A 288,358-nucleotide genomic window follows, 5' to 3' on the forward strand; every position below is an offset into this window, starting at 1 on the left:
GGCTTTGCCATTTGAGTGTGTTTTTGAGTTGTCATGTGTTTTTTTTTACATCACTAAGTTTGTTGTAGAAATCAGTATGACAATACAGGTAGTATGCCCGTGTATCATTTCCAATAAACAGCTTCAACCAGCCATGGATTCAGGGTTTGATTCCCACTCCTTTCTGTATTTTTGAGTGTACAGTTTAGACTGAGACATGATGAGCTAGATGTTTAGCTTATGTCACAGAGAGGCACACACAGTGGACAAGGTGAGTAGTGACTGAGGCTCTGTGGGTCAAATGCAGTGATTTATTTTTGTGCAGTGATTTATTTTAGACAAAGAACATTTTACATTTACATCCTGCCCTGAATGTAAGCCAGGGTGGGATCAGCCAGTGGAGGCTTCCCGCATGCGCGATTCTTTTGCAGTCAAGACGCGGAGGGGTGAACATCTCCTGCTCTGACTGCAGCTGGGAGGGACTGCTGCGTGAGGACTGGGCCGCCTGTGAGTGCTTTGGGACTGCTGCTTCTTCTTATTCTCCTTCTTCTATGATATCATGGCGGTCCGCAAACAATTGTTTAAGTGCATGCTTACACCTACTGAGCTGGAATGTACGATCAATCATGATCTGCCCAATTCTGTACTACCATAAAAATACAATTCTAAACCAAATAAATTCAAAACCTCTACTACACCCTCCTGCAAAACTCCTCCCCAACCCCATTCAACTTGATCTATATCATGCTGAAACACTCCACACTTAGGATTGTTCAGCATGTCAACAACCATTTCAAGAGAAACATCTGTCACCCCTAATATCTATTTTGCCATCTCCACAATAACCTTCAACCTGGCATTTCTGCTTTCCACAGCCCAAGTCGTATTAATAACCTTATCAATAAAAGCTATGAAGTCAACTTTATTCATTGTCAAAGTGTCATTTGACACTGCACATTCATGAGCACAACATTTCTGAAAAGGCCTTGAAACCCTGCCAAGACAAGCACCAACCCTGACAGTAGGTGCACTTACTACAGGTACATCCATGTAAGCTCCATCAGTCCGCAATGTATTTCTACCAATCTGTTTTACAGCCTCTGCATATGATACATCATGACTGATCCTATATCTCTGAGCCTCTCTCTGTAGCTAACGTCCACCAAATGCTGCACTGTGTTCTCCCCCACAATTACAGCGCTTAACCTTCACATTGTTTCCACATTCACCGTAATCATGTTCCTCTCCACACTTGGCACATCTTTTCTTTCCTTTACACTGAGCAGTTACATGTCCCATTCTTTGGCATTTAAAACACTGCAGTGCATATGAGACTCATTCTCTAACATTAAAACTAAGGAATCCTATCTGTACTTTTCTCAGCATCAATAATAAGCTTTCACTTCTTTGACACTCTTTCCTACTGATGAACCTTTTGGCCTCCCTTCACATTTTCTTTAATATTATCTGTGGACATAGATATTGGGAACCCAGTGATGACTCCCCTCAACCTCTCATAAGCAGCACGGACATGGCTTTTAATCTTCTTCCCCATTAAGCTTTTCCATTTTCAAAATCTTCTCTTGCTTAGCCTGAGATGCAAACAGATCCACCTGCACTCTCCAAAACCTTTCCCACAGCTGTAGCACCACCTGGGGGTGTAGACTCCAGTCCACTTCCGGCGGGCCATTTCTCTAAAGCATGTCCGTTGCCCGGTTTAGGACCCCGGGGATGTGTGCTGACCACAGTGCCACTAAGCGGGTCTGAGGCCACAGCAAGCGAGCTCAGTCCCCCCTGGTGATTGATTGTCTGATCTGACCAGGACATACTTCCCCTCTAAGTAGGGCAGGAACTGTTGGAGTGCTGCCCTGAGCTCCAGCACATTGAGCCTCGCCACTCCATGCGAGGCTCCAGCGTCCGCTCTCAGCCATTCCTTTGAACAATATCCCCTAACCTGCTAGCGAGGCATCAGTGCACACTAGCTCCCTGTGGTGGACTCTGTTCAGTGTCACTCCCTCCAACAGGAAGGAGTGAGAGCGCCATTTTGACAGAGTCCTCACACATGTATTCGTCACCGATAGCTGATGATGTCTGTGTTATCTATGGTGCCACATGGTGAGAGTTGAACCATCTCTGGAGTGGCGGCCTGAGGTGAAGAAGGCCCAGCGAATCAACAGAGAAGCCAACGTGAGTAGGCCGAGTAACTTCTGACACTGTAATACGGACACGGCTCGTCCTGTATCTTCCCCAATCTTACCTAAGGGAGACGTGCTCTCATAAGAGTTGAGTCGATCAACATCCCCAGGACCACCATCTGTGAGGGAGTCAGGTTGCTCTTCTCCCTGTTTAGGGTGAGGCCCAGGTCTTGAATGTGCTTAAAGATTATCCTTGTGTCTGCTGTGGCTTGCTCTCTTGATTGAGCACACACCAGACAGTCGTCCAGGTTGTTCAGCACTAGAATGCCCTGGGACATGGTAGGCGCTAGGACTGTGTCCATGCACTTTGTGAATGTACGTGGCGCCAGTGAGAGGCCGAACGAGAGGACTTTGAATTCAATGGAGAGAGAGCATTTTGAGGACTTTGGCTTCAAAGATGGCGGTGTGAAGTCACCATTGAAGCCAAAGCCTTGCCTTTAGCATGTATAATGTCCATCTGGAGCATAGTGAGCAGCCTTGACACCTCTGTGGCCTCCTTAAGAAGCTCAACACCACCCCCTGGTAGGCAAGGGATCAACAAGACATGGTAGGATTGCAGCATTGTAGCCGCATTTACGAGATGTGCCATGATGGTAAGGGTCTCGAAAGTGCTTTGCATCCATTCGTCGCTTACTCTTTCAGGTCCTGGTTCGAGTTGAGGCACCTTGCCAATGATCTCCTTGTCAAGGAGGATCATGGCAGCCACCATGTCATCAATCACCGGATAGTGGTCTAGCCCCAAGGACTCTGCATTCCTTAGGAGAGTCCACAGCCTAATCTGGTTGTCGCAACAGAATTACCCTCTAGGACAGGACAGGTCATGCAGGCAGGCTGAGTCTGCATCCCCCGTGGGCAGGGGTACCCTGCATCTCTCACAATGAAACGTAAATGTACTTCCTCTGTGAAAGTGAAGCCAACAGTGTAATTGTAACGGTATCCCTCGTCATCTGAGGAAGAGTAGTCTAGATCGGACCAAAAGAAACAACGATTGACAGCTGCCTCTGATTGGGAACCATACCAGGCCAAAAGCAGAAATACAAAACATAGAACATAAACATAGAATGCCCACCCCAACTCACGCCCTGACCAAACTAAAATAGAGACATAAAAAGGGAACTAAGGTCAGGACGTGACAGTGATATTACTATGTGTCTATATTATACACTGTGCAATACTGGAATAGGGAAAATACTACAGACCTACAGTACCAGCCTTAGTCTTATACTTATTTTTTTATTTCACCTTTATTTAACCAGGTAGGCCAGTTGAGAACAAGTTCTCATTTACAGCTGCGACCTGGCCAAGATAAAGCAAAGCAGTACGACAACAACACAGAGTTACACATAAACAAACGTACAGTCAATAACACAATAGAAAAATCTATGTACAGTGTGTGCAAATGTAGAAGAATAGGGAGGTTCCGCAATAAATAGGCCATAGAGGCAAAATAATTACAAATTTAGCATTAACACTGGAGTGATAGATGTGCAGATGATGATGTGCAAGTAGAGATACTGGGGTACAAAAGAGAAAAAGGATAAATAACAATATGGGGATGAGGAAGTTGGGTGTGCTATTTACTGATTGTCTGTGTACAGGTACAGTGATTGGAAAGCTGCTCTGACAGCTGATGCTTAAAGTTAGAGAGGGAGATATAAGACTCCAGCTTCAGTCATTTTTGCAATTCGTTCCAGTCATTGGCAGCAGAGAACTGGAAGGAAAGTCGGCCGAAGGAAGTGTTGGCTTTGGGGATGACCAGTGAAATATACCTGCTGGAGCACGTGCTACGGGTGGGTGTTGCTATGGTAACCAGTGACCTGAGATAAGGTGGGGCTTTACCTAGCAAAGACTTATAGATGACCTGGAGCCATACACTATCTGAAGGAGAGGAGATGTGAACGGGGTGTGAACTGCCTGATCCAGGGGGAGGGGAAGAGCACACAAACTCACACGTTAGCTTGATCCTAGCGTGTGGGTCGGCTGTAACTCACGCCACGTTATAGTTTATTCTACCATACATGGGGGTGTTGGCAGGTTGTAAGGTGTGAGCTTAGTCCTGCAGTGGTCTGCTCTCGTTTAGCTAGCTACTGCATAGCTCGTTCACTGTGGAACAAACAAGAGTTTTGACAAGATGTAAACTGCCCTGTGAAATACCAGCGTGGCACGCCTAGCGACATGTGACTGACTCTCCAGGAGAACTCCAAGCCTGCCGGAGCAAAACATACACAGACTCCCTATCTTGCGGGGTTAGGCTAACCGGGAGGATTCCGGTGGACAGACAAGACACAGACAACTAGGACAAACTCTCAGTGCCGTAATAGTAGTAATTAAAACGAGATGGCACAAGCCAAACTGAGTGGGGGGACAGCAGAGCACCCCGATGGAGAGGCTAGCTGCTCCAAGCTATTGAATAGCTGCAGGTATACTTCTGAGCTTTTACACCCAAACATAGAGCTCTTACCAAGTGAATCCTCTCTGGAATGAGCAGAGAAAAGAGAGAAGTGGGAGTAGTAAGACAGGGGCTATTTTAGGGGGTCAGCCGCTGCACTACCCAGTACACAGGATTCATCTAAAATTCTTACTCGGAATGCATCCTGATGAGGGGAAGAATACCATATTGGAGAGATCCAATATAATGCTACATAACAAAGACAGTATTTGTAATTATTATGGATCCCCATGCCTTGACAGCAGCTACTCTTCCTGGAGTCCAGCAAAATTAAGGCAGTTTATATAGTTTTAAAAACATTAAACTACATTCACAGATTTCACAACACACTGTGTGCCCTCAAGCCCATACTCCACCAGTACCACATATCTACTGCACAAAATCCATGTGTAAGTGTTTGTATAGTGTGTATGTTATCGTGTGTGTGTGTATGCATGTGTCTGTGTTTGTGTTGCTTCACAGTCCCCGCTGTTCCATAAGGTGTATTTTGATCTGTTTTTTTTATCTAATTTTACTGCTTGCATTAGTTGCTTCATGTGGAATAGAGTTCCATGTAGTCATGGCTCTATATAATACTGTGCGCCTCCCATAGTGTGTTCTGGACATGGGGACTGTGAAGAGACCTCTTGTGCCATGTCTTGTGGGGTATGCATGGGTGTCCGACATGCATATCATTAATATTAGCTCTCTGTGTACATCCAAGGGCCAGCCATGCTGCCCTGTTCTGAGCCAATTGCAAAGTCCCTTTTTGTGGTACCTGACCTCATGACTGAACAGTAGTCCAGGTGCGACAAAACTAGGGCCTGTAGGACCTGCCTTGTTGATAGTGCGGTTAAGAAGGAAGAGCAGTGCTTTATTATGGACAGATTTCTTCCTATCTTAGCTACTGTTGTATCAATATGTTTTGACCATGACAGTTTACAGGGTTACTCCAAGCAGTTTAGTCACCTCAACTTGCTAAATTTCCAACTTGCTCAATTTAGTTGAGGTTTAGGATTTAGTGAATGATTTGTCCCAAATACAATGCTTTTAGTTTTTCAAATATTTAGGAGTAACATATTCCTTGCCACCCATTCTGAAACTAATTGCAGCCTTTTGTTAAGTGTTGCAGTCATTGCAGTCGCCATAGTAGCTGACATGTATAGTGTTGAATCATCCATACATAGACACATTGGCTTTACTCAAAGCCAGTGGCAAGTCGTTAGTAAAGATTGAAAATAGTAGGGGGCCTAGACAGCTGCCCTGGGGAATTCCTGATTCTACCTTGATTACGTTGGAGGGGCATCCATTAAAGAACACTGTTCTGTTAGACAGGTAACTCTTTATCCACAATATATCAGGGGGGTGTAAAGCCATAACATACGTTTTTCCAGCAACAGACTATGATCGATAACGTCAAAAGCCACACTGAAGTCTAACAAAACAACCCCCACAATCTTTTTTCATCAATTTCTCTCAGCCATTCATCAGTGCTGTGCTTGTTGAATGTCCTTCCCTATAAGCGTGCTGAAAGTCTGTTGTCATTTTGTTTACTGTAAAATAGCATTGTATCTGGTCAAATACAATTTTTTCCCAACAAAAATGTACTATGGTTTGGTAAAATGCTGATTGGTCAGCTATTTGAGCCAGTAAAGTGGGCTTTACTATTCTTAGGTAGCGGAATGACTTATGCGTCCCTCCGAGCCTGGGGGCACACACTTTCTAGTAGGCTTAAATTGAAAATATGGCAAATAGGACTGGAAATATTGTCTGTTATTATCCTCAGTAATTCTCCATCCAAGTTGTCAGACCCTGGTGGCTTGTCATTATTGATAGACAACAATAATTGTTTCACCCCTTCCCCCACTCACTTTACGGAACTCAAAATTACAATGCTTGTCTTTCATAATTTGGTCAGCTATACTTGGATGTGTCAGTGTTTGCTAATGCCTAAATTTGCTAATCTTGTCAATGAAAAAATCCTTAAAATTGTTGGCAATATCAGTTGGTTTTGTGATGAATGAGCCATCTGATTCAATGAATGATTGGTTGTGCAGCCAGGCTTTTTTTGCCATTCCTTTTGCCTCATCCCCCTCAACCATACAATTGTTCAATTCCTCATCAATCCATGGGGATTTAACAGTTTTTACAGTCATTTTCTTAATGGGTGCATGCTTATTATTAACTGGAATAAGCAATTTCAGAAATGTGTCAAGTGCAGCCAAATATTCTTTACATCAACAACATAGAAATCACTACAAAACGTATTGTATGACCTCTTATACACTATATTACGCCCAGCCTTTGGAACTTCGGTGTTCCTTGATATGGCTACTATATTGTGATCACTACTTCTGCAGCATTAGTGAAGATGTGATCAATACATGTTGTTGATTTTATTCCTGTGCTGTTTGTAACTACCCTGGTAGGTTGACTGATAGCCTAAACCTGATTGCAGACACTGGTTACAGTTTGAATCTTTTTCTTGAGTGGGCAGCTTGATGTAAGCCTGTCAATATTTAAATCACCCAGAAAATATACCTCTCTGTTGATACCACATACATTATCTAGCATTTCACACATGTTATCCAGATACTGACTGTTAGCACTTGGTGGTCTATAGAAGCTTCCCACAAGAATGGGATTTAGGTGAGGCAGATGAACCTGTAGCCATATTACTTCAACAGTATTTACCATGAGATCCTCTCTAAGCTTTACAGGAATGTGGTTCTGAAAATAAACAGCAACACCTCCACTATTGTCATTTCTGTCTTTTCTGTAAATGTTCTAACCTTGTATTGCTACCACTAAATCATCAAAGGTATTATCTAAGTGAGTTTCAGTGATAGTCAAAATATGAATGTCATCTATTACTAGCAAATTATTCATTTCATGAACCTTGTTTCTTCAGCTACATATGTTAACGTGGGTTATTTTGAGCACTTTTCTTCTGGGATGCTTACTTGTTTCCATTGCTTTACTGGGAAGCTTAGCAGAAGTAGATATGCTCATGTTATTTATGTTAGTGCAGGGTGAGCTGCACACAGTGGATTTCCTCCTAGGGCACACTGCCTCAGTGCTAACAGTATAAATCTGGTTCATAGGTACATGATTACTGCATACAATAGCTGTAGCATCAGCAGAGGCATTCAGGGCAGTTAGAAGTACATAAATTAGGTTACTTACATTGTGTCTACCAACGCCCCTGGTATAATGTACATTTGGTAGGGATTATCTGAGATAGGCTTGGGTCAGTGGTAAGTCATTGTCTCAACGCAGCCTTATAATGATTTGGGTGTGTCCCATCCTCCTTATAAAACGTGTTTTGTTTCCAAAGGGTATCGAAATAGTCAACAAAAGTTACACCCATTGAGCTGCAATAATCACGTAGCCAGTTGCGAAGAGAAATAATCGTGCTAAATCATTCAATGCCATGATTCAGAGGGCACAGGGCCAGATATGATGGGTCTTTAGTTAGTGTCTTGCAGAGAGTCAATCAGCGCTTTAAAATCAAGTTTCAACTGTTCAGAGCTGCCCTTCATAATGTCATTAAAACCCACATGGACTACGATAGAATTTATTTCTATGTCCTGACGTAGTAAATTCGGGAACAGCTTAGTAATGTCATTTACTCAAGCTCCGGGATAGGACATTGTTTTTGCACCAGGAACTGTCACATTTCTTACCATGGAGCTGCCCAAAATCACAGCTGGCGAGAAGGACAGGGAAATCAGCCAACTCCCACGCTTCACACGATTCGCAGAACCCTTTATGGACGGGCGAGAGGCAGGATAACTTGAGCCCATTGCTCCCATTGCCTGGTGCAGGCCTCTGACAGATGGAGAAGCCCCGCTCGATCCAGAGCAGGGACGGAAGGTTGCCAACGTTGACTTCGAAATCGTAGGAGTAGGCACTGCAGCCGCAGACACAGACACAGGCACCCCCAGCGACGAAGGTTCAGGAAGATCCAGGACAGCAAAACTATTTGTTGTTTGTATCCACTCCGGGCCTCTCGTTAGGAGTGTAGACTGCTTTGCGGGAGTCCACTGTCTTCTTCAATTGTCATTGATTGTCTTGCTCCTCTTGTTGTGCTCCTTCAACTCCGCTATCAGATGGGGGAGCTCTGTGCAACACCGGCCAGTTGGATAACAACAAACAACAAGGCAGAGATGCATCCAACAAGCGCAAACTCCGTCCAGGCACCTGGGTAGAAAAGGTAAACATTCCATTCTGCGTTTTCCCCAGTTTCTTACGTAGGCTGTCGACCTGTGTGATCAAGGAAGCCACCTCAAGCCTATAATCCTCAGCAAGGAAACAATTGCAGCATTGAATCTCTGACTGATCTGGTTTATCCCGAAACAAAGCGTAGTAGATACAGCTCCTACAGCGTTGGAACTCTGAGTGATCCGGTTGGTCCAGAAACAAAGCGTAGTAGATACAGCTCCTACAGCGCTGGAACGGTTAATTTATTTCTCCAGACAAAGAGGCTCCATTGCAAAACTCATCTGGTACCAACTTCTTTAGCTTGAAGGCTAGCAGCTAAGCATCTCTGTCAAGCAGGCTTCAACGTGTCTGTTAAGCGGGATTCTGGGACAAAAAATAGCATTCCTGGCTGTTAAAAGCTAACTGCGTCGTGGAATCCACACAAAAACAAGTTTGGTATACATATTTAATGAATATTCCTTATGTTTTAGTCAAAAATAACAAACGGACTGTTTCCATCAGACAGTGTTCAACCGCTTACTCTGAAGATGGGAGAAGCAACTATAGCCAATCGAAATCCCGATCACACTTCTAGGCGATTCTAGGCGATGGCGAGTTGCCTAGCTAGGCTCAATCTAGCCTAGCTAGGCTCAAGTCTCGCACCGAACTGCGCATGTGCAGGCCATCAAATCAAAGGCACTCTTTCGATATAAAGTTGTTTTTGACTAAATTGAAAACGTGTCAGTTTGTCACTTTCATGAGGTTGGAGTAATAACATATTCAACTACTTTAGACATTGGCTATAATCTAGGTTGTGCCTTTAATTTTTCATTTCTCTCATTGACTTCTCAAACCCGAGGCCTGGTCTGTTTGATCTGTTTCGCAAGGGTTCCTGGAAGCCTCGCAATGTTGCGCCTCTGGGTTTAGAAACTTTGTGAAAAGAACATGTAGCCAACCATTGATCGCGTTTCCATGCATCAACCATGCATCAACCATTTATCGACTATATCATCAAGTTAGATATTCACTTTTGTTTATTATCTATTTCACTTGCTTTGACAATGTAAGCATATCTTTCCCATCCAATAAAGCCCCTTACATTGGATTGCTTTAACGATTTGCACATCGTTACAACACTGTATAGACATAATATGACATTTAAAATGTCTTTATTATTTTGGAACTTGTGTTAGTAATAATTTCTGTTCACTTTTTATTGGAGGAGCAGGAGAACGTTGTAATATTTCTACAAACGTAAACATATGTTTCCCATGCCAATAAAGCCCCTTGCATTGAATTGAATGCTATAACATATGATGTGGTTAGCTGATACTGAAAATGCCTTTCCAGGTGTTGTAAGATCTGGCATCCGTCAGCAACACCAGAGGAACACTTCCGTTGCATGGACAGAGTGTACGTCATTCATGTGCGACGGTGAAACGCCCCTACCTAGAAGTAGAAGATGGACGTCGAACGGATGTTGGCATTGCGACTGGCATAGCTCTCAATTAGATTACAGTGCAAGTTTACTCCAAACACGCTGTTAATATAAAGCAAAAACAAACTTCTGTTACTGAATTTTGACAGACCATTTTCATTCATCACCGTCAGTGTCTTTGATCAACTAGCTAGCTGATGTTAGCTTGCTTGGTAGCTAACAGTAACGTTAGCTTATTTTTACGGGTTTAGCTAGTGAGCTAAACTTGTCAAGAAATTACATTATTTATTGGCATAGTGAACGGTACCTTGTTGGATTTGCTTACAGCGAAATAGTTATATTTCACGTTTGAACTATTAACTAGTCTCAGGCGGCCTTTGCAGTCGGCGCAAGCTGGCCAGCGCAGTAACGTTAGCTACTGTAGTTAGCTATGGCTTCCAGGCGAGGAAATTGTAACAGCGGCATGGATTCTCCGTTGAATAGCAATAGCACAGCCGGTGGTGCTAATCGTAAACAAAGTATAATCAACGCACCAAACCGAGCTGGGACTGAGTCTTGTGATCGTAAAGTAGAGAAAGCTGAGTATGCGCACCAAGCATGCCAGGGCAACATGACTATATCCTCACTCAAGACACGGTTAGCCCCGACCATTCGAACCACGTTATCCGCTGCTGTAGATACCCTCTTGGGCGAGGTAGTACTTGTGCTCAACGAGACCCAACAAGAGCTGGTTAACAAGGAGCAGGAGAACGAAAGGCTCAAAGTGGAATTGAGGACGTTGCAGGAATGTCTTAGCAGCGCCCAAAAGTTAATTGACCAGTTGCAAATTCCTTTCCCTGGTGCACAGACCATGGGTCAGTCAGTTTTCGCCCCCTCTCTCACATCTATTGGCTCTATGAACACAAGTATGGACAGGGACCGCCAGAGCCACCGTAATGTCAATGGCGCGGACGGACGGTGTGTTTCCGGAGTCGACCTAGAGATGAGTGGCTCTCTCAATGAGTCTCTGCATGGGTACGACTCCAGGGATGACTATAAAATGTGTCAGCTCTCTATCCAACCAGACGGCTCTGTGACCAACCATTCTATGGACTCTTATGCTGCCAACACACCTAACATCTGCTCTGACCACAGCCGGCCAGGTAAATTATTCCTATTTGTCATAAGGCAATCCTATGTAGATATAACAATTTAGAATATCACTTCCTACACTACATATACAAAAAAGTATGTGGACACCCATTCAAATCAGTCGATTCGGCTATTTCAGCCACACCCGTTGCTGACTGGTGTATAAAATCGAGCACACATCCATGCAGTCTCCATAGACAAACGGGCAGTAGAATGGCCTTACTGAAGAGCTCAGTGACTTGCAACATGGCACTGTCATAGGATGCCACCTTTCCATCAAGACAGCCCTGCTAGAGCTGCCCCAGTCAACTGTAAGTGCTGTTATTGTGAAATGGAAACGTCTAGGAGCAACAACGGCTCAATCACGAAGTGGTAGGCCACACAAGCTCACAGAATGGGACCGCTGAAGCGCATATCTCGTAAAAATCATCAGGCCTCGGTTGCAACACTATCGCGTTCCAAACTGCCTCTGGAAGCAACGTCAGCACAATAACTGTTCTTCGGGAGCTTCATGGAATGGGTTTCTATGGCTGAGCAGCTGCACACAAGCCTAAGATCACCATGCGCAATGCCAAGCGTTGGCTAGAGAGGTATAAAGCTTTTGGACTCTGGAGCAGTGGAAACGTGTTCTCTGGAGTGATGAATCACACTTCGTATTCTGGCAGTCCAACAGACCAATCTGGGTTTGGGGGATGCCAGGAGAATGATACCTGCCCCAATGCCTAGTGCCAACTGTAATGTTTTGTGGAGGAGGAATGGTCTGGGGCTGGTTTCAATGGTTTGAGCTTGGCCCCTTAGATCCAGTGAAGGGAAATCTTAACCCTATGACATTCTAGATTATTCTGTGCTTCCAACTTTATGGCAACAGTTCGGGAAGGCCTTTTTCTGTTTCAGCACAACGATGCCCTTGTGCACAAAGGGAGGTCCATACAGGAATGGTTTGTCGAGATCGGTGTGGAAGAACTTGACTGGCCTGCACAGAACCCTGACCTCAACCCAATCGAACACCTTTAGGATGAATTGAAACGCTGACTGCGAGCCAGGCCTAATCGTCCAACATCAGTGCCCAACCTCACTAGTGCTCTTATGGCTGAATGGAAGCAAGTCCCCACAGCAATGTTCTAACATCTATTGGAAAGCCTTCCCAGAAGAGGGTAGGCTGTTATCGCAGCAAAAGGGGGACAAACTCCATATTAATGCCCATGATTTTTCACGAGCTGCTGTCCACATAAATTTTCTCATGTATGTGTTGTGGTTAATGCCATTCATTTGGAATGATTTGAAACATTTGAATATATGTGTGCTTACAGCCCTTTCTGTTATTTTGTACTAAACAGATGAGAGAAGGCAGCAGCAGGGGACACGAGCAGGAGGAACAAGATTTGAGATCAAAGAAGAGCAGGGGCCTGGTACAAGTTCAGGTCCAGAGCAGGCTTGCAGGAGAGGGCCAGGGCCGAGGAGCGCCGGGGGTGCTGGCGGCAGTGAGCAGACGGCCCAGAATGTGGGTGATCTGGGATATATCCATGTGGTGGAGCAGGAGGGGTCATTGCGCTCCGGCAGCTACTCTCTTCGACACCCAAAACCCACGAGGCCACGTACTGCCACTGGTGGTCCGACTCAGGGTGGACTGGCAGGACAGAAAGTGGTGTTGAGTTCTCCTGGAACAGTGGGAAGCGACAGCATATCCCCAGGGAGGGCGGGAGAGACAGCAGGACCATCCACCTCTCCAGGAGATCCAGATGCAGATCGGCCCCACCACTGTCTAGAGTGTGGGAAGACCTTCCGCCTCATCTCCAGCCTGAAGAAGCACATCCGCATCCACACAGGAGAGAAGCCCTACCCGTGTGGGGTGTGTGGCCGCCGCTTCCGTGAGTCAGGGGCCCTGAAAACCCATCTTCGCATTCACACCGGCGAGAAGCCCTACTCCTGCTCTGAATGTCCTAAAATCTTCCGCCATTTAGACGGCCTGCGCAAGCACCAGCGCACCCACACGGGTGACAAGCCCTATGTGTGTGCCATCTGTGGCAAGCGTCTGAGCCGACTGCAGCACCTGAAGCACCACCAGCGCATCCATACTGGAGAGAAGCCCTGCATCTGCCCCTTCTGCAACCGCACCTTCAAGGAGCCAGCGGCGCTGCGCAAGCATGTCCGCACTCACCGTGAGGAGTCTGGCAACATGGAGGCAGGCCTGGGAGAGGAGCCGGACCCAGACGCCCTGGACAACATCAACAGCCTCCATCCTGCTGCCCCCTCCCCTCAGATGAGGTTTGATGAGTGGGGAGCTGAAGGGGACGATGTGGACTGTGTGTAGGATGGCCACATCTTTCTGCCTAGTGCATTAGGAATATGACAGTAAAGAGTCTTCCTATTCCATTACTGTACTGTGTGAGGAAGTCTAAAATTCCATCCCTGAGAAACAGGCTATCTACATCCTTAGTATTGTCACTTGACCAGGGTAGCCTATTCATTTCAGAGACACTTCATGTGCCTGTCTGACCCCCTGACATATACTTTAGTGCATTATAATCTTAGAAATGTGAAAGTAGTTTATAGAATATGAAATGTACCCATGTCTCATGTCCCCCTTCTCCCATGCAACTCCACAAACTACCTGGTGTGTATCATCATTGTCTGCTGGAGATACTCATCCTTTAAGGTGCTCGTCATGTGTATTTTCATATGTAATGGAGTTATATGCAACCATGTCCAAAGACCATTTTATAGAATTGTAACAATAGTTAGTTTGCTACTATTAATGCCACCGCCATGGTGACATTAAACGGAGACTCAGCGATGTGACGTTACCATGAAGTGCAATAACTTCAAAAAGAGCGCAATGCCTTGTTAGCAGTGTTGGGGGAAAAGTACCCAATTGTAAACGTAAACATACCTTAACAGACAATGACTCAAGTGAAAGTCACCCAGTAAAATACTGGAGTAAAAGTCTAAAAGTATTCGGTTTTAAATATACTTAAGTATCAACAGTAAATGTAATTGCTAAAATATACTTACGTATCAATTGTAAAAGTATAAATTGTCAAATTCCGTATATTAAGCAAACCAGATGGCACCATTTTCATGTTCTATTAATTTATGGATTACCAGGGGCACACTCCAACACTCAGACATAATTTACAAATGAATCATTTGTGTTTAGTGAGTCCGCCAGGTCAGAGGCAGTAGAGATGACCAGGGATGTTCTCCCTGGTCCATTTTCCTGTCCTGCTAAGCATTCAAAATGTAACGAGTACTTTTGGGTGTCAGGGAAAATGTATGGAGTAAAAAAATACATTATTTTCTTTAGGAATGTAGTGAAGTAAAAGTGGTCCAGAATATGAATAGTAAAGTACAGCTACCCAACAAAAACCTACTTAGGTAAAAAATACTTTAAAGTAAAACTTAAGTACTTTACACCACTGCTTGTTAGAACCCACCCACACAGATATACTGATAAACAGCTGCATATATTTGTACCAGCCGGGAGTGTGATAGCTGTGTGGTAATGCTGCCCAGATTAGCTTCTTCCTACTCTCTTCGTCAGAAGTCGATATTTGTAGTCACGTCATATTGCTGAATGTACTTTTAACGATTAATGCCACCATGAAATGTAAATATGTAATCACTTGCAATTGTTCTAATTCTTCCTGTTATTGATCGGCCCATTCAGAGAGAAAATGGAAACCATCTCTATCTGAGGGAGTGTTTGTCTGATGTTTGTCTGATTAGAACAGAGCACATTTAGTTTCAGCCTTTTAGCTGTCAATCTCTGTCCCAGTGTATTATCCTAGTAAACTGGTCCATCTGCAATTATGGAAAATGTCCATTACTAATTTAAATCCCATCTAAATAGGTTGACAATACTGAGAATATACAGTAGCAGTCAAAAGTTTGGACACACCTATTCATTCAAGGGTTTTTCTATATTTTTACTATTTTCTACATTGTAGAATAATAGTAAAGACAAACTATGAAATAACACATGGAATCATGTAGTAACCAAAAAAGTGTTAAACAAATCAAAAAATATTTTATTTTAGATTTTTTGAAGTAGCCACCCTTTGTCTTAATGACAGCCTTGCACACTCTTGGCATTCTCTCAACCATGAGGTAGTGACCTGGAATGCATTTCAATTAACAGGTGTGCCTTGTTTAAAGTTCATTTGTGAAATTTCTATCCTTCTGAATGCATTTGAGCCACTCAGTTGTGTTGTGACAAGGTAGGGGTGGTATACAAAAGACAGCCCTATTTGGTAAAAGACCAAGTCCATATTATGGCAAGAACAGCTCAAATAAGCAAAGAGAAATGACAGTCCATCTGACTGACCTTCATGTCTTAATCTGGAAAATTTCACGAACTTTCAAAGTTTCTTCAAGTGCAGTCGCAAAAACCATCAAGCACTAAAATGAAACTGGCTCTCATGGGGACCGCCACAGGAAAGGAAGACCCAGAGTTACCTCTGCTGCAGAGGATAAGTTCAATAGATTTACCAGCCTCAGGAATTGCAGCCCAAATGCTTCAGAGTTCAAGTAACAGACACATCTCAACATCAACTGTTCAGAGGTTATGGTTGAATTGCTGCACAGAAGCAACTACTAAAGGACACCAATAATAGGAAGAGACTTGCTTGGGCCAAGAAACACAAGCAAATGACAGAGTCCAAATTTGAGATTTTTGGTTCCAACTGCCATGTCTTTTGTGAGACGCGGAGTAGGTGAACAGATGATCTCCGCATGTGTGGTTCCCACCGTGAAGCATGGAGGAGGTGTGATGGTGTGTGGGTGCTTTGCTGGTGACACTGTCTGTGATTTATTTAGAATTCAAGGCACACTTAACCAGCATGGCTACCACAGCATTCTGCAGCAGTCCCACTAAGCGAAAACCAAATGGGATAATCATTTGTTTTTCAACAGGACAATGACCCAACACACCTCCAGGCTGTGTAAGTGCTATTTGACCAAGAAGGGGAGTGATGGAGTGCTGCATCAGATGACCTGGCCTCCACAATCACCAGACCTCAACCCAATTGAGGTGGTTTGGGATGAGTTGGACCGCAGCGTGAAGCAAAGCAGCCAACAAGTGGTCAGCGTATGTGGGAACTCTTTCAAGACAGTTGGAAAAGCATTCCAGGTGAAGCTGGTTGAGAGAATGCCAAGAGTGTGCAAAGCTGTCATCAAGAAGGCAAAGGATGGCTACTTTGAAGAATATAAAATAAATGTAGTTTTGTTTAACACTTTTTTGGTTACTTTGTGATTCCATATGTGTTATTTCATAGTTTTGATGTCTTCACTATTATTCTACAATGTAGAAAATAGTAAAAATAAAGAAAAACCCTTGAATGTGTAGGTGTGTCCAAACTTTCGACTGGTACTAAACTTTCAAATGCACAGCTGGAGTTACATCCATCATGCGTAGTGGGTTCTCTGCACCCAAGGCAACAGGGTCATGTACTGCATTCAGTGGTTATTTTTGCACGTCAATTTTTAACAAAATGTCCAATTTTAAAGAACAGGATTTTGCTATGACCTGTCCTGTGTTTAAAATGTATTTTTGACCCATGATGCATCGTTACTTTGTCTTAATGTTATACTATACTTATTAAAGGGTCTTTGTTCATATTGTGTTCTCTTAGTTATGCTTATTATTGTGCAGTGTATTCAGTACCCTTGACTTCGTCCATATTTTGTTATGTTACAGCCTTATTCTAAAATGGTTTGAAATGGGGGGGTTTTCTCATCAATCTACACACAATACCCCTTAATGAGCTATTTTCAACGTCTTTCCAGAGATGTTAGATCGGAAAGACTCAAGGACATTCAGAGCCTTGTCCCGAAGCAGCACCTGCGTTGTCTTGGCTGTGTGCTTAGGGATGTTGTCCTGTTGGAAGGTGAACCTTCACTGCAGTCTGATGTCCTGAGCGCTCTGGAGCAGGTTTTCATCAAACATCTCTCTGTATTTTGCTCTGTTCATCTTTCCCTCTCCTGACTAATCTCCCTGCCCCTGAAAAACATCCCCACAGCATGATGCCAGGTTTCTTCCAGACGTGATGCTTGGCATTCAGGTCAAAGAGTGCAATCTTAGTTTTCTCAGACCAGAAAATCTTGTTTCTCATGGTCTGAGAGTCCTTTAGGTGCCTTTTGGCAAACTCCAAGTGGGCTGTCATGTGCCTTTTACTGAGGAGTAGCTTCCGTCTGGCCACTTTATCGTAAAGGCCTGATTGGTGGAGTGCTGCAGAGATGGTTGTCCTTTTGGAAGGTTCTCTCCTCTCCACAGAGGGACTCTATAGCTCTGTCAGCGCGACCATCGGGTTTTTGGTGACCTCCCTGACCGAGGCCCTTCTTCCCTGATTGCTCACTTTTGCCAGGCAGACAGCTCTAGGAAGAGTCTTGGTGGTGCCAAACTTCTTCCATTTAAGAATGATGGAGGCCACTGTGTTCTTCGGGACCTTCAATGCTGCAGAAATGTTTAGGTACCGTTCCCCAGATCTGTGCCTCGACACAGTCTTGTCTCGGAGCTCTACGGATAATTCCTTCAACATCAGGGCTAGGTTTTTGCTCTGACATGCCCGGTCAACTGCACTTTATGTAATCAATAGCGCTATATTTCTTGATCTTGCTATGAGGGCTTGAGCTTGCACTATTTTTCACAAGGTTTATGAGGCTTAGTGGCAGTACAATTTCAAGTCAACAATGGAGTGCAGGCATATTAAATGTAAGATGTTCTTGGTTGAGGCGGAGTTGAAAACAGTGTCCTCTGTGGTCAGACTGGTGTTGTGGCTGGCGGCCCTGTGCTTTTGATTCACACTCAATTTCTAGCCATGCAACCAGAGTAGTGAGCCTGCTTCCTTCCGTGACGGATATGGCCCTGCGGACACCCTCACCCAAAGACCACTCACAAACAATGACACACACAACCACCCTGGATTAATTATAATGACAGCCTTGTGTAAATGCGCACAGAAAAACAGACACCCATTCCCAATTCTTTCCACAGGGCCCTCGTCATAAATGTTGATGACATGCTAGTAGACTAAGTCACAGGATATGACTGGAGAAGCACCATATTTAACAATCAGGCTCATGGAAAACCAGTAGCATACGAAGGTTAGATAAATAGGACAACCCTGCCAACCACAGCCAAACACTTCCATCCCTTGTCAAACTTGCACACAGCAGTCTCCTTGTTTGCCCAGTCCCACTGAAATGTGAGGGCTGATCTCTGTGATGTCTAGGCCCACAGCCTCCACCCTTCCCTGGCCCTGTGGTCTCACCGTCTGTCCCACTGGTACCACTGACCCAGTCTGGTGGAGTTCTGGCTTTCACAGTTATCCCACGTGACAATTGTCTTGATATGGAAGATGAATATGTGTTACTACTTGGTTTGTAAGTAATAACAATTGAGTTTACAAAGGGGGGCAATTTCACACAATTTCGCAACAGAAGTAACTGGAATCCCTTTGTCCCCTCTGCGACTATAGAAATTAGGAAGTGATGTAGCCCCCTCCCCCTTTTATATTGCTGTGACTCCCTGACATTCCTGTCATGTGGATGAGTGGCAGTCAGTGATCAGACCTTTGATAGCTCTGTGTGCAGGTGGTGGTGCCCCGAGTGTGTATTTCCAACTCTCCATTTCTCATCCGTTTAGTCTTGAGGACCGCTCTCCTGTTCTAATGTTAAAAGCTGGACTGGGCTCTTGACTCAGTTGTGTGTTTTGTTGGGGTGTGAGTGAAGGTGCTTGAGTAGGTGTTGTTATGTGTTACAGCTCCACTGGGTTCTATTTTTGTGCTCTCCTGTGAGTTAAAAAAAATAATGATTGTGAGTTTGCATGTGAATGTTTTGTGCAAGTGTGTCTTGGCAAGGCATGTCGCTGTGAGGGGGAGAAGTGGAGGCAGAGAAATGTGAGAGCAGCCTGTGAACTCTCTCCAGGCCCAATGCAGTCATTTCCTTAGCGACTGAAAGCAAACATTCTTACTTTTTGGAGAGGAAGTGACTCAACCCCTCTCCCCAACTCTTACTTTCTCCTCCTGGCCAATCACATGACCCAACCGGATGATATTCCTGACCCCAACTGTACATTATTAACTGATTGTGAAGGTCAACCTATCATCATGGTGTGTGGTCTGTAAAAGGCACTGAATGGTCAATCCGAGGTCTGCATTGGCCGTGCAGCATTTACAGTGATATGGCTTCTGGAGAAGTCAGGGCATTCATATTTCTTGTGCTTCGAGAGCAGTGCAGAGCTGTTGTGAAGGAAGTTGTCAAGGAAGTGAGTTTGTGTTTATATAGGACCTCTCGCCCTCACCTACCGTCAACCAATCATGTAAATGTGGATACTGTGAAGTATGAAGTAACAACAGAGCAAACATACGGAGCCCAAATTTTGTGACAATGGGTCAACCTATCATCATGGTGTGTGGTCTGTAAAAGGCCCTGAATTGTCAATCCGAGGTCTGCATTGGCCGTGCAGCATTTACAGTGATATGGCTTCTGGAGAAGTCACACAAACTCACTTCCTTGACAACTTCCTTCACAACAGATTGTCTCTTAGCCTACTCCCCTTTCCGTATGTGGCATTGCTCTGTTGTTACTTCATACTTCACAGTATCCAATTGTTTAGTAGCTACTATCTTGTCTCATCGTACGGCTCAGGAGAGACGAAAGTTGAAAGTCATGCGTCCTCCGATACACAACCCAACCAAGCTTCTTAACACAGCGCGTATCCAACCCGGAAGCCAGCCACACCAATGTGTTAGCGCGCACTGCGCCCAGCCCGCCACAGAAGTCGCGGCCAAGCCCCCCCTAACCCGGACGACACTAGGCCAATTGTGCGTCGCCCCACAGACCTCCCGGTCGTGGCCGGTTACGACAGGGCGCGAACCCAGAGTCTCTGGTGGCACAGCTGGCGCTGCTGTACCGCGCCCTTAACCACTGCGCCACTCGGGAGGCCCTCTTTCATACTTTCTTTATATTTAATTTCACTACTAAATAAAAATCCAGTATACTTTGATCTGATAGCAAGATTTGGCACTGTTACTGTCTCATCCAGTCGTTGTGCTGTCTCACATACACTACCATTCAAAAGTTTGAGGTCACTTAGAAATTTCCTTGTTTTTGAAAGAAAAGCATATTTTTTGTCCATTAAAATAACATCGAATTGATCAGAAATACAGTGTAGACATTGTTCATGTTGTAAACGACTATTGTAGCTGGAAACGGCAGATTTGTAATGGAATAACTACATAGGCGTACATAGGCCCATTATCAGCAACCATCACTCCTGTGTTCCAATGGCACGTTGTGTTAGCTAATCCAAGTGTTCCAATGGCACGTTGTGTTAGCTAATCCAAAAGGCTAATTGATCATTAGAAAACCCTTTTGCAATTATGTTAGCACAGCTGAAAACTGTTGTTCTTATTAAAGAAGCAATAAAACTGGCCTTCTTTAGACACTTAGAGTATCTGGAGCATCAGCATTTGTGGGTTCTGTTACAGGCTCAAAATGGCCAGAAACAATTAACTTTCTTCTGAAACTAGTCAGTATATTATTGTTCTGAGAAATTAAGGCTATTCCATGTTCGAAATTGCCAAGAAACTGAAGATCTCATACAACGATGTGTACTACTACCTTCACAGAACAGCCGAAATTGGCTCTGGCCAGAATAGAAAGAGGAGTGGGAGGCACCAGGCCACAACAGAGCAAGGGGACAAGTACATTAGAGTGTCTAGTTTTATGAACAGACACCACACAAGTCTTCGACTGGCAGCTTCATTAAATAGTCCCCCCAATACATCAGTCTCAACGTCAACAGTGAAGAGGCAACTCCGGGATGCTGACCTTCTAGGCAGAGTTCCTCTGTCCAGTGTCTGTGTTCTTTTGCCCATCTTAATCTTTTCTTTTTATTGGCCAGTCTGAGATATGGCTTTTTTTTGCAACTCTGCCTAGAAGGCCAGCATCCTCTTCACTGTTGATGTTGAGACTGGTGTTTTGCGGTTTTCAGCTACAATAGTAATTTACCACATTAGCAATGTCTACACTGTATTTCTGATCAATTTGATGTTATTTTATTAGACAAAAAAATGTGATTTTCTTTCAAAAACAAAGACATTTCTAAGTGACTCCAAACTTTGGAAAGGTAGTGTATGTACAAATTTTGGTAATCCATTTTTCATTTGTCCAGATATGAGATAGGCCTGAATTATGAGGGCTAATTATTCATGTTTTTGGGGGGAAACTATTTTCTCAACAGGTACCTCTTTTCCTCCCACAACTGTAACTGTAAACTAGATTTTTGTGAATGAGGAGCTGCTACGCACTGTTGGCAGTTCAGACTTTTTTGATAAGGAGTTTTCCAGAGCGACTCGTACAGTTGTGCGGTTATCTTTCGCTGGATGGGAGGATAGGGGGCGTTAGCGAAATGACCAACATGCCTGGCCTGCTGCCAGCCCTCTCTGGAGTTGATTGGCTCCCTCTCCCTCTCTCCTCCCCTTCTTTCCCAAACCCAGATACGCACACGCCAACCATCCAAGCAACATCAGGGAGAAAAGAGAGCGAGAAAGCGGGTAGGAAAAGGGGAAAGTTATCTCGGTAACTTTTGGGTTGTTAACGGCGTCCTGTATTTTAGCAACAAAAAAGGCATATATTTTACTGTTCTGAATGAATAATTGTTATATGCAGGGTGACTGAAATGAGCTGTTTTGAAAGGAAAGGAAGGAAGAAGTACACCACTGGAGTTTTCTCCATACTTTTGTCGTTGTATGAGGCACCTTTATAATCAACATTTTGGATTATCTACGGAAGTTAGTCGGCTGTTTTCAGGGTTCGATTGAAAGGAATACCGACTCCATTGGTGGTTTGTTCCGGGCTAAACAGTCTTTAGGAGCATTGCATTTTGCCACCGTGAATGCCCTCATCTCTTCGTGCACGGCAGTGAAGGATGCCAGGATGCCTTCTCTGATCATTTCCCATCTGCTCGTCATCTGGCTGGGTGTCCAGAGGCTGGCCTGGTGCGCAGAGCGCACATCCACCCGGGAGCGCTTCAAAGTGGTCATCGCCCCTCTCATCTGCAAGAGAATTTGTTTGAAAGGCCAGTGCCAGGACACCTGTGAGCAGGGCAACAATACCACACTGATAGGCGAGAACGGACAGTCAGCGGATACTCTCACAGGTCCTGGATTCAGAGTGGGTGAGTGGTTAGTTTGATGCCCATTTTGGCGACATATTTCTGAACAATATCAGTCCTACTAGGGAAGAAATTGCACATAGGCCCCTAGGCCTAAATCATCAAAATCAAAAGAAACAATTACATCTCAGTGGAAACTTTATTACCTTGCATTTCTCAGGCATGGCTCATTGGCATATTTCAGCTTTGCCCCTCCTCTAACCACATCTCCACATTGTCTGGCTGGCATGTGTTAAGTTTATCTGCACAGTATCAGATAAACTGTGGTAAGGCATGGAGCCTTATACTAGTTTACACTCTTGAGGCTACACTGGAGTTGACTTTCCACTCCCACTGCCCTGTAAAGGAGGTGGCCGGTAACAGGTCAGTCACTCACAACACACTCACAATCAGGGGCGTAGGAGCTACTCTGACATTGGTGGGGACACATTTTGCTTCTGGGTTCCAGGGGCATGCCCCCTGATTTAATAAATAAATAAATAAAAACAGGTTTTAAATGCTAATTTATAGTGACTTTTGAGAAGATTATACAGACAAATCTTATTAACTTACAAATAGGCACATATACAAGTCTAAGAGGGACCTTGCATAGGGGCACTTACTCTGGTACAGTCCAATTAGTCTTGGGGCCATGGCCATTCATACCGCACTGAATATCAGTGTGACTGTTAATGGGGACATATTCAATTCAACAAACATTGTGTACTCTTTTTCTGCTACTGTATGATTTTCCTAGTATGTCAGGTTGTTACTACTGCTGCTCTACATACTGTATGGTTTGAACCTTAACATAATATTTTAAATGCATAATACAGTTATTAAACTGTAATAATAACCAGCAACATACACAGTTGACTGTTAATGTTATTTTTAAAGGTACAAATGAAATGTCAAACTGAAATGAATCAATATCTCCACTCAATTATCAAAAATAAAATATCATGGTTGCCTCTCTCCTGCATAAAGTTAAAGGGATACTTTGGGATTTTGGCAATGAGACCATTTATCTACTTCCCCAGAGTCAGATGAACCCGTGGATACCATTTTTATGTCTCCACATGCCAGTGGAGGCTCATCAGGGGAGGAAGTGGAGGGCCATCTGCCTCAGTGAATTTCATAAAAAATGTAAATAGTTTAAACATTAAAAAAGTTATCATTTTTAGATAAAACTATACTAAATATATCCACGTCACCAAATAATTTATTAAAACACTGTTTTACAACAAAGGTCTCAACAGCACTCTCTGGGGTAGCAACATGATTTAGCCATAAGACAGCTAGTTTCTGTCCTTCTCTGGGTACATTGACTTCAATACAAAACTTAGGAGGCTCATGGTTCTCAATAGTGGAACAGTTTTGAGCAAATTAATTTCTTGAAAAATAAAGGAAAAGCAAGAAAGAGTGAGCCATCTATATTTCGTTGTATTTTTTTCACTTTCACATACTTAGCTAGCAAATGCAGCTAGCTAGTTTAGCCTACTCAAACACACAGCTCAAACAGAGAGGGATGCTATGTTTGCTAGCTGGCTATAGCTATCCAACACTGGAAGTCTTCCAAGTCAAGGTAAGCTTGGGGTTTTATTAGTTTATTGCTACCGAGCCCACCGTTGTAACTGCTAAAGTGTTTGCTGTACTCTGTACTGCATGACTTTAGCGGGTTTACTAATGCATTAGTTCTAGTAGCTATGTTGACTATGATGTTAGCTAATATGGTGACACAACAATGTAGGCTGTGTGTAGCAGTTAGCGATTATGGTATGAAGGTTTGGCTTGGAATGTTTTTTTTGCCTGGTCTCGGACAGCTGTTGTGTTGTGCAATGAAGTCCACAAGCGAAGGGAAAAGGTGAGAGGAGGAGAGCGCATAGATGTTAGAAGGAATTATACAATGAGCAAAGTGATCATGCGGTTCGTATGTGGCTGTTATGAAATTGAACTGTGTTTGCGGCCAGGTGATCAGTGATTCATTACGGCGATTCTGTTGAAAAACATTTCTTAAATGAATGCAAACGAAACAGGAATAAACATACCTGAATTTGTCCAATAGAATAGCATTTCTATCCCCAAAGTAATACACATTGTCACTAACCTTGCTATTACAGTGTGGTTAACCAAAGCCAGAGTCTGCATAGCTAGGTAAATACCCATCTTTCTGATGTGTTTAGGGAAATATTAAGTACAACACTCTTGCAACTCTTGCAACTGTTTGGAGTGGACTAATGATTGCACCCTTGATCAGCTAGATGCAGGCAAGAGTGTGCAAGGCGGTATTGAATGTGTCACTTTCTGTGACCGTGTTTACTATTTTTCTCTCGATCTGTGAACCTACGTTGTAAACTTTCATTCACAGGCTAGGTTGTAGCAACCTCATGGTGGGTATAGGGAAAATTTGAGTATCATGTAGTAGCCTAAACCTAGTGATGTTACATAGAGCTGGGTGAATGGAATATGAATGACAGTCATCCAATATGCTGTAATAGAAATAAGGCCATGCTCATAAAAAAAATCACCCTGCCTCATTTTAAAGGGCAGTTTGAAGGAAGTTTCTAACTAGTGTCCTTTGAGTGGTGGACCATTCTTGATACACACAGGAAACTGTTGACCGTGTGAAACCCAGCAACGTTGCAGTTCTTGACACAAACTTGTTCGCCTGGCGCCTACTACCATACCCTGTTCAAAGGCACTTACAATTTTTGTCTTGTCCATTCACCCTCTGAATGGTACACATACACAATTAATGTCTCAATTGTCTCAAGGCTTAACAAGTATTCTTTAACCTGTCTCCTGTCCTTTACCAACACTGTTTGAAGTTGATTTAACCTTTTACGACTAGGGGGCAGTATTTTAATTTTTGGATAAAAAACGTTCCCGTTTTAAACAAGATATTTTGTCACGAAAAGATGCTCGACTATGCATATAATTGACAGCTTTGTATAGAAAACACTCTGACGTTTCCAAAACTGCAAAGATATTGTCTGTGAGTGCAACAGAACTGATGTTACAGGCGAAACCCAGATAAAAATCCAATCAGGAAGTGCCGCATTTTTTGAAACCGCCTCATGTGACATCAATAAGGGACCATAGCTTTTACCTGGATTCACCTGGTCAGTCTATGTCATGGAAAGAGCATTATGTTTTGTATACACAGTGTATATGATCATTCAGATTGGTTCACAGTATTTATTTTATCTTTATTTAACCAGGCAAGTCAGTTAAGAACACATTCTTATTTTCAATGACGGCCTGGGAACTGCCTGTTCAGGGGCAGAACGACAGATTTGTACCTTGTCAGCTTGGGGGTTTGAACTCACAACCTTCCGGTTACTAGTCCAACACTCTAACCACTAGGCTACCCTGCCGCCCCAGTATGACAGATCATCAGTCTATGAACATTATGGCCTTGGAGTGGCACTTCTAACTATCTTACCTGTTGGTTTGAGAGAGCACTGTTATTATTTGCCCAGCTTTTCATTAGTCGTGATTAGGGGGTATCCCTTTCTGTGATGAGGGTTGTCCCTTTCTGTGTTGATCCGTGTGGGGCCCAAGGTTATTTTAGGTTGACTTACACCCCAACCCCACAATTAAGGTAAACTACGAATGCGAACAGGAGCCCAAAATAAACTGGAGTGGTAAAACTAAACGAAGACACTGATTCAGTCACTATGAAAGCTACATTTATGCAAATACAGCAGAGGTCATCCTTGAAGTGTTGGCTGTGGGGCATCGTGGTCAAGAGGGTCAGAGCAATATTCACATTCACTTATGCCCACACATTTCCTATACATTTACACAATGTTTTTATTTAAGAAAAATACAACTAATGACTGTAATTTCAGTTGACCCTGTCATTGTGTTTTCAAACAGATTTTGTTTTGGAAATATTGTAGTGAAATGTGAAGTTGCTAAGCTTTTTCACCCACCAGCCCTTCATTACAGAACTACAGCATATTTGTAAATGACAAAAAGGGGTTTTGTCATAATAAGCTATATTTTTCTGCACTGTAAATGAATTGTTCAAAACAACATCAGAATGGCCCTGTATTTATTCTATAGTTGTAATTACAGTACAATACTGGATTATTCATTCAGTGTCATCTGAATATTTGGTCCAGAGAATCAAACTAGTGTTCAATCGGGCCTGTGTCTAGTATTGTACAGGTACTGTAAGCTGCATTTATCCAGGCTTGTGTCCAGTTGTGTGGGTTTGTCTGGCTGGGGCTACAGAGTGCAACCTAAGGCAGCGTAACTTTTGGCAGACCAAAGGTGTGTGTGTACTGTGCACTCAATGGACATGCAGAATTTTCTCTTTAGCATGTTGCAATGGTCGCTGGTCAATGACAACAACAACGCTTTTCCATATGTGAGTGGTTGTGACTTCAGCACCACAGCGAAACTGAGGCCTAGACTGAGCAAACCTGTAAGAACCTTGCCGTGATGCAGTTTGCTTCCAAATGCAGTCATTTTCTGCCTAATGATTCAAGATTGCCTTTCTTAAAAGAACAATGTTGTTAAAGCTGTTGTAGAACATGATGAAAAAAAGGATGCATAAGGCTTTGTGAGTTTCAGGTAAGTCTGTTAAGCCTCAGTCTACCGGGCTGGTTTTGTGTAGCTATTACTATATTTTACAGTAATTACATTTCCATCCTAGGTTCTGAGAGTTCATTTCAAGTAAATGTCCAGTGAAAATCTCACTTTTAAAATGTCATATTCTGTTAACTTACCCATACGCAAATAAGGTTGTTGACTTGTCCTATACTCATATTTGTGTCCAAAGCATAAATTGGAGAGGGGAAAAAACACTTCAAAAATCCCACCTCAAACTTGCATCTCCAACAGACTTGCTTGCTATTTCCTCATAATCATGGCTGAACTGGCCAATCAGTGGTCTATTCGCATGAATATTTTCAATGACTGGTATACGCCCAAACCATTCTATTGTTGGGGTACGCCCACACCATTCTGTTGTTGGGGTACGCCCACACCATTCTGTTGTTGGGGTACGCCCACACCATTCTGTTGTTGGGGTACGCCCACACCATTCTGTTGTTGGGGTACGCCCACACCATTCTGTTGTTGGGGTACGCCCACACCATTCTGTTGTTGGGGTACGCCCACACCATTCTGTTGTTGGGGTACGCCCACACCATTCTGTTGTTGGGGTACGCCCACACCATTCTGTTGTTGGGGTACGCCCACACCATTCTGTTGTTGGGGTACACCACACCATTCTGTTGTTGGGGTACACCACACCATTCCAACACAGAAAAGCTGCTTTTTAACATACTAAAATGGACATTGCAGTCAAAAACGTGATTTTTCTGTTTTTGTTCTATTTCGACACTATGAGAATGAAATAATACTCTGAAATTGTGCTAATGATCATAATGCCCTTTTTGTGTGAGAAGTGTTTGAAAAGAATTCCTGGCATTTCAGCCTATTTCAGTGGGATGGAGTTTTTGGCCCAGATAATAACATCACAATCTGATCTACTTTGAAGGGGTAAGCGGGGTAGACTCGAGTCTAGATGATTCTATCCGCCAATCAGGGCTGTGTATGTAAATATATACACTTTTTTTTTTATCAACACGCCCACTCGATCAGACTGAGCATTTCAATGGCAAAAGGCGAAATAAATGCTAAAATATATATTTGAAGTTATTTTCATGAAATAAACACACACAGTGATTTATTAGACATAGAGGGATGATTTAAAAAGACAATTTAAAAGATGGCATGGGGCTTTAATAAAAAAAGATGGAAGGAAAACTATTTCATTTATATTGTAATTAATTATAGGTAACATTTCATAGAAATATGGAAACACTGTATACTTACTTAAAAGATTTGTAATAGATTCTGACATGGTTAATAATGCCCAAAAAAACTGGTAAATGAGAATTGACACAAATCAGTCAACCTCTACTCTAACAGTGAAATGATATGTGACCCTTTTCCATGCTCATTCTGTGCTCATTCTCTTCACATTTCTCTTATGCTACTGTCAGAAGTGTATGGCACAGGTCTCCTAATATATCATGTTAAGGAATCCCAGGGGTGTGGGGAGTCCAGCAGGGTCAGAGAAGGATTAGTTACTGCTTACTCAAAATGAATAACGTAAGCTGATTACTTTTGGATTACTTTAACTTGCAACCTAAACCAGTCATTGTCATGAATTTGAAGCTCGACAACTATGCAATTGTTGTTATTATGTTAATATAAAATAGGGTTCCAGAATTTTCCGTTTTTTTCGTTCAATAGAGATGCATTTGTCTAAATATCACATATCACATAATTCATTTGGGGCTAATTCACCACCTGAGTAAGTGGTTAATTAGATCGCTAACTCTTAAGTATAGCCTACTATTACTGATAGTTGATATCTAACAGTACATTTAACGTATAGGCCTATGCACCCACCTTGAATGGCCGACGTGAGTGTCCTTTGTTCAATAATAAACACAATTCAGACCAGAAAACTGGGACCCATTTATCTTCAACAGTAACAACACTGGTTGCTTTCAATACAGTGTTTTACCGCAATTACATGTGGAATTATTGTGCAATCAAAAAGCATTTTTACAAAGGAGAGCGAGAGCGTGAAACTGCACTGCTTCAAAGCAGAAAGCAGGAACTCTGTAGTCCAGAACAGGGTTTCACAAACTCAGAATGGCAGTATTGCCAGAGAATAGGTAATGAAGTAGCTAAATAAACAATAAACATAGTTATATTTTTCTGCATTTTTTTCTTGTCATACTCAAATATAACATACTGTATCAGAGATGAATCCCATAATAATATCAGATATGGCATGTGCTGTGTATGTTGACATACTTTTACACGTTTCATTTCCAGCAGGTTCTATAGATTAAAAGAGTCAGTCAGCGGTTGATCTTTGAATCAGGCTCGTATTGTTCTGTGTTATGTCTCCTCCACACAGTCATAGAGGTTGAGCTGGGTTGTGCAGGTCAGAGTGAAGCAGCACTGTATGACCAAAGAGGCTGAGAATGGGAATCCAGTGAGGTTACTGACAGATACTCCTCCCACTGCCCCCTCCCACCCTCCCTGCAATATTTACCTACAGTAGCTCTGAATCTGGGTTTTCCTGCTCACAGCTCTGTTTGGGCGAGGGACGCTGGACGCTGCCTTTCTTCTCCTGCTACCACACAGGCATTCCATCCATCAATCTCAGTTGCCTGGTAGCTGTTGCTCCCCATCTCAACTAGACCTGTTTCTGCTCTCCCCACCCAATCGTTCTCCCTCTGTCCTTAACCAGACCTGCTGTGCTCAGCCCAGTCACTCTCCCTCTGTATCCTTAACCAGACCTGCTGTGCTCAGCCCAGTCACTCTCCCTCTGTATCCTTAACCAGACCTGCCCAGCTCAGCCCAGTCACTCTCCCTCTGTATCCTTAACCAGACCTGCTGTGCTCAGCCCAGTCACTCTCCCTCTGTGTCCTTAACCAGACATGCTGTGATCAGCCCAGTCACTCTCCCTCTGTGTCCTTAACCAGACCTGCTGTGCTCAGCCCAGTCACTCTCCCTCTGTGTCCTTAACCAGACCTGCCCAGCTCAGCCCAGTCACTCTCCCTCTGTGTCCTTAACCAGACCTGCTGTGCTCAGCCCAGTCACTCTCCCTCTGTATCCTTAACTAGACCTGCTGTGCTCAGCCCAGTCACTCTGTAACCATCTGTATCCTAAACCAGACTTCCTGCTTCATTCAGCCCAGTCACTCTTTAACCATCTGTATCCTAAACCAGACTTCCTGCTTCATTCAGCCCAGTCACTCTGTAACCATCTGTATCCTAAACCAGACTTCCTGCTTCATTCAGCCCAGTCACTCTGTAACTATCTGTATCCTAAACCAGACTTCCTGCTTCATTCAGCCCAGTCACTCTTTAACCATCTGTATCCTAAACCAGACTTCCTGCTTCATTCAGCCCAGTCCACAGGAGGTTGGTGGCACCTTAATGGAGAAGGAAGGACTGGTGGTAATGTCTGTAGCGGAATAGGTGGAATGATTTCCAGGTGTTTGATGCCATTCCATTTACCCTGTTCCGGCCGTTATTATGAGCCGTCCTCCCCTCAGCAGCCTCCTGTGGCCCAGTCACTCTGGCTCTGTTTCTTTGTAGATCTATCCATATCGTAAACTCAGGTTTTCTCCAGAACTTTGATATGCTGGGTAGTGCTGGACCTAAACAATATTCCCGTCCTTACTATTAAGGCTGAGCTGACCTCTGTCTCTACAGAATGTCCTATATCAGTCCTGTATTGCGTGCCTAAAGGTTCATCTCTCTCCATCCGTGACACAGGTTGGAGGTCATGTGAGGATGTGAAATGGCCAATGTGGTCATGCACAAAATATGACTTTAATGGGTCATTCAATACCAATCATGTATTTCATTCTGAATGCTCAGCTTCTGTCCCACATTTTATTGCAGTGATTTATTTAGGTTTTCCCTCTGTATGGGTCAGAGGTAAAGGTCAGAGATCCATGGGAGAAAGAAAGGTCAAAGGGAAATCAGCAGAACAAGCAGAACTGGACCAGCCCAAGGCTAGCTGTCAGTGTTTAGAGACACACTTTTTTCCCCCTCTGAGAGCCCTCTACTCTTCCCCACACTCACTCACTTCCTCCTCTGATGCCAAGTTATGGGTGCTGTGGTAAACATGGGAAACCCAGAAACCTGCACCACTCCACAGTGTGCCACGGGCCTGGCTGTGCACTGAGATGGGGCTCAGCATGGCTTCACTCACACACTCTGTCAGTCTCTCCCTGGGGCATAGAGAGGGGGATTCATTCAGCCATTTTAGAACTGTGTGTGTGATGACTGCCTGATGACTGCTTGATGAGTGCTTGAGGACTGCCTGTCATCTGAATCATTGCTCCTCATGAGCCTCGCCCCTCTGTGAACTCTACATTAAGGGTGTGTGTGTGTTTTTGGTGCCATGTCACAGCCTCCCCTCAAAGTTGTGTTTTAGTGTTTATGGGTTGCCTCTCTCTCTTATTTAGGCTACTCTCATATGGAGGGAAAATATCTCAGGTTATTTGAGGTCAGGAGCGATGTCGATCTACAGTCCAATCCCAGTGTTTGTTGATATCTGTTCAGCCTTTACTGCGCCAGGGTAACCCTCCAGGTCACATGGTTATTTGGTGATCTTAACAGGGATTTCTCATAGAATTCGATTCCTCCTCTCAGGGCTATTCCCATTCTGTCACTGGCTCTATTCAAGTCAACACTTTGGCGCAGGTTGAGAAAAAAGTGGCAAATTGTTTTTGGCAGCTGAAGCTCCAAAAAAAACACAAATTAAAGGTAATTTCTTAAGTGATGAGGGAACACAGTGTGTGTGTCATGGAGGAGGCTATCTCGCATTTGAGGAAAATATAGGAGCTAGCTCAAAACAACATCCCCATCTTTATCCCGCTTTCCTCCCATTTGCTTAGTGAGGGGCAGAAAAGGAGCAGTTATTTAACGCTGGCCAACCAATGGAATGTGAGACTGTGTGACTGCACCCTGCCAAACCTCTAAAGCTGCACAGCCATTAGCCAGGGTAAATACAGAATAACAGTGCTGCTGCCAGGCCAGGCCGGGGGGAGAGGGCCCTAAGACACCCCAGCCACTACAGCTCCCCTGAGGGGTGTGCCACCACACTGCAGCCGGGCCTGGGCAGATATCTGAAGTCAGCTCTGCTGGGTACACTGTCAGCGCTCCTCTCTCTACCTGCCTGGTCTGCTATTATACTGTAGGCCCAATGACAGTGGGATTAGACCAGCGATTATATGACAACATTCACACTGTTGCCAACATATTATCTCTCTCTCTCTCTCTCTTTCTTTCTCTCACACACACACATACACACACACCGCTGGGCCATGTAAACAATCTCACATACCTCCATGACATGTTATGTCCATTGAGAAATCAGGGATTGGAATGATGGGTTGGGCAATTACACAGTGCAGTATAATGGTCTCACACCAGATTTATTGTAATTTTAGAAATGATATAGAATCAAAATAAGTGTTGTAGATAATTCTGCTTTAAAATAGGGGGTGGGTGGGTTTAATGAAAGTGGACTAAGTAGTCAAATGGTTAACAGTGGCGGGTTGTGCTGTTTAAGATGAGGAAAGACAACAAAAAAAAAAATGAGCGTGGCCTTATTTCTATTACAGCATATTGGATGACTGTGATTCATATTCCATTCACCCAGCTCAATGTAACATCAAATAGGTTTAGGCTGCTACATAATACTCAAATTTGACATATACCGATCATGAGGTTGCTACAACCTAGCCTATGAATGAAAGTTTACAACGTATGTGCACGTAGGTGTTTTCCAACAGAATCATCGGAATGAACACACCCCTGATCAAACGCAAACAAATCCCTTTCATAGCCACATACAAACAGCATGTTGCATTACTTCTCGCATCTACGCACTCTCCTCCTCTCATCTTTTCCTTTCGCTTGTGGACTTGCACAACATATCAGCTGTCTGCAAAAAAATCTTTCCAAGCCAAACCTTCATATCATAACCACTACACACAGCCTACATTTTAGTCACAGCATTAGCTAAAGTAACGTCATAGTCAACATAGCCAATAGAACTAAGAGGTGAGTAAACCCGCTATAATCATGCAGTACAGTGTACAGTCAATAAGCTGTTTAGCACTTACAACGGCAGGCCCCTGTGGCAATAAATTTGTAAAAACCAAATCTTACCTTGACTTGGAAGAGTTCCAGTGTTGGATAGTTATAGCCAACTAGCTAACATAGCATCCCTCTGAGCCAGGTGTTTGAGTAGGCTAAACTAGCTATCTGCATTTGCTCCACCATTTTTGAAGAAATTAAGTGCTAGCTAGCTCTAGTTTATGCCTTCAGTACTATATTCATTCTCTGATCCTTTGATTGGTTGGACAACATGTCAGTTCATGCTGCAAGAGGTCTGAGAGGTTGGTGGATGTTCTCCCGGAAGTTGTCATAATTACTGTGTAAGTGTATGGAAAAGCGGGAGAACCGTAAGTGTCCTAGGTTTTGTATTGAAGTCCCAGAAGAAGACGGAAGCTAGCTGTCATCTGGCTATTTCATTGTGCTACCCCAGAGAATGCTGTTGAGGCTACTGTAGACCTTCATTGTGAAACAGTGTGTTTTAATCAATTATTTGGTGACGTGTGAATATATTTTCTGTAGTTTTTTCTAAAAAGTACTTAAAAAAAAAACTTTTTAAATGTTTCACTATTTTTATTTTTATGAAATTCACTGAGGAGGATGGTCCTCCTCTTCCCCCTCTGAGGAGCAGAAATAGCACTCCAAAATATATTGACAAAACAAAGGTTATTACCCAGTTTAGTTGATAAAAGTGTTTTCTACAAAGGGGTGTGGTCTTCTTTAGATTTTGGCTCAGTCATTTTTGCCAATCGTCTTTTAAAGACAGCAGTCATTTTAGTTACCCTTCAAATGTTCTACACATTGTGTGTAAGTGTTAAAAATAGGAAAATAACAAAGTACCCTGTTTAGGACAAATCTCCTCGCACCCCTCTGTCTCTGTTCAAATCAAATCAAATTGTATTTGTCACATGCGCCAAATACAACTTACAGTGAAATTCCTACTCACCCTTAACCAACAATGCCGTTTTAAGAAAAATACCAACAAAAAATAAATAAAAGTAACAAATAATTAAAGAGCAGCAGTAAAATAAAAATAGAGAGGCTATATACAGGGGGTACCAGTACAGAGCCAATTTGCGGGGGAACCAGTTAGTCGAGGTAATTGAGGTAATATGTACATGTAGGTAGAGTTATTAAAATGACTATGCATAGATAATAACAGAGTAGCAGCAGCGTAAATGGGGAGGGGGGGGGGGGGGTGCAAATAGTCTGGGTAGCCATTTGATTAGATATTCAAGAGTCTTATGGCTTGGGGGTAGAGCTGTTTTAGAAACCTCTTGGACCTAGACGTGGCGCTCCGGTACCGCTTGCCGCGCGGTAGCAGAGAGAACAGTCTATGACTAGGGTGGCTGAAGTCTTTGACAATTTTTAGGGCCTTCCTCTGGGCTGGAATGGTGGGTTCTTCTGCCCTCTGAATTGGGATTGAGGCTTAATATGGTGACACAAGAAACAGACCCATAAAGAACGACTGTACAAATAATGAAAAATACAAAAAGTATTCCTTGGGTAATCACGAAGAGTAAAAGTACATGGAATGGTTAGCAAAAATGTTTTTCATACAAAAACATATATGTCATAAGTAAATTGAAAATATGATTCTACATATTGGAAGAACAGTGATCTAGGCCAACATGAATTTACATAAGACAGAGTAGGTTCTCACAGCAGGTTTCCACAGCTCCCTGAAGCTCATTTGAGTACTAATTTGAATGTTTCTTAAAGATGCACTCTGAAACTTTTGTAAAATTTCAGCCAGCAGTGTTAAAAGTGGTGCTCACGAGCCAAAAGTGGCTCCTGTTTTTTGTGTACTATGTCATCAAATTGTGTACCAGGTCATCCATTTCGTATGATATGTTACGTCCTGCGAATATACAGTACAAGTCAAAAGTTTGGATACACCGACTCATTCCAGGATTTGTCTTTATTTTTTACTATTTTCTACATTGTAGAATAATAGTGAAGACATCAAAACTATGAAGTAACACATATGGAATCATGATGTAACCAAAAAAGTGTTAAACAAATTAAAATATATTTTATATTTGGGATTATTCAAAGTAACTACCCTTTGCCTTGATGACAGCTTTGCACACTCTTGGCATTCTCTTAACCAGCTTCATGAGGTAGTCACCTGGAATGCATTTCAGTTAACAGGTGTGCCTTGTTAAAAGTTCATTTGTGGAATTTTGTTCCTTCTTAATGCGTTTGAGCCAATCAGTTGTGTTGTGACAAGTTAGAGGTGATATACAGAAGATAGCCCTATTTGGAAAAAAGTCCATATTATGTCAAGAACAGCTCAAATAAGCAAAGAGAAATGACAGTATATCAATTCTTGTTGGTGTCCTTTAGAAAAAACCCTGGAATGAGTACGTGTGTCCAAACGTTTGACTGGTACTGTATATATATGTTACGGCTTTCTTCCGTCGAAGGAGAGTCGGACCAAAATGCAGCGTGGTTAAATCGAGACATCTTTAATGACGATAAATACGAAACATACAAAAACAACAACCGGAAATGTGAAAACCTATACAGCCTGTCTGGTGAACACTAACACAGAGACAGGAACAATCACCCACAAACACACAGTGAAGCCTACACACAATACCCCATAATGTCAAAGTGTAATTATGTCTTCAGAACATTTTACAAATGAATTAAAAATAAAAAGCTGAAAAGTCTTGAGTCAATAAGTATTCAACCCCTTTGTTATGGCAAGCCTAAATAAGTTCAGGAGTAAACATTTGCTTAACAAGTCACATAATAAGTTGCATGGACTCACTCTGTGTGCAATAATAGTGTTTAACATGATTTTTGAATGACTACCTCATCTCTGTATCCCACACATACAATTATCTGTAAGGTCCCTCAGCCGAGCAGTGAATTTCAAACACAGATTCAACCAAAAAGAACAAGTTTTCCAATGTCTAGCAAAAAGGGTGTTTATTTGTAGAATGTTTTAAAAGCATACATTGAATATCCCTTTGAGCGTGGTGAAGTGATTAATTACACTTTGGATGGTATATCAATAGACCCAGTTTCCACAAAGACACAGGCGTCCTTCCTAACTCGGTTGCCGGAGAGGAAGGAAACCTCTCAGGGGTTTCACCATGAGACCAAGGTGACTTTAAAACAGTTACAGAGTTTATTAGCTGTGATATGAAAAAACTGAGGATGGAACAACAACATTGTAGTTACTCCACAATATTAACCTAATTGACAGAGTGAAAAGAAGGAAGCCTGCACAGAATACAAATAGTCCTAAACATGCATCCTGTTTGCAACAAGGCACTAAAGTAATACTGCAAAAAAATGTGTCAAAGCAAATCACTTTTTGTCCTGAATGCAAAGTGTTATGTTTGGGCAAATCCAATACAACACATTAATGAGTACCACTCTCCATATTTTCAAGCATAGTGGTGGCTGCATTATGTTATGGGTATGCTTGTAATCAATAAGGACTGGGGAATTTTTCAGGATAAAAATAAACGGAACGGCGTTAAGCACAGGCAAAATCCTAGAGGAAAGTCTGGTTCAGTATGCTTTCCACCAGACACTTGGAGATGAATTCACCTCTCAGCAGGACAATGACCTAAAACTCATTTTGACAGAGCTTGAAGAATTTTGAAAAGAATAATGGGCAAATATTGTATAATCGAAGTGTGCAAAGCTCTTACCCAGAAAGACTTACAGATGTAATCACTGCCAAAGGTGATTCTACTATGTATTGATTCAGGGGTATGAATACTTATGTGAATGAGATACTGTTTTTCTGTATTTCATTTTCAAAACATTTGCAAACATTTCTAAAAACATGTTTTCACTTTGTCATTATGGGCTACTGTGTGGAGATGGGTGAGAGAAAAAAAGACGTAATCAATTTTGAAGTCAATACTTTCTGAAGGCAATGTATGTGTGTTTAGCGTTGAAGCAGGCACTGTTTGGAAAGCTTTGGGCTGCAGCTCTCCTTGCCAAGCAATCTGGGGCAGATGCGCAGGGTTGAGAGGATGCAGGAGTGCAGTATAGGTAGTAGAGGTCGACCGATTAATCGGAATGGCCGATTAATTAGGGCCGATTTCAAGTTTTCATAACAATCGGAAATCTGTATTTTTGGACACCGATTTGGCGTTTTTTCTACACCTTTACACCTTTCTTTAATCTTTATTTAACCAGGCAAGTCAGTTAAGAACAAATTCTTATTTTCAATGACGGCCTAGGAACAGTGGGTTAACTGCCTCATTCAGGGGCAGAACGACAGATTTTCACCTTGTCAGCTCGGGGGATTCAATCTTGCAACCTTACAGTTAACTAGTCCAATGCTCTAACCACCTGCCTCTCATTGCACTCCACGAGGAGACTGCCTGCTACGCGAATGCAGTAAGTCAAGGTAAGTTTCTAGCTAGCATTAAACGTATCTTATAAAAAACAATCAATCATAATCACTAGTTAACTACACATGGTTGATGATATTACTAGTTTATTTTGCGTGTCTTGCTTTTGCTTATAATCGATGTGGTGCGTATCTTTGCTCCAATGTGTACCTAACCATGAACATCAATGCCTTTCTTAAAATCAATACACAGAAGTATATATTTTTAAACCTGCATTTTAAGCTAAAAGAAATCCAGGTTAGCAAGCATTATTAACCAGGTGAAATTGTGTCACTTCTCTTGCATTCATTGCACGCAGAGTTAGTGTATGTGCAACAGTTTGCCAGAATTTTATGTAATTATGACATAACATTGAAGGTTGTGCAATGTAACAGGAATATTTATACTAATGCAGCTCTTCGTTGTGCATCAAGCATTGTACTGTTTATGACTTCAAGCCTATCAACTCCTGAGATTAGACTGGTGTAACCGATGTGAAATGGCTAGCTAGTTTGCAGGGTGCGTGCTAATAGCGTTTCAAATGTCATTCGCTCTGAGACTTGGAGTGGTTGTTCCCCTTGCTCAGCAAGGGCCGTGGATTTTGTGGAGCGATGGGTAACGCTGCTTCGAGGGTGGCTGTTGTCATTGTGTTCCTGGTTCGAGCCCAGGGAGGAGCGATGAGAGGGACGGAAGCTATACTGTTACACTGGCAATACTAAAGTGCCTATAAGAACATCCAATAGTCAAAGGTTAATGAAATACAAATGGTATAGAGAGAAATAGTCCTATAATTCCTATAATAACTACAACCTAAATCTTCTTACCTGGGAATATTGAAGACTCATGTTAAAGGAGCCACCAGCTTTCATATGTTCTCATGTTCTGAGCAAGGAACTTAAACGTTAACTTTCTTACATGGCACATATTGCAGTTTTACTTTCTTCTCCAACACTTTATTTTTGCATTATTTAAACCAAATTGAACATGTTTCATTATTTATTTGAGGTTAAATTGATTTTATTGATGTATTATATTAAGTTAAAATAAGTGTTAATTCAGTATTGTTGTAATTGTCATTATTACAAATACATTAACAAAATCGACCGATTAATCGGTATCGGACTTTTTTGGTCCTCCAATAATCGATATCGTTATCGGCGTTGAAAAAAATCATAATCGGTCGACCTCTAATAGGTAGGCCTATCTAGTTCCCAGTTAGTCAACAGAGTCCCTTACTCCCAGGCAGCCTGCTAGCCGGCAGGAGGAAGTGGAGGAGACTTTCTCAGGCCTGTGTTTTAAAAACCCAGTGATTATGTCATTTACTCTGGGCTATGGGCACAGCTACAGAAGTCCAGAGTCCACTCTGTGAATGTGGTATGTGGTCTCACAGCACCAGTTTAAAGCAGGCATATTTGGGGATGTGGCTTCTTGCTATTCTACTGACGGTAAAGACAAGAGCATCATAAGACCTTGTGCCTCCCATTATTGTAATCATGCCCTTTTAATAGTGATAGTAGTGGTAGTGGTGGAGATCGTTATTGTGGTGTAATGTTGTTTTTGTCGTTGTCCTTTTGATGGTATTTCTGCAGGGGGTGTGAAGAAATTAAAATGGAGTTATTTGATGTGGGTTGTGGTGGTTATTGGCCAATAATGCCAATAACCTCCAATAATCATACATTGATTGCTAGTGACCCATAATGTGTTATTCTCTTATCATTATATTATTATATATTATTATTATTATATTATTATCATCTATTTTATCTGTTACCACTAGTACAATATTTGTAATGCTGAGTTGTACTAACAATGAGAACTTTCCTGTGGTTACAGATAGAGGGTTTCACCTAATAATAGTATTTTCTGATGGTTTGGCAAATACTCTCTCCTCTTTAACACCATACATTTTTAGGCATATAATCATACTCTCATAATCACTGACTCAGGGATGGAGTTCTTTGATGGGGTGGTCGCCACAAAAAAGAATTGAACTCATCGTGAGGGGCAGCCGTGACTCGTGGGTCTGCGTACCCACATCCATACCCACACGTGCAGTCAATGCCTGCCCTAGCCTAAGTAAAATTGACCCAAAAAATGTTAAAAGTTCATTTCCTGAAATGTACACATTTTGCCATGGGGCATAGAGAAAATGTTCCAGTTTGGAATGAAGTTTGCTGCAATGCTCCACTTTTTGCCATGGGGGCGGAGAAAATATGTTGCAATTGTATAACTCATTTCATGCAATTCTACTCACGTTTTCATGGAACAGACAGAAAAAATTTAGTTTTACAGGACATTTCCTGCAATTTTACTCATTTTGCCATGGGGTGGAGCAAGATGTTTGCAGTTTTTAATATATCTGAGATTGACTAACCATGACTACTACAAGTTTAGATAACTGGCTAGACAAACTTGCCTAACTTAAACATGTTAGCTGACATGGGCTAATTAAGTGACTGTCAGTGAATGACATACTGTAATGAGAAAAATTCAAAATTTGGAAATTGAACCTTGTGTATTCTACTATTCTACCTCTCAACATTAAGTTGAGACCCCGACTGAGTTTAGTTTTTGGAAATTGATCCACGGGCCTACAAAAGGGGGGCTGCCAGTTGCCTATCCCTGCTTTAAAGAATGATAAATATGTGTTAAGCCATGAGAAGCTGGCCAGCCTTACTAACCCACTGACATATTTCAGATTGTCTTCTAAGAAACATAAGCTTTCAGATGTACACCGGGATTCATCCCTTTTGCAGCTCACTGTACGTAGACTAGCTGTTGAACTGGAGCGTTAAACTATCATTTGTTCATTTTGAGCTGGGAATATTTGAGACGGGAGAGAGGCTGTGGTTGGATGTGAGGCTGAAGTGGGAGGCGGTCAGGCTGCTGCGTCATCTCCAGACAGACAGAAGTGCATGGGTGGGAGGCCACACTCCGAGCCAAACCCCAAACACACAAACAGCGTACAGACAGGCAGGAGATCCCCTCTACTAAAGCTCATGCTGAGGTCTGGGGGAAGTACGAGTTTTTCTGGTTTTACATGCTCTGTATGAACTGTGATGCAGTGATGTGAGAGAGCTCTGAGCTTTCATCTCTTCAGCTAGGTTTCATTTGAATGGGCATTTAGTTGAACCTATTGTTGCTCCTGGGGCTATTTTCACTGAAAAGAAAAGTGAATGGTCCTTGCTCAATCTGGAGTGTAGAAACGTCCAAGTCTTGAGTTAGTAAAGTAATTGTTGAAATATTTTCCTCGGCTAAAACTCTTCCCCCCTATTGTCCTCAAACCTGGTTGATTGGAATGAAAACCTAGCAACCAGTAATTGGTCTGAAATAACATAATTAAACATTCCAAAATGTGTCAGTATTTCTGTGTATGTACAGTATGGTACATATCGGTCTACGTTAGTGCAACCTGGACTCAGGGGTAGACATAACATAGAAATGTAAATCCAGGACACTCCAATTGTGCTTCTACACCTGCATTGCTTGCTGTTTGGGGTTTTAGGCTGGGTTTCTGTACAGCACTTTGAGATATCAGCTGATGTACGAAGGGCTATATAAATACATTTGATTTGATTTGATTTGATTTGGTATATGTTACGTTTCGTATGGTATGTATTAATTTGTGGATGACCATCATCCATTTCATATGAAATGTTATGAATTACAATTTCTATGATATGTTAAGTATTGCAATTTGTACAATATGTTACAAATTGCAATTCGTTCTATATGTTGCGAATTACAATTTGTTGTGGCTAATGTTAGCTAGGTGACTAGGTGGCGGGTTAAGGATAAGATTTAAGGTTAGGTTTAAGGTTAGGATTAAGGTTAAGAGTTAGGTTGAAGGGTTAAGGTTAGGAGAAGGGTAAGCTAGCATGCTAAGTAGTTGCAAAGTAGCTAGTAAGTACACTGAACAAAAATATAAACGCACATGCAACAATTTCAAAGATTTTACTAAGTTACAGTTCAAAGAAGTAAATCAGCCTCCCAAGTGGCACAGAACTCTGAGGCACTGCATCGCCGTGCTTGAGGTGTCACTACAGACCCAGGTTCGATCCCAGGCTGTGTCACAACTGGCCATGACCAGGAGTCCCTTATGGCGGCGCACCATTGGCCCAGCTTCATCTGGGTTAGGGGAGTGTTTGGCCAGGGGTGGCTTTACTTGGCTCATCGCTCTCTAGCAACCTCTTGTGGCAGGCTGGGCGCCTGCAGGCTAACTTCAGTTGTCAGTTTAACGCTGTTTCCTCCAGGACATTGGTGAAGCTGGCTTCTGGGTTAAGCGAGCATGTGTTAAGAAGTGCAGTTTGGCGGGTAATTTTTCAGAGGAAAAATTACCCGCCAAGGCGAAGGTCGAGTCGACCTTCGCCTCTCCCGAGCCCGTTGGGGAGTTGCAGCGATGAGACAAGATCGCAATAGGATATCACGAAATTTGGGAGATATCAGTCAATTGGCCCTAATCTATGGATTTCACATCTGGGAAAACAGAAATACATATTTTGGTGACAGATACCCTAACAAAAGGTAGGGGGGTGGATCGGAAAGCCAGTCAGTATGTGGTGGGACCACCATTTGCCCCATGCAGCGCGACACATCTCCTTCACATTTTGTTGATCAGCCTGTGGAAGAGTGTTGTCCCACTCTTCTTCAATGACTGTGTGAAGTTGCTGGATATTGGCGGGAACTGGAACACACTGCCGTACACGTCGATCCAGAGCATCCCAGACAGCTCAGTGGGTGACATGTCTGATGTACGCAGGCTGTACACAGTTTACAGAAACTGTGTACAGATCCTTGTGACATGGTGCCGTGCATTATCATGCTGAAACGGTGATGGTGGAATATGAATGGCACGACAATGGGCCTCAGGATCTTGTCACGTTATCTCTGTGCATTCAAATTGCTATCGATAAAATGCAATTGTGTTTGTTGTCTGTAGCTTATGCCTGCCCATACCATAACCCCACCTCCACCATGGGGCACTCTGTTCACAACGTTGACATCAGCAAACCACTCACCCACACGACTCCATACAAGCTCTCTGTCATCTGCCCGGTACAGTTGAAACTGGGATTCATCCGTGAAAAGCACATTTCTCCAGCGTGCCAGTGGCCATCCAAGGTGAGCATTTGGCCACTGAAGTCGGTTGCGACGCCGAACTGCAGTCAGGTCAAGACCCTGGTGAGGATGGTGAGCACGGAGATGAGCTTCCCTGAGAAGCTTTCTGACAGTTTTTGCAGAAATGTTTCGGTTGTGTAAACCCACAGTTATATCAGCTGTCTGGGTGGCTCGTCTCAGACCATCCTGCAGGTAAAGAAGCCGGATGTGGAGGTCCTGGGCTGGCATGGTTACATGCCTGTGGTTGTGGAACCACATGTCTGTGGTTGTGGAACATTTTTGGGTTCTTTTATTTCAGGGCATGAAACATGGGACCAAGACTTGACATGTTGCATTTATATTTTTGTTCAGTATAGTTGCAAAGTTGCTAAAATGCTAAGGTTGTCCGTGATGACATTCAAACACCAACCTTTGGATTGCTAGATGTTTCGTTTTATTTGCCCAGCCATCCCCTCCGACCAACCACTGTACTTTAGTTTTTGCCATAAGTAACCTTCTGTCTTATGAAACCATACCAAACGTAACATGTCATACTAATTTGAGTGTCCCAGATTAACATTTACTATGTTACGTCTAGTATATGAAACCAGGCTGGTTAGTGTGCCAAATCTGTGGTAATGCATCAGTGGCACACTTTGTGTATGTGTGTGTGTGTGTGTGTGTACATTCGTATCTATGTGTGTATCGTTGTCTCAGCTTGCTCACACTACAGTTTAAGAATGACAGGTATGTATTTATGAAAAAGTCTCTCTGCATCTGGAGAAGCGATAACAGCAGATTCATTTGGATCCCTCTGATGGTTCTTCCATCGCACTTTTTCTATTTTACTTCTCTTTCTTTCTCTCTCTCTCTCTTTCACACACACTCTCCCTCCTTCTTCCCCTCTCTCCACTCTCCCTTTTCTTCCTTCTCTCTCTCTCTCTCTCTCTCTCTCTCTCTCTCTCTCTCTCTTTCACACACACTCTCCCTCCTTCTTCCCCTCTCTCCACTCTCCCTTTTCTTCCTTCTCTCTCTCTCTCTCTCTTTCTCTTCCTATCCCTCTTTCTTTCTCTCTCTCTCTCTTTCACACACACTCTCCCTCCTTCTTCCCCTCTCTCCACTCTCCCTTTTCTTCCTTCTCTCTCTCTCTTTCTCTTCCTATCCCTCTTTCTTTCTCTCCCTCTATTTCCTGCAGTTTCCTGCAGTTCCTCCCCTACACACTGTCTGTCTCAGTCTAAATCATGGCATTATGAGAAAGGAGCTCTCACTCCTCTGTCACATAAAACACTATGTCGAGAACAGCTTTGAAACACACAAAAAAGTCAGTTCTCCCTCCTCTCCCCCCGTCTTTTCTCTCTTTCGCATCCAGCAGATGCTGGATAGGAAAAAGATTTCCCCTTTAAATGCGGTTTGGAACATACCTGTGAGCCAATTTTGAGTATGAAATCTATTTCCAAAGACATGGCATTAAAATTGTATAATGTGAAAGTGACATGTGAGGATAATTTAATACACATCCCCTGAGGATTTGGGCCTCGTTATTAATGGGGGGGGGCCGAGAATTTATATCCATATTGGGTTATGGGTTTCATAGAAGTGCTTTATAATATATAGTGCTGTATAATATAGCCTAGATAGCACCACCCACTGGGCACAGACGTGAGTTCAACATATAGTTTTGTATTACAATTGGTTGAGTTGTAAACTAACGTGAATTCAATGTGAAATCAACAACAAATGTCACCATGTCATTGGATTTCGTTTTTTTTTTTTAAATGCCCTTACTTACGTTGATGACTTTTTGCAAATACAATCAGTTTTCCATGGAGATTCAGCGTCATCGAATAGACATTTTGTGTTAAAATTACGTGGAAACAACTTTGCCCATTTGTTGGCATGGTAATAGTTAAAGCTGGGTGGCTCTAGTGTTTCAGATGATCTACGCTAGGTCATTCTGACACTGTCTGCTACCCACTAAACAGAGTGGGACATTTTCACCTCTGCAGACATTCTGTGCCCAGTTGGGTTTCATAATTCAGGGATGCAGTGGAACACATGTTATCATGACTGGATCATAACAGTGTCACGACTTCCCCTGAAGTCGGTCCCTCTCCTTGTTCGGGTGGCGTTCGGCGGTCGACGTCACCAGCCTTCTAGCCATCGCCGATCCACTTTTCATTTTCCATTTGTTTTGTCTTTATTTTACACACCTGGTTTCAATTCCTCAATTACATGTTCATTATTTAACCCTCTGTTTAACCCATGTTTTTTGTGCGTGATTGTTTTATTTATGTTCGGTTCGTTATTGTGGGCTCGGTATTACGACATGTTATTGGAATATTTGAGTAAAGTTACTTGTGTTACTCATCTCTGATGTCCATTACAGACCATTACAGAATCACGCACCACAAAAATGGAGTCAGTAGGAGCAGACAACCCCCCTTGGGCGGTCGAGGAGCGCGTCCAGCAGCATGCGACCATGTTGCAATGTCTCTGCACCGCCATGGATCGTGTGCTGCAGACGATGGACCAATACAACAGGCACCACTGTTCACCCCTCCTTCACCCGGTCCCAGTGGGATTCGGCTCGCACACCCGAGGGAGTATGATGGGACGGATGCCAGTTGCCAGGGGTTCCTACTCCAGCTGGAACTCTACCTGGCGACCGTCCACCCGGCTCCTTCGGGACGTCAGAGCATGTCTGCCCTCGTCTCCTGTCTCTCAGGGAAAGCCCTGGAGTGGGCCAACGCCGAATGGAGGGAAGGAGAAGCGGTGTTGGACCATTATGGGTTTCATAATTCAGGGATGCAGTGGAACACATGTTATCATGACTGGATCATAACAGTGTCACGACTTCCCCTGAAGTCAGTCCCTCTCCCTGTTCGGAAGTCTGTTCCATCTGAGGCAGGGGACGAGGAGCGCACAGGAGTTCGCCTTGGACTTCCGGACCCTGGCCGCCAGCGCAGGATGGAGCGACAGGGCCCTGATCAATCACTACCAGTGCAGTCTGCGCGAGGACGTCTGTCGGGGGTTGGCCTGCAGGGACACCACTCTCACGTTTAACCAGCTGGTGGACCTGTACATCCGGCTGGATAACCTGCTGGCTACCCGCGGACGTCAGGATTGGGGCCTGTCAGTTCCATCCCCCAGCACCACCGCTCCGACGACCTTGGAGCTGGGAGGTGCTGCGCTTAGGGCGACCGGAGGAGGGGCCGTTTCCTGTACCATCTGTGGCCGCAGAGGGCACACTGCTGGTCGGTGCTGGGGAGGTTCCTCTGGGAGTTGAGACGGGGCACTCTTGTGTCACCCCAGGTGATTCTGCACCAGGCTCACTCAGAGCCCCCTGTTGATCACATGTTTTTGTTTATACATTTTCCTGAGTTTTCCCCGCATTCCCAGCATAAATCGCTCGTAGATTCAGGCGCAGCTGGGAATTTTATTGACAGAGCATTTGCCCATAGTTTAGGGATCCCCATTGTTCCTGTGGACATGCCGTGCATTGACTATCGAGGTATCAACCAAATCACTGTGAGGTACAGCTACCCGCAGCCTCTCATAGCCAGTGCGATAGAGTCAATTGGATCTCAGGAGCGCTTACAACCTGGTGCGTATCCGGGAGGGGGACGAGTGGAAGACTACATTTAGCATCACCTCAGGGCACTATGAGTACCTCGTTAATGCCGTATGGGTTAATGAATGCTCCATTAGTCTTCCAGGCCTTTGTAGATTAGATTTTCCGGGACCTGCACGGGCAGGGTGTAGTGGTATATATCGACGACATTCGGATATACTCCTCTGCACGCGCCGAGCATGTGTCCCTGGTGTGCAGGGGGCTTGGTCGACTGTTGGAGCATGACCTGTACGTCAAGGCTGAGAAATGTCTGTTCTTCCAACAGTCCGTCTCCTTCTTAGGGTACCGCATTTCCACTTCAGGGGTGCAGATGGAGAGTGACTGCATTTCAGCAGTGAGTAATTGGCCAACTCCCACCACAGTAAAGGAAGTGCAGCGGTTTCTAGGGTTTGCCAACTACTACCGGAGGTTTATCTAGGGCTTTGGTCAGGTAGCGGCTTCCATTACCTCACTGCTGAAGGTGGGACCAGTGCGACTGCAGTGGTCGGCTGAGGCGGACAGGGCTTTTGGTCACCTGAGGGCTCTGTTTACCTCGGCTCCCGTGCTGGCTCATCCAGATCCCTCTTTGGAGTTCATAGTGGAGGTGGATGCATCCGATGCTGGGATAGGAGCCGTGCTCTCTCAACGCTCGGGTACACCACCACAGCTCAGCCCCTGTGCTTTCTTTTCGAAGAAGCTCAACCTGGCGGAGCGAAACTATGATGTGGGGGATCGGGAGCTGTTGGCTGTTGTCAAGGCTCTGAAGGCGTGGAGACATTGGCTTGAGGGGTCTAAACACCCTTTTCTCATCTGGACTGACCACCGCAATCTGGAGTACATCCATGCAGCGAGGAGACTGATCCCTCGCCAGGCAAGGTGGGCCATGTTCTTTACCCTTTTTGTTTTCACCCTGTCTTACAGACCAGGTTCCCAGACCGCTAAGGCAGACGCACTGTCCCGGATGTATGACACAGAGGAGCGGTCCATAGATCACACTCCCATACTTCCGGCCTCGTGCCTGGTGGAACCGGGGGTGTGGGAGCTGGACACGGACATCGAGCGGGCGTTACGTACAGAGCCCACTCCCCTCCAGTGTCCAGCTGGGCGTCTGTACGTTCCGTCTGCCGTCCGCGACCGGTTGATCTATTGGGCCCACACGTCGCCCTCCTCTGGTCATCCTGGCATCGGTCGGACAGTGCATCTTAGTGGGAAGTACTGGTGGTCCACCTTGGCCAAGGACATGAGGGTTTGTGTTTCCTCCTGCTCGGTGTTCACCCAGTGCAAGGTCCCTAGGCACCTGCCCAGAGGGAAGTTACAGCCCTTACCCGTTCCACAACAGCTGTGGTCGCACCTATCGGTGGACTTCCTCACGGATCTTCCTCCCTCACAGGGTAACACCATGATCCTGGTCGTTGTGGATCGGTTCTCTAAGTCCTGCCATCTCCTTCCTTTGCCCGGTCTCCCTACGGCTCTACAGACTGCGGAGGCTCTGTTCACACACGTCTTCTGGCACTACGGGGTGCCTGAGGATATAGTGTCTGATCGAGGTCCCCAGTTCACGTCAATGGTCTGGAGGGAGTTCATGGAATATTTGGGGGTCTCGTCAGCCTTACCTCTGATTTTCACCCCGAGAGTAACGGGCAGGTGGAGAGAGTAAGCCAGGATGTGGGTAGGTTTCTGCAGTCTTATTGCCAGGACCGGCCGGGGGAGTTGGCGGCCACTCCTCCACTAACCTCTCCTCCTTCCAGTGAGTACTGGGGTATCAGCCGGTTCTGGCACCTTGGCATTAGAGCCAGATCGAGGCTCCTGCGGTGGACGACTGGTTTAAGCGCTCGGAGGAGACCTGGGACTCCGCTCATGTGCACCTGCAACGGGCCGTGAGGCGTCAGAAGGTGAGCGCCGACCGCCACCGCAGTGAGGCCTGGTGTTCGCACCGGGAGACCGGGTCTGGCTCTTGACCCGAAACATGCCCCTCCGCCTGTCCTGCTGTAAGCTGGGCCCGCGGTTTGTGGGTCCTGAGGAGACTGAACGAGGTTTGCTACAGGTTAGAGCTTCCCCCCGATTACCGTATTAACCTCTCGTTCCATGTGTCTCTCCTCAGACCGGTGGTGGCTGGTCCACTTCAGGAGTCTGAGGTGCGAGAGGTTCCTCCACCCCCTCTGGACATCGAGGGGGCCCCGGCGTATGCTTTGTGAGCCATACTGGACTCGAGGTGTCGGGCGAGGTGCTTTCAGTATCTCGTAGAGTGGGAGGGGTACGGTCCAGAGGAGAGATGCTGGGTGCCGGTGGAGGACGTTTTGGACCCTTCGTTGCACCGTCTCCACCGTGTTCCACCGTCTCCATCCGGATCGCCCTGCGCCTCGCCCTCCGGGTCGTCCCAGAGGTCGGTGTCGACACACTGCTGGAGCCACGTGTCAAGGTTCCGCCGAAGTCGGTCCCTCTCCTTGTTCGGGCGGCGTTCAGCGGTCGACGTCACCGGCCTTCTAGCCATCGCCGATCCACTTTTCATTTTCCATTTGTTTTGTCTTTGTTTACACACCTGTTTTCAATTCCCCAATTACATGTTCATTATTTAACCCTCTGTTTTCCCCATGGTTTTTGTGCGTGATTGTTTTATGTATGTTCGGTCCGTTATTGTGGGCTCGGTATTATGACATGTTATTGGAATATTTGAGTAAAGTTACTTGTGTTACTCATCTCTGCTGTCCTGCGCCTGACTCCTCTGCACCAGCTACACTCAGACCATTACAAACAGTCCCACATCGTCTCACTCACTCAGACAGTCTGCAGAAAGCATTAACTGCCCTGGGTTGGTTTAGATAGACGAAGCAGATGTGGGAGAGAGTCTAGTTTAAACCCCTCCTGTATACTGTAAGGGGACCAGTTTGAGTCCTGGCCTCCTGATCCATTCAGTGTGGTGTAGACTGATTAGTGGACTTGGAGGTCCACTCTCTCTACCTGATTAGTTACTGTATTTGGTGAGTCACCAGTCCTCCACCCAACTACTGTAGCTAATCTGTGGGGAAGGGAATACCATTCCAAATACAAGCACACATCAAGAGATGTGCTTGAAATGGCAGACAGCCCTGTGCTGCAGTGCCTGTTACTTCTAAACATCAAAAATAATGATTCGTTCACCTGATTTTTTTTAACCACCGTGAAGTACAGTCTGCTTAATGGCAGGTGCACAACATTTTCTTGGAGACAAAAATACATGTTGATGTACCGATACCTAAGGGCTGTGTTATTTTTTCAAAGGAGCCCTTCCTTGCTGTTTGTCATGGAGGGACCTAAGTATTGCTTGAGTGTGTGTGTGTGTGTGTGTGTGTGTGTGTGTGTGTGTGTGTGTGTGTGTGTGTGTGTGTGTGTGTGTGTGTGTGTGTGTGTGTGTGTGTGTGTGTGTGTGTGTGTGTGTATGTGTGTGTCAGAGGGTCTACTCTGAGACCGGCCTTCTCCCCAAGCCTTACCAGACTTTTCCTATGTTGTCTCTCCAGTCTCTGTGGGTTTTAGTTGTGGGTTTGGATGGAGGTTACACCCCTGTCTTTCTTTCTCTCTCTCTTTCTCTTTCTTCCCAATAGTATCTTGTATTTGTATTTATTATGGATCATTAGCTGCTGCCTTGCTCTTCCTGGGGTCCAGCAAAATTAAGGCAGTTATACATTTGAAAAACATTACAACACATTCACAACAGATTTCACAACATGTTAAGTGTGTGCCCTCAGGCCTCTACTCTACCACATATCTATAATACAAAATCCATGTGTACATGTGTGTATAGTCCGTATGTTATTGTGTGTTTGTCTGCATGTGTCTATGTTTGTGTTGCTTTACAGACCCTGCTGTTCCATAACGTGTATTTTATCTGTTTTTTAAATTTAATTTTACTGCTTTGATCAGTTACTTGATATGGAATAGAGTTCCATGTAGTCAAGGCTTTATGTAGTATTGTGGAATAGAGTTCCATGTAGTCAAGGCTTTATGTAGTATTGTGGAATAGAGTTCCATGTAGTCAAGGCTTTATGTAGTATGGTGGAATAGAGTTCCATGTAGTCAAGGCTTTATGTAGTATTGTGGAATAGAGTTCCATGTAGTCAAGGCTTTATGTAGTATTGTGGAATAGAGTTCCATGTAGTCAAGGCTTTATGTAGTATTGTGGAATAGAGTTCCATGTAGTCAAGGCTTTATGTAGTATTGTGCGCCTCCCATAGTCTCTCTCTCTCTCTCTCGCTCTCTCTCTTTCCAGCTTTCTATACTGAGACAAAAAGTCAGCCAGACACACATCTGGAGAGCTCTGCTCTCCACTCTCCCTTTTAGGGAAGTCCTTCTCCAGCTGGATTACTCTCCATGTTTCCCCTGCTATCTGTGAGCCTCCCCAGTAACCGACTGCTGCATGTAGCACACTTTTAGAGAAGTCCTTCTCCAGCTGGATTACTCTCCATGTTTTCCCTGCTATCTGTGAGCCTCCCCAGTAACCGACTGCTGCATGTAGCTGCCTGCTCTGGGTTAAAGACCACTGTCACGGGTAATTATGGTGCAGGCTGCGTCAGAACAGCCCACCCCGCTGCACATTTAAACATTAGAGGGATTTCTCCAGTTGCTATTTTCCTTGACTTTCATAAATTTCCCCGTTGTGTTTGAGGGCATCTAGTCCCGTTATTACACAGCGGCCTAGACTCCGAGGCAGTCCAGGCCTAATTGCTCCAGTGTGTGGAGCTTTGCTCTGCCGGGCGGGTAACACGAACAGGCCTCCTCTCAACCACTGGGTGTGTCCCCGTCAGACATGATGAGCCGTATCTCTCTCTCTGCCTGCCTGCCCAGGAACTCATGCTGCCTGCATCCCTGTGATTCTGTTATGTTAGACTGCAGGATAAGACATCCAAACAACTGAGCTTCAGCTTCTGATTTCTTTCATGAACACAACAAGGGACATAGAGAAATTACAACATTTTGGGAATGATAAATTGTAAAAATGTCAATTTGTTACTGTTAATATTATTTAGTGCAATTTGTGGTATGTCTATTCTAATATGTGCATTATTAATGCACCAGTCTTCACCATTAATTCTGCTGATGGTCTCAGTCTGGTGTGTACTCTGCCCCCACTGTTTCATCTGATTGTCCTTTAGGGAGAAAAGGAGCTGCTTGAAAAGTAAACACAAAGGGAAACCTACCAGGCAGTGTATATGGCATAGCAGGGCTCCTGTGGTTTCAAGTGTTTTCCATAAACCAGGAAAAAGCGGTCATTCGTATCAATATTCAGCTCTGCCCTAACCTAGCGCAGCAGGCGTATGAGATACGCCTGAAACTACATCCCCTAAATCAGGGTCATTCAAATCTTACCCTACGAGGTCTCCGGAGACTGCTGGTTTTAAGCTCATCCTGATAATTAATTGCATACACCTGGTGTTCCAGGCCTAATTCAGTCCCTGATTAGAGGGGAACAATTAAAAAATGCTTTGAGGTCCAGAGTTGAGTTTGAAGGCCCTACATACTGGGCTTGATGAGGAGAAGAAAAAAACATGTTGGGGGAGGTGGTCTTCTGCACTTTTCAACCAATCGAGTAAATGTGGAGGAGGAGTTAAGATGGAGTGTCGCCTTGTTAACGGCTTAGTGGAATTTAGTGGAAAACCGGAACATCTAGCTCTCAACTTTTGCTCTCTGCTGCTGATTGGCTGAGGCAGTTTATTTGCGAATGGAGCTGATGTGATTTGACCGTGGCATTTAGTCCCGAAATCCAAAGTGACTCATACCGGAAGCTGCAGACATCAGGGTTTTGTTTTGGATCTATGTTCCTGCTATTGTAGAAGTCCCAACTGTTCCCTGTTTAAAATAATGCTCCAAATGAAAAAGGGCTGACATTACATGATGTTGATGGATGATGTTTAACATGTGCTCTGTTTCTCCTTTCCTATACTACTCATGGCTTGGTGATGCGTTTGAGATTTTGTTCAATAGCAACACCTTTTTCTCTCTTCCTGTCTTTCTAGTTGTGTGTCCACTGACCTGTATGAATGGAGGGGTGTGCAGCTCGCGGACCCACTGCCTGTGCCCGCCAGGTTTCACTGGTCGGCTGTGCCAGTTCCCGCTACGGCAGATGCCCGAGGCCCAGGCGGCGCGGGGCAACAAGCAGCCCGTATACACCCTGTCGGTGCTGTCAGACGGCCAGAGCCAGGTAGAGCAGGCGGCCATGGGGCGACCACAGCTGACACAGACCCACTCTGTGTTCACCCTGCCCCTGGCACAGGGGGCAGGTCACCACTCATCAGAAGGTACCCATCATGTCAAACTGTTGTCACTGAAACCACAGCCACATTTCTGTATATTTTAATTCCTGTGCCCATATATAGTGGCAAGAAAAAGAATGTGAACCCTTTGTTTTAATAACAGAAATAACCTCAACCAACCATTTTCTGTAGTTGCGGATCAGAACGGCACAACGGTCAGGAGGAATTTTGGACCGTTCCTCTTTACAAAACTGTTTCAGTTCAGCAATATTCTGAGATGTCTGGTGTGAACCACTCTCTTGAGGTCATGCCACAGCATCTCAATCGGGTTGAGGTCAGGACTCGGCCTTTCCAAAAAACATATTTTTTTCTGTTGAAGCCATTCTGTTGTTGATTCACTTCTGTGTTTTGTGTCGTTGTTCTGTTGCATCACCCAACGTCTGTTGAGCTTCAATTGGCAGACAGATAGCCTTACATTCTCTTGCAAAATGTCTTGATAAACTTGGGAATTCATTTTTACGTCGATGATAGCAAGCTGTCCAGGCCCTGAGGCAGCAAAGCAGCTCCAAACCATGATGCTCCCTTCACCATACTTTACAGTTGGGATGAGGTTTAGATGTTGGTGTGCTGTGCCTTTTTTTCTCCACACATAGTGTTGTGTGTTCCTTCCAAACAACTCAACTTTAGTTTCATCTGTCCACAGAATATTTTGCCATCTGGAACATCCAGATGCTCTTTTGCGAACTTCAGACGTGCAGCAATGTTGTTTTTGGACAGCAGTGGATTCTTCCGTGGTGTTCTCCCATGAACACCATTATTGTTTAGTGTTTGACGTATCATACACTCATCAACAGAGATGTTAGCATGTTCCATTGTCTTTAGCTAACACTCTAAGATTATTCTTAACCTCATTGAGCATTCTGCACTGTGCTCTTGCAGTCATCTTTGCAGGACGGCCACTCCTAGGGAGAGTAGCAACCGTGCTTAACTTTTTCCATTTATAGACAATGTGTCTTACCGTGGACACCATGTGCTTCAGTGTAGCAGTACCCCTCTCCCTGAGATACTTTTCTAACCCTTTCCAGCTTTATGCAAGTCATCAATTCATCATCTTGGGTCTTCTGAGATCTCTTTTGTTCGAGGCATGGTTCGCATCAGGCAATGCTTCTTGTGAATAGCAAACAAAAATGTTGTGAGTGTTTTTTATAGGGCAGGCAGCTCTAACCAACATCTCCAATCTCATCTCAATGATTGTACTTCAGGTTAGCTGACTCCTGACTCCAGCTGACTCCAATGACTTTGGAGAAGTCATTAGCCTAGGGTGTAATGTCCTTCATTAAATGAAGACCAAGGTGCAGCGTGGTAGACGTACATTTTCTTTAATTTTAAAGGTTCCACCAAAAACACATGCAACACATACAACACACAAAGACAAGATCACACAACAGAAGGTGGGAAAAAGGGCTGCCTAAGTATGATCCCCAATCAGAGACAACGATACACAATTGCCTCTGATTGGGAACCATACTCGGCCAACAAAGAAATATAAACATAGATTTCCCACCCTAGTCACATCCTGACCTACCAAATAGAGAATTTAAAGGATCTCTAAGGTCAGGGTGTGGCAGTACCCCCCCCCCCCCCCCCCCCCCCAAAGGTGCGGACTCCCGGCCGCAAACCTGAACCTATAGGGGAGGGTCCGGGCGGGCATCTACCCTCGGTGGCGGCTCCGGTTCGGGATGTAGCCCCCGCTCCCTACGCTGATCACTCCGCTTCTGTGGAACCGGACCGTGGATCGTCGCCGGAGGCTCTGAACTGGGAACCCCTGGTGGAGGCTCTGGACGGCAGCTCGTCGCTGAAGACTCTGGACTGCAGGTCGTCGCTGGAGGCTCTGGACTGCAGATTGTCTCTGGAGGCTCTGGACGGCAGCTCATCGCTGAAGACTCTGGACTGCAGGTCGTCGCTGGAGGCTCTGGACTGCAGATTGTCTCTGGAGGCTCTGGACTGCATACCGCCGCTGGAGGCACTGGACTGCAGATTGTCGCTGGAGGCTCTGGACTACAGACCGTCGCTGGAGACTCTGGACTGCAGATCGTCGCTGGAGGCTCTGGACTACAGACCGTCGCTGGAGGGCATGACATAGGGGTTCACATACATTTTCCAATGTACACTGTGAATGTTTAAATGATGTGTTCAATATAGACAAGAAAAATACAATAACTTGTGTGCTATAAGTTAAGCAGACTGTGCTTGTCTGTTGTTGTGACTTAGATGAAGATCAAATTTTATGATCAATTTATGCAGAAATCCAGATAATTCCAAAGGGCTCACATACTTTTTCTTGCCACTGTAGAAGTTTATTCTGGGTGACATTATATAGAACTGTAGTTATATTCATGTTATCTCCCATGTGTCCCCCCCCCCCCCCTCATTGTCACTCTCTTTTCAGTGCAGTTTAATGTGCGTGTCCACCATACACACGACACGTCCGTTGTCATCCGTCCTCTCGACCAATCTAATTCCAAGCCCCCTCATAAAACTGTGACACGCTTGACCCCTCAGACGCAGAAACCCAGGGGGCGGTGCTTCCAGGAGACCACACCCAAACAAGCTGTGAGTTACACCGCCCATCAACACAGTGATTAACACATCACATTCAATAAATGTATTGTGGTTTTTTCAAATGCCATTTTGTGCATTTCCCTCTCTCACACCATGTGCTTCAGTGTAGCAGTACCCCTCTCCCTGTACTGACCAATCAGGAGGACTGCTGTGGAAGTGTGGGGAACTCCTGGGGACAAAACAAATGTTATAAATGTCCCAAGCTACCATGTGAGTACCAAATGCCTCAGAATGGACTTCTTGCTTAAGTGTGTGTGTGTGTGTGTGTGTGTGTGTGTGTGTGTGTGTGTGTGTGTGTGTGTGTGTGTGTGTGTGTGTGTGTGTGTGTGTGTGTGTGTGTGTGTGTGTGTGTGTGTGTGTGCGCGTGTGCGCGTGCGCGTGCGCGTGTGTGTGCGTCCTTTCTGTGTGCGTCCTTTTCTGCCATTCTTTAATTTGTGATCTTCTGTCCTACATCTCTAACTGTATATCTGCCATGTATCTTGAGTTTGAGTTTATTTGTATTTTTACAGGGACAGTGCACATTAATCAACATTTCAGTAAAAGTGCCGGTTTTAGCCAACCGGCTAATTTTCAACCGCAGTCCCTGGGCAGGTTATTAAAAACAATTACAATATAGACAATAGCAACATAGAACAAGCAAGACATAGCAACATAGGACAAGCAAGACATAGCATACAGACAGAGCAACATAGGACAAGCAAGACGTAGCATACAGACAGAGCAGCATAAAACAAAAAGCAGCAAGACAAAATTCATAAAAGCAACAAAGTGTTTCCACACCTCACAAGCTACAGACAACAGACAACATGGAGAGTGGCAACACACAGCTAGGGACCATGTTCACAAATCTGATTGACCTTTAGCCATGTCTTCAAGCATTTTGTGAAAGTGTGATATGTGGTGCAGTTATGTGTGTCTGATGGCAGTGTATTCCAGACATGGGAAGCTCTCACAGAGAATGCAGATTTACTAAAGGTGCTTTTCCTTAGGGGAACTATACAGTCACCTCTCATGGCAGACCTTGTGGATCTGCTGCCATATGTCTGGGTTTTCTGTTTAACAAAAATATTGAGTGGAGGGGGAGCCAGGCCATTGAGGATCTTGAATACAAGACATGCGTCGGTGTATTGCACAAGATTTTCCCAACTCAAGAGCTCATGCTTTCTAAGGATGTGACAATGATGATGGCTATTGGGCTTCCTATCAAGCACTTTGAGAGCCTGTTTGTAGACAGACTGAATAGGTTTTAATGTTGTACAGCAAGCTTGGGCCCAACTAGTCAAGCAGTATGTTAAGTGGGGGAGTATCATAGATTTGAAGTACAGTTTTGCTACCTCTGTAGTCAAACAATTTTGTATAAATAGGAAATTAGCTAGGTTGAATTTGGTTATTTGAATTACCCTTTTCACATGCTTTTTAAAAGAGAGGTTGGAATCAAGTATGATGCCAAGGTACTTAAAATCGGATACCACCTGGAGCTTCTCCCCTGACACATAGACATCTGGCTCAGTAGCATCTGTTGCCCTCTTTGTGAAGAACATGCAAACAGTTTTTTTCACATTGAGATGCAAACACGAGTCACTTTGTAACCTGGACCATTACAGTAGTGAGTTCTTGTGCAGCTTGTTGTTTGCTCTTTGCATGCACATATATCACTGTATCATCTGCATACATTTGAACTTCAGACCCAGTACAGACAGAAGGCAGATCATTAATGTACAGGCTGAACAGGAGGGGCCCCAGTATTGACCCTTGGGGCACGCCCACATCATAGCTACGAGTGGGCGACAGCTCATTGCTCACTCTGACACACTGAGTTCTGCCTTCAAGGTATGATTTCATCCATCTCAAGGCATCAGGGGAAAAGTTGAACTTGGACAATTTTGTGATGAGAATCTCATGGTTAACAGTATCAAAAGCCTTCCTTAGGTCCAGAAAGGACCTTGAATCTTGATTATTATCTGTCAATGTGTGATAACTGACTTTCCATTGTTTATAATCTGGGCATTAAGTCATTTGTTCACCGAGCAAAAAGCGTTAAGCGTCCCCACAAATCATTCATTCCCAGCTCATGTCATTTTTTCCCTGTGTTAACACAATAAATGTATGTGTATGTCTGTGTTTTTATAAGTGTGTGTGTGAGCTCAAGTGAGAGAGAGAAGGAGAGAAAGGGAGAGAGAGAGAGAGAGAGAAAGTGAGAGCGAGAGAGAGAGGAAGAGAGAGAGAGAGAGAGAGAGAGAGAAAGAGTGAGCGAGAGAGTGGGGGAGAGAGAGGGAGAGAGGGGGAGAGAGAGAGGGGGAATAGAGAGAGAGAGGGGGAAGAGAGAGAGAGAGGGAGAGAGAGAGAGGTAGAGAGAGAGAGAGGGAGAGAGGGGGGGGGAGAGAGGGAGAGAGAGAAAGGGAGAGAGAGAGAGGGGGGAAGAGAGAGAGAGAGAGAGGAGAGAGAGAGAGAGGGGGGGGAAGAGAGAGAGAGGGAGAGGGAGAGGGCGAGAGAGAGAAGTACCCTGTAGTTACGTGTCTTCCCATGTGCCAGGCCAGTGGAATACTGTCATCAAATTTCCGAAGATTGAATTTCAAGCTGCGCCCCACAAATCTTGTCCACTTCATTTTTCTATTACTCCATTCCTCAGTTGTGAGTCAGACTAAGAAACCTTTGTAAGAAAATTATAGTTCTGGTTATTCTTTGAATTTGGGGCAGTGGGATCCCTGTCTGGCTTCTCGTCTATTTTCTAGTAACGTTGTAGGAACGTTGTATTGTTTGTATCACACAGCTTCTGTGAATGAACAGACAAAGGGGAGAAGCGGAAAATATGATTCTGGGCCTTTCTTAGGAAGCATTGAACTTTTTCAAGTTGTACTTTTTTTAAAAGGTATTCTGGGGGAAATGTTCCCACAGTTTTCTTGACATATTTCTGCCTGGTGGAAAATGCACTCATCGATCACTGTTTTCTATATTCTTCTATCTTCATTTGATTCCTTTCTCTTTATTCATCTCTATTTCCCAGATGAGGTGGAGTTTGGTGTGGTTGTTTTACCCCTCTTTTGTTTTCCTCCTCGTAGTACTCCTTGGTTCTCTTGCTCAGACTTGGGATTCCCAGAATCCAGAGTAGGCTGGCAGGAGGAGCTATAGGAGGACGGGCTCATTGTAGTGGCTCAAATTGAACGAATGGAACGAGAGCAAACACATCAAACATATGGAAACCACATTTATTCCATTCCAGCCATTACAATGAGCCTGTCCTCCTATAGCTCCTCCCACCAGCCTCCTCTGCCGTAATCTCTCAAATCTAGGCTCTGATCAATCATTTGTCCCATGGAATTACACACACTTACTGTCATGTTGCCTATGTTGACACTGTGTCCAGACAAAACCAGGAATAGCTGAATGAGCTAGCTGCTTAGTGTATGACTAACTGGAAAAAATGATCTCAGACCCTACTCCTATTAGAAACAGAGTAGGAGAGTTCTGACGTAGGATGATGCCATTACTGGATTAGTCTTTGTTCTCAGATTTCTAGAATGTTCTACCCAGTGTTTGATGAATAGTATTTATTTTTGTTGATGAGCTCTGTGTAGTGTGTCTCCTTCCCCTCGCATTCCTACATTTTGTCCTTCCTTTTTTCACCCCCCATTTCCTGCTTTACCCTCAGATGCTGGAGTGAAGCTGCAGACCATCATAGAGGACTATGGTTCCACCTGCCCTCTGGGCTACAAGAGACTCAACAGCACCCACTGTCAAGGTAACATGAACAAAGTTTTGTTTGGTACACATTTGGTATGAGTGTAAATCTTTGCCCATGTCCTATAGCTACTGCTTCTCTGACAAGCCAATCCTCACTTTCTCTTTCACTCTCTCTCCCCCCACTCTCTCTCCCCCCACTCTGTCCCCCAATCCCCCCCCCACTCTCTCTCCCCCCACTCTGTCCCCTACTCTCTCTCCCCCCATTCTCTCTTCCCTCACTCTGTCCCCCACTCTCTCTGTCCCCACTCTGTCCCCCCTCACTCTGTCCCCCACTCTCTCTCCCCGCACTCTCTCTCCCCCCACTCTCTCTCCCCTCACTCTGTCCCCCACTCTCTCTCCCCCCACTCTGTCCCCCACTCTCTCTCCCCCTACGCTGTCCCCCACTCTCTCTTCCCTCACTCTGTCCCCCACTCTCTCTTCCCTCACTCTGTCCCCCACTCTCTCTCCCCCCACTCTGTCCCCCACTCTCTCTCCCCGCACTCTCTCCCCCCATTCTCTCTCCCCTCACTCTGTCCCCACTCTCTCTCCCCCCACTCTGTCCCCTACTCTCTCTCCCCCCATTCTCTCTTCCCTCACTCTGTCCCCCACTCTCTCTGTCCCCACTCTGTCCCCCCTCACTCTGTCCCCCACTCTCTCTCCCCGCACTCTCTCTCCCCCCACTCTCTCTCCCCTCACTCTGTCCCCCACTCTCTCTCCCCCCACTCTGTCCCCCACTCTCTCTCCCCCTACGCTGTCCCCCACTCTCTCTCCCCCCACTCTCTCTCCTCTCACTCTGTCCCCCACTCTCTCTCCCCCCACTCTGTCCCCCACTCTCTCTCCCCGCACTCTCTCCCCCCATTCTCTCTCCCCTCACTCTGTCCCCACTGTCTCTCCCCCCACTCTGTCCCCCACTCTCGTTTTCTTTGCCACTCACCTGTAAGACATCAACGAGTGCACCATGCAGGGGGTGTGTCAGAACGGGGACTGCCTGAACACCCAGGGTAGTTTCCTGTGTGCCTGTAAGCCTGGCTTCACCCTGGACAGGACCAGATGTGTGGGTGAGACTCAGAACCTTTTCCAGACAGACCTGGGCCCAGATTCACAAAACACTTCTTATGCAAAACCTGAAGAAGCTTCCTAAGAAAAAAACTAAGAAGTTCATCAATGCAATTCCTCCAACATTTCTTAATAATTCATGATTTTCTGATGAAATTCTCAAATATGCACTTTAGCTTGTATCGGGAATTAAGGTAAGACCCAGATGCAGACTGTCAAAGTAAAAATGTTTATTATATCAACAGGGGCAGGCAACGACAGGTCAAGGCAGGCAGGGGTCGATAATACAGAGTATAGGGGCAAAGATACAGGACGGCAGGCAGGCTCAGGGTCAGAACAGGCAGAGTAGTCGGGCAGGGGGCTCAGAGATAGGACAGGCAAGGGTCAAAACCAGGGTGGCGAGTTAAGAGAGACTGGGACAAAGCAGGAGCTGAGAAAAACGCGTGGTGACTTGACAAAAAAGACAAACTGGCAACGGACAAACAGAGAACACAGGTATAAATACACAGGGGATAATGGGGAAGATGGGCGACACCTGGAGGGGGTGGAGACAATCACAAGGACAGGTGAAACAGATCAGTGTATGACAGCTAGCTATCTAGCTAGCAATGGCAATCACGTTAGCATATTTCGTCCCGAGATTATTGTTCTAAAACATGTTCTTGGGTTTAAAATGTTCCGATTAAGTTAAAAAACATTAGCATATTCTCTCACTGCCCTGAGTTTAAGACAATGGTTTAGTTGTCTTGGGATTCATATTTTTTTCAAGAACAAATTCAATAACTTTATTTTCAAGAATCTAACTTTTTTATTTGTTTTGCGTAAGGAGAAACATAAGAAATAATGCAAGAACATTTCCAAGAACCTTTAAGAGGAACAGCAACTTTGCTTAACTTTCTTCATAAGTCTATAGTTAAGGAAAAAACATTTTCTTAAGGTTTTGTGAATCTGTGCCCTGCCCAACACAGGACTCTGCATTCACTAAGCACAGACATGTCATTTTCAGTAGCAGCAGCCCTATTCACTTTATTCTCCTGTCTCCTCTCCTCCCATCTGGGGCTGGTTTAGAGACTGTGAGGTGTTAAATTGTTTTTTTTATTTGTTGGCAATCGAGAGGCTGAAATGTGTTTCACATCCACAAAGCTGTCACCAAAGCAGACAGCTTTGATGTCCCAATATTTTGCTTGTATGTTTTTACAGATCCATTATTTCCATGATTTAAAATGCCACTCATCTGAAATGATAGAAATTGCATATGATTTTACTCTCAATAAATAGCACTACACCGATTTACGTCTTTTGTCAGCCTAAAGTCTTAGCTCAGACCTCTGTTGGGTTTTGCTCTGTTCTGATTGGTCCTGGCTGTCAGAATCTCCATCTCCGGTGGAGCAGGCTCAGTGTTTCCTCATGGCAACGGATGCGGGTCGCTGTGAGCACGCCCTACCCACCCGCCTGTCCCAGGAGATGTGCTGCTGCACCGTGGGCAAGGCATGGGGCTCCAGCTGTGAGAGGTGTCCCCAAGACGGCACAGGTCAGTAGAATGCAAGAGGAGGAGAGCGGGGTACATTTTCCAATATTTGACAGGTGATATGCTGTATGATTAGTGCTCATCGGATCCCCTGTTTTTCCTTCTCTTGTCTTCTCTCCCTGGTCCCCCAGCCTCCTTCAGCAAGATCTGTCCAGCAGGGAAGGGCTACTTCCTCCACAGTGTCCGGGAGACGGTGGCGTTCCCTCCTCAGATCCACACCAGCCTGGAGCAGGAGGGTGAGTACGTCACCGTGGCTTTCCCAAGGCGTAGATGAAGGCTTGGCACGATTACCTTTGCCTGCCTGCCAACAGATGTACTACATTCTGGAGTCTCTTAGTCACTTAGAAAGATGATATTGCTAAGCTTGTGAGAGCATTCTGTCAGGTTATTGGGGATGCCTTCATATTATTGTTATTTAATAGTTCCTACAATTCATAATCAGTGAATTACAATTCGTAATTATTCTGCATTTTGACCTGTTTTTCTCTGTGGGTTCTCTTTTCAGAAGTCAAGCCCCCGGTAAGAATCTATTTTCCTTTAGACACCAGTCATTGTGTGAGAGACTGTGTATGTGCAGCTCCTCTTACATTTGACGTTCTTGTCCAGAGCACTTACAGTAGTGAGGGCATACATTTTCGTAGGGGCGCAACTTTGGTTTTAGAAGTGGGGGGGGGGGCATATTTTTTACTTTTATCCAGTTGGATAAACACTCCAAACAGCCTACCCGACCGCTCTGAGGCTTCCGCATGGTCCTAAAGCAAACCATTGCCTCGTTTTGTATCACATTCCAGTGATAAAACTGGAGGGAACAAAAATGCAATTTCAGAATGTCCACCGTGAAAGTTGTGTCCCCTGCATTTTCATACTGGCCTGTGTCTCTATGTCCTGTCCTGTAGGAGGAGCCTCCAGAGATGACCACACCCATGCAGCTCTCCACCCATGCCCCCCGCGGCCCCGGTACGCCCTCTCATTCCTTTAGTCTTTATTTCACATGAATTCATCCAGAAAGTCCTGTTGAGGTCAAGAGAGACCTTTTACTAGGAAAGCCTGATGATATTCAGGGAGACATGGGGCATTGAGTGGGTCTGTGTGTTTCTCTGGTTGATCCTACAGAGATCGTCACAAAGCCCACCCCTCCACCCATCATCAGGTTGAACCCAGACAGTGACCCCCTGGAGGTGGCACAGACGCAGGTCTCACGTGAGTTCCACTACACAGTCCAATCAAAACGACCATCTCATGTTCACATTAAGAGCTGCAACGTTGTCGTCTCCATGATGGGATGCACAGTCCAGAGATCAACCGTCTTATGTAGATTGATGTGTGCCCCCCTCCCCACAGCAGAGACAGACGAGTGCAGGCTGAACAGAAACCTCTGTGGCCATGGGGAGTGTGTCAACGTGCACACTGGCTACAAGTGTGAGTGCTACGCTGGCTACCGGCTCCACCCTCAGAGGAACGCCTGTGTGGGTGAGTCAAGGGACTGACAGAGACATGTCCAAAATAATGGGAGGTATTTACTGGGCAAAATATTTTGACCAGAGCCATATAACAAACCATATATCAGAATAGTTTCATTGAACTTGCATGTCAATTCTCAAAAGGAGTTGTAATTGTCCCAATTCCCTAAACCTCCAAGTTACCCCTCTCTACCAGATGATGATGAGTGTGATGCTGAGCCATGTGGCCATGGAAGAGGCATCTGCATCAACACAGAAGGCTCCTACCGCTGCCGTTGTCTCCATGGCTACAAGCTCTTGGTGTATCATGGGAAACTCAGATGTCTAGGTGAGTGGTGTGTGGGTTTATATGTTTTCTGTTCTCTGTTTCTCCCTGTCTTGTCTTTACATTGTCACTTGTGATTTCTCATTAGTGTGTTTTGGACTTATCTTTAGATGTGAATGAGTGCTCCAAGCCGGACGTCTGTGGGCAGGGGGGTCAGTGTGTTAACCTGCCAGGGTCTTACAAGTGTGATTGTCACAAAGGCTTCAGGAGCAAGTCCCAACGCCAGCCAGCCTGTGAAGGTATACACTGACTGCTGCTGTCCTCGTTTCTCTATTCATAGGGTGTTTGTCTCTACACTTGTGTGTGTTCTATGTGTACGTACACTGAGTGCATAAAACATTAAGAATGCTCATTCCATGACATAGACCGACCAGGTGAATCCAGGTGAAAGCTATGGTCCCTTATTGATGTCAGTTGTTAAATCTACTTCAATCAGTGTAGATGAAGGGGAGGAGACATGTAAAATAAGGATTTTTAAGCCTTGGGTCAGCGTCCATGTGGAATGCTTTTTACACCTTGTAGTTTATGCCCCGACGAATTGAGGCTGTTCTGTGGTCATAAAGGCGGGGGGGGTTTATGTGTTTATGAATGGCTGTGTTTGTCTGGTGTATTCTCTTGTCTCAGATATAAATGAGTGTCTGGACCCCAGCAGCTGTCCCAATGAGCAGTGTGAGAACACTCCGGGCTCCTATGAGTGTGTTCCCTGCTTCTCTGGTCACCAGGCCCAGGGTGGTGTCTGCTACGGTGAGACCTACGTCTTCATACACATGGATAAACACATACTAAAGAGAACACACACACCAATCAACTCCCTTCGTTACCTTTAACTGTCTATCTCGCTGTTGTTCTAAGGTTTCTAACTATCATTACGTTTGGTGATGTATTGCCACCTAGTGGCCATGTCACCGTAGTCGGCGTTACTGAATGGTGAATAGGATAGTCTTATGGAAAAACTATGAAGGCCAGTCAAATCAGAAAGTAGAATACTGATTCTGAAAATTTAATATGTTGATCTTCCCCAGTGTGTTTTGTCTGAACCATGACATGGAAGCTATTCACTATTCAGAGCTGTGTGATGTAGAGAATGGTCTTGATCAGTCATAGTCAGTAAATCAGCCAGAGGGAGTCTGACCCAGACACACAGCAGCAGGCAGGATTCCAACGGGCACCAAGCGAACCCAGTCAGTCAGGGCTGTGTAGAGCTGGTGTTCCTCTGACGGTGTTTCTATCAGCCATACTCCACCCCTACCTCCTGCAATCTGCAACCAATTGTTTATATAAACACTAGATGACTGATAGGGATCACTGTGCTGAAGCCACCATGCTCCCATCTTGATACCCCCACCATTGTAAAAAATATTTAGGAAGCTATATAAATGCATGCATTAATGTCTACATTCTTTTTTTGGTCACATTTATTATATTCCAGACACCTTGATGCATACGTTTAAATTATATTATGTGAGCTAAACATACAAATACAAAATGAAAGAATAAATAAAGCATTTCCTACAGTTTCATATCAGTTTTAGATGACTAATGTTACTGTCCCCACTACAACAACCAAAATACTTAAATACATGTCATTTTGTCCTTGAAACATTTCATGTAAATACTGTAGAATTCCATGAATTCCTGTGGTGGACTGTTCCTACTGGGGAGTGCCAATATGGCTGACCGATGGCTTCAAAGTCTCTCAATGATCAACACATAGCATCAATAATCTAGGGTTTATATACAATAAGTATACCAAACATTAGAAACACCTTCCTAATAGTGAGTCGTCGTCTCCACCCCCCCACACTTTTGCACTCAGAACAGCCTCAATTCATCAGTGCATGGACTCAACAAGGTGTCAAAATCATTTCACAGGGATGCTGGCCCATGTTGACTCCAAGGATTCTCACAGTTGTGTCAAGTTGTCTGATGTCCTTTTGGTGGTGGACCTTTCTTGATACACACGGGAAACTGTTGAGCGTGAAAAACCCAGCAGCGTTGCAGTTCTTGACACAAACCGATGCGTCTGGCACCTACTACCATACCCTGTTCAAAAGCACTTAAATCTTTTGTCTTGCCCATTCACCCTCTGAATGGCACACATACACAATCCATGTCTCAATTGTCTCAAGGTTTAAAATGACCTGTCTCCTCCCCTTCAGCTATATTGATTTAAGTGGATTTAACAAGTCACATCAATGAGGGATGTGTTGTATACTCAGTGTAAATCACTGCCTGCAACCCCTCTACCTTTCCACTAGATGTCAATGAGTGCCAGAAGCGCGGGGTGTGTCCCAACGGGCGCTGTGAGAACCTGCCAGGAACCTACCGCTGCCTCTGTAATGAAGGCTTCCTCCCAGCTGCAGACAGCCAAGGCTGCAGAGGTCAGTGTACTCATTAACATTGAGTAGAATATCTCTTAGTTCTACACACACACCATTATATGCTTGCAGACTTGCAGTGGTATAGTGTTTACCACTATTTCTTCATAATATTGAACAAAGAAAACCAATGGGTGTACAGGTTTTATTGACAGACTGCATGTGTCTCCTTCTCTCCCCTCCAGACATTGACGAGTGTGAGGATGAAAGACTGTGTGCCAACGGGCGCTGTGTCAACACAGAAGGCTCCTTCCAGTGCCAGTGCTACCCAGGATACCAGCGCACTCAGGAGGGCAGCCATTGTGAAGGCAGGAACTACTTCCTATGAATCACATCACTATAGCTTCATGGACATGTTAACAATGTTTTTACACTACTAGTGAAGTATGAGTAACATGTCCACTGTATAGAGCTGGTGATCAAACACACAGTTGCCGTTTGATTGTGGTCTTCTCCTCCCTCAGATATAAATGAATGTGAGCGTCCCTCTAACTGCCAGAGGGGGCGCTGTATCAACAGCATGGGCTCCTATCGCTGTGAATGTCAGAAGGGCTACATGCTTGTCGGAGGGAGGCGGTGCCAAGGTCAGTCAGTCTCCGCCCTCTCTATGAGTTCAGGGAAATAAAATATGTACTGTCAACCAACTTGGCAGTGGAGCTCTGTAATTATTTGAAATGATCATAAGTCAAGCTTAAAGGGCCAATGCAGTCGTTTTTATTTCCATATCAAATCATTTCTGGGTAACAATTAAGTACCTTACTGTGATTGTTTTAAATTCTTGAGAGCAATTTCTCAAGCAATAATTTTGAGAGTGGTTTAAGTGGGGAGGGGGAACCTGGCATTTAGCTGTTATTAGCAGAGAGGTTTTGGACACCACTTTCTTATTGGTCTATTAACTAATTTACTGCATGGTGATGTCACCATGGAAGGCCAAAAGTCCCTCCCACCAAAACAGGCTGATATTTCATGCAGTCTTTTCAAACAGCTCTTACACTAAAAGGGCATTATCATTATTTTCACAATTTCACAGTATTATTCAAACCTCCTATTGTGAAAATATTTATGAAACACAGAAAAATTATGTTTTTGACTGCACTGGGCCTTTAATGGAAGTCATGATGATAGTAACACATTCTCCTTCCCTCTCTCTCTCTCCCTTCCACCCACCCACGCAGACATGGATGAGTGTGCGATAGACAGGGGTCTGTGCCAGCCTCATGGTGTGTGTGAGAACAGACAGGGCTCCTATGTGTGTGTGTGCAAAGACGGCTTCATTCTGTCTGAGGACAAGCACAGCTGTGAGGGTAAGATTACTGATATCCTCTCAGCCCTCTCTCTATATAGCTGTATTCTGCATGCAAACACACACACACACACACACACACACACACACACACACACACACACACACACACACACACACACACACACACACACACACACACACACACACACACACACACACACACACACACACACACCAATCTATTTCCTGTCTTCCCTCTCCATCCAGAGATTGAGGTGGACATGGAGGATAAGAAGGAGTGTTACCTGAACCTGGATGACACAGTGTTCTGTGACAGTGTCCTGGCCACCAACGTCACCAAGCAGGAGTGCTGCTGCTCCATTGGCGTGGGCTGGGGGGACCACTGTGAGATCTACCCCTGCCCCGTCTACCACTCATGTACGTACCTCAGGCCCAACAACATCAATTCAAATCAAATTGTATTGGTCGCATACACATGTTTAGCAGATGTTATTGCCGGTGTAGCGAAATGCTTGTGTTTCTAGCAACAAGAGTGCACTAATATCTAACAAGTAATATCTAACAATTTCACAACAATACACACAATACACACAAATCTAAAGTAGAGGAATAGAATTAAGAATATATAAATAAAGAATATAAATAAATATATACATACACACACACAATAGTCTACCAAGCCTCTGACCCATCAGGTGGGCTGGGTATCTGTTCAGTTAATTGCACTGTTCAATGCCACTCTAAAGTACTAAAGTAAGCTGGTTGTTTTTCCTCCAACCAGCTGAGTTCCATTCCCTGTGTCCGGTGGGCCGAGGTTTCTACCAGGAGGAGGGAGTAACTGATTACGGCCTGTCTGTCCATATTGGTGAGTAGCTACACAACCTCAGCCCAACCACGGTAGGTTTTCTGTTGTCAGATTTACAGCATTCATTTACATGGCAGGATTTGTTTTCAGGAGTTTGTTTGTGTTGAGATCGTTGCTCCTGTTTCCTGTTACAGATATCGATGAGTGTGTGCTCTTCTCCAATGAGATCTGTAAGGAGGGCCGCTGTATGAACACACAGCCTGGCTATGAATGTTACTGCCAACAGGGCTTCTATTACGACAGCAACCTACTGGAGTGCATTGGTAACTACTGAGCCCCACCTCACTCAGGCCTGCACCAAAACACACCGATGTATTATTACACGTTATAAACTGGGTGGTTCGAGCCTTGAATGTTGATTGGCTGACAGCCGTGGTATATGAAACCGTATACCACGGGTATGACAAAACATGTATTTTTACTGCTCTAATTACATTGGTTACCAGTTTATAATAGCAATAAGGGATTTCAGGTGTTTGTGTTATATAGCCAATATACCACGGCTAAGCACTGTATCCAGGCACTCCGCATTGCGTTGTGTCTTAGCTGCGGTATATTCGCCGTATACCACACCCCCTCGGACATTATTGCTTAATTAATACACATCAGATGATCCCATTTAGTCACAGATTCTGTATGTTAATGTCTCCTCAGATGAACCCATTTAGTCACAGATCCTGTACGTTAATGTCTCCTCAGATGATCCCATTTAGTCACAGATCCTGTATGTTAATGTCTCCTCAGATGAACCCATTTAGTCACAGATCCTGTACGTTAATGTCTCCTCAGATGATCCCATTTAGTCACAGATCCTGTATGTTAATGTCTCCTCAGATGTGAATGAGTGCCACGATGAGTCTCTGTGTACCAACGGTCAGTGTAAGAACACCAGAGGCTCCTTCTACTGTACCTGTAACTCTCCCTGGACCCCAGATGCTTCCAATAAGAAGTGTGTCATTCCCACTGTGGCAGGTGAGGTCTGGCTAGAGGCCCTCTACTGTACATGCTGTATCCACACACACAGGGAGGTACAGGCCAGGCCAGGCCAGAGAGGAGGACGTGTGTTAAGTCAGCAGTGGGTTTTTGTTGCTGCAGGTGTGGATGAGTGCCAGGATCCATTGAACTGTAAGAGTGGCCACTGTGTGGACACCCCTGGGTCCTACTACTGCATCTGCTCTCCCCCCTGGATCCTGGCCACTGACCGCAACAGCTGTGTGACCTTAGAGGAGCAGGCTGGTGAGTGGAGGAGAGGAGACTAAGAGGGGAGGAGGTGGGCTCAGGATTCTCAGGATGGATGATTTGGAGGTGGTGGTGTGAGGTGGCTGGGTAGTGTAGTTCACAGTGGGTTGGTTCTCAGTGGTGAATCTCTGTGTATGGGCGAGGAAGGATGAATGAGAGAATGTTTTTTAATGTTAGTTCCGGTCTAACACTACTAATCAGCCAGGCCTGCCCCTCCAGCCTCACACGCTCTTACATTCACATACCTCATATCTGTCACATAGATAAGTGGTTCACCAGCTGGACACCTGGGGTTCGCGGAGGCACTGCAGGGCGTCCATGGACAGATTTTTAAAAACTTAAACTGATTTGTCCAAGGGGTCTGTGGAAGAAGTTTGGAAAGTGCAATGCAAACTAATATTTTGTATCTATCATATACCCTCGGATGCACAACAGGGCCTGGGAAGCTCACAGGGATCCACAGTACTCACAAAAATCTAGTTTTTAAATAATTCTTGTATTCCCTAAAAATGTTGTTTTGAACATAAATGCACTGTCATTTAAGCTTTAAAACTGCAAAATTGTCTGTCTGCCCCATGTGGAAATGTGAAGAGTTGCAGGAAATTAGCTTTTAAACTGCAACATTTTCTCTCTGCCTATGGCAAAATGTGTAAAATTGCAGAAAATTTGCTTTAAAATGTTGTCGCCGATGCAAAGAGTGGTGCCTTTAAAATGTTGTCTCCGATGCAAAGAGTGGGGCCTTTAAAATGTTGTCGTCGATGCAAAGAGTGGGGCCTTTAAAATGTTGTCACCGATGCAAAGAGTGGTGCCTTTAAAATGTTGTCTCCGATGCAAAGAGTGGGGCCTTTAAAATGTTGTCTCCGATGCAAAGAGTGGGGCCTTTAAAATGTTGTCGTCGATGCAAAGAGTGGTGCCTTTAAAATGTTATTTCCCAGGGCCTGAGACTTGGTTAGTCTGGCCATGCACTGCAGCTGTCACAGTAAACTCCTTGTATGCTATTTTTATCGCACGCCAAAGTCAGAGTTGTGTTCTGCTTTTGTGGGGGGGTCCCTGATGAATTTTATATCACAAAATGGGTCCCTGGATCCAAAAGATTTGTCAACTCCTGACATACTGTAGATAGATAAGAAATAAATTCAAACACAACCCTGGTCCTATACTATGGCCACTGCTGGGCCGTGTTAATTGTGAAGATCCTCAACCCATCAATAGACACCCAAACACTCTGGTGCTCTCAGGAAGCAGTGTAACATAGTGATCTGCCAGCAGGCCTGTTCAACGTCACATCACATTAAGAGCTGGCCCCAGGCTGGGGTCTGTCCCTCCATCCGTAGGTTGTGTAACCCATGTCTGTGGTGTCTGTGGTGCCCCTTGCAGATATCAATGAGTGCCAGGACCCCTCGTACTGTAAGAATGGGAGGTGTGTGAACACGCCCGGCTCCTTTCACTGTATATGTACCCAGCCCCTCACCTTCAGCGCAGCGCTCAAACAGTGCGTCTATGACGGTGGGTATAACCAATCGGCACTCAACTCACCTGAGCCTAACCAATCAGTGCTCAGCTCACCTGAGTTTTGGCTTACCTGTACACCTGCCACTCCTGCTACTCTTTTAACTCCTCCCCCTTTGAGCCCCCGTTCCCCAATACTGACTCCATGCACAGGCTCAGCACTCCCCCTCTTGCTTGTTTCTATAGAAACACACTCTCAGTTTAGTGAGGGAGATCATGAGACTTGAGATGGTCAATGTGATCTCAGTTCTATAGGTCCAGTGTGATCCTGTTGCACATTTCTCAGTTTCCGTTTATGTGGTTGCCCCACTAAGCTTGCATAGTCACAGGAAAACACTTCATTACTTCATCCTTCATTGTGTGCATGTGCTTGTGCGTCTGAGACGCAGTGAGAGAGTATAAGTAAAATGGGAGAGTATAAGTAAAATGGGAGAGTACAAGTAAAATGGGAGAGTATAAGTAAAATGGGAGAGTATAAGTAAAATGGGAGAGTATAAGTAAAATGGGAGAGTATAAGTAAAAGTGATAGTGCTTGTGGAATTTTCTGCACCTTTCTCCAAAGCATTGTTTTTCCTTTTAACCAAACTGTTGACTGTTGCGATACATGTGATGCTGTAACACTTGGATATGATGTTGTGACATTACTCTTCCGATTGTGTTACTTTCTTTGCATATTCTTGTTGTAAAGTCTCACAAGTTTGTATTGACAATCCAGCTTTTACTTTATTGTGTCTGTGTGGTTTTTATGGGGCCATCCTTGTGTGTGATGTGTGACTGTAAATGAATGTCCAGAAGAGGGGTCTGGTATAGCACTGACCCCTACCACCTCAAGCTAGGCCTCATCACTTATTCATATCTATCTGCCGGCTATTAACATGCTGAGTAATGACTTGGTTAATCATAAAGGTCATTATAAGTGGCAGGATCTGGCCTGCTCTATAATGTAGAAGCAAAGATTGGCTTTTTGATTTGATGGAATAATCCTTAATATTTCTCTCTCTCTCTCTCTTTCTCTCTTGCTCTCTCTTGCTCTCTCTCTCTCTATCTGTCTCTCCCTTTCCCCCCTCTCTCCCTACCTTAGACCGCACGGCGGCCCATAAGGACGTGTGTTTCCTGCAGGTGGATGAGGATCTGATCTGCAGCCACCCCAGAAACGGCCCGGTGTTCACCTACTCTGAGTGCTGCTGTCACTATGGCCGTGGCTGGGGCCCTGAGTGTAGGACCTGCCCCCAAAGAAACTCGGGTGGGCACCAGCACTCAGTCATTATTTTACTGGTTTTTAGTGTCTAGTCTGCTGGTCATTACAGTTTTAGCCCGTATCAACATAAATAGTCTAATACTAATAACTTAATTAAGTTCATCTTAATTCTTCCTCTCGTTCAGTGATCTTTAACCGGCTGTGTGACATGCACTTGGAGACAGAGTCTGATGGTGAGGGAGATTTCCTGGCAGCTTTCGCCAACTACAACCCAGGTACTGGTAATGCCTGTAATATATTTTATTATTCTCTGAATTTGGTTATAAAATCACCTCAGAGCACAAAGTCTACCACTTGAATAACATTTTCTCTCCCTCTCTCCTGTATCTCTCTCTCTTTCTCTCTTTCTCTCTTTCTCTCTCTCTCTCTCTTTCTCTCTTTCTTTCTATCTCTCTGTCTCTCTCTGTCTCTCTTTCTTTCTCTATCTTTCGTTCTCTCTCTCTCGCGCTCTCTTTCTGTTTTGGCTCAGAAGGTGACAGTTCAGAAGAGGACTCAGATGAGTGTAGTTGTGCCAATGGCCGTTGTGTGCGTTCCTACTTGAGCACTATGTGTGATTGTAACACAGGTTTTAGACTGGACCACTCCCACACCCGCTGCACAGGTATGTTAACAACCCACATATTCTTCCTGGCTTGTCAATTGGATGCTTATGAATTCTGTGAACAGAAGTGTCTCTGTATAATTTGTAGCTGTTGTCCTTTGTTCAAGTGTTTTGACCGACAATGCCTGAAATCTAATTTAGAATTTAAAGGAACATCTGGTTGTTGATTTCATATGTAAATAGATGTACAGGCAGAGATGGCGAGCTCTCTGTTTTGTTTCAAACCTTCTCCCTCTCTCTCTCCCTCCCTCTCTCTCTCTTTTCAGATATTGATGAGTGTGCTGAACCAGGGGTCCGAGTTAATCCATGCAAGAATGCCCGCTGTGTCAACACCATAGGCTCGTTCAAGTGCTACTGCAAAAATGGCTTTGTCCCTGCACGAAGGCCCAACATGTGTGTACCAGGCACCAAGGCCCAACATATCCGTTCCAGGGCTCTATAACAGCTTTATCTCTGTCAAACACACACAAATACACACATGTAACCCCTCTGTCTTATAAGTTCAGTATTCAGTGTGTACCTGTCTCTCCTTGAAGTGTCCCTCGAAAACATTGTGGTGTCTTCAATAGGCTCATTTGAAATGTTTGAAATGGACTAAATGTGTTGCTGTTGTTGTCGGCTTCTCCTTCACTGAAATGAGATGCACCATAGGCTTCCAGTTTGGCTCAACTATTTTTCCCTCATCCCTAGATCAGTTAATGATTTGGGGGAAAAAATACAGACCAAGGGAACATATTAGTTAGTTTATGTATTTTTGTAATTATTCTTCTTTTTTTAACGTTTGTTTCCATTGACTGTTAAACTTGTGTTTTGTTTAGTTGTTGAGTTTTGTCCTTGTTGCATTGATCTTATACAGTGCCTTGCGAAAGTATTCGGCCCCCTTGAACTTTGCGACCTTTTGCCACATTTCAGGCTTCAAACATAAAGATATAAAACTGTATTTTTTTGTGAAGAATCAACAACAAGTGGGACAAAATCATGAAGTGGAACGACATTTATTGGATATTTCAAACTTTTTTAACAAATCAAAAACTGAAAAATTGGGCATGCAAAATTATTCAGCCCCCTTAAGTTAATACTTTGTAGCGCCACCTTTTGCTGCGATTACAGCTGTAAGTCGCTTGGGGTATGTCTCTATCAGTTTTGCACATCGAGAGACTGAAATTTTTTCCCATTCCTCCTTGCAAAACAGCTCGAGCTCAGTGAGGTTGGATGGAGAGCATTTGTGAACAGCAGTTTTCAGTTCTTTCCACAGATTCTCGATTGGATTCAGGTCTGGACTTTGACTTGGCCATTCTAACACCTGGATATGTTTATTTTTGAACCATTCCATTGTAGATTTTGCTTTATGTTTTGGATCATTGTCTTGTTGGAAGACAAATCTCCATCCCAGTCTCAGGTCTTTTGCAGACTCCATCAGGTTTTCTTCCAGAATGGTCCTGTATTTGGCTCCATCCATCTTCCCATCAATTTGAACCATCTTCCCTGTCCCTGCTGAAGAAAAGCAGGCCCAAACCATGATGCTGCCACCACCATGTTTGACAGTGGGGATGGTGTGTTCAGTGTGATGAGCTGTGTTGCTTTTACGCCAAACATAACGTTTTGCATTGTTGCCAAAAAGTTCATCTGACCAGAGCACCTTCTTCCACATGTTTGGTGTGTCTCCCAGGTGGCTTGTGGCAAACTTTAAACGACACTTTTTATGGATATCTTTAAGAAATGGCTTTCTTCTTGCCACTCTTCCATAAAGGCCCGATTTGTGCAATATACGACTGATTGTTGTCCTATGGACAGAGTCTCCCACCTCAGCTGTAGATCACTGCAGTTCATCCAGAGTGATCATGGGCCTCTTGGCTGCATCTCTGATCAGTCTTCTCCTTGTATGAGCTGAAAGTTTAGCGGGACGGCCAGGTCTTGGTAGATTTGCATTGGTCTGATACTCCTTCCATTTCAATATTATCGCTTGCACAGTGCTCCTTGGGATGTTTAAAGCTTGGGAAATATTTTTGTATCCAAATCCGGCTTTAAACTTCTTCACAACAGTATCTCAAACCTGCCTGGTGTGTTCCTTGTTCTTCATGATGCTCTCTGCGCTTTTAACGGACCTCTGAGACTATCACAGTGCAGGTGCATTTATACGGAGACTTGATTACACACAGGTGGATTGTATTTATCATCATTAGTCATTTAGGTCAACATTGGATCATTCAGAGATCCTCACTGAACTTCTGGAGAGAGTTTGCTGCACTGAAAGTAAAGGGGCTGAATAATTTTGCACGCCCAATTTTTCAGTTTTTGATTTGTTAAAAAAGTTTGAAATATCCAATAAATGTCGTTCCACTTCATGATTGTGTCCCACTTGTTGTTGATTCTTCACAAAAAAATACAGTTTTATATCTTTATGTTTGAAGCCTGAAATGTGGCAAAAGGTCGCAAAGTTCAAGGGGGCCGAATACTTTCGCAAGACACTGTACATCCATGAATCTTAAGCTCTCCTGCAGTTTGATGAGGAGGTTTCTCGCTTCCTGTATGTCTGAATGCCTGTATGAGTAGCAGACCATTATCGTAAATGTTTTTATCGTCCTCTGTCTCTGCCCTCCTCCATTGTCCAGTTTTGTACAGTATGTAAAGTGGAGATTACTTTGTTGACTGTTAGCTCAGTACCTATCATGCTCCTGTAATCGTTTTGTGGGATGTTTTATGATTATACTTCATTGTAAAGCCATTAAACACCTTTTACATTTTTGACATGTGCACATTGAATACAATTGAAGCTGACCAAAGGTAAAGGGGTAAGAGGTCGTATTCAGACCTAACTCGTGGATTCAGAGGGAATCCTCAGGAGTACGGTGGTAAATCGACCTCAAAGTAAATGGAATGGCATGTTTAGTGACTTCTCTTAACAAAATGTCTGTTTGTTTGTCTATGCATTGTAAAAGAACGAAAGAGGCTTTTGAGCAGAAAAATAAATGAACGGCAGAAGTCAACCACCCAAATATGTGTTTGTGAGTGTATTTTTTATAAAGCAGGTTTGTTCTTTCTTTGGGATTAGAGGTCTTTCCCATCCATATCGTGTTCTGTCCACGAGAAGAAAATCAACAGAGACTAACACAATATAGAACAGGTTGCTTCATAAATGAATAACATATTAAATGTACACTTAGTGAGACGATTAAGATAAGAGCTTCTGGCAAGCAAAGAAATTATAATCAAAATATAAATACAATCCGTTTTAAATATTCCTTGTCATTGATTGGTGTGAAATTCTCCCTCTATTAAGACCTCTGGCTGTGAAACTCTGATACAGAGTATACCATCAAACGGAATATCTGACAGAGATGTATTCAACTAGTGAAGAAAGCAGTGGTGTAAAATACTTAGGTAAAAATACTTTAAAGTACTACTTAAGTAGTTTTTTGGGGGTATCTGTACTTTACTATTTAGATTTTTCACAACTTTTACTTCACTACATTCCTAAAGAATATAATGAACATTTTACTCCATACACTTTCCCTGAGACCCAAAAGTACTGGTTACATTTTTGAATGCTTAGCAGAACAGGAAAATGGTCCAATTCACGCACTTATCAAGAGAACATCCCAGGATGACCCCCACTGCCTCTGATCTGGCAGACTCACTAAATACACATGCTTCATTTTTAAATTATGTGTTGAGTATCCGTAAAAATAAAATAAAAACATTTAAATATAAAAATAGGTGCCTGTCTGGTTTGCTTAATATTAAGGAATTTTAAATGATTTATACTTGTACTTTTGATACTTAAGTATATTTTAGAAATTAGATGTACTTTTGAAACCAAATACTTTTATTGGGTGACTTTCACTTTTACTTGAGTCATTTTCTATTCAGGTATCTTTACTTTTACTCAAGTAAGACAATTGGGTACATTTTCACCACTGGAAGAAAGGAGTTTGTTTTCTGCCTCTGTCAGAAAGAAGCTTTCAAAGTACTTCAACGTGACTGGCTGAGGGTAAACTCTACTGTGATCCACATATAAACTGTGTGAAGAAATACACACTTCAGAATGTGCCAGTCAGAGTTCAGGGTCCCTGCTCTCCCTGTCTGTAATTTGTATGTATTTATGTATGTACAGTTGAAGTCGGAAGTTTACATACAACTTAGCCAAATACGTTTCAACTCAGTTATTCAAAATTCTTGACATTTAATCCCAGTAAAAATCCCCTGTTTTAGGTCAGTTAGGATCACCACTTTATTTTAAGAATGTGAAATGTCAGAATAATAGTGGAGAGAATGATTTGTTTCAGCTTTTCTTTCTTTCATCACATTCCCAGTGGGGCAGAAGTTTACATACACTCAGTTAGTATTTGGTAGCATTGCCTTTAAATTGTTTAACTTGGGTCAAACGTTTAGGGTAGCCTTCCACAAGCTTCCCACAATAAGTTGGGTGAATTTTGGCCCATTGCTCCTGACAAAGCTGGTGTAACTGAGTCAGGTTTGTAGGCCTCCTTGCTCGCACACACTTTTTCAGTTCTGCCCACACATTTTCTATAGGATTGAGGTCAGGGCTTTTTGATGGCCACTCCAATACCTTGACTTTGTTGTCCTTAAGCCATTTTGCCACAACTTTGGAAGTACGCTTGAGGTTATTGTCCATTTGGAAGACCCATTTGCAACCAAGCTTTAACTTCCTGACTGATGTCTTGAGATGTTGCTTCAATATATCCACATAATTTTCCAACCTCATGATGCCATCTATTTTGTGAAGTGCACCAGTCCCTTCTGCAACAAAGCACCCTCACAACATGATGTTGCCACCCCCGTGCTTCATGATGGGGATGGTGTTCTTCGGCTTGCAAGTGTCCACCTTTTTCCTCCAAACATAACAATGGTCCAAACAGTTCTATTTTCATTTCATCAGACCAGAGGACATTTCTCCAAAAAGTACAATCTTTCTCCCCATGTGCAGTTGCAAACCGTAGTCTGGCTTTTTTATGGCGGTTTTGGAGCAGTGGCTTCTTCCTTGCTGAGCTGCCTTTCAGGTTATATCGACATAGGACTCGTTTTACTGTGGATATAGATACTTTGTACCTGTTTCCTCCAGCATCTTCACAAGGGCCTTTGCTGTTGTTCTGGGATTGATTTGCACTTTTCGCACCAAAGTGCGTTCATCTCTGAGAGACAGAACGTGTCTCCTTCCTAAGCGGTATGACGGCTGCATGGTCCCATGGTGTTTATACTTGCGTACTATTATTTCTACAGATGAACGTGGTACCTTCAGGCATTTGTTAATTGCTCCCAAGGATGAACCAGACTTGTGGAGGTCTACAATATTTTTTCAGAGTTCTTGGCTGATTTATTTTTATTTTCCCATGATGTCAAGTGGAGGCAATGAGTTCTCCAGTTGACTCAAATTATGTAAATTACCCTGTCAGAAGCTTCTAAAGCCATGACATCATTTTCTGGAATATTCCAAGCTGTTTAAAGGCACAGTCAACTTAGTATATGTACACTTCTGACCCACTGGAATTCTGATACAGTGAATTATTGTGATAACATGCGTCTTGGTGAGAGGTGTAGGAGTCAGGCGCAGGAGAGAGCGCGCAGGAGAGAGCAGGGATGTCTGAGAAGCGTGTTTAATAATATAGTCCAGCAATACAAAAACGGCACAGACAAAAACAAAAAAAACTACGTTCCGACACTTTACATACACGTGCGTAATAGCGAAAAAACAACAAACATCAAATACAATCGAGCGCAATGCACACAAGTCTAATCCTGCACAAATTACGGCAGGTAACAGGTGCCCTATATACCCACAGAAATCAAAGCAATGAAAACCAGGTGTGAAAAGGAACACAGATAAAACAACCAGAAAATGAAAAAGGGATCGGTAGCGGCTAGTAGACCAGCGACGCCGAGCGCCGCCGAACAGGGAGAGGAGTTACCTTCAGTAGAAGTCGTGACAGTACCCCCCCCCCCCCCCTGACGCCGGCCTCGAGGATGACCCGGAGGACGAGGCGCAGGGCGATCCGGATGGAGGCGGTGAAACTCCCGGCGCCCCCCCGATGTCCAGGGGGGGCGGAGGGACCTCCCGCACCTCATCTTCTTGAAGCGGACCAGCCACCACCGGCCTGAGGAGAGACACATGAAACGAGGGGTTAATACGGTAATACGGGGGAGCTGTAACCTATAACACACCTCGTTTATTCTCCTCAGGACTTTGAATGGCCCCACAAACCTCGGCCCAGAACTCACCGGGGCCTCGCTGCGGTGGCGGTCAGCACTGGCCTTCTGCCGCCCTTCGGCCCGTTTAAGGTACCCGTGGGCGGCCTCCCAGGTTTCCCTTGAGCGTTTCACCCAATTGTCCACCGCAGGAGCCTCGGTCTGGCTCTGATGCCATGGTACCAGGACCGGCTGATAGCCCAACACACATTGGAAGGGCGACAGGTTCGTAGAGGAGTGGGGGAGTGAGTTCTGGGCCATCTCCGCCCAGGGGATGTACTTCGCCCACTCCCCTGGCCGGTCCTGGCAATACGACCGCAGAAACCTACCCACATCCTGGTTCACTCTTTCCACCTGCCCATTACTCTCGGGTGAAACCCAGAGGTCAGGCTGACCGAGACCCCCAAACGTTCCATGAACACCTTCCACACCCTGGACGTGAACTGGGGACCCCGATCAGAAACAATATCCTCAGGCACCCCGTAGTGCCGGAAGACGTGAGTAAACAGGGCCTCCGCCGTCTGTAGGGCCGTAGGGAGACCAGGCAAAGGGAGGAGACGACAGGACTTAGAAAACCGATCCACAACGACCAGGATTGTGGTGTTGCCCTGTGACGGTGGCAGATCGGTCAAGAAGTCAACCGACAGGTGTGACCAAGGCCGCTGTGGAACGGGAAGGGGTTGTAACTTCCCTCTGGGCAGGTGCCTAGGAGCCTTGCACTGAGCGCACACTGAGCAGGAGGACACATAAACCCTCACATCCTTGGCTAAAGTGGGCCACCAGTACTTCCCACTAAGACATCGCACCGTCCTCCCGATCCCCGGGTGACCAGAGGAGGGGGATGTGTGAGCCCACCAAATTAACCTGTCTCTAACCACCAGCGGAACATACACCCGTCCCTCTGGACACTGTGGTGGAGTGGGCTCAACACGCGATGCTTGCTCAATGTCTGCGTCCACCTCCCACCTCACAGGTGCCACTAGACAAGAAGCCGGGAGGATGGGCGCAGGATCAATGGCCCGCTCCTCCGTATCATATAGTCGGGACAGTGCGTCTGCCTTAGTGTTCTGGGAGCCTGGTCTATAGGAGATGGTAAACCTAAATCGGGTGAAAAACATGGCCCACCTTGCCTGACGAGGGTTCAGTCTCCTCGCTGCCCGAATGTACTCTAGATTACGGTGGTCAGTCCAGATGAGGAAAGGGTGTTGGGCCCCCTCAAGCCAATGTCTCCACACCTTGACCGTGCAGGTCCCTGAGAATCTCATCCACAAAAGATTGGAAGACTGCTGGAGCAGTCTTCAACCCGTACGGCATGACGAGGTACTCATAATGGCCGGGTGTGGTACTAAACGCCGTCTTCCACTCATCTCCCTTCCGGATACGCACCAAGTTATATGCACTCCTGAGATCCAGTTTTGTGAAAAACCGTGCTCCGGGAAATTACTCAATCGCCGTGACAATGAGAGGTAGCGGGTAACTATACCCCACCGTGATGGAATTTAGACCTCTATAGTCAATGCACGGACGCAGACCACCCTCCTTCTTCTTCACAAAAAATAAACTTGAGGAGGCAGGTTGAGATGGAGGGCCGAATGTACCCCTGCCCCAGAGATTCCGATATGTATGTCTCCATAGCCACCATCTCCTCCTGTGACAGGGGATACACGTGACTCCTGGGAAGTGCAGCGCCTACCAGGAGATTTATCGCACAATCCCCTCGTCGATGAGGTGGTAATTGGGTCGCCTTCTTTTTACAGAATATTAATAATATTCTGAGGGAATGCGCACGGTGGAGAGTCGTTGTAGCACCGATGGAAACTCCTACACACCTGCCTGAGCACTCCTCCGACCACCCCTGTAGAGCCCTCTGTTGCCACGAAATCCTGGGGTTGTGACGGGCCAACCAGGGGATCCCCAACACCACCGGAAACGCAGGAGAATCATTGAGGAAGAGACTAATTCTCTCCTCATGACCCTCCTGCGTAACCATACCCAGTGGAGCCGTGGCCTCCCTGACTAGCCCTGACCCTAATGGTCGGCTATCTAAGGCGTGCACTGGGAAGGGTTTGTCCAGCTGAATAAGGGGAATCCCTAACCTGTTCGCTAAACCGCGGTCAATAAAATTCCCCGCCGCGCCTGAATCTACTAGCGCCTTATGCCGGGAAAGAGGGGAAAATTCAGGAAAAACAATCCATACATACATGTGACCAACAGGGGGCTCACCTGAGGTGTCCGGGCAGTGCTCGTTCTGGCGTCTCGACTCCCGGGGGGACCCCCCCAGCACCGGTCAGCAGTGTGCCAGCAATGGTTGAAGAGCCACTTGTAGTTATAGTTGATGTATCAGTTTCAGATCGTTGAATGTATGCTGTTAGTTTAGTTTTTCTAATGAAATAATGGGTATGGTTCCATCTGTTGTAAAGGTTTAAGAATCAAAACTGACTTTCACCGATTTTTCAAGTGCAGTTGATGGGAGTGTGCAAAGCTGTCATCAAGGCAAAGAGTGGCTACTTTGAAGAATCTCAAATATATTTTGAGTTGTTTAACACTTTTTTGGTTTCTACATCTATATGTGTTATTTCATAGTTTTGATGTCTTCGCTATTATTCTACAATGTAGAAAGTAGAAAAATAAAGAAAACCCCTAGAATGAGTAGGTGTGTCCAAACTTTTGACGGGTACTGTAAGTATTCAGACACTTTACTCAGTACTTTGTTGAAGCAACTTTGGCAACAATTACAGCCTCGAGTCTTCTTGGGTATGACGCTTTAAGCTTTGCACACCTGTATTTGGGGAGTTTCTCCCATTCATCTCTGCAGATCCTCTCAAGCTGTGTCAGGTTGGTCGGGGAGCGTTGCTGCACAGCTATTTTCAGGTCTCTCCAGAGATGTTTGATCAGGTAACTCTGGCTGGGCCACTCAAGGACATTCAGAGACTACATGTAGTCCCAAAGCTACTCCTGCATTGTCTTTGCTGTGTGCTTAGGGTCATTGTCCTGTTGGAAGGTGAACCTTCACCCCCAGTCTGAGGCCCTGAGCGATCTAGAGCAGGTTTTTTTCATCAAGGATCCATCTGTACTTTGCTCCGTTCATCTTTTCCTCGATCCTGACTAGTCTCCCAGTTCCTGCCAATGAAAAACATCCCCACAGCATGATGCTGCTACCACCATGCTTCACCGTAGGGATGTTGCCAGGTTTCCTCCAGACGTGACTCTTGGCATTCAGGCCAAAGAGTTCAATCTTGGTTTCATCAGACCAGAGAATCTTGTTTCTCATGGTGTGAGAGTCTTTCAGGTGCCTTTTGGCAAACTCCAAGCGGGTTGTCATAGGCCTTTTACTGAGGAGTGGCTTCCGTCTGGCCGCTCTACCATAAAGGCCTGATTGGTGGAGTGCTGCAGAGATGGTTGTCCTTCTGGGAGGTTCTCCCATCTCCACAGAGGAAATCTTGAGCACTGTTAGAGTGAACATCGCGTTCTTGGTCACCTCCCTGACCAAGGCCCTTCTCCCCCAATTGCTCAGTTTGGCCGGGTGGTGAAATCTAGGAAGTCTTGGTGGTTCCAAACGTATTCCATTTAAGAATGATGGAGGCCACTGTGTTCTTGTGGACCTTCAATGCTGCAGAAATGTTTTGGTACCTTTCCCCAGATCTGTGCCTTGACACAATCCTGTCTCGGATCTCTACGGACAATTACTTCGACTTCATGGCTTGGATTTTGGTCTGACATGCACTGTCAACAGTGGGGCCTTATAGAGGCAAGTGTGTGCCTTTCCAAATCATGTCCAATGATTTGAATTTACCACAGGTGGACTCCAATCAAGGATGATCAATGGAAACAGTATGCACCTGAGCTCAATTATGAGTTTTATTTCAAAAGGTCTTAGTACTTATGTAAATAAGGTATTTCTGTTTTTAATTTTTTATACATTTGCAAACATTTCTAAAAAACTGTTTTCACTTTGTCATTATGGGGTATTGTGTATAGATTGCTGTTTTATTTAATACATTTTAGAATAAGGCTGTAACGTAATAAAATGTGGAAAAAGTCAAGGGTCTGTATACTTTCCAGAATGCACCGCACAGGCAAATTGCAGCAGGTTACTTGAAACCAACCTGGCCTAAAAGCTTTCATAAGCATACCCAGATCTGAGGTCAAATGCAGGACAACATTCTCACATGCCAAAATGTAGGATTATGTTAATACTTTCAGCAGCATCTGATTGTTACTTTGGCCAAACCAGAAAGAACAACATGGTTTTGAACAATTCTCATCTTAGTAGTGAAAATGCCAAACACAAGATGTCAAGCACAGTGAATTAACTATGCAAAGTACAACTAAGACATCCTTATTCCTAATCTTTATACATTGTACAAATTAGAATGCACGTCTCAAAATAAGCTCATTCAATTATGAGACTGCTGCAGTTGTAGATGTTTTATTGATTGTCCATCCACTAGGTGGAACCCTTGCTTGAAAATGCCAAGAGCTTCAGGGAATATGTCTGTATCACAGGCGGCTGGTGGTACCTTCATTGGGACGGAATAAATAGAATGATAGTAAACACATCAAACATGTGGTTTCTATGTAGTTGATACAATTCAATTTACTCAATTCCAGACATTATTATGAGTCGTCCTCTCCTCAGCAGCCTCCTCCATTTATAATTAAGTCAGATATGTTAGTTATAGATATGTCATACTGTTAGTGACTGTAACATTAAGAAGTACCCCACCCCCAACACACCTCACCACCACCACCCCACCCAGACACACGTCACCATCACCACCCCACCCAGACACACCTCACCACCCCCACCCAGACACACCTCACCACCACCACCCCACCCAGACACACGTCACCACCACCACCCCACCCAGACACACCTCACCACCCCCACCCAGACACACCTCACCACCACCCCACCCAGACACACCTCACCACCACCCCACCCAGACACACCTCACCACCACCACCCCACCCAGACACACCTCACCACCACCCCACCCAGACACACCTCACCACCACCACCCCACCCAGACACACCTCACCACCACCCCACCCAGACACACCTCACACCTGAAGTTCAAGGATTGCCTATCCACTCTCAGATCTCCCTCCAGCTCAGTCTAAAGGTCTGGGAACCTGAGATTATCGCTAATCGCCTGGCCCTGGAGGTCAGATGAGGTGGAAGTGTGAAGCAGTTATTTCAGTGGCCTCCTGTGATAGAACATTCTGGATCACTCCGGTTTAGGTGACGGTGAAGAGGGTGAGGATGGGGGGAGTCATAGGTCAGTGCTTGGCTGGGCGGAGTCAATGAAAGGCAAGACTATTCTAGGAGGATCAAGTTTAGAGTCCGCCGTCCTATTTACTAACTAAATACTTACAATAATATTGTGGTAGTAATTGGCTACTCAAAGCGTAACCTTTTTCTGTGTGTCACTCAAACCGACGAGCAGCAAATCAAATCAAATCTAATTTATAAATGTTGTATCAATTTGCTTTCTCATATGATCTGTTATGAGCTCCATGTTCTATTGGCACACTGGTAAAAACAAGAATGATACTGTCGTTGCATAGCAACCGGATCCATATTTGACTGGATCCGGTCAAACTGCAGGGATGAAAGTAATGTTGGACGGTAATGACCAACTGGGTACACACTGTTGAATCAACGTTGTTTCCACATCATTTCAATAAAAATAAGTTGAACCAATGTGGAATGGACGTTGAATTGACATCTGTGCCCAGTGGGGAGTGAGAAAGACTATTCCTAACAGTATGGAGACCAGGCCAGAGGTAGTGGGTTTGCCTCCATACTGTCTCGCTTCTTGTCTTCCATCCCACCTTCCTGTCTTCCATCTCATGGACCAAATAAAGGGTGCGTTCCTCTGCCCAGGCGTGGCTGATGCCTGCCAGATCTTACAACGCCTGGATAGGTATTTTAAGTATCAGGTAACCACATCATATCTTATAGCAATCTGTCAGTTGATGACACAATCGATGACGTGGCACGCAACCATTGGTTGATGCATGCAACGTCTGAGCAGGGGAACGCAGCCGTAGAAATAAGCCACGGAGACTACTTTCTTTAAATATTGAAGTGATCAAGGCCCCACAGGCACGGCACCTCGTTAGGGTATAATTAGTGAGGTTTGCTAATGAGGAGGAGGTAGCAGATCCCAGTCCGCAGGGCCGAGGGAGGGAGGGAGGGAGGGAGGCGTTAAATATGTGGGGCGGTACTTTTGTCACACTATTATACACTCTTTACACGGGGTCACACTTACAGTACACTAATACTCAGCTACACCCACCACTCCTACACAAACACAGTGAATGTACTCAGCTATACCCACCACTCCTACACAAACACACTGTCTGTACTCGGCTACACCCACCACTCCTACACAAACACAGTGAATGTACTCAGCTACACCCACCACTCCTACACAAACACACTGTCTGCTACCCAATAGAACACCAACACTAGCTAGCACACCTGCTGTTCACACACATCTTCCCTATACAGTACACGGTTGAGTATTCTAACTTACCCTCTAACATTACATGCTCAGTGCACATCCTAAGGCCAGTACCCAAAACCCTCAGCAAGACCACTTACATAAACAAAACAAGCCGACACACAATAGACACTACGTGACAGAAGTCGCAGTTCCTGGCTTTCATCAGTTTGAGCATTGTATTGCAGAGGAACACTAAGCACTAAAGTTCTGAGGAACATACACAAAGGTGCAGTGAATAGTGATGAATGGTTGGGATGGTGAACTTCAGACTGGAAGATAACATAGTAAGGCAGTGCTGCAGCAACAAGTTGTTACGCTCAATTCTACTGTATCTCAAAAACATGCCCTGGCATAAGAACACATCAGATGTTCATTGTGGGAGTTGTCCTGGAAACAAGAGCTTGCAGAGGGTGTGTGGAGATTAATGTATCGTTTTAGTTTATCAGGTTCTATTCTACAACAGGCTGATTCTCCTGTGGCCTGATTTAATCATTGCCTCCCTCCACCCACAAGTGTAACAATGCTCTCAAATCAGATCATATCCTGGCGAGATCTCTACTACATCCTCACTCTGAAACGGGATCTCTCTCCGGGCACTTTATTTCACTGCTGAGCCCAAAAGGGAGAGCAATCAGGTTAATTATGTGATGGCAACCGGTATATGGACTAAAATGAGAGCATGCAGTGTTTGTTGGAAAGCTTGCTTAGTCATCTCAGTTCTTGGTCAAATGTAATTGTATCATGGCACAGGAAACTAGGATTCAGGCAAATTTGGGGCCCTGTATCTTTTTTTATTTTAAACGTTTATATTTAAATGTTCTGGTCCTGGAGCTAAAGTTCTTAGTTCTGTCATAAACCAGGATGAAATCTCACTGGCCTCAAAAGGTAAACTGAGAGTAAAGGTCTGCTCTGTCCCCTTCATTTGTCAGCTATACACATGCACCTGACTGATTACATGATTGCACCCAAATACCCATCATGCACCTCTCAGATTAAGCTGCCAATTGAGCCATATTGGCAATTAAATTAAGTTTAAAAATTGTTTACCTTTATTTAACTAGGCAAGTCAGTTAAGAACACCATTTTATTTTCAATGATGGCCTAAGAACAGTGGGTTAACTGCCTTGTTCAGGTGGCAGAATGACAGATGATTTACCTTGTCAGCTCAGGGATTTGATCTTGAAACCTTTTGGTTTTAAGTCCAACACTCTAACCACTAGGCTACCTGCCACCCCAATGAGGTGAAGGTTAAGTGTTTGTTGAAATTTTTTGTGTACTATATAAAGAAAGTATCTGTGACATATCCACATCAGATCACTGAAGATGGTAAACAAGCAGCTGAATCCTGCCCACACAGCCCAGACCCCATTGAAGGTGACCTAGTTGCAGTCTATGCAGGGAGGGGTCATAAGAGATGTCGGGAGGAGAACCTTCCGAAATAATGTCCATGTATGTCTCTATTTCTCCTACATTCTGTCTTGTATTTTTAGCCACCACCTCCATTTATCAACTTCTTTGACCCCACACAACCCCTCCCTCTTCTGCCTCACTAGCAAACACATAGGGTAAGATAGTGAGGATGCACATCCTGAAACTCACTGACTGTTTGATGTTTAGCCAATCATGAAACAGATGCGTGGTGTGTATAAGTGTCGTCGCCCACTGAGCTTCAGGATGTCTTCCTTCCTTAGGAACGTTGATACGTAACCGACCTGCGGCCCTCCTCCCCTGATCTCACTGAGTCACGTTGCCGTAGCGACAGTTCTCCTCCTCACTGTCCTGGTTTCATTCCGTCTAATTATTCTCAAAGTTCAAACTAGAACAGCAGGGTGACCTTCACCAACTAGTTTGGGGAGGCAGGGAGATGTGGTGAGGGGAGGGCAAGAGGGAAGATGAGCAAGAAAGACACCAGAAATAGGCTGGCCGTCCAAGGGAGATGACTCCAAAAAGCAATGGGAGGAATATAAATATCTTTAAGTAGGTCGTATCAACCAGAGAGCAACCCGTTGGATACTGTTTCATAGGGTTTTGCTGGAGACTGCAATTTTGCAAGTTTCTCCTTTTTGGTCAGAGGTATGGGGATTTGGGGGTGACAGATGACAGTGCGTTACTCAGCTCTATCTATACCAATAGCACTGCAGTAGCATTTCAACCTCAATTGGTATGAGTAGCCCTTTTTTGTTATATTTCAGTTTAACGTGATGTATAAAAACTGTAATATTGTGATGCAAACTTAAAATTGAATATTTCAACTCTATATCTGACATGGTACAGGTGTCCTCTTTTTGTTAAGCCCATAACCATGTGAGTGAGGTGTACACTTTTGTTTCAAAGTAGATTTGTTTAAGACCCCCAAGAAACACTCTGTGGGACCCTGACTTAGCAAACTGCAGTAAAAGGTTCATATATGTAACTGACACTGACACATACTGTAAGTCACCTGGAGTTGATAAAATAAGTAATGCTAACGTAACTGGAATACTTACAGTACCCTCTACCTGCTCAGTTGGATTACATAGTTCTGTAACTGGAAAACTTACAGTACCCTCTACCTGCTCAGTTGGATTACATAGTTCTGTAACTGGAAAACTTACAGTACCCTCTACCTGCTCAGTTGGATTACATAGTTCTGTAACTGGAAAATTTACAGTACCCTCCACCTGCTCAGTTGGATTACATAGTTCTGTAACTGGAAAACTTACAGTACCCTCTACCTGCTCAGTTGGATTACATAGTTCTGTAACTGGAAAACTTACAGTACCCTCCACCTGCTCAGTTGGATTACATAGTTCTGTAACTGGAAAACTTACCGTACCCTCTACCTGCTCAGTTGGATTACATAGTTCTGTAACCTGAACAAACATGCATTCTTTGATTGGAGGACATTAAAGACCTCCATCTTGTGCTGGGCTAACACAATGACAAATTGTGTTCCTAGGATCTACAGTATATAATGATATAGCTGATGAATACATGTATAACAACAATAATATTTTCACATTCTGTGGTTGCCATTGCCTTGCCATTCAACTGTAGAATTTCAACCACAGAATCCCATTCTGTGAGAGCCCTCATTTTGAGGAAGTTTATTCTTCTGGAGTGAATCCTGTGAGTGAATCACACATCTGAGGTAAGAGCTGTGAGAAAAGGCCAGATAAGGTGGGCCTGATGTTGGGAATTGAAGTAGAGGGCTGTATGCTTTCTGCCACAGCCTCTCTAGGGTATAATCCCACCCACCCTCCCTCCCTCCCTGTCTCCTCCTGTGTCTCACTCTCTTTATATACTGTACATCCATTTCCTCCCCCTCTCCTGGGGTTAGCTGTAGCAGTTAGGCCCACAGGTGATTGAGGGGCCTAAGCAGCGTGGTGGGCCCTGCAACGGTCAGGGCTGGAGTCACATGCTTCAAATGCCCTGCCTGAGGATGGGATTATCAACTGCACACACACATACACACAAAAACATAGACACACTAATATTGAGAGCAAACCATGTGCTGTGATCATGGACAGCAAAATGAAAATGGTGTGTAAAACAAACCGTCTATGTAACAAACAACAATGATTGATTTTGACTACCCAGACCCCACCCCATCCCTAACACGCATGATGCCTTTCTCCTCCCGCTCCCCCTCTAGGTCCTGTCCATAGTGAGTGGACAGAGGGGGGTTTAGCTCAAACTGCTGCAATCTGCAGAAAGCACCCCTGTGTAAGCACTGTGCCGACCAGTGTCTGGCTGCCAGTTGCACCCTGATATCCTGCACTCAGCTCTTTCCCTTTGTCACAGTGGATTGTGGATGGGCCCTCTGGTAAAAAGGGGGGGGGGGACCAGGTAGGGGTGGGACAGAGGCAGGAATGGACTGGGGTGGCTATGAAAGGTTGGGAGGCTCTACTGAATACTTGTAAAATGCAAGGATTTGTTTCAGTCTATAGCACCTTGGAGGTAGAACAGCATGGTTGTCTAAGGTTTGGACAGGCCCATGCCCATCTTCTGAAAACATCTGAAACCCCTATTCCAGCTTCAGATAGATGAGTGGTGGGTCACTCTCTCTGACTGTGTCAGTCCTGTTGATGTAGAGGGAGAGTCCAGATGGGGAATGTCTAGCCCTGAGGCCTTCCCCTCCTGCCACCCCATCTTTTAAAGCCTGGACAGACTGGTAGATTTGACTCTTCACCCCCCGCTGTTAGATCTCAGCCCCAGCCTCCTGCCCAGCACAACACACACACAGACAACCGTTTGAGTCATCGCTCATCTCCTATTCACTGCATTATAAGGCTGTAATAAGCTTAGAATGGAGAGAAGTGGGAGATATAGTTCACAGACATACAGAAGGGTCCCATTGACCAACATACCAACATGAGGACAATAGAGTTGGATCATTGTTTTGTTTAGACTATTTTGGCCACACTGACACACACATATGTAATGTAGGTGTACTCCTACTAGAGAAAGTAGGTGTGCTCCTAGTAGAGTGTGCTCCTACTATTTGTCAAAAACATAGTTGTGCCATATCTTATACCTTTCCCTTTATACATTGGAGCAAGTTCTGCCTCTCTCTGTCTGTCTGCAGTAATTTTTAAACTGGTTGCTCATGTTCTGGACTTGAAAGATTTTCTTCAATACAGTGATATCCTTGCATATCCTGCACATAGGTCTCTGTACAATGGTTTCCCTAGCTTTCTTTTGTCATGTTCTGTCCTTGAAAGATTTTCTTAAATACGTTGTGTGTTTCTCATGCTGTACATTCACACACTAGTCTATGGAGGTGTACCGCTAATATAGAGCTATAATGTTCCGTTTCTATTTCTAAGGAGGTTGGAGGGATAAATTGACTAAAGGTCCGATTAATAAACATATACTTGCCAGGAGGATCATATCGATGTAGGCTCGTCAGAATTACACGATTGGGGTCCCAATACGTGAGTTACATTCGCAATTTGTAGCCTACCTCACTACACTTGCAGTATTATGTAGGCCTAGCTAAAATATTCATCCGCCAACATCAAAAACGTTTCTCAAGTTCACATTTGCAGAAAGGATACCGTGTATGGATGGGGCCCACAAATGACCTCAATATTTCGACTGTAAGGTTGGAATTAGCCTGGTATTATGAACCAGTGATAGCACCAGGGACAGCTCCACTGACAAGGAATCCACCGCACGCGCAACCGCTGCTATTGTGTGGAGCCTTTGAGAGTGTCTATACAGTATTTGAATGTGATTGACTGAGAAGGCTCAGCCCCCCACCCTCCCCCTCCCCATCATTCATTATTTTCTTTCTCCCTGTTGAACGAACTGGAGTAGTGGACGACCGTCTGAGGTTTGTTAGGAGGAATAGGAAGCTAAGGACATCTCTCTGATGCTGATTTATACATTATTTTTTATATCCTTTGTACCAACATTGCTTTACCTTTATTATGTCAGGTGCTAAGGCTGCTTATGTTTCGTAACACGCTGGGCTGCACAATCAGCGTGAACAGCTCTTATTCAAGGATGCGGATTTAACAAAAATGCGCTGTCAACTGGGATTTTAAACATTATCATTAACATTGAATTAAGTCACTAATGCCAGTAACCAGAGACTATATGTATGTTAGTGTTATATGTTATCAGTGACGCGGTAAAAATATAGTGAGTCTCCCACTAACGAAGATAAACAACGAGAACGGGTAAGCGTGATTATTTTTCCTCCAACAACACCACCTCCACCAACCAGCTAACGTTAGCTAGCTAGCAGACATGGGCAAATCCTAATGTTCAGGTAAAGACGTTATTGGGATGCCCTTTTTAAAATGGCACATTATTTTCAAATATATTATCCATACAACATTGGCTCTCAAATTGAATAGCTAACAAGGTATCTTCTATTGGTCACCTCGCCATGCTGTGTGTTGACTGGCTTTGTTTGAGTCGGTGTTTGCCAGTTAGCTTGATGACTAGCCAGCTCCTCTTGTCCTCTCTGGATCGAGGCTGCCTGTGTGTCACTATCTGATGTCCCGCTGAACATGACATTAGCCAACGTAACTGTCTCGCTCTCAATAAATGTTTCGTTCATACCTGACCCTCAAATTCATACACGGTGCTTATATTAAACGTTTTCATTAAATGTTAGTACACCTTAGTAAATATTCTGCTGGACGAGCTTCATAGGAGTTTTGAAATGTCATTCGTAGTTATGGGTAACCCTGGCTTTTGCGCTGTCTCATGAGGACAAACAAACAACACCATAATTATTCTCTGGGCCACCCAGGTATCTGCTGCTGGCTCACTATTGCACTGTTATTTGCCTGTGGATATTATAAACTATAAACAATTTAATTATTTGCAAGATAGCTGGCCTGCATGCCAAGTCTATATATATGCTGAACAAAAATATAAACGCAACGATTTTCCCGAGTTTCAGTTCATTTAAGGAAATTAGTCGATTGAGTTAAATTAATTACGCCCTAAACTATGGATTTCACATGACTGAGCAGGGGAGCCAGGCCCAGCCAATCAGAATGAGTTTTTCCCCACAAAAGGTTTTTATTACAGACAGAAATACTGCTCAGCACCCCCCCAGATGACCCTGCAGGTCAAGAAGCTGGATGTGGGGGTCCTGGGCGGGCGTGATTACATGTGGTTGTGAGGCCGGTTAGACGTACTGCCAAATTCTCTAAAACGACGTTGGAGGCGGCTTATGGTAGAGAAATGAACATTCAATTCCCTGGCAATATCTCTGGTGGACATTCCTGCAGTCAGCATGCCAATTGCACACTCCTTCAAAACTTGAGAAATCTTTTTACGGCACATTTTAGTGGCCTTTTATTGTCCCCAGTACAAGGTGCACCTGTGTAATGACTGTGCTGTTTAATCAGCTTCTTGATATGCCACACTTATCGAGTGGATGGATTATCTTTGCAAAAGATAAATGCTTACTAACAGATGTAAGAAAATTTGTGCACAGAATTTGAGTGAAATAAGCTTTTGGTGCATATGGAACATTTCTGGGATCTTTTATTTCAGCCCAATAAACATGGGACCAACACTTTACAAGTTGCTTTTATATTTTTGTTCAATGTATAATGCTTAAGTGGTTTATTGATGTCCACCTCCTTCCTTCAAGTAATTTTTCCTGGACAGAACCTTTGTTTCCTGTATGAAGAGCATCAGTTTAGAGGCATATGCAGTAGCGTAAATAAGATCATATTATGAAAACACCACATTTATGATTTAGTAGGAAACTAAACCAGTGTTTTGTCAGCTAAATTCTAGTCACCATTTGAGGTATGATTATGAATGTTTGACCACCTACGGTGAACCTTTATGGACCAACAGCAAAAACCACCTTATAACAAAGCTATCCTGTATCTTTCAGAAGAATACCTTTGGGGTCCCAAGCCTAGACAGACCAACTATTTTCTACTCTAACAGTTTTATGAGTACAGTATTGTGTAATCTAGATGGATGAAGCCCAGCCGTTGGTGTTTGGCTTGTTCAAGATTTGTGAAATTAAATATTTACGTGGTGCATCACTGAGCCTAATTGCCAATGTTTCTTATTTTTGATTGCATGTTTGAATTTATGACTAGCTTGAAGGTAGGCTATTAGTCATGCTGTTGGTAACCTGTTTATTCTATACATTTATATGCTTTTGTTGAGAGAGCTAGTGACTACTTCAGATCTGTTGATAGGCTATTGGGTGTCCTCCAGTTGTTGCCTACCTAGGGTGGAAGAGGAATGGATAGATGGTTGGAAATCACTAGCTGTGTGCCCCCCATAGTGCTGATGCTCAAAATCCCTCCTATACAAGCTTGTTTCAACTCCTGCCACTCACAGGATCATTGTGCTGCAGTCAACCAAATTTTCCAAATGTTATTGTCCTTATCAGATGTGCAGGGTCATCACTCGTCATTAGTTAACACAGCCAGCAAATCATAAATCCTAGCTATTTCTCTCATTAAAATCCGATTTTAAACAGAACGCTAACCATAATCAAAACATTTGCTCCCCTGCTAACCTCATGCCAAACCTTTAATTAAGACCAAAAAGCACATGTTTGTCTTCATGTATTTGAACGATGTGGCCACTTTGTGGCTGGGTTAACTAGTGGGAACCAATGTGCAGGTCTTGAGGCAACAATTACTAATTTTAAACATAAAGTACAGACTTCAGTCTGCCATTGAGATAAAAGGCAAATAGCCTACAGTTTTCCCCTTTCTGTTTCGGCCTATTCTTTGGTTTTAGAATTTGGTGGTTGAATCAACTCAAGCACCTCTTGATATTTGAGTGTTGCTCTCAGCCTCTTAAGCAGGATTCATTATAATCTGCTCAATGAAGATTGTTGTTCTGACATCATCTCAAGTTGTTTGTTTTTTTCCAAGATTGAATGTGGATGTACCAATGTGTGGTCAATAGTCCACAATCACAGCAAATTTAAACACATTAAAGAGGCTAAGAGATGGAAAAAACATGAATACCTGCAGGCGTAGACTACTTGAGGACAGAGTGATGTCCTTCTGGTTGGGGTTTTGTATTGAGTCATTGGTTCACTGGGCTTTCCATAATGCTTCAATAAATTGTCCTTTATAATTACTCGACACTACTCTACACTACTCATCTCTAGTTGTCTACTCTAGATGATGCTCAATGACTAGAGGGATTCATTTTAAAGACCCTTGCTATCTACTGGAGCCTCTTGGGTTTTTCATGATCTGTCATAGAGAAGCCTATGCTTGGTCTCATTATAAGCTGTGAAATCCTTCTGTCTTTAATAAGTAGTGCTGAAACACAATTTCTATTGAAGACTGCTACTGTAGGGGAGGTAGCAGTGGTGGGCTGTTATTATATAGACTCATTAGTGTTTAAGGATGGGATTATTTTAGGTTTAGGCCTAAGCATTTCATAGATGGGTTGCCTCAAGTTAGATGACATTGTACTGTGTCGTTCTGCAACGTGTCTCTTGTATTGAGCTTGGCTGTAGTGGGAAATGCGGTCCTCTAACAATTTGCTTTGTTTTTTAGATGGTGGTATAAGTTTGTCTCCCACATCATCCGTCCAGTTATCCAAAGCAGGCAGGAGTTTTGCCACTCTGAATAGAGTGGGTGAGCGACGGGGGTTGGAATATTTTGCAAGTTGTGGACACATCCTTGGGCCTTGTGATTCCTTCTTTTTTCCTCTGGAGTCCATGCTTTACTTGAGCCATCTCAAGTAAAGAAGCAACAATGTCCAGCCGATAGGGTGCACATTGCCTTAAATGGAGAAGGGCCTGAGGTTCAGAGCTCAGGCTGATGATTGACTGTAGGGAAATCTGATGAATGAACCCATATTAGAATCTGTGAGGTTCTCAGTGACTGTGATTAGGATAAAGGTCTGTTACCCAAGTGGAGAGCCAACCCTGACCCTGACCTTCCCTATAAGTCTCATGACCCGGGCCCTGTGGTATTTGTGTTGAAGGTCACAAGACTGTGAAGGAGTGCTTTAGACAACATCCCATGACTGACTTCTGCCAGATTGGCTAAATTACTAATTCAAACACAGTACAATAAGGGAGGGTGATAGAGAGGATGAGAGTAGTGAGCTCACTGGTTTAAAGACCATAGCTTCTCTCAAAGTGACAGTTCATCTGGGGCCATATAACAGATGTCTATTAAAGAGCGGGGGTGCTTTCAAGGTTTGTAATTGCATTGCGGTGGGTCAGGCCACAAAGAAATTGGCACTGATTGGCCTATATGAACAATACTGAAGTCAAGATCAGACAAATAACTTCACACTAAACTTGACTCCTGTATTGGAATGTAGCCTAAATGCCCAACTCCTGGCCAGTCACTATATAATTAGCCTATTGCACAGTCATGTCATTTCTGTTACCCAGTGTAGAGCAATGAAAGATAACTTCAGTTCGGGCTGGGCGATAAATTCCAGTTAATAGACTTTGATATATGTTTTCACACGATATTCCAAATGCCTGTATCGCAAGAAACAAGGTTTGGCTATTTATCGTTTTTATGAGTGTTTGTCCGCTTGGTCTCGTGTTGTATTTTTTCTATTGTCTCTTTCAGTGCTGTGTGCACCTCCCCATTTACACCAGAGATCTGTATATAAGGAAGAGATGCATCTCCGACCTAACAATGGGAGTAGTTGTCCCAAAGCCTGGAAGGCAGGCGACAAGCTTAGGTCCAAAATAAGCCCGTAGAAGCGCATTGGGCTTATTTGGGACAGATTTTAGCGAGTGATATCTAGGGTTTACACACACCAAGCCCCTCCCCCTGCCTCTCACGCCAACATAGCTGAGAGATCACATCTTCCTCTCTGACAAGTGGTCTCACCTCGCTATTTAAATTTGAGGTTTGTCTCAACTACTCAGATTCCACACAGAACAGACACTACTAAAACGGGAGTATGAATGAACATTGATTCTGGAAAATGAATGCTCAGTTTGTCGCACGGGTCATTGGGGTACCGCTAGCATCATTTTATTCAAAGACTGTTATACTAGCTGTCTAGTCTGTGTTTTATAAATATCCAATAAACATAAAACACAATTATTATACAACTCATTCTCATTTCGAGAAACAAGGTAGGCCACTTGATTTCAACATCTGAACAAAGTGGACAGGCTAACATGCTTTTCAAACCGTTGGAGACCGACAGAGAGGTAATAACAATTCCACTGTTCAACCTTGTTAGCTAGTACATAGATCCAAGTTGGCTAAACTTGAAATATAAAGATTTTGCTGGCTAATCACTAGTACCTGGGCTTGAGAGATTGTTGATGAGACCTGTGTTCATTTTCTATAGCCTAATGCCTGTTACAAGAAGTTAGTCATTATTAGTGAATGTGCATTATGCATGGTTCTAGTTACATTTGTAACAAAACCTGGCATTTAATAGACTTGAAAGCCAGATCAGTGACTATTGCAACAAAAAAAAACAGGTTAAACTATTTTGATAAAATCATTTAATTATTAGTGGGTCTTATGGTTCGAATCCAGGCTGTATCACAACCTAATTATTGTTCATGTATTTAACCCTCTGTTTCCCCCATGGTGTTGTGCGGGATTGTTTTATGTCATGTTCGGTAATGTTGGTGACTGGTAATTTCGACTGGTGCTATTTCTTGCCCGCGGGTAAAAGTTGATGTTCGTGTGTTTGTGTTTGGGCAAGTGTATTGTTTTACCTTGCACCAGTCATTATTCTGAGTGGTTATGTTGCTCCCTATTCTGCATACACCCTCCCTGACTGCATACACCAGTTACACCCACCATTCTGACAAATGTCAAATATATTTAGATTTGTTTAACCATTTTTTTGGTTACTATTTGATGCCATATGTGTTATTTCATAGTTTTGATCTTCCCTGTTATTCTACAGTGTAGAAAATAGTACAAATCAAGAAAAACCTTTGAATGAGTAGGTGTGTCCAAACTTTTGACTGGTACTGTATATTGTGAATCGCCCATAAGTTAGAAAACAAATGCAGATTTGATTTTTAGGTCATATCGCCCAGTCCTACTGTAGCTTCGGTTATTGCTTGTCCGATGTGGAGAAATGAGCGATTTTCATGATTATCAATGTCCGTCCTCCACAATATTGATCTGCTCCGTTCTCTGGGCATTTCATACATTTCAGTTGACATTCTGTGGCTGTAGCCGTCATGGTCTTGCAACTTTTTGCTAAAAGGTATTCCATTTGAATCACAAATGGGAAAATTGGCCTGATGAGTGAGTCTCCGGTGAGTCATGGTCACATTACATGACATGTATAGGAACTGTCGTTTGTGTGGCTAAGTCTGAGTTTCTGTTCTAGTGTATTGAGCTTTAGTACATTGTTCCTGTAGAGGAGGTGGGTGTTCTATATAGAAGAAGGTACGTGTGTGTGTTCCACGGGTGAACACATGACATGGGTGAGCAGCAATGGCATGATCACTGTCGTTGGATGAGTGAATCAATCTGGCTAATGAGAGAGGGTTTTGAATGGTCACTGAGATTTGATGGATAGATGAGTTTGAGTGTTAGAGGTGCTGAAGTGATTGAGTTGAATATGAGAGTATGTCATGGAGAGTGTGATCTCTGACGTGTGTGTGTGTATGTGCGGAGGACACCGTGTTGTTGAGCAGGCTGCGGGGGGGGATGTAAGCGCTGGGCGCTGGAGTGTTTGATGAATGTGATGTTACAGGTTGACAATAGGTCGCCGCTACCCTTTTCAACAGAGCATTCAAGCCTGGATCAGACTCTCTGTGATGGCCCTGTGATACATGTGTGTCTCTGGCCGCCTCATTTCTGCAAACAGGAAATGCGCAAGCTTCTGGCCCCTGTCTCTGCTGACTCCTCCATTGTGTGGGGCCACTGTGGCGGAATAGGCTTTGTGGTAGGCTTTTTGGGGATCTCACCCCCATCTCTGTTCTACCCCATCTGAGCCTGACTGACAGGAGGACATGGAGCCAGAGAGGGGTTACCCCCCCAGGAGAGGAGAGGCCATTAGCTGATGTGAAGTGTGTAGAGGGGGGGTTTGCTGCAGTGATTAACATTCCTGTTTATTAGCATATAGTCATAGAGAAATTCTATCATCCAGTGCTGTGGGGGTTTGGTCTGGGCGGCCATGCAGCTCCTGGACTGGTAGAACAAAATGATTTGATCAGCAGTGTGTTAGTTATTAAAGGCGTCCGCCTGCTTCCCATCCTAAAACGTTCAGAACAGTTCATTTTGTGACATTTCTGTAATTTGGGTTTTCGGTAGCCGAAGTCTTCGCCCCTTCATCATTGGTTAACCTAGGGATTCTTCAATTAAGTGTTTGTCATTAAACTATTGACGTGTTTTCATGCACATTTTTCCACATGAGAAATACGGCACCAAACATCTTTGTTTGAAGTAAAATTGCGTGACTAAGATCTCTGCAAAAATGTATTGAGTTATCTTCGATTCATTCTGACTATCTTGAGGAAGTGGCGACTGCGTCTCAAGATGGACAAACAGTACTATACAAGTGAAGGTCTTTTAATGGAGTATGCGAATACACTCATTCTGTTCGCCCAGCCGAGTTCGGCTAGGTGCCAGCCAAACCGAAGCACGCGAAAGGCTTAAGACTCCTTGTATTCTCTCTGCCTGTCTTGAAAAAGGAGCTAAAGAATTGTTGTGTTGGGGCTTCTAGTTTCTGTCTGTCTTGGTGAGGGAGTGTGGCTCCATCCCCCTGGCGTAGGGTTGCCTGCGTGCCCGTCTGGCATGTTGTGCACTGGGCTAATTACCTCCAGGCGATTGTGCTGGGCTCCATTTCTCCCTCTCCCTGATTATCTGGGAAAACAGACCAGCTAAGGAGGAAAGCAGATCAGGGAGGGGAGAAGGGAAGGGGGGAGAGTAGTGATTGAGAGAAAGAGAGGTGGCGGTGATGCTGCTTTCTCTGTCCTGCTTTACCTCGGAGCTCGCATCATTCTCCTGAAAGTGATGCCCTCTCCTCTCCTGGTGTCTGGCTGGTCAGAGGCTAGGCGGGTCTCTCAACGCAGCACAACTCAGAACCCCAGAGGCATTTCTGAATGCCTTGTTTTCATGCTTGACATTAGTAAAGAGCTATTCTTCTGAACCATCACACAGACATGCCCCCCTTACATTATGTTTGTGTTGTATGTGTTGCGTGTTTGACAGGGGGATGGGCAGGAGCTTCACAGTTTTTGTTGCCACCAAACACACCAGCCTTCCTCCAATTCTAGAAAGAATAGCCAGTTTCCTTGTAACTGTTACGCCTAAAGCAGGGTTTTTATATTGGGGATTATCTTGTGGGCAGCAGAGCAGGATGAGCGCTTTGGGAGCGTTCCTCCCTCTCCTGTCTCAAATTATTCATTCATTTATTCTGCTCAACATAGCAGGAAGAGACTACTGCTCTCATGTTCCAGTGCTGCTGTGTCACTACACTAGCAATTCTATCTCCAAGTCTGTAGCCTACTTCATTACAGATGTATTACCCCTTTATAATACCCTTATTGATAAAGGATGTCTAAGAGCCATTATTGTATAATTTCACATCTTTCAGAGTCCCATCACAAAAGGATATCCTGTTTTTCATGGTGTAGGAGAGTTCTATAGGGCTCAGTGTCTTAGCCCTCCACCATCTTAGCCCTCCCCCCCATTCCAGCTGTGACATCTTGTTTGTGTGATTATGACCACTGCACTGTGTGTGTATTTGTTTTCCCTCTGATGGCTCTGTTAAAGGGTCACAAGGTGATTATCCTGGTCATATTGTAGCAAAAACTCCACCGCAAAACAATCTTTTTGTTTCTGTTTCATTAGTCCATTGTTGATATATTCCCAACATGTTTTTCATGTCAGCTATCAAGTTTTCAAGATATATAACTTTCATAATACAGTCGGTACGATGCATTTTGCATCATATAATGCTATGTTTTTCATCATATGATGCAAAATGCATCTTACCGGCTGTATTTCTGTCTTTTGAAAGTTATATATCCTAACTTGATTGCTCACATGCAAAACATTTTGGGACCATATCAACAATGGACTAATGAAACCAAAAAATATCGTTTTTGGGTGAAATGTTCCTTTAGTTAAGGACAACCATGACAAATTTAGTAAATGATCCATTATGTGGATTTAGAGGTCAAAGGTTTGTCCCATAAATCCACTGCAGCGGCTCGTCAGACGTAAACATGCTCAGGCACCATAATGGCTATCAACACAAGGCAGGCGCTCAATGAAGGGGAGGAGGAGAAGAGAGGAGGGGGCCCGGTTGGAGGGCTAGGGTAGAGGATGGGGCACGGAATAGGGCTAGGGGAGAGGAGGGGGGCCGGGGTAGGGCTAGGTAGAGGAGGGGGCCCAGGGGGGTGCTAGGGAAGAGGAGGGGGCCCGGGGTAGGGCTAGGGAGGGGGGGGGGCCCAGGGGAGTGCTAGGGGGTAGGGCTAGGGAAGAGGAGGGGGCCCGGGGGAGGGCTATCGGAGAGGAGGGGACCCGGGGGAGGGCTAGGGAAGAGGAGGGGGCCCGGGGGAGGGCTAGGGAAGAGGAGGGGGCCCAGGGGAGTGCTAGGGGGTAGGGCTAGGGAAGAGGAGGGGGCCCGGAATAGGGCTAGGGGAGAGGAGGGGGGTAGGGCTAGGGAAGAGGAGGGGGCCTGGGGGAGGGGTGGGGCTAGGGCTAGGGAAGAGGAGGGGGCCCGGGGGAGGGCTAGGGAAGAGGAGGGGCCCGGGGGAGGGGTAGGGCTAGGGAAGAGGAGGGGGCCCGGGTGAGGGGTAGGGCTAGGGAAGAGGAGGGGGCCCGGGGGAGGGCTAGGGAAGAGGAGGGGGCCCGGGGGAGGGCTATTGAAAGGAGAGGGGGGCCAGGGAATGGGGGGAGGCATAAAGCTGATCTGATCACAACAGAGAGAAGCTTATACATTAGCTGTAGAACGACATACATTAAGGGTGATTAGAGAGGTCTTGTTGTCTCATTAAGGGTGGTCACGGTCTCATTAAGGTTGATTAGAGAGGTGTTGGTGTGTTGGTGGCGTGTGACTCGGATTATTTGTGTGATGGGAATGAATATGACTGTAAAGTAGAGGGTATTTCTGGGTATGTAGTTAGTGTATTAGCTGTGGGCTCTCCACAGTCTGGCTAGTGTGTGTGGAGCAGACTGTCCTAACAAAGCCCTGTCATCTCATCCCCAGCAGGCAGGCAGACACTCCCCCTGGGTCCTGTGTTTGGCCCTCCCTCCCCAGCTCTAAGCCCGATTGATTTATGTCCCCTCCAATTCATCACCTTATCAGTGACCAGGGGAATATTGTAATTAACCATTAGATAGCAGAGAAGGCCATTTAAACTGTTGTTTTTTACATTTATGAATTGGGCTTATCTGAGGCACGGTCTGTTGATATGATTAGTGTATTGACGCAGGATGTGTTTTGGGGGATAGTGGTGGTGACAGCTCGGTATCATGGTGAAAAATAGCAGAATGGAATGTCTTTTTGCCTGATGAACTTTTGGGATGCTGTTTTAGAGGTTGTGAGCCGGTGTGCGACGCTGTGTCGGAGGAGGCTGTGTGTGTCGGAGGCTGTGTTCTGAGGTTGTATCTATTCTAAGGAGGCTGGCTATGTCAGAGCCTGTGTCAGACGGAGGCTGTGTGTCGTAGCCTACGTCATAGCCTGTGTTGTAGGATGTGTGATGTATGTATTGTAGGCTGTGTCCTGTATGGGAGTCAGTGTCATAGTGGGTCAGGGGATTGTGTGTCTGGATTAGGGGTGATTAGTAAAGACACTGAGCCCCAACTCCTCCTAGCCACAATGGGGATTACTACCCCAGTCCCTTAGTCCCCTCTCCTTCCCCCTAGTCCCCTCTCCTTGCCCCTAGTCCGCTCTCCTTGCCCCTACTCCCCTAGTCCCCTCTCCTTCCCCTACTCTCCTAGTTCCCTCTACTTCCCCTACTCCCCAGTCCCCTCTCCTTCCCCTACTCCCCTAGTCCCCTCTCCTTTCCCTACTCTCCTAGTCCCCTCTCCTTCCCCTACTGCCTCAGTCCCCTCTCCTTCCCCTACTCTCCTAGTCCCCTCTCCTTCCCCTACTCTCCTAGTCCCCTCTCCTTCCCCTACTCTCCTAGTCCCCTCTCCTTCCCCTACTGCCTCAGTCCCCTCTCCTTCCCCTACTGCCCCAGTCCCCTCTCCTTCCCCTACTCTCCTAGTCCCCTCTCCTTCCCCTACTCTCCTAGTCCCCTCTCCTTCCCCTACTCTCCTAGTCCCCTCTCCTTCCCCTACTGCCTCAGTCCCCTCTCCTTCCCCTACTCCCCCAGTCCCCTCTCCCTCCCCTACTCTCCTAGTCCCCTCTCCTTCCCCCCTAGTCCCCTCCCCTTCTCCCCTAGTCCCCTACTGCCCCAGTCCCCTCTACTTCCCCTACTCTCCTAGTTCCCTCTACTTCCCCTACTCCCCAGTCCCCTCTCCTTCCCCTACTCCCCCAGTCCCCTCTCCTTCCCCTACTCCCCCAGTCCCCTCTCCCTCCCCTACTCTCATAGTCCCCTCTCCTTCCCCCCTAGTCCCCTCCCCTTCTCCCCTAGTCCCCTACTGCCCCTAGTCCCCTCTCCTTCCCCTACTCTCCTAGTCCCCTCTCCTTCCCCTACTGCCCCTAGTCCCTTCTCCTTCCCCTACTGCCCCTAGTCCCCTCTCCTTCCCCTACTCTCCTAGTTCCCTCTCCTTCCCCCTACTCCCCTAGTCCCCTACTGCCCCAGTCCCCTCTCCTTCTCCTCCTCAAATCCTCCCCAAAATTATTGGTCACATACACATGGTTAGCAGATGTTAATGCAAGTGTAGCGAAGTGCTTGTGCTTCTAATTCCGACCATGCAGTAATATCTAACACGTAATCTAACAAATTTACATCAACTACCTTATACACACACAAGTGTAAAGGAATGAATAAGAATATGTACATATGAATATATGGATGAGCGGTGGCCGAACGACATAGGCAAGATGCAGTAGGTGGTATAGAGTACAGTATATACATATGAGATGAGTAATATAGGGTATGTAAACATTATATAAAGTGGCATTGTTTAAAGTGACTAGTGATATATTTATTACATCCAATTTTTTATTATTAAAGTGACTAGAGATTTGAGTCAGTATGTTGGCAGCAGCCACTCAATGTTAGTGATGGCTGTTTAACAGTCTGATGGCCTTGAGATAGAAGCTGTTTTTCAGTCTCTCGGTCCCAGCTTTGATGCACCTGTACTGACCTCGCCTTCTGGATGATAGCGGGGTGAACAGGCAGTGGCTGTTGTCCTTGATGATCTTAATGGCCTTCCTGTGACATCGGGTGGTGTAGATGTCCTGGAGGGCAGGTAGTTTGCCCCCAGTGATGCGTTGTGCAGACCTCACTACCCTCTGGAGAGCCTTGCGGTTGTGGGCAGAGCAGTTGCCGTACCAGGCGGTGATACAGTCCAACAGGATGCTCTCGATTGTGCATCTGTAGAGGTTTGTGAGTGCTTTTGGCGACAAGCCACATTTCTTCAGCCTCCTGAGGTTGAAGAGGCGCTGTTGTGCCTTCTTCACGATGCTGTCTGTGGGGGTGGACCATTTCAGTTTGTCCGTGATGTGTACGCAGAGGAACTTAAAACTTTCCACCTTCTCCACTACTGTCCCGTCGATGTGGATAGGGGGGTGCTCCCTCTGCTGTTTCCTGAAGTCCACGATCATCTCCTTTGTTTTGTTGACGTTGAGTGTGAGCTTATTTTCCTGACAACTACACTCTGAGGGCCCTCACCTCCTCCCTGTAGGCTCTCATCGCTGTTGGTAATCAAGCCTACCACTGTAGTGTCTTCTGCAAACTTGATGATTGAGTTGGAGGCAGGCGTGCATGGCCACACCGTCGTGGGTGAACAGGGAGTACAGGAGAGGGCTGAGAAAGCACCCTTGTGGGGCCCCAGTGTTGAGGATAAGCAGGATGGAGATTAGAGGTCCACTGATTATGATTTTTCAACGCTGATACCGATTATTGGAGGGCAAAAAAGGCCGATACCGATTAATCGGCCGATTTATTAGAGAGAGAATTTTTTTTTTATACATATATATATATATATATATATATCATACACACACACACATTTTTGTAATAATGACAATTGCAACAATACTGAATGAACAATGAACACTTTTATTTGAACTTAATATAATACATAAATACACACTGTCACGTTCTGACCATTGTTCTTGTGTGTTTTCCTTGTTTTAGTGTTGGTCAGGACGTGAGCTGGGTGGGCATTCTATGTTGTGTGTCTGGTTTGTCTATTTCTATGTTTGGCCTGATATGTTTCTTAATCAGAGGCAGGTGTTAGTCATTGTCTCTGATTGGGAACCATATTTAGGTAGCCTGTTTTGTGTTGGGTTTTGTGGGTGATTGTTCCTGTCTTTGTGTTTGTGGCACCAGATAGGACTGTTTTTTTCCCCATTTTTTTTTCTCACATTTCTTGTTTTGTAGATTGTTGTATTTTCATCTTTATTAAAGATGTACAAAACTAACCACGCTGCATTTTGGTCCAACTCTCTTTCACCAGAAGAAAACCGTTACACACACACAGCTCTGAAGTGACAATGATACTGAAGAGTTTGTTTAGGAGACAAATACTCTCAACTGTTTGAATAAAAATAGAGTTTTAAATTACCTGTGATGAATGTTGAAAACAAAAACTGTAATTTCTATATGCAGGAAATCCTATTTTAATAATGGGCATGGTAAGAATTGACTACCAAAGTGCGAGTCATAATTCCCATGACACCTAGCAAAATCTGAAAAGCGGTTCCTTCATTTATTCCATAGGATATTTTTATATTCACTTAAAATAAGGTCTGTGTTTCATGTAGGCTTACACCACCGTGCCAATTTTATAACTGTAGATATCCATAGGACAAGGTAACTCTGATCAACATTGGCTAAATATAAGCGAAGATCATTTTTTTTGTAGAGTGGATTTATGAAAATATGTTGTCAAACGTTACCTTATCCTAGTGAGATTTACATGGGTATCAAAACGCCGAGGCGGTTTAAGCCTGCACCCTAACCTGCACGAAACACAGACCTTATTTGAAGTAGATCAAGACATTCTCTATGGAAGACATGAACGGTAAAATAACGAAGGAACCCCTTTCAAGCTCAGCCGCAAGTTATTACAGGAATTATAACGCGTCGACTATTTCTCTCTAAACCATATACCTTTGACTAATCCGGAAACTATCACCTCGAAAACAAAACGTTTATTCCGTTCCGTATTTTATCTAACGGGTGGCATCCATAAGTCTAAATATTCCTGTTACATTGCACAACCTTCAATGTTGTCATAATTACGTAAAATTCTGGCAAATTAGTTCGTAAAGAGCCAGGCGGCCCAAACTGTTGCATATACCCTGACTCTGCGTGCAATGAACCCAAGAGAAGTGACACAATTTCACCTGGTTAATATTGGCTGCTAACCTGGATTTATTTTAGCTAAATATATACTTGTGTATTGATTTTAAGAAAGGCATTGATGTTTATGGTTAAGTACACATTGGAGCAATGACAGTCATTGATTAATTTTTTATGCTAGCTAGCAACTTACCTTAGCTTACTGCATTCGCTAACTGGCAGGCTCTTCGTGGAGTGCAATATAATCAGGTGTTAGAGCATTCTCCTTCCTCCTTCTCCCGTAGTCCCCTCTCCTTACTCCTCTTGTCCCCTACTCCCCCAGTCCCCTCTCCGTCCTACTCTCCCAGTCCCCTCTCCTTCCCCCTACTCCCCCATTCCCCTCTCCTTCCTCCACTCTCCCAGTCCCCTCTCCATCCCCCACTCCCCTAGTTCCCTACTCTCCCAGTCCCGTCACCTTCTCCCCCTTACTCGCCTAGTCCCTTACTTCCCCAGTCCCCTCTCCGTCCCCTACTCCCCCAGTCCCCTTTCATTCTCCCCCTTACTTCCCCAGTCCCCTCTCCGTCCCCTACTGCCCCAGTCCCCTTTCATTCTCCCCCTTACTCGCCTAGTCCCTTACTTCCCCAGTCCCCTCTCCGTCCCCTTACTCCCCCAGTCCCCTTTCATTCTCCCCCTTACTCGCCTAGTCCCTTACTTCCCCAGTCCCCTCTTTGTCCCCTACTGCCCCAGCCCCCTTTCCTTCTCCTACTAAACCATTCCCCTCTCCATCCCCCACTCCCCTAGTCAGGAAAAAATATTGTAGACCTCCACAAGTCTGGTTCATCCTTGGGAGCAATTTCCAAACGCCTGAAGGTACCACGTTCATCTGTACAAACAATAGTACACATGTATAAACACCATGGGACCACACAGCCGTCATACCACTCAGGAAGGGGACGCTTTCTGTCTCCTAGAGATGTACTTTCGTGCGAAAAGTGCAAATCAATCCCAGAACAACAGCAAAGGACCTTGTGAAGATGCTGGAGGAAAACAGGTACAAAAGTATTTATATCCACAGTAAAACGAGTCCTATATCGAAATAACCTGAAAGGCCACTCAGCAAGGAAGAAGCCACTGCTCCAAAACTGCCATAAAAAAGCCAGACTACGGTTTGCAACTGCACATGGGGACGAAGATCGTACTTTTCGGAGACATGTCCTCTGGTCTGATGAAACAAAAATAGAACTGTTTGGCCATAATGACCATCGTTATGTTTGGAGGAAAAAGGGGGATGCTTGCAAGCTGAAGAACACCATCCCAACTGTGAAGCACAGGGGTGTCAGCATAATGTTGTGGGGGTACTATGCTGCAGGAGGGACTGGTGCACTTCACAAAATAGATGGCATCATGAGGGAAGAACATGATGTGGATATATTGAAACAACATCTCAAGACATCAGTCAGGAAGTTAAAGCTTGGTTGCAAATGGGTCTTCCAAATGGACAATGACCCCAAGCATACTTCCAAAGTTGTGGCAAAATGGCTTCAGGACAACAAAGTCAAGGTATTGGAGTGGCCAACACAAAGCCCTGACCTCAATCCTATAGAAAATATGTGGGCAGAACTGAAAAAGCATGTGCGAGCAAGGAGGCCTACAAACCTGACTCAGTTACACCAGCTCCGTCAGGAGGAATGGGCCAAAATTCACCCAACTTATTGTGGGAAGCTTGTGGAGGGCTACCTGAAATGTTTGACCCAAGTTAAACAATTTAAAGGCAATGCTACCAAATACAAATTGAGTGTATGTAAACTTCTGACCCACTGGGAATGTGATGAAAGAAATAAAAGCTGAAAGAAATAATTCTCTCTATTATTATTCTGACATTTCACATTCTTAAAATAAAGTGGTGATCCTAACTGCCCTAAAACAGGGATTTTTTACTAGGATTAAATGTCAGCAACTGTGAAAAACTGACTTTAAATGTATCTGGTTACGGTTTATGTAAACTTCTGACTTCAGCTGTGTGTATATATATATTTGTTTTGTTACATAAACATTTGACATACATGGTACATTCTTTTACACAGTTACAAAGACGCTTCATGAGGTAGTTAACTGGAATGCATTTCAATGAACAGGTGTGCTTTGTTAAAAGTAATTTGTGGAATTTCTCTCCTTAATGTGTTTGAGCCAATCAGTTGTGTTGTGACAAGGTAGGGGTGGTATACAGAAAATAGCCCTATTTGGTAAAAGACCAAGTCCATATTATGGCAAGAACAGCTCAAATAATCAAAGAGAAACAACATCATTACTTTAAGACATGAAGGTCAGTCAATCTGGAAAATATCAAGAACTTTTAAAAAAACATTTCAAGCGCAGTTGCCAAAACCATCAAGCGCTATGATGAAACTGGCTCTCATGGGGACCGCCACAGGAAAGGAATAGCTGCTGCAGAGGATACATTCATTAGAGTTACCAGCCTCAGAAATTGCAGCCCAAATAAATGCTTCACAGAGTTGAAGTAACAGACACATCTCAACATCAACTGTTCAGAGGAGGCTGCATGAATCAGTCCTTCATGGTCAAAATGTTGCAAAGAAACCACTACCAAATGACACCAATAAGAAGAAGAGACTTGCTTGGGCCAAGAAACATGAACAATGGACATTAGACCGGTGGAAATCTTGAGACTTTTGGTTCCTACCACCGTGTCTTTGTGAGACGCTGTGTAGGTGAACGGATGATCTCCGCATGTGTGGTTCCCACCGGGAAGCATGGAGGAGGAGGTGTGATGGTGTGGGGGTGCTTTGCTGGTGACACTGTCAGTGATTTGTTTAGAATTTAAGGAATACTTAACCAGCATGGCTACCACAGCATTCTGCAGCGATACGCCTACCCATCTTGTTTGTGCTTAGTGGGACTATCATTTGTTTTTCAACAGGACAATGACCCAACACACGTCCCAGGCTTTGTAAGGGCTATTTTACCAAGAAGGGGAGTGATGGAGTGCCCTAAAACAGGCATCAGATTACCTGGCCTCCACAATCACCTAACCTCAACCCAATTGAGATGGTTTGGGATGAGTTGGACGCAGAGTGAAGGAAAAGCATTCCAGGTAAAGTTGGTTGAGAGAACCTGTGACCAGAAACAAGCTACATGGGAACGATACCAGAATAAATGATCTCATGATTCTGTTTCTTCACAGAAAAATCTGCAGACCTGAAATTGTTATATAGCATTCTGTTTTTGGTAAGAATGTTGTATAATAATTAATAATAGTTGTGCCTAATCAGTTAGTTAGGTACTCCATTTGCTGGTCCCCTTTCATTCAATGTTTGCTTTACTTTTGTCCTTGACTGCTACAATGAATTGGGGTCTCTGGAAATAATTTTGTCTCGGGCCTGGTGTTGAGCCATGAGCCATCTGTCTGTTCACACTGCCTCAGAGGACCCAAAGCTCCCCCAGGCTCAAGCCTTCAGGCTCTAGCAGTGTCCTAGTCAGTCAGTCAGCCCCAGAAGGTCCATTATGGGTGTTTTTTGGGGTTATGGGGTTCTGGGGCAGAGTGGACTGGAGGGAGGGAGGGAATGGAAGTATTTCTGATTGTTCCTCCTGTCTTTCTTTGAGGATAATGACTATCTGCTGGGTTTCTATTCTGAGCCACTTCCTAATCTGACCCTAATGGGATTTACCCTGCTTCTTTCTTTATTTGGATGTTTACATGTGTAAGGAGCAGTGCGGCGTCCACGCTTGTTACATCAAGATACTGGTATCGTGACAACCCTATTATATGGCATCACCAGGTTGCTAGCTACAGTCCTATCAAATGAATCCAATACTGGATGGACTGTATTGTCTGGCCCTCTAGGACAGGGGTTCCCACACTTTTTCACTCAGGACCCCCTTCCAGCATTGGGGAACATCCTGCCCCCCCTGTGCATACACGCCATGTCTATTTTTATGGTCACATGCACTGTTCATGACACAAACGGTTCACACCCCTCTTGTTGGTGGAGAGAAAATGCTGCAGGTTTAAAGCTTATTTCCTGCAATTCTACACATTTTGTCATGTCTTAATGTGTATTGATGTGATATTTGAGGGAGTCAAACATTACAACAAAATCTAAGGGCTTAAAAACCTAGCTAAATAAATATGAGCTGACATGGGCTAGTTGATCTGGACATTTCTGTCAAGTTATACATAGCTCTCTAAGGTATGCAGTCAGGGCATCAAAGTAACGTTTTGGTCTACCAGCCACTATGGCAGGTAGATGTAAGAAAAATCTACTAGCCACAATATTTTTTTCACGCAAAAATTACACCGACAAAAAACAGATGAGCATGCTTTATGTTTCTAAAACAATACATGTATTACTAGTAACAAGTAATGATTCCCCCGCCCCCCCCGCCCCCCCCCCCCCCCCCCCCCCCCCCCGCGGATCTACAGTTTGTGAACCACTGCTCTAGGACACAATATCTTCCTTCGCCACCTCCCTAGGAGTTTTGTCTAAAGCTTTCCTGGCTCTCCCTGTCACAGACTCCTTCCACACTTCTCAGACTAGATTTAACACCCCATCCTCCCGTCATCCTCCACGGTGACCCCTCATGAACTCTCTCCGTTCTCCCCATCACACGTGTCCTTTATCTGTTGCCAGTTCATTTAGAGGAGGGACTGGGAAGGACACATTTTCTTTCATTGGAATAATGTCCACATTTCTCACCATTATGCTTCCTGCTTATATTAGAGGGATTTGAGCTGAGGGAAGACAGACCCAGGAGAAGAGAGACTGTGAATACTCAATGTGAGACGGTGGATGCTCACTGTCTGCAAGGCATCACATTCTGCTGTATCTGCCGAGTATATAAGCCTGAAGTTCCTCTGTTTTTTCACCTCACGGTTGCTCAGACACAGATCTGCCTGTGCATCTCGACGTCTGTGTATTAAAGGGGACTCATTGTTGGAGTACGGATTTAACTAGTCCCAATTTTTATGTCTGAATTAGGGGGTGAGTCAGTGTGTGTGCGTACTTACCTCCATGAATATTTACCAGTATTTTAAAATAGCTCTGGTAGCAGGTAAACTGTCCCCTGGCAGGTCACCTCTTCCCTGTTTCCTAGTAGATGTGGTAGAGTAGTGCTGCCACTAGCTCAGGGGACGAGTGGTGTCCTATAGCAGAACATGGAGTAGCAGGCCAGTGACTGATGGAGCTATCTAGCCTGGTGGAGGGAGGGAGGCAGCATACTCTGGCCCAATCCTCTGGATTAAGACAGCCTCCCGTAGGGCAGGAAGAGAGAGCATGGAGCCTGCAGCAGGAGGACAGGGGGAGCAGCATCACCGTCGCTCCGCCCTAAAGACCCCCAGCAGCCCTATCACTCCACCCCAATACCCGGATCCCACTGAGAGAATTACGACAGACACAATAGAACAAACAAATAAACAGGCCTTGATCAACAGACAATAGACAGATCCAATCTGTTATCTGACCCCTTAAACAAACATGCTGTGTCAGCTAATGGGCCTTTTAGTTAACTGTCTGTCTGGGGGTTTTAATCTGGATAGATCCTTCACGGGAGGGGAGGTGAGAGGGACCAGGCCGCATAGCTGTCGGGGAGGGGGGGGGGGCTCACTGTAACCAGGGAGAAATCCTGTCCTGTCCTCTCCTGTAGAGAATGAGAGAATGCCTCCCCCTCCTTCCCCATGGCGGTAGGGCCTTAACTCTGACCATGCCACAGCTCAGTCAGACCACAGGGGAGTGGATGGGAAGAGGTTCTGGACAGGAGCAGTGCATGGCCATGGTGTGTCTCTCTCCTCTCCTGGCTGTTACCTGATTTTTCTCTCTGGGCGGCTGCTCTGCGACTCTGCTCTGACATATTCATCAGCAGTCTCTCCTGATCGGAGTTCAGTCTTTTCTCCTGGGATCTGTCTCTGGCCAGGACGACATGGAGGAGTTAGTCTAGTGCACCCCACACCACACCAACTCCTCACCCTGCACCAACTGCCCACACCAACACCCACACCCCACACCACACCAACTCCCCACTCCAACACCCACACCCCACACCAACACCCACACCCCATACCAACACCCACACCCCACACCAACACCCACACCCCACCCCACACCAACTCCTCACCCCGTACCAACTCCCCACACCAACACCCACACCCCACACCCCACTTCACACCAAAACCCATACCCTACACCAACACCCCACACCAACACCAACTCCCAACACCCCTCCACACCTCACACCAACTCCCAACACCAACACTCACACCAACACCCCACCCCACCCCACACCAACACCCCTCCCCACCCCACACCAACACCCACACCCCACACCAACACCAACTCCAAACACCCCTCCCCACCCCACACCAACACCAACACCCCTCCCCACCCCACACCAACACCCACACCAACTCCCAACACCCCTCCCCACCCCACACCAACACCAACACCCCTCCCCACCCCACACCAACACCCACACCAACACCCACACCAACACCCCTCCCCACCCCACACCAACACCAACACCCCTCCCCACCCCACACCAACACCCCTCCCCACCCCACACCAACACCCACACCAACACCCACACCAACACCAACACCAACACCCCTCCCCAGACCCACCATGTATTAAACAGCAGGATTTGATGTCTAGATTTCAAATCCCTCTAGACACTATGAAAGTGCGGTTTTTGAATGGGATTCAAGAGTATATCATCAAATTCATGAAAATGCAGTCATTGAATACATATTTAAGCAATAAGGCACGAGGGGGTGTGGTATATAGCCAATACCATGGCTATGGGCTGTCTAGGCAGAGTTCCTCTGTCCAGTGTCTGTGTTCTTTTGCCCTTCTTAATCTTTTCTTTTTATTGGCCAGTCTGAGATATGGCTTTTTCTTTGCAACTCTGCCTAGAAGGCCAGCATCCCGGAGTCACCTCTTCACTGTTGACGTTGAGACTGGTGTTTAGCTGGTACTATTTACTGAAGCTGCCAGTTGAGGACTTGTGAGGCATCTGTTTCTCAAACTAGATACTCTAATGTACTTGTCCTCTTGCTAAGTTGTGCACCGGGGCCTCCCACTCCTCTTTCTATTCTGGTTAGGGCCAGTTTGCGCTGTTCTGTGAAGGGAGTAGTGCACAGCGTTGTATGAGATCTTCAGTTTCTTGGCAATTTCTCGCATTGAATAGCCTACATTTCTCAAATCAAGAATAGACTGACGAGTTTCAGAAGAAAGTTAATTGTTTCTGGCTAGTTTGAGCCTGTTATCGAACTGACAAATGCTGACGCTCCAGATACTCAACTAATTGCTTCTTTAATCAGAACAACAGTTTTCAGCTGTGCTAACATAATTGCAAAATATTTTTTAAATGATTAATTAGCCTTCTAAAATGATAAACTTGCTGATAATGGATCTCTGTACGCCTATGTAGATATTCTATTAAAAATCAACCGTTACCGGCTACAATAGTCATTTACAACAGTAACAATGTCTACACTGTATTTCTGATCAATTTGACAAAAGGCTTTTCTTTCAAAAACAAGGACATTTCTAAGTGACCCCAAACCTTTGAATGGTAGTGTATCTTAAATGACCGCGTTTTCATGAATTTGATGATATACTCTTGAATCGCATTCAAAAACAGCAAGGGACATGATCCAGGAAGTTATGAGCAGTTTTTCCACAGGGTTCAGGTTCAAAAGCTGTTGGTGATGGCCAGATATTTATGTTCTGTGGAGGCAGATTGGACAGGTCAGGTCAGGTGACATTGACCCCTGGCACCAGGCCAGAGTGGATTGAGAAATTGATGTGTGTGTTTGTTTGTGAGGCGTGTGCGTCCTTTAATGAAGCAGTTTTGCCTGCGTCCTTCAAACAGATTTTACTGTGAGACGTTCTGGTTATATAAGTATCTGCTGCTCACGTCATCCTGTTGCGTACGTGTGTGGGTGTGTGTTAACTTTCGTGTGCAATTGAAACCATAGGTCTACTCCGCTTGCCAAGTCTGCATATGAATGAAATGAATTGCCATGCAACTGGCCGTTTACTAAGCTAAATATTACACTCGTATACTAGAGAAGCTAAACTACAGGTATTGTACCATTCCCTCCCTCACCTTTCTCCCTCCCATTCACAGCCTCATTTGTACCGACCATATCTGTTCGCGCTAGTATTTGCATCGACCATGTCATGTCATGCTAGAAAATGTGCCAAGTTAAAGTGTGAGCCTATTAGACTGCGGGAGATGTTAGGAATAGAATGTGGGGTTCTCCAAAGTCAACTTTGGGCTATTAAAACGCATTTGTTAGGCTCTGAAAGTAACTCCACACCGTTTAGAAACTCACTCTCTCACCGCTGGTGTCACTCTCTGTTCCCCTGCAGGTTGGATGGTTTTCCCCCCGGTCACCATGAGAACCATCTCTCTCTGTTCCCCTGCAGGTTGGATGGTTTTCCCCCCGGTCACCATGATAACCATCTCTCTCTGTTCCCCTGCAGGTTGGATGGTTTTCCCCCAGCCCCGGTCACCATGATAACCTTCTCTCTCTGTTCCCCTGCAGGTTGGATGGTTTTCCCCCCGGTCACCATGAGAACCATCTCTCTCTGTTCCCCTGCAGGTTGGATGGTTTTCCCCCCGGTCACCATGATAACCATCTCTCTCTGTTCCCCTGCAGGTTGGATGGTTTTCCCCCCGGTCACCATGAGAACCATCTCTCTCTGTTCCCCTGCAGGTTGGATGGTTTTCCCCCCGGTCACCATGAGAACCATCTCTCTCTGTTCCCCTGCAGGTCGGATGGTTTTCCCCCCGGTCACCATGATAACCATCTCTCTCTGTTCCCCTGCAGGTTGGATGGTTTTCCCCCAGCCCCGGTCACCATGATAACCTTCTCTCTCTGTTCCCCTGCAGGTTGGATGGTTTTCCCCCCGGTCACCATGAGAACCATCTCTCTCTGTTCCCCTGCAGGTTGGATGGTTTTCCCCCCGGTCACCATGATAACCATCTCTCTCTGTTCCCCTGCAGGTTGGATGGTTTTCCCCCCGGTCACCATGAGAACCATCTCACTCTGTTCCCCTGCAGGTTGGATGGTTTTCCCCCCGGTCACCATGAGAACCATCTCTCTCTGTTCCCCTGCAGGTTGGATGGTTTCCCCCCAACCCCGGTCACCATGATAACCATCTCTCTCTGTTCCCCTGCAGGTTGGATGGTTTTCCCCCCGGTCACCATGAGAACCATCTCTCTCTGTTCCCCTGCAGGTTGGATGGTTTTCCCCCCGGTCACCATGATAACCATCTCTCTCTGTTCCCCTGCAGGTTGGATGGTTTTCCCCCCGGTCACCATGATAACCATCTCTCTCTGTTCCCCTGCAGGTTGGATGGTTTTCCCCCAGCCCCGGTCACCATGATAATCATCTCTCTCTGTTCCCCTGCAGGTTGGATGGTTTTCCCCCCGGTCACCATGATAAACATCTCTCTCTGTTCCCCTGCAGGTTGGATGGTTTTCCCCCAGCCCCGGTCACCATGATAACCATCTCTCTCTGTTCCCCTGCAGGTTGGATGGTTTCCCCCCAGCCCCGGTCACCATGATAACCATCTCTCTCTGTTCCCCTGCAGGTTGGATGGTTTTCCCCCAGCCCCGGTCACCATGAGCACCATCTCTCCCACCGACTTTGACAGCCAGGAGATCCAGCAGCAGTACAATGACATCAACAACCGTTGGGACCTGGCCGCAGAGACCAACTGGGACAATGAGAACAGCTCGGCACGCCTCTTTGAGCGCTCGCGCATCAAAGCTCTGGCAGGTGGGACAACCCAATGTGTTAGTGTGTGTGTATTGTGCATACATGTGATGTGTGTCAGGGTATAGGACCAGATGTGTGTTCCAAGTACACCCTCCTGTGCTGGAACATGACCAGCCATGCAGGTTGCAGTAGTGTGGAGGGCCCAGCAGAGGGAGCAACAGGCAACCAGAGGCAGCAGCATCAGGCACCTCTGTTTTGCAAAAATACTGATCTCTCTGTGGTAGTCACAGTCTCAAACACACCCCACCCTTCACAGACACACCACACCACACTGGAGGAAAAACAACTGACACCACAACTCCAGACTGTGAGTACATGATAGTACACTGATACTAGTATACTGTTGAAAGGTTAGTCTCACCATCACACATTGAAAAGCAACCACTCTCTCTGTGGTAACAGACCCGTTCAGACCCTGTCACCATCATAATGTCATATGTATGTTAATGTATGTAGATGTTTAACCACTAACCAAATGCCTTATGGATCAGTTATGGAAAGGAGAACAGAGCTGTGTGTTGGCTGTTTGTCATCTTCTCCGACATAACTTCATAACACCTCGGCAATAGATCACACTGAACTGACTAACAAACTAGTATGACCCGAGTTGTGGAGATGTGTGTGTGTGTGTAGTTAGAGGAGCTGTGTGTGTGTGTAGTTAGAGGAGCTGTGTATGTGTGTAGTTAGAGGAGCTGTGTGTGTGTGTAGTTAGAGGAGCTGTGTGTGTGTGTGTGTAGTTAGAGGAGCTGTGTGTGTGTGTAGTTAGAGGAGCTGTGTGTGTGTGTAGTTAGAGGAGCTGTGTGTGTGTGTGTGTAGTTAGAGGAGCTGTGTGTGTGTGTAGTTAGAGGAGCTGTGTGTGTGTGTAGTTAGAGGAGCTGTGTGTGTGTGTAGTTAGAGGAGCTGTGTGTGTGTGTAGTTAGAGGAGCTGTGTGTGTTTGTGTATTCATACAGTATTTTCCACAAGACTCCATAAGTGTGGGTGTGTGTGCTCTTTACTCCCTGGGAATGCTGCTGACACGTCTCCTTTTTACAAGTAGGGGCTTGATGTGCACATTCTTTGACACTTTGCAACAGCTACAGTAGCTCCCCCTCCCCCACAGCACCCTGCATTTCTTCTACACTTTTTCAGTGATTCCCCTAGGATTTTTTGGGGCAGCGGTGGCAAAGTTGGCGGGCTGGGGAGGGTGTGGCCAATGGTGCAGTTGCAAGGTTAGCTTGGGTGGGTGTGGCAAATGGCACGGTTTTAGAGGCCCTTTTCTTGCTGTTTTAAAGCAATTTTCATGCAATTTTACACATTTTACACAAAACTAGTTCCCTGCAATTCTACACATTTTGTCATGGGTCTGAGAGAAAAATTGCAGTTTCAAAGCTAATTTTACATTCTCCCTGACTGTCTAGTTTTTATTTTGGTGCTTATTACTTCTCCAAGATGATCTTATTTAAAAAATATATAGCATAGGGGAAACTAGGTCTGGCCCCATTTAGTCGTCTGGGCGATAGGTTGTTGGTTGACCAATATTTTTTTAGTCGAGCAGTGGCAAATAGATCATTATTTTTCGTGGCACATGAGACACCTGTCTGATTTGCACCTGTCTCAGTGGACTAATCCATTGAGGAGGCCGCGGGGGTACCACGGTCCAAGAAAAAGTGGAGTGTGGCTAAGCTGCACAAGACACGTCGCTCTTCAGAATGCACTTTCTCCCACTATTTCCTGCATATTCATTGTTTCATAAGTTCATTATGTGCATTGTTTGCTGTTCATCAATTCCCTTTTACATATATCACCAGTAGTAGCCTACATTTACCATTAGTTCCCGTAATTTCTATAATAATTTGTTTGGTTATTGCCATTTCTGTTAATGCATTCAATATATTATTACAGTTGTTTACCGTTGTCATGGTCGGAGTGGACACGTTGTTTGCAGAACTCACAACCTATGCTCCACTTGTGAGAAACACGTTTTAATTTTTTTTATTCCATTTGAGTTTTGTCAATTTATTCATCGTCTTGTTTGAAATGCTCCTGTCAATGTTGAGTAAGGACGCGCACCCGATTACTCATATAGAAGTAGGACTATAGTTCCTCAAAGTATTAGAAAAATATAGGACAATAGTTCCTGTAGGACAATAGTTCCTCAAAGTATTAGAAAAATATAGGACAATAGTTCCTGTAGGACAATAGTTCCTCAAAGTATTAGAAAAATATAGGACAATAGTTCCTGTAGGACAATAGTTCCTCAAAGTATTAGAAAAATATAGGACAATAGTTCCTGTAGGACAATAGTTCCTCAAAGTATTAGAAAAATATAGGACAATAGTTCCTGTAGGACAATAGTTCCTCAAAGTATTAGAAAAATATAGGACAATAGTTCCTGTAGGACAATAGTTCCTCAAAGTATTAGAAAAATATAGGACAATAGTTCCTGTAGGACAATAGTTCCTGTAGGACAATAGTTCCTGTAGGACAATAGTTCCTGTAGGACAATAGTTCCTGTAGGACAATAGTTCCTGTAGGACAATAGTTCCTGTAGGACAATAGTTCCTGTAGGACAATAGTTCCTCAAAGTATTAGAAAAATATTTCCAACTCTCTCCCTTTCAATAGCCACTCGACATGAAAGGGAAAAATGTAATGCTCTGATCCAGTGGAGATTTCATAAAATACCTGATTACTTCTTATCCCATGCACAAATAGCCCACAGCTGTGTCTGTCCTGAGCTCACTGGCACGGATATTTTATGCAATGTTGCAAGTTAGCTAGTGTGCGTTTCGTGCCGACCCAGTTGATAGTTGATACAATGTTTCAATTTCGCTGTAGACAGGCCATGCATAGCCAATGTGATTTATAGGATATTTATTTTTATCAGGATATTTTCTACCTGCAGGCTGCAATGTTTTTATTTTTTGGCTACTGGAGGCTATTTTTACATAGTTGACAATGGCAATAAAAGTTACTTTTAGTAATAAAAGAGACAGTCCTAGAAGAAACAGCCTTAGCCTTAGCCCACAGGATCTATGATCAGTCAGTCCATCGCCCACAGGATCTATGATCAGTCAGTCCATCGCCCACAGGATCTATGATCAGTCCATCGGTCACAGGATCTATGATCAGTCCATCGGTCACAGGATCTATGATCAGTCCATCGGTCACAGGATCTATGATCAGTCCATCGGTCACAGGATCTATGATCAGTCCATCGGTCACAGGATCTATGATCAGTCCATCGGTCACAGGATCTATGATCAGTCCATCGGTCACAGGATCTATGATCAGTCCATCGGTCACAGGATCTATGATCAGTCCATTGGTCACAGGATCTATGATCAGTCCATCGGTCACAGGATCTATGATCAGTCCATTGGTCACAGGATCTATGATCAGTCCATCGGTCACAGGATCTATGATCAGTCCATTGGTCACAGGATCTATGATCAGTCCATTGGTCACAGGATCTATGATCAGTCCATTTGTCACAGGATCTATGATCAGTCAGCCCATCGGTCACAGGATCTATGATCAGTCCATTGGTCACAGGATCTATGATCAGTCAGTCCATCGGTCACAGGATCTATGATCAGTCCATTGGTCACAGGATCTATGATCAGTCAGTCCATCGGTCACAGGATCTATGATCAGTCCATCGGTCACAGGATCTATGATCAGTCCATTGGTCACAGGATCTATGATCAGTCCATTGGTCACAGGATCTATGATCAGTCCATCGGTCACAGGATCTATGATCAGTCCATTGGTCACAGGATCTATGATCAGTCCATTTGTCACAGGATCTATGATCAGTCAGTCCATCGGTCACAGGATCTATGATCAGTCCATTGGTCACAGGATCTATGATCAGTCCATCGGTCACAGGATCTATGATCAGTCAGTCCATCGGTCACAGGATCTATGATCAGTCCATTGGTCACATGATCTATGATCAGTCAGTCCATCGGTCACAGGATCTATGATCAGTCCATTGGTCACAGGATCTATGATCAGTCAGTCCATCGGTCACAGGATCTATGATCAGTCCATTGGTCACAGGATCTATGATCAGTCAGTCCATCGGTCACAGGATCTATGATCAGTCCATTGGTCACAGGATCTATGATCAGTCCATCGGTCACAGGATCTATGATCAGTCCATTGGTCACAGGATCTATGATCAGTCCATTGGTCACAGGATCTATGATCAGTCCATTGGTCACAGGATCTATGATCAGTCCATCGGTCACAGGATCTATGATCAGTCCATCGGTCACAGGATCTATGATCAGTCCATTGGTCACAGGATCTATGATCAGTCCATCGGTCACAGGATCTATGATCAGTCCATCGGTCACAGGATCTATGATCAGTCCATCGGTCACAGGATCTATGATCAGTCCATCGGTCACAGGATCTATGATCAGTCCATTGGTCACAGGATCTATGATCAGTCAGTCCATCGGTCACAGGATCTATGATCAGTCCATTGGTCACAGGATCTATGATCAGTCAGTCCATCGGTCACAGGATCTATGATCAGTCCATTGGTCACAGGATCTATGATCAGTCCATCGGTCACAGGATCTATGATCAGTCCATTGGTCACAGGATCTATGATCAGTCCATTGGTCACAGGATCTATGATCAGTCCATCGGTCACAGGATCTATGATCAGTCCATTGGTCACAGGATCTATGATCAGTCCATTTGTCACAGGATCTATGATCAGTCAGTCCATCGGTCACAGGATCTATGATCAGTCCATTGGTCACAGGATCTATGATCAGTCCATCGGTCACAGGATCTATGATCAGTCAGTCCATCGGTCACAGGATCTATGATCAGTCCATTGGTCACAGGATCTATGATCAGTCAGTCCATCGGTCACAGGATCTATGATCAGTCCATTGGTCACAGGATCTATGATCAGTCAGTCCATCGGTCACAGGATCTATGATCAGTCCATTGGTCACAGGATCTATGATCAGTCAGTCCATCGGTCACAGGATCTATGATCAGTCCATTGGTCACAGGATCTATGATCAGTCCATCGGTCACAGGATCTATGATCAGTCCATTGGTCACAGGATCTATGATCAGTCCATTGGTCACAGGATCTATGATCAGTCCATTGGTCACAGGATCTATGATCAGTCCATCGGTCACAGGATCTATGATCAGTCCATCGGTCACAGGATCTATGATCAGTCCATCGGTCACAGGATCTATGATCAGTCCATTGGTCACAGGATCTATGATCAGTCCATCGGTCACAGGATCTATGATCAGTCCATCGGTCACAGGATCTATGATCAGTCCATCGGTCACAGGATCTATGATCAGTCCATCGGTCACAGGATCTATGATCAGTCCATTGGTCACAGGATCTATGATCAGTCAGTCCATCGGTCACAGGATCTATGATCAGTCCATTGGTCACAGGATCTATGATCAGTCAGTCCATCGGTCACAGGATCTATGATCAGTCCATTGGTCACAGGATCTATGATCAGTCCATCGGTCACAGGATCTATGATCAGTCCATTGGTCACAGGATCTATGATCAGTCCATTGGTCACAGGATCTATGATCAGTCCATCGGTCACAGGATCTATGATCAGTCCATTGGTCACAGGATCTATGATCAGTCCATTTGTCACAGGATCTATGATCAGTCAGTCCATCGGTCACAGGATCTATGATCAGTCCATTGGTCACAGGATCTATGATCAGTCCATCGGTCACAGGATCTATGATCAGTCAGTCCATCGGTCACAGGATCTATGATCAGTCCATTGGTCACAGGATCTATGATCAGTCAGTCCACCGGTCACAGGATCTATGATCAGTCCATTGGTCACAGGATCTATGATCAGTCAGTCCATCGGTCACAGGATCTATGATCAGTCCATTGGTCACAGGATCTATGATCAGTCAGTCCATCGGTCACAGGATCTATGATCAGTCCATTGGTCACAGGATCTATGATCAGTCCATCGGTCACAGGATCTATGATCAGTCCATTGGTCACAGGATCTATGATCAGTCCATTGGTCACAGGATCTATGATCAGTCCATCGGTCACAGGATCTATGATCAGTCCATTGGTCACAGGATCTATGATCAGTCCATTTGTCACAGGATCTATGATCAGTCAGTCCATCGGTCACAGGATCTATGATCAGTCCATTGGTCACAGGATCTATGATCAGTCCATCGGTCACAGGATCTATGATCAGTCAGTCCATCGGTCACAGGATCTATGATCAGTCCATTGGTCACAGGATCTATGATCAGTCAGTCCATCGGTCACAGGATCTATGATCAGTCCATTGGTCACAGGATCTATGATCAGTCAGTCCATCGGTCACAGGATCTATGATCAGTCCATTGGTCACAGGATCTATGATCAGTCAGTCCATCGGTCACAGGATCTATGATCAGTCCATTGGTCACAGGATCTATGATCAGTCCATCGGTCACAGGATCTATGATCAGTCCATTGGTCACAGGATCTATGATCAGTCCATCGGTCACAGGATCTATGATCAGTCCATCGGTCACAGGATCTATGATCAGTCCATCGGTCACAGGATCTATGATCAGTCCATCGGTCACAGGATCTATGATCAGTCCATTGGTCACAGGGTCTATGATCAGTCCATTGGTCACAGGATCTATGATCAGTCAGTCCATCGGTCACAGGATCTATGATCAGTCCATTGGTCACAGGATCTATGATCAGTCAGTCCATCGGTCACAGGATCTATGATCAGTCAGTCCATCGGTCACAGGATCTATGATCAGTCCATTGGTCACAGGATCTATGATCTGTCCATCGGTCACAGGATCTATGATCAGTCAGTCCATCGGTCACAGGATCTATGATCAGTCCATTGGTCACAGGATCTATGATCAGTCCATTGGTCACAGGATCTATGATCAGTCAGTCCATCGGTCACAGGATCTATGATCAGTCCATTGGTCACAGGATCTATGATCAGTCAGTCCATCGGTCACAGGATCTATGATCAGTCAGTCCATCGGTCACAGGATCTATGATCAGTCCATTGGTCACAGGATCTATGATCAGTCAGTCCATCGGTCACAGGATCTATGATCAGTCCATTGGTCACAGGATCTATGATCAGTCAGTCCATCGGTCACAGGATCTATGATCAGTCCATCGGTCACAGGATCTATGATCAGTCCATCGGTCACAGGATCTATGATCAGTCCATCGGTCACAGGATCTATGATCAGTCCATCGGTCACAGGATCTATGATCAGTCCATTGGTCACAGGATCTATGATCAGTCCATCGGTCACAGGATCTATGATCAGTCCATTGGTCACAGGATCTATGATCAGTGAGTCCATCGGTCACAGGATCTATGATCAGTCCATCGGTCACAGGATCTATGATCAGTCCATCGGTCACAGGATCTATGATCAGTCCATTGGTCACAGGATCTATGATCAGTCCATTGGTCACAGGATCTATGATCAGTCCATCGGTCACAGGATCTATGATCAGTCCATTGGTCACAGGATCTATGATCAGTCCATTTGTCACAGGATCTATGATCAGTCAGTCCATCGGTCACAGGATCTATGATCAGTCCATTGGTCACAGGATCTATGATCAGTCCATCGGTCACAGGATCTATGATCAGTCAGTCCATCGGTCACAGGATCTATGATCAGTCCATTGGTCACAGGATCTATGATCAGTCAGTCCATCGGTCACAGGATCTATGATCAGTCAGTCCATCGGTCACAGGATCTATGATCAGTCCATTGGTCACAGGATCTATGATCAGTCAGTCCATCGGTCACAGGATCTATGATCAGTCCATTGGTCACAGGATCTATGATCAGTCAGTCCATCGGTCACAGGATCTATGATCAGTCCATCGGTCACAGGATCTATGATCAGTCCATTGGTCACAGGATCTATGATCAGTCCATTGGTCACAGGATCTATGATCAGTCCATCGGTCACAGGATCTATGATCAGTCCATTGGTCACAGGATCTATGATCAGTCCATTTGTCACAGGATCTATGATCAGTCAGTCCATCGGTCACAGGATCTATGATCAGTCCATTGGTCACAGGATCTATGATCAGTCCATCGGTCACAGGATCTATGATCAGTCAGTCCATCGGTCACAGGATCTATGATCAGTCCATTGGTCACAGGATCTATGATCAGTCAGTCCATCGGTCACAGGATCTATGATCAGTCAGTCCATCGGTCACAGGATCTATGATCAGTCCATTGGTCACAGGATCTATGATCAGTCAGTCCATCGGTCACAGGATCTATGATCAGTCCATTGGTCACAGGATCTATGATCAGTCAGTCCATCGGTCACAGGATCTATGATCAGTCCATCGGTCACAGGATCTATGATCAGTCCATTGGTCACAGGATCTATGATCAGTCAGTCCACCGGTCACATTATCTATGATCAGTCCATTGGTCACAGGATCTATGATCAGTCCATTGGTCACAGGATCTATGATCAGTCCATTGGTCACAGGATCTATGATCAGTCAGTCCATCGGTCACAGGATCTATGATCAGTCCATTGGTCACAGGATCTATGATCAGTCAGTCCATCGGTCACAGGATCTATGATCAGTCAGTCCATCGGTCACAGGATCTATGATCAGTCCATTGGTCACAGGATCTATGATCAGTCAGTCCATCGGTCACAGGATCTATGATCAGTCCATTGGTCACAGGATCTATGATCAGTCAGTCCATCGGTCACAGGATCTATGATCAGTCCATTGGTCACAGGATCTATGATCAGTCCATTGGTCACAGGATCTATGATCAGTCAGTCCATCGGTCACAGGATCTATGATCAGTCCATTGGTCACAGGATCTATGATCAGTCAGTCCATCGGTCACAGGATCTATGATCAGTCAGTCCATCGGTCACAGGATCTATGATCAGTCCATTGGTCACAGGATCTATGATCAGTCAGTCCATCGGTCACAGGATCTATGATCAGTCCATTGGTCACAGGATCTATGATCAGTCAGTCCATCGGTCACAGGATCTATGATCAGTCCATCGGTCACAGGATCTATGATCAGTCCATCGGTCACAGGATCTATGATCAGTCCATCGGTCACAAGATCTATGATCAGTCCATCGGTCACAGGATCTATGATCAGTCCATTGGTCACAGGATCTATGATCAGTCCATCGGTCACAGGATCTATGATCAGTCCATTGGTCACAGGATCTATGATCAGTGAGTCCATCGGTCACAGGATCTATGATCAGTCCATCGGTCACAGGATCTATGATCAGTCCATCGGTCACAGGATCTATGATCAGTCCATTGGTCACAGGATCTATGATCAGTCCATTGGTCACAGGATCTATGATCAGTCCATCGGTCACATGATCTATGATCAGTCCATTGGTCACATGATCTATGATCAGTCCATTTGTCACAGGATCTATGATCAGTCAGTCCATCGGTCACAGGATCTATGATCAGTCCATTGGTCACAGGATCTATGATCAGTCCATCGGTCACAGGATCTATGATCAGTCAGTCCATCGGTCACAGGATCTATGATCAGTCCATTGGTCACAGGATCTATGATCAGTCAGTCCATCGGTCACAGGATCTATGATCAGTCAGTCCATCGGTCACAGGATCTATGATCAGTCCATTGGTCACAGGATCTATGATCAGTCAGTCCATCGGTCACAGGATCTATGATCAGTCCATTGGTCACAGGATCTATGATCAGTCAGTCCATCGGTCACAGGATCTATGATCAGTCCATCGGTCACAGGATCTATGATCAGTCCATTGGTCACAGGATCTATGATCAGTCCATTGGTCACAGGATCTATGATCAGTCCATCGGTCACAGGATCTATGATCAGTCCATTGGTCACAGGATCTATGATCAGTCCATTTGTCACAGGATCTATGATCAGTCAGTCCATCGGTCACAGGATCTATGATCAGTCCATTGGTCACAGGATCTATGATCAGTCCATCGGTCACAGGATCTATGATCAGTCAGTCCATCGGTCACAGGATCTATGATCAGTCCATTGGTCACAGGATCTATGATCAGTCAGTCCATCGGTCACAGGATCTATGATCAGTCAGTCCATCGGTCACAGGATCTATGATCAGTCCATTGGTCACAGGATCTATGATCAGTCAGTCCATCGGTCACAGGATCTATGATCAGTCCATTGGTCACAGGATCTATGATCAGTCAGTCCATCGGTCACAGGATCTATGATCAGTCCATCGGTCACAGGATCTATGATCAGTCCATTGGTCACAGGATCTATGATCAGTCCATTGGTCACAGGATCTATGATCAGTCCATTGGTCACAGGATCTATGATCAGTCCATCGGTCACAGGATCTATGATCAGTCCATCGGTCACAGGATCTATGATCAGTCCATTGGTCACAGGATCTATGATCAGTCCATCGGTCACAGGATCTATGATCAGTCCATTGGTCACAGGATCTATGATCAGTCCATTGGTCACAGGATCTATGATCAGTCCATTGGTCACAGGATCTATGATCAGTCAGTCCATCGGTCACAGGATCTATGATCAGTCCATTGGTCACAGGATCTATGATCAGTCAGTCCATTGGTCACAGGATCTATGATCAGTCCATTGGTCACAGGATCTATGATCAGTCAGTCCATCGGTCACAGGATCTATGATCAGTCAGTCCATCGCCCACAGGATCTATGATCAGTCAGTCCATCGCCCACAGGATCTATGATCAGTCAGTCCATCGCCCACAGGATCTATGATCAGTCAGTCCATCGCCCACAGGATCTATGATCAGTCCATCGGTCACAGGATCTATGATCAGTCCATCGGTCACAGGATCTATGATCAGTCCATCGGTCACAGGATCTATGATCAGTCCATCGGTCACAGGATCTATGATCAGTCCATCGGTCACAGGATCTATGATCAGTCCATCGGTCACAGGATCTATGATCAGTCCATCGGTCACAGGATCTATGATCAGTCCATTGGTCACATGATCTATGATCAGTCCATCGGTCACAGGATCTATGATCAGTCCATTGGTCACAGGATCTATGATCAGTCAGTCCATCGGTCACAGGATCTATGATCAGTCCATTGGTCACAGGATCTATGATCAGTCCATCGGTCACAGGATCTATGATCAGTCCATTGGTCACAGGATCTATGATCAGTCCATTGGTCACAGGATCTATGATCAGTCCATCGGTCACAGGATCTATGATCAGTCCATTGGTCACAGGATCTATGATCAGTCCATTTGTCACAGGATCTATGATCAGTCAGTCCACCGGTCACATTATCTATGATCAGTCCATTGGTCACAGGATCTATGATCAGTCCATTGGTCACAGGATCTATGATCAGTCCATTGGTCACAGGATCTATGATCAGTCAGTCCATCGGTCACAGGATCTATGATCAGTCCATTGGTCACAGGATCTATGATCAGTCAGTCCATCGGTCACAGGATCTATGATCAGTCAGTCCATCGGTCACAGGATCTATGATCAGTCCATTGGTCACAGGATCTATGATCAGTCAGTCCATCGGTCACAGGATCTATGATCAGTCCATTGGTCACAGGATCTATGATCAGTCAGTCCATCGGTCACAGGATCTATGATCAGTCCATTGGTCACAGGATCTATGATCAGTCCATTGGTCACAGGATCTATGATCAGTCCACCTGTCTCATCTCTCTTTTTATCCTCTACTCCCCCTACACAGTGAAGGAGCTGATATCATCTCCTGGGCCCAGGCTCATTTGCATCGATTTGGCTCTCAATTTGTGGACTCCTCTATGCACAGCTAGCTGTAAAGGTCCTATCTAGACTTCTGTAGTCTGAGGACAGAGTCTATATATTATGTGTAGCCTCTAAGGTTCATTACTCTATGAGCTATTAGAACTGTGACTTTGATCAGCAGCTCCCTGGTTACCTGCCTTTTTTCCTGTCATGACCTAGTAGTGCCTCCTTCCCTCAGGTGTTCATTTAAATGCTTCCGGCTTCTGTTTGTGTGTGTTGGTGTGATTCATCCAACTGTGTTCATGGCCTAATAATATCTGACGTCCCGGGATGTCTTCACACACCTGACTAGTGTATCTTGGCCATGGGGAAGCTGTGGAGTGTGAAATGCCTGGAAGGTAACATGGCAGGTAAGAGCCAAGGTAAAACATGACAGACTGAGAGACTCGGGCAGAGAGAGCCATCGGAGGGACGGGGAGAGGAAAACGTGGAGGGTATGAAAGTGCAGGTAATGGCCCTCAGTGTGGAGCCTGAACACTGACAGCCTCAACTCGACCATGATGCCTCTTATTGACCTGCAGAGTGTGGTTGTTTCACACCTGTGGTGGCCGTAACAGACATCTTTATCTCTCTCTCTCTCTCCACATCTCCTCACTGACTGGAATCCCTGGAATCCCTCTCCTCTGTTCCCCTGTCAGATGGTTCACTTCTCTGCCTTCCTGTTCTCTGCTCCACTGTCTCACTCATATCCGTAGGCCAGATCATTATCTGTAATTGCAGTGTGCTTCATACAGGAGCTCCTGCCAAATGGTTGCTTGAATACTTTTTTCCCCCTTTGTTTTCAAAAGTTGCAGAAAGTGGTTGTTTATCCCTGGTTGTTTATCCAGCCATCTGCACAGCAAGCAGACAAGCTGTTTATAGAGGAAGGAAGCCTCTTTATCCCAAGGCATGAGCACGCACACACACACACACACACACACACACACACACACACACACACACACACACACACACACACACACACACACACACACACACACACACACACACACACAGAGAGAGAGAGACCTGCCCTCCTCATTACAGGCCTGCATGTTAACAGGGATGTTTGATATATGGTCTGGGCTGCGATGCGTCCGTCACTGAGCTCTGTGCTCTTCTCATCACCCCTGGCAACTGTGACAGAACCCCTCAACCCCCAGTGAGAGCCCTGCATCTGTTCTCTGGGACTCATTAGGCCACTTCCTTCTATAAAGTCCTGGTCACTCTGAAGCCCCTGGCCCCTAGATCTTCTGCAGTCCACATGTCCCCTGTACTCTACCGTCTTAACAAACTTAAACCAAAGCAGGCCAAACACAGCCTATAAAACAACGGACTGAAGACCAGTGCCCCCTGGATAGGGCAGGCTGTAGGCCTATACCCTAGAGGCTCCTGTATGATTAGCACAGACACTGGCTCTGACCTCTGCGAAACAAGTTTACCACTAGAGGACATTCTGCTGCTGCAGCAAAATGAGAGCAATGCACACACCTGTTATCTAGACTATTATTTCTGAGCAATGTATTGATCTTTTTTATTTTAGTAGCATTAAATCGTTGTTTGTGTTAAAAGACAAGTTGAAAATCATTGCTGAGAGGTTTTGATTAGGTGGGTCTCAGTGGACTGTGATTGCTCAGAGAAACCACACACGCGCACACACGTATACAAACGCATACATTCTCTCTCTCTCCCCTGCTCGGGCAGGAAAGAGATTGTTGCTGCTGCTGACAGTTTCTCAACTACTTCCTTCCTGTCTTAACACCTTATTTTAGTCCCATGCAGTGGAGCAGAAAGAGGACTAGAGAGATCAGATGTAAAACAGATATGGAGAGAATGAGAGAACAACAAGTATGGCTACTGTGATACACCTCACTGGTTGACCACACCTCCTACACTACCTACTTGGCATTTAAAAGGATTGGAATGATATACCTTCTGCCTCACCCTATTGTACATTGCAGAATGGTTTAATCCACCTCTCCACTCCTCCTGTCGCCCCTCCTCCACTGATCCAGCCCTCTGCCTGCTCTTCCCTCAGGCTCCTCCCTAAAACACACCTTATGCTAATGCCCCAGCTTTCAGAGAGCAGCAGGCTCTGTTTACACAGCCGTCCGACAGCAGCCGGTTCTCCTGCTGTGCTGAAAACAAGGTGTGTGTGAGGCTGAATGCGCTCAAAGTTAGGAGGAACCGCAGAGCCAGTGTGTGTTAGTGTGAATGTGAAGAGAACCTGTGCTGCCCTAAAGGTTTCTACTTTGCTGAGAGGAGTGTGGCACGGACTTCAGAACAGGAGGTGAAAAGAAGAGAACATTTTGTTCTTAGTAAATACAACTTCTCCACCCTTGCACATACTACTGCTTTTTCAGTAAAGAAGTGAGAGGGGGAAGAAAACAAAGGAGGAATCATTTTTTGAAAGTGGAAGACAGGATGGCGTGCTCTGCCTTTACACTCTGGTAGAGAAGAAGGACTGGGATTTGAGGAGGGAAAACTGTCCATAAAAAGCTTGTTTGGGATTTTACAGAATTTTCTTCAACTGAAACCTATAGATTATTGAGTAGAATCTACGGGTAGATAGCTACCTCCTGTCCTGGGGACAGCCCTGCTGGCCTTGTGCTATGCTGGAGAGCCCACTTGCCCAGACACACTGCAGAGCACCATACCTGAGGGGGTGATTTAGGCTGAGAGGGAGAGCTCCAACATGGAGCTGGACCACCAGAGAGCAAAGGAGCCCTGTCTCTCCCCGGCAGCGTTTGTTAACCAGGTGCAGTACTCCAACATCCTGGAGGGGAGGTTTAAACAGCTGCAAGGTAAGAGCCAACTGCTATACTAGGCTGGATTAACACCTATTCTGGAATCTCCTAAACCTGCTTGAATAAGAAATGAAAGAAAGATGTTAAGAGCTTTTTGGCTCCTGATGTATTATATATTATGTTGGGCTAGAGTGCAGAAAGTCCATCCAATATTCACCAGTTCAGAGAGATGGAGAGTGAAGAAATGTGTCCCCAATGTGTCTCCTTTATTCCTGGTGTCCGTGGTAACCACTGGCCCGCTCCTGGAGAGTGTCCCTGTTTTTGTGGGCTGTATTTCAGAGGGTAGTTCCAGGTTCCTGTCCCAGGTCCAGCGTCTTCAGGTCAGTTAGAGACACTGACTGGCTGGCCGACAGATCAGCTCCACCTGATCACCAGGCCACCTGGCCTTCCATATCCAATTACAGCCCTGGCCTCCGTCTGTGGCCTACGCCATCACCGTGACTATAGTAACGCAGGCACACAGTCAGATGAATACAAGTCAATAGCTGACTAACATCTAGCCTTGGAGGCTAAGGTTTTGCCATATTTTGTGGCAAAGGGAGATTTACCCATGCACTTGGTGATTCATTTAGGGCTTATCCCCTTATGCAAATATGGTAATCCCCTTTTTCAAGATGGCCATAATAGGGTTGAGGTGCTATAGCAGACTAGCAGTAAGGAACAGTGTAGTGTAGGTGTGTGTTGTTGTGTTTATTTTGTCTATCTGGGTTGTGTGTGACCAGGTGTGCCTGGTTCCTATGAGCTGCACTACTCCCTAGTCATGGGCCATTAGGCAGGTTTAGATTGGCAGATTTAGAGTGTTATGCAGTCAATCAATGAAGCAATCACTAAAGATCACAACATTGTGCCGGTTTTCTCTGCCTCCTCGTTGTCGTCTGGAATGGAGTGTGTTCAAAGAGTTGACTGGTGGGGCAAGTCAACACACACCCTATGTTTGACATTCTTTGTGTGCTCTAATGATATTTCACCTCCTGGATTGGGCAATCAGTCCAGTGTCACTAAAGGCTCAAACACATGGCACGGAATGTGGATCTCGCGTTCTTCTGCTGATCGCTCAGCGAACTGTGTTTTAGGGACCACCCGCTTTAGTCGTTATTGTTATTCATTCCTCGCCACTATTTTGTATTTTAATCTTCAACTCTACGTTGTTGGAAAAGCACCCATAAGTCAGCATTTCACTGTTAGTCTACAACTGTTGTTTACCAAGCATGTGACAAATAACATTTGATTGGATTTAGACGTCTGACATTTTTCACACGATTCTACATGGAAAATCTGTTCGCAAATTACGTTCAAGGTGCTAAGTACTCTCGGCCAGCAAACTCTATTGGTGTTTCTGAGCTCTAAGATAGAGTTTGGGATTGATTTACCCCTTTAAATTCCCAAGTTGTATAACCTCCTTGACTCCCCCTCCTCTCACCACAGTTCAGTCCTGTGTGTCCCGTCTGTGTGAGATCGCCCTCTTCTCACCACAGTTCAGTCCTGTGTGTCCCGTCTGTGTGAGATCCTCCTCTTCTCACCACAGTTCAGTCCTGTGTGGCTGTCTGTGTGAGATCCCCCCTCTTCTCACCACAGTTCAGTCCTGTGTGTCTGTCTGTGTGAGATCCCCCCCTCTTCTCACTACAGTTCAGTCCTGTGTGTCCCGTCTGTGTGAGATCCCCCTCTTCTCACCACAGTTCAGTCCTGTGTGTCTGTCTGTGTGAGATCCCCCTCTTCTCACCACAGTTCAGTCCTGTGTGTCTGTCTGTGTGAGATCCCCCTCTTCTCACCACAGTTCAGTCCTGTGTGTCTGTCTGTGTGAGATCCCCCTCTTCTCACCACAGTTCAGTCCTGTGTGTCTGTCTGTGTGAGATCCCCCCTCTTCTCACCACAGTTCAGTCCTGTGTGTCTGTCTGTGTGAGATCCCCCCTCTTCTCACCACAGTTCAGTCCTGTGTGTCTGTCTGTGTGAGATCAACCCCTCTTCTCACCACAGTTCAGTCCTGTGTGTCTGTCTGTGTGAGATCCCCCCTCTTCTCACCACAGTTCAGTCCTGTGTGTCTGTCTGTGTGAGATCCCCCCTCTTCTCACCACAGTTCAGTCCTGTGTGTCTGTCTGTGTGAGATCCCCCCTCTTCTCACCACAGTTCAGTCCTGTGTGTCTGTCTGTGTGAGATCTCCCCTCTTCTCACCACAGTTCAGTCCTGTGTGTCTGTCTGTGTGAGATCCCCCCTCTTCTCACCACAGTTCAGTCCTGTGTGTCTGTCTGTGTGAGATCCCCCTCTTCTCACCACAGTTCAGTCCAGTGTGTCTGTCTGTGTGAGATCCCCCCTCTTCTCACCACAGTTCAGTCCAGTGTTTCTGTCTGTGTGAGATCCCCCCCTCCCCTTTACTAGTCAGCATGATTTTTCTCCGTGATAAACCCCTGACTTGAGATCCTATCTGTCACTTCCCATGTATTCAAAAGAAAGTCAACGTGTGTGTGTGTGTGTGTGTGTGAGTGACACACCCATTCCATCTCCTGATAGGGGCTGATGTACCCAAGCGTAGCTGTAGTTACAGACAGGGGCTACATGATGGCTTAGGTGGAGATAAAATGGCTATGTAATGCATGGTAAGCAAAGCAGAACGATGACCGTTTCCAAATCATCTGCGGGACCAACAGATATTTTCATCCTAAAGTTGTCTGTCTGACCACCCGCTCCTTCCCGCAGCATGAAAAAAGCAGACCGCACTGCAATAATCTCTGTTGTGACCCGCTGGTCCTTCGGGCATCCCGCGGGAATGCAGCCCTCTACCCCCGATGACTTTCCTGACCGTCAAGAATGTGAAATATCATTTTCCCATTGGCAAAACATACTCAACATGGTAAACAATTAACCACCAACACTGGGTGAATGTGTAACGGTTGAAAGTACTGTTGATGAGTGTTAGTTGTTTCTTGGGAGAATGCTTCCCCGAGCACCACAGTACAGATCATATCAGCTGTGTGTTCATCATAATAAGATGAGCTAGGAGCCCTGGTTGTTTAACATGGTAAACAAAACCATCCGTAACCAGTCTGGTGACCTAGTGCCTCAACACACCTGCTACAGTAAGTGATACAATCATCACTTTAACCGACCCAATGTTGGTTTGATAAAGCGGTAAAGATATTGAGTGCCAAGGTGATAGGCATGGTGAATTTGGTTCGGTAGTGTGTCATGATTTAAAGGGTCACTATCCCTGGTGCCAGTCACCTCTGCCTCCACCGCTGTCTGAGTAAACACTGACGTGGGCTTCAGGAGGGACAGCTCAGTAGCCATTAGTAGTGTGGGTTTATTCAAACAGAAGGAAAGGACAGGAAGAGATACACTCATTTTTAGAGAGCAAGACACAGCTGTTGTGTTCGGGAGCTTGTCAAAGGATATATTATGGCCAATTTGGTACCAACGTTTTCAGGAATGTTTTAGTCCAGTGTCACTAAAGGCTCGCACACATCGCACCAAATGTGGATCTTGCGTTCGTCTGCCATTCGTACCTTCAACACGTACAACTATAGGGTGGAGCTGGTCTACCTGATTGAAACACACTTAGGACCATAAAACCATTGATTAAATCCTGCTGTTGACCAGATAAGAGGTCAGAGAATGTCAGTTTCTTCAACTGGGGATAAGGGTCATTCCAATAGTCATTACACACCTTGTGGAATTGATTTGAAAATAATGATCTTGCACTGTCACATCTTACATAAGGGTGAGGTTGGAGTGTGATCTATGTGATAACAGTGGAATGCTAGTTCCTGTAGGGTAGAATGTAATGGTTAAACTGATAGCATGGTCCATAGAGATATTTAACTAAGTGAAAAGAACTGTCAAACCAAGGGTCACAGCACAGGGGCTTTTTGAATCCTCTTCAGACTAGATTGGCTGTGTTAGCGTAATTGGAGTTGGTCGAGCAGAGAGAGGCCATCATTGTGGCTAACTTTGGTCTCAGGCAACCTGATGCACTGTAGTAGTGTAGGCTACTTATGTAGATACAGATTAAGTTCTTGTCACCTAATCGCGATTGTGCCCATTTGGAGCATTTAAGCCCTGTGGAGTCTACGTAAATGTTAAGGGATTATGAGACTTGGTCCGGTCTTCCTTCCTCAGGCCATTGGCACGCTTAGGCTCCATTTTCTCAGCATTTTGTTCCTTTACTTTATTTAAGAAGTGAATAGGCACTTAAGGAGATCCATGTCCCATTCTAGGGTCACATTACAGATGTAGTAGCAGGCTATCCATAGACTCTATAGTAACTCTAACCTCCTAGTGAAGGCAGCTCCAGCTAGAGGCCTCCAGCTCAGAATCACATTTCCAAGGTTAGGATATATCCTACATACACACGATACCTTATCGACAAGAATGCTTTTGTTGACACAGTTGTATTTTTATTTACTGTTTCCTACTTGAGAAAGTAGAAGAATAATGATGTTTTGGGGGGCTTGAGGGCATTTAGCTGCTCCCTGCCTGCTGGTTGATGCCCATTTTGTGTCCAGATGTTATTATGACTGAGAGATGCCTCTGCTCTGCCTTCAGCCTACAGGACTGGCCTTGGCCGCCCTCTGCCCCTTCTCTCCCTTACTAGCAGCCCCTTCTCTCCCTTACTAGCAGCCCCTTCTCTCCCCACTAGCAGCCCCTTCTCTCCCCACTAGCAGCCCCTTCTCTCCCCACTAGCAGCCCCTTCTCTCCCCACTAGCAGCCCCTCCTCTCCCCACTAGCAGCCCCTCCTCTCCCCACTAGCAGCCCCTCCTCTCCCCACTAGCAGCCCCTCCTCTCCCCACTAGCAGCCCCTCCTCTCCCCACTAGCAGCCCCTCCTCTCCCCACTAGCAGCCCCTCCTCTCCCCACTAGCAGCCCCTTCTCTCCCCACTAGCAGCCCCTTCTCTACCCACTATCAGGAGCAGCTGCACATAGCAGAGAGAGAGGCCTTGACCTGGGCAGGGTCCATAGCTCCACCTTCCCCAGTCACCATAAGCCTGGCCTACTAAGTCAAGAAAAGTTTAACCTCTCTTACTCTAAATTGCCGTCTCTGTTTCTCACATTCAGTGTTTTTATTGGGGTTTACGTGGACAGAGCTGGCACTAGATCAGGCGACACGCTCCATTTGTTTTTATGCCTGTGCCCACAAACTGTAAAGAAATCAAAATAACCGGCATCACACGTGGCTAGTCTGGTGGAGCAGCCCTACTCTCTGAAGTCTTCAGCAGTATGGGCGGTTATGTTATTGTAGAGGGGAGGAGGTGTGTTTTTGTGTCCTTCTGCATTTGTCCTTCAGCATGCTATCCTTTTGCAGACATATTTAGCCTGCTGTCATGCTATAATGTGAATTTCAGGAGAAGTCCTTGCCCTGGCGCTAGTATAGTGAATATGACAGTAGCACACTGTGCCTGTTCAGCCAGCCATCTTGCTGTACTGTCCTTGGCTAACCCACAGAGGACAGGTGAGCCGTGTCCAACAAAGATGTAGCACTGTACTATCGGGACTATAAAGGGTGGCTGAAGAAAAATGCCATCAGTTAAATTGATCCCTGTACCAATTCTAAGACTTTTGGGTATGTTACAACCACAGCCGTTGCCACATTAGTCTTGCTCAGAGACCCATTGTTTTGGTGGAGCCTGTGTGAGGAAACTGTGTGTGTGTTTCTCTGTGTGTGTATGTAGGAAGTGGTGTGTGTGGTTTAGGCTGCCTTTGATCTCAGATATCTGCTTGGGTAGTGACAGTTGAAGTGGTTAGTGCTGACATGAGGGTGTGGTGGATGCCTGTAATTCCCTCACTTCCTCTAGGTGGGTTTGTCTCCATTGATTTTTATACAACCCAGGTATCATACTTAGAGGGACCTGGTTGGATGCAACATTTCCTGTGATGCCTTTATTGCCTAAACTGGTCATGTGAACCAAACCGTTGCTCGACCTAACTGCATTTTCAAACGTGTTTTCCACTTCAGAGGACGTAACAAATGCTTTTTTTCCCTTTTCTTTTCCCTTCCCATGTTTACTTTCCATGTTTTTATAGGTGTATCATTATAATGACAAAAAAAAATCATTTGTTACGTCCTCTGTTATATAAGGTAGTGAGAGACAATAAAATTCCTCCCAGAACCTAGACACCTGTGTGTTGGTGACATCAGACATGACGGACTTCTATATGTGTATCTGTTTTATGTTTGATCATATCTTATCCTGTACGCTGTCTGTGTCTGTCTGTGTGTGTTTAATGAGTACCCTGGCTCTAGCCTCTAATCATAGGCTGCATGGCAGCAGCTGGAGGGAGCAGGCTGAAAAATGGATCCTTCAGCCCAGTTCAAGGTTCAATTACGGAGCTGGAGGATCAGCATCTGACTGCACTAATTCTGCTCTTCTGATGGGGGGGGTACCTACACACACACACACACACACACACACACAGGCATTTCGTGAAATATGTGACCAATACAATTTGATTTGATTTGACACTAATAAACAAATGATCATACAGTAGGTCTATCAGCACGCTGCATATTCCTCTGACACATACATACTTCTAGCCCAGCATCCATCACTTTTACACCCCATTTAAATTGACCAAGGATTACAAGTCAAGGCACCCTTTTTCCAGAACATTCACATGAATACAGAATAACAAGCAAACACAATCAGAAAGCTAAATGTCACTACACAGAACAGAATTACAATGAACAGAATTGAAATAATTTATTAGAATTCAAATGAATGCCGAATAAAGCCTCTAGTAAACAGGTGTCTTCAGTCTAACGTCATGATGTGGTCTTACCTGTCTCCATAAATAACAGCCAGATTCTTTCTCTCCAGGCACCAGAGAGGAATTTATAAGGCCAGGGTCAGCGAGGGCTGTCAGACTGGGGCTGGTGGCGAGGGCCTCCGTAGTGCCCTCGGGCCTTAGGCAGGATCCCCGTAGGATCCCCAGTTTGGAGTGTGTGACAGATGGCCGTAAAAGCTGACTGACTGATTGATGCTGGTAGTTTCCGTTTGACCAGAGGTGCTGGTACTGGTAAACAAGCAGGCAGCCCAGTAGTAGTAATACGAGGGAGGTAGGGCAGGGTTAGGCAACTAGATTCAACCACGGTCCAATTTCTGTCTGAGTGGAGGGAGGCCGGGAACTTATACAAATTTGTACCTGTCAAATTGACCACAAATGTACCCAACGAGATTGTATTTGAAAATAACAATAATTTCATACCTTGATTACATTGAGACACAATCACATATGTATCTCTCTTTATTTGTAGGAATACTTGGGAACAGATTTCCAGAATGAATTTTTCTAACCAAAATCACCGATCTTTAAAAACATATAATAATAATAATAAAAAACACTTGGGTGACAGTTTTGGCAGTAGGGATGCATTACTCTGAAGGAACACTGAAGGGTGATAGAGGGGGAGAGAGATGAGAGGAGAAGGAGATTAATGATTAGCAGAGAGACAATACCAGGCAGGCTGGCTAGATGCTTGTTTTGCTTATGTGTTCTGGGTAATGTTGTGAACCAATTCACTGGTCAGTGGTAGTAGGAAAACAGTACTAAGGAAACACGCACACAGGACGTGTTGAGTTATTTTTTTATATATTCTTTTAAATTATAATTTTTCTCCTTTTCTCCCCAATTTCGTGGTATCCAATTGTTAGTAGTTACTATCTTGAGTCATCGCTACAACTCCCGTATGGGCTCGGGAGAGACGAAGGTTGAAAGCCATGCGTCCTCCGAAACACCACCCAACCAAGCCGCACTGCTTCTTAACACAGCGCGCATCCAACCCGGGAGCCAGCCGCACCAATGTGTCGGAGGAAACACCGTGCACCTGGCGACCTGGTTAGCGTGCACTGCGCCCGGCCCGCCACAGGAGTCGCTAGTGCGCGATGAGACAAGGATATCCCTACCGGCCAAACCCTCCCTAACCCGGACGACACTAGGCCAATTGTGCGTCGCTCCACGGACCTCCCAGTCGCGGCCGGCTGCGACAGAGCCTGGACTCGAACCCAGAGTCTCTGGTGGCACAGACCACTGCGCCACCCGGGAGGTCCCGGACATTTTGAGTTCTAATCAATTGCTTCTAATACCAATTGTACCTAGATATTTATTGCACCTTAGTAATCTTACCCCTCCCTCAGTCCTAAGTCCATTGTGTGGACTGGTGAGAGGTGCCAGGCCTGGAGCACTGAGGGATGCCCTCCTGCTTGTTTAGATCAGTCAGCAGAGCCACCTGGCACAGGACTGGAGGGTTACAGCACCAACACCACTATATGTTCTGTTGCACATGCCACGGCATGACAGACGGGCTGGACAGAATACAACTGATAAGCCATGACAAGGAGCTGACTGTAGAATACTGTAGAAGCTGTAAGAAGTGGCAAAGATGTAAATGTTCAATTCGAGGCACTAGACTTTCTGACTGTTGGAGGGAATAAAACCCATCAATCATCTCTCTCTGCGTCTCTGGTAGACATAATGTACTCATCAGTACTGGCACATGGGTGAAGGACTGTTCTGACATATTGTGTTGGGCCACAGAGAGCGTGTTGTCTGTACAGCACATCAATAAGTTGGTTGTCAATATGGTGTAAAGAAGACCATTTCAAAATGACACCATTCGTCTTAGACCGTCACGAGAATAACAGACCCTAAAGGGCTCTAGACACTACGCGAACAGAGCGACGGAGCGTAGTTCTACGTATACTGATCAAAAATATAAACGCAACATGTAAAGTGTTGGTCCCATGTTTCATGAGCTAAAGTAAAAGATCCCGGAAATGTCCCATACACACACATAGCATATTTCTCAAATTTGTTTATACCCCTATTAGTCAGCATTTCTGCTTTGCCAAGATAATCCATCCACCTAACAGGTGTGGCATATCAAGAAGCTGATTAAACAGCATGAGCACCACAAGGTGCCCCTCAATAACAGGCCACTCTAAAATGTGCAGTTGCCACATAACACAATGCCACAGTTTGCAAATGGCATGCAGACTGCAGGAATGTCCATCAGAGCTGTTGCCACCTCCAATGGTAGTACGTCCAACCGCCCTCACAACCAAAGAACACGTGTAACCACACCAGAGCTGGACCTTCACATCCGGCTTCTTCACCTGCGGGATTGTCTCAGACCAGCCACCCAGACAGCTGATATAACTGTTGGTTTGCACAACCAAAGAAATACTGCACAAACTGTCAGAAACCATCTCAGGGAACCTCATCTGAGTGCTCATCGTCCTCATCTGGGTCTTGACCTGACTGCAGTTCGGCATCGTAACCGACTTCAGTGGGAAAATGATCACCTTGGATGGCCACTGGCACGCTGGAGAAGTGTGCTCTTCATGGATGAATCCCCGTTTCAACTGTACCGGGCAGATGGCAGACAGCGTGTATAGCATTGTGTGGGTGAGTGGTTTGCTGATGTCAACGTTGTGAACAGAGTGCCCCATGGCGGGGTTATGGTGTGGGCAGGCATAAGCTACGGACAACAAACACAATTGACATGTCACCCATTGACATGTCACCCATTGAGCATGTTTGGTATGCTATGGATTGACGTGTACCATCGCATTATTTCGGTTCCCGCCAATATCCAACAACTTCACACAGCCATTGAAGAGGAGTGGGACAACATTCAAAATGGCGTAGCAGTAGGATGTGTGTTTGTCTTTGTCTTATCCCGTGTAAATAGCCGGTCTTTTTCATATATATCTTAATCTCACTTTCTATCTACGAACTAAATACACTTTCCTGCAACCCGCCTCACCCAATGTGGTACGGATCTGCTATTTTTATTCCTTATAACTTGAACTTCCCTCAGGAGCGAGCAGGCCTTTCTAATCGACCTGGCCCGGATATCCTGGAAGGATATTGACCTCATTCCGTCAGTAGAGGATAACTGGTTATTCTTTAAAAGTGCTTTTCTCACCATCTTAAGTAAGCATTCCCCATTCAAAAAATTTTGAACTAAGAACAGATATAGCCTTTGGTTCACTCCAGACTTGACTGCCCTTGACCAGCACAAAAACACCCTGTGGCATACTGCATTAGCATCGAATAGCCCAGCTTTTCGGGGAAGTTAGGAACCAATATACACAGGCAGTTAGGAAAGCAAAGGCTAGCTTTTTCATCCTGTAGGATCCTGTAGCACAAACTCCAAAAAGTTCTGGGACACTGTAAAGTCCATGGAGAACTGTAAAGTCCTCCTCCAAGCTGGCCACTGCACTGAGGCTAGGAAACACTGTCACCACCGATAAATCTCTTTCTAAAATTATCCGCTGCAATTGTTGCAACCCCTATTACTAGCCTGTTCAACCTCTCTTTCGTATTGTCTGAGATCCCTAAAGATTGGAAAGCTGATGCGGTCATCCCCCTTCAAAGGGGGAGACACTCTAGACCCAAACTGTTACAGACCTATATCCATCCTGCCCTGCCTTTCTAAAGTCTTCGAAAGCCAAGTTAACAAACAGATCACAGACCATTTCAAATCCCACCGTACCTTCTCCACTATGCAATCTGGTTTCCGAGCTGGTCATGGGTGCACCTCAGCCATGCTCAAGGTCATAAACGATATCATAATCGCCATCGATAAAAGATAATACCGTGCAGCTGTCTTCATTGACCTGGCCAAGGCTTTCGACTCTGTCAATCACCGCATTCTTCAACTGTACCGGTTTCTCAAATGACTGCCCCGCCTGGTTCACCAACTACTTCTCCGATAGAGTTCAGTGTGTCAAGTCGGCGGGCCTGTTGTCCGGACCTCTGGTAGTCTCTATGGGGGTGACACAGGGTTCAATTCTCAGGCCGACTTTTCTCTGTATACATCAATGATGTCGCTCATGCTGCTGGTGATTCTCTGATGCACCTCTAAGTAAACGACACCATTCTGTATACTTCTGGCCCTTCTTTGGACACTGTGTTAACACACATCCAGACGAGCTTCAATGCTATACAACACTCCTTCCGTGGCCTCCAACTGCTCTTCAATGCAAGTAAAACTAAATGCATGCTCTTCAACCGATCGTTGCCCGCACCCACCCGCCCTTCTAGCATCACTACTCTGGATGGTTCTGACTTAGAATACGTGGACAACTACAAATACCTAGGTGTCTGGTTAGACTGTAAACTCTCCCTCCAGACTCACAATAAGCATCTCCAATCCAAAATTACATCTAGAATCGACTTCCTATTTCGCAACAAAGCAGTCTTCACTCATGCTGCCAAACACCCTCGTAAAACGGACTATCCTACCGATCCTTGACTTCGGCGATGTCATTTACAAAATAAATGGCTGGCCCTCGCTTCATATTCGTCGCCAAACCCACTGGCTCCAGGTCATCTATAAGTCTTTGCTAGGTGAAGCCCAGCCTTATCTCAGCTCACTGGTCACCATAGCAGCACCCACCCGTAGCACGCGCTCCAGGTATATTTCACTGGTCATCCCCAAAACCAACTCCTCCTTTGGCCGCCTTTCCTTCCAGTTTTCTGCTGCCAATGACTGGAACAAATTGCAAAAATCATTGAAGCTGCAGTCTTCTATCTCCCTCTCTAGCTTTAAGCATCAGCTGTCAGAGCAGCTTACTGATCATTGCACCTGTACACAGCCCATCTGTAAATAGCCCACCCAACTACCTCATTGTTCTTTTTCTTTTTTTTCTTCTCCTTTGCACCCCAGTATCTCTACTTGCACATTCATCTTCTGCACATCTATCACTCCAGTGTTTAATTGCTAAATTGTAATTATTTCGCCACTATGGCCTATTTATTGCCTTAACTCCCTAATCTTACTACATTTGCACACACTGTATATAGATTTTTCTATTGTGTTATTGACTGTACGTTTGTTTATCCCATGTGTAACTCTGTGTTGTTTGTGTCACACTGCTTTGTATCATCTTGGCCAGGTTGCAGTTGTAAATGAGAACCTGTTCTCATCTGGCCTATCTGGTTAAATAAAGGTGAAATAAAAAAAATTCTACAGGCCTCAAACAACAGCCTGATCAACTCTATGCGAAGGAGTTGTCGCGCTGCATGAGGAAAATGGTGGTCACACCAGATACTGACTGGTTTTCTGATCCATATCCTCTGTGACCAACAAATGCATATCTGTAATCCCAGTCATGTGAAATCCATAGACTAGGACCTAATGAATTTATTTAAATCGACTGATTGAACTGTAACAAAAAGCTTGGAAATTGTTGCATTTATATTTTTGTTCGGTGTGGTTCTATGTACTTTTGTGGCTCTGAATTTTTGGAACTGACCATATACGACGGCGTAGCAGGCTTTAAGGTTATGAAGATTCTAGAGATGAGTTAGTTACTAAAGCTGCTGTAAAGCAGCGAGATCTAACATGTCAGGCTCCATGAAGCCAAGTGGAGGCGTTCCTAAAGACAGACAACTTTATGTTCTGAACAAGTAATACCCTGTTGAGACCATGCCAAGGAACCAGGTAGCAGAGGACTTATTAAGGGCAGGGAAGTGATCTTTGAAATTATAAACAATATCAGGGCAGTCAAGCATCATGATGTTTTCAAGTGGACTCACTTCCTAAACTTCAGATGATGAAGGTCCCCTTTGCCCTCATCTATAATCTTCCACAAGGTTGACTCCACTCTCCAAGGGTGCCTCGGGGAGTTGGGATACACAGAAACTAATTTCCATTTGAAACAGGACAAATATAAGCACCCAACACATTATTTTACGGCTTGTCATTATTCTTCCACCATTGCTCTGACAGTAGATGGCATACAGTAGTGAGATTTCAGGGTATAGTCAAAGGGGTCAAACTGTGTTATGTGAACTACATGTTACAATGTACTACTGTAGCTACCTACCAGGGAGGTTCATTATCTGACCATCTGAACTGAAGTCTCCAGCCTAGGCTCCAGGCTCAGCCTGTATGGGCCTCACAGACACAGGATTAATATTGGCGGCATTTCTGCCTGGATTATCTCCTGATCACCATTATTATTATCAGTATTGCAATACAGATACCATCAGGTTTTTGGGGGGTTAAATTAGGAGGGCAGTATTGCTATGCAGTGGACACCACACAAGGTACCATTGTGTAACATTTATAGCCTGGAACAAGGGCAAATACTTATAGCTGCCTGCCTGACACAAACACCATCAATGTGCCAATACTAGAGGTCGACCGATTTAAACGGAATGGCCGATTTAATTAGGGCCGATTTTCAAGTTTTCATAACAATTGGTAATCTGCATTTTTTGGGGCACCGATTGTGGCCGATTACATTGCACTCCACGAGGAGACTGCGTGGCAGGCTGACTACCTGTTATGCGAGTGCAGCAAGAAGCCAAGGTAAGTTGCTAGCTAGCATTAAACTTATCATATAAAAAACAATCAATCTGAACATAATCACTAGTTAACTACACATGGTTGATGATATTACTAGTTTATCTAGCTTGTCCTGCGTTGCATATAATCGATACGGTGCCTGTTAATTTCTCATTGAATCACAGCCTACTTCGCTAAACAGATGATGATTTCACAAGAGCATTCGCGAAAAAAGCACTGTCATTGCACCAATGTGTACCTAACCATAAACATCAATTCCTTTCTTTAAAATCAATACACATGTTTTAAACCTGCATATTTAGTTAGTATTGCCTGCTAACATGAATATCTTTTAACTAGGAAAATTGTGTCACTTCTCTTGCGTTCCGTGCAAGCAGTCAGGGTATATGCAGCAGTTTGGGCCGCCTGGCTCGTTGCGAACTGTGTGAAGACCATTTATTCCTAACAAAGACCATAATTCATTTGCCAGAATTGTACATAATTATGACATAACATTGACAGTTGTGCAATGTAACAGCAATATTTAGACTTATGGATGTCACCTGATAGATAAAATACGGAAGAATATATGTTTTGTTTTCAAAATGATAGTTTCTGGATTTGACCATATTAATGACCTAAGGCTCCTATTTCTGTGTGTTATTATGTTATAATTAAGTCTATGGTTTGATAGAGCAGTCTGACTGAGCGGTGGTAGGCAGCAGCAGGCTCGTAAGCATTCATTCAAACAGCACTTTCGTGTGTTTGCCAGCAGCTCTTCCCTGTGCTTCAAGCATTAAGCTGTTTATGACTTCAAGCCTATCAACTCCCGAGATTAGGTTGGTGTAACCGATGTGAAATGGCTAGTTAGCGGGGTGTGCGCTAATAGCGTTTCAGTCGGTGACGTCACTCGCTCTGAGACCTTGAAGTAGTTATTCCCCTTGCTCTGCAAAGGCCGCGGCTTTTGTGGAGCGATGGGTAACGATGCTTCGAGGGTGGCTGTTGTCGATGTGTTCCTGGTTCGAGCCCAGGTAGGGGCGAGGAGAGGGATGGAAGATGTACTGTTACACTGGCGATACTATAGTGCCTATAAGGACATCCAATAGTCAAAGGTAATATGACATAAAAATGGTATAGAGAGAAATAGTCCTATAATTCCTATAACTACAACCTAAAATTTATTACCTGGGAATATGTTAAAAGGAACCACCAGCTTTCATATGTTCTCATGTTCTGAGCAAGGAACTTAAACGTTAGCTTTTTTACATGGCACATATTACAGTTTTACTTTCTTCTCCAACACTGTTTTTGCATTATTGAAACCAAATTGAACATGTTTCATTATTTATTTGAGGCTAAATTGATTTTATTGATGTATTATATTAAGTTAAAATAAGTGTTCATTCAGTATTGTTGTAATTGTCATTAAATAAATACATTTTAAAAAATCGTCCGATTAATCATAATCGGTATCGGTGTTGAAAAATCATAATCGTGCTATGTGTGTATCCTCTATGACCGGTCCTGTTATTAGGAGAAGTGGAGCAGCTAGACAATTGGCCTGGTTTCTGTTAGCCCCCTGATACTACCGCCACCACCACCTCTGGGTGCTGTCACAACATGACCTGTGTCTGGAGGAATGTGCCCACCTCCACCCCACAGCCTCCCAGCAGCAGTGTAATCCACCTCCACCCCACAGCCTCCCAGCAGCAGTGTAATCTACCTCCACCCCACAGCCTCCCAGCAGCAGTGTAGTCCACCTCCACCCCACAGCCTCCCAGCAGCAGTGTAATCCACCTCCACCCCACAGCCTCCCAGCAGCAGTGTAGTCCACCTCCACCCCACAGCCTCCCAGCAGCAGTGTAATCCAGCTCCACCCCACAGCCTCCCAGCAGCAGTGTAATCCACCTCCACCCCACAGCCTCCCAGCAGCAGTGTAATCCACCTCCACCCCACAGCCTCCCAGCAGCAGTGTAATCCACCTCCACCCCACAGCCTCCCAGCAGCAGTGTAATCCACCTCCACCCCACATCCTCCCAGCAGAAGTGTAGTCCACCTCCACCCCACATCCTCCCAGCAGCAGTGTAATCCAGCTCCACCCCACAGCCTCCCAGCAGCAGTGTAATCCACCTCCACCCCACAGCCTCCCAGCAGCAGTGTAGTCCACCTCCACCCCACAGCCTCCCAGCAGCAGTGTAATCCACCTCCACCCCACAGCCTCCCAGCAGCAGTGTAATCCACCTCCACCCCACAGCCTCCCAGCAGCAGTGTAGTCCACCTCCACCCCACAGCCTCCCAGCAGCAGTTTAATCCAGCTCCACCCCACAGCCTCCCAGCAGCAGTGTAATCCACCTCCACCCCACAGCCTCCCAGCAGCAGTGTAGTCCACCTCCACCCCACAGCCTCCCAGCAGCAGTGTAATCCACCTCCACCCCACAGCCTCCCAGCAGCAGTGTAATCCACCTCCAGTGGCTCATTGACAAGGTTGCACCTACAGCTCCCCACCCTACCTCTGAAAAGGTAACCGCACACTTGGCTCAGCTCAGAGGGAAACCCACATGCTATTGTGTGGCGCTTATTGTGTGAGAGAAAATAAGCTATTATTACCAATTTTGTTTTTGGGAGTGCCAGGGCAGGTATGATGCCGAGGGGAGGGGGAGAGTTGAGTTGCAAAATTCTGGGAACTTTCAATAAATTCCCTGGTTTCCCAGAACTCCTAGGTGTGTGACTAGGGTTGCACATTTTGGGGAATATTCAGAGGTGGAAACTTTGTGGGAATTAATGGGAATATATGCAAACTAATATTGATACTGACATTGATAATGTTTTTTGCATTGGCTATATTTACCATATCATATGGAGACAGAAAAATATACCTTTTACCTTATCATAAGTAACATAATTGCAAATGATTAAATCCTTCCAATATAATTTTTTAAAACGATTTAGTTACGAATGTAACTTTGATTAAGTGAGTTGACTCTTCTCATGGTATGATTTCACTGAACAACAAAAATATAGGAAATATTGAATGATCCCCAATGATAAATCACATCTCCCAAAAACGTTTTCAACATACATCTGTAAATTGATTAGTCTATAAACTAAAGCTTTGGTTGTCTTCCTCTCAGGCTTCCATGTCTTCTCCCTGGACCTCCTCAATGTCCACTTCTTGAACATCAGACTCTGAGGCCTCATCTTAAATGTCACTTTCCATCCTTGTTGAGAATGGCTCATTGTCAGGCTCAAAAAGCCTAATTTGCCTGGATGGCCACCACTTTTTCAACCCTTGCATTGGTCAGCCTGTTGCGTGCTTTGGTGTGTGTGTATTCCCAAACACGGACCAGTTGCGCTCTGAGGCGGCTGATGTCGGTGTGATTTGGAGGATGATTGAGGCAACAGGAGAAACAGCCTCAGATCCACAAAGTCCCTTCCACCAGGTGGCTGATGAGATATGGTGGCACAACTGCCATATTACATCTCCATCCCAAAGCCCTTGCTTGGAAGTGTACTTCTCCAGACTGCCAAGAAACTTGCCCTCATCCAGGCCACGGTGGTGAGACACGGTAGTGTTGACACCATAGGCCTTGTTGATCTCTGCACCAGACAGGATGCTCTTGCCAGAATACTTGGGGTCCAACATGTACACTGGGGCATGTATGGGCTTCAGGCAGAAGTCTTCGCTTTTTGATGTATTTCAGAACGGCAATTTCCTCTGCTTGGAGCAACAGTGAAGTGGGCAGGGCAGTATGTATTTCTTCTCTTACATCTGCAAGCAGAGTCTGAACATCAGACAGGATGGCATTGTCTCCCTCAATCCGTGCAATGGCTACTGCTATAGGTTTCAGGCTGCTTACCACTCTCCCCCAAATCCAGGAGGATCCTCTTGATGGGGCTGTCCATATCGGCAGATATGGCCATTTCTTGGAGAGACTCCTTCCCCTCCGGGAGACTGTCAAACATGATGACACCACCCCAACGGGTGTTGCTGGGCAGCTTCAATGTGGTGCTCTTATTCTTCTCACTTTGCTTGGTGAGGTAGATTGCTGCTATAACTTGATGACCCTCTACATACCTAAACCATTTCCTTTGCTCTCTTGTAGAGTGTATCCATTGTTTTCAGTGCCATGATGTCCTTGAGGAGCAGATTCAATGCATGAGCAGCACAGCCAATGGGTGTGATGTGAGTGTAGGACTCCTCCACTTTAGACCAAGCAGTCGTCATGTTCACAGCATTGTCTGTCACCAGTGCAAATTCCTTATGTGGTCCAAGGTCATTGATGACTGCCTTCAGCTTATCTGCAATGTAGAGACCGGTGTGTCTGTTGTCCCTTGTGTCTGCTCTTGTAGAATACTGGTTGAAGTGTGGAGATGATGTAGTTAATTATTCCCTGCCCACAAAAATTCAACCCCCATCAGAGATGGTGCTTGACCTTCACTTGAACTCTGTTGAACTCTGCATCCAGCAAATGATTAGATAAAACATGTCTGGTTGGAGGGGTGTATGCTGGGCGAAGAACATTCAGAAATCTCTTCCAATACACATTGCCTGTGAGCATCAGAGGTGGACCAGTTGCACACACAGCTCGAGCAAGACATTCATCAGAATTTCTCTGACACGTTCCTCCATTGAGTCCAAAAAAAACATGAGTTGTTGCTATCGATAAGGTGTCTGATTCATTATTTTCACCTCAAATAGAAGTAGAGGGACTTTTGTCAGAGGTTGCTTTTTGTGAGTGCTGAGGGAACTTTATGCACTTGGCCAGATGATTCTGCATCTTTGTTGCATTCTTCACATATGATTTGGGACAGTATTTGTAAATGTACACAGCTTTTCATTCTACATTAGCTGCAGTGAAATGTCTCCACACATCAGATAGTGCCCGTGGCATTTTCCTGTAAAGATTTGAAAAGAAATATACAATTCCATGTACAGATAAATAGTTAAGCAGTTAGATTAAACAACTCCTTTATAAGACAAATGTTTTAAAATGAAACATGTATGGAAACAGGTGAATTAACACTCCTCAGTTAGCAGGCTCAAACCCACATGGTAGCAAAAACTAAACTAGCAGAAATTAACAAGTTAGAAATTATTTGAACACATTTTGCTGTAGGCTACTATTTACTAGTTAACAAACAATCATGTATGTCATATAAAATATATTCACCCCACCCAGTATTGTGATCAAAACATACCAGAAAGCATGTAGTCCTTGGCTCAGACAGTGCAGTAGTGTGGGCTCAGTAGCATCTCATTAGTGTGCAAGATCTTGAGAATCAGCTGTACATGTGATCGAAGAGTGCACTGCACATGTGATGGAAGAATGCACTGTGCATGCAGAGGGTTGTGAGTCCATTGAATTGAGGATAGTTTAACCAAAATATGCCACAAGACCTAGAATTGCCTTATGTGTATCCCACAAAAAAGGTTCACTGTTATAAGCTAACGTTTTTGATGAATTTGAGCAAAATTCCCCAAATTTCGGGGCTTACCCATGGAAATTCCTGGAAAAATTCAGGAAATTTAATGCAAAGTTTCCGACCCTTTGCAACCCTATGTGTGACATGGCAGATGTTCTCACAAAGACCCTGGACAAACAACAACAGTGCACTCCGCCTTTTGCGGTACACACAACCTCCCTGGCCTCTGCATCCATTATTGTATCTCAGTAGCATATTATTCCATCCTATCACGGTGTTTACCTTGAGAGCAGGACAGGCTAGAGTAAGTCTGTGTGTCTATGACTACGGTGGCGGCTACGAACCTTGTGGCAGGGCCTTGAGAAAGACTTCACTATTCCTGACTCCTGTGCTCTGATACCAGGCCCCACAGCTTTCTGTCCCAAGTCTCCAAGTACGGCTAGTATCTAATCGACCTTATCTGGTTCCTTGAGTTTGACCCTAGCTGTCTGTGGTCAGAGAACAGTGAGATAAAGTACATGGGTGGGTCTTTGAGTGTTTCTCTATTCAATTCAAGTTCTGTGTTTGTGTACTTTTGTGTCAAGTCAGGTCATAGAAGTTATTGGCTTCATGCCCCATCAGATTTGTCCTGTAAAAAAAAGATAATAATAATAATAATAATAATAATAATAATAATAGGTTTAACATTTCTCAACCTCATAACTAGCTACCAATAAGTAATTTCAGGCTATCAATCAAGTTAGAGTAGCTAGCTTGTGTAACTAACTTAGCTGGCATGCCTGCTGGCAAGGTTGGTAGACAACAAAGAAAAAGCAATTACTAAATGTACTGAATAAGACTCACATTCCTTTCAATCTTTTACCCACAAATGCAGAGAAGCATATTTAGTTTCTTTAAAAAATAATAACCTCCAGTCAGGTTGATACAGACAGCTCAAGAGGTAAGCTTTGATATCCATAAAAAAATATATAGATTTTTTTTACATAGAATTAAGCATAATGATTATGGCTCTAGATTGCAGAAAAAGCTGTTTCAGGTGTTTTAAAAATTAAAATTCTCCAACTTATGGACAAGGGGACATAGCCCCCATCTGGACCACCCGCCCAGCTATCCTCACGTACTTTGTGCCCCCCTCAGATTTTGGGGGTGCATGACGCCCCTGATAACAGTCCTTAAGCTGCAGATAATCATCTGTGTTTTGATGTACTGCTGCTGTGTACCAACCTGTCCTACTCCTCTCTGGCCAAGCCTTGAGGCAAACGCACAAATAAGAGGGGGAGGGAGGGACTTAAGGGTAAAAAAAAAAAGGAAAGACGAATAGTTTTGCTGCTTAAAAAGGTCACCTCGAAATGTCATGATTCACACTTGAATTACAGTGAGGTACAGCCGCCACTGTCTGCGTGTCTGCCTGCATGTCGTTCTTCTGTCTTTTCCTCTGCTTCGTGTGCCCGGGGAGATAGGGGGGCTTGGGATGTGATGACCAGTATTAAAAAAAACTTTTCATCTAGACTCCTGTTACTCATCATAGTTGTTCTGTCTGGATACTGTAGAATAGTCATTTAAAGTGTAGAGATGCATTCACCACCAAATATTTTTTTAGGGGGGGATGTGCTCAACACCGTGAAACACCTATAATAGGCTTGTCACTAGTTACCACAGCCGCAAAGTCAACATTGGCTATATAGTAAAAATTAATGAAGACAAAATGTAAGGTTAGCAGTGTGTTTAGGGTTAGGTTTAAAATCGGAATTTAAAATGAGAAATAGTAGAAATAGCCGTGGCTTAGACATAATGGTGCATAAAGATGGAGGAATTCAGATATAACATCTTCCTTTTGAGCTCCAGACTCTCCAGACTTTTTAAACAATGGTGCACAACATGTTCCAATATGCCTGCAGTATAAATCGGCACAATTTACTTTTCTTTTAAAATTGACTCTGTCTTGGAGCTAGTATTGGGATCCTGTATACTGTGCTAATGCCAATCCCCCAAAAGTGTAACAGAGCACTGCACAATTTGGCCAATTTAGCAGATGAGGCGTTTGTGGTAGGTACATGGAGGCTGCCATCTTTATGCACCTTCGCCATTATGACTTTGTGGCGGTGGTAACTAGTGACGACCGGGTTATAGACTACCGTGTAGCCGTGGACTTGTCTCAGCCTGCTTGCCGGCTGTCTTCGTGCCTGCGCCTGCCTGCTGCCCATCTGTCTGTCTGCCTGCTGTCTCTGTCTGCTGTCTGTCTGCCTGCTGTCTGCGTGCCTGCATGTCGTTCCTCTGTCTTTTCCTCTGCTTCGTGTGCCCGGGGAGATAGGGGGGCTTGGGATGTGTTGACCAGTATTAAAAAAAACTTTTCATCTAGACTCCTGTTACTCATCATAGTTGTTCTGTCTGGATACTGTAGAATAGTCATTTCAAGTCTAGAGATGCATTCACCACCAAATATTTATTTAGGGGGGGATGTGCTCAACACCAGAAAACACCAATAATTTTTCACTGCAATTTAGGCTAAAGGGTATGGCTATCACTGAAGTGACAGAGTCCCTTATTTGCATGTGTGTTTATGCACTGTACTGTCTGGCTATTTATTTGAAGTGTCTGTATTGTGTAAACTGGAGGAAACTACTGTTTGTTGGGAGATGATGATGACACATTTCTATCGTTGTCCCTTTTTTAATGCAAAAGTCAACGCAAGAAGAGAACAAGAGGAAGAAGAAGTGCAATTTCCTCTGCAACAGCAACGGTTTCTGCTGCTGCCCATGGTTCATTCAGCACAGAGCCTTGTGAAGAACCTAATTGGTGACAGCAAGAGGTCACTTTTAGGTTAGGAACGAAAATAGTGTCACGTTCGTCGTACTGAGGAGACCAAAGCGCAGCGTGATTAGAATACATACTTTTTAATGAAAACGAAGAACACTTAACAAACTACAAAAACAACAAACAGAACGTGAAGCTATATAAAACTAGTGCAGACACAGGCAACTAGACATAGACAATAACCCACGAAATACCCAAAGAAGATGGCTGCCTAAATATGGTTCCCAATCAGAGACAACGATACACACCTGCCTCTAATTGAGAACCAATCTAGGCAACCATAGACATATAAAACACGTAGATAGTAAACAACCCCAAAAACCTACAAAACCCCTAGACAGTACAAAAAACACATACATCACCCATGTCACACCCTGACCTAACCAAAACAATAAAGAAAACAAAGAATACTCAGGTCAGGGCGTGACAGTACCCCCCCCCCCCACAAAGGTGCGGACTCCGGCCACAAAACCTAATCTAAAGGGGAGGATCCGGGTGGGCCTTTATCACAGCGGTGGCTCGGGTACAGGACATGGACCCCGCTCTACCTCAGTCTTGGCCCGCTTAGGTGGTGCCTCTGGAGTGGGGACCCTCGCAGCGGGCCCCGGACTGAAGATCATTGTAGAGGGCGTCACTGGACTGAGCGGCTCTGGCGGCTCAGGACAGGAGGGGGACTCTGGCGGCTCAGGACTGGAGGGAGACTCTGGCAGGCTCAGGACTGGAGGGAGACTCTGGCAGGCTCAGGACTGGAGGGAGACTCTGGCAGGCTCAGGACTGGAGGGAGACTCTGGCGGATCCGGACTGCGACCCGTCGTGGTAGGTTCCGGACTGCGACCCGTCGTGGTAGGTTCCGGACTGCGACCTGTCGTGGTAGGTTCCGGACTGCGACCCGTCGTGGTAGGTTCCGGACTGCGACCCGTCGTGGTAGGTCCCGATCTGCGACCCGTCGTGGTAGGTCCCGTTCTGCGACCCGTCGTGGTAGGTTCCGATCTGCGACCCGTCGTGGTAGGTCCCGTTCTGTGACCCGTCGTGGTAGGTTCCGGTCTGCGACCCGTCGTGGTAGGTTCCGGACTGCGACCCGTCGTGGTAGGTTCCGGACTGCGACCCGTCGTGGTAGGTTCCGGACTGCGACCCGTCGTGGTAGGTTCCGATCTGCGACCCGTCGTGGTAGGTCCCGATCTGCGACCCGTCGTGGTAGGTCCCGTTCTGCGACCCGTCGTGGTAGGTTCCGATCTGCGACCCGTCGTGGTAGGTCCCGTTCTGTGACCCGTCGTGGTAGGTTCCGGTCTGCGACCCGTCGTGGTAGGTTCCGGTCTGCGACCCGTCGTGGTAGGTTCCGATCTGCGACCCGTCGTGGTAGGTTCCGATCTGCGACCCGTCGTGATAGGTTCCGGTCTGTAGACTGTTGCCGGATGCTCTGGACTGGGTACTGTAGCCGGACGCTCTGGACTGGGTACTGTAGCCGGACGCTCTGGACTGGGTACTGTAGCCGGACGCTCTGGACTGGGTACTGTAGCCGGACGCTCTGGACTGGCGAGGCGCACTGTAGGCCTGGTGCGTGGTGCCGGCACTGGTGGTACTGGGCCGAGGACACGCAACTCAGGGCGACTGCGGGGAGGAGGAACAGGGCGTACTGGACTGCCGAGGCGCACTATAGGCCTGGTGCGTGGTGTTGGTACTGGATAGACCGGACCTTGAAGACGCATTGGAGGTCTCGAGCTAATGGCCTGCACAACCCGTCCCGGCTGGATGGTGACTCTAGCCCGGCACGTGCGGGGCCCAGACACAGGACACACTGGGCTGTGCAGGCATACGGGAGACACAGTGCGCAACGCCGGCGCAGGTTATCCTGGCCCGAGGAGACACACTGGCTGTCTGGAGAGTAGGGCTGGCACCATCTGCCCTGGCTGGATCCTCACCGGGCTAAGCACGCGTACTGGGGACACCGTGTGCGCCCCACCGCATAACACAGTGCCTGACCAGTACGACGCCAGCCACGGTAAGCACGAGGAGTTGGCTCAGGTCTCCTACCTGACTTAGCCAAACTCCTCGTGTGCCCCCCCAAAAAAATATATATATTGGGGCTGCTTCCTCGGGCTTCCGTGCTAGCCTTGTACCCATATACCGTCGCCGTTCCTCCTGTGCTCTCTCCACCTGCTTCCATGGCAGGGTCTTGTCCCCTGCCATTACCTCCTCCCAGGTCCAGGATGTTTTACCGTCCAGTATTTCGTCCAGAGTCCTCGATTCCACAAAGCGCTGTTCCTCATCACGCCGCTTGGTCCTTTTTAAGGTGGGTTATTCTGTCACGTTCGTCGTACTGAGGAGACCAAAGCGTAGCGTGATTAGAATACCTACTTTTTAATGAAGACGAAGAGCATTTAACAAACTACAAAAACAACAAACCGACCGTGAAGCTATATAAAACTAGTGCAGACACAGGCAACTAGACATAGATAATAACCCACGAAATACCCAAAGAAGATGGCTGCCTAAATATGGTTCCCAATCAGAAACAATGATACACACCTGCCTCTAATTGAGAACCAATCTAGGCAACCATAGACATATAAAACACCTAGATAGTAAACAACCCCAAAAACCTACAAAACCCCTAGACAGTACAAAAAACGCATACATCACCCATGTCACACCCTGACCTAACCAAAACAATAAAGAAAACAAAGAATACTCAGGTCAGGGCGTGACAAATAGTGCTGCATCTAGTAATCCCTAGAGTCATGACATAGATCTAGCTGTATGTCCACAAATGTTTGTATACATGTGTGTCTCTAGGTATGTTTGCTGTGTAATTAATAATAGGCCTGCAGTGTACTGAAGGCCAGATGGAGTGACCATCCTTTGTGTTGTGTTGCCTGTTATTCAGACAGTCATTGTCCCTGACACCCCCCCCCCCATCCATCCCCCTGAGCGGAGCTGGAATTCTGTGGGGCAGAATGTGTTGTTGTTTTTCCCCCCCACTGTGGTCAGAATGTTCTAGAACACTTTAGAACATTCAGTTACCCCCTCACTGTAGCACACCTCAGGACAGCACATTTAGACTTTTTTAACAAGTTTGAATATGACAAATGTATTACAGTTAGACAATAGTATATTACCTACCCTGACCATGGAACATATTAACTTACCATGACCATTCTACTGGAAAACTCCTGTGAATAACTGATTAAACTGTGGAAAATCTCTCTTCCGGGCTTTGTTTGGAGGTTATTGGCAAATGAGGACCATTTCTTTTGACTGATTTGCATGGCAAAGCAGCCCTGTCCTGATGAAATGGGTCATCACTGCACTGCACACACACTGCACACTGCCCTTCTCTCTCTCTCTCTGTGCTCTGACTCTTGACTGTTTTCTGTGGCCCATCTGACCGTTGCATTTCACAGTGACCTGTTTCTGTCTAGATCTCTCTGCAGAGTGCGTTCGTTTTCCCCGGCCAAGTTTTCAACTGCTGAGCTGTGGATTGTTGGCGCTATCAAAACACATCATGGAGACTAATAGGAATGACACTTGGAAAAGCTGATGATGTACAGAAGTGAAGTTCAGGCCACTCTGCTTGTCTGTCTGTCTGTCTGTCTGTCTGTCTGTCTGTCTGTCTGTCTGTCTGTCTGTCTGCTCCACTCCAACAGTCAAGGTTGCCAGATCCAGGCCTAGACTCTGTCCAGGAGGGTTGTGGTTATGATTGCACACACACAAGAACACACACACACCCACAAGAACACACACAAGCCCACCACCTCTCTAAGACCTCCATGAATCCCAGATAACCGTGGCAAGTGTTCTGTTGCTAAACCCCATGCATGAGCAGCCAGATTCACAGCCTTTGAATTCCATTTATTTGTTCATTGCTATCTTTATTTAATGTTTAAGAATTTATATGGACGTCAAACATCCCATTATAATCCCAGCCTGCCAAATAGTGACCAACTGCAGTGCATCCCTTGTACCCCTTAGCACTGTTTCTAGAGGGAGAAATAACAGTCCAGTCCTCCCAGTCAGGGGTAGTAGTAGTGGGGTATAGGAGGTGTCAGAACTGCTTCAAAGGGTCAAGCACAGTTTGGGGGAATTTAATTGGGATGGCTGAAGCAGATTTTCTCGCCAACAACCAACGAGCAGAGTGGTCACGCTGGTGGTTTCTGATTATCCAGAATGAGTACATTTTTATTTGGTATCTGGGTTAGTTGTTTATGGGACAGCAGACGTTTCAGTCATTTGGGTTGCCATCCGAGCTTGACTACAGGGCGACAACTCACTGAACTGGTTTCTGTCTGAGCTATCAGATAAGACATTTAGCATGTCGTCATGGGACGTGCTCAGTAAATGGGAGTTCAGTTAGATTTAATGGTCCTCCATTATCTTCTGTGCATTTCTGTATCTGGTCTGATAACAACTAACCTCAGTCCATCTCATTCCAAGCAATCCTGCTTTACAACAATAGTTTGCGAAGGCCTGCAAGAAGCTTATATGCTCCACAATAGAGCCTTCGGGCATCATACACAATAACTATATAGCGCTACTGTAACAGTTTAAAACAAACGTTTGGGATGTGTGGACTTGTCTGGTGTGAGTTTGTGTGTTGTCTGTTCTGGTCTAGCAGTAGAGACCCTGCAACAAAAAGATGTGTATAGAGTTAACATAGTTAGCCGAGCCTAACTCATTATGAAGGGCTCCTCCCAGACCCCACACTTCAAATAAAACACCTGCCACAGCCAGTCTCTGAGTTGGTCTTTGATGAATACATATAGAGTGCCTTGGGAAAGTATTCAGACCCCTTCACCTTTTCCACATATTGTTACATTACAGCCTTATTCTAAAATTGATTAAATCATTTTTTCATACACAATTTGTGATTGGATAAGATGACACTTATGATAAGTTATTACATGCTATGATTAGTTATTACATGCTATGAGTTGTTGTTCCATGCTATGAGTAGTTGGTCCATGCTATGAGTAGTTGGTCCATGCTATGAGTAGTTGGTCCATGCTATGAGTAGTTGGTCCATGCTATGAGTAGTTGGTCCATGCTATGAGTAGTTGGTCCATGCTATGAGTAGTTATTCATGCTATGAGTAGTTGTTCCATGCTATGAGTAGTTGTTCCATGCTATGAGTAGTTGTTCAATGCTATGTGTAATTATTCATGCTATGTGTAGTTATTACATGCTATGAGTAGTTATTACACGCTATGTGTAGTTGTTCCATGCTATGAGTAGTTGTTACATGCTATGAGTAGAGTTGTTCCACGCTATGAGTAGTTATTCTTATACTGTACACAACGTTGCATAATGGAAGAGGTATTCTGAGTTTATACTATTATACAATACATTCGAAAAGTATTCAGACCCCTTGACTTTTTCCACATTATTATGTTACAGGCTTATTCTAAAATATATATTTTTAAATCCTCTTTAATCTACACACAATACCCAATAATGACAAAGCAACAACTTTTTAGATTTTTTTACAAATATATTAAAAATAAACAGAAATACCTTATTTACATAAGTGTTCAGACCCTTTGCTATGAGACTCAAAATTGAGCTCAGGTGCATCCTGTTTCCATTGATCATCCTTGAGATGTTTCTACAACTTGATTGGAGTAAATTCAATTGATTGGACATGATTTGGAAAGGCACACACCTGTCTATATTGTTGTCTACCTTATTACCCTTTGTGCTGTTGTCTGTGCCCAGTAATGTTTGTACGTTTTGTGCTGCTACCATGTTGTGCTGCTGCCAACATGTTGTTGTCATGTTGTGTTGCTACCATGCTGTGTTGTCATGTGTTGCTGCCATGAAATGTTGTTGTCTTAGGTCTCTCTTTATGTAGTGTTGTGGTGTCTCTTATCATAATGTGTGTTTTGTCCTATACAGTTGAAGTCAGAAGTTTACATACACCTTAGCCAAATACATTTAAACTCAGTTTTTCACAGTTCCTGACATTTAATCCTAGTAAAAATTCCCTATTTCATTTAGGATCACCACTTTATTTTAAGAATGTGAAATATCAGAATAATAGTATTTATTTCAACTTTCATTTCTTTCATCACATTCCCAGTGGGTCAGAAGCTTACATACACTCCATTAGTATTTGGTAGCATTGCCTTTAAATAGTTTAACTTGGGTCAAATGTTTCGGGTAGCCTTCCACAAGCTTCCCACAATAAGTTGGGGGAATTTTGGCCCATTCCTCCTGACAGAGCTGGTGTAACTGAGTCAGGTTTGTAGGCCTCCTTGCTCGCACATGCTTTTTCAGTTCTGCCCACAAATTTTCTATGGGATTGAGGTCAGGGCTTTGTGATGGCCACTCCAATACCTTGACTTTGTTGTCCTTAAGCCATTTTGCCACAACTTTGGAAGTATGCTTGGGGTCATTGTCCATTTGGTAGACTCATTTGCAACCAAGCTTTAACTTCCTGACTGATGTCTTGAGATGTTGCTTCAACATATCCACATCATGTTCTCCCCTCATGATGCCATCTATTTTGTGAAGTGCACCAGTCCCTCCTGCAGCAAAGCACCCCCACAACATGATTCTGCCACCCCCGTGCTTCACGGTTGGGATGGTGTTCTTTGGCTTGCAAGCCTGCCTTATGGCCAAACAGTTCTATTTTTGTTTCATCAGACCAGAGGACATTTCTCCGAAAAGTACGATATTTGTCCCCATGTGCAGTTGCAAACCGTAGTCTGACTTCTCTTTCTGCCAGTTTTGGAGCAGTGGCTTCTTCCTTGCTTTCAGGTTATGTCGATATCTAACTTGTTTTACTGTGGATATAGATACTTTTGTACCTGTTTCCTCCAGCATCTTCACAAGGTCCTTTTCCTTTTGTTCTGGGATTGATTTGCACTTTTCGCACCAAAGTACGTTCATCTCTAGGAGACAGAACGCGTCTCCTTCCTGAGTGGTATGACAGCTGGTCCTATGGTGTTTATACGCGTACTATTGTTTGTACAGATGAACGTGGTACCTTCAGGTGTTTGGAAATTGCTCCCAAGGATGAACCAGACTTGTGGCGGTCTACAATTTTTTTCTGAGGTCTTGGCTGATTTCTTTTGATTTTCCCATGATGTCAAGCAAAGAGGCACTGAGTTTGAAGGTAGGCCTTGAAATACATCCACAGGTACACCTCCAATTGACTCAAAATGATGTCAATTAGCCTGTCAGAAGCTTCTAAACCCATGACATCCTTATCTGGAATGTTCCAAGCTGTTTAAAGGCACAGTCAATTTATTGTATGTAAACTTCTGACCCACTAGAATTGTAAACAATTGTTGGACAAATTACTTGTGTCATGCACAAAGTAGTCCTAACCGACTTGCCAAGACTATAGTTTGTTAACAAGACATTTGTGGAGTGGTTGAAAAACTAGTTTTAATGACTCTAACCTAAGTGTATGTAAACTTCTGACTTCAACTGTATTTAAAAAAAAAAAAAAGGATTTTTTTAAAATCCCGACCCCATCCCCACAGGGGACGTTTTGCCTTCTGGTAGGCCGTCATTTGTAAATAAGAATTAGTTCTGATTTGACTTGCCTAGTTAAATAAATAAAATGTCTATATAAAGGTCCCATAGTTGACAGTGCATGTCAGAGCACAAACCAAGTCATGAGGTCAAAGGAATTTTCCGCAGAGCTCAGAGACAGGATTGTGTTGAGGCACAGATCTGGGGAAGGGTATCCAAAAATGTCTGCAGCATTTAGGGTCCCCGAGAACAGTGGCCTCCATCTAAATGGAAGAAGTTTGGAACCACCAAGACGATTCCTAGAGCTGTCCTCCTGGCCAAACTGAGCAATCAAGGGCGAAGGGCATTGGAGGTGACCAAGAACCGGATGGTCACTCTAACAGAGCATCAGAGTTCCTCTGTGGAGATGGGAGAATCTTCCCAGAAGGACAACCATCTCTGCAGCACTCCTTCAATCAGGCCTTTATGGTACAGTGGCCAGACAGAAGCCACTCCTCAGTAAAAGGCACATGACAGCCTGCTTGGAGTTTGCCAAAAGGCTCCCAAAGACTATCAGACAATGAGAAACAAGATTCTCTCGTCTGATGAACCCAAGTTTGAACTCTTTGGCAAATCTGGAGGAAACGTGGCTCCATCCCTGCAGTGAAGCATGGTGGTGGCGGCATCATGCTGTGGGGATGTTTTTCAGCGGCATTAACTGGGAGACTAGTCAGGATCGAGGGAAAGATGAGCGAAGCAAAGTACAGAGAGATCCTTGATGAAAACCTGCTCAGGACATCAGACTGGGGTCGAAGGTTCGCCCTCCAACAGGACAATGACCAGCAACCTGACAGAGCTTGAGAGGATCTGCAGAGAAGAATGGGAGAAACTCCCCAAATACAGGTGTGCCAAGCTTGTAGCGTCATACCCAAGAAGACTAGAGGCTGTAATCGCTGCCAAAGGGGCTTCAACAAAGTACTGAGTAAAGGGTCTGAATACTTATGTAAATGTAATATTTCAGTTTATTTTTTATATATCTGCACAAATGTCTAAAAACCTGTTTTTGCTTCGTCATTATGGGGTTTTGTGTGTAGATTGACGATTAAAAAACAAAATGTAATCAGTTTTTGAATAAGGCTGTAACGTAACAAAATGTGAAAAAATTCAAGGGGTCTGACTACTTTTGGAATGCACTGTGGAGTGTTTGAAGTTGAAAACCCTCCTTCCCTGATAGGTTACACACATGTTAAAGCAAGGGATGCACACCAATACTATTCCTCCACATGCCTCACTCCAGCCTAGAGTCACCCAAAGAGAGCTGGGAAGTCTGCTGGAGGTGATCTCTGAGTGAGCTGCTGCGGGCCCTCTCCAGACCTCTGAAACCTCTCTGCCTGACCGCCTGCCTGTCTGACCTGGCTGCCTGCCCGTCACTGTCTCCCCCCTCTACCTCTCTCTCCTCCTGAACAAACCCATTAGTGTTTGATTGAAAGGATCCTCAGCATGGAGAATGGGCTTCTTTAAACCTTGTAAAGTGGCCCCCCTAATCCTTCAAGTACTGCCATAAATCACCTCAGGATTACCACCACTCTGCCACCCAGCCAGCTGCTCCCCGGCCCTGTCATCGGGCAGGGCACCGGGTGGGGTGCCGCCTGTCTCTGTCCCCTGCCCCAGCATGCGAGCTGTTAGCTAGGGCTGGGAATTGCCAGGGATGTCACGATACAATATTATCACTATACTTAGGTGCCGATTATGTATTGTGATACTCACGATTCTATATGTATTGTGATTCTACATGTATTGTGATTCGATACTGTGATTTTGTGTTTCAATGTTCCAAACATATTGTTCCCCATATGTCTGCTGCAGAGTGAGCCATGAGAGTGTTGATCAGTCATGGAAATAGAAATACTGAAAACTAATTGACTCCCTTATTAAAATTTAGTTTTAGTGCAGGTTCAGCCAACTAGTGCAAAAATTATATTGTGATATTGTCACCGATACAACATATCGTCAAAGATAATATCCCGATATGTAACTATTGATCCCCCCCCCCCCCACCATCACTCCTGTTAAGCTGGACTGCGGTGGGGCACGGCTCTGCCTAATTGACCTCTTGCTCCAGGCCTGAGACTGCAGGGTAGCGTCAGTCCAGATGGGACTGGTCCTGGTCATTTATCCTAAGTCACTGTGTGACACGACTCTGCCCTGGGGAGAGAGATTCTGTCAGACATAGCCTATACCTCATTCACAAGTAACATAGGCTACAGTCCTCATGCTGAAGGCTACAGTTGAAGTCGGAAGTTTACATACACTTAGTTTGGAGTCGCGTTCTAGAGATGAACATACTTCGGTGCGAAAAGAACAACATCCCAGGACAACAGCAAAGGACCTTGTGAAGATGCTGGAGGAAACAGGTACAAAAGTATCTATATCCACAGTAAACCGAGTTTGATATCGACATATCCTGAAAGGCAGCTCAGCGAGGAAGAAGCCACTGCTCCAGAACTGCCAGAAAAAAAGTCAGACTACGGTTTGCAACTGCACATGGGGACAAAGATTGTACTTTTTGGAGAAATGTCCTCTGGTCTGACAGAACAAAAATAGAACTGTTTGGCCATAATGACCATCGTTATGTTTAGAGGAAAAAAGCGGAGGCTTGCAAGCCGAAGAACACCATCCCAACCGTGAAGCACGGGGGTGGCAGCATCATATTGTGGGGGTGCTTTCTGCAGGAGGGTCTGGTGCACTTCACAAAATAGATGGCATCATGAGGTTGGAAAATTATGTGGATATATTGAAGCAACATCTCAAGACATCATTAAACATTAAAGCTTTCTCGCAAATGGGTCTTCCAAATGGACAATGACCCCAAGCAAACCTCCAAAGTTGTGGCAAAATGGCTTAAGGACAACAATCTCAAGGTATTGGAGTGGCCATCACAAAGCCCTGACCTCAATCCAATAGAAGATTTGTGGGCAGAACTGAAAAAGCATGTGCGAGCAAGGAGGCCTACAAACCTGACTCCGTTACACCAACTCTGTCAGGAGGAATGGGCCAAAATTCACCCAACTTATTGTGGGAAGCTTGTGGAAGGCTATCTGAAACGTTTGACCCAAGTTCAACAATTTAAAGGCAATGCTACCAAATACTAATTGAGTGTATGTAAGCTTCTGACCCACTGGGAATGTGATGAAAGAAATGAAAGCTGAAATAAATAATACTATTATTCTAGACCTTTGATAGGATTTGGAGATGCTCTAATCTTTAATACAGTTAACATCACACAGTTTCACAAATGATCTGCTCTTTTACCTCACTGCTTTCTTACCTCATAGCTCATCTGATTTGAATTGCATTGTATTACAATTGTAGTTTATTTTCACAGTTAATTTCTTATGTGTGGGCCTCTAGCTACTAGACTGCAATGCTATATTTTGCCCTAGATCTTACTCACACAGACCAAGACCATGTGACCTAGAATTGAGGTCACCTTGTTTGGAGGCATGTTTAGCATCTTACTCTGCTGCATATGTCTGTGCTGCCTCTGCTACTGTTTAATTCATTGTGTCCCCTTTATCTTCCTGTAACATTATAGGGAACTATTCTCTTCAGACCCCAACACAATTATGTGCTCGTTCCTGCAATATTGCATCATTGATTTTCTCGGTCTTTCACTTATGTGTCGGTTAGCGTCATTGTGAACCTTTAGCTTGGCTATTCAAGACTGGTCTTCTATTCAGATGGTGTAGTCCCAGGCGACTGACGGACGCCCCGTCAGCAGCCCAGTCACTTAGGTTCAGTTAGAGGCCTAAAGAACTCTCTACTACGCTGTCTGTCAACGCAGTAATCCCAACGACCTAATGGCGTAGTTCATCTGTGAAATGAAGTGCTGCGTAGCGGAGCTCAGGTCCCCATGATTCACTGGCATCAGTCTCAGTCTGAGGGGTGATTCAGGCATTTTAATGGCTGTATAAGACTACATAAGTGTTTTTCTCCAACAAAATTGCATCCCCTCAAAATATTTATTTTGCTGACAGTATTGGATTATTGAACATGGAATAGGTTATTACAAAGCAATGAATGACTTCACACCTGCCTGCCAGTCCCTATGAGCTGGTTTCAACCCGCCCTCCTCTGCTCTCCAGATGATTGGTTTAACATCAACCCGCCCTCTTCTGCTCTCCAGATGATTGGTTTAACATCAACCTGCCCTCCTCTGCTCTCCAGATGATTGGTTTAACATCAACCTGCCCTCCTCTGCTCTCCAGATGATTGGTTTAACATCAACCCGCCCTCCTCTGCTCTCCAGATGATTGGTTTAACATCAACCCGCCCTCCTCTGCTCTCCAGATGATTGGTTTAACATCAACCTGCCCTCCTCTCCTCTCCAGATGAGCGTGAAGCAGTGCAGAAGAAGACCTTTACTAAGTGGGTGAACTCTCACCTGGGCCGTGTGACGTGCCGCATCGGGGACCTGTACACTGACCTGAGAGATGGACGCATGCTCATCCGCCTGCTGGAGGTGCTGTCAGGAGAACAGCTGGTCAGTATCTCAGAATACCTCTATCTGTCCTCCTAACCCTGACCCTAACCTTAACCCTGACCGATCACTCATGGCTCACCTTATTTGTCCTGAACTAACCCTCTCTCATTCCTGAATTCTCTTGTCCTCTCTCATTGTTTTTCCCTCGCTGTGCTCCATTCTGCTTAACATGAAATCTATTTTCATTCTTATACTCTCTTCCTCTCCCTCTCTGTTTTTCATGTCACTTTCCATCACTCTCTCACACATCCTGAATTTCCTCCTTCTCTCCCCCTTCTCTCGCTTGTCTCTGTCCAGCCGAAGCCCACCAAGGGGCGTATGCGTATCCACTGCCTGGAGAACGTGGACAAGGCCCTGCAGTTCCTCAAGGAGCAGAAGGTCCACCTGGAGAACATGGGCTCCCACGACATCGTGGACGGGAACCACCGCCTCACCCTGGGTCTCATCTGGACCATCATCCTCCGCTTCCAGGTACCGTGTGACTCCTTGTAATGTTCTGTACAATGCCTTTCTATGGGCCTTCCTAGAGTGTAGATGGCACAAGTGAATATTACACATCCCAGCCCACTTGTGTCCGGTTCACCACCCTCACCTGGGTCAAACCCACCCTGCCTAGTTCAAAACTAATGGGAATGGAAGCAATTACCTCTGTTCCGTGGTTTTCTGAGGCCACTTTGGTTTCAGAGAATGTTAATATTCTAACGAGATTTAAGTGTTCTTTTTTCCCCTCATCTTCTTTTCATGACAATTACATATTCTCCTGTTAGACGGATGTGCTTCATCATCAAACTTAACAAAGAGCTGTATGTAAGACCGATGATTTCAGTGAGGTCTTAATGAGAGAGAGAGAAATATGTAGGCAGTGTGTCTGACTGAGAGAGTACTCTGCTCTGCTTAACAGATCCAGGACATCAGTGTGGAGACTGAGGGTAACAAGGAGAGGAAGTCAGCCAAGGAGGCTCTGCTGCTCTGGTGCCAGATGAAGACCGCTGGGTGAGAAGGGAGAGAGGGAGAGATTCTAGGATGTGTCCAGTAATGTGAATGTATGATGAAGATATGTGAAATGATGAGTTATTTTAATTTAATAATTTCCAGTGTTGGTCGACACCAAAAGAGCCTGGGTACTGAGTTGATGATTAATGAGCTATTACCTTGACTCTGCAGGTACCCCAACGTCAACGTTCACAACTTTACCACCAGCTGGAGAGACGGCTTGGCGTTCAACGCCATCGTGCACAAACACAGGTCAATTACCTTCCCCCTTTGTCCATGTTGTCTGTCACACTATGAAATAAGTTAGTTACTCATGTTAACTGTAGGCCCTGACATTGTCCTTCACCTGGCACTCTGTCCGTGTGAAGTGATATATTTATTCTGTCCGTGACTAGATGTCCAGTACCTTGGCCTGTTGTCCTTGCAGTGCCGTTGAGGAATAGGCCTTTTGACAGGGGGGGGGGGGGGGGTCTGTATCCCCATAAATGGATGAAAATAAAATAGGAGTTAGTTGACCTAGATAACGAATAAAACCAACTCGTTTTGCATGCAAGGCCATGCCTGGTGACTCACCACTGCCCTCTGCTGGTGACTCCTACTGCATTACGGTGGGACTCAGACCCCTAGAGTGTGATTTTTATCATGACAAGTACTGTAACAAATGGAGGCCCATGGATGATGCTCATCAGTTAAGTACTGACACATTTGAATGTATGCCTGCAGCTAGTGTTTATTGCTCACTTGAGACTCAAAGTACGAGTAGTTTGAAATGTGGACTGAATGAGCTACAAGGCAATCAAGGACATTCTGTCACTGTCATTTTCCTTATCTGATTAGAATGGAGTCGATCTGAATAAATGGAACAATGTTGAAGTTGACTTTGCCTACACATCTTAGAATGTACAAAAACATGGTCACGTGTTGATGAACTCAACATGTAGTGGTTAGGATGCTGTCTTTACGCCTTATACATGAGATTCCTTTCATTAAAAGCAACACCTGTGTTCCCCTCCCCGTCCAGACCGGACGTGATTGAGTTTGACACCCTGAAGCGGTCCAACGCCCACTATAACCTCCAGAATGCCTTCAACACAGCAGAGAATAAGCTAGGCCTCACCAAACTCCTCGACCCAGAAGGTGAGTCAGGGAGGTCAGAGCTCAGACTGGACAAGTGTCGGGATTGTATGTGGTCTCTGCCCTCGCCCTCTGGCTAGTTGTCACCAACACAGTGCTCCTGTCATATACCAGGCGAGCTGGATGGGGTGTGGGAGGAGGATTACTGGAATGAATTACAACTTAAGTGAGAATAGGGTCTATGTGGCCAGGCTGGCCATGGGGCAGGGCTTAATGATGCCCTCTGACATCACAGAGGAAGTCCATACATGGTGAGGGGTTGGCAACGCTCTGGGGCCATCAATCAGGGCACATTTAGAGACAAGCACCATGTGTGTTTAAGTTGAATTGACTGGGTTAAGATGGGAGACTGTGTGTGTGTGTGTGTCAGTGTGTGTGTGCGACTTGGATTGGAAGTTTGTGTGTGTGCATGTTTGTGTCAGTGTGTGTCTGACTGTGTGGGTAGTATGTGGAGAGGAGATGAGGATCAAATGTCTCTCTTTCCAGATGTCAACGTTGACCAGCCAGATGAGAAGTCCATCATCACCTATGTGGCCACGTACTACCACTACTTCTCCAAGATGAAGGCCCTGGCTGTGGAGGGCAAGAGGGTTGGCAAGGTGGGGTGCAATGGCTGTTTAACTTTTTATGTGTGTGTGTGCGTGCGTACGCGCATGTCTTCTTGTCACTGTCTTTGGCGCTTGTCTAACCCCTCTCTTTCTCCCTCCCTTCCTCCCAGGTGCTGGACTATGCCATTGAGGCTGACCAGCTGGTAGGGAACTATGAGAGCCTGGCTTCAGAGCTGCTGCAGTGGATTGAGCAGACCATCCTGACTCTGAATGACCGGCAGCTGGCCAACTCCCTAAACGGTGTGCAGAACCAGCTGCAGGCCTTCAACACCTACCGCACAGTGGAGAAACCCCCAAAGTACGACAGGGAGACACGCTGGGGGGAAATTTAGAATTTAAGAACAGGAGGGATGTTCTAGCAGGTTGGAATCATATTCCATGTTAGGTATCTTACCTGGCTGTGTTGGTGTTCCTCAGGTTCACAGAGAAAGGCAACCTGGAGGTGCTGCTGTTCACCATTCAGAGCAAGATGAGAGCCAACAACCAGAAGGTGTACATTCCCAGGGAGGGAAAGCTCATCTCTGACATCAACAAGGTATCACCCATAGGGCTGCAGTTACTCGCTGTTTAAATGCATTACTTGTCCTGAGTGGAGCTTAAATAAACAACAGTTAACCCTGCAGGTGTTTAAAATCATGAATAACACCCCTGGTTTAATTAAGGGACCTCTCTGACTAGCTGTGTTCTGATTGGCTCTGCAGGCGTGGGAGCGTCTGGAGAAGGCAGAGCACGAGCGGGAGCTGGCGCTGAGGAACGAGCTGATTCGACAGGAGAAGCTGGAGATGCTTGCTGCTCGCTTCGACCGCAAGGCCGCCATGAGGGAGACCTGGCTGAGCGAGAACCAGCGGCTCGTCTCTCAGGTAACACCCCTGGCTGAGACCTGATAATGTATTCACAATGAGGAGGAGGGTGGTTATATTTGTCTCCCAGGTGTCCACAGACCAGAGATAATCAGTAATCATAAGTGATGGTTGTGATTACATTATTTTGACGAGACATGTTTACTACAGAGCAGCCAGTCTAATTATCTAGTAATGTGTAGGGGAATGATAAATGACTACAGACACACTGTAGCTAGCTGATCTCCATTTTAATGGCATTTACAACTATAATTTGCTATCACTTTCATTTCTAGAAGTGAGAGTGAATTTAGCAATTTAATAGACAATTTAATACCCTTGTATGCATTTGCACACATTGACTCTTTCTCTCACATATACATTTATGACCAATGTACACACTGACCTCTCCCACTTCTAACCTCAATCTGTCCTCTTGTCCCTCAGGACAACTTTGGCGTTGACCTGGGAGCGGTGGAGGCCGCCACCCGTAAACACGAGGCCATCGAGACGGACATCGGGGCGTACGGGGAGCGGGTGGCGGCCGTGGAGGCGGTGGCCAGGGAGCTGGAGGCAGAGAACTACCATGACGTGCGTCGCGTGCTGGCGAGGAGGGACAACGTGCTGCGGCTGTGGGAGTACCTGAAGGAGCTGTTAGCCGCTCGCAGGGAGAGACTCCACGCACACCGAGACCTGCAGAGACTGCTGGAGGAGATGAGATACATCATGGACTGGATGGGAGATATGAAGGTACTGGAACATATCAACATGTCAACTCTGCACACACTATACAGTGGGGCAAAAAAGTATTTAGTCGGCCACCAATTGTGCAAGTTCTCCCACTTAAAAAGATGAGGTCTGTACACTTCAACTATGACAGACAAAATGAGAGAAAAAAATCCAGAAAATCACATTGTAGGATTTTTTATGAATTTATTTGCAAAATATGGTGGAAAACAAGTATTTGGTCACCTACAAACAAGCAAGATTTCTGGCCCTCACAGACCTGTAACTTCTTCTTTAAGAGGCTCCTCTGTCCTCCACTCGTTACCTGTATTAATGGCACCTGTTTGAACTTGTTATCAGTATAAAAGACACCTGTCCACAACCTCAAACAGTCACACTCCAAACTCCACTATGGCCAAGACCAAAGAGCTGTCAAAGGACACCAGAAACAAAATTGTAGACCTGCACCAGGCTGGGAAGACTGAATCTGCAATAGGTAAGCAGCTTGGTTTGAAGAAATCAACTGTGGGAGCAAATATTAGGAAATGGAAGACATACAAGACCACTGATAAGCTCCCTCGATCTGGGGCTCCACGCAAGATCTCACCCCGTGAGGTCAAATTGATCACAAGAACCACACGGATGGGACCTAGTGAATGACCTGCAGAGAGCTGGGACCAAAGTCACAAAGACTATCATCACTAACACACTATGCCGCCAGGGACTCAAATCCTGCAGTGCCAGATGTGTCCCCCTGCTTAAGCCAGTACATGTCCAGGCCCATCTGAAGTTTGCTAGAGAGCATTTGGATGATCCAGAAGAAGATTGGGAGAATGTCATATGGTCAGATGAAACCAAAATATAACTTTTTGGTAAAAACTCAACTCGTCGTGTTTGGAGGACAAAGAATGCTGAGTTGCATCCAAAGAACACCATACCTACTGTGAAGCATGGGGGTGGAAACATCATGCTTTGGGGCTGTTTTTCTGCAAGGGGACCAGGACGACTGATCCGTGTAAAGGAAAGAATGAATGGGTCCATGTATTGTGAGATTTTGAGTGAAAACCTCCTTCCATCAGCAAGGGCATTGAAGATGAAACGTGGCTTGGTCTTTCAGCATGACAATGATCCCAAACACACCGCCCGGGCAACGAAGGAGTGTCTTCGTAAGAAGCATTTCAAGGTCCTGGAGTAGCCTAGCCAGTCTCCAGATCTCAACCCCATAGAAAATCTTTGGAGGGAGTTGAAAGTCCGTGTTGCCCAGCAACAGCCCCAAAACATTACTGCTCTAGAGGAGATCTGCATGGAGGAATGGGCCAAAATACCAGCAACAGTGTGTGAAAACCTTGTGAAGACTTACAGAAAATGTTTGACCTCTGTCATTGCCAACAAAAGGTATATAACAAAGTACTGAGAAACTTTTGTTATTGACCAAATACTTATTTTTCACCATAATTTGCAAATAAATTCATTAAAAAGCCTGCAATGTGATTTTCTGGATATTTTTCCCCATTTTGTCTGTCATAGTTGAAGTGTACCTATGATGAAAATTACAGGCCTCTCATCTTTTGAAGTGGGAGAACTTGCACAATTGGTGGCTGACTAAATACTTTTTTGCCCCACTGTATATTCTCCCAGTGTAGAATATGTACTCTTGGTCATTGACAACCTTCTGTAATCCTGTACATTTCACTCTATCAACCCTGCATGCGAGTACTCCTTTCAAAATGGTTACCACTCCTGGGTGTAATGGGTTTACAGAGGTTGACTGGGTGAATTAAGTCTGTCTGAGTGTATTCTTAGCTCTTGGCCTCAGCTGATTCCTTTTCCCCTGACTACCTTAAAGGGCAAATCTGCCACTTTTCAACCCTGTATTCATTATCTCCAGCACCATACCAGTGTCTATATAAATGTAGGTGAAAATTAGGGATGTAACAATTCACCGATACACATCTGTCACTGATTCAAATGTTTAAGATACAAATGCATCGGTCTGCGGACCCCAACCCGATCCAAATGTAGCATGCATCAGTCACAAAATCAATTCAAATGTTACCAATTGCCGGTTCCCAAAAATGTCTTGCTCCTAGTACATTATTTCTACCTTCCGAAAAGACCTCATCTTTTGTGACAGCTGATGTGTCCTCTCTTTCAGTGTCCAACTGCATGTAACTGTGTTGACAGTCATTGATCTGCAAGTAATTTTGCATGCTGAATAACCCCAGGCCTTGTCGAACTGCACACTATGCCCAGCTTAGTGCATTGACCAATGTGAGGTATACGGCCTGTTCCTGACCTTGAACATCTGCGCAGCACCTTCAGAAATGTCTTGGGTGATAGGTTGTCACTCAACTAATAAAGCCTACTTTGTAATTTGATAGGTTATTGTTATCCCTGCGCTGTTGCAGATGGTTTTTACCGGAATAAAATGAACTCTCATCTAGCTATACCTGCTTACAATGCATTTGATTTAGATTGTTCAGGATCACCATCAGCAGTAGTTTTGGTCGTTTTTCTTTAAATAATCAATGTGTATATCGTAATTTTTTGATATACAGGGTAAAGTTGATAATTTCACAACGAGGACAGCAAATCACTTTTGCAAGGCGCACAGCATGGCCGAATCGAGAGAAGAGATGATCACTCACAAACCGGTCAAAACCATTTGATTTAGAAATGAGGGTGAAATTCAAAGTTGTTTATTAGGTACACTCATCTAGTACCGGGTCAGACCCCCCCCCCTTTGCCTCCAGAACAGACTGAATTATTTGTGGCATGGAAACATTGCGCAATTGGTATCAAGGGACCTAACATGTTCGAGGGAAACTTTCCCCACACCATTACACCAGCCTGTACTGTTGACACCAGGCAGGATGGGGCCATGGACTCCTGCTGCTTACTCCAAATCCTGACTCTGCCATTAGGATGATGAAACAGGAACCGGATTCGTCGGATCAGGCAATGTTTTTCCACTGCTCAATTGTCCAGTGTTGGTGATCTTGTGCCCACTGGAGCCGCATCTTCTTGTTTTTAGCTGATAGGAGTGGAACTTGGTGTGGATGTCTGCTGTAATAGCCCGTCTGTGACAAGGACCGACGAGTTGCGCGTTCCGAGATGGCGTTCTGCACACCAATGTTGTACTGTGGTGTAATGTGCCTGTTTGTGGCCTCCTGTTAGCTTGCACAGGTTTTGGCCATTCTCCTTCAACCTGTCATCAACGAGTTGTTTTCACCCACAGGACTGCTGCTGACTGGATGTTTTTGGTTTTGTTTGTCACACCATTCTCTGTAAACCCCAGACACTGTCTTGCATAAAAAGCCCAGGAAGCCGGACGTTTCTGAGATAAGGAACTGGCGCGCCTGGCACCGACGATCATACCACGCTCAAAGTCACTTAGGCCATTTGTTTTGCCCATTCTCACATTCAATAGAACAGTAACTCAATGCCTGTCTGACTGTTTTATACAGCAAGCCATGGCCACGTGACCCACTGTCTGTAGGAGCAACCATTTGTGTGAATGGGATGGTGTACCTAATAAACTGTCCACTGAGCTATGTCATAGCTCATTTGTAAACCATATATATTGATACATTACTAGCACAAACACTTCATCTGCAAAAATATCAAGTTAATTAGTGGGTGATGGTGATTTCAGAACCAAAGTCTGGGACAAAAAAACATACGCTACATGTCCCCTCCGTTTTCTGATATTGGTAGATGCCTAGTCTCCCTTATTGCTCAGCTCAGGTGCCTACATAGTACATACACCATAGCCATGAATCATTTACACACACACACACACAAACACACACACACACACACACACACACACAAACACAGAAGTCGGCTCAGACAGATCCAGCTCCGAGAGGCTCAGCTCATGAGTTCCATCAGCAGCAGATGTTAATTTAGAATAGAAAATGTGTTTATGCAACAAATGTTGGTGCATCGAATTGCACCGAAACGCATTGATTCATTCTGATATCAAACCAAATCACACCGAATCATTTCAAACTAAAACGTATTGTTCCTGTATCGTATCGGAGCCCATGTGTCTAGATACGTATCGAATCATTTTGAAAGGGAAAGATGCGCATCCCTAGAAGAACATGGCATATTTGTATGACCTGTGGTTAACAAGATAAGCAGAAAGGTCCTAAAACATGTTTTTCTGTGACATCACAGGGCAGGGTTAAAAATAAGAAAAGCAGTGACGGCCTGCAAGGAGTTTCTAGCCAGGGTGAGGGTATTTTCTTGCTCCTCACTTCACCGTGAATCTCAGTGTTTGAAAATAACTGTTTTTAAATGCTTTAATCCCTTACACTTGTGGAAATAGGCCTATATGGATAGGGTCAAATGGATATGCTTCTAACAGAACTACAAAAAGCATATCCATGACCATGGTAGCAATTGAAAGAACACTTTGGAGATTTATGGGGAAATTATCAGAACAACAGTTCACCTGACACAAGGCTAAATCCAAACATTACACTCTTGGTTTTGTGCATTTCATTTACTGTACATTTCATTTGTCAATAACGAAATCTGAAAATACTCTGGATGCATCATTTTGGAAGATTATTCTAGTACCAACGTGGCTAGCTAAGCTTTTACAAATCTTAGTGTTAGGCTTTCAAAAGGCACTTCAGACAATCAGATCGTAATATTGGTGTGCATAGAATGGAGTCAAGGGCACCCAAGTGAATGTTCTGTTGCTAATAATTTTCTACACAATTCGACAAACGAGCTCATTCTTTTCAGGACAACCCAGGGTATAACTCAGGACAGCCTTCTAACTGTGGATCTAACATAGCGATCATAAACGTTGATACTGTACATTTTTTAAATGTAAGTTATCTAATATGGAAATGTGAAGTGCACATTTGGACTCATGGCTGTGTGGTTTGCTTGTACGACGTCAAAGCGGTATTCATTATAATCCTCAATGTCTCGTCTTTCAGAACAAATCAAGTCCTTTCGATTCACAGCATTTCCCTCACTCAGACAACAAATGTGCAAAAGTAGTGGAATGGATGGGGACATCTTCCTGTCGCACACGGTGCTCAAGTTTATAATGACTGTCAGTCAAAAGCCATACAGCGTTGTGAAGCAGAGAACCTGAGATTTGCTTCACCTGAGCTCTGTACAGCCACTCTGGTCCAATTTAGGCACTGACTGTATCAATGACAAAATGTGTCATTTTCAACCCTTATATGGGATTACAGGGACTGTGAGTGGAAAGGGTTCATTTTTGAAATAACTTTTTAACTTTATTTATTTTAAATTCTAGAAACGTGCCGTTTTCACATATGTAGACACTGGTATTGTGCTAGAGATAATGAAAATTAAGTTGAAAAGTGGTAGAATCGCCCTTTAACAGATTGATGTTTATTGTGATTATGTTGTGATTCAGGGAGCCTCATCAATACCAAATGAGCACTCTGTTTTCTCAAGATAAAGTCTTGCTTATCAGTCACCGAGAAAGCTTGCCCCTCATTTACGATATTGACAGCTTTGCTTAATCTCTAACTCTCAGTGCCTGCTGGAACCATAATGTCTTACCAATTCTCTCTCCCATTACCATCTCATTAGGAGCATGTCTTCACTAGGTAGAGAATGTAGTATTTTATTAGGATCCCCATTAGCTGCTTCTAATGCAGTAGCTACTCTTCCTGGGGTCCACATGGAACATTGATAGACAAGAACAGCTCAAGGACAGAGCTACATACATGTATATGATAATATAAAGGTTCTGTACTGAGATAACAGAGAGAATTATACTATAGGCCTACATAGTCCAGACATGGTGAATGACTGTGTTTCTAACATGTCTTCCTGCCATGTGCTCTCCCAGGGTCGTCTGCAGTCCCAGGACAGTGGGAAGCATCTGCATGATGTGGAGGACCTGCTGCAGACTCACAACCTGGTGGAGGCAGACATCTCAGCCCAGGCAGAGAGGGTCCGCGGGGTCCAGAGAGCTGCTCAGCGCTTCACCTCCGACCAACAGGGTGAGACTACACAAGTGTTATACACACATTGTTACTGTTTGAGTAATTTTGAAAAAGATAACATTTGACTACTATGCAACATTTGTTTGGTTGCCCCTCCACTGCTAACTAAATAACTAGCTATTTTTCTCCATCTTTCTCTCTCAGTCTACAAGCCGTGTGAGCCGGCGCTGGTGGGAGAGAAGGTGTCTCTGCTGGGCCGGGCCTATGAGGAGCTGGGCCAGCTGGCTGGGGAGCGGAGGGAGCGCCTGGAGGCCTCACGGCGCCTCTGGCAGTTCCTGTGGGAGATGGGAGAAGAGGCGGCCTGGATCAGAGAGCAGGAGCAGATCCTGTCAGGAGGAGACTGTGGCCGCGACCTCACCTCCGCCCTGCACCTCCTCAGCAAGCACGAGGCCTTCAGGGACGAGATGGCAGCCCGCTACGGTCCTCTCGGCCACAGCATTGCCGCCGGACAAACTCTGGTGGAGGAGGGACACTTTGGAGCCCCAGAGTGCACTGAGAGGATCAGGGACGTACGTGCTCAGTGGGCACACCTGGAGGAGGTCAGTGGGCAGGGGAAAGGAAAAGGAGATGGACAAGTCTAGAGAGTAGTCAGTCCACCAGCAAAATGAATATATAGAGTATTAGTATTTCAGAAGTTGATGTATTCCCTCTGTTTGTATTCTGATTCCTTCTCTCTCCCTGCGTCCCCAGACATCCCGGCTGAGGGAAGTGCAGCTGAAGGAGGCGGTGGCCCTGCACCAGTTCCAGACTGACGCCAATGACATGGAGGCCTGGATCTTGGAGACGCTGCGCCAGGTGTCCAGCCAGGAGGTGGGCCACGACGAATTCTCCACCCAGACCCTAGCCCGCAAGCAGAGGGAGGTGGAGGAGGAGATCCAGAGCCACCGCACCCTCATCGACTCCCTGCATGAGCAGGCCCTCGGCCTGCCCCCGGTCCATGCAAACGCCCCTCAGGTCAGTTACCCCTGGAACAGTATACCAAACCAACTCCCACTTTCTACACTACTGCACACTCTCCTGCTGTTTCTCTCTCTTTCTGATATATACAGACACTGGCCCATACGTATTACATACAGACTCTCTCCGCTTAAGTGAGACATATTTTATTTATCGTTCCCATTCTGTATTTCTTGACTTGTTATTAACTCTGGTCAGAGGAGTGTCTTCTGGCTGACTGGTTGTTATTGACTCTGGTTATTGACTCTGGTCAAAGGAGCGTCTTCTGGCTGACTGGTTGTTATTGACACAGCTAGAAGATGCTTCGCTTGACTGATTGTTGCTGTCTGTGTAGGTGGAGGGGCGTCTGCCTGCTATTGAGCAGCGCTATGAGGAGCTGGTGTCTCTGTCTGCATCGCGGCGTCAGGCCCTGGAGGGGGCGCTGGCCCTCTACCGCATGTACAGCGAGGCGGGCGCCTGCCAGCTGTGGGTGGGGGAGAAGGAACAGTGGCTGGACGGCATAATGATCCCCACCAAACTGGAAGACCTGGAGGTGGTGCAGCAGAGGTGAGCTGGGGAAGGGAGGAATAAGGGAGGAGTGTTAGAATGATGTTATAAGAAGAAAGAAATGATCTGTAGGCAATGATTTAAATGGCCTTTCCTTGAGCGATATCGATCTGCATACTCACTGTGCTCTGGTGTATGAAGCGGATATCAAACTGAATATGTCTCTTCTTTTTAACATCAAAACAACATTTGAGTATGATAATATTTCACCTTTAGTCTCCCTTGTAGAGACAAAGCAATGGAAATATGAGTGATGCGAAATGAGACTGTCTGATGTATCTGTGTGTCTGCAGGTTTGAGACCCTGGAGCCTGAGATGAACAACCTGGGGACTCGTATCTCTGATGTCAACCAGGTGGCCCAGCAGCTCCTGGGATCAGATAACCGCAGCAAAGAGCAGATCCACCAGACACAAGACCAGCTTAACAACAGGTTAGTAGTACTCGACATGTCTCGGACATGAAAAACACACATACTATCTGATACACAGCCAATACTCTGTATAAAGTGAGCACTGGGAACAGGTATTGAGACTTCCCCTTGCTCTGGTCCCCAGGTGGAAGGAGTTCCAGCGTCTGGCAGACCAGAGGAAACAGGCCCTGGAGTCGGCCCTCAACATCCAGAACTACCACCTGGAGTGTAACGAGATCCAGAGCTGGATGAGAGAGAAGACCAAGGTGATCGAGTCCACCGAGAGCCTGGGCAACGACCTGGCTGGTGTCATGGCCCTGCAGCGCAAACTCACCGGCATGGAGAGAGACCTGGAGGCCATTCAGGTACGGCAGGGTCAACGGTTATGGAGGTGGACAAAGACTTAGGGTAAACCTAATGAAACCACAGCATCAGATCATTTTAAAGAGATGATCAGTATTAACTGTTAAAGACATCATCAATACTTTGAATAATTTTATGTCACATGTTGATGACAACCAGGTATATTTTCCATATCTTTTCAGGGTAAGTTGGACGACCTGAGAAATGAGGCAGAGAAGCTGGCTGAGGAGCACCCGGACCAGGCCGAGGAGATCCATGCCCACCTGGGGGGGATCCAGGAGGTGTGGGAGGAGCTCAACGCCACCATGAAGCGTCGTGAGGAGTCTCTGGGCGAAGCCAGTAAGCTGCAGGGCTTCCTCCGGGACCTGGATGACTTCCAGTCCTGGCTGTCCCGCACGCAGACCGCCGTGGCGTCTGAGGACATCCCTACCTCGCTGCCAGAGGCTGAGCGCCTGCTCTCCCAGCACGAGAGCATCAAGAACGAATGGGACAACTACAAGGAGGACTATGAGAAGATGCGGGCGGTGGGTGATGAGGTGACTCAGGGCCAGACGGACGCCCAGTACATGTTCCTGGCCCAGAGGCTGCAGGCGCTGGACACCGGCTGGCAAGATCTGCGCCGCATGTGGGAGAACCGCCACAGCCTGCTGGCCCAAGCTTTCGACTTCCAGACCTTCTTGAGAGACGTCAAGCAGGCTGAGGGCTTCCTCAACAGCCAGGTGAGGACCAGGACACCAGGGAAGGAGAAGAAACATACAAATATACTGTTTATCTTGATGAAGTTACTAATAGTTCTCTCTCCCTCTGTAGGAGTATGTGCTGTCCCACACTGAGATGCCCTCCAGCCTGCAGGGAGCAGAGGAGGCCATCAAGAAGCACGAGGACTTCCTGACCACCATGGAGGCCAGCGAGGAGAAGATCACGGGCGTGGTGGAGGCTGGACGCCGTCTGGTCAACGACCTCAACGCCAACTCTGACAAGATCCAGGAGAAGGCCGACTCCATCCAGGAGAGACATCAGAAGAATAGGGAAGCTGCAAATGAACTCCTCTCTAAACTGAAGGACAACCGTGAACTTCAGCACTTCCTGCAGGACGGACAGGAGGTACAAACCATCAACTAACTCTTACTATAATAATGGTGCTGTGATACATTTAATTGAGACACTCTTTGTCCTGTATTCAGAAATCTGACAAATCAGTAGTCAAGGTAATTAACCTGAGGTACAGTTCATTGAGTAATATCATTCTCCTTTTCCTCTGCAGCTGACTCTGTGGATCAATGAGAAGATGCTGACAGCTCAGGACATGTCGTACGACGAGGCCAGGAACCTCCACAGCAAGTGGCAGAAACACCAGGCCTTCATGGCTGAGCTGGCCTCCAACAAGGACTGGCTGGACAAGATCGACAAGGTACAGTATGACTATGAATGATTAAATATTCAAGAGAGGAAAAGTGGAAAAATAAATCAGAAAAGGTGTGTGTGCTCAGTATTTTACTGTCTGCCTCTCTCTCCCCTCTCCCCCGTTAGGAGGGCCAACTGCTGGTGACAGAGAAGCCGGAGTTGCAGCCTGTTGTCCAACAGACTCTTGAAGGCCTGCAGAGCCAGTGGGAGGAGCTAGAGAGCACTACGCGCACCAAGGCACAGTGCCTCTTCGATGCAAACAGGGCAGAGCTTTTCACCCAGAGCTGCTCTGCCCTGGACATTTGGCTGAAGAACCTGTCAGGACAGCTGCAGAGTGACGACTTCGGAAAGGATCTGACATCCGTCAACATCCTGCTCAAGAAGCACCAGGTGGGTGACATTACACTGTCCAATCCAAGCATCATCTTTACCACTTCAAGTCCTCAGTTGTCATACTCCTTTGTGACCATTTGAATGGATAAGTGTCACTTCAATATAAAAGAGGTAATAACAAACATGCTCTCCTTCTCCCCGTGTCTCTGTGTAGATGCTGGAGCACCAGATGGAGGTGCGTGAGAAAGAGGTGCAGTCGCTGCAGTCCCAGGCACTGGCGCTGTCCCAGGACGATGCTGGTGTGGCGGTGGTGGAGGTGGACGGCCAGCAGAGGAGAGTCACTGACAGCTTCTCCCAGCTCCAGGACCCCCTCAACCAGAGGAGGCAGCAACTGCTGGCATCCAAGGAGGCCCACCAGTTCAACAGAGACCTGGAGGATGAGATTGTGAGTGGGACCACCTGACTCTAAATTCAGAGATTTTAATACTGAATCATCATGTGTGTTGTATGCACAGTTTTCTCCTGTTTGTAATTCTTGTTTACTTTCTTCCATCACTTAGCTGTGGGTGAAGGAGAGGATGCCCCTCGCCACCTCCACAGACCATGGCAAGGACCTGCCCAGTGTACAGCTGCTCATCAAGAAGAACCAGGTGCATAGATGAGGGAGGAAGTCTGGACTTCTATCAGAGTGAAAGGACAGTGGGAGGAAATAATTCACATTGGAGAAGAGATGTTGCATTTGGCTAAACCTTTGTTTTGTCTCCCAGACTTTGCAGAAGGAGATCCAGGGCCACCAGCCCCGTATTGATGACATCCAGACCCACCGCAGGGGGATGTCCCCAGGGAAGGAGGAGGTGGACGGGGAGTGGCAGTCTGCTCTGGAGCAACGTCTGGTGGAGCTCCGGGAGTCCTGGGCCCAGCTCATCGCTGAGACAGATGAGCGCCACGCCCGGCTAGTGGAAGCTAACCGCGCCCAGCAGTTCTACACCGACGCTGCCGAGGCCGAGGCCTGGATGGGAGAGCAGGAGCTACACATGATGTCAGAGGACAAGGCCAAGGTGAGTGGAGAGACGGGCTGTAGCAAAGACGGGCTGTAGTTAAAAAGCTTTCTGTGTTAATGATGATGCTAATGATGTCCATTCTGCACACTCGATTGCTTTGTTTATCCTTTGCTTAATGATGCTGACTCCATATCTGTGATGTGTGTGTGACCCAGGATGAGCAGAGTGCTCTGGTGATGGTGAAGAAGCACCAGACACTAGAACAGGCCCTGGAGGACTACGCCCAGCCCATCCACCAGCTGGCCAACAGCAGCCGCACCATGATGACCAGCGAACACCCAGAGAGGTGAGAGAACACAACAGGTTAATAATGTGGGGTTGGGCCAGTAACCAAGTAAGCTTTGGGCCAACAACTGGCCTGACTCTCTCATTACAACTGGTCTGACTCTCTCATTACAACTGGCCTGACTCTCTCATTACATACAACTGGCCTGACTCTCTCATGACAACTGGCCTGACACTCTCATGACAACTGGCCTGACTCTCTCATGACAACTGGCCTGACTCTCTCATGACAACTGGCCCGACTCTCTCATGACAACTGGCCCGACTCTCTCATGACAACTGGCCCGACTCTCTCATGACAACTGGCCCGACTCTCTCATGACAACTGGCCTGACTCTCTCATGACAACTGGCCTGACTCTCTCATTACAACTGGCCTGACTCTCTCATTACAACTGGCCTGACTCTCTCTTATTCACCACTACTATTAGCGAGCGTATCAACCTACGGCAAGCCCAGGTGGACAAGCTGTACGCAGGGCTGAAGGACCTGGCTGAGGAGCGTCGTGGGCGTCTCCAGGAGAGGCTGAGGCTGACCCAGCTGAAGAGAGAGGTGGACGACCTGGAGCAGTGGATCGCTGAGAGGGAGGTGGTGGCTGGATCCCATGAGCTGGGACAGGACTACGAACATGTCACAGTGAGTAACACTTTTCTACTGTAGTTACTCTGCAGACTATCAGTGACATTTCAACTATCTACTAGCCCTAACCCTGAACTTAACCTTTATCCTAACCCCAGCACTAACCTTAACCCTTATTCTAAACCTAACTGTAACCTTAGCAAGCAGTTGCTTATCAACAGATAGTTTGTTAGTATGACCATCTGTAGAGCATCAATTACTGACCTTCCATTACTTAGTAACCCACAAACAAACACACACTTAGGACACAACATACACTTAGGAACACAACACACACAGGCACTGATTTCTCACCAACAACACTTTGTTCTTTGTCAGTATGATGTTCAACCATATGTAATCCCTCTTCTCCTTAGATGCTGCTGGACAAGTCAGTATGATGTTCAACCATATGTAATCCCTCTCTCTCTTTAGATGCTGCTGGACAAGTCAGTATGATGTTCAACCATATGTAATCCCTCTCTCTCCTTAGATGCTGCTGGACAAGTCAGTATGATGTTCAACCATATGTAATCCCTCTCTCTTTAGATGCTGCTGGACAAGTCAGTATGATGTTTAACCATATGTAATCCCTCTCTCTTTAGATGCTGCTGGACAAGTCAGTATGATGTTCAACCATATGTAATCCCTCTCTCTCTCTAGATGCTGCTAGACAAGTCAGTATGATGTTTAACCATATGTAATCCCTCTCTCTCTTTAGATGCTGCGGGACAAGTTCCGGGAGTTTGCTCGGGACACCAGCACCATTGGCCAGGAGCGCGTGGATGCCGTTAACGGTCAGGCCGATGACCTCATCGAGTCGGGTCACCCTGAGAACGCCAGCGTGGCAGAGTGGAAGGACGGGCTGAACGAGGCGTGGGCCGACCTGCTGGAGCTGATCGACACGCGCACCCAGATGCTGGCCGCCTCCTACGAGCTGCACCGCTTCCACCAGGACGCCCGCGAGGCCATGGGGAGGGTCCGGGAGAAGAAGGAGGCGCTGCCCTCTGACCTGGGCCGTGACCTCAACACCGTCCAGCACCTCCACCGACAGCACAATGCCTATGAGCACGACATCCAGGCCCTCAGTGGACAGGTAGCCTGCTGCTTTTAACTGTTGACTGCACCATGAATTTCCCGTCAGGGACAATAAAGAAGTTGCATTGAATTAATTTGGCACCATACAACGGGAGTTGTACACAATAAAATATTAGATTTAATGCAGACACTACGTGATATTAGCAGTTTGTCAGAGCAAAAGGTTAATTGTTTTTAAGCTCCCGTCTGCCCCATCCCTCTCCATCCCCAGGTGAACCAGGTGCAGGACGACGCAGCACGGCTGCAGAAGGCCTACGCTGGGGAGAAGGCTGAGGAGATCCACCGGAGTGAGCACTCTGTCACTGAGGCCTGGGAGGATCTGCTGGGGGCCGGCCAGGCTCGCCGACACCTCCTGCTGGACACCGTGGAGAAGTTCCGCTTCTTCAACATGGTGCGTGACCTCATGCTGTGGATGGACGGGGTCAACCTGCAGATCGACGCCCACGACAGCCCCAGGTCAGACCTGATCATCTTTCTGTTGTGTGTCATTGTTGTTCTCCATGTTAGTTTCATTAAGGTCAATGGTTAGGGCCCCAATTTAAAATCCCTTTCACCAATGCATTCCGCACCCCGCCCCACCCTCCCATCCTCTCTCTCTCAGGGACGTGTCCTCTGCAGGGCTGGTCATAGCCAACCATCAGGACATCAAGTCTGAGATCGAGACCCGGGGAGACAGCTTCACAGCCTGCAATGAGATGGGACACTCTCTCATCAACAACAACCACTATGCAGCTGATGAGGTATGGGCCTGGGCATGTCACCGTTACACCACATAGAGTACAGTACACACTCCCGTCAATTCACACACACTAGTATTTAGTCAAGTCATCCTTTTGTCACCAAGATGGCATAGTAGTCAGACGTCCTTTGTCCTCGTCTTGTCGTGTCCCGTATATATATATATTTACAACTTTCTTCGCATACCTTTTTATATATATTTTTTCCTTTCCATAAACTCATCTTCAAAACACTCTCCTGCAACCCGCCTCACCAATTTATATATATGTAAAAAAATATATATATATTATTTACCTCATCTGTAATCCTCCATAGAAGCTAACCAGAAGCTAGCCTGAAGCTAACCAGAAGCTAGTTAGCTTCTTTACTGGCTAATCGTTAGTATTCAGCTAACCACGGTTTGTGTTCATCAGCTATCCTTTAGCTCGAAAATCTATCGGCAGTTTTGTACGGCGCGGCTCGGACCGGAACATACCGGACCTACCGGACCTCCATGTCCCCGGATTTCAACCGCAAGCTCTGGACATTTATACCTGGATCTCGCAGCTAGCTAGCTGCTATCCGTTTTTTTTTTCTTCTTGGGCCTCTATGACTATATCTATTTTTTTGCGAATTGGATTGATCCCCTCTACCACACGGAACCCCACTAATCCTGCCGACGGAAACGCACGAGTTGGCTAAAAACAGACCTCCATCCTATGCTAGCTTGCTACCGATGGCCCGGCTAGCTGTCTGAATCGCTGTGACCCCAACCAACCTCACTACTCACTGGACCCTTTGATCACTCGACTAAGCATGCCTCTCCTTAATGTCAATATGCCTGGTCCATTGCTGTTCTGGTTAGTGTTTATTGGCTTATTTCACTGTAGAGCCTCTAGTCCTGCTTACTATACCTTATCCAACCTATTAGTTCCAACACATGCAATGACATCTCCTGGTTTCAATGATGATTCTAGAGACAATATCTCTCTCATCATCACTCAATACCTAGGTTTACCTCCACTGTATTCACATCCTACCATACCTTTGTCTGTACATTATACCTTGAAGCTATTTTATCGCCCCCAGAAACCTCCTTTTACTCTCTGTTCCAGACGTTCTAGATGACCAATTCTCATTGCTTTTAGCTGTACCCTTATCCTACTCCTCCTCTTTTCCTCTGGTGATGTAGAGGTGAATCCAGGCCCTGCAGTGCCTAGCTTCACTCCTATTCCCCAGGCGCTCTCTTTTGATGACTTCTGTAACCGTAGTAGCCTTGGTTTCATGCATGTTAACATTAGAAGCCTCCTCCCTAAGTTTGTTTTATTCACTGCTTTAGCACACTCTGCCAACCCGGATGTTCTAGCTGTATCTGAATCCTGGCTTAGGAAGACCACCAAAAATTCTGAAATTTTCATCCCAAACTACAACATTTTCAGACAAGATAGAACTGCCAAAGTGGGCGGTGTTGCAATCTGCAAAGATAGCCTGCAGAGTTCTGTCCTACTATCCAGGTCTGTACCCAAACAATTTGAACTTCTACTTTAAAAAATCCACCTCTCTAAAAACAAGTCTCTCACCGTTGCCGCCTGCTATAGACCACCCTCTGCCCTCAGCTGTGCTCTGGACACCATATGTGAACTGATTGCCCCCCCCATCTATCTTCAGAGCTAGTGCTGCTAGGCGACCTAAACTGGAACATGCTTAACACCCCAGCCATCCTACAATCTAAGCTTGATGTCCTCAATCTCACACAAATGATCAATGAACCTACCAGGTACCTCCCCAAAGCCTTAAACACGGGCACCCTCATAGATATCATCCTAACCAACTTGCCCTCTAAATACACCTCTGCTGTCTTCAACCAAGATCTCAGCGATCACTGCCTCATTGCCTGCATCCGTAATGGGTCAGCGGTCAAACGACCTCCACTCATCACTGTCAAACGCTCCCTGAAACACTTCAGCGAGCAGGCCTTTCTAATCGACCTGGCCGGGGTATCCTGGAAGGATATTGATCTCATCCCGTCAGTAGAGGATCCCTGGTTATTTTTTTAAAATGCTTTCCTAACCGTCTTAAATAAGCATGCCCCATTCAATACATTTAGAACCAGGAACAGATATAGCCCTTGGTTCTCCCCAGACCTGACTGCCCATAACCAACACAAAACATCCTATGGCATTCTGCATTAGCATCAAACAGCCCAGGGATATGCAGCTTTTCAGGGAAGCTAGAAACCATTATACACAGGCAGTTAGAAAAGCTTTTTCAAGCAGATATTTGCTTCCTGCAACACTAACTCAAAAACGTTCTGGGACACTGTAAAGTCCATGGAGAATAAGAACACCTCCTCCCAGCTGCCCACTGCACTGAAGATAGGAAACACTGTCACCACTGATAAATCCACTATAATTGAGAATTTCAATAAGCGTTTTTCTACGGCTGGCCATGCTTTCCACCAGGCTACCCCTACCTCGGTCAACAGCACTGCCCCCCACAGCAACTCGCCCAAGCTTTCCCCATTTCTCCTTCTCCCAAATCCAGTCAGCTGACGTTCTGAAAGAGCTGCAAAATCTGGACCCTACAAATCAGCCGGGCTAGACAATCTGGACCCTTTCTTTCTAAAATGATCTGCTGAAATTGTTGCCACCCCTATTCCTAGCCTGTTCAGACTCTCTTTCGTGTCGTCTGAGATTCCCAAAGATTGGAAAGCAGCTTCGGTCATCCCCCTCTTCAAAGGGGGGGACACTCTTGACCCAAACTGCTACAGACCTATATCTATCCTACCCTGCAATTCTAAGGTCTTCGAATCCCATTTCGAATCTCACCATACCCTCTTTGCTATGCAATCTGGTTTCAGAGCTGGTCATGGGTGCACCTCAGCCACGCTCAAGGTCCTAAACGATATCTTAACCACCATCGATAAGAAACATTACTGTGCAGCCGTATTCATTGATCTGGCCAAGGCTTTCGACTCTGTCAATCATCACATCCTCATCGGCAGACTCGACAGCCTTGGTTTCTCAAATGATTGCCTCGCCTGGTTCACCAACTACTTCTCTGATAGAGTTCAGTGTGTCAAATCGGAGGGTCTGCTGTCCGGACCTCTGGCAGTCTCTATGGGGGTGCCACAGGGTTCAATTCTTGGACTGACTCTCTTCTCTGTATACATCAATGAGGTCGCTCTTGCTGCTGGTGAGTCTCTGATCCACCTCTACGCAGACGACACCATTCTGTATACTTCTGGCCCTTCTGTGTTAACTGTGTTAACAACCCTCCAGGCAAGCTTCAATGCCATAACTCTCCTTCCATGGCCTCTTAAATACAGGTAAAAATAAATGCATGCTCTTCAACCAACCTCTTCACTGCCTGCACCTGCCCGCCTGTCCAACATCACTACTCTGGACGGCTCTGACTTAGAATACGTGGACAACTACAAGTACCTAGGTGTCTGGTTAGACTGTAAACTCTCCTTCCAGACTCACAATAAGCATCTCCAATCCAAAATTACATCTAGAATCGACGTCCTATTTCGTAACAAAGCATCCTTCACTCATGCTGCCAAACATACCCTTGTAAAACTGACCATCCTACCAATCCTCGACTTCGGCGATGTCATTTACAAAATAGCCTCCAATACCCTTCTCAACAAATTGGATGCAGTCTATCACAGTGCCATCCGTTTTGTCACCAAAGCCCCATATACTACCCACCAATGCGACCTGTACGCTCTCGTTGGCTGGCCCTCGCTTCATACTCGTCGCCAAACCCACTGGCTTCATGTCATCTACAAGACCCTGCTAGGTAAAGTCCCCCCTTATCTCAGCTCGCTGGTCACCATAACATCACCCACCTGTAGCACGCGCTCCAGCAGGTATATCTCTCTGGTCACCCCGAAACCAATTCTTTCATTGGCCGCCTCTCCTTCCAGTTCTATGCTGCCAATGACTGGAATAAACTACAAAAATCTCTGAAACTGGAAACACTTATCTCCCTCACTAGCTTTAAGCACCAGCTGTCAGAGCAGCTCAGAGATTACTGCACCTGTACATAGCCCACCTATAATTTAGCCCAAACAACTACCTCTTTCCCTACTGTATTTATTTTATTTATTTATTTATTTTGCTCCTAGGCACCCCATTATTTTTATTTCTACTTTGCACATTCTTCCACTGCAAATCCACCATTCCAGTGTTTTACTTGCTATATTGTATTTACTTTGCCACCATGGCCTTTTTTTGCCTTTACCTCCCTTCCCACCTCATTTGCTCACATCGTATATAGACTTGTTTCTACTGTATTATTGACTGTATGTTTGTTTTACTCCATGTGTAACTCTGTGTCGTAGTATGTGTCGAACTGCTTTGCTTTATCTTGGCCAGGTTGCAGTTGTAAATGAGAACTTGTTCTCAACTTGTCTACCTGGTTAAATAAAGGTGAAATAAATATAATAAAAAAGGGATTAGGACAAAATCCAATGTCAAAGGTGTGTTTATGCAATGTGTGAGTGGGGTTTGTATTGTGCAGTTTGTTCATGTGGTGTTCTTGATCTGCCTCAATTCAGATCCGGGAGAAACTGGACCAGCTCCAAGGCAAGAGGGACGAGATCAACAACAAATGGCAGGACAAGATGGACCACCTTCAGATCGGTATGTGTGTTTGTATTACATTTTAAATGTTTTAATTTGAGTCATTTAGCAGATGCGACTTACAAGTGTGCGTGTGCGTGTTAGTGAGCATGTGTTAGCGCGCGTGTGTTAGTGCTTGTGTGTTCGGGTGTGTTTTAGCATGTGTGTTTGGGTGTGTTTTAGCATGTGTGTTTGGGTGTGTTTTAGCATGTGTGTTCGGGTGTGTTTTAGCATGTGTGTTTTAGCATGTGTGTTTGGGTGTGTTTTAGCATGTGTGTTTGGGTGTGTTTTAGCATGTGTGTTTGGGTGTGTTCTAGCATGTGTGTTTGGGTGTGTTCTAGCATGTGTGTTTGGGTGTGTTTTAGCATGTGTGTTTGGGTGTGTTTTAGCATGTGTGTTTGGGTGTGTTTGGGTGTGTGTTCGGGTGTGTTTTAGCGTGTGTGTTTGGGTGTGTGTTCGGGTGTGTTTTAGCATGTGTGTTTGGGTGTGTTTTAGCATGTGTGTTCGGGTGTGTTTTAGCATGTGTGTTTGGGTGTGTTTGGGTGTGTGTTCGGGTGTGTTTTAGCATGTGTGTTTGGGTGTGTTTTAGCATGTGTGTTCGGGTGTGTTTTAGCATGTGTGTTTGGGTGTGTTTTAGCATGTGTGTTTGGGTGTGTGTTCGGGTGTGTTTTAGCATGTGTTTTAGCATGTGTGTTTGGGTGTGTGTTCGGGTGTGTTTTAGCATGTGTGTTTGGGTGTGTTTGTGGGGAGAGAGGGAGAGGTCCTTTCATGGTTACCCATTTTTTTTCTCCTGTCCCTCTGTCTCAGTTCTGGAGGTGCTGCAGTTTGGCCGGGATGCATATGTGGCAGAGACATGGCTGGCAGGCCAGGAGCCCCTGGTGCGAGGGGCCGAGCTGGGCTCTAACGTGGATGAGGTGGAGAGCCTGATCAAACGCCACGAGGCCTTTGAGAAGCTAGCCGCCGGCTGGGAGGAGCGCTTCACCCTGCTGGAGAAACTCACTACGGTGAGAGGAGGGCAACGGGGTGGGGGCAGGACTGGAGGGGGACGGGGCAGGACTGGAGGGAGGAGGGGGACAGGGGGCAGGAGGCAATGGGTCAAGGTTAATGGATGATGGTGGACCAGGGCAGGAGTTGGGAGGATTCATGTGCTTGGCATTGTTAGGAAGGTAGGGTAATGTCTCCTCTAACAACCACTAACCTGGGCTTCTCTTTCAGCTAGAGGAGCAGGAGATCCAGAGGCAGAGAGAGGAGGAGGAGAGGGCGAGGCGACCCCCCACACCACCACCTACAGAAGAGGTGGCCCCGTCTGAGGCTGAAACACATGATGCCAGGTAAGACTGGAGGAACTCCTAGTAACCAGAGATATTTGATGTTTTTTTTCCTTCATATTTTCCCGCTAGATGTCGTTCTCACTCCCTTTCCTCCAGGACCAGCCTGGACCAGACCACACTGAACCAGTCAGTATCAGTGAATGGAATCCACAGCGACCAGGACACCTCACAGGTGAGAGAGGACATTGCGAGACAGAATATCCATATTGAGTCAAATCAAGACAAAGATTCTTACCTCCTGTTTAATATACTCAAATTAAACCATTTAAAAGCCCCCCATTAAACTTCGTATTTAAATATTCCAGATTTTCACCACATTATACAGTGCATTCGGAAAGTATTCAGACCCCTTCCCTTTTTCTATGATTTGTTACATTACAGCCTAATTCTTAAATGGATTTAATTTAAAGAAAATGTCCTCAACAGTCTACACACAATATCCCATAATCACAATTGAAAAGAGTTTTTTAACATTTTTGCAAATATATAAAAAAACTGAAATACATTATTTACATAAGTATTCAGACCCTTTGCTATGAGACTCAAAATTGAGCTCAGGTGCATCCTGTTTCCATTGATCATCCTTGAGATGTTTCTTCAACTTGATTGGAGTCCACCTGTGGTAAATTCAATTGATTGAACATGATTTGGAAAGGCACACACCTCTCTATATAAGGACCCACAGTTGACAGTGCATGTCAGAGCAAAAACCAAGCCATGAGGTCATAGGAATTGTCCTTTGAGCTCTGAGAGAGTGTGTCGAGGCACAGATCTGGGGAAGGGTACAAAACATTTCTGCAGCATTGAAGGTCCCCAAGGACACAGTGGCCTCCATCATTCTTAAATGGAAGAAGATTAGAACCACCAAGACTCTTCCTAGAGCTGGCCGCCCAGCCAAACTGAGCAATCAGGGGTGAAGGGCCTTGGTCAAGGAGGTGACCAAGAACCCGATGATCAGTCTGACAGAGTTCCAGAATTCCTCTGTGGAGATGAGAGAACCTTCCAGAAGGACAACCATCTCTGCAACACTCCACCAATCAGGCCTTTATGGTAGAGTGGCCAGACGGAAGGCACTCCTCAGTAAAAGGCACATGACAGCCCGCTTGGAGTTTGTAAAAAAGCAGCTAAAGGACTCTCAGACCTTGAGAAACAAGATTCTCTGGTCTGATGAAACCAAGATTGAATTCTTTGTCCTGAATGCCAAGCGTCACATCTGGAGGAAACCTGGCACCATCCCTACGGTGAAGCATGGTGCTGGCAGCATCATGCTGTGGTAATGTTTTTAGAGGGAAAGATGAACGGAAAGATGAACAGAGCAAAGTATAGACAGATCCTTGATGGAAACCTGCTCCAGAGCAGTCAGGACATCAGACTGGGGAGAAGGTTCACCTTCCAACAGGACAACGACTGTAAGCACTCAGCCAAGACAACGCAGGAGTGGCTTCGGGACAAGTTTCTGAATGTCCTTGAGTGACCCGGCCAAAGCCCTGACTTGAGCCCAATCTAACATGTCTGGAGAGACCTAAAAATAGCTGTGCAGTGATGCTCCCCATCCAACCTCACAGAGCTTGAGAGGATCTGCAGAGAAGAATGGAGAAACCCTCCAAATACAGGTGTGCCAAGCTTGTAGCGTCATACCCAAGAAGACTCCAGGCTGTAATTGCTGCCAAAGGTGCTTCAACAAAGTATTAAGTAATGTATTTTAATACAGTTGCAAACATAAAAATGTAAAAAACGTTTTTGCTTTGTCATTATGGGGTATTCAGTGTAGGTTGATGTGGGAAAAAAACAATTTCATCCATTTTAGAATAAGGCTGTAACATAATAAAATGTGAAAAAATTCAAGGGGTCTGAATTCTTTCCGAATGCACTAAGTCCATAAAGTGTTGTTTTGTGTCTTGTTCCTCTTCATGTTGTCTTGTCCATATGTTTTGAGGAGATTTGAATGAAATATGTTTTTATGTTCTATGTGTGAGAGAATGTATTGTGTAACTCATGTGGATAACCGGATCCAAACCTTGAAGTATACAGTACCAGTCAAAAGTTTGGCCACACCTACTCAGTCAAGGGTTTTTCTTAATTTTTTACTATTTCTACATTGTATAATAATAGGGAAAACATCAAAACTATGAAATAACATATGGAATCATGTAGTAACCCAAAACATATTTGAGATTTCTCAAAGTACCCAACCTTTGCCTTGATGACAGCATTGCACACACTTGGCATTCTCTCAACCAGCTTCGTGAGGTAGTCACCTGGAATGCATTTCAATTAACAGGTGTGCCTCTTTAAAAGTTCATTTGTGATTTTTTTTCCCCCTTACCTATGAGGTGTCCGCATTTCTTAATGCGTTTGAGCCAATCAGTTGTGTTGTGACAAGGTAGGGGTGGTATACAGAAGATAGTCCATTTTGATAAAGACCAAGTCCATATTATGGCAAGAACAGCTCAATTAAGCAAAGACAAATTACAGTCCATCATTACTTTAAGACATGAAGGTCAGTCAATCTGGAAAATGTCAAGAACATTGAAAGTATCAAGTGCTGTTACAAAAACCATTGTTGGGGTTCGTTCCTTGTTCCTTGTCAATCATTTGCTTATTGGGGAAATTAGCATTCAGACAATATCTTTAAGTAAATCAATTATTCACGTATTAATGCAATTGCAGACAGAAGTTTACAACAGGAACATAGCATGCATGTTTCCCAGTAAGTTCTGCAAAATAGTAAAGGGTCCAAGTTATTTTATTAAGCCCGAAGTCCAGCCTTAGTGATGTCACTGCCTACGTCATTACCTTCGACTCATGAGACCAAGCCCATGCCTACACAGCTATACAAACAAGAGTTTCAGTTTTATCTAAAGGCTCAGCAGTGAATGTCCACTCCCCAAGTTGATATATAGTGGAATGTCTGACTAGTCTCTTATCTCTTACACTCCCCTGCAGGGTTCATTCTCACAGACACCCTGTTTTGACTGCCATAACTCACACATCTCTCAGACCGTTTCTTTATAAGAGGCAGAGACTAGAAAATAACTGTGGAGCAATATTAAACCTTATAATGCATATATATATATATATATATATATATATATATATATATATATATATATATATATATATATATATATATATATATATATATATATATATATATATATATATATATAGTTAATCTGTAGTCTAGGACCCTATACATGTAAAGAGGGAGGGGTCTTATAACCCTTTCCCTTCTATTAATACCACATAAGCATAATCAGTTATTATAATGCATCAAACAATTGGTAGAGCCCCTCTCATGACCCCAAGGTGAACACAACACCATCAAGCGCTATGGTGAAACTGGCTCTTATGAGGACCGCCACATAAAAGGAGGACCCAGAGTTACCTCTGCTGCAGAGGATAAGAGACCCAGAGTTACCAGAGACCCAGAGTTACCAGCCTCAGAAATTGCAGCCCAAATAAATGCATCACAGAGTTCAAGTAAAAGACACATCTCAACATCAACTGTTCAAAGGAGACTGTGTGAATCAGGCCTTCGTGGTCGAATTTCTGCAAAGAAACCACTACTTAAGGACACCAATAATTATGGACACCAGTAAGAAGAAGAGAATTGCTTATGCCAAGAAACACGAGCAATGGACATTAGACCCCTGGAAATCTGTCCTTTTGGTCTGATGAGTCCAAATTAGACTTTTGGTTCGAACCGCAGTGTCTCGGAGACGCAGAGTAGGCAAACGGATGATCTCCGCCGGTGTGGTTCCCATCCATGAAGCATGGAGGAGGAGGTGTGATGTGTAGGGGTGCTTTGCTGGTGACACTGTCGCCAATTTTATTTATAATTCAAGGCACAACTTAACCAGCATGGCTACCACAGCATTCTGCAGCGATACACCATCCCGTTTGGTTTGCGCTTAGTGGGATTATCATTTGTTTTTCAACAGAACAATGACCCAACGCACCTTCAGGCTGTGTAAGGAAAAGCAGACAACAAGTGTTCAGCATATGTGGGAACTCCTTCAAGACTGTTGGAAAAGCAATCCAGGTGAAGCTGGTTGAGAGAATGCCAAGAGTGAGCAAAGCTGTCGTCAAGGGAAAGGGTGGCTACTTTGAAGAATCGCAAATATAAAATATATTTTGATTTGTTTAACACATTTTTTGGTTACTACATGACTCCATATGTGTTATTTCATAGTTTTGATGTTATTCTACAATGTAGAAAGTTGTAAAAATCAAGCAAAACCTTTGAATGAGTAGCTGTGTCCAAATTTTTGACTGGTACTTGTACGTTAGACGTGAGTCACTGTTTGTCTATTTATGATATAAGTGTGCGTCAAATTGTAATATCTATTTGTGTGTGTGTCAGGGTCTCTTTCAAACACGTTAGCATAGTGTAGCATGCTATTTTCAAGCACAAGGACGTCTTAACAATGTCTTGTTGCATCTTTACCTGCAGTCTTTATCAGTATCATCAGTGTCAGTGGGAAAGAAAGAGAAATGTGAACCTGTCTCTAAACCTGTGTCTAAGCCAAAGCATCCGCCGCGTGTGAGTACCTATCCTAGCCCTAGCCAAGCTTCCTCATCCCCCCCCCATCACTGCCCTCACTCAGCTCCTGGTCTACTGCAGTACCTCAGCATGGCCTAATAGAGGGCGCCATCAGTCTGTCACTGCTGTACCATTTTGCTTTATTTGATTGAGAAAAAGCACACAGTCCCATTGATGTTCAGGCTTCCATGCCTTACACAGATTACAATAATGATGTCATTATGTCTCAATGAAGGAATCTTGGGCTCTCAAGCCTTTCTGGGTGCTGTTCCGTTTGTGCTCATCTTCAAAAGGACCAGGACATGAGTGTTTGTAAGAGCAGTTAGTTGCTGTAGTAGTTTCAGCACCAAACTACTGTTAGTACGATGTGAGTGTTGTCCTAAATTGGAAACCATAGCTGTCTCCTACATAACAGGTCCTTGGGTGGTGTGGGCCTAGCTTGGGTGGGTGGTTTTGAAAGCGGTGTTAGTAGGAAAAGGTTTTTTGACGAGAGGAAATGTTGATTTCCTTTCAAAATGAATTTGATGTTGTGTGCCAGGAAACGAAGATAACAATGCCACACCCCCTTTAAGCATATCATAGCAACACCATTGGAACACGTTGTGCTGCCTTTGTCATGTTCCAAGTCTGGATTGTAAAAATGTAAACATATATTTCAAAATTTTTCTCAGTTGCCGTGTAAGGCAGGATATGACGTCCAGATGAAGGTTGACCCTCCATCTGTGGGCTTGTAGCTGTTCTGTTCTCCATGTGTCTGTTGGTGTGTTTCTGTGTCAGTCTTTGTAGTCCTGTATGTTTTCTACACCATGTTCAAAGCTACCATATGAATATGGCCATTTTGCTGGTGTCCCTAAAGCATTGATAATTTTGTCAACTTCAGACCGACAGTCAATGACTGGACTTACAGGCTTATAGTTTGGAATGGTTTTGTTCTGACTGCCGTGTGTCTTCCATCTTGGACAACAGGGTTCTGACTCCGACTCTGTGAATGGTCCGGGGAGAGACAGCGGGCTGGCGTCTTCACGCCTGGACCCGTCTGCCACGCTACCCAGCAAGAGAGCTGACTCTGGCACAGATGCCATGGAGGGCATGCTCTACCGCAAGCAGGAGATGGAGTCCCACGCCAAGAAGGCAGCTAGCAGGTAAGACATCAGGAGGGGAATGGGGCAGGGGGCATGGAGGGCCGTCTTGGAGGGAGAGTGAGAGTTCCCTGAAGGGTAAATGGAGAGCCCTAGTTCATATAGACTTCTGTTGAAGGATAGGATTAATTTAAGCAAATGCAATATCAATTTAAGATTAAGTTAAATTTAAATAGAATTTATGAAATGTACATGCTTTTGTTTCAGAAAATTACATTTTGTATGTGGTGTGTCGCCATGAACTCTTTGGTGATGTCCCTAACCTTTTCAGGCGCATGCCTGCATGCCTTCCGCCAACAGCTTCTCTCTCTCTTCCCATAGGTCCTGGCAGAATGTGTACTGTGTCCTGCGTAAGGGCAGCCTTGGCTTCTACAAGGACCAGAAGAGCGCCTCCAGCGGGATCCCCTACCACGGAGAAGTCCCCATCAGCCTGGGAGAGGCTGTGTGTGAGGTGGCACACGACTACAAGAAGAGGAAACACGTCTTCAAGTTACGGTGAGAGGAGAGAGAGGGGGAACTGGACAGTTTGAATAGAGAATAGTCTTGTAAACTTAACTTAAAAGCAAGGGAGTGTGATATGCATCTATACTGACCCAAGTTTTCTGTTCTACATTGTGTGTCTGCAGGCTAGGGGACGGTAAGGAGTTCCTGTTCCAAGCTAAAGATGAGGTGAGTGTCACATTTCAAACCAAACAAGATTCTGATGCTCCTCTGATGTATGTGGTCTACTGAGGACTAACCCTGTGTTGTCTGTCCCAGACGGAGATGGCCTCGTGGATCCACTCCATTCATAGCTCCATCCCAGCAGGTGGGTCAGGAGACCACTCCCCCAGAGGCCCCAGGGCCCTGAACCGAGCCATGACTATGCCCCCCATCTCCCCCAGCTCAGCAGACGCTGCCGGAGTCACCATGCGCAACAAGGAGGGCAAGGAGAGGGACCGTGAGAAGAGGTTCAGCTTCTTTGGAAAGAAGAAATAAAACATTTGTAAAACAACAACATCAAGGAAAATTATATTCCTCAAAATTCCAACAAACTGAAACAGGCAGAAATGAAAGCACTCTTGTCGCATAAACGCATCGCTGTCGGCCGGGGTCCTGAGGGGTTTGTCTAATTTCTGGCTCACACAGAGCTTGCTCTTTCTCGCTCTCTCCTCTCTATTTTCATTTGTCATCTCTTTCTCTTTTACATCTCTCTTTCCTTCTCCATCTCTCACATTTAGCTTCATCCTACCAATGTAAGCCCTTGTCCATAGCTTTAGTTGCATTTTCAGCCGATACGCAGGGTTTGTTGATCAGAGTCACTAATAAGAACTCTCTTTGGCCTCATCATCGGGGGAAACCAAGGGGTTTGTTGGGAGAGGGGAGGGCAGGGGGTGGTTAGCATTAGAACCGAGTGGCTAAGAGGACCCTCAAAGTCAATTCTCTTTCATTCACCCACACTGGATCATTTGTTGGTTTAAATTAGTCCCGGCTCAACCAATCTTTAGACAAGCAAAATACTTTAATGCTGTTTTACCAATAACAGAGAAACTGTTGTAAAGAGTGCTGTCCCCAGGTCCCCTCTTCCAGTCTCTCCTTTTCTCTATCGTGCTCCTTGGGAAGCCCCATATCTTTTCTTTTTTTGGTTTTGGTGTTATTATTATTTATCTTTTTGCTGTTGCAGGTTTTGAGGGGGGGATTTAAATAAATAATTTTAAAAGTATGTCAGTAGATTTCTTGAGTCATGTTGCAGAGCAAAACAAGAGTTTGATCTACGGGACCATGTTGGTCTTGTTTATTTTGTTGAGGAAAGACCGTTATTGAGGTGTTTTAAAAAAAATGAAGCTCAGTAACTTTTAGCAGTGTGCAGTAAGTGATTTTCACCAGTGGGAAATTATATATATTTAAAGTGGTTTTATTTTAACTTGGATCTTGCCTGTATTTGATTTTGTTCTTCTGAGGGATTATTTCTGATTTTGAATTTTGTTGTTTCTATTCAAACCAGAGAGAGTTTGTTTTCTAGTAAGGGTGAGAGTGGGAGTTATGGTAATATGGCTTTCTTTAAGGATTCTTGTTTGTTTTTTTGGTTTGAATATGTAGATGACAATGCTAATTAATGAAACATTCCTCCTAGATGATTTTCAGACTTCACATACTTCCTCCTGATCCTTCTGTTGTTTTGTAATGGGATTGCTGGGCAGGTTAACACTGTTGGTTACCACTGCCATTGCCAAACACTAGTGAGGATTGTAAGCAGAAGCACATCAATGTGACATAGAGTTGCGGAGGTTGGCTAGTAGGAAGAGGAGGGTGGAGGGTTCATTTCAGATGGGGTAGGGTTGGACGCTGAGGGTTGAGATTCCTTCTATTTGAATAGTGCTTAATCACAAAGGAGGCTTTATCGATCACAAAACAAATCTCAGAAGAATGTTTAATATGTGCCCCTTGGCATTGACTTTGTGTATGTATATGGATTCTGTACCCAGGTTCCATTGAGCGTATACGGACAGGCTCACCCCCATCAGTGGTTGAAGGAAGTGAAATGCTAGCATAGCTGTGTTGGATTGGAAGAGGCGTAACCATGGAGAGCTTTCCTTACTTGATAGTGACCGAGAGAATAGTCTTAAATTGTTTTTCTGGGGGGCTTTGAGCTCCTCCATATGTGGCATGACTTCATGTAGGATTGTACTTGTATGTGTCTCGTTGTTGTCGCCAATTATCTTCTACTTTGATGTTATTGGTACATGAGATTCACCCGTAAGCGATGCACAGCATGGCATGATACCATGAAGCCCATGATACCATGAAGCCCATGATACCATGAAGCCCATGCTGTGGAAGGTGGTGTATTACACCAGAATGCCCAGGTGTATCATTAGTACCCCTCCCCAGCAGTTTGGAAAGAATTCACATTGGGCAAAAAGAAAATGATTAAATTATATCAAATAATAGTAAAGTTAAGATGACATTGACAGCGACGTCGGGTCCTGGCACAGTGAGTGATTTATTTTAGTGTCTGAGATGAGGGGAAGGTTTCTGTACAAGAAACTGCTCAAAACACAGAAAAATCCAAATTTCTTGTAGCCAATGGTATCTGTTACTCGGTGGTAGGCTTATCTGGGGCAAGGGTGTGGCATACCAAAGCCCAGTTAGGTTATTGTTTGACTGAGATGGCTCACCCTAAACCAGAGAGGGAAAGAACCACAGTGAATAAATGTCAGAAATGTGCAGCTTTTCAACAGCCAAGACTATTGCCATTTCAGTTCATATGATTCGGGGTAAATAAGCAGCAGTAAAGCCATACAAGAGGCTGTAGACTACTTGGTCTGCCTTGGTTTGTATCCCAGCTGTGAGCCTAAGCTCTTGATCTCAGCCTAATGTACTGAGCTGACCCTCTGCTCCCTAGTCACAGTTCGAACCAAAGTCTGCGATGCTCAAGAGTAGAGCTGAGTGAGCCTCGCTCTGTGGCATTCACTGTGAAAAACTACTATCGGGCAGTTGGTGCCAGATCGGCCATAGCACTTCTAAAAGTAGCTTGTGTTGCCCTCTACTGGCTGAACTGCTCCCACAGTGACCCAGTTCAAGTCCTAGGCAAGTTATACACAGACATGAGCAGGTTCCATTCTACTATGAATTCTTATTCATGTTAAAGGCTTTTTAGATGGGTTGGACAAATTTGGTCATGTGATGGACATACTTGGAGACACACTACCTCTCTCTTGCTTTCTCCTCTCTCTTACACTCTCACACACTCACACATATCCACACACAGATATACCAAGGTGGAATGACCCTGGCCTTCCAGTCAAGCAGAAAGATGTGGAGCCGATTGTGATTTGGGTTGATGTTGTGCAGTCTGTGTGCTACTGGTGAGTGTTGAGCGTAAAAGGATAGCCTGTATTATTGATGGTGAGAGAGAGCCTAAGAGGGTTTTGAGCATTTTGGTTTAAAAAGTTAGTGGAACACCTAAAAAAGGTTTCTTGGTCTCTTATTTGAAGAGAAAAAGAAACGCAGTATACATTAACCAGAGGACTGATGGCAAATTTGAGCTTCCATTTTCTAGAGTTAGACAGGAGATGTGCTGTCTCACAGGGTTCTTGTATTTTCTCATCCAGTGGTCTGATCTGTTTTGCAGCATTTGATAAACCTTTCCACCCACTGCCATTTCCCTTTTTTTTATAATGTCATTTCCTTCTTCTGTGACTTAACTAATTGCGAGTTGTGAATACCACTACTATGATTCATTATTATTATTGCTACTGTTACTCTTACTACTGCAACATATTTGTTACTACAACTATAACTGCTGTCCATTTTCAGGTACGTGTCTGTAATACCAGACCCTTCCACAAGATGTCAGTGTGCTGTGGAGCATTTTCATTACAGATCAAAAATAATGTTTGTTGACTTGTGTATCTACATCTAATATTAGGAATAATAAAACATGGCTTAGAGAAAAACAAGAACTGTGTTTATCACTAAAGTATTAAGGTATTGTGTATGTTTCTGAAGGTTAAGTCCTGAGATCAGTGGCGAACACATCTAACCTTGGACAGATGGTCTTTGGCGACACCCCTCCAAGGCCTGTAGAGATGCAGGGTGTCCAGGTGAGGATGAACTTTCATCACTGAAACACTAGTACTTTTTGATGTGTGCATTCTGTGCTATATACTTTACTGTGGGGTCCGAAGGAGATTTTGTTTAACAAGTATTAATTATATTTGTCAGAAAGGTAGCGGTCAAAATAATTAACAACCCGGTTTTCAATACCTCACCTTGCGAGGGTAACGCCACTGAGCCTTTTTCTTAAATGATTTCTGAGTTGGAGAACACACTGAGCGGGATCTTAGACCATTCCTGCATACAGAATCCTTCCTGATTGAGCACTGGTAAAAGCAATGTTGTCCATGTACTTTCAAGGTGCAGAATTGGGAAAATACAGTCATATCCTCAAGTACACAGACAGCATGCTGACGCAGAGAGCTGAGGGAGGAAAGGGATTTTCGATATATCCTGTCTCACGTTGGCTGGCCTGAAACAAACACACTTCTTGTTCTTGATTTAAAAAAATACTTGGCTGTACTTGCCCTGCTCTGTGTACTCTTAAAGTGGCGTCTGAGGCACTCAGTTCAATGCATGTCAGAGGCCCAAGTTACCTTACAGGTCTTTCATTATTAATCAGGTCAAATTTGTCACATGCGCCAAATACAACTGGTGTAAACTTTATCTTGAAACGCTTGCTGATGAGCCCTTTGCAACAATGCAGAGTTTAAAAGCAATTCAAATACAATAGTAACACGAGGAATAAAATAAACAAGAATGGAGCTACAGTGGGGAGAACAAGTATTTGATACACTGCCGATTTTTCAGGTCTTCCTACTTACAAAGCATGTAGAGGTCTGTAATTTATCATAGGTACACTTCAACTGTGAGAGACGGAATCTAAAACAAAAATCCAGAAAATCACATTGTATGATTTTTAAGGAATTAATTTGCATTTTATTGCATGACATAAGTATTTGATACATCAGAAAACCAGAACTTAATATTTGGTACAGAAACCTTTGTTTGCAATCACAGAGATGATATGTTTCCTGTAGTTCTTGACCAGGTTTGCACACACTGCAGCAGAAATTTTGGCCCACTCCTCCATACAGACCTTCTCCAGATCCTTCAGGTTTCGGGACTATCACTGGGACTTTCAAGCTCCCTCCAAAGATTTTCTATTTGGGTTCAGGTCTGGAGACTGGCTAGGCCACTCCAGGACCTTGAGATGCTTCTTACGGAGCCACTCCTTAGTTGCCCTGGCTGTGTGTTTCGGGTCGTTGTCATGCTGGAAGACCCAGCCACGACCCATCTTCAATGCTCTTACTGAGGGAAGGAGGTTGTTGGCCAAGATCTCGTGATACATGGCCCCATCCATCCTCCCCTCACTATGGTGCGGTCGTCCTGTCCCCTTTGCAGAAAAGCATCCCCAAAGAATGATGTTTCCACCCCCATGCTTCACGGTTGGGATGGTGTCTTGGGGTTGTACTCATCCTTCTTCTTCCTCCAAACACGGCGAGTGGAGTTTAGACCAAAAAGCTCTATTTTTGTCTCATCAGACCACATGACCTTCTCCCATTCCTCCTCTGGATCATCCAGATGGTCATTGGCAAACTTCAGACGGGCCTGGACATGCGCTGGCTTGAGCAGGGGGACCTTGCATGCACTGCAGGATTTTAATCCATGATGGCGTAGTGTGTTACTAATGGTTTTCTTTGAGACTGTGGTCCCAGCTCTCTTCAGGTCATTGACCAGGGCCTGCCGTGTAGTTCCGGGCTGATCCCTCACCTTCCTCATGATCATTGATGCCCCACGAGGTGAGATCTTGCATGGAGCCCCAGACCGAGGGTGATTGACCGTCATCTTGAACTTCTTCCATTTTCTAATAATTGCACCAACAGTTGTTGCCTTCTCACCAAGCTGCTTGCCTATTGTCCTGTAGCAATTTTATCCCTGATGTCCTTACACCATCTCTGGTCTTGGCCATTGTGGAGAGGTTGGAGTCTGTTTGATTGAGTGTGTGGACAGGTGTCTTTTATACAGGTAACGAGTTCAAACAGGTGCAGTTAATACAGGTAATGAGTGGAGAACAGGAGGGCTTCTTAAAGAAAAACTAACAGGTCTGTGAGAGACGGGATTCTTACTGGTTGGTAGGTGATCAAATACTTATATCATGCAATAAAATGCAAATTAATTACTTAAAAATCATACAATCACAGTTGAAGTGCACATATGATCAAATTACAGACCTCCACATGCGTTGTAAGTAGGAAAACCTGCAAAATCGGCAGTGTATCAAATACTTGTTCTCCCCACTGTATATACAGTGAGTAACAGTACCAGGTCAATGTGCAGAGGAGGATGGTGGCAGGAGCTATAGGAGGACCTGCTCATTGTAGTGGCTGGAATGGAATATATGGAACAATATCAAACATACAGTGCATTCAGAAAGTATTCAGGCCCCTTCCTTTTTCCACATTTTGTAATGTTACAGCCTTATTCTAAAAAGGATTAAATTAAACATTTTCCTCGTCAATCTACACATTATACATTCTTACACATTTATTCAAAATAAAAACATACCTTATTTGCATAAGTATTCAGACCCTTTGCTATGACACTCAATTGAGCCCAGGTGCATCCTGTTTCCATGATGTGCAGGTTTTTATTAATATTTAATTTTTTTACCTTTATTTAACTAGGCAAGTCAGTTAAGAACAAATTTCTTATTTTCAATGACAGCCTGGGAACAGTGGGTTAACTGCCTGTTCAGGGGCAGAACGAAAGATTTGTACCTCGTCAGCTTGGGGGTTTGATGCAACCTTCCGGTTACTAGTCCAACGCTCTAACCACTAGGCTACCCTGCCGCCCCATGGAGAAGACTGAGAAGAGCAGGAACTGAGTTTGTTTGATCATAGTTAGTATTAGGGGTCTGTATAATATTTGCGCGTTCTCAGTTGATAGTTTATTTAACTGTACCAGTATGTGGGGGACTGATTTAAGTGCGGTGGTCATACATTGGATGATTTCTATTTTGAGTAAGCAAATGAAGACTCTTCATTCTCTGCTTCATAATTCTGATGCGAATAGGAGGGTCAATGGCATTTACATGGTGTTCTAAGAGCTTGTAGGCATGATATAAACTCTAATCTAAACTGTCCCTTTTCAATCTTCATTCTGTCTGTCAATGGCCATTAACAACCTCAATTAATCAAGTGTCTTGGATACCTTGACAACTAGCTACAATATATTGAGGCAATTTTAAAAAGAGCTTGAGCCCCCCCTGCTTTTAGGTCCCCACTTTATTAACCTAACAATGGCATGTTACCCAGCGACCGTTAAAGCTCCTAGAGAAAAGACAAGGAGGTCACACTGCTGTGGAAGGATTCAGCTCTCCCAAACAAATTACCTTTGGCATAGTACTGATCAACCGAATATCAACATTTAAAAACTTTGACATGATTAGAAAAGAAAACGGGATCCATTTTGTATAATGGAGTTAAAAAAGGAGATAGTTCAGTAAGTTGTCTAACTCTCTTGTTTTTCATGACTTCATGAAAGGTTGATGATGATATGAATGGGTCTTTGACTGGGTTTTGAACACTCAGGATCCTATTCAATCAAACTGGTAAGCGAGTTTAGAGTATGATCATACATAATGTTATTTGTGTGCTCTGAGAAAGCTTGTGTGAGTTATGCAATTAGCTTTTTTATCATCACACTGAAAAACATTGTTTTCTTGAGTGTAAATGGATTTATAAAATGTGTTTTGATTTTCCAGAAACCTAGTTAACTGTTTTGATTGAAATGGTTTCATAATCACTCATACTTTCTCTAGTTAGCAAAAATGTGTAGGCTTGTGTTTGCATGACTTTCAAATCAAATTGTGTTTGTCACATGCGCTGAATACAACAGATGTAGACTTTATCGTGAAACGCTTACTTACGAGCCCTTTCCCAACAATTGAAAGTACTTTTTTTTCTTGCTTAAGCTCTTATGCATTATGCATGACAGCAAGGCAAGCATTGGGAGGGGAGATGAACACAGTCTGAACACAGGAGAGCTGAAAGTACACATGTCTTTTTTCGGTTTACCAATCCAAGGACCTGGTGGGAAAGGAACTAAAAGAACAGATCCTGAAAGGACTAAAGCTCAGGCTACCGCATGAACACAGGTTGGTGAAACAAACATTCCCCAACATCTGGGCTGTATGGAAAGGAGGAAGCGGAAAAGACAATAGTTAGTCTGCCCTTATCCGGACCAGAACTGTTCCCTCTACAGCCTTGTTAGTAGGCCTCTACTCAAAATCTGCTTCAACCCATACTCAGATTGTATGAACAGCTTTGTTTTTACAGGTTATGAAATCCTTTAAAAAATGGCCTGCACATGCTTTGGTTGAAGTTCAGATGTCATTAAAAACAGACGTTATGACATGTTTGTTGAATCAATGCCCAAATAGCTATCAGAGGAGTGTTGTTGCATTTTTTACATGCTGCCGTCATTGTACTATACCTCATGTTCACCACGTGTTTGCTGTCGTTGCTAAAAGAGCACATAGTGGTAATCACTATTCTCATCTTAAATCATGGCTAATGTTTTGTGCTCGTTCGAAACTATCCTATCAACGGGACCTGAAGAACTGTAATATTCTGTTTCACAGAGTCGTAGATGAACAAGGACATTGATCATACATATCTCGCTGGGTTTTTCAATGTATTGTCAAGACCGGTCAGCAGCCTTGAGTAAGATGAGGGGGGAGGGGTGTGTCTCTTTGTTAAAAACTCTTAAGGATTAGCCCCTTTTTTTTAATTGCCTAAAATGACACCCAAATCTAACTGCCTGTAGCAAGGATATGCATATTCTTGGTACAATTTGAAAGGAAACACTTTGAAGTTTGTGGAAATGTGAAAGGAATGTAGTAGAATATAACACAATAGATCTGGTAAAAGATAATACAAAGAAAAAAACAACCGTTCTTTTTTCTTCTTTTTTTTGTAGTACCATCATCTTTGAAATGCAAGAGAAAGGCCATCATGTATTATTCCAGCCCAGGTGCAATTTAGATTTTGGCCACTAGATGGAAAATTATAGACTGATCCAATGAACCATTGCATTTATGTTCAAAATTTTGTATCAAGACTGCCCAAATGTGCCTGATTTTGTTTATTAATAACTTTTCATGTTCAAAATTGTGCACTCTCCTCAAACAATAGCATGGTATTATTTCACTGTAATAGCTACTGTAAATTGGACAGTGCAGTTAGATTAACAAGAATTTAAGCTTTCTTGAATTTAAGCTTTCTTGTTACTTACAATCTCATGCTAATCACATTAGCCTACATTAGCTCAACCGTCCCGTGAAAGGGACACAGATCCCGAATAAGTTTTCTAACAACAACTGGTGCACGATCTCTAACGCTCTAACGAGTTTTCATCTATATTTTTCATACCTGTCTATGCTGGCACTAAGACCGCACTCAATGAGCTGTATAGGGCCATCAGCAAACAAGAAAATGCACACCCCGAGGCGGCACTTGTTGTGGCCGGTGATTTTAATGCAGGGAAACTGAAATCCATTTTACTAGCATGTCAACTATGCAACTAGAGGGAACAACATTCTTGATCACCTTTACTCCACACACAGAAATGCATACTACCTTGCCCTCCCTTTGGCAAATCTGATCATAGCTCTATCCGCCTGATTCCTTCTTACAAGCAAAAACTGAAACAGGAAGTACCTGTGATGCACTCAATACGGAAGTGGTCTGATGAAGCGGATACTATACTACAGGACTGTTTCACTAGCACAGACTGGAATATGTTCTGGGATTCATCAGATAACATTGAGGAGTTTACCACATCAGTCACCAGCTTCATTAATAAGTGCATTGAAGACATCGTCCCAACAGTGACCATGTACATATTCCAACCAGAAGCAATGGATTACAGGCAACATCCTCACTGAGCTAAAGCTGCCTCTCCGTAGCCGATGTGAGTAAGACCTTTAAACAGGTTAACATGCACAAGAAATATCCACAGATGACGCAACCTCTATTGCACTCCACACTTCCCTTTCCAACCTGGACAAGAGAACATCTATGTGAGAATGCTGTTCATTGACTACAGCTCAGCGTTTAACACCATAGCACCCTCCAAGCTCATCACTAAGCTCAGGACCCTGGCACTGAACAACTCCCTCTGCAACTGGATCCTGGGCTTCCTGATGGGCCGCCCCCTGGTGATGAGGGTAGGGAACAACAAATCCTCCACGCTGACCCTTAACACAGGGGCCCCTCAATGTTGTGTGCTTAGTCCCCTCCTGTACTCCCTGTTCACCTATGACTGCTTGGCCACGCACGACTTCAACACAATCATTAAGTTTGCTGACGACACAGTGGTGGTAGGCCTGGTCAATGATGACGATGAAACAGCCTATAGGGAGGAGGTCAGTGACCTGGTAGTGTGGTGCCAAGACAACAACCTCTCCCTCAATGTCACCAAGGCAAAGAAGCTGATCGTGAACTACAGGAAATGGAGGGCCGAGAACGCCCCCATCCATCAATGGGGCTGTAGTGGTCGAGAGATTCAAGTTCCTATGTGTCCATATCACTAAGGAAATAACATGGCCCAAACACACCAACACAGTCGTGAAGAAGGTACGACAATGCCCCTTCCCCCTCAGGAGGCTGAAAAGATTTGACACGGGCCCTTGGATCATCAAAAAGTCTACAGCTGCACCACTGAGAGCAGCTTGACTGGCTGCATTATCGCTTGGTATGGCAACTGCTAGGCATCTGACCACAAGGCGCTACAGAGGGTAGTCCGTATGGCCCAGTATATCACTGGGACAGAGCTCCCTGCCATCCAGGACCTCAAACCAGGCACAGAGGAAGGCTCTAAAAATGGTCAGACTCCAGCCACTCAAGTTATATAGACTGTTCTCTCTGCTACCACACGACCAAGCAGTACTGATCCACCCACAGGCTGGAACCAACAGGACCCTGAACAGCTTCTACCCCCAAGCCATAAGACTGGTAATAGTTAACCAAATAGCTACCTGGGCTATTTGCATTTACCCTTTTTGCACTAACTATTTTGATTCATCACATATGCTGTTTATTATCTATCCTGTTGCCTAGTTACTTTACCCCTACCTATACTGTAGGTACATAGCATTCGGAAAGTATTAAGACCCCTTGACTTTTTTCACATTTTGTTATGTTACAGCCTTATTCTAAAGATTAAATTATTATTTTTCCTCATCAATCTACATACAATACCCCATAATGACAAAGCGAAAACAGTTTTTAGAAATTGTTGCAAATTAGAAAATAACCTGATACCTTAGTTACAGAGGTATTCAGACCCTTTGCTATGGGACTCGAAATTGAGCTCCGGTGCATCCTGTTTCCATTGATCATCCTTGAGATGTTTCTACAACTTGATTGGAGTCCACCTGAGGTAAATTCAATTGATTGTACATGATTTGGAAAGGCACACACCTATCTATATAAATAAGGACCCACAGTTGACAGTGCATGTCAGGGAAAAAACCAAGCCATGAGGTCGTAGGAATTGTCCTTTGAGCTCTGAGACAGGATTGTGTCGAGGCACAGATCTGGGGAAGGGTGCCAAAACATTTCTGCATCATTGAAGGTCCCCAAGAACACAGTGGCCTCCATCATTCTTAAATGGAAGAAGTTTGAACCACCAAGACTTTTCCTAGAGCTGGCCACCCGGCTAAACTGAGCAATCAGGGGTGAAGGGCCTTGGTCAGGGAGATGACCAAGAACCCAATGGTCATTCTGACAGAGCTCCTCTGTGGAGACCATCTCTGTAGCACTCCACCAATCAGGCCTTAATGGTAGAGTGGTCATACGGAAGCCACTCCTCAGTAAAAGGCACATGACAGCCCGCTTGGAGTTTGCCAAAAGGCACCAAAAGACTCTCAGACCATGAATAACAAGATTCTCTGGTCTGATGAAACCAAGATTCTCTGGTCTGATGAAACCAAGATTGAACTCTTTGGCCTGAATGACAAGCGTCACGTCTGGAGGAAACCTGGCACCATCCCTACGGTGAAGCATGGTGGTGGCAGCATCATGCTGTGGGGATGTTTTTCAGTGGCAGGGACTTGGAGACTAGTCAGGATTGAGGGAAAGATGAATGGCGCAAAGTACACAGAGATCCTTGATGAAAACCTGCTCTAGAGCATTCAGAACCTCAGACTTCCAACAGGACAACGACCTTAAGCACACAGCCAAGACAATGGCCGAGTGGCTTTGGGACAAGTCTCTGAATATCCTTGAGTGGCCCAGCCAGAGCCGGCACTGCCGTGTGTACAGCCAGGTTATCATTACTCACTGTATATTTCTACCTCCATTACCTCGTATCCTGCACATCCACAGGGGCACTGCCGTGTGTACAGCCAGATTATCATTACTCACTGTATATTTCTACCTCCATTACCTCGTACCCTGCACATCCACTCGGCACTGCCGTGTGTACAGCCAGGTTATCATTACTCACTGTATATTTCTACCTCCATTACCTCGTACCCTGCACATCCACTCGGCACTGCCGTGTGTACAGCCAGGTTATCATTACTCACTGTATATTTCTACCTCCATTACCTCGTACCCTGCACATCCACTCGGCACTGCCGTGTGTACAGCCAGGTTATCATTACTCACTGTATATTTCTACCTCCATTACCTCGTACCCTGCACATCCACTCGGCACTGCCGTGTGTACAGCCAGGTTATCATTACTCACTGTATATTTCTACCTCCATTACCTCGTACCCTGCACATCCACTCGGCACTGCCGTGTGTACAGCCAGGTTATCATTACTCACTGTATATTTCTACCTCCATTACCTCGTACCCTGCACATCCACTCGGCACTGCCGTGTGTACAGCCAAGTTATCATTACTCACTGTATATTTCTACCTCCATTACCTCGTACCCTGCACATCCACTCGGCACTGCCGTGTGTACAGCCAGGTTATCATTACTCACTGTATATTTCTACCTCCATTACCTCGTACCCTGCACATCCACTCGGCACTGCCGTGTGTACAGCCAGGTTATCATTACTCACTGTATATTTCTACCTCCATTACCTCGTACCCTGCACATCCACAGGGGCACTGCCGTGTGTACAGCCAAGTTATCATTACTCATTGTGCATTTATTCATTGTCTTATAATTGCTCTACTTTTCTCTCTGCATTGTCGGGAAGGGCAGTAAGTAAGCATTTCACTGTTATTCTACACCCCTTGTTTACATATCATGTGTCAAATACAATTATTTGGTTTGGTTTAACTGTCTCATGTAGGTGATAGCACATAGGCCTATCCTTGAGTGACAAGTGTAAATTTGCTCTTCTGATTGTAGACCAGCTCAAACTTTGGGTTGCATAGGTTTACATTGGACTCAGAGGACGCAGGTTGCTTTCTTACACATACCTATGTTAACATAATTAGCTTCAAAATCAAATACATGAAAAATATTATAGGCCTGTGGGACTTCATATTAATTACATTTATAAGGTAAGTTTAAGGAAATAGCAACTGACCACAGAATATTTCAAAATGACACTGCATAGACTAATACCCGTTGTGGGGGTTGCATTGTAGTCTTTCGTTGGTTTCAGGGTATCAGAATGGAACAGCTATAACGGTTTCCTTCCCGCCAAATGTGTCATGCACGTTTGGCACAGATTTAGGCACCAGGCACACAGTAGCATTAGTTAGCCCCTTTTGCTCTCCTTCCTTACAGGTCTGTTCGTATGGTTTGACTCACTCCTCTCGATCTTATCTTCTATAATATGCACATTAAAAAGTCCAAAATAAACATTTCATGTGAGATAATGATTGCACTATTTCAATTGTTCCAAATGATTGATTGGGGATTCCAAATAAACAAATATGTGTTAATGAATAGCTCTCCAAAGCCAACTCTATTGTGTCAAAAATAGGTGTGTGATTCCACTGACAAACAAGGGGTGTAACTGTGAGTCAGTGTGCGCGCACATCTGAACAGCGACGGAAGCGCATGATGTGTCGGAATTTGTAGGAACGAGGAAGACATATAGGCCAACCGAGAAGGAGAAGCCCGCCCTGGATTACAGCTCTTTCATGGAATGTTCACTAAGGAGAACTGTGGTTTTATTTTTTTTACCATCGGGAGTTTGTGATATGCGCACAAAGGTGATATGCGCACTGTGGGACCCTGAGGAATAGGCCATCAAAGTGTTCTGCGCGAAATCCAGTGACAGAGTTTCCAGATATTCACCATTATTTAAGCGCGCACTCTAAGCAAAGTGAGAAAGCGATAATTAGCGATAAGAGGTATAGCGCATCTCTGATTCTACGATATCAGCACATCATCGCTTTAGCAGCCTATGGACCATGGCATCAAATGAAGAAGCGGTTATTTGTCCGGTGCAGGCACCTACGCTCGCCAAGCACAGGGACTTCTGACATTATTTACGCACCCTCAAATATCCGACCCCTGCTCTATGCAGGGAGTAGAGGCCGGTCTTATTGGTAAAAGTCAGGACTGTCATATCTGGCATCGGTGAGGTAAGCAGATCTAATCTATTCTACCTTCTTGAATGCTGCGCACAGCAACTAAGATGCGTGTAACGAGAAGACATTAAATATAACCTAGGAATCCTAGAAATAGCAGAGGTACCGCGGAAAACCGCCCTCCGACATTATCTGCCTCATCAAACGTCAGGAGAGTTTTACAGACAATGTTTAATGTGACCAAATTGGAGTCATATCTTATTTTGAGAATTCCATATTTCTGTTAGCCCATTAGTCAACCTTTTAGGGCGAGTGTGCGTGTTGTGTTATACTGCAGCACACCTCTATTAAATGATGTTCTAGATACTAGGGAACATATCTAACAATATATCAAATCATTCATCATCATTGAGAATGACCTGTTCCCTTCTGCTCATCTGAATTGACTCTTCATTTGTCCTGTATTTGTTGACGAAGTATGTGTTGATAGAAACTGGTCCTCTTCTTGGGACAGAGGTGGATTTGGGGTAGTGTGCTACAATCCTCAAATTCATTAGTTGATATGTTTTGCAAATTATACTGTTCTATTATTGTTGACCAAACATCACACATTCACAACCCTTTCCTACCCTAGATGAGCATTCCCAAATGATCCTTAATAGGTAAGGATTTTTGAAAGAATTGTCTGTCTGGTTCTGTTTGTATCATGAGAAAGGAATCTAAAATACCATCCAAAAACCGTTCAGCTCCAGATCTACTAATCACTTTCAGGAGTGGCTTGTGAGAGATGTCTTTTTCTACCACCTGACTTCTTTCAAGCAGACCATAATTCTCCAGCCCTGCAGCAGTGAAATTCTTTCAAACTCTGAATGACATGATCATCCCTTCAGCCGTTGAGGCCTGTTGTCTCTCACTGGCCTCCTCTGACAGAGTCATTTGAATGGTGACACTGTGAGCATTGTTCAAAAAAGCACTCGGTTGCAGTCAACAGTATGTTCTGGGTGAACAATGTCCTCCTTAGACCTCTGAGAGTTCTCTTTGTGTGAGTTCTGTCAATGACAGCCTGGGACAAACATGTTGTGACAGTATGTCCCATACAATATCGAACAAATGAACAAGCTTTTCAAGGGCTTCATCAAGCATTGTTCTATCTCAGCTGTGGCAGTTAAGAACTGGCTTACAAAGCCTGGTCACTTCATGGATCCAGCTCTTGTTGGAAAGGTTGACACACAAGAAGCTGTACATTTTTGGAAAATATAAAAAGGGCATGTCAAAACAGACCCTTCAGAATCCTATGTTTATTTTTCCAGTGTATTTTATTTTTTATCTCCTTGAAATTGCGTTGAAAGTGCTTCAATGAGGTTCTCAGTTCAATCTTATTCTGCCTGTGTTTTCCCCACTTTTTGTGAAAACTGGAACTGAATTACGAAAATTAGGAAAATACCATGCATGATAAAATGTCGTGAAACAAAGAGCTATGTGGCGGCTGGTGAGGAGGAGTTATAGGAGGATGCACTCATTGTAATGTCTGGAATGGAAACCACGTGTTTGTCTGCATTGTATTTATTCCACTGTGGCTCCTTGCTTGTGGCTCTTTGCTGTGGCTCCTTGCTGTGGTTCCTTGATGTGGCACCTCTATGGTCAAGCCCTAGTTGCTTTTCGGAGAAAGACTGTCTCCACAACATTGGTTCCTTCATCACCTTGGATAAGGGGAGCAGTGGTGTCACACACAACTCAGATGGCCAATGTGTCTGAAGTAACAGCTCAGGTAAGATGTCCCTCAGCTATGGCTCTTGGCTGGGCTGTGGCTGTATCTGTGGTTGGGGTTTATAATGTCAACCCTGGTGGTCACCTTGGCCACCGAGAGGGTTGCACTTGAGTAGTCGTCTGTCTTTGTTTCTGAACCGGTGCAACAAAAAAAAAGCGTAATTAATATCATGTGACCACGACCAGTCTTTAATCCCACTTGTCTGCCAAGATCTTGGCTGCTTTATGTTGACAAAGCACTGAAGCATTCTTTCAAATGTGCCTGACAGGCCTTGTTAACTGCTTACTACAGTATGTTCAAGAGAAGCACTCACTCTGAGAGTATGCATGCATACTATGTTTGAGTGAGTAGGCCTATGTGAAAGGGAAAGAGTGTGTTTTATTATTGTGTTAAACATACATGATATTTATACACAGTATGTGTATAATAAGTCTTTTCGAACTCTTTGTTACCAGGATTGAATACTATTTGATTAGAGTGATCATTAACTCTGACAAATACATTTTATGGAGGCAAAGGAATTTCATTAGTCTGGTCAGCAGATGTATAGCTTTTCCATACGAACAAGACAAGGGATCTGCGACAAGGCTAGAATCTCATTACAATGTTGTTTTGTCCAAACCTTTTCAGTGAAGTATCCTACTGCATTATTAAATTCTAATCATCCTGATGCGTCTTCTACCCTGCTCGTTTGAATGAAACAGATTGATTGTGTGCTTTAGACCATTGCAAAGTATTCACGTACACAGTCTGGGTCCACAATGGCATGTCTGAGAGAGACTCCTTCACTGTGGCCAAACAGAATGCAGCTAGAGATGAAGCACATCTCTCTGTCTGTCATTATCTCCACAGACCAGTGATTCAGTTGGCACTGCTACCCTCTGTCTATCACAAAGTAATACAGGCATTTTAAATGTTATATTATTAGCTACAGTTGAAGTCAGAAGTTTACATACACCTTAGCCAAATACATTTAAACTCAGTTATTCACAATTCCTGACATTTAATGATAGTAAAAATTCCCTGTCTTAGGTGAGTTAGGATCACCACTTTATTTTAAGAATGTGAAATGTCAGAATAATAATAGAGAGAATGATTTATTTCCACTTTTATTTCTTTCATCACATTCCCAGTCGGTCAGAAGTTTACATTCACTCAATTAGTATTTGGTAGCATTGCCTATAAATTGATTAACTTGGGTCAAACGTTTCGGATAGCCTTCCACTAGCTTCCCAAAAATAAGTTGGGTGAATTTTGGCCCCTTCCTCCTGACAGAGCTGGTGTAACCGAGTCAGGTTTGTAGGCCTCCTTGCTCGCACACGCTTTTTCAGTTCTGCCCACATATTTTCTATAGGATTGAGGTTAGGCCCATTTGAGACCAAGCTTTAACTTCCTGACTGATATCTTGAGATGTTGTTTCAATGTATTCACATAATTGTCCTTCCTCATCCTGCCATCTACTTTGTGAAGTGCACCAGTCCCTTCTGCAGCAAAGCACCCCCACAACATGATGCTGCCACCCCCGTGCTTCACGGTTGGGATGGTGTTCTTCAGCTTGCAAGCCTCCCCCTTTTTCCTCCAAACAACAATGGTCACAATCTTTGTCCCCATGTGCAGTTGCAAACCATAGTCTGGCTTTTTTATGGCAGTTTTGGAGCAGTGGCTTCTTCCTTACTGAGCTGCCTTTCAGATTATGTCGATATAGGACTCGTTTTACTGTGGATCTAGATACTTTTGTACCCGTTTCCTCCAGCATCTTCACAAGGTCCTTTGCTGTTGTTCTGGAATTGATTTGCACTTTTCGCACCATTGTACATTCGTCATTAGGAGACAGAACGAGTCTCCTACCTGAATGGTATGACGGCTGCATGGTCCCATGGTGTTTATACTTGTGTACTATTGTTTGTACAGATGAACGTGGTACCATCAGGCGTTTGGAAATTGCTCCCAAGGTTGAACCAGACTTGTGGAGGTCTATAATTTTTGTTTTGAGGTCTTGACTGCGTGGTCCCATGTTGTTTATACTTGCGTACTATTGTTTGTACAGATGAACGTGGTACCATCAGGCGTTTGGAAATTGCTCCCAAGGTTGAACCAGACTTGTGGAGGTCTATAATTTTTGTTTTGAGGTCTTGACTGCGTGGTCCCATGTTGTTTATACTTGCGTACTATTGTTTGTACAGATGAACGTGGTACCATCAGGCGTTTGGAAATTGCTCCCAAGGTTGAACCAGACTTGTGGAGGTCTATAAAAAAAATTGAGGTCTTGGCTGATTTCTTTTGATTTTCCCATGATGTCAAGCAAAGAGGTACTGAGTTTGAAGATAGGCCTTGAAATACATTGCCGGGTACACCTCCAATTGACTCAAATGATGTCAATTAGCCTATCAGAAGCTTCTAAAGCCATGACATCCTTTTCTGGAATTTTCCAAGCTGTTTAAAGGCACAGTCAACTTAGTGTATGTACTTCTGACCCACTAGAATTGTGATACAGTGAATTATAAGTTAAATAATCTGTCTGTAAACAATTGTTGGACAAATTACTTGTCATGCACAAAGTAGAAGTCCTAACTGACTTGCCAAATCTATAGTTTGTTAACAATATGTTTGTGGAGTGGTTGAAAAACGAGTTTTAATGACTCCAACCTGAGTCTATGTAAACGTCTGACTTCCACTGTATGTACTGTGTTTTAACAATGTGCAAATAGTTGAAGTACAAAGGGAAAATAAACTCACACACGTTGTTAACTAACAGAGAGAAAGAGAGTATGTGCGATCTGTCACCAACCAGAATGTTGGTCTGTTCTGGTTCAGCAGAGCTTCGATCAAGTTGGTTCGACCAGTTCCTCTCGCTCTACTGCCCTGACATTATGTGACATCATATGGTCTCTTCTGGTACCTTTTGGGGGCTTTTATTCAATAGGACCATTGTTTACTTGACATGCACGTTGAGGTCAGGTATTGTGTTTCGTATGCTGGTTAGAGGGGAGACATTGTTTTGGTTTTTGTTGCAGAGTGATCTACGTGCACAGTAGCTGACAGCGAACATTAAAGTAAATATTCTGTGAGTGCCTGAGGCTCAAGCTCCTCCTGTGCACTCAGTGGTGCTACTGTAAAGCTATCCCTATCTCATAGCTGTAACCTAAGAAGCAAGAGTTAATGTCAAGTCATGCCCTCTCTCTCATACCCAGGTTTTCCTGCTCTGCTTGGCCAAGGCCCTCACTGAGCAGCAGCACTTTAATATGCCTCCTTCAGAACTACTGTCTGCCAGCCTGACACACACACCTGCCTCACTAAAGCTCCCTAAATAGGTTTAAACCAGGCTAACCTCTCTCTCATCCACAAGGCATGCTACTGAAAGTGTCCTCTCTTATTCACACCTTCACACTCACATATCGCCCTATTGCACTCCTCAGCAGTGCATCCTGATTCATTCATTCTGGCATTCACCATATAAGAAACTTTTCCCATGCTGCATTGCCAACAACAATAGACTGAGTGATTATTTTATGTCCTGTTGTTGATATGATACGATGGAAATATTTATTGAATGACTTTCTTTCTGCTCAACTCTATCAAACTAGACCTAAGGGGTCTCTGGGTTTTTATGTGTCACGGTTGTTTTTTTACACTTGAGTGTTTATTTTCCTTACAAATTAAGTTTCTGAACATCAGACGTCATGTAATATCATGAGAGTATTGTTCCTCCATGTTTATATAGCATGCATTTTAGAGCAACGGTTCTACTATAGAATATAAAACTAATGGCTTTCTTCTGCTTGTTTCCGCAGTGGGAGGTGATTGACACCGTGGACACAGTGAGTGGACCTCACTAAAAAACCTCTCCAACAGTCGTCGTGCCATCCTCACTTCTTACTCACTGTGAAGCGCTGTAACGAGAGTGATGTGGACTTTATTTGGGACTATTCATCAGTAAAGCTGGCTGCAGAAGTAGCAGTCCTCCCTGAGCACCAGGCCTGACTGTTAATAGCTCAGCTCAGCTCAGCCAGCCTGGTTCCCTCTCCTTCTTCCTGTGTCTGATTCAGAGAGAAGCTCTGCCCAGCCCCCCCACCCCCACCCCCACCCCTCACGTTGTTGCAGGAGTTGAGTCTCTGTTGCCCAGGGAGGGCTCCAGACATGTCCACCAAGGCGCCCATATACTTGAAGCGGCGGAGCAGGAAGGGTAAGAAAGAAAAGCTGCGGGACATCCTCTCTTCGGACATGATCAGTCCTCCGCTTGGGGACTTCCGCCACACCATCCACATCGGCAGCGGCGGGGGGGAGGACAACCTATTTGGGGACCTGTCCTTCCTGGAGGGGAAGTTCCACCTGCTCCCTGGGCAGCAGGGCGACTGCCTATCCCAGCGCTCTTCCATGTACGCAGAGCCCTTCCAGTTCAGCCATACTGCCAGCATCAGCGGACACACAGCCTCCTCAGAGAGCTCCCCCCTTCTGAAGAACGCCCTCTCTCTGCCCGTCATTGGAGGGTTGCAGGCCATCACCCTGCCCGTCACCTCTGCACCCCCCACTGTCCCCCACCTGCCTCAGAACGCAGCCCCCCCACCCAAACCTCCTCGACTGCACCTGGATGACAAGATCCTGATGTCCCATCACCCAGGCCTGGACTCCCCCTTGGCCCAGACTCCCAGCAGGACTTCCCAGTTCTGCCCACCCTCTCCCAGGTTTTCATCAGACAACGATGTGTGTATCCAGGACCCCTATCTGGATGACCGGGTTCAGGAGCGTCCCTACTTGTCCAACGCAGGCTCCCTGCTCTCCCTGCACCTGGACCTGGGCCCCTCCATCCTGGATGACGTGCTGCAGATCATGGACCGCCAGCGCCTCAACGGAACCTGTCTGCAGGGAGGACGGCAAGAGCTCTACACCTGACCATGGGAAGTCCTCCTCCCTCGGTCCCTTGTCCCTCGTAGTGTAACACAGGAGGTTCTGACCTCAACCAGGCCTTGCTTGATCACAAGGCTGGGTTTGTACAGTAGTTTGCTCATATTAAGTGCTTTTTTTCTGGAACTTAACATCAGTTTCTGTTAGTGTTTTAATTGATATTGAATATCTTTCTACACTTTTCCATATTTGAATTACTTAATGTCGGAAGTGTTGTCTAATGAGGTGACATGAGCCAAAAGCTGACTGTTAAATCTCCTTTGCCCTTCCTCCAAAGAGTACATGAAGAGACTGGGGAAAGAATACACTGCTGGTCAGGAACTGAGGTCAGCATATATCTATCTGTTTGGGCTAATATGTCAGTGGGAAGGGTATGGTAAACCTGAAGGTCAGTGTTAGATCTTTTTTTTTACTGCACCTGAGCTGTAGACTACTCTACGTACTCCGAAGATCACAGTTTGCTGCGTGTGTCATACAGATTTATCCAGTTTATGAAGCTATTCTGGAACAGACATTCAATTCAGACTCTACTTGATTGGGGATATTGTTCTCAAAGACACACACTTACGGAAAGATGAACTGTACGACAGGGATGATGTCATCTCTGTAAGGACAGGGAGCCAGAGTGGGAGAGGAGGTCACCTCCCTGAGTCTCTGTCTTCAGCTTTTGTTCATTTTTACTGCAAGATTGTGAAAGTTGTAACTTTGTATCAGAGGAGACACTGAGTGTTGGAGAGTACAGCAGTTCCATATCTGTCGTCCTTTCAGCAGATCTACAGAGCAAAGCGCTCTGTTTTTACTGGCTCTCAGGCTCTGGTCATTGAGATGTTGGACACGCTTTGATTCACAACCTGAGACTGCTCATAAAGAGATTCTCACCGCTGTAGCCATCCAAGTCCTTGTGTTGCTCCAACTATCTCTGTACCAACACTGAAAAGTTCACAATCAGACTATTACCAATGTTATTTTGAATTCTAGTGACAAGATACTTCAGTGTTTGCAGTACAATACAGCGTAGAGTAGCTGGAACACCAATTGCTGCATGGGGTATATATTTTTCTATTTCAGTATTACATCAATAACAATGTAGCAATCAACTGGATAATGATAACCGGTTAATGATTCTTCACGGCCAGTAGCACCTTAATTGAAGAGGATGGGCTCATTTTTTTAAAACTAACTAGGCAAGTCAGTTAAGCAGAAATTCTTATTTTACAATGAATGCCCAAACCCTCCCCTAACCCGGACAACGCTGGGCTAATTGTGCGCCGTCCTATGGGACTCCCGATCACGGCCTGTTGTGATACAGCCCGGGATCAAACCAGAGTCTGTAGTGACACCTCTAAAACTGAGATGCAGTGCCTTAGACCGCTGCGCCACTCAGGAGTAAATCATAGTCATGGATTGAACGGAATAAATGGATTGGTATCAAACACATCAAATAAATGGTTTCCATGTGTTTGATACCATTCCATTCACTCCATTCCAGCCATTATTATGAGTCATCCTCCCCTCAGCAGCCTCCTGTGCACCCTGTGCATGCTCAAGTGATTACTAAATTAGATGGAAAAGAACTCGGGCTCCATAGCTGACATGTTGAGAAGAGGACTATATTAATAGACATATGTTGCAGAGAGAGAGAGAGAGGATGTGATTAGAGGTGCTGCAGTGCAGTCTGTTTGGACTCTGGGGGAGAGAGAGAGAAAGGATATGGTAAGATGTGCTGCAGTGCAGTCTGTCTGGAGCTGGAGCCAGAGCCTGCAGTGCAGTCTGTCCTGCTGACCATGGCCAGGCCAGAATGGTGTTACGTAAGCCTGTGTCTGTTTACTCTGGAGCTCTGCTGACAGATCTGCAGCCAGCCACTCAGTGACAGGGGAGCTGTACGGTGCAGAACAGTGTGTCAGGCTCTCCTGCAGCGTTTGGGACAGCACCTGTTGACAGACTGACATCAACACTACTAACCTTCACTGGCTCCTGCAACTGCTATAAATCCAGATTTCTATAATCTACTCCGTTGTATGCTGCACCTAATGACTATGGTGACATACTTTGGTGTTACTTTTTAAGTTGTGATATGCATGGTATGCCTCCTACAACAACTGAACTCAAGTTATTTTGGCATTTTTCCTATTGTATCTAGCTACTAGTCTAGACCTCCAAGTAAGTGTTGGCTGTTTTAGAAAGTGGTTGTAGCATACGGAGCCAAAACCCTTTGTCGTCATCACTCCGTTTATCATAGTTGCTATGGCACTGGCTTCTGCTAATACCTGAATCGCCAGATATGAGGCTCCACTTCCCTACATATTTATTTGGACAGTGAAGCTAAAACTTTTAATTTGGTTCTATACTCCACCATTTTGGATTTGAGATCAAATGTTTTATATGAGGCGATGGAACAAAATGTCACCTTTTTTATTTAGGGTATTTTTCATATATATACATTATGTTTTACCGTTTAGAAATGAAAGAACTTTGTATGTAGTCCCCCCATTTTGAAGGTATCATAAGTATTTGGACAAATTCACTTAGTGTATTAAAGTAGTCAAAAGTACAACTCTACTCTGTAACTTTCTCACTCATCATTATTCCCAATTCATTCATGATTATCTGTAATCATGGTAGCTTCTAAATTAATGTACAAATGCTCAAACATTCTATATTATTTACAATAAAAGTGACTCCAAAAATACATTATTTACAATTCATTTCTACACAACTGTCTGGAACACCTGGTACTCTCATGCATGATTCAGTGTTGCTTGCCTCAAAGCGCACACTCGTCTTGTAGGCTTGTGTCACTGGGCAACTAACGGCTCTGCTTCCCTTTGTAGTCCGTAATAGATTGCAATCCCTGCCACATCCGACGAGCGTCGAAGGTGTAGTATTTGTATTTATTATGGATCCCCATTAGCTACTCTTCCTGGGTTCCAGCAAAATTAAGGCAGTTTATACAATTTTAAAACATTACAATACATTCTACGATTTCACAATACACTGTGTGCCCTCAGGCCCCTACTCCACCACTACCACAGTACTAAATCCATGTGTATGTATGTTATTGTGTGTGTGTGTGTGTGTGTGTGTGTGTGTCTGTCTGTGCCAATGTTTGTGTTGCTTCACAGTCCCTGCTGTTCCATATGGTGTTTTTTAATCTGTTTTTTAAATCTAATTTTACTGCTTGCGCTATTACTTGATGGGGAATAGAGTTCCATGTACTCATGCCTCTATGTAGTACTGTGTGCTTACCCATAGTATGTTCTGGACTTGGGGACTGTGAAGAGACCTCATGTGGCATGTATTGTGGGGTATGCATGGGTGTCTGAGCTGTGTGCCAGTAGTTTAGACAGACAGCTCGGTGAATTCAACATGCCAATGCCTCTCAAAAATAAAGTAGTGATGAAGTCAATCTCTCTTCCACTTTCAGCCAGGAGAGATTGACATGCATATTATTAAAATTAGCTCTCTGTGTACCATCCTTTTATTGTGGCACCTGACCACACGACTGTAAGTTGCGACAAAACTTGTTGATGGTGTTAAGAAGGCAGAGCATCGCTTTATTATAGACAGACTTCTCCCCATCTTATCTACTCCTGCATCAATATGTTTTGACCATGACAGTTTACAATGTAGGGTTACTCCAAGCAGTTTAGTCATCTCAACTTGCTCAATTTCCACATTATTTATTACAATATTTAGTTGAGGTTTAGAGTTTAGTGAGTGATTTGTTCCAAAAACAATGCATTAAGTTTAAGAAATATTTAGGGCTAACTTATTCCTTGCCACCCACTCTGAAACTAACTGCAGCTCTTTGTTGAGTGTTGCAGTCATTTCAGTCGCTGTAGTAGTTGATGTGTTGAGTCATCCGCATACATAGAAACTCTGGCTTTACTCAAAGTCAGTGGCATGTCGTTAGTAAAAATTGAAAAAAGCAAGTGGCCTAAACAGCTACCCTGGGGAATTTCTGATTCTAACTGGATTATATTTGAGAGGCTTGCATTAAAGAACACCCTCTGTTCTGTTAGACAAGTAACTCTTTATCCACATTATAGCAGGGGGTATAAAGCCATAACACACATGTTTTTTCCAGCAGCATACTATGCTCAATAATGTCAAAAGCTGCACTGAAGTCTAACAAGACAGCCCCCACAATCATTTTATCTTCAATTTCTCTCAGCCAATCATCAGTCATAAGTGCTGTGCTTGTTGAGTGTCCTTCCCTATAAGCACGCTGAAATTCTGTTGTCAATTTGTTTACTCTAAAATAGCATTGTATCTGGTCAATCACAATTTTTTTCCAGAAGTTTACTACGGGTTGGTAACAGACTGATTGGTCGGCTATTTGAACCAGTAAAGGGGGCTTTACTATTCTTGAGTAGCTTCCCTCCAAGCCTGAGGGCACACTCTCTAGTAGGATTAAATTAAAGACGTATAAAATAGGAGTGGCAATATCGTCTGCTATTATCCCACAGTAATTGTCCATCTAGATTGTTAGACCCTGGTGGCTTGTCATTGTTGATAGACAACAATAATTTTTTCACCTCTTCCACACTGACTTTACGGAATTCAAAAGTACAATTCTTGTCTATCATAATTTGGTCCGATATACTTGGATGTGTAGTGTCAGCGTTTGTTGCTGGAATGTCATCCCTAAGTTTGCATATCTTGCCAGTGGGATTCAATCTGTCCTGTATTTACGCTTTGCCTGTTTGATTGTTCTTCGGATGGCATAGCAGGATTCTTATAAGGGTTCGAGTCCCGCTCCTTGAAAGTAGCAGCTTAGTCCAAATGTTACCTGTAATCCATGGCTTCTGGTTGGGGTATGTACGTACGGTCACGGTGGGGACGACGTCATCGATGTACTTGTTGATGAAGGCAGTGACTGATGTATTCCGCAATGCCATCGGAAGAATCCCGGAACATATTCCAGTCTGTGATACAGTAGCAAAAGAGTCCTGTAGCTTAGAATCTGCGTCATCTGACCACTTCCGTATTGAGCAAGTCATTGGTACTTCCTGCTTTAGTTTTTACTTGTAAGCAGGAATCAGGAGAATAGAGTTATGGTCAGATTTGTCAAATGGAGGACGAGGGAGAGCTTTGTGTGTAGAGTAAAGGTGGTCTAGAGTTTTTTTCCCCTCTGGTTGCACATGTAACATGCTTAAACAGATTTAGGTTTCCCTGCATTAAAGTCCCCAGCCAAAAGGAGCGCCGCCTCTGGATGAGCATTTTCTTGTTTGCTTAATGCCTTATACAGCTCGTTGAGTGCGGTCTTAGTGCCAGCATCGGTTTGTGGTGATAAATAGACAACTACGAAAAGTATAAATGAAAACTCTTTGTAAATAGTGTGGTCTACAGCTTATCATGTGATACTCTACCTCAGGCGAGCAAAACCTCAAGACTTCCTTAATATTAGATTTCATGCACCAGGTGTTATTGACAAATAGACACAAACCGCTGGGGTAGTCTGTGCAAACTAATCTTTCAGGAAGAAGCTGTTCTATCTTGCCGATGTATGGAAAACCCAGCCAGCTGAATGTTATCCATGTTGTCGTTCAGTCACGACTCGGTGAAACATAAGATATTAGAGTTTTTAATGTCCCGTTGGTAGGATAGTCTTTATCGGAGCTCATTCAGTTTATTATCCAGTGATTGCATGTTGGCTAATAGGACTGATGGTAGAGGCATGTTACCCACTCACCGTTGGATTCTGCAGACCTACGACCGCTATATCTCCGTCTCTTCTTCATGCGAATTACAGGGATTTGGGCCTTGTCCGGTGTCTGAAGTAAATTCTTCACATCCGACTTGTTAAAGAAAAAAATCTTCATCCAGTACGAGGTGAGTAATCACTGACCTGATATCCAGATGCTATTTTCTGTCATACTAGACAGTGCCAGGGAAAAATTATGTACAAAATAAGTTACAAATAATGCAAAATAACACACACAATAGCACAATCGGTTAGGAGCCTGTAAAACGGCAGCCATCTCCTCCGGCTCCATTATTATCTTCCCAGCACAAGGTGCACTGGTGTAATGATTATGCTGTTTAATCAGAAATGCCACACCTGTCAGGTGGATGGATTATCTTGGCAAAGGAGAAATGTTCACTAACAGGGATGTAAACACATTTGTGCACAAAATCTGAATGAAATAAGCTTTTTGTGCATATGGAACATTTCTGGGATCTTTTATTTCAGCTCATGAAACATGGGACCAACACTTTACAGGTTGCGTTAATATTTTTGTTCAGTGTACTTATGACACCTTCAAATGAGGGGACTAGATGCATAAAGTGCTTTCATTTCTAAACGGTAAAACCGATATGTATGAAAATACCTTCAAATAAAAAGGTGCAATTCTGTACTGTCGCCTCATTCAAAACATTTATAGAGTATAGAGCCAAATTAAAGAATTGAGCTTCACTGTCCAAATAAATAGTCAGTTTAATATTTATCAAACTTCAAGGTTTTGTAGATATCTCTATTACATCATAACCTTTGCTGATCTTTATGTATGATAATGACTCTTATCGTGGCATAAAATTGGCATATTTTACATGTTTGGACAAATTGTTTACTTGCATCACACAATTACAAGCTGTAAATGATTATGAATAAATGCAATGTTATGGATAGAAGAAGAAAGACATCCTTGTTTAGTTTTTCTGTGTGTGTGTGTGTGTGCGCGTGCCCGCGCCCACGTTCTCTTGTTTGCCATGGTCCCTCCAGTTTTTGAATAGCCCTGGGAATGGCTCCAACTTTCTTTGTTAACACAGGGCCCTCGACACACACAGCCAGTGACCCTGAGAGCAGGGGCGGTCTGGAAACACCACTGAGAGGGGCCCTGCAGGGGGAGGATCTCAGAGGGGAGGTAGACATGCGAGTGAAAAAGCCATGCGGATGAGAAGAGGGAGAGACCAAATATATATATGTTTAACCTTTTTTCTCTTAATTAGTGTATCTCTGATCAGAGCAAATAGTTGAAGCAAACAAGTTAAAAACATCACTTCTTTCTGTTTCAACTGTGTTTTCAATTTGATTTGCTGTTGAGATTTTGTTCTGCCTCTTTGCGCTTTAGAGTCTTCAAGGAACTTCAGAGATAGGAAGATCCCACTGGGCAAACACTGGTGGAAGATTTCCTAGGTGACCTCCAGAATTTATTTGTGTTGATTATGGGACCACCCAGTCTATTCCTCTCTTATTTAATCATACTCAAAACCTCATAAGTGGAACGTGTCCCCGCTGGCCTGGATAAATTATGTAACTCCTAATCTAAAAAACTCATGACATTCGAAGGAGACCCCTTGTGAGTTTCACAATCAAACAAGTGTGTTGTGCTTCACTGTCTCCCTCATTGGCTGGGAACACCAGCTGTGTGTCTAGGTCTAAAAGCATGGCATACACAGATGCATACATAGTTTTAATGGAAAGGCCTGCCTAGAGCAGAGTGACCAATGCCAGCCTCTTTCTCCCTGGTCTGAGTTTGGACCTCTGCTTGGGTGTAATAAGTAATATTGGGCCACTGACAGGCTGAAAGTGGATAGCATTCAGAGAGTTTGACAGTTTACATGTCAGAAAAGCTCCTTGAAGTCCATGCCCAGAATGATTCCTTCCTTCCATGTGCTTACATCTCCATCTGCTGGACATTTTTGTATATCACTAAAAGTAGTACATTTAATCCGTTTTAATAGCAACACTGAAGTCTAAATAACATGTGTGTCATACGCGTCATATTTTCCAATAAAATAATGAAAGACATGATTTAATCATATTTACTGAAATTGCATAGCTGGCTAATGTACTCTGCCCTAAACTATGAGTTGTTAACTTTTTTTGTAAACTCTATTTGATACATAATTGCAACACTATAACCTTGGTCGAAACAAACTGCAAAAAAAATGATTGCGCATGCGCAACCTTTCACGGCAAAGCGAACCAAGATGGCGGCTGTTGTTGAAAATGTTGTAAAACTGTAAGTAGCTATGTTCTTTCCCCCTAGCTAGTTAAAGTATTCACATGTGTTTTACGTTTAAATGTAAAGGTTGGTGGTAACAGAAACATGTAAATGGTATAGTAAATTGTCTAAGATGTTCGGTAAAAGAACCGAATAACTCAGTTTTCAAACTGTGTCAGTACTCATAGCTAAACTGACCTGCTATGTCAAGTGTTTTTGTATAATGGACACTTTGAAATTAACCAAGTGTCATCATTATATAACCAAACGTTGGGCACTAGTTAGCAAATGTACACGAAGAACTGCATATCCGCAACTCTATCCATAATCCTAATTGCACGCGAGTTTGAAAACACCCACGGTGAGAGAGATGGGATGGTGACATGTTAGTTTACAATCATTAGCATGTTAGCTGGCAACTTGGTTATTAAGTTCAGTTAACTGCAGTGCGTATAGCTACTGTTTGTTGTTTTACAATGTAGTCCTTCAAGCTAGAAATGAGTTCAAATCCTGGTGTTCAATTAGTATTATGAATATATCTGCTGACACTGTCTGCATTCGTGGTCCTGGGATGCTTTCATGTGGAAATTGAATGAATGTTTTTTTTTTTTGCTTTCCAACAGAAAATCCATGTCACCACAATGCATTAGTCACTATGACGAACGTCCTTGAGGCATTGTTAAAACTAGCTTTTGCCAAAAGATTAGAGTAATATGAATCAGATGTTCTTCAAGACAAATTCTACCAACAAAAAAGAAAATTACCATTGTATGCAATGCAATAAATGTTTCAAACTCGTGAACTGCTGTGTGTTCATCACAGAAACCATTTACAGTTTAAGAACCAAATGGAAGCAAACAGAGCAGGGAGGGACCTACCAGAATTTGTCCAAGAGAAATCTCGTTTTCGTTGTAAAATGTTTTCGTTAGGCGTAAACCGTTTCGCAACAGAACCTGTGTAATTTTTTATTTAACCTTTATATAACTAGGCAAGTCAGTTAACAAATTCTTATTTACAATGATGGCCTAGTGGGTTAACTGCCTTGTTCACCGGCAGAACAGCATATTTTTTATCTTGTCAGCTCTGGGATTTGGGCCAGCAGCCTTTCAGTTACTGGCCCAATGCTCTAACCACTAGGCTACCTACTTCCCCAAATAATACAAGTAATACACCCCTGTTGTCTCTCATAGACCTCTTTCCATACCCACTTTCCCGAAATCTTCTGTATCCCTTTGCCTAAAATGGATTTAAGATTGTCTTAGTGCTACGAAGCTTTGAAGACCGATTTATGTAAGTAAAAAATAGATTTCACTCAAGCTGATTCGTGTTGAAAAGCTGAGCCAGCAGAGGCTGCTGCTCCCAACCAGGGAGACCGCTGTTGCCAAGCCAACAAAAGAGCAACTGCTGACATTCTCAACAGTGACTGAGTTCAGGGACACAATGATGTAGTCTGCTTGCCTGCCTCCCGAGGTGCTAGCTTAAACAGGACCAAAAGGTTTTTAGCTGTGGCTGTGATGGATAAAGGCTTTGAAGTTTGAACAATTTTAAGCCTCTTTTACAACAAGCTAGAGCAGTAGAATTTAGACATGATTTGTTTTAGAGGTGGTAGGACACATACCATACCAACCTCTTATGGTAGAGATACATTACAGGTACTGTCAGTTGTTGAACTGATGCATGAAGGTTTATTTATTTAGATCCTTTTGCAGAAGCAGCAGTTACTCTTCCTGGGGTCCACAGTAATGTATCATTATTCTAACAGTATACACAGGCAGTGTGTTTCCTGGTGCTAACTTGTCCCTGGCTGTTCCTCTCGGTGTGTGGGTGAAGGCTGGGAGAGCAGTGCTACAGAGATGCCATGGAGCAGTGCCATAACTACAACGCCCGGCTATGTGCCGAGAGGAGTGTCCGAATGCCCTTCCTGGACTCTCAGACTGGAGTGGCGCAGAGCAACTGTTACATTTGGATGGAGAAGAGACACAGGGGACCAGGTAAATACATTACACATCTACACAAATTGAAGTCACATACAGTATTTCAACTACTGAGTTCACAGCCTGGAGTAGTAGGCTATATGAGTTTTTCCAGTACACATTTATGTTATAGCCCTGAACACACCTCATTCAACCTGTCAGGGGCTTGATGATTACTAGAATCAAGTGTGCTTGTTTAGGCCACAGCGGAAACGTCTACTGTTGGGGGTACTGGAGGACTGGAGTTGTTAAACACTTGGCAGTACCATTCATCGTCTTCTCATGATCTGGAGACGAAAACAAAAGAGATCACTGTAGTTCAAGCACTCGGTAGAAATTGTGTTCACCTATGTTTCCAACCACACCAGTGTGTCGAAGGAAACACCATACAGCTCTAGCCACAAGGAGTCGCTTGAGCACAATGGGACAAGAACATCCCAGCCAGCCAAACCCTCCCTTAACCCGGACAACGCTGGGCCAATTGTGTCAGTCGGCTCATAGGTCTCCCGGTCGCGGCCGGCTGCGACACAGCCCGGGATCGAACCCGGATCTGTAGTGACGCCTCAAGCGCGCCTTAGGCCGCTGCGCCACTCGGGAGGCCATAAAGTGAAAGTTAATGTCTGTTTTATAGGTCATCATAAATGTCTAGGTACGTTAGTGTGCATCTTCTGTCCTCTCTCAGGAGTGACCCCAGGACAGCTGTACACCTACCCATCCCGCAGGTGGAGGAAGAAACGACGAGCCCTCCCCCCAGAGGATCCCCGGCTGGTCTTCCCCCCTCTAAAGTCAGGTACGTCCTAATCATGGGATACTGGTCAGTTTAATAACACTATAACTGTGTTGACATGTTTGTGTGCCCCTCTGTGCCAGAGTTCTCTGTTGGTTCTTCACTCCTTTGTAAAGGTTGTTTGTGGTTCTCCCTGTCTGTAGAACTGGACTTGGGTTTTAAGAAGGATGCCCTGTCATCATCTGATGGCAGCAGTCTGGAAGCCCTGCTAAAGGGGGAACCCCTGGACAAACGGGGTCCTCCGGAGTTCCATGGGCCAGAAGAGGAGTCCAGTCTGGCAGACTACACTTGTGGGGGAGTCACCCCTGCAGCACGCGTCAGAAAGGTACCGTAGCATGCTCTGGTTGGAGGGATCGTGTGATGCATAGCATGGTTTACAGTTTATTACTCCTCCAATGACATTGGATACTACAGCAACATGCATTCTTCTGTCTATACAGAGAGTCCTGGAGCCAGATGACTTCCTGGATGACTTGGAGGATGAGGACTATGAGGAGGACACCCCCAAAAGAAGAGGCAAAGGAAAGGGAAAGGTGAGTGAAGCTATTCTAAACCAATAATTGTTGTTAATGTTACATTTTGCATTACATTTAGCATAGTCATTTAGCAGACGCTCTTATCCAGAGCCACTTACAGTTAGACTCACTTGACTCAACGTTACAGGCATGTGATCTGAAATGGTGGCTGTGTCCACTGGCACCATGTCTTTACCTATGATGGTGTGTTTGTCCTTAGGGTCGTGGAGTGAGCAGTGCCAAGAAGAAGCTGGATGCTGCGGTGGCTGCACTGGAGGACAAGGACAAGCCTTACTCCTGTGACAGTGAGTCCCAGCAGGGCTTTGGAGGAGAACAGTGGGAGTGCAGGTGGCTTTGGAGGAGAACAGTGGGAGTGCAGGTGGCTTTGGAGGAGGACAGTGGGAGTGCAGGTGGCTTTGGAGGAGGACAGTGGGAGTGCAGATGGCTTTGGTGGAGGACAGTGGGAGTGCAGATGGCCTTGGAGGAGAACAGTGGGAGTGCAGATGGCCTTGGAGGAGAACAGTGGGAGTGCAGATGGCTTTGGAGGAGAACAGTGGGAGTGCAGATGGCTTTGGAGGAGAACAGTGGGAGTGCAGATGGCTTTGGAGGAGAACAGTGGGAGTGCAGGTGGCTTTGGAGGAGGACAGTGGGAGTGCAGATGGCTTTGGAGGAGGGCCTACTCTCTTTACTCCCTAGGAACTCTTGTTGGGAAGCGGACAGTCTGTTGTTTTTCACTCCTGAAATTGTCTTCCCTTGCAGATTAAACTTGGGGGGATGTTGTGGTCTTTCTGATTGCAGTCTGTGAGCGTACTTCTCTGAGTGTCTCTCTCTATACTGTCAGTCTGTGAGCGTACTTCTGAGTGTCTCTCTCTATACTGTCAGTCTGTGAGCGTACTTCTGAGTCTCTCTCTCTATACTGTCAGTCTGTGAGCGTACTTCTGAGTGTCTCTCTCTATACTGTCAGTCTGTGAGCGTACTTCTCTGAGTCTCTCTCTCTATGCTGTCAGTCTGTGAGCGTACTTCTCTGAGTCTCTCTCTCTATACTGTCAGTCTGTGAGCGTACTTCTCTGAGTCTCTCTCTTTATGCTGTCAGTCTGTGAGCGTACTTCTCTGAGTCTCTTTCCTTTTTCTCTCTTTTCTCTCCTCTCTTTCAGACACTTTCAGACAAAAGCATATTTCACAACCTTCTGGACGAGGTATATTTCTCCTTCTTTTTCCTCTGCCTCTAGTCCAGTCTGCTTACTGCCTGTTTGTCTTTCTCTCGGTGTGTGTTAGCTAACATGTAGAATGCTTTGAGGTTAGTGTTGCTGCCTCCCCCTCATCCACTGAATAAGGTCTCATTTTCAAGGTGTAATTCAATTTACTCAGAGTATAAGTAACTTGATATGCTTGAGGGGGGATTGTGAATGTGTAGTGTGGAGATGCCTTCTCTGTGCATGAGTTCCACCTCACGGTTTAAGAAGCAGTGTACTTTTTGTATTATTTTATCCTAAATGACCTTTAGGCTACTCCAAGGTAGTTGTATTCAGGAACATCTTGGCTTAGTTGGTAGAGCATGTCACTTGCAACCAGGGTTGTGGATTCGATTCCCACGGGGGACCAGTACGAACAAATATGAAAATGTATGATAAGAGCATCTGCTAAATGACTTAAATGTAAAATATGTATTTCACACATGATCGTATTGCATCACATTGTGGTCCTTTGTAGCTCAGGTGGTAGAGCATGGCGCTTGTAACGCCAGGGTAGTGGGTTTGATTCCCGGGACCACCCATATGTAAAATGTATGAACACATGACTGTGTTGCTTTGGTTAAAGTGTCTGCTAAATGGCATATATTGCATTATCGTATTGCACACACTACAGCCAATCAAATGTAGTCTGTTTTCTTTCATGTCATATTGTCTCTTAACTGAATATGTCTAATTTGCATTTCTTTGCTACATTTCTTTTTTTCTTAACTTGTCTTGTCCTCCTCACCTGTTTCTTTAGACTGAAATAGTGCCTCTGATTTTGTGTTGAACCAGCTTGATGTCTGTGCTGGCTGTGTGGATCCTGATGTGAGTGCGCATGGGGGGGGGGGGGAGATTGTTGAGGAATGCCTAACCTGGGTTCTGCACCATGGACCGTGTTGCACAATGGCCTGGAAGCTGACTCACATAGAGACAGGCGGCCTGAGGTTCAAATGAAATGTTATTTGTCACATGCTTTGTAAACAACCAGTGTAGACTAACAGTCAAATTCTGACTTACGGGTCCTTCCCAACAATGCAGAGGGGGAAAAAAAGAGAACTGGGGTTGGAGATTGTGTTGCAACTGGGGCTAGGGTTGGAGCTGGAGGGGTGTAATGGGAGATGGGAGACCCAGTCAGTAATCTGGCCCCTCTAGGTATCAGATGAAGAAATATGATGGGATTGTGTGATGAAATGAGAGAGGGTGATTGAGTGAGTGGATGGATGTCTGGGTGAGCATACCATACCATTGCTCTAGACCAGACACGTGGACACTAATACATCAATATGATTTTCCTCATCAGTAAAAAAAGATCAGATCGAGGCAATATCTTTCAGTGGAGAAAAATGTACTCTGTTCTAGTATGAAGGCTACTTAATGGTTTAAGTATGTTACGTTTTAACACGTGTTGTGTTTGGGGGTTTCTCTGGCAGTCTGTGGGAAGCGTTACAAGAACCGTCCGGGCCTGAGCTACCACTACGCCCACTCCCACCTGGCTGAGGAGGAGGGAGGGGACAAGGAGGAGCCTGAGGTCCATACCCCGCCCCAGCCTGAGGAGCCCAAGAGTAAGTCACCATTTGAATGCATTTGAAACCTTTGAATGCAGACCCATACTTCTCATTTCATTCTGTGTTTCTCCCTTACAGCACCCAAGAAAGGTCCAGATGGTTTGGCGATACCCAATATCTACTGTGACTTCTGCCTCGGGGACTCAGCCCTCAACCAGAAGACGGGCCAGTCAGAGGGGCTGCAGTCCTGCTCAGACTGTGGACGTTCAGGTAACCCTTCCAACCCTGGCCTTTACCCTGAGAGACAGGGCTAACCTAGGCCTTTCAGACCATTTGTGTATATTTGTATGAGCATGCAAATGAATGCATGTGTGAGTGGTATTTACTTTAGGAAGCTATTGAGTGTGTTCCGAGTCAGACGCATGATGGCGTAGTTACAAAGACCAGTAGTTGTATGATGGAGGCTGACAGTTTGTTCACCCATTCTCTGTGTCCAACCCAGGCCACCCGTCCTGCCTGCAGTTCACCCCTGTGATGATGGCTGCAGTTAAGACCTACCGCTGGCAGTGCATCGAGTGCAAGTGCTGCAACATCTGTGGCACCTCAGAGAACGACGTGAGTTCACCTGCAGGCGTCATACTTATTATTGTGGGATAAATGAAGTACACTGTATATTTAAAATGAAGTGGTGCGCTGATAAACTGCGTTGTATAATGAGCCTGTTGTCTTTTGTCCAGGACCAGCTTCTCTTCTGTGATGACTGTGATAGAGGCTATCACATGTACTGTCTCCGCCCCCCTATGGCTGAACCTCCAGAAGGTGAGAGCAGGATAATGGATCTATCTGTTCGTGATGTACCACTGGGGACCACTTGCCTGTCTAATAGGGGATATTTGAGTCAAAGTTTTTGATGAAGACTGTTGTGGTTTTATCTCCGTATAGGGAGACAGATTTATCTGAGTAGATTTGGCAGAGCAGAATGTCTAAGTCGAGCTCTCAGGCGGCGTAGCCAGACAACGATAGCACGGCCGGGTGTTTTACTGATGAATCACCGCTTTCAGCAGTTAACTAGCCTTGAAATCTTGAAATGCTTAGTCAATGCAAGGTATTCGAGCACAAAATAGCCTGCACCTTTAAATCCAGTGACTTCAACTGGGCTAATGACCAGATGTGGGTCCATGGAAGTCAGGATATTTATAGCAAGTCTGTGTGAGTCACTCACCACTCTGTTTCCTTGTGTCCTCTTAACAGGGAGCTGGAGCTGCCATCTGTGTCTGGACCTGTTGAAAGACAAGGCGTCCATATACCGGACACCTAATGCCCCTCCGTTGTGATGGACCCCCACCCTCTCACAGGTTCTCAATCACGGGTCAGCAGAGAGGAGTGGGTGGGACAGATGTCTTGTGAAAAAGGAAGCATACCTCACCAACCCCCCTTCTGAAACAGGCCTCGGGGAAGCATACCTCACCAACCCCCCTTCTGAAACAGGCCTCGGGGAAGCATAGCTTACCAACCCCCCTTCTGAAACAGGCCTCGGGGAAGCATACCTCACCAACCCCCCTTCTGAAACAGGCCTCGGGGAAGCATAGCTTACCAACCCCCCTTCTGAAACAGGCCTCGGGGAAAACACCTTACCAACCTCTTGCTGAAAAAGGCCTCGGTTTGGAAGGGAAACACCTTACCAAGCCCGTTCTGAAACAGGCCTCGGGGAAGCATACCTTACCAACCCCCCTTCTGAAACAGGCCTCGGGGAAGCATACCTTACCAGCCCCCCTTCTGAAACAGGCCTCGGGGAAGCATACCTCACCAACCCCCCTTCTGAAACAGGCCTCGGGGAAGCATACCTTACCAGCCCCCCTTCTGAAACAGGCCTCGGGGAAGCATACCTTACCAGCCCCCCTTCTGAAACAGGCCTCGGGGAAGCATACCTCACCAACAGGCCTCAGGGAAGCATACCTCACCAACCGCCCTTCTGAAACAGGCCTCGGGGAAGCATACCTTACCAACCCCCCTTCTGAAACAGGCCTCGGGAAGCATACCTTACCAGCCCTGTGCTGAAAAAGGTCTTTGTTTGGTTCTTATATGGCTGTTACACAGTTCCAAGCTCAAGTGACCCATAGGCTTTTGTTTTCAACTATTTGTCAATATATCAAACACAATGTATCAATTTCCTGAACTTGACAATACATGAAGTTTGTTTGAGTGACTTAAACCACAAACCGCTTTTGCCAGCCAAAATACCTGAACACACAGTCTCACATGCAGTTCATGCACACCACTGCTCAGATCCTACTTTTATTCGGCAAAATATCAGTTTTGCATGTAGAGGAGATAAATAGTTTGAGTCAATTAGCGTGCCAATGCTTGTTCATAATAAAAACATGTGCAAAGGTTTTGTATATTTATATATTTGTATAGAATATAAAGGTGGGAATTATTTAAAAGCTGCTTTCTGTTCAGCCATTACATTCCACTCCTTGACATTCATGTAATTTGCCAAAGACTGGAGTGACAAGGAGTGGAATGCTATCTAAAAAGACTGGAGTGGAATGCTATCTAAAAAGACTGGAGTGGAATGCTATCTAAAAAGACTGGAGTGGAATGCTATCTAAAAAGACTGGAGTGGAATGCTAGCTAGAAAGACTGGAGTGGAATGCTAGCTAGAAAGACTGGAGTGGAATGCTAGCTAGAAAGACTGGAGTGGAATGCTAGCTAAAAAGACTGGAGTGGAATGCTAGCTAAAAAGACTGGAGTGGAATGCTAGCTAAAAAGACTGGAGGGGAATGCTAGCTAAAAAGACTGGAGGGGAATGCTAGCTAAAAAGACTGGAGGGGAATGCTAGCTAAAAAGACTGGAGGGGAATGCTAGCTAAAAAGACTGGAGGGGAATGCTAGCTAAAAAGACTGGAGTGGAATGCTAGCTAAAAAGACTGGAGTGGAATGCTAGCTAAAAAGACTGGAGTGGAATGCTAGCTAAAAAGACTGGAGTGGAATGCTAGCTAAAAAGACTGGAGTGGAATGCTAGCTAAAAAGACTAGAGTGGAATGCTAGCTAAAAAGACTGGAGTGGAATGCTAGCTAAAAAGACTGGAGTGGAATGCTAGCTAAAAAGACAGGAGTGGCAATATTGAGAGTTAGGAAGCATTGGGCGTTAAGAGGGCCTTACTATTACATCAATCTCTATCTCGGTGACAGAAAGAGGACTTTTTTTTTTAAAGGAATTAAAGATTGGGTGTTTGCTGCTGTTGTGGAAAGGGAGTCCGAATGGATGCTGGTTGGTATGGTGATTGAGTGAGTTTTAGTGTATCCTATGTCCACAGCCAGCCTTTTACCAAAAATAATTACCTAATCCATTGGTAGACAACACTGGTCCTGGAGAGCAGTTTGACATTTTACTGCTAGTAACGTAAGCATTTTTCTGCGCCCGCTATAACATCTGCCAAACTGTATGCGACCAATAAATGTTGATATGCAGCAGTCCTAATCTGGACCCCTTTTTGACTCCTTGTTGTTATGTGTTGGGAGATCATTTAAAAACAGACAACTACCAAGCACAGGACTTTGTGTTTACCTGCCCATATCAGCTCTGAAGTCTCATCCCACCCTGCTCTAACCTGCTCCACTGTCTCATATCTCAGACTGTCATGCTCTATGATTCACTTTGTTTATAGCCAGAGGAGGGCAGTAAAGGAGCCATTCAAGAGCTCCTGGGACTGTGGGGAGATGGAAGAATGTTTTTGGGGATGATGTGGAGCCATCAGGGGGTCTAGTCAGAAAGTGGTGTGTTACCACAAACTGCAGACTGGTGTACCTGCACTTGCTATACTGTAGTGTTGTCCTTGGAGGCAACATTATTTGACTTTTTCATATATAGGTCTATACAGTGCATTCAGATACGTTTGTCATTATGGGGTATTGTGTGTGTGGATTGATGAGGGGTAAAAACAACAATCCGTTTTAGAATAAGGCTGTAACGTAACAAAATGTGGATAAAGTCAAGGGGTCTGAATACTTTCTGAATGCACTGTAAATACACTGAATGTACAAAACATTAAGAACACCATCTTACTATTGAGTTCCACCCCCCCCTTTTAGCCCTCAACAGCCTCGATTTGTCGGGGCGTGGACTCTACAAGGTGTCGAAAGCATTCCACAGGGATGCTGGCCCATGTTGACTCCATTGCTTCCCATAGTTGTGTCAAGTTGGCTGGATATTTCTTGGGTGGTGGACCATTCTTGATACACGTGTGAAAAACACCTCAGCGTTGCAGTTGTTGACACACGCAAACCGTTGATCCTGGTACCTACTACCATAACCTGTTCAAAAGCACTTCAATCTTTTCTCTTACCCATTTACCCATTGATTTTCTCTGCTTTTCCCCCAAAGCCGGGTGCAATGCTCTCCACCAGTTTGGCTATGGTTACAATTAGCTACAATTACTTTACCTCAAACTAGTGAAAATATATATTTTTTTAAACATTTGGATTCATTCTCAGACATGGTCAAAAGGAGAAACTGTAGACATTGCGCTCTCTACAGACAGTTAACCAAGTGCATGATAATGTGTACCCTAAACACAGGTGCTCATGGTCTACTCAGATGTGGATTGATCAGGGTGTAAGGAAGTTATGTAATATCATTTAGTTATAATATCATCTTATATTAATAGCCAACTAACAAATACTAAAGCATCAAACAAGTATTTCTCATTTCATTTGTTTAGCTGTTTGTTTAGAGGCAGTTGCCATTTGGTTTTGGTTCATTTAAAACAAAATTAAATCATCAATGATATTTACTCAGTTGATGTAAAACAGTTTTGTAACTCTGTTTCCTTTAGGGTACAAGGTTTTGTCTTTTTTTCCAGGAAAATAAAAGATTTGACGCTGACTGTATTTGGTGCCATGTCATATTTTCTCTATTACCACAGTTGCCTTTCAGGATCACTGAAGCACTGTTGTATAAGTGATGGATCTTTGTGTCTGTGAAACCAAAACATTGGAAATGAATTCTGTACCTTATATTGCAAAGTACAAGGCCTGGTCTTGGTGATCAGATGTAACATTAAGGCACATGGAACAATTCATAACCCTGCTGTTTAATAAACACCATGTCATAAACACAAGCCATTTCCTCAGGCCGTGGATGGACCAATTTACCCATAGAGGAACTGAGGGGGGGGTAGGAGGGATTGAAGATAGTCCAGGGCAAAAACAGACTACATGATTACCATATATGTAGGCAATGTAATGTTCTTAAGATAGGGTACTGCCTAAAAGTAGTATCTATGTAGGTTTTCTGCCATTGCCTGTTCTAGATGTCAATGCACATCACATTTACCAAGTCAGTTTATAAAAAAAAAAAAGAACAGTCAAAAGAGCGATTCTACGCCTTGCATGCATGGTGTCTTTTTAGCTTTGAAAATGTTCAGACAGTGCTGCTGATCTTGTGTGTCCTGAAGGAGGCATGATTGCTGTGATAAGCCCTTCCCCAGTTCCTCTGTCCGGGGCCGCACAGCAGCAGTGTCTTGAAGGTGATAGAAGTGCTCTTTGCAGAGGGCGTAGCAGACTGGGTTGATGGTGCTGTTGATGTAGCAGAACCAATAGCCCAGCTGCCACAACTTCTCAGGCACACAGTAGGAGATGGACACCAGCACCATAGTGTTGTAGGGTGTCCAGGTCAGGATGAAGGCCAGAAGGACAGCACTCAGGGTCCTAGCTGCCTTCTACCAGATGGTCATGTTCCTCTTGGCTTTGGTCTGCTTGCGGTGTCTGGAGTCTGAAGATATGGAGCATCTCAGGGAGGACTGCCTGCCCTGTGGGCCAGCTGCACTGTCCCTTGCCCTAGACGTTAAGGGTTTGTGGGTCCCTCCAGTGTCCCTGCTCTGGACGTCTCTTAGTGGGATCATGGCTTTAGGGCTTGTAATTAGCGCTTACCCCCTGCTGCTTCTGAACTGGTTCTTCCTCTGGGGAGGAGACAGAGACAGTAGGTTTTTCCTCATCTATATTACAGGTGCTGTCTCTGCAACCCTCCCTCTAGCTACCCCTGGTGTTGCTATTCTCCTCTCCCTGCTCTGCTTAGTCTCCTCTCACAGGGAAGCAGCCCTGAGACCCCTCACTGCTCTGTTCCCTACCAGCAGACACCTCTCTGGACCTGCTCGCACTGCTCATGGTGCTGCTGGAGTAAACAGCCCTTCCCTCAGATCCATGGGAGGCCCCTCCACTGCTCCGAGATCCCAGCAGCCCCTCCAGATCCTGGGCTTCCTTCTCAATCTCCCAGTAAGTCTTCCAGTACAGGATGCCCATCATGGTGACAGGAAGCTCGAAGCCATCGATGGCCGTACCGAATGTGAGAGCAGGCTCGGTCAGGAACGGGATAGAGCAGTCACCCTTGTCCTGCGAGGACCTGCCCACCACTTGTGGCCAGAACAAGATGGCTGGCCCTCACAGGATGAAGGACGCTGCCCAGGCCGGCTGCCCGGCCCTGTAGCTGAGAGGTCTGATGACCAGCAGGTTCATGACAGAGCCACATGGTCCACAGCCAGCCAGACGTAACAGGCCCAGGCCCCAGTGTCCCATGATGATGCAAACAGCATAGAGGTTCATAGAAACCATCCCCAGGTTCAGCAGGAAATTGTTGCTGACGGTGCGTAGTTCACTGTTGACCTGGAAGGAGATCAATGATAGTGACCAAAGAGAGAGGTCCTGTGATGAATATGATCAGCGATGCTGAGTGAAGTGGTGGAGCAAAAGTCATTCTTCTTCATGACAGGGAATCGCTGATGAGGACATCTGTCCTGAAGCTATCATCTCAGGGCCAACTGCAGAACAAGAGAACAGGTGATCAGCCATGAGCTGGAACACGTTTCCAACAACCATGACTTTAATACATGTTTTCTCATGAATTTAGATAATTTGCTTTAAAACTGTTCGGTTGGTATAATTAGAGAAATGTCATTGTAGTAAATCCCATGATCATTTCTCCAGCAAGGACAGTTCTGTGAAACTCATTAATATATAAACCCTTCAGTTTACACACCATGTTTGAAGTCCTGCCTTTCTGTTGACTGACTAGGTAACATGTTTTTACTAAGATACATTTATTTTTCATAACTGTTAGTGTTTGATGAGTTTACTGCTGTATGTTAACAAGAGCATATGATTTAAAGGGAGAGAAATGTGTCAGTCAATAATGTTCCTGATGGGGAATTAGTTTACATACAGAATTTAAATAAGCAGTATTGGTTTATGATGGCAATTGTGATAATTGTGAATACTTTGGGATATAAACTTAGTTGTAGGACTACTGATACTGAACGGTAACCTCGATAGTGAGAAATCTACCGCTCAATTACATGCTCTAATAATGTATCCCTTTATGCAAAAATAAACCTAGTAAAGAACTTATTTATGGTCACGATTACTGCCACAATAATTAATTCAATTTACGACTGCTTTAAACAAGTGTTTATATTATACATCAACCAGTGGAGGCTGCTGAGTGGAGGACGGCTCATAATAACCGCTGGAACAGAGCAAATGAAATGGCATCAAACAGATGGAAACTATCTGTTTAATGTATTTGATACACTTCCACTTATTTCGCTCCAGGCATTACAATGAGCCCATCCTCCCCAATTAAGGTGCCACCATCCTCCTGTGGCATCAACACTTACACTTGTATTGGATGGTGTCCATATACCCATAATAAGACAACAGGTTCATGCGATGGTCAATCCCGTGTGGTTGAAGTCATACAGTATAAAAAAGGAGTTACTAGTCATGGGGCATCCAATGACAGACACTTTACCGCCGGTGTCTATTTTGGTCAACCTTGCTGTTTGTGTGTGTAGATGTTATTATGCATATTAATTATTGCTCCTCAAATGGCTTGGTCCTAAGGTGAGGCATGGTGTGTTCTTAGAAGATAAGGTGAGGCATGGTGTGTTCTCAGAAGATAAGGTGAGGCATGGTGTGTTCTTAGAAGATAAGGTGAGGCATGGTGTGTTCTCAGAAGATAAGGTGAAGCATGGTGTGTTCTTAGAAGATAAGGTGAGGCATGATGTGCTCTTAGAAGATAAGGTTAGGCATGATGTGCTCTTAGAAGATAAGGTGAGGCATGGTGTGTTCTCAGAAGATAAGGTGAGGCATGGTGTGTTCTCAGAAGATAAGGTGAGGCATGGTGTGCTCTTAGAAGATAAGGTGAGGCATGGTGTGTTCTTAGAAGATAAGGTGAGGCATGGTGTGTTCTTAGATAAGGTGAGGCATGATGTGTTCTTAGAAGATAAGGTGAAGCATGGTGTGTTCTTAGAAGATAAGGTGAGGCATGGTGTATTCTTAGATAAGGTGAGGCATGGTGTGTTCTTAGAAGATAAGGTGAAGCATCGTGTGTTCTTAGAAGATAAGGTGAGGCATGTGTTAGAAGATAAAACGTGAAGAGTACAGAAGAAACGGATGTGACGAGAGGTTCCTGCCACAACATGTGTAGCCTACATAATGGGTCAGGCAGGCTACTATGCAAACTCAAGCAGCTGACATCCAGCTACCACCTCACAAATAATTTCCTTCAACTTACTTCCTGTACTCCAGTAAATGAGCACATTTAGATAAAAACTTCTCAATGTTTACAGGTGTCAATAAAGCGTTTATTAAAGTGCATGGCAAAGTAATCACCCTGGAAATCTTGATTGGGATCACACACATGATGATAAATAAGAGCACGATATCTAGAGTATATTATTATATTTAATATAGTTGGGTTAAACTGTAGGTCTATGTAACCGATGTGAAATGGCTAGCTAGTTAGCGGTGGTGCGCGCTAATAGCGTTTCAATCGGTGACGTCACTCGCTCTGAGACCTTGAAATAGTTGTTCCCCTTGCTCTGCAAGGGCTGTGGCTTTTGTGGAGCGATGGGTAACGATGCTTCGAGGGTGGCTGTTGTTGATGTGTGCAGAGGGTCCCTGGTTCGGGGTCAGGGACGGAAGCTATACTATTACATTGGTACCGTGACCCGGATCACTGGTTGCTGCAGAAAAGGAGGAGGTCAAAAGGGGGGCGAGGAGAGAGACGGAAGCTATACTGTTACATCTACATAGTTCTGTTCTCACTAATTCACACGCATGCGCACACACACACACACACACGCACACACACACACATGTCTGTATTTCAGAATTTCAAATCTGAACCCTAGATCATCTTTCAATTAATATTTTAGCTGTACTTGTTTTCTGCCGTGTGATTTGCAACACAATATTCATACAGTTGTATATTGTTGTGAGCTCAGAGTGCTGGCGCAGTGGGAATGGATTGGCTGTTATGTTTAACATCCACAATTAGGGCTGGTACAATGACAAGGAGGAAATTACTTTTACAACCCCTTCATCTGCTGTGTTTGGTGCCTGACAGCACCAGGAACAATGTATCATATTGGATGATGCCCTATCACACTGGATATGTTGTAAAAATGATCTGTTGTTATAACTGGGAAAACTTCATTACCTTGTTATTTTCAATTTACCAGCCTCTCATCTGTGGATCCAAATGAAGATAAGGAAATGGGGGTTTCAGTCCCCAATATGTTAATCATTAGGACTCCGATGGGAAACGTGTGTGTGCGTACGGACTTGGAGCATGTGTGCATGTACTGTATATGAGTGGATGGCAGTGTGTGCAGCATATGGTAAGCAGAGATGGGTTTCTGTCTGCATGGCTCCCTCTGGACTCGTATCAGAAGGATGTATTTGCTTTGAGAGACTAACAGGCTAGTAACAGCTTACTGCAGCTCCTCAGGGGTTAATGAGTAAACGACAGGTCTGGAATCAGTGAAAGGTAGAGGTAGACACTGGGTCTGTTTCCCCTGTTGTCTTCCCACTGGGCACACCCTGGTTGAAACAACGTTGTTTCCACGTCATTTCAATGAAATTATGTCGAAACAACGTGGAATAGACATTTGATTTCCTGTCTGTGCCCAGTGGGCCCCACCCATCGCTTCTCAGAGCTTAACAGTTGTACAGTATGAACAGTGACTTAAGGAGAGAGACATGGATTGTTATTGCACAGATTTTATTTATTGCACTCAACAACATACAAAAGTTCTCAATGATCAGACATCATGTCTAAAGTAACGAATCTCAGTGCTGGAATTTCTGGCGGCTCCAACCTAACAGAATAAAACATTGAGGAACAACACACTTTTAACACAGATCTTCCATGTGAGAACTAAATCAGGGTTTTATTTGGTGCTCTGACCTGAACTGCTAACAGAGGCAGGATTTATGACTGGTTGGTTGGTAGTGGAGACTCCTTGGTGGTCTTCCTATCTCAGTAGGTACTTAATAAAGGACTACCCTGGACATACGACAGGTGACTAAACCTGGGATACTTAGCAGCACCAGCAACCAGCCTGTACAACTCAAGTCTCTACTCCTCTACTCCTTATTTTAAATGTAAAAAATGTTGACTGGCTGAAATCAAAGAGCAGAACTATACCGAACAAAAATATAAACGCAACATGTTAAGTGTTGGTCCCATGTTTCATGAGCTGAAATAAATGATCCCAGAAATGTTCCATATGCACAAAAAGCGTATTTCTCTCAAATTTTGTAAACAAATTTGATTACATCCCAATTAGTGAGCATTTCTGCTTTGCGAAGATAATCCATCCACCTAACAGGTGTGGCATATCAAGAAGCTGATTAAACAGCATGCTCATTACACATGTGCACCTTGTGCTGGGGACAATAAAAGGCCACTAAAATGTGCAGTTTTGTCACACAACACAATGCCACAGATGTCTCAAGTTTTGAGGGAGCGTGCAATTGGCATGCTGACTGCAGGAATGTCCACCAGAGCTGTTGCCAGAGAATTTTATGTTAATTTCTCTACCATATGCCACCTCCATCGTTGTTTTAGAGAATTTGGCAGTACATCCAACCGGCCTCACAACCGCAGAGCACGTGTAACCATGCCAGTCCAGGACCTCCACATCCGGCTTCTTCACCTGTAGGATCATCTGAGACCAGCCACCCAGACAACTGATGAAACTGAGGAGTACTCCTGTTCCTGTCTGTAATAAAGCTCTTTTGTGGGGAAAAGCGTATACTGATTGGCTGGGCCTGGCTCCTCAGTAGGTGGGCCAGACTCCCAAGTGGTTGGGCCTATGCCCTCCCAGGCCCACCCATGGCTGTGTCCCTGCCCAGTCATGTGAAATCCATTGATTAGGGCCTAATGAATTTATTTCAATTTCCTTATATAAACTGTAACTCAGTACATTCTTTGAAATGGTTGCATGTTGCATTTATGTTTTCGTTCAGTGCAATAGTTCGATCACATAAAGAATGTATTCTGCAATTATTTCATTTGGCAAAAAGTTTGAGTCATTTGATCTGATCTGAAATCTAAATTATTTCAGGAAATCATATTCACGCTGTAAATAAATACCTATACGTTTTTGAGAATATACTATTTTGCAGAGCAAACCATTAAGTATTGTAATAACAAGCACTTGACAAAATAAATATATGAAATCTCTTGGGAATAATAAATAAAGATACTAAATCAAGGAGATTCAGTGCTGACAAGGATCTCAGCTGGCTTAAATAGAATAGTGGCTTCGAAAGTGATACAATTCAATATAACCTTATTCTCCTTTCATCAGATATAGGTGGACTGTGCTGATCTGAAGTGTCAGTCTTATTTAGTATCACTTTACAAAGTGACAAAAATATACTTCATTTTTCAGTTACAGCATATGATATTCTCACAAATATCACGGGAAGAATATATTATTTAGTGCTTATATCAAAAACACCACAAACCTATTCTGTTTGACATACATTTTTTGTAAAACTATGTAAAATATTTAGTAAACATTTAGAAACAGTAAAAAGTATGGTCTCGTAGACCTAATAATCATTGTACAGTAATACAAACACTGATCGTCCCTAAACGTAGTGAACTATTACAACAGACCCGTACGCATGATATCAAAGGTTGTGACACCCATAGAAACATGTCGTCAATAGTAATAACACTTCTAAAAATGATAAAATCATACATTTCACGTTAGCCTATTATTTACTTACGTTTGTAACAGTACATGTTATGAGGCAAAACATGATTAATGAATCCTCTTTGGAGGAACTCAGTCCGTCACTTTACAAATTCTAGTCACATAATCTGCATCTCTTACGAATCCTTCTATTGTACATCTATGACACGTTAACAACGTCCACTTTTCTTATTGCTTCGTTCATAGTACCTTACTGACAGTTCTATGCTCCACTGTACTCCAGCACTGCTACACATTTGCACAAATGTACACACTGTATCACCACACAACAAGGTAATGTCAGCTAGGGCATACGTTGAAAACAAAACACAGGCGTTCCAAACGTAAGGTCAAGAAACGAGGATTAGTCTACTGTATTATTTTTCCATTGGTCACTGCTGAACATTAGGTGTTGCTACGTATTAAAACACCAAACTTCGGAAGAAAAAGGTTTGTGCTATAGAAAAGACAGCTGTGTGTGTGTGTGTGTGTGTGTGTGTGTGTGTGTGTGTGTGTGTGTGTGTGTGTGTGTGTGTGTGTGTGTGTGTGTGTGTGTGTGTGTGTGTGTGTGTTAGTAGGTTCTTCTATCCTTGAGGGGACCTTAAAATCTCTAAGAGTCACCACAAGTGAAACAAGGAAAATTGTCCCTAGTTTAGGATTTATGTTTAGGGTTACAATTAAGGTTGGAATTAGGGTAAGGGGCTGGTGGTTTATGGTTAGGAGTTAGGGAAAATAGTGTTTTGAATGGAAATGTATTTTAGGTCCCCACAAGGATAGAAGAACACAACGTGTGTGTGTGTGTGTGTGTGTGTGTGTGTGTGTGTGTGTGTGTGTGTGTGTGTGTGTGTGTGTGTGTGTGTGTGTGTGTGTGTGTGTGTGTGTGTGTGTGTGTGTGTGTGTGTGTGTGTCTGACTGACTGACTGACTGACTATCCGGAAATCCCCACAAGGAAAATTCTCCCTTGTGGACATAGGCTATTTAGGGTTAGGGAAAATTTTAGGTCCCCACAAGGATAGTAAAACGTGTGTGTGTATTTGTGTACAATGTCACCCAAGGATATCCTGTTTGTGGAACATCACATGTTAACTGTGGCACGATGTAGCTCAGGCTGGGTTTTTTTGGCTTTAGGACAGAGTATGTCAGGGAGACAGAGGACTCCTGGACGTGGCAGCTGACAGGAAGGCAAATCAGGGTTGACCTTCGACCCCAGCGTCAGCCTCACATCTGCCCAAAGAAGATGGAGCAGAGCAGGAAGATGGCATAGAGTAATATCAGCCCCAGGCCCAGACGGCGGTCCAGCTTCCAGTGGTTCAGATGGACACTCATGACCTGGGAGGTAAGAAGGGAAGAGGGGGAGGTGAAGAGAGAACAGGGGATGGGCAGATGGAGAGGGGTTTAATGGAAATGGGAAAGAAAAGTTGCATGAGGTAAAGAAAGGAATAGCTTGGCTATGACTGGGTGATTGCGTAATAGATGGAGCCACACAATGAACTTGTCTAGCACCGGTATGGTGATACTGATGGTTTGTTTAAATAGCAGGTTAGGAGAACTAACGTGGCAGGTTAGGAGAACTAATGTGGTAGGTTAGGAGAACTAATGTGGTAGGTTAGGAGAACTAACTTGGTAGGTTAGGAGAACAAACGTGGCAGGTTAGCAGAACTAATGTGGCATGTTTGGATAACTAACATGGTAGGTTAGAACTAACGTGGCAGGTTAGGATAACTAACGTGGCAGGTTAGGATAACTAATGTGGCAGGTTAGGAGAACAAACGTGGCAGGTTAGGAGAACAAACGTGGCAGGTTAGGAGAACTAATGTGGCAGGTTTGGATAACTAACATGGTAGGTTAGAACTAACGTAGCAGGTTAGGAGAACTATTGTGGCAGGTTAGGAGAACTAATGTGGCAGGTTAGGAGAACTAATGTGGCAGGTTAGGTGATGGGGGTATAGGTAAGGGAAAGGGTTATAGTTAGGCTTAGCTAAAAAATGCAGTTGTCAACAACTTTAATCCCCGACAACTAGTTGGAGCTGTGGTAGCCACAATGGTACAAACCATCAGTATCATAACACTGGAACCACACCCTGCTCCAGAAAGACTGTACTATACTCTGTCTTGTCTGCCGGCATCCTGCTTGTGGTCCAGAACAAATATCTTGTAAAAACCTTAAATACCAGTAAAACTATGAGCATACTGTGTTTGTGGTGTGTAAGAAAAGACTTGTAAAAAGTGAAACACCAATAGAATTGTGATACGCGTGTGGCATATGGCCTGTTATGTGGTTAAATGATGCCCAGAACCAGATGTCTAGTGAAACAGTAACTGATGGTGACAGGAACGCATGCACACACACTTACTGTGAGGAAGACAGAGGCCAGCAGCAGGACGACAGAATACACCAGGCCCTTGTTATTGATGTAAACCTGTGAGGAAGAGGAGGATGAGAGGGGTCAGATGTCGATGATTGTTAAATGTCCATAAGAGAGAGAGGTTTAATGAACCCACCAATGATCCGTTGTCCACCACCAGAGTGCGCAGAGCCCAGGGGAAACCCAGCCCCAACAGGATGTCAAAGATATTACTACCAATGGAGTTAGACACCGCCATGTCCCCCATACCTGAGGAGAGGGGGGGGAGTAGAGTCAAACTAAAGCAGTCTACACTACACCACCAGGACGTCAAGAGGCTGGTCAGGAATCTGAAGATGAGAAGAAGTTGAAAAGAGAGGATGACGGGTACCTTGCCGAGCTACAATGAGGCTGGCCATGCAGTCTGGCACACTGGTGCCCGCTGCCAGGAAGGTGATGCCCATGATGTAGTCTGGGATGTCTAGTGTGTAACTGATGATGGTGACCTGGTGGGCACACACAGCTAGATCAGAGACAGAGACACCACACACACTCACCCTCTCAATATTATCCTACAACTCCTGGAACATCCAATATGCTGTGGGTCCTTACCATCCACACCATGAGGTAAGAGAAGATGGCTATCCACAGGGTGGAGGCCACGAAGGTGACCATGAACCAGCGGTGCCAGCGGGGGTACACACAGTTAGGCACAGTGCAGTACAGCAGCAGGCCCAGGGGCCACGAGATCAGCCACTTGACCCGCGCACAGCAACCCCCTGCCATACACACATGAACAACAATATACTGTCGGTCACAGACCAGAACATACCAGAGCCGACACCCAATTTGTTTTCCTCAAATGCAATTTCAGCGAACGTCAGGGAAATTGTCTGTAGCCCTTTACACTCGTACCCGTATGTATACGGGTTGAAAATGGCAGATTTGGGCACTAATAAGTGCTGACAAGCAGTGACTGTACAGTAACTTGTTATACATGATGTCAGAGGTTTGGCTCTGCGCTTCACAGCTCTGTATTGGTTTTGACTGACAGCTGTTCTGAACTTGAGCACCGCGCACGACAAGATTGGGCAACTTTTACACATTTTCTGTTGTCTAAGTGAGGAAAATGCTGTATATTAAAATGACTCAATGTATTTTGAGAGACGAGGCGTTGAGGATTACAATAAATTCCGCGTTGATGCCAGAAAAGCAATCCAAACACCTGTGAGTCCAAATGTGTACTTTTTCAATAAATGTGCACATTTTCAAATCCTAAAACTCACGTCAAATACCGTGTCAACGTTTATGATCACTATGTTTGATGTAGAGTTACAAGATGACACGCCGTCATACCCGTGGTTTTTCTGAGCAGTATGTTGAAGGAAATGTACCGTTGGACACACCTGACTGCACTCGTGACTCCTCTCTATGAGCACCAAAATTACCATCTGTTTTGTTAGGCCTTGTGAAAGCCTAACACAAGCCTAACAAGATCAGATTTCATAACTAAGTCATGTTGTCAATAGAAAATGCTTTCAAATCATGCCCACCTGACCCAGGTTGCGATTTATAATGGATTGTTTTTGGATTGCGTAAACAACAACCGTAATTGTGTGATTGCGGGGATGCAGGGTTGTGTTCCAAATTCAACTACTACAAGTGTACTTGCTCTAGTTTCTCACAGCTAGGAAAGCTAAAAAAGAAGCACCTTTATAGTCATAAAAGTGCATTGAAATTGCGTTGGAACTGTGCACACTTTGGAGAGGCGAGTGGCCACTTAGAGATACTTCAAACCCTTGTAATTGGTTTTGTCTTATGTTGCACCTACCCCACATTTTATAATGTTACTGAATGTATCCAGAGTATTTTCAGATTTTGTTATATCACCTGGCCAATGCAGAGGCCTGAATGGCCCATCATCATCATCCTCCTCTTCCTCAGCGTGACAGCCCTCCGCTCCTGGCTTCTCCCCCCCTGCATCCCCTACCCTGGCCCCGTCAGGGGTCTGCTTCTCCACACTGCCCCCATTCTCCAGACCTCCAGAGCCCAACCCCTTCAGAGGGGTGCCCCCTGCCGCTGGGCTGGCCTCCCCGTCCAGCTGGCTGTTGGGACTCCTGATCAGCCTCTGTCTCTGTGTAGGAAAGCGAGAGAGAGTGTGAGAGAGAGTGAGAGTGGACATTAGTTCTCCATAGTGGCTAATGTAGCCCCTTGTTGATGGTCCTCCAGTCCAATACCTCACTGATGAGCACACGGCCTGCCATGGTGAGCCTGGTGCGAGGGGAGAAGTGGGGGCTGATCATTATGCGCAGGCCGGCCTCGGAGAAGGACAGCTGGTGGGGGTTGAGGATCAGGAGCTCGTCCACCATCACCACCGGAGGAGACTCCTGACCCTGGGGTTGTCCTGCAAGGTGAGGGAGGGATGGGAAGAGGGGTAACACTTTACCTAAAGCCAACAGGCAGGTATAATGCATTATGATGTTGTTATAATGCACTGTGAGACTTGTAATGTAACAACAAATCAATAACAGCCACAGCTTCTAACACTCAGACAGTGAGAGCTGAAAGGAGCTCCAATCCAGACAAACCTTTCCTGAGCAGCACCATGTTGGTGTTACAGGTGAGTCCGTCCTCTGCCATCTCCTCGTCTCTGAGTCCCTCACTGACAAGGCAGCACTGACCCGGGCCCCCAAACCGACGTTGCACACATCCCCTGATCTGGGAGTTGAACCTGAAACCACAAAACAGCTGTCATATGAGAAACAGCACAAGCAGACACTAGCTACATGAAACCACAAACAGCTGTCATATGAGAAACAGCACAAGCAGACACTAGCTACATGCTCTGTGGATTGAGGACTCTTGTGAGAGGTGTTTCAGCATACTCACTTCATGATAAGAATGTAAACTCCATACATGGTCATTAGGAGCACGGCCTCCCACCTACAATCAGAGAAATACACGGCTCAACTACCACCTAAAACCAGTAAACAGTTCAACTACAACCTAAAACCAGTAAACAGCTCAATCAGAGAAATACACAGTTCAACTACAACCTAAAACCAGTAAACAGTTCAACTACAACCTAAAACCAGTAAACAGCTCAATCAGAGAAATACACAGTTCAACTACCACCTAAAACCAGTAAACAGTTCAATCAGAGAAGTACACAGTTCAACTACCACCTAAAACCAATAAACAGTTCAACTACCACCTAAAACCAGTAAACAGTTCAACTACCACTTAAAACCAGTAAACAGTTCAATCAGAGAAGTACACAGTTCAACTACCACCTAAAACCAATAAACAGTTCAACTACCACCTAAAACCAATAAACAGTTCAACTACCACTTAAAACCAGTAAACAGTTCAATCAGAGAAATACACAGTTCAACTACCACCTAAAACCAATAAACAATTCAACTACCACTTAAAACCAATAAACAGTTCAACTACCACTTAAAACCAGTAAACAGTTCAATCAGAGAAATAGACAGTTCAACTACCCCCTAAAACCAGTAAACAGTTCAACTACCACCTAAAACCAGTAAACAGTTCAACTACCACCTAAAACCAGTAAACAGTTCAACTACCACCTAAAACCAGTAAACAGTTCAACTACCACTTAAAATCAGTAAACAGCTCAATCAGAGAAATACACAGTTCAACTACCACCTAAAACCAGTAAACAGTTCAACTACCACCTAAAACCAGTAAACAGTTCAACTACCACTTAAAACCAGTAAACAGCTCAATCAGAGAAATACACAGTTCAACTACCACCTAAAACCTGCAAACTGCTATTTTACTGTACTTTTACAATTCTGACGTGTAACATTGAGACCTTTGGCAGCATTAATCATGATAAAACTCACCAGACAACTTTTGCATCGTATATAACCTACAAAGAGAAAGTTAACACATGAAAATAGTCACAGCTGCATTTCATGCCATCATTTCACTATGCACAGGCAGATTATACAGCACTGTAATTGTAGAGCACAAGTAAGCTACTATATACTGATCTCTAAATGCATTTGATTGTGCGGTCTTAATTTCCCCTCCTCCCTCCCTTGTCTGGCTCACCAGGATGAGAGCCAGCACAGAGAAGATGTAGTAGGTGGAATCCCTGAACAGAGACCACCACGTCAGAACCACCGTCTGCAGAGGGGGAGGAGCCACACAGAGAGAGATTCCACTAACAGACAACCAACACACAGCTAAATCAAGATGAAGTCCTCAGGTTCACTCAGCCAGTGCATGTGTAGAATCATTTCTAAAATAAGTTTCCATGTATTTATGAGCTCTTTAGCCATAGCTAGCTACACTGTTAAGACCATAAGGTGTGTAGTCTTTGGCAGGTCTGTACCTGGCCCGCAAAGATGCCACAAACACCAATGATGACCAGGATGTTGAAGACCGCTGAGCCCACGATGGTGCCGACCCCCACGTCTCCTTTAGTGATGAACACACCTGAGATGGAAAGAGAGGTGTGGGAGGGGCTGTAGTGACAATTACATTTTAGTGGATGAAACCAACGGTTATCTCAATGTGTTCTATACGTTGATGTAGGATGAAAGACTATTCATATTGACTCTGCTGACATCATATGGATATGTGTGGCATTACATGATACACAAACGTTCATTTGGATGGTTTGAAGATCCATGGCAAGATGATGAAAGTTATGGGCCATTTGTATCAGTCAGTGTTGGGCATAATGTATAGTGTTCATTGACACAATATTGGCCACTGATATCAGGAAATATGAGGTGAAATACAGAGTGATTAAGAACTGACCAATGAGAGAGGTGAAGAGCTCTGGTGCTGAACTTCCTGCAGCCATGAAGGTTGCCCCTGCCACATCCTCACTGAGCTGCAGGTTCTGACAGGGACAGAGACAAGGGGAACATTCTCACACAATCATAATACATGATCAAGAAGCACTATGTCTTTTCAGCCTGTCTTCAGCCTGTCTTCAGCCTGTCTTCAGCCTGTCTTCAGCCTGTCTTGCACAAAGTTTATATTTTAAATGTGTCAACTAAAAGTAGTAATAATGTAGTGATAAAAAGCAGCACATGGTGCCTCCTTCTTCCTGTATCCTGTACCTTCCTGTATCCTGTACCTTCCTGTATCCTGTACCTTCCTGTATCCTGTACCTTCCTGTATCCTGTACATTAATTGGTGTTGTTGGTTTTCTCACCTCTGATATTTTCTCCAGGGAAGGGACAAAGTAGTCATCACAGACAATAGCAAGAGCATAGAACATGTAGATAGCCTAAAAGATACAGCGAGAGATGAAAATAGAGATACAATCTGTAAGGATGTGATAAGGAAGTGTTTAAGTTATTCAGTTCATTTCGGCAGGTGTACTTCACTATGATTGGCAGATAAATGATATTAGGAAACATCTGAACAGATGGAATTGCACTAAGGGTGTGGCTGCAAAACTGCAGTATCATGGTTGTTTTGTGAGGTGTGTTAAACAGGTGTGTTTTCTGCGTTGTGTGTTATGGGACACTCACACACAGCACATGTAACAGCACTGCTCCTCCTTTCAGCTCCTCCTTGGTGAAGATGTCTTCTGGAAACTCATGGATGGCTCAGGGAGAGAGAACAGTACAACACAGTTAGACACAGATCCTACCTCTCTCTCTGTCGAGAGAGAGAGAGGGGGGGAGGGGAGAATGGAGGTGGAAAAGGATAGTCAACAACAACAGCAGAGGGGGAAGGAGAGAGAGAGGGGGGGAGAATGGAGGTGGAAAAGGATAGTCAACAACAACAGCAGAGGGGGAAGGAGAGAGAGAGGGGGGAGAATGGAGGTGGAAAAGGATAGTCAACAACAACAGCAGAGGGGGAAGGAGAGGGGGGGAGAATGGAGGTGGAAAAGGATAGTCAACAACAACAGCAGAGGGGGAAGGAGAGAGGGGGGGGGAGAATGGAGGTGGAAAAGGATAGTCAACAACAACAGCAGAGGGGGAAGGAGAGAGAGGGGGGGGAGAATGGAGGTGGAAAAGGATAGTCAACAACAACAGCAGAGGGGGAAGGAGAGAGAGGGGGGGGAGAATGGGGGTGGAAAAGGATAGTCAACAACAACAGCAGAGGGGGAAGGAGAGAGGGGGGGGAGAGAATGTAGGTGGAAAAGGATAGTCAACAACAACAGCAGAGGGGGAAGGAGAGAGGGGGGGGAGAATGGAGGTGGAAAAGGATAGTCAACAACAACAGCAGAGGGGGAAGGAGAGAGGGGGGGAGAGAATGGAGGTGGAAAAGGATAGTCAACAACAACAGCAGAGGGGGAAGGAGAGAGAGGGGGGGGGAGAATGGAGGTGGAAAAGGATAGTCAACAACAACAGCAGAGGGGGAAGGAGAGAGGGGGGGAGAGAATGGAGGTGGAAAAGGATAGTCAACAACAACAGCAGAGGGGGAAGGAGAGAGAGAGGGGGGAGAATGGAGGTGGAAAAGGATAGTCAACAACAACAGCAGAGGGGGAAGGAGAGAGGGGGGGGGGGGAGAATTGAGGTGGAAAAGGATAGTCAACAACAACAGCAGAGGGGGAAGGAGAGAGGGGGGGAGAGAATGGAGGTGGAAAAGGATAGTCAACAACAACAGCAGAGGGGGAAGGAGAGAGGGGGGGGGGAGAATGGAGGTGGAAAAGGATAGTCAACAACAACAGCAGAGGGGGAAGGAGAGAGAGGGGGGGGGGAATGGAGGTGGAAAAGGATAGTCAACAACAACAGCAGAGGGGGAAGGAGAGAGAGGGGGGGGAGAATTGAGGTGGAAAAGGATAGTCAACAACAACAGCAGAGGGGGAAGGAGAGAGGGGGGGGAGAGAATGGAGGTGGAAAAGGATAGTCAACAACAACAGCAGAGGGGGAAGGAGAGAGGGGGGGGGAGAATGGAGGTGGAAAAGGATAGTCAACAACAACAGCAGAGGGGGAAGGAGAGAGGAGGGGGGGGAGAATGGAGATGGAAAAGGATAGTCAACAACAACAGCAGAGGGGGAAGGAGAGAAGGGGGGGGGGAGAATGGAGGTGGAAAAGGATAGTCAACAACAACAGCAGAGGGGGAAGGAGAGAGAGGGGGGGGAGAATGGAGGTGGAAAAGGATAGTCAACAACAACAGCAGAGGGGGAAGGAGAGGGGGGGGGGGAGAATGGAGGTGGAAAAGGATAGTCAACAACAACAGCAGAGGGGGAAGGAGAGAGAGGGGGGGAGAGAGAATGGAGGTGGAAAAGGATAGTCAACAACAACAGCAGAGGGGGAAGGAGAGAGAGGGGGGGGAGAGAATGGAGGTGGAAAAGGATAGTCAACAACAACAGCAGAGGGGGAAAGAAATCAGAGTCTTGCGCTAATCTGACAAAATGGATGTCATGCCGCTCAAGACCAAAAGCAGAACAGCGTCATCAAGCTGCCACATTGGTTTGTAATGACATGGCTTTCCTGTCCCTGTATCATCATCCTTCTTATGATAAAGGACAGATACACGCATCGTAATAACACAGCAGGCCTTCTGGAAGAATGAATGACAATTTCACCAAATTGCTTTCCAGGTCCAATCCTTTCTGAAGGAATACAATGCTATATAAAATGTAATTGTATTTGTCACGTGCCGAATACAACAGTTTTCGACTTTACCGTGAAATGCTTACTTACAAGCCCTTAACCAACAATGCAGTTTTATGAAAATATAGTAAAGAAAATATTTACCAAACTAAGGTAAAAAATCCCAAAAGTAACACAATAAAATAACAATAATGAGGCTATATACAGGGGGCACCGGTACCGAGTCAATGTGTGGGGGTACAGGTTAGTCATAGGGGTAAATTGACTATGCATAGATAATAAACAGCGAGTAGCAGCAGTGTAAAAACAAAGTCTATGACTTGGGTAACTGGAGTCTTTGACAGTATATAGCAGAAGGAGGCACCTTGAAGGTTTATTCCTCCACGGTCCTAAAGGAATTGCTGCAGCTAAGCGTCAGGATCTGGCTCAGACTCCCAAGAAATCATACTTGTCCGCCTGACACACAGCAGCCTAATAACTGATCTCCTATGGAATTGCTCCCTCCACGCAGCCAGACACCTGTACAGGCTAGCAGATGCTGCCCCCCTGGGCCGTGTAGAGAGAGAGGAGCAGAGGAGCAGAGCTCTGATGAGGAGGTGTGTGGAACAGCTGGTTCCTGCTCCTCCAGTCCTCAGGCGTATGTGAGAGGGTTAGTGAACGCTTCCCCTCGGCGCGACGAGCAGAGGAGGCTGCAGCCTAGAGAGCATAGGGCACTGCTGCTAAATCAGTACTCAGACGCAGGGGAAAATTAACTTTAACAACTGGGGAGCCCAAACCTATTAATAGACCTGCTGCTCTGAGACAGGCAGCCCTGGGTAGCCTATACAGCCAGTCCCACAATGCACGCTGTCTGACGCATGCTGCACGACTCATTCTACACCAAACACACTTCCTATAATATACATGCTACACATCACATGATGTATGACACACACCACCAAACATAGGCTTCATGACATATACTACACAGTATGCCCACTACACGCCATCAGCTGTGCTGTGATTCTATGACAGCATGCCATCCTGAAGCTTCTCCCTGTAGATTAGAAGAGCACACCTCTCATGTGATCAAGGCTATTCGATTTTGATCCTTGAATCTGTAGTGTGAGGCAGAGAGGAGAGGGTGCCATTTGGTCTAGAGGTTTGTAGGATGACAGTGTGCTTCTATACAATGCCCTTCTATACTGTGTATGTGTACAACATATGGTTATATATAATGTACATCTAGTGATGTAATCAACATTCTGAATCTGAGCCTCAGAGGGTGAGGTTCCCTCTCTCTGCCTCTGCTCGGCTTGTACTTCCACCTCCCAGAGAACTGTGGGGAAAGGAGCTTATTTTCTTTTCTGGCCAGCTGTTGCACTGGGGCAGGACCTGTTCACTAAACCATCCCAGCTTAGCATGTCAACTTTCTGTCAGATTATCATAAGAAAGAGTGAGGCAGCATCTCACTAAAGAACGTGGGTACACATCTGCATCTTATCAGTGTGAGGACATCTGTGCTGTAGTTGTGGTATTATTATCATTTTCTGTTGTCCTTATCCTATAGCTGTGTTTTGGAAAGCAGGCCAGATCTGGATCCTTCCCCAGGTCCCCAGGACATGTAGCCCCAATACACAAGGCCCCAGTTGAACGTGTCTATGTAAATGCCGTGCTGAAACACGCGTCTCAGATGAACGTTTTGATGGGTTGCTTCGGTGAAAGCAGTTGCCATGGAGACCCTCTCCCTGGGGACTGTGGTTTGTTGACGGGCGGCAGTGGTAAGCCAATGACGGCTGAGCGAATGGTGAGAAAGGGGGAGGGAGGGGAATGTGTGTTTACCATGGTATTGGCTTATGAAATATGAAAAAATTCGAAATGACAGGCAGCTCTGGAGAGAAATTTCTAAAAATATGTATTTTCCCTTGCCAACCCTCAGGAGAGGTCTGAGAGAGCGAAAGCATATGAGACAGTGTTGGCTAGGAATTGTATTTGTGAGGATGCTCATCCTCTGTTCCCTTTACTAGGCTTTTGTCACAGGACTGCTGATTGACTAGACCAGCCATAAGATGATTTACTATATCTGAGCTTGGCTTCCAATACTGGACATAGGACATAATCAGCTCTCATGAAATACACAGCCTGGGGAGAGGGGCGAGGGCGTGGAGTTGTAGCAGCATTCACGTGTTTCTTCTCTGGTATCACAGGCTCTGCACCACGCACCCTCTTATTACATCTACTAGTGTTACATCTCTGTGTGTCTAGTCTCCTATAAATCTCACCGGGTGAAGTTTATTGTCATTAATTTACGCTTGAGGTAAAACTGAGAGATTTCTGCAAAATTGGCTATATTATCGTAGAAATTCATGGTCTTGGTCTTCATTTAAAGTTAGGGTTAGGCATTAGGGTTAGCAGTGTGGTTAAGGTTAGGTTTATATCAGATTTTGTGACTTAGTGACTATGACAGCTAGTGACCTGCAAGAGCTGCCTCAAGGGCAAGATTCATGACAATAAATGCAAACCTGCATAGATCTCTCTCTGAGACACTAGATCTTATCATTATTCACACTGTGAATGGGCTTGATCTTATTTAATTTCATTGCTGATCCAATCAAGTAACAGAAGGGTTCAAAATGGACATGTGATGTAATATGTGTGTGTTCCTGCGTGTGTGCGAACCCATAAGTATGCTTGAGTGTGTGTTTAATGCCATATCAGTCCGGATTAAAAGTGAACCCCCAACTAAATTAAACCGCTAAATCTGTGAGATGATCTCCACTTGAGTCACTCTGCCACAAGGGATTTAAGAGTGTGACCGAATGGCAGGCAGAGGGAAGGAAAGAAAGAGATGTTATTGATTGAAAAAGCTGCAGGGTATCTTGGAGTCAAGCTAAGTTATTGAGTGAAACACAGAGCAAAGTAGTCTCACGCACCAACAGAAACAGCACCACTACATAGACTGAAACCACTACAACAACCTTTTTTTAAACCCCTTTTTCGTGGTATCCAATTAGTAGTTACAGTCTTGTCCCATCACGGCAACTCACATACAGACTCAGGAGAGGTGAAGGGGTCAATCTGCACTGCTTGTTGACACATTGCTCAATTAACCCGGAAGCCAGCCGCACCAATGTGTCAGAGGAAACACTGTACAACTGGTGACTTTTGTCAGCTTGCAGGCGCCTGGCCCGCCACAAGGAGTCGCTAGAGCACGATGGGAAATCCCGACCGGCCAAACCCTCCCCTAACCCGGACGACACTGGGCCAATTGTGTGCCGCCTCATGTGTCTCCAGGTCACCGCCAACTGTAACACAGCCTGGGATCGAACCCGGGGCTGTAGTGATGCCTCAAGCACTGCGATGCAGTGCTTTAGACCGCTGCACCACTTGGGAGGTCCTCACTACAACAACCTTAAATTTTTTATCCCGAATCAAAACATTTCTTTGATTTTATGACATAGTTACGAAAGGCCGACAAGAGCAAAAATAGTCAAAGCCAAACCAACCACACAAATCTCACCAAACCTCAATAACCATCCTTTATCTGACAAAACACTGGCTGAAATCATTTGAGAAATCCTCAGGAGACCTACAGTGGGAGAACAATCAATAAGCTTTAGTCCCTCACAGGAGATTACTCCACCTGTTCAGACACATCACATGGAACTATCCATCGTCTTAAAGCGTCATGTCTCAATGTTATGTTGGTGGCCTGGGAAACAAAGGAAACTACTGCAGTAAAACAATTAATACCCTATCTGAAATTAAATGAAGACGGGTAGCTGTGAGCCACATTTTATGTACAACCACACACAGAGCTGTCGGTGAGTGATCTCCATCCTTAACCTAGGACATTTAAGTCATCATCAGGAACCAATGTGAACTCAGAGAGAACAAGGATTCTAGAGAGACGGGATGGGAGCTAAGGATATTCTCCCCAATTTACAAAGACTTCAGACAAAAACACAACTACTCCCATGTTTAATTGTTGCATTAGTGGCCATTTGCTTTATTTGACAGCCATAATAAATTACTCCCCTGACAAAACTCAAGGTCTTTTGAAAGGAAATATCATTCGAGTATCTATCAGATTCTCTTTTTCAATTCTCTCCTGCAGCCACTAAAATATCTCTGTGGAAAAATAATCCTCAAATCGACTGGCTCTGTTGCTTGCCGAATAAAACTAATGCATGAAAAACACAAGCCATCGTTATTTATTCAATCTGGATCGTTGAAATGTTGCAGAGAGCACAATAAAAATGTAAAGGTCATTTCCGACTGAGCCAACATCTGTAGCATTTACCATGAATGCCGTCTCCACTGATACGGGAATATTGTCTTTATATATCAATCACACTGTAATGCTGAACTTCCACAATACGGATTGAATAGAGCCCTTATTAAAATGCTTATCTTCTTCCCCTGGTCTATTTTTAGCTCGATCTGGTTGTTCATTCTGCCTCGGCACTTTGAATGCTTGAAAGACAGAATTATCTGGGTTTCAAAATGTAGCATTCAGTTGCTTAGCAACGCTGGCCTCAAAGGGTTCTCGACTGAAGGCAGACACTGCCATCTCCGTCTTGTTATACAGTGGGGGGATGGAGAGAGAAAGAGAGCAAGCGATTGAGAGAGGGAGAAATAAAGTGAGATATAGCAATAGACGGGAAAACCGAGGCAGATAAGGGGTAGGGGGTACTGAAACCTCACTTCCGCTATCCCCAAGATAATATCCCTAGAGGTCTGTCTGAGCTGGCCGTTTGGATTATGTAATCATTAGCAGTTACAGTACACCGAGAATAGGGGATTTACGTGAAGATAAAGATGAGTAGCCTGCCCTGTGCTCTGTAGCCTAGGAGTGGTGCAGCTCTGAAAGACCTAATGTCATCTACCTGCCCACAGATCCATCAGCCTCTTGTTCTACAACCTGTATTTACCTTATGACTCATAAGGGAGTTGTGTCCTTGTCAAAGATACTGAGGGAGGTCTGTTTGTAACAGAAAGACCACACATCAAGTGCTTGCGTTATTGGTGTTGCAGGTGCACATATTGCATTAATAGTTCTCTTCTGCCAAGTGTAAATCTAGAACGATTGTGGCAGGTCAGGGAGTAAGTGGTATCTAATGCAGTTCATACATTTTCATATCGCAGACTGAAATCACTACACTGTGCATTGCTCAGTCCTGTCGTCCTGCTGCAGAGATCTCCCTAGCTGTCTTCTACCCCATGTCCTCCACTGTGTTTACTTACTGTTTATATATTTCCTTGATTCTTCCATTGCAAGTCTGGCATGGCGCTCTAACCCCTCCAGACAGAACCTTTCCTCTGGCCCGGCAGCCAAGTTTGAGACGCACAGTTTACACAGCACCGATTCCTGACAACCACTGCACTGCAGCCTCGGCCCACATGACCTTTTCAGTTAACCCGCAGGGGAGAGCCAAGGTTCACCAGCATATACACACAGCACTAACCGCCTTCCCAAAACACACACACACACATTAACACACTAAGTCACATCTACACAGCTTAGACACTCCTGGAGCCCCCTCAAGTGTTCCACACAGTTTGGGAAATAAATATTTAGTCAACAGACAGTTTGTGCATCGATGTGTCTTCAGGACTTGTAGGGCTCCTATACTTGTAGGGCTCCTATACTCCTATTCCTGTACTTAATCAGCTAACGCTAAGGAGAAGACTATTGAGTACAGAGATACTATACAGTTTGAATGGTCCCTGTCAGCTGCTATTCTCTGAGGAGACAATCATATAAAGCTGTGTGCCAGAGGACATGGTAGGGAACATACACTTTTGTCTAGAATGGGGATCAGGGTCCTTCAGTGGATGTTGAGGTGGGAGAGATGTTTGGGGCTGTGAGGCTGACTCACCTGGCCTAGGAAGGTCCAGTGTCTGGTTGTCTTCTGTCCACTCCTCCTGCATCAGCCTGCGTCTGGAACGAACTGGAACACCCCCCTCTTCTGACTGAGACCCAGACGACTCCGGCTCTATTGAAATGTAAGTCAACTGATTTGTAATTTGTGTATTTTATTGCACTGAGACTCATCAAAAGACCGGTCCAAAGACAAAACACTATCTTATTGGACACAACATTGAAAGGCTTTGTGTTTTAGTGCAGATGTTACAGATAATAAAAATACAGGCTGGAGGAAGCAACCGGAGAGAGTCAGCAGAGGAGATCATGTCATCTTTTATGAGCACACTCATAAGCCATTCATCATGTCAGCACTGCAATCTCCTCATGGTGTAAGTCCCTGTTCCGTATCTCTCTGTTGATAGCCTATCTCTCTATTTGGACTTCCGCTATTAACCACTATATATGGAAGGACAGCATCAACAGTGAGGACCTCCACTGATGTACTGTATCTGTGTCATTGTCTCCTGAAACACAGAGATAACTGCTGCCACACACTGAGATCTCTGTCCAGAGCAGAGTAGACCAGAGCAGACATGTGCAGATCAGACCAGAGCCCGAGTAGACCAGAGCAGACCAGAGTCCGAGCAAACCAGAGCCCGAGCCCGATCAGACCAGACCAGAGTAGAGCAGACCAGACCAGAGCCCGAGTAGACCAGAGCAGACATGTGCAGATCAGACCAGAGCCCGAGTAGACCAGACCAGAGCAGATTAGAGCAGACCAGAGTCCGAGCAAACCAGAGCCCGAGCCCGATCAGACCAGACTAGAGCCCGAGCAGACCAGAGTAGAGCAGACCAGACCAGAGCCAGCCAGCCAGGTGGGGGCCATTACCCTCTACTCCGGTTGTTTAAGAGGATGCTTGATCGCTCTGTGTCCAGTCTGTTTCATGATCACTTACCGCTTTGTTTTACTCTACAGTCCAATCAACGTGTTGCACTAGGTCTGAGAGTGGGGATGTGGAGGCTTTCATGTGGAGCTGTCAAGAGGAACCTGGGTAATATGAAATTCAAATGGGCCTCTGTCACAGACGGTGCCGCCATTATCACACTCACAACACGACCACACATCACAGAACACAGGGCTCCAACCCAGACCCAGATAAAGACTACACTTTGGCCTGAGTCTCTTTCTATAGAAGATGTGGGGTTCACTCCTCAAGATGATCTGTCTGGTGCATTGTTGCTGAGAATTTTCCTGCACAGTAGGATATCTAAACGTGTAGTGTATTCAAGGTTTAAAAAGGCTTCAAAAGTTTATAATTTCCACTTTACAATTGCAGACTTTATTTGCCCTAAGGAAAAATGTATCAACCCCTACAAAAATGTTAATTCATAATAATCCACATAACAGTTCACATTTCCTGTTTCTGCAGGATGATTTTCCTGCTTTATCAAACTGGCTCAAATTAAGATCCTGCATCTGCATGGTCAAGCCTCGAACTAAGCTGGAACTGGCAATCGATGAAAAAGCCTTCAAGAACAATTGCTCTACTATAGCGACTAGTAGGCCTGCCACTAGAATGATGCTGTATGGTGAACATGGTAAATTAATACATTTATACAGTAATACACATCTTGCCATTTGCCATTAGAAAGATACATTAAATAATTGTTCATATTTTTTCCCAAGATTAGGCCTATTAATTAATATATGGGTTAAATGCATCAAACAGCTATTAAAGGAGAATATGAAAAACATCAGAACACTGGTTGTCAGAAGGTTTGTGTCATAGCTTAATATATGAATCATTACATGAACTCATACTCTCTCAACCTGAAAATCACAGGACTGGACCACACAATCTCACACACACACACACACACACACACACACACACACACACACACACACACACACACACACACACACACACACACACACACACACACACACACACACACACACACACACACACACACACACACACACACACACCTCTTGATTAAATAATTTTACCTGACCATCTGTTGTTTCATAGCTGAGTATTTGAATCCATCCTCCGAGAGGAAACCAGGAGATCTAGAGCAGTAGAACCAGGTCTGTAGAGAATAGGGCCCCTAAAGGCTAGATCCCTCAAACTCAACTCTGGACCTCGAAGCAGGTTACACTGCCTTTTTTCATTGTTCCCCTCTAATCAGGAACTGAATTAGGCCTGGAACACCAGGTCTGTGCAATTCATCATCAGGATGAACAGACAACCAGCAGTCTCTGGACCTTGTAGTGTAAGAGTTGAGTACCATTGGGCAAGATGTTGACCATGCGCTGTTCATACAAAGAATGAATAACTGCATACCATCAATGTTCTCTTTCGTTCATACACTCATCCCTTTACACACAGTTTATATGCTTATCTATTTTCTCACTGTGGTGCAATTCCAATCATCCATCTTCATGTTACTTAATGCAATGCTTGATAGGGATATGTATTCTCTGGGTTCCCTCAGAGTAATTGGTTCGACTCTAGGAGGTTCTGTGTAGGTGATTGCCTGAGATGAGAGGTTCTGTGAGGATACCAGGCTCGAGCTGGGGGGGGGTGATGCCAGCAGCATACCACCCTGCATCCCACTGTTTGCCTCTGAAGCTAAGCAGGGTCAGTCCTGGTTGGTCCCTAGTTGGTCCCTGGATGGGAGACCAAATGCTGCTGGAAGTAGAGTTGGAGGATCAAACAGACAAGAAAAAGATCCCAGAGCAGTGATTGGGGACATTGCCTGGGTGTTGTTTATTGGATGTGATGTTAAATTGGGTCCTGACTTCTGTGCTCACTAAAGATCCCATGGCACTTATCATCAGAGTAGTGATGTTAACCCTGGTGTCATGGCTAAATTCCCAATCTGACCATCATGGCCACCTAATCATCCCCAGCTTCCAACTGGCTCATTCATCCCCTGTAATTATTCACCAGGTCATTGCTATACATGAGAATGTGTTCTCAGTCAATTTACCTGGTAAAATAAGGGTTAACAAAAAATGATGCTGAAGTTTCAATGTGACGCACAATCTAGGTGCAGAATATTGGGGGATGGGACATGGGAGGGGATCATCCAATATGTTGGTTCCAAATCTCTCTCTTTCATCCCATACAGCCTATTATCAATATGGTTACATAAAGATTATTTTGCGAGAAATTAAATAATCTTGCATATTTAGCCGATGGCAGTATTTCATTGTAAATTGAATTAATGAAGAATGTGAATGAGCTGACAGATCGATCATTTCCACCCTTAGGTATTATAATACAATCTGTGAAGATATAAACATGTCCTAAAATGTTTTCAACTTCAAAAGGAATAGTAAAAAATATGTGATGCTAAAAAACACCCCACATTTACAAGCAATAATATACGTTAATTGACATTATGCAAAATGTACCCATCATTATTCCTTGTGGAAAAACTCACCTGTCACGTGCGCGACCTGTGCGAGCCAAATGACCGCGAGAAGCCCAACTCCACAGCAGCAGAACCGCTGGAAGGGCCGCCGTCTCCCTGTCTGTACAGCCGCCTTCATTCCGAAATCGGACCCTCACCAGTCAAAACATATCCGTTGCAGTTACGGTCAGGTCGGTTTCCACTTTTCACAGCTTAATTGCACTAGGATACACTTTAACTTGAATGTCAAGTTAGTTGATTGTGTAAACCAGTGCTAAATCCTCGCAGACTGTAGCCTACTCAATTCGGATTACAATATTTTATCCTGCCAAGGCGCACCGTGACATCCATGCCTTGAAATCACACAAGATTACACAATGACAGCATTTACAGCCTTCAGATCGGTAGACAGATTGAAAGGTCGGCGACAGCAGAATCCGGTACAAACACGAGAGTTGAGGCGCTGGGTAGCGGTACGGTCTTTCTGCCTTGACACTATTACCACTCTGGTTGTGAAATCGTGTCGGTCGTCGTGTTGTGCGCTGTGTTCGTGTGCGCCACTAGGCGGCGACATGCTCGGCGTCATTCAATGCATAGAGTGCAACAAAACAAAATCCTAACAGACTGTGCTGAGCCAATTTTCTAAGATAGCCTATATCCTCAAGCAACCAGTGTGGCAATTTGTCATCTGAACATAGTGATAGAAATTCTTCATGAGCTATGAATTTTAGGCCAAGGCTACTACTGTGCTACTGTAGTCAAACAACAAGAGTGATGTGTTTGGCAACATGCAAAATTGGCCTGGTTTTAACATTTCACAGACATTATATCTGAAAAGGAGAGAGCAACCCCCCCCCCCCCCCCCCCCCCCCCACACACATTGCTACACATCACCTGAAACACTCTCTCTCTCTCTCTCTCTCTCTCTCTCTCTCTCTCTCTCTCTCTCTCTCTCTCTCTCCCAATTTGACACACACACCAGTGCATGCTGTCTATGTTTACAGAACATCGGTGAGTCAAACCTGCATTAAAGTTAAGCTCTTGAGCTACGGTATGTCTGACACGTTTTGCCTGGCCCCTGGTGAAGATTCTGCCTGCAGCACCAAACCCAAATAAAGACATAAGACCTGGTATTGTTGTCATCAGCCCTTCTCCAGGTGTCAGGCCAGGGAAGATAAAGAGCTTCACCGCGGCTGGTGTTTAGGAAAGCTTTCCAGAGGACAAAGCCCAGGGAAGTGTTTTTGTTATGTTGTCTTGGTGTGTTACGAATCACACTTGTGTGGAATGAGATTTGGAAAATGTATTAGCATTTCTTTACTGTATGCTCTCGGGGAGACATTTAACATAGTCAAACACAGGCCTTAGTTTTCTGTAGAGTTGACTCTGTGTGTATGTACATGCATGAGGGGGCAATATATAGTCCTACTGTCATTATACCATGTTGTCACTTTAGTTTCACATGCAGTAAAACTGCTCAGACTGATGGTAAAGGCTTTCCATATGAACATTTTAATTCCAAAACACTATATATACATTTTCTCAAATGTTGGGAAATTAGCTTTTATTATTTAAAGAACTTTTGAAAGAGATTGGTGTGTTTTTTCATCATGGCATGTTCAATGACAGACAAGTATTTGTTTAAATCTATCACTCGATGGTTTAATTTCAGAGACACAAATAAATCATTTTGGGGGGAAAATGCTAGGTTTTACACAGTCAGATGTAACAAATAACTACATACCTTTATAAATAAATGTACAAATTATACATTTGTGGCATCAATATTTAAGACATGAAAATAAAATAAAAAATATGGTAATATGAGATCTGTAGAACATTTACAGTGTAGTCATTTAGCAGAGGCACTACAGTAGGGAGTCATTTAGCAGAGACTCTTATCCAGAGACACGACAGTAGGGAGTCATTTAGCAGTTTCTTATCCAGAGACATTACAGTAGGGAGTCATTTAGCACTCTCTTATCCAGAGACATTACAGTAGGGAGTCATTTAGCAGAGTCTCTTATCCAGAGACATTACAGTAGGGAGTCATTTAGCAGAGTCTCTTATCCAGAGACATTACAGTAGGGAGTCATTTAGCAGAGTCTCTTATCCAGAGACATTACAGCAGGGAGTCATTTAGCAGAGGCTCTTATCCAGAGACACTACAGCAGGGAGTCATTTAGCAGAGGCACTTTTCCAGAGACACTACAGTAGGGAGTCATTTAGCAGTCGCTTGTCCAGAGACACTACAGCAGGGAGTCATTTAGCAGAGGCTCTTATCCAGAGACACTACAGCAGGGAGTCATTTAGCAGAGGCTATTATCCAGAGACACTACAGCAGGGAGTCATTTAGCAGAGGCTCTTATCCAGAGACACTACAGTAGGGAGTCGTTTAGCAGAGGCTCTTATCCAGTGACACAACAGTTGGGAGTCATTTAGCAGTTTCTTATCCAGAGACACTACAGTTGGGAGTAATTTAGCAGAGGCTCTTATCCAGAGACACTACAGCAGGGAGTCATTTAGCAGAGGCTCTTTTCCAGAGACACTACAGTAGGGAGTCATTTAGCAGTCGCTTGTCCAGAGACACTACAGTAGGGAGTCATTTAGCAGAGGCTCTTACCCAGAGACACTACAGTAGGGAGTCATTTAGCAGAGGCTCGTATCCAGAGGCACTGCAATAGGGAGTCATTTAGCAGAGGCTCTTATCCAGAGACACTACAGCAGGGAGTAATTTACCAGAGGCTCTTATCCAGAGACACTACAGCAGGGAGTCATTTAGCAGAGGCTCTTATCCAGAGACACTACAGCAGGGAGTCATTTAGCAGAGGCACTTTTCCAGAGACACTACAGTAGGGAGTCATTTAGCAGTCGCTTGTCCAGAGACACTACAGTAGGGAGTCATTTAGCAGAGGCTCTTATCCAGAGACACTACAGTAGGGAGTAATTTAGCAGAGGCTCTTATCCAGAGACACTACAGCAGGGAGTCATTTAGCAGAGGCTCTTATCCAGAGACACTACAGTAGGGAGTCGTTTAGCAGAGGCTCTTATCCAGTGACACAACAGTTGGGAGTCATTTAGCAGTTTCTTATCCAGAGACACTACAGCAGGGAGTCATTTAGCAGAGGCTCTTTTCCAGAGACACTACAGTAGGGAGTCATTTAGCAGAGGCTCTTATCCAGAGACACTACAGTAGGGAGTAATTTAGCAGAGGCTCTTATCCAGAGACACTACAGCAGGGAGTCATTTAGCAGAGGCTATTATCCAGAGACACTACAGCAGGGAGTCATTTAGCAGAGGCTCTTATCCAGAGACACTATACAGTAGGCAGTCATTTAGCAGTCGCTTGTCCAGAGACACTACAGTAGGGAGTCATTTAGCAGTCGCTTGTCCAGAGACACTACAGTAGGGAGTCATTTAGCAGAGGCTCTTACCCAGAGACACTACAGTAGGGAGTCATTTAGCAGAGGCTCGTATCCATAGACACTGCAATAGGGAGTCATTTAGCAGAGGCTCTTATCCAGAGACACTACAGTAGGGAGTCGTTTAGCAGAGGCTCTTATCCAGTGACACAACAGTTGGGAGTCATTTAGCAGTTTCTTATCCAGAGACACTACAGCAGGGAGTCATTTAGCAGAGGCTCTTTTCCAGAGACACTACAGTAGGGAGTCATTTAGCAGTCGCTTGTCCAGAGACACTACAGCAGGGAGTCATTTAGCAGAGGCTCTTATCCAGAGACACTACAGCAGGGAGTCATTTAGCAGAGGCACTTTTCCAGAGACACTACAGTAGGGAGTCATTTAGCAGTCGCTTGTCCAGAGACACTACAGTAGGGAGTCATTTAGCAGAGGCTCTTATCCAGAGACACTACAGCAGGGAGTCATTTAGCAGAGGCTATTATCCAGAGACACTACAGCAGGGAGTCATTTAGCAGAGGCTCTTATCCAGAGACACTACAGTAGGGAGTCGTTTAGCAGAGGCTCTTATCCAGTGACACAACAGTTGGGAGTCATTTAGCAGTTTCTTATCCAGAGACACTACAGTTGGGAGTAATTTAGCAGAGGCTCTTATCCAGAGACACTACAGCAGGGAGTAATTTAGCAGAGGCTCTTTTCCAGAGACACTACAGTAGGGAGTCATTTAGCAGTCGCTTGTCCAGAGACACTACAGTAGGGAGTCATTTAGCAGAGGCTCTTACCCAGAGACACTACAGTAGGGAGTCATTTAGCAGAGGCTCGTATCCAGAGGCACTGCAATAGGGAGTCATTTAGCAGAGGCTCTTATCCAGAGACACTACAGCAGGGAGTAATTTACCAGAGGCTCTTATCCAGAGACACTACAGCAGGGAGTCATTTAGCAGAGGCTCTTATCCAGAGACACTACAGCAGGGAGTCATTTAGCAGAGGCACTTTTCCAGAGACACTACAGTAGGGAGTCATTTAGCAGTCGCTTGTCCAGAGACACTACAGTAGGGAGTCATTTAGCAGAGGCTCTTATCCAGAGACACTACAGTAGGGAGTAATTTAGCAGAGGCTCTTATCCAGAGACACTACAGCAGGGAGTCATTTAGCAGAGGCTATTATCCAGAGACACTACAGCAGGGAGTCATTTAGCAGAGGCTCTTATCCAGAGACACTATACAGTAGGCAGTCATTTAGCAGTCGCTTGTCCAGAGACACTACAGTAGGGAGTCATTTAGCAGTCGCTTGTCCAGAGACACTACAGTAGGGAGTCATTTAGCAGAGGCTCTTACCCAGAGACACTACAGTAGGGAGTCATTTAGCAGAGGCTCGTATCCAGAGACACTGCAATAGGGAGTCATTTAGCAGAGGCTCTTATCCAGAGACACTACAGTAGGGAGTCGTTTAGCAGAGGCTCTTATCCAGTGACACAACAGTTGGGAGTCATTTAGCAGTTTCTTATCCAGAGACACTACAGCAGGGAGTCATTTAGCAGAGGCTCTTTTCCAGAGACACTACAGTAGGGAGTCATTTAGCAGTCGCTTGTCCAGAGACACTACAGCAGGGAGTCATTTAGCAGAGGCTCTTATCCAGAGACACTACAGTAGGGAGTCGTTTAGCAGAGGCTCTTATCCAGTGACACAACAGTTGGGAGTCATTTAGCAGTTTCTTATCCAGAGACACTACAGCAGGGAGTCATTTAGCAGAGGCTCTTTTCCAGAGACACTACAGTAGGGAGTCATTTAGCAGAGGCTCTTATCCAGAGACACTACAGTAGGGAGTAATTTAGCAGAGGCTCTTATCCAGAGACACTACAGCAGGGAGTCATTTAGCAGAGGCTATTATCCAGAGACACTACAGCAGGGAGTCATTTAGCAGAGGCTCTTATCCAGAGACACTATACAGTAGGCAGTCATTTAGCAGTCGCTTGTCCAGAGACACTACAGTAGGGAGTCATTTAGCAGTCGCTTGTCCAGAGACACTACAGTAGGGAGTCATTTAGCAGAGGCTCTTACCCAGAGACACTACAGTAGGGAGTCATTTAGCAGAGGCTCGTATCCAGAGACACTGCAATAGGGAGTCATTTAGCAGAGGCTCTTATCCAGAGACACTACAGTAGGGAGTCGTTTAGCAGAGGCTCTTATCCAGTGACACAACAGTTGGGAGTCATTTAGCAGTTTCTTATCCAGAGACACTACAGCAGGGAGTCATTTAGCAGAGGCTCTTTTCCAGAGACACTACAGTAGGGAGTCATTTAGCAGTCGCTTGTCCAGAGACACTACAGCAGGGAGTCATTTAGCAGAGGCTCTTATCCAGAGACACTACAGCAGGGAGTCATTTAGCAGAGGCACTTTTCCAGAGACACTACAGTAGGGAGTCATTTAGCAGTCGCTTGTCCAGAGACACTACAGTAGGGAGTCATTTAGCAGAGGCTCTTATCCAGAGACACTACAGCAGGGAGTCATTTAGCAGAGGCTATTATCCAGAGACACTACAGCAGGGAGTCATTTAGCAGAGGCTCTTATCCAGAGACACTACAGTAGGGAGTCGTTTAGCAGAGGCTCTTATCCAGTGACACAACAGTTGGGAGTCATTTAGCAGTTTCTTATCCAGAGACACTACAGTTGGGAGTAATTTAGCAGAGGCTCTTATCCAGAGACACTACAGCAGGGAGTCATTTAGCAGAGGCTCTTTTCCAGAGACACTACAGTAGGGAGTCATTTAGCAGTCGCTTGTCCAGAGACACTACAGTAGGGAGTCATTTAGCAGAGGCTCTTACCCAGAGACACTACAGTAGGGAGTCATTTAGCAGAGGCTCGTATCCAGAGGCACTGCAATAGGGAGTCATTTAGCAGAGGCTCTTATCCAGAGACACTACAGCAGGGAGTAATTTACCAGAGGCTCTTATCCAGAGACACTACAGCAGGGAGTCATTTAGCAGAGGCTCTTATCCAGAGACACTACAGCAGGGAGTCATTTAGCAGAGGCACTTTTCCAGAGACACTACAGTAGGGAGTCATTTAGCAGTCGCTTGTCCAGAGACACTACAGTAGGGAGTCATTTAGCAGAGGCTCTTATCCAGAGACACTACAGTAGGGAGTAATTTAGCAGAGGCTCTTATCCAGAGACACTACAGCAGGGAGTCATTTAGCAGAGGCTATTATCCAGAGACACTACAGCAGGGAGTCATTTAGCAGAGGCTCTTATCCAGAGACACTACAGCAGGGAGTCATTTAGCAGAGGCTATTATCCAGAGACACTACAGCAGGGAGTCATTTAGCAGAGGCTCTTATCCAGAGACACTATACAGTAGGCAGTCATTTAGCAGTCGCTTGTCCAGAGACACTACAGTAGGGAGTCATTTAGCAGTCGCTTGTCCAGAGACACTACAGTAGGGAGTCATTTAGCAGAGGCTCTTACCCAGAGACACTACAGTAGGGAGTCATTTAGCAGAGGCTCGTATCCAGAGACACTGCAATAGGGAGTCATTTAGCAGAGGCTCTTATCCAGAGACACTACAGTAGGGAGTCGTTTAGCAGAGGCTCTTATCCAGTGACACAACAGTTGGGAGTCATTTAGCAGTTTCTTATCCAGAGACACTACAGCAGGGAGTCATTTAGCAGAGGCTCTTTTCCAGAGACACTACAGTAGGGAGTCATTTAGCAGTCGCTTGTCCAGAGACACTACAGCAGGGAGTCATTTAGCAGAGGCTCTTATCCAGAGACACTACAGTAGGGAGTCGTTTAGCAGAGGCTCTTATCCAGTGACACAACAGTTGGGAGTCATTTAGCAGTTTCTTATCCAGAGACACTACAGCAGGGAGTCATTTAGCAGAGGCTCTTTTCCAGAGACACTACAGTAGGGAGTCATTTAGCAGAGGCTCTTATCCAGAGACACTACAGTAGGGAGTAATTTAGCAGAGGCTCTTATCCAGAGACACTACAGCAGGGAGTCATTTAGCAGAGGCTATTATCCAGAGACACTACAGCAGGGAGTCATTTAGCAGAGGCTCTTATCCAGAGACACTATACAGTAGGCAGTCATTTAGCAGTCGCTTGTCCAGAGACACTACAGTAGGGAGTCATTTAGCAGTCGCTTGTCCAGAGACACTACAGTAGGGAGTCATTTAGCAGAGGCTCTTACCCAGAGACACTACAGTAGGGAGTCATTTAGCAGAGGCTCGTATCCAGAGACACTGCAATAGGGAGTCATTTAGCAGAGGCTCTTATCCAGAGACACTACAGTAGGGAGTCGTTTAGCAGAGGCTCTTATCCAGTGACACAACAGTTGGGAGTCATTTAGCAGTTTCTTATCCAGAGACACTACAGCAGGGAGTCATTTAGCAGAGGCTCTTTTCCAGAGACACTACAGTAGGGAGTCATTTAGCAGTCGCTTGTCCAGAGACACTACAGCAGGGAGTCATTTAGCAGAGGCTCTTATCCAGAGACACTACAGTAGGGAGTCGTTTAGCAGAGGCTCTTATCCAGTGACACAACAGTTGGGAGTCATTTAGCAGTTTCTTATCCAGAGACACTACAGCAGGGAGTCATTTAGCAGAGGCTCTTTTCCAGAGACACTACAGCAGGGAGTAATTTACCAGAGGCTCTTATCCAGAGACACTACAGCAGGGAGTCATTTGGCAGAGGCTCTTATCCAGAGACACTACAGCAGGGAGTCGTTTAGCAGAGGCTCTTATCCAGTGACACAACAGTTGGGAGTCATTTAGCAGTTTCTTATCCAGAGACACTACAGCAGGGAGTCATTTAGCAGAGGCTCTTTTCCAGAGACACTACAGTAGGGAGTCATTTAGCAGAGGCTCTTATCCAGAGACACTACAGTAGGGAGTAATTTAGCAGAGGCTCTTATCCAGAGACACTACAGCAGGGAGTCATTTAGCAGAGGCTATTATCCAGAGACACTACAGCAGGGAGTCATTTAGCAGAGGCTCTTATCCAGAGACACTATACAGTAGGCAGTCATTTAGCAGTCGCTTGTCCAGAGACACTACAGTAGGGAGTCATTTAGCAGTCGCTTGTCCAGAGACACTACAGTAGGGAGTCATTTAGCAGAGGCTCTTACCCAGAGACACTACAGTAGGGAGTCATTTAGCAGAGGCTCGTATCCAGAGACACTGCAATAGGGAGTCATTTAGCAGAGGCTCTTATCCAGAGACACTACAGTAGGGAGTCGTTTAGCAGAGGCTCTTATCCAGTGACACAACAGTTGGGAGTCATTTAGCAGAGGCTCTTTTCCAGAGACACTACAGTAGGGAGTCATTTAGCAGTCGCTTGTCCAGAGACACTACAGCAGGGAGTCATTTAGCAGAGGCTCTTATCCAGAGACACTACAGCAGGGAGTCATTTAGCAGAGGCACTTTTCCAGAGACACTACAGTAGGGAGTCATTTAGCAGTCGCTTGTCCAGAGACACTACAGTAGGGAGTCATTTAGCAGAGGCTCTTATCCAGAGACACTACAGCAGGGAGTCATTTAGCAGAGGCTATTATCCAGAGACACTACAGCAGGGAGTCATTTAGCAGAGGCTCTTATCCAGAGACACTACAGTAGGGAGTCGTTTAGCAGAGGCTCTTATCCAGTGACACAACAGTTGGGAGTCATTTAGCAGTTTCTTATCCAGAGACACTACAGTTGGGAGTAATTTAGCAGAGGCTCTTATCCAGAGACACTACAGCAGGGAGTAATTTAGCAGAGGCTCTTTTCCAGAGACACTACAGTAGGGAGTCATTTAGCAGTCGCTTGTCCAGAGACACTACAGTAGGGAGTCATTTAGCAGAGGCTCTTACCCAGAGACACTACAGTAGGGAGTCATTTAGCAGAGGCTCGTATCCAGAGGCACTGCAATAGGGAGTCATTTAGCAGAGGCTCTTATCCAGAGACACTACAGCAGGGAGTAATTTACCAGAGGCTCTTATCCAGAGACACTACAGCAGGGAGTCATTTAGCAGAGGCTCTTATCCAGAGACACTACAGCAGGGAGTCATTTAGCAGAGGCACTTTTCCAGAGACACTACAGTAGGGAGTCATTTAGCAGTCGCTTGTCCAGAGACACTACAGTAGGGAGTCATTTAGCAGAGGCTCTTATCCAGAGACACTACAGTAGGGAGTAATTTAGCAGAGGCTCTTATCCAGAGACACTACAGCAGGGAGTCATTTAGCAGAGGCTATTATCCAGAGACACTACAGCAGGGAGTCATTTAGCAGAGGCTCTTATCCAGAGACACTATACAGTAGGCAGTCATTTAGCAGTCGCTTGTCCAGAGACACTACAGTAGGGAGTCATTTAGCAGTCGCTTGTCCAGAGACACTACAGTAGGGAGTCATTTAGCAGAGGCTCTTACCCAGAGACACTACAGTAGGGAGTCATTTAGCAGAGGCTCGTATCCAGAGACACTGCAATAGGGAGTCATTTAGCAGAGGCTCTTATCCAGAGACACTACAGTAGGGAGTCGTTTAGCAGAGGCTCTTATCCAGTGACACAACAGTTGGGAGTCATTTAGCAGTTTCTTATCCAGAGACACTACAGCAGGGAGTCATTTAGCAGAGGCTCTTTTCCAGAGACACTACAGTAGGGAGTCATTTAGCAGTCGCTTGTCCAGAGACACTACAGCAGGGAGTCATTTAGCAGAGGCTCTTATCCAGAGACACTACAGTAGGGAGTCGTTTAGCAGAGGCTCTTATCCAGTGACACAACAGTTGGGAGTCATTTAGCAGTTTCTTATCCAGAGACACTACAGCAGGGAGTCATTTAGCAGAGGCTCTTTTCCAGAGACACTACAGTAGGGAGTCATTTAGCAGAGGCTCTTATCCAGAGACACTACAGTAGGGAGTAATTTAGCAGAGGCTCTTATCCAGAGACACTACAGCAGGGAGTCATTTAGCAGAGGCTATTATCCAGAGACACTACAGCAGGGAGTCATTTAGCAGAGGCTCTTATCCAGAGACACTATACAGTAGGCAGTCATTTAGCAGTCGCTTGTCCAGAGACACTACAGTAGGGAGTCATTTAGCAGTCGCTTGTCCAGAGACACTACAGTAGGGAGTCATTTAGCAGAGGCTCTTACCCAGAGACACTACAGTAGGGAGTCATTTAGCAGAGGCTCGTATCCAGAGACACTGCAATAGGGAGTCATTTAGCAGAGGCTCTTATCCAGAGACACTACAGTAGGGAGTCGTTTAGCAGAGGCTCTTATCCAGTGACACAACAGTTGGGAGTCATTTAGCAGTTTCTTATCCAGAGACACTACAGCAGGGAGTCATTTAGCAGAGGCTCTTTTCCAGAGACAGTACAGTAGGGAGTCATTTAGCAGTCGCTTGTCCAGAGACACTACAGCAGGGAGTCATTTAGCAGAGGCACTTTTCCAGAGACACTACAGTAGGGAGTCATTTAGCAGTCGCTTGTCCAGAGACACTACAGTAGGGAGTCATTTAGCAGAGGCTCTTATCCAGAGACACTACAGCAGGGAGTCATTTAGCAGAGGCTATTATCCAGAGACACTACAGCAGGGAGTCATTTAGCAGAGGCTCTTATCCAGAGACACTACAGTAGGGAGTCGTTTAGCAGAGGCTCTTATCCAGTGACACAACAGTTGGGAGTCATTTAGCAGTTTCTTATCCAGAGACACTACAGTTGGGAGTAATTTAGCAGAGGCTCTTATCCAGAGACACTACAGCAGGGAGTCATTTAGCAGAGGCTCTTTTCCAGAGACACTACAGTAGGGAGTCATTTAGCAGTCGCTTGTCCAGAGACACTACAGTAGGGAGTCATTTAGCAGAGGCTCTTACCCAGAGACACTACAGTAGGGAGTCATTTAGCAGAGGCTCGTATCCAGAGGCACTGCAATAGGGAGTCATTTAGCAGAGGCTCTTATCCAGAGACACTACAGCAGGGAGTAATTTACCAGAGGCTCTTATCCAGAGACACTACAGCAGGGAGTCATTTAGCAGAGGCTCTTATCCAGAGACACTACAGCAGGGAGTCATTTAGCAGAGGCACTTTTCCAGAGACACTACAGTAGGGAGTCATTTAGCAGTCGCTTGTCCAGAGACACTACAGTAGGGAGTCATTTAGCAGAGGCTCTTATCCAGAGACACTACAGTAGGGAGTAATTTAGCAGAGGCTCTTATCCAGAGACACTACAGCAGGGAGTCATTTAGCAGAGGCTATTATCCAGAGACACTACAGCAGGGAGTCATTTAGCAGAGGCTCTTATCCAGAGACACTATACAGTAGGCAGTCATTTAGCAGTCGCTTGTCCAGAGACACTACAGTAGGGAGTCATTTAGCAGTCGCTTGTCCAGAGACACTACAGTAGGGAGTCATTTAGCAGAGGCTCTTACCCAGAGACACTACAGTAGGGAGTCATTTAGCAGAGGCTCGTATCCAGAGACACTGCAATAGGGAGTCATTTAGCAGAGGCTCTTATCCAGAGACACTACAGTAGGGAGTCGTTTAGCAGAGGCTCTTATCCAGTGACACAACAGTTGGGAGTCATTTAGCAGTTTCTTATCCAGAGACACTACAGCAGGGAGTCATTTAGCAGAGGCTCTTTTCCAGAGACACTACAGTAGGGAGTCATTTAGCAGTCGCTTGTCCAGAGACACTACAGCAGGGAGTCATTTAGCAGAGGCTCTTATCCAGAGACACTACAGTAGGGAGTCGTTTAGCAGAGGCTCTTATCCAGTGACACAACAGTTGGGAGTCATTTAGCAGTTTCTTATCCAGAGACACTACAGCAGGGAGTCATTTAGCAGAGGCTCTTTTCCAGAGACACTACAGTAGGGAGTCATTTAGCAGTCGCTTGTCCAGAGACACTACAGCAGGGAGTCATTTAGCAGAGGCTCTTATCCAGAGACACTACAGCAGGGAGTCATTTAGCAGAGGCACTTTTCCAGAGACACTACAGTAGGGAGTCATTTAGCAGTCGCTTGTCCAGAGACACTACAGTAGGGAGTCATTTAGCAGAGGCTCTTATCCAGAGACACTACAGCAGGGAGTCATTTAGCAGAGGCTATTATCCAGAGACACTACAGCAGGGAGTCATTTAGCAGAGGCTCTTATCCAGAGACACTACAGTAGGGAGTCGTTTAGCAGAGGCTCTTATCCAGTGACACAACAGTTGGGAGTCATTTAGCAGTTTCTTATCCAGAGACACTACAGTTGGGAGTAATTTAGCAGAGGCTCTTATCCAGAGACACTACAGCAGGGAGTCATTTAGCAGAGGCTCTTTTCCAGAGACACTACAGTAGGGAGTCATTTAGCAGTCGCTTGTCCAGAGACACTACAGTAGGGAGTCATTTAGCAGAGGCTCTTACCCAGAGACACTACAGTAGGGAGTCATTTAGCAGAGGCTCGTATCCAGAGGCACTGCAATAGGGAGTCATTTAGCAGAGGCTCTTATCCAGAGACACTACAGCAGGGAGTAATTTACCAGAGGCTCTTATCCAGAGACACTACAGCAGGGAGTCATTTAGCAGAGGCTCTTATCCAGAGACACTACAGCAGGGAGTCATTTAGCAGAGGCACTTTTCCAGAGACACTACAGTAGGGAGTCATTTAGCAGTCGCTTGTCCAGAGACACTACAGTAGGGAGTCATTTAGCAGAGGCTCTTATCCAGAGACACTACAGTAGGGAGTAATTTAGCAGAGGCTCTTATCCAGAGACACTACAGCAGGGAGTCATTTAGCAGAGGCTATTATCCAGAGACACTACAGCAGGGAGTCATTTAGCAGAGGCTCTTATCCAGAGACACTATACAGTAGGCAGTCATTTAGCAGTCGCTTGTCCAGAGACACTACAGTAGGGAGTCATTTAGCAGTCGCTTGTCCAGAGACACTACAGTAGGGAGTCATTTAGCAGAGGCTCTTATCCAGAGACACTACAGCAGGGAGTCATTTAGCAGAGGCTATTATCCAGAGACACTACAGCAGGGAGTCATTTAGCAGAGGCTCTTATCCAGAGACACTACAGTAGGGAGTCGTTTAGCAGAGGCTCTTATCCAGTGACACAACAGTTGGGAGTCATTTAGCAGTTTCTTATCCAGAGACACTACAGTTGGGAGTAATTTAGCAGAGGCTCTTATCCAGAGACACTACAGCAGGGAGTCATTTAGCAGAGGCTCTTTTCCAGAGACACTACAGTAGGGAGTCATTTAGCAGTCGCTTGTCCAGAGACACTACAGTAGGGAGTCATTTAGCAGAGGCTCTTACCCAGAGACACTACAGTAGGGAGTCATTTAGCAGAGGCTCGTATCCAGAGGCACTGCAATAGGGAGTCATTTAGCAGAGGCTCTTATCCAGAGACACTACAGCAGGGAGTAATTTACCAGAGGCTCTTATCCAGAGACACTACAGCAGGGAGTCATTTAGCAGAGGCTCTTATCCAGAGACACTACAGCAGGGAGTCATTTAGCAGAGGCACTTTTCCAGAGACACTACAGTAGGGAGTCATTTAGCAGTCGCTTGTCCAGAGACACTACAGTAGGGAGTCATTTAGCAGAGGCTCTTATCCAGAGACACTACAGTAGGGAGTAATTTAGCAGAGGCTCTTATCCAGAGACACTACAGCAGGGAGTCATTTAGCAGAGGCTATTATCCAGAGACACTACAGCAGGGAGTCATTTAGCAGAGGCTCTTATCCAGAGACACTATACAGTAGGCAGTCATTTAGCAGTCGCTTGTCCAGAGACACTACAGTAGGGAGTCATTTAGCAGTCGCTTGTCCAGAGACACTACAGTAGGGAGTCATTTAGCAGAGGCTCTTACCCAGAGACACTACAGTAGGGAGTCATTTAGCAGAGGCTCGTATCCAGAGACACTGCAATAGGGAGTCATTTAGCAGAGGCTCTTATCCAGAGACACTACAGTAGGGAGTCGTTTAGCAGAGGCTCTTATCCAGTGACACAACAGTTGGGAGTCATTTAGCAGTTTCTTATCCAGAGACACTACAGCAGGGAGTCATTTAGCAGAGGCTCTTTTCCAGAGACACTACAGTAGGGAGTCATTTAGCAGTCGCTTGTCCAGAGACACTACAGCAGGGAGTCATTTAGCAGAGGCTCTTATCCAGAGACACTACAGTAGGGAGTCGTTTAGCAGAGGCTCTTATCCAGTGACACAACAGTTGGGAGTCATTTAGCAGTTTCTTATCCAGAGACACTACAGCAGGGAGTCATTTAGCAGAGGCTCTTTTCCAGAGACACTACAGTAGGGAGTCATTTAGCAGAGGCTCTTATCCAGAGACACTACAGTAGGGAGTAATTTAGCAGAGGCTCTTATCCAGAGACACTACAGCAGGGAGTCATTTAGCAGAGGCTATTATCCAGAGACACTACAGCAGGGAGTCATTTAGCAGAGGCTCTTATCCAGAGACACTATACAGTAGGCAGTCATTTAGCAGTCGCTTGTCCAGAGACACTACAGTAGGGAGTCATTTAGCAGTCGCTTGTCCAGAGACACTACAGTAGGGAGTCATTTAGCAGAGGCTCTTACCCAGAGACACTACAGTAGGGAGTCATTTAGCAGAGGCTCGTATCCAGAGACACTGCAATAGGGAGTCATTTAGCAGAGGCTCTTATCCAGAGACACTACAGTAGGGAGTCGTTTAGCAGAGGCTCTTATCCAGTGACACAACAGTTGGGAGTCATTTAGCAGTTTCTTATCCAGAGACACTACAGCAGGGAGTCATTTAGCAGAGGCTCTTTTCCAGAGACACTACAGTAGGGAGTCATTTAGCAGTCGCTTGTCCAGAGACACTACAGCAGGGAGTCATTTAGCAGAGGCTCTTATCCAGAGACACTACAGTAGGGAGTCGTTTAGCAGAGGCTCTTATCCAGTGACACAACAGTTGGGAGTCATTTAGCAGTTTCTTATCCAGAGACACTACAGCAGGGAGTCATTTAGCAGAGGCTCTTTTCCAGAGACACTACAGCAGGGAGTAATTTACCAGAGGCTCTTATCCAGAGACACTACAGCAGGGAGTCATTTAGCAGAGGCTCTTATCCAGAGACACTACAGCAGGGAGTCATTTAGCAGAGGCACTTTTCCAGAGACACTACAGTAGGGAGTCATTTAGCAGTCGCTTGTCCAGAGACACTACAGTAGGGAGTCATTTAGCAGAGGCTCTTATCCAGAGACACTACAGTAGGGAGTAATTTAGCAGAGGCTCTTATCCAGAGACACTACAGCAGGGAGTCATTTAGCAGAGGCTATTATCCAGAGACACTACAGCAGGGAGTCATTTAGCAGAGGCTCTTATCCAGAGACACTATACAGTAGGCAGTCATTTAGCAGTCGCTTGTCCAGAGACACTACAGTAGGGAGTCATTTAGCAGTCGCTTGTCCAGAGACACTACAGTAGGGAGTCATTTAGCAGAGGCTCTTACCCAGAGACACTACAGTAGGGAGTCATTTAGCAGAGGCTCGTATCCAGAGACACTGCAATAGGGAGTCATTTAGCAGAGGCTCTTATCCAGAGACACTACAGTAGGGAGTCATTTAGCAGAGGCTCTTACCCAGAGACACTACAGTAGGGAGTCATTTAGCAGAGGCTCTTATCCAGAGACACTACAGTAGGGAGTAATTTAGCAGAGGCTCTTATCCAGAGACACTACAGCAGGGAGTCATTTAGCAGAGGCTATTATCCAGAGACACTACAGCAGGGAGTCATTTAGCAGAGGCTCTTATCCAGAGACACTATACAGTAGGCAGTCATTTAGCAGTCGCTTGTCCAGAGACACTACAGTAGGGAGTCATTTAGCAGTCGCTTGTCCAGAGACACTACAGTAGGGAGTCATTTAGCAGAGGCTCTTACCCAGAGACACTACAGTAGGGAGTCATTTAGCAGAGGCTCGTATCCAGAGACACTGCAATAGGGAGTCATTTAGCAGAGGCTCTTATCCAGAGACACTACAGTAGGGAGTCATTTAGCAGAGGCTCTTACCCAGAGACACTACAGTAGGGAGTCATTTAGCAGAGGCTCGTATCCAGAGACACTGCAATAGGGAGTCATTTAGCAGAGGCTCTTATCCAGAGACACTACAGTAGGGAGTCGTTTAGCAGAGGCTCTTATCCAGTGACACAACAGTTGGGAGTCATTTAGCAGTTTCTTATCCAGAGACACTACAGCAGGGAGTCATTTAGCAGAGGCTCTTTTCCAGAGACACTACAGTAGGGAGTCATTTAGCAGTCGCTTGTCCAGAGACACTACAGCAGGGAGTCATTTAGCAGAGGCTCTTATCCAGAGACACTACAGTAGGGAGTCGTTTAGCAGAGGCTCTTATCCAGTGACACAACAGTTGGGAGTCATTTAGCAGTTTCTTATCCAGAGACACTACAGCAGGGAGTCATTTAGCAGAGGCTCTTTTCCAGAGACACTACAGTAGGGAGTCATTTAGCAGAGGCTCTTATCCAGAGACACTACAGTAGGGAGTAATTTAGCAGAGGCTCTTATCCAGAGACACTACAGCAGGGAGTCATTTAGCAGAGGCTATTATCCAGAGACACTACAGCAGGGAGTCATTTAGCAGAGGCTCTTATCCAGAGACACTATACAGTAGGCAGTCATTTAGCAGTCGCTTGTCCAGAGACACTACAGTAGGGAGTCATTTAGCAGTCGCTTGTCCAGAGACACTACAGTAGGGAGTCATTTAGCAGAGGCTCTTACCCAGAGACACTACAGTAGGGAGTCATTTAGCAGAGGCTCGTATCCAGAGACACTGCAATAGGGAGTCATTTAGCAGAGGCTCTTATCCAGAGACACTACAGTAGGGAGTCGTTTAGCAGAGGCTCTTATCCAGTGACACAACAGTTGGGAGTCATTTAGCAGTTTCTTATCCAGAGACACTACAGCAGGGAGTCATTTAGCAGAGGCTCTTTTCCAGAGACACTACAGTAGGGAGTCATTTAGCAGTCGCTTGTCCAGAGACACTACAGCAGGGAGTCATTTAGCAGAGGCTCTTATCCAGAGACACTACAGTAGGGAGTCGTTTAGCAGAGGCTCTTATCCAGTGACACAACAGTTGGGAGTCATTTAGCAGTTTCTTATCCAGAGACACTACAGCAGGGAGTCATTTAGCAGAGGCTCTTTTCCAGAGACACTACAGTAGGGAGTCATTTAGCAGAGGCTCTTATCCAGAGACACTACAGTAGGGAGTAATTTAGCAGAGGCTCTTATCCAGAGACACTACAGCAGGGAGTCATTTAGCAGAGGCACTTTTCCAGAGACACTACAGTAGGGAGTCATTTAGCAGTCGCTTGTCCAGAGACACTACAGTAGGGAGTCATTTAGCAGAGGCTCTTATCCAGAGACACTACAGTAGGGAGTAATTTAGCAGAGGCTCTTATCCAGAGACACTACAGCAGGGAGTCATTTAGCAGAGGCTATTATCCAGAGACACTACAGCAGGGAGTCATTTAGCAGAGGCTCTTATCCAGAGACACTATACAGTAGGCAGTCATTTAGCAGTCGCTTGTCCAGAGACACTACAGTAGGGAGTCATTTAGCAGTCGCTTGTCCAGAGACACTACAGTAGGGAGTCATTTAGCAGAGGCTCTTACCCAGAGACACTACAGTAGGGAGTCATTTAGCAGAGGCTCGTATCCAGAGACACTGCAATAGGGAGTCATTTAGCAGAGGCTCTTATCCAGAGACACTACAGTAGGGAGTCATTTAGCAGAGGCTCTTACCCAGAGACACTACAGTAGGGAGTCATTTAGCAGAGGCTCTTATCCAGAGACACTACAGTAGGGAGTAATTTAGCAGAGGCTCTTATCCAGAGACACTACAGCAGGGAGTCATTTAGCAGAGGCTATTATCCAGAGACACTACAGCAGGGAGTCATTTAGCAGAGGCTCTTATCCAGAGACACTATACAGTAGGCAGTCATTTAGCAGTCGCTTGTCCAGAGACACTACAGTAGGGAGTCATTTAGCAGTCGCTTGTCCAGAGACACTACAGTAGGGAGTCATTTAGCAGAGGCTCTTACCCAGAGACACTACAGTAGGGAGTCATTTAGCAGAGGCTCGTATCCAGAGACACTGCAATAGGGAGTCATTTAGCAGAGGCTCTTATCCAGAGACACTACAGTAGGGAGTCATTTAGCAGAGGCTCTTACCCAGAGACACTACAGTAGGGAGTCATTTAGCAGAGGCTCGTATCCAGAGACACTGCAATAGGGAGTCATTTAGCAGAGGCTCTTATCCAGAGACACTACAGTAGGGAGTCGTTTAGCAGAGGCTCTTATCCAGTGACACAACAGTTGGGAGTCATTTAGCAGTTTCTTATCCAGAGACACTACAGCAGGGAGTCATTTAGCAGAGGCTCTTTTCCAGAGACACTACAGTAGGGAGTCATTTAGCAGTCGCTTGTCCAGAGACACTACAGCAGGGAGTCATTTAGCAGAGGCTCTTATCCAGAGACACTACAGTAGGGAGTCGTTTAGCAGAGGCTCTTATCCAGTGACACAACAGTTGGGAGTCATTTAGCAGTTTCTTATCCAGAGACACTACAGCAGGGAGTCATTTAGCAGAGGCTCTTTTCCAGAGACACTACAGTAGGGAGTCATTTAGCAGAGGCTCTTATCCAGAGACACTACAGTAGGGAGTAATTTAGCAGAGGCTCTTATCCAGAGACACTACAGCAGGGAGTCATTTAGCAGAGGCTATTATCCAGAGACACTACAGCAGGGAGTCATTTAGCAGAGGCTCTTATCCAGAGACACTATACAGTAGGCAGTCATTTAGCAGTCGCTTGTCCAGAGACACTACAGTAGGGAGTCATTTAGCAGTCGCTTGTCCAGAGACACTACAGTAGGGAGTCATTTAGCAGAGGCTCTTACCCAGAGACACTACAGTAGGGAGTCATTTAGCAGAGGCTCGTATCCAGAGACACTGCAATAGGGAGTCATTTAGCAGAGGCTCTTATCCAGAGACACTACAGTAGGGAGTCGTTTAGCAGAGGCTCTTATCCAGTGACACAACAGTTGGGAGTCATTTAGCAGTTTCTTATCCAGAGACACTACAGCAGGGAGTCATTTAGCAGAGGCTCTTTTCCAGAGACACTACAGTAGGGAGTCATTTAGCAGTCGCTTGTCCAGAGACACTACAGCAGGGAGTCATTTAGCAGAGGCTCTTATCCAGAGACACTACAGTAGGGAGTCGTTTAGCAGAGGCTCTTATCCAGTGACACAACAGTTGGGAGTCATTTAGCAGTTTCTTATCCAGAGACACTACAGCAGGGAGTCATTTAGCAGAGGCTCTTTTCCAGAGACACTACAGTAGGGAGTCATTTAGCAGAGGCTCTTATCCAGAGACACTACAGTAGGGAGTAATTTAGCAGAGGCTCTTATCCAGAGACACTACAGCAGGGAGTCATTTAGCAGAGGCTATTATCCAGAGACACTACAGCAGGGAGTCATTTAGCAGAGGCTCTTATCCAGAGACACTATACAGTAGGCAGTAATTTAGCAGTCGCTTGTCCAGAGACACTACAGTAGGGAGTCATTTAGCAGTCGCTTGTCCAGAGACACTACAGTAGGGAGTCATTTAGCAGAGGCTCTTACCCAGAGACACTACAGTAGGGAGTCATTTAGCAGAGGCTCGTATCCAGAGACACTACAGCAGGGAGTCATTTAGCAGAGGCACTTTTCCAGAGACACTACAGTAGGGAGTCATTTAGCAGTCGCTTGTCCAGAGACACTACAGTAGGGAGTCATTTAGCAGAGGCTCTTATCCAGAGACACTACAGTAGGGAGTAATTTAGCAGAGGCTCTTATCCAGAGACACTACAGCAGGGAGTCATTTAGCAGAGGCTATTATCCAGAGACACTACAGCAGGGAGTCATTTAGCAGAGGCTCTTATCCAGAGACACTTACAGTAGGCAGTCATTTAGCAGTCGCTTGTCCAGAGACACTACAGTAGGGAGTCATTTAGCAGTCGCTTGTCCAGAGACACTACAGTAGGGAGTCATTTAGCAGAGGCTCTTACCCCAGAGACACTACAGTAGGGAGTCATTTAGCAGAGGCTCGTATCCAGAGACACTGCAATAGGGAGTCATTTAGCAGAGGCTCTTATCCAGAGACACTACAGTAGGGAGTCGTTAGCAGAGGCTCTTATCCAGTGACACAACAGTTGGGAGTCATTTAGCAGTTTCTTATCCAGAGACACTACAGCAGGGAGTCATTTAGCAGAGGCTCTTTTCCAGAGACACTACAGTAGGGAGTCATTTAGCAGTCGCTTGTCCAGAGACACTACAGCAGGGAGTCATTTAGCAGAGGCTCTTATCCAGAGACACTACAGTAGGGAGTCGTTTAGCAGAGGCTCTTATCCAGTGACACAACAGTTGGGAGTCATTTAGCAGTTTCTTATCCAGAGACACTACAGCAGGGAGTCATTTAGCAGAGGCTCTTTTCCAGAGACACTACAGTAGGGAGTCATTTAGCAGAGGCTCTTATCCAGAGACACTACAGTAGGGAGTAATTTAGCAGAGGCTCTTATCCAGAGACACTACAGCAGGGAGTCATTTAGCAGAGGCTATTATCCAGAGACACTACAGTAGGGAGTCATTTAGCAGAGGCTCTTATCCAGAGACACTACAGTAGGGAGTAATTTAGCAGAGGCTCTTATCCAGAGACACTACAGCAGGGAGTCATTTAGCAGAGGCTATTATCCAGAGACACTACAGTAGGGAGTCATTTAGCAGAGGCTCTTACCCAGAGACACTACAGTAGGGAGTCATTTAGCAGAGGCTCGTATCCAGAGACACTGCAATAGGGAGTCATTTAGCAGAGGCTCTTATCCAGAGACACTACAGTAGGGAGTCGTTTAGCAGAGGCTCTTATCCAGTGACACAACAGTTGGGAGTCATTTAGCAGTTTCTTATCCAGAGACACTACAGCAGGGAGTCATTTAGCAGAGGCTCTTTTCCAGAGACACTACAGTAGGGAGTCATTTAGCAGTCGCTTGTCCAGAGACACTACAGCAGGGAGTCATTTAGCAGAGGCTCTTATCCAGAGACACTACAGTAGGGAGTCGTTTAGCAGAGGCTCTTATCCAGTGACACAACAGTTGGGAGTCATTTAGCAGTTTCTTATCCAGAGGACACTACAGCAGGGAGTCATTTAGCAGAGGCTCTTTTCCAGAGACACTACAGTAGGGAGTCATTTAGCAGAGGCTCTTATCCAGAGACACTACAGTAGGGAGTAATTTAGCAGAGGCTCTTATCCAGAGACACTACAGCAGGGAGTCCATTTAGCAGAGGCTATTATCCAGAGACACTACAGCAGGGAGTCATTTAGCAGAGGGCTCTTATCCAGAGACACTATACAGTAGGCAGTCATTTAGCAGTCGCTTGTCCAGAGACACTACAGTAGGGAGTCCATTAGCAGTCGCTTGTCCAGAGAACTACAGTAGGGAAAGTCATTTAGCAGAGGCTCTTACCCAGAGACACTACAGTAGGGAGTCATTTAGCAGAGGCTGTATCAGAGACACTGCAATAGGGAGTCATTTAGCAGAGGCTCTTATCCAGAGACACTACAGTAGGGAGTCGTTAGCAGAGGCTCTTATCCAGTGACACAACAGTTGGGAGTCATTAGCAGTTTCTATCCAGAGACACTACAGCCAGGGAGTCATTTAGCAGAGGCTCTTTTCCAGAGACATACAGTAGGGAGTCATTTAGCAGTCGCTTGTCCAGAGACACTACAGCAGGGAGTCATTTAGCAGAGGCTCTTATCCAGAGACACTACAGTAGGAGGCGTTTAGCAGAGGCTCTTATCAGTGACACAACAGTGGGAGTATTTAGCAGTTTTCTATCCAGAGACACTACAGCAGGGAGTCATTTAGCAGAGGCTCTTTTCCAGAGACACTACAGTAGGGAGTCATTTAGCAGAGGCTCTTATCCAGATGACACTGACAGTAGGGAGTAATTTAGCAGAGGCTCTTATCCAGAGACCTACAGCAGGGAGTCATTTAGCAGAGGCTATATCCAGAGACACTACAGCAGGGAGTCATTTAGCAGAGGCTCTTATCCAGAGGACACATACAGTAGGCAGTCATTTAGCAGTCGCTTGTCCAGAGACACTACAGTAGGGAGTCATTTAGCAGTCGCTGTCCAGAGACACTACAGTAGGGAGTCATTTAGCAGAGGCTCTTACCCAGAGACACTACAGTAGGGAGTCATTTAGCAGAGGCTCGTCTACCAGAGACACTGCAATAGGAGTCATTTAGCAGAGGCTCTATCCAGAGACACTACAGTAGGGAGTCGTTTAGCAGAGGCTCTTATCCCAGTGACACAAAGTTGGGAGTCATTTAGCAGTTTCTTATCAGAGACACTACAGCAGGGAGTCATTTAGCAGAGGCTCTTTTCCAGAGACACTACAGTAGGGAGTCATTTAGCAGTCGCTTGTCCAGAGACACTACAGCAGGGAGTCATTTAGCAGAGGCTCTTATCCAGAGACACTACAGTAGGGAGTCGTTTAGCAGAGGCTCTTATCCAGTGACACAACAGTTGGGAGTCATTTAGCAGTTTCTTATCCAGAGGACACTACAAGCAGGGAGTCATTTAGCAGAGGCTCTTTTCCAGAGACACTACAGTAGGGAGTCATTTAGCAGAGGCTCTTATCCAGAGACACTACAGTAGGGAGTAATTTAGCAGAGGCTCTTATCCAGAGACACTACAGCAGGGAGTCATTTAGCAGAGGCTATTATCCAGAGACACTACAGCAGGGAGTCATTTAGCAGAGGCTCTATCCAGAGACACTATACAGTAGGCAGTCATTTAGCAGTCGCTTGTCCAGAGACACTACAGTAGGGAGTCATTTTAGCAGTCGCTTGTCCAGAGACACTACAGTAGGGAGTCATTTAGCAGAGGCTCTTACCCAGAGACACTACAGTAGGGAGTCATTTAGCAGAGGCTCGTATCCAGAGACAACTGCAATAGGGAGTCATTAGCAGAGGCTCTTATCCAGAGACACTACAGTAGGGAGTCGTTTAGCAGAGGGCTCTTATCCAGTGACACAACAGTTGGGAGTCATTTAGCAGTTTCTTATCCAGAGACACTACAGCAGGGAGTATTTAGCAGAGGCTCTTTTCCAGAGGACACTACAGTAGGGAGTCATTTAGCAGTCGCTTGTCCAGAGACACTACAGCAGGGAGTCATTTAGCAGAGGCTCTTATCCAGAGACACTACAGTAGGGAGTCATTTAGCAGAGGCTCTTATCCAGAGACACTACAGTAGGGAGTCATTTAGCAGTTTCTTATCCAGAGACACTACAGCAGGGAGTCATTTAGCAGAGGCTCTTTCCAGAGACACTACAGTAGGGAGTCATTTAGCAGAGGCTCTTATCCAGAGACACTACAGTAGGGAGTCATTTAGCAGAGGCTCTTATCCAGAGACACTACAGCAGGGAGTCATTTAGCAGAGGCTCTTATCCAGAGACACTACAGCAGGGAGTCATTTAGCAGAGGCTCTTATCCAGAGACACTACAGTAGGGAGTCATTTAGCAGTCGCTTGTCCAGAGACACTACAGTAGGGAGTCATTTAGCAGTCGCTTGTCCAGAGACACTACAGTAGGGAGTCATTTAGCAGAGGCTCTTATCCAGAGACACTACAGTAGGGAGTCATTTAGCAGAGGCTCTTATCCAGAGACACTACAGTAGGGAGTCATTTAGCAGAGGCTCTTATCCAGAGACACTACAGTAGGGAGTCATTTAGCAGAGGCTCTTATCCAGAGACACAACAGTGGGAGTCATTTAGCAGTTTCTTATCCAGAGACACTACAGCAGGGAGTCATTTAGCAGAGGCTCTTTCCAGAGACACTACAGTAGGGAGTCATTTAGCAGAGGCTCTTATCCAGAGACACTACAGTAGGGAGTCATTTAGCAGAGGCTCTTATCCAGAGACACTACAGCAGGGAGTCATTTAGCAGAGGCTCTTATCCAGAGACACTACAGCAGGGAGTCATTTAGCAGAGGCTCTTATCCAGAGACACTATACAGTAGGGAGTCATTTAGCAGTCGCTTGTCCAGAGACACTACAGTAGGGAGTCATTTAGCAGTCGCTTGTCCAGAGACACTACAGTAGGGAGTCATTTAGCAGAGGCTCTTACCCAGAGACACTACAGTAGGGAGTCATTTAGCAGAGGCTCGTATCCAGAGACACTGCAATAGGGAGTCATTTAGCAGAGGCTCTTATCCAGAGACACTACAGTAGGGAGTCGTTTAGCAGAGGCTCTTATCCAGAGACACAACAGTTGGGAGTCATTTAGCAGTTTCTTATCCAGAGACACTACAGCAGGGAGTCATTTAGCAGAGGCTCTTTTCCAGAGACACTACAGTAGGGAGTCATTTAGCAGTCGCTTGTCCAGAGACACTACAGCAGGGAGTCATTTAGCAGAGGCTCTTATCCAGAGACACTACAGTAGGGAGTCATTTAGCAGAGGCTCTTATCCAGTGACACAACAGTTGGGAGTCATTTAGCAGTTTCTTATCCAGAGACACTACAGCAGGGAGTCATTTAGCAGAGGCTCTTTTCCAGAGACACTACAGTAGGGAGTCATTTAGCAGAGGCTCTTATCCAGAGACACTACAGTAGGGAGTCATTTAGCAGAGGCTCTTATCCAGAGACACTACAGCAGGGAGTCATTTAGCAGAGGCTCTTATCCAGAGACATTACAGCAGGGAGTCATTTAGCAGAGGCTCTTATCCAGAGACACTATACAGTAGGGAGTCATTTAGCAGTCGCTTGTCCAGAGACACTACAGTAGGGAGTCATTTAGCAGTCGCTTGTCCAGAGACACTACAGTAGGGAGTCATTTAGCAGAGGCTCTTACCCAGAGACACTACAGTAGGGAGTCATTTAGCAGAGGCTCGTATCCAGAGACACTGCAATAGGGAGTCATTTAGCAGAGGCTCTTATCCAGAGACACTACAGTAGGGAGTCGTTTAGCAGAGGCTCTTATCCAGTGACACAACAGTTGGGAGTCATTTAGCAGTTTCTTATCCAGAGACACTACAGCAGGGAGTCATTTAGCAGAGGCTCTTTTCCAGAGACACTACAGTAGGGAGTCATTTAGCAGTCGCTTGTCCAGAGACACTACAGCAGGGAGTCATTTAGCAGAGGCTCTTATCCAGAGACACTACAGTAGGGAGTCATTTAGCAGAGGCTCTTATCCAGAGACACTACAGTTGGGAGTCATTTAGCAGTTTCTTATCCAGAGACACTACAGCAGGGAGTCATTTAGCAGAGGCTCTTTTCCAGAGACACTACAGTAGGGAGTCATTTAGCAGAGGCTCTTATCCAGAGACACTACAGTAGGGAGTCATTTAGCAGAGGCTCTTATCCAGAGACACTACAGCAGGGAGTCATTTAGCAGAGGCTCTTATCCAGAGACACTACAGCAGGGAGTCATTTAGCAGAGGCTCTTATCCAGAGACACTACAGTAGGGAGTCATTTAGCAGTCGCTTGTCCAGAGACACTACAGTAGGGAGTCATTTAGCAGTCGCTTATCCAGAGACACTACAGTAGGGAGTCATTTAGCAGAGGCTCTTATCCAGAGACACTACAGTAGGGAGTCATTTAGCAGAGGCTCTTATCCAGAGACACTACAATAGGGAGTCATTTAGCAGAGGCTCTTATCCAGAGACACTACAGTAGGGAGTCATTTAGCAGAGGCTCTTATCCAGAGACACTACAGTAGGGAGTCATTTAGCAGGCTCTTATCCAGAGACACTACAGCAGGGAGTCATTTAGCAGAGGCTCTTTCCAGAGACACTACAGTAGGGAGTCATTTAGCAGTCGCTTGTCCAGAGACACTACAGTAGGGAGTCATTTAGCAGAGGCTCTTATCCAGAGACACTACAGTAGGGAGTCATTTAGCAGAGGCTCTTATCCAGAGACACTACAGTAGGGAGTCATTTAGCAGGCTCTTATCCAGAGACACTACAGCAGGGAGTCATTTAGCAGAGGCTCTTATCCAGAGACACTACAGTAGGGAGTCATTTAGCAGAGGCTCTTATCCAGAGACACTACAGTAGGGAGTCATTTAGCAGAGGCTCTTATCCAGAGACACTACAGTAGGGAGTCATTTAGCAGAGGCTCTTATCCAGAGACACTACAGTAGGGAGTCATTTAGCAGAGGCTCTTATCCAGAGACACTACAGTAGGGAGTCATTTAGCAGGCTCTTATCCAGAGACACTACAGTAGGGAGTCATTTAGCAGTCTCTTATCCAGAGACACTACAGTAGGGAGTCATTTAGCAGAGGCTCTTATCCAGAGACACTACAGTAGGGAGTCATTTAGCAGAGGCTCTTATCCAGAGACACTACATAGGGAGTCATTTAGCAGAGGCTCTTATCCAGAGACACTACAGTAGGGAGTCATTTAGCAGAGGCTCTTATCCAGAGACACTACAGTGGGAGTCATTTAGCAGGCTCTTATCCAGAGACACTACAGCAGGGAGTCATTTAGCAGAGGCTCTTTCCAGAGACACTACAGTAGGGAGTCATTTAGCAGTCGCTTGTCCAGAGACACTACAGCAGGGAGTCATTTAGCAGAGGCTCTTATCCAGAGACACTACAGTAGGGAGTCATTTAGCAGAGGCTCTTATCCAGAGACACTACAGTAGGGAGTCATTTAGCAGGCTCTTATCCAGAGACACTACAGCAGGGAGTCATTTAGCAGAGGCTCTTTTCCAGAGACACTACAGTAGGGAGTCATTTAGCAGAGGCTCTTATCCAGAGACACTACAGTAGGGAGTCATTTAGCAGAGGCTCTTATCCAGAGACACTACAGTAGGGAGTCATTTAGCAGAGGCTCTTATCCAGAGACACTACAGCAGGGAGTCATTTAGCAGAGGCTCTTATCCAGAGACACTACAGTAGGGAGTCATTTAGCAGGCGCTTGTCCAGAGACACTACAGTAGGGAGTCATTTAGCAGTCTTATCCAGAGACACTACAGTAGGGAGTCATTTAGCAGAGGCTCTTATCCAGAGACACTACAGTAGGGAGTCATTTAGCAGAGGCTCTTATCCAGAGACACTACAGTAGGGAGTCATTTAGCAGAGGCTCTTATCCAGAGACACTACAGTAGGGAGTCATTTAGCAGAGGCTCTTATCCAGAGACACTACAGTAGGGAGTCATTTAGCAGTTTCTTATCCAGAGACACTACAGCAGGGAGTCATTTAGCAGAGGCTCTTTTCCAGAGACACTACAGTAGGGAGTCATTTAGCAGTCGCTTATCCAGAGACACTACAGTAGGGAGTCATTTAGCAGAGGCTCTTATCCAGAGACACTACAGTAGGGAGTCATTTAGCAGAGGCTCTTATCCAGAGACACTACAGTAGGGAGTCATTTAGCAGGCTCTTATCCAGAGACACTACAGCAGGGAGTCATTTAGCAGAGGCTCTTATCCAGAGACACTACAGTAGGGAGTCATTTAGCAGAGGCTCTTATCCAGAGACACTACAGTAGGGAGTCATTTAGCAGTTTCTTATCCAGAGACACTACAGCAGGGAGTCATTTAGCAGAGGCTCTTATCCAGAGACACTACAGTAGGGAGTCATTTAGCAGGCGCTTATCCAGAGACACTACAGTAGGGAGTCATTTAGCAGAGGCTCTTATCCAGAGACACTACAGTAGGGAGTCATTTAGCAGAGGCTCTTATCCAGAGACACTACAGTAGGGAGTCATTTAGCAGAGGCTCTTATCCAGAGACACTACAGTAGGGAGTCATTTAGCAGGCGCTTATCCAGAGACACTACAGTAGGGAGTCATTTAGCAGGCGCTTATCCAGAGACACTACAGTAGGGAGTCATTTAGCAGAGGCTCTTATCCAGAGACACTACAGTAGGGAGTCATTTAGCAGAGGCTCTTATCCAGAGACACTACAGTAGGGAGTCATTTAGCAGGCTCTTATCCAGAGACACTACAGCAGGGAGTCATTTAGCAGAGGCTCTTTTCCAGAGACACTACAGTAGGGAGTCATTTAGCAGAGGCTCTTATCCAGAGACACTACAGTAGGGAGTCATTTAGCAGAGGCTCTTATCCAGAGACACTACAGTAGGGAGTCATTTAGCAGAGGCTCTTATCCAGAGACACTACAGCAGGGAGTCATTTAGCAGAGGCTCTTATCCAGAGACACTACAGTAGGGAGTCATTTAGCAGTCTCTTATCCAGAGACACTACAGTAGGGAGTCATTTAGCAGTTTCTTATCCAGAGACACTACAGTAGGGAGTCATTTAGCAGAGGCTCTTATCCAGAGACACTACAGTAGGGAGTCATTTAGCAGAGGCTCTTATCCAGAGACACTACAGTAGGGAGTCATTTAGCAGAGGCTCTTATCCAGAGACACTACAGTAGGGAGTCATTT

At 45.1% G+C, this 288,358-nt stretch overlaps 6 protein-coding genes across 16 annotated transcripts; 5 read left to right on the top strand and 1 right to left on the bottom strand.

Moving 5' to 3' along the window:
* Positions 1-10,235: 10,235 nt before the first annotated feature.
* LOC116352697 (zinc finger protein 587) lies at positions 10,236-16,990 on the top strand. The gene is made up of 2 exons (XM_020465455.2): positions 10,236-11,385; positions 12,712-16,990. The coding sequence occupies exons 1-2, from the start codon at positions 10,674-10,676 to the stop codon at positions 13,683-13,685; spliced, it is 1,686 nt and encodes a 561-aa protein (XP_020321044.1). The 5' UTR covers positions 10,236-10,673; the 3' UTR covers positions 13,686-16,990.
* Positions 16,991-21,895: 4,905 nt separating this feature from the next.
* Positions 21,896-75,330, top strand: LOC109874418 (latent-transforming growth factor beta-binding protein 3-like). 4 transcript variants are annotated; one of them, XM_020466305.2, is made up of 29 exons: positions 21,896-22,553; positions 52,270-52,551; positions 54,956-55,119; positions 55,233-55,338; positions 58,778-58,867; positions 59,790-59,906; positions 61,274-61,435; positions 61,564-61,668; positions 61,938-61,951; positions 62,329-62,389; positions 62,546-62,632; positions 62,774-62,902; positions 63,089-63,220; positions 63,328-63,456; positions 63,842-63,961; positions 65,476-65,598; positions 65,781-65,903; positions 66,060-66,179; positions 66,771-66,899; positions 67,109-67,279; positions 67,644-67,727; positions 67,862-67,990; positions 68,562-68,699; positions 68,823-68,963; positions 70,344-70,472; positions 71,557-71,718; positions 71,859-71,948; positions 72,203-72,334; positions 72,601-73,263. In XM_020466305.2, exons 1-29 carry the CDS (start codon positions 22,313-22,315, stop codon positions 72,774-72,776), a joined length of 3,786 nt encoding a protein of 1,261 aa, XP_020321894.2. In that variant the 5' UTR covers positions 21,896-22,312; the 3' UTR covers positions 72,777-73,263. The 4 variants fall into 4 exon arrangements, with proteins under 4 accessions (XP_020321894.2, XP_020321896.2, XP_020321895.2 ...); XM_020466307.2 differs by having other exon boundaries at positions 72,206-72,334; XM_020466306.2 differs by having other exon boundaries at positions 62,777-62,902.
* A 14,972-nt stretch (positions 75,331-90,302) lies between these two features.
* Positions 90,303-197,036, top strand: LOC109874410 (spectrin beta chain, non-erythrocytic 1-like). 6 transcript variants are annotated; one of them, XM_020466295.2, is made up of 39 exons: positions 90,350-90,719; positions 114,481-114,685; positions 129,232-129,322; positions 162,697-162,848; positions 163,146-163,319; positions 163,750-163,841; positions 164,013-164,093; positions 164,863-164,978; positions 165,462-165,574; positions 165,694-165,881; positions 166,001-166,118; positions 166,285-166,443; positions 166,870-167,172; positions 173,003-173,156; positions 173,304-173,698; positions 173,850-174,113; positions 174,451-174,662; positions 174,956-175,093; positions 175,218-175,437; positions 175,618-176,154; positions 176,246-176,539; positions 176,700-176,846; positions 176,966-177,229; positions 177,387-177,617; positions 177,733-177,822; positions 177,940-178,230; positions 178,389-178,519; positions 178,949-179,153; positions 179,857-180,231; positions 180,445-180,689; positions 180,835-180,973; positions 185,515-185,599; positions 186,386-186,582; positions 186,794-186,909; positions 187,006-187,081; positions 192,422-192,597; positions 192,916-193,089; positions 193,221-193,263; positions 193,354-197,036. In XM_020466295.2, the coding sequence occupies exons 2-39, from the start codon at positions 114,512-114,514 to the stop codon at positions 193,570-193,572; spliced, it is 7,179 nt and encodes a 2,392-aa protein (XP_020321884.1). In that variant the 5' UTR covers positions 90,350-90,719; positions 114,481-114,511; the 3' UTR covers positions 193,573-197,036. The 6 variants fall into 6 exon arrangements, with proteins under 6 accessions (XP_031664643.1, XP_031664642.1, XP_031664644.1 ...); XM_031808783.1 differs by lacking the exon at positions 129,232-129,322 and having other exon boundaries at positions 90,303-90,370; positions 114,481-114,668; positions 192,895-193,089; XM_031808782.1 differs by lacking the exon at positions 129,232-129,322 and having other exon boundaries at positions 90,327-90,719; positions 114,481-114,668; positions 192,895-193,089.
* Positions 197,037-207,151: 10,115 nt separating this feature from the next.
* LOC109874219 (cdc42 effector protein 2-like) lies at positions 207,152-217,012 on the top strand. Its single transcript, XM_020466038.2, has 2 exons — positions 207,152-207,707; positions 213,213-217,012. Exon 2 carries the CDS (start codon positions 213,559-213,561, stop codon positions 214,309-214,311), a length of 753 nt encoding a protein of 250 aa, XP_020321627.1. The 5' UTR covers positions 207,152-207,707; positions 213,213-213,558; the 3' UTR covers positions 214,312-217,012.
* A 5,179-nt stretch (positions 217,013-222,191) lies between these two features.
* LOC109874053 (zinc finger protein ubi-d4) lies at positions 222,192-233,181 on the top strand. Of its 2 annotated transcripts, XM_020465803.2 has the most exons (12): positions 222,192-222,293; positions 224,106-224,266; positions 224,931-225,038; positions 225,179-225,360; positions 225,476-225,568; positions 225,771-225,855; positions 226,705-226,746; positions 228,216-228,347; positions 228,429-228,560; positions 228,793-228,905; positions 229,028-229,109; positions 229,542-233,181. In XM_020465803.2, the coding sequence occupies exons 1-12, from the start codon at positions 222,220-222,222 to the stop codon at positions 229,622-229,624; spliced, it is 1,287 nt and encodes a 428-aa protein (XP_020321392.2). In that variant the 5' UTR covers positions 222,192-222,219; the 3' UTR covers positions 229,625-233,181. The 2 variants fall into 2 exon arrangements, with proteins under 2 accessions (XP_020321392.2, XP_020321393.2); XM_020465804.2 differs by lacking the exon at positions 226,705-226,746.
* Positions 233,182-238,332: 5,151 nt separating this feature from the next.
* LOC109874178 (sodium/potassium/calcium exchanger 3-like) lies at positions 238,333-260,062 on the bottom strand. Of its 2 annotated transcripts, none has more exons than XM_020465985.2 (17): positions 259,550-260,061; positions 256,107-256,223; positions 248,209-248,285; positions 247,887-247,961; positions 247,484-247,568; positions 247,053-247,156; positions 246,770-246,844; positions 246,559-246,584; positions 245,573-245,626; positions 245,272-245,414; positions 244,921-245,087; positions 244,574-244,817; positions 243,296-243,462; positions 243,075-243,189; positions 242,841-242,953; positions 242,693-242,758; positions 238,333-241,667 (listed from the first exon to the last, which is right to left on the bottom strand). In XM_020465985.2, the coding sequence occupies exons 1-17, from the start codon at positions 259,656-259,658 to the stop codon at positions 241,557-241,559; spliced, it is 1,848 nt and encodes a 615-aa protein (XP_020321574.1). In that variant the 5' UTR covers positions 259,659-260,061; the 3' UTR covers positions 238,333-241,556. The 2 variants fall into 2 exon arrangements, with proteins under 2 accessions (XP_020321574.1, XP_031665323.1); XM_031809463.1 differs by lacking the exon at positions 238,333-241,667 and adding an exon at positions 241,678-242,255 and having other exon boundaries at positions 259,550-260,062.
* Positions 260,063-288,358: the final 28,296 nt, after the last annotated feature.

The sequence above is a fragment of the Oncorhynchus kisutch genome, linkage group LG29 (assembly GCF_002021735.2).
Source record: "Oncorhynchus kisutch isolate 150728-3 linkage group LG29, Okis_V2, whole genome shotgun sequence".
Lineage (NCBI taxonomy): Eukaryota > Metazoa > Chordata > Actinopteri > Salmoniformes > Salmonidae > Oncorhynchus > Oncorhynchus kisutch.

What these genes read in the sequence shown, in the direction of transcription:
- LOC116352697 (XM_020465455.2), top strand. Translation starts at nt 10,674, where the DNA reads ATGGCTTCCAGGCGAGGAAATTGTAACAGCGGCATGGATTCTCCGTTG. An exon ending in CTCTGACCACAGCCGGCCAG is followed by an intron (nt 11,386 to 12,711) that starts GTAAATTATTCC and finishes TGTACTAAACAG; the next exon opens with ATGAGAGAAGGCAGCAGCAG.
- LOC109874418 (XM_020466305.2), top strand. Translation starts at nt 22,313, where the DNA reads ATGCCTTCTCTGATCATTTCCCATCTGCTCGTCATCTGGCTGGGTGTC. An exon ending in AGGTCCTGGATTCAGAGTGG is followed by an intron (nt 22,554 to 52,269) that starts GTGAGTGGTTAG and finishes CTGTCTTTCTAG; the next exon opens with TTGTGTGTCCACTGACCTGT. An exon ending in CAAACAGTGCGTCTATGACG is followed by an intron (nt 70,473 to 71,556) that starts GTGGGTATAACC and finishes TCCCTACCTTAG; the next exon opens with ACCGCACGGCGGCCCATAAG.
- LOC109874410 (XM_020466295.2), top strand. Translation starts at nt 114,512, where the DNA reads ATGAGCACCATCTCTCCCACCGACTTTGACAGCCAGGAGATCCAGCAG. An exon ending in ACCAGCGGCTCGTCTCTCAG is followed by an intron (nt 166,444 to 166,869) that starts GTAACACCCCTG and finishes CTTGTCCCTCAG; the next exon opens with GACAACTTTGGCGTTGACCT. An exon ending in GCGACCAGGACACCTCACAG is followed by an intron (nt 187,082 to 192,421) that starts GTGAGAGAGGAC and finishes CTTGGACAACAG; the next exon opens with GGTTCTGACTCCGACTCTGT.
- LOC109874219 (XM_020466038.2), top strand. Translation starts at nt 213,559, where the DNA reads ATGTCCACCAAGGCGCCCATATACTTGAAGCGGCGGAGCAGGAAGGGT.
- LOC109874053 (XM_020465803.2), top strand. Translation starts at nt 222,220, where the DNA reads ATGATTGCGCATGCGCAACCTTTCACGGCAAAGCGAACCAAGATGGCG. An exon ending in GAGGCAAAGGAAAGGGAAAG is followed by an intron (nt 225,569 to 225,770) that starts GTGAGTGAAGCT and finishes GTTTGTCCTTAG; the next exon opens with GGTCGTGGAGTGAGCAGTGC. An exon ending in TATGGCTGAACCTCCAGAAG is followed by an intron (nt 229,110 to 229,541) that starts GTGAGAGCAGGA and finishes TCCTCTTAACAG; the next exon opens with GGAGCTGGAGCTGCCATCTG.
- LOC109874178 (XM_020465985.2), bottom strand. Translation starts at nt 259,658, where the DNA reads ATGAAGGCGGCTGTACAGACAGGGAGACGGCGGCCCTTCCAGCGGTTC. An exon ending in CAGGCCTCTGCATTGGCCAG is followed by an intron (nt 243,463 to 244,573) that starts GTGATATAACAA and finishes TGTGTATGGCAG; the next exon opens with GGGGTTGCTGTGCGCGGGTC. An exon ending in CCTCATTGTAGCTCGGCAAG is followed by an intron (nt 242,954 to 243,074) that starts GTACCCGTCATC and finishes CCCTCTCCTCAG; the next exon opens with GTATGGGGGACATGGCGGTG.